At 39.1% G+C, this 288358-nt stretch overlaps 2 protein-coding genes across 4 annotated transcripts; one reads left to right on the top strand and one right to left on the bottom strand.

Annotated features, from left to right (window-relative positions):
* Nucleotides 1-72580: 72580 nt before the first annotated feature.
* LOC139716766 (5'-AMP-activated protein kinase subunit gamma-1-like) lies at nucleotides 72581-182828 on the bottom strand. The gene is made up of 16 exons (XM_071628302.1): nucleotides 181400-182828; nucleotides 117694-117846; nucleotides 116738-116828; nucleotides 108733-108890; nucleotides 95192-95225; nucleotides 90529-90629; nucleotides 89107-89188; nucleotides 83981-84039; nucleotides 80810-80855; nucleotides 80083-80134; nucleotides 77823-77949; nucleotides 77042-77125; nucleotides 76346-76468; nucleotides 75150-75296; nucleotides 74012-74105; nucleotides 72581-72737 (listed from the first exon to the last, which is right to left on the bottom strand). Exons 1-16 carry the CDS (start codon nucleotides 181589-181591, stop codon nucleotides 72682-72684), a joined length of 1599 nt encoding a protein of 532 aa, XP_071484403.1. The 5' UTR covers nucleotides 181592-182828; the 3' UTR covers nucleotides 72581-72681.
* Nucleotides 146467-165606, top strand: LOC139716765 (uncharacterized). Of its 3 annotated transcripts, XM_071628298.1 has the most exons (11): nucleotides 146467-146505; nucleotides 147358-147435; nucleotides 152673-152753; nucleotides 154401-154480; nucleotides 155065-155157; nucleotides 155501-156199; nucleotides 156694-156885; nucleotides 157651-157721; nucleotides 159100-159258; nucleotides 160498-160756; nucleotides 162010-165222. In XM_071628298.1, the coding sequence occupies exons 5-11, from the start codon at nucleotides 155067-155069 to the stop codon at nucleotides 162126-162128; spliced, it is 1590 nt and encodes a 529-aa protein (XP_071484399.1). In that variant the 5' UTR covers nucleotides 146467-146505; nucleotides 147358-147435; nucleotides 152673-152753; nucleotides 154401-154480; nucleotides 155065-155066; the 3' UTR covers nucleotides 162129-165222. The 3 variants fall into 3 exon arrangements, with proteins under 3 accessions (XP_071484399.1, XP_071484401.1, XP_071484402.1); XM_071628300.1 differs by lacking the exons at nucleotides 146467-146505; nucleotides 147358-147435 and adding an exon at nucleotides 148089-149081 and having other exon boundaries at nucleotides 162010-165606; XM_071628301.1 differs by lacking the exons at nucleotides 146467-146505; nucleotides 147358-147435; nucleotides 152673-152753; nucleotides 154401-154480 and having other exon boundaries at nucleotides 154719-155157; nucleotides 162010-165606.
* Nucleotides 182829-288358: the final 105530 nt, after the last annotated feature.

Raw genomic sequence — 288358 nt, 5'->3', positions numbered from 1 at the left:
TAGATATACAGACCTAAAGCGGGAGAGGGATGTCGACCCCTTGTGGTTTGCCTGAGGTGACCAGCACTTATAGTCAGCAAATGGTATCAACTCGGTAAATTGTGCTATTTCAGAAGAATTAGAAAATGGCTATAAAGTATTAATTTCTCCCCGTCTGTGTGTCAGATCGCTGTCGGGCCAAATTTACATTTATAACTTTCATCTATAACTTTAATATAGATTCAGTCATATTCCTTTCTTACCCGATTTCCGTTGGATCAGCTTCCAGGTTGGTTGTGTTCAATGAGCAGGTGCTCGTTCCTGCTTTGCTCCCTGTACAAACATTAACATACAATGTCAATGCAATGTTTCCAAGTAAAAGTCTTCTCAGAAACAATGTGTTACATAATGACTTTATGGGACTGACGATGAAACATGGAATCAGCTGGCAACTCTATTCTTTTCTGCAATGAAATACTTCTTTAGCCCTTCAGTTGTTTCCCCCCCCCCCCACTTTGATTTGAGAGATCTAGATAAGCTATTAATTAGATAAACACTTTATCATGTCATATTCAGCGTCATTTATCCTACCTACAGATTGTATCATTCAGGTTGTATATTATTTTGCTTACTTTAAAACTAATGATCTTTATTTGCATAGTTATATTGCTCTGTTTACAACTGTATCATTTGTTTATCATTCATTACCAGTTATGTACCAAACTTCATTGTGTTCAGTTCGTGTCATAAGAAATGAACATAAATATGAATTGAATTAAATTTCAATAATATGATGGACTACGACAAACATATCACAATTACATGGCGATGAGCATGCAAATTGCCCTCGTATTTTCCACCCCAAACTAAGAAAACAAATGACCCCTCGTAAGACAGTTTATGCCAGTTTATTCCATTCATAAAATTCCATTGTATACTGACGTCCCGTTTTATTAGTCCATTTTTTTTTACCTTGACCCCAAAGATCCATGCACTGCTGTAGTCTGGTTTGACACACGCCACTCATACAGACTCCCTGTAAATCAGACACAATAGATGCAAAAAAAAGCCTAAACAGGGAATAGCGTACTCTCATGAAACTATAACAAGCTTAATTCATTTTTCTTTTAAATTTTGTTTTACTTCTGAATGAAGTAGTGATAAATTCATTAAAAGAAATTGTGTAATCCTGAACGCTATACTGGGCTAACTTTCTGTAACATTCGATTTCCTTAACGTGTTCAGGACTGTCAATAATAAGCCATGAGAAGATGAATGGGATAGGAGTAAAACGAGTGCTCATAAGTTACACATTTGTTACAATAATACATTCTAAATTGTTTTAAACAAATCACATGATCCACTGGCAAGCAAAGACATGGCGTATTCCGTACTGGAACTCTCTCAATATGGGCAAACGAACACAAAATGTAAACAATTCAGAGTGCCGATTCTCTCTGCATCTCTATCCTTCGTCTCTCATTGATTGTCGTTCTCGTAATCATATCATCAATCTGATGGAAGACTTTGCTTTCTTAGAATACTGTAATTCAAGTGTCCGAATCAATATCAGTATTGCCTTTTCAGCAGCACAGTAACTTCTGCATTATTAATTTCTTTTTTTCCATAGCACCTACTAGTTTATTTGAACCAGCTATGAGGTGTGAGCTCATATACCGATATCGCTTTATTTATTTATCTATTTATCTATTCAGTTTTCCCAGGGTAGCCCCATCAGTGGTTTACACACTGTTATTCTATAGGGGCCCTGCAACAGAATGACAAAATCAATACATGATGCCACTGGTCTTATGACTATCTATTGATCTACTTCAACTTAGTATGTCAATTCAAGGTTACATTAATTCGAGTACAAATGTTTTTCGGGAAGAAAAATGCAGAAGAAAAGGAGATTCAAAATCAAGTACCGAAATACTGACCCGATTTCCTTCACAAAATGTTCCATCAGACCGAACCAAATTGTCGGGACACTAGAAGTGATGAAAAGCATTATAAAAAGATGGGTAAAAGAATGCAATCTTGATTCTATACTTTGTTTCATTACGCTTGTAAGACATTGGATCTACAAAGACTTACAAGGGAGTGGAAATGAATATAAATTCAAGCAACGTGATCAGTACCTATATGAGATGACAAACTAACTAACTGATATCATACGAAAAATAACCTTAGCATATTCAAATGGTAGCAATTAGCGGTCGCTTTAGTCGCATGGAAACCCCTAAAGATGCCACACTCTAGTATCGCATTTAAACCCACCCTTGATGGCTATGTTAAGATATAACACAATGTTGAAGTTTGCCAAACCCTTCCATTCTTATTGACCTGCTGACACTGATGTCGGTATATATGCATGGTAATGAATCACATTGTAACCTTTGTTTTAGATGGACAGTATAACACATGGCAGAAATACGCTTCTACAAAATTAGCACTTACAATCTGCGATAGACTATTTAGGCTCTACAGAGCTCACTGAAGTGCAGCCGCATTAATTTCAAAACCTAGCAGAAAAGATCGTCTACATTAATAAAGCTTCTTTATGCACCTAAAATGCAAACATTGCTCATCACACACAATGTGCAAGTTCATAAAGGCATGGATAAAAACATGCATGCATTGATGATTAGATGCATAATCACTGCAATATCAAACGCTCGATGATAACGGAATACAAAATTGTATACCTCAAAAGCACAATATTCAGCATAGACTTACCTGTCCAGTCGTTCCTGTACAGTATTCCGCAATGTCACAGGCGCCACGTTGGTCGCGGCAGAGGGAACCAGCGTCTACAAACTTACCATTAACATGGATAAATAGATAATGTCAAATGAAAACAAACGTGCAAGAAAACAAAGTATATACAAATAAACATAAAAGTTATATAAAAATATAGAAATACAAGCTCTGAACAAAGACTAATAGCTTTTAGGATTTTCTAGAAATAAATATGGTGTCGTTCATTTGGCCACTGCCATGCACCGTGTTCCTATTTATATTTAACTTCAACTTCAACTTCAACTTCAACTTTAAGTTGTTAATCTATCGTAGTTGGACCCTCATCTCATGGTTTAAGATAATATTACTAAGAAAAACAATAGCTATGACCAAACAAGCTATACGCTTTGCATATCATTTGAGAAAGCAACATTTAACGTTGGTGATATGAATGGTGAAGTCAACACCATGCTTCACTCCCCTAATCCTCTCTGTACCAGGGACTTCAGACAGTGTGTGCAACGCTATGAGGTTTTCCGTGCACTGCGGCGCTCAACGCACACAGAGGGTTAATCAACAGAAATCAATGCTCAGTTCATCTACTTAAGATATTAAAGTTCTAAGAACCTATTAACAGGGACAATTTTTTTTTAAATCCTTTGAAGAAAAAAAAAATTAATACTACTGAAGACAAATCGATGCTCTTGTTCTCTAGGAAATCTACAATTCCGAAGGTTCGTTATTCCAAAACAAATTCCGTACTATACCGACATGTTCGTTAATCCGAATATGAAAAAGGATTTGTTGATCTGCGTATTTGTGGTGTTATTGCGAAGGTTCGTTATTCCGAATGTTCGTTAATCCGAAAATGGAACAAAAAAATCGTTATTCCAAAGGTTCGTTAATCCGAAAACAAAATAAGACGTGTAATTCTGGATGTTCGTTAGTATGCATCTTCTTTTCATTCCTTCTATGTTATCGGAATGGTGAATCGTCTATATAACGAAGAATCGGAATAACGAACCTTCAGTATAAGCAACTGTAACCGTATAAATATAGACTTGAATCTTACCCGGCACTCCTCACTGCAACATGCCCCTCCCGCACACTGCGCGCCATCCAATAGTGTACAATTCCGACAGCACTCTGAACAAGCCTTCACAGAACAAGAAATGTAAAGACATAACATAGAATTTTGTTTTCTATAGCTAATTCATGTTTGCTTCTTGACATACATTTTTCGTTTCATTTCATATCATTCGCAGCATGTGCACTGTAATAAACTCGGGGAATTTTGTTTTCTATAGCTATAGACTTTGGGCTCATTCATGTTTGCCTTAAAAATGCTACGTTTTGCTTCATGACATATACATTTTCGTTTCATTTCATATCATTCGCAGCATGTGCACTGAAATAAACTCGGGGAGTTTATTATGAAAAGGTGTAATCATTTACATAATACATATTATTTGTACGTAAAATAAGGAAATGACTTTTTATACGACAGCTGCAATTGTTCCATATTTTTGTTACTTTTCTTCTGCTACATGTCTAACGCTCGAAAGATAAAGAGGAAAAAGAAGAAGAAGAAGAAGAAGAAGAAGAAGACGAGGAGAGAGGAATCTCCCTTACACTGTTGAAAAACAGAAGACATTTATATTCAAGAGATAACTACTGTTTCATTGGCCAATTAACGCTTGCTGACGATTCAGTTTACTTTTTAGCTCTACTGGCTTCATGTTGCTATATTTTGTTATCTTTATCTTAATGAATAGATGTACGGTACAGTGTAGATTCAATGGAGTGGTAAGATACATTAACCAAAGAGTTCATGACACACTCACATTAGATCCTGTACAATCGCAGTCCTCTCCAGCTTCGACTATTCCATTGCCACACAGGGGTGATTGTATCAGCTCTCGAAAATAAAACAAAATGTGTTGCGTTATTCTGACAGTAGCATGAATCTCATATGAAGACGACACAAAGAGTATATCCCCACACTAAGAAAATAAAACAATCTTTAAGCTTTTGATTGTTTCAATAAGATAAAGAACATGTTTTGTTCTGACAGTTATTTACAAGAAACGAAGCCAAAATGACATGTATGATGTATGATAACTTTTAATATCTTAAGATTGAATTGGGGGTATTTTTTTAAAGAGAAATGACTTAACGATGTAGTGGTCTTGCTCCATAAAGGTTCGTTCAATAACGTACGTATTTCCTCTGTAGTCGATGTTATCATAATCATATTGAGAAATACACACCATTAATCAAGCTGATACAGCAATTTAATATTAGTACAGATTTACAATGACCTCAGCGAGAGGGCGTTACGCATCTATATCCCAATTTACCACATCAGTGTTCCCATTAATTCAATATACAACTTAAAGTTTCCTTCCGTGGTTGTATAAAATCTTAGCACTGATGTGGGAATTGGACAGTGCGATCTTAACACGTCATTTAGACAAACGCATAATAGCTTTCTTTCTTGGCGGTCTTTCTAAGCTTTGTCGCTCAAGTTACTGAAATATTTAACAAACTGTTTGACAGAGTGGCATTAGGTCGACTTACCTCATTCTTATCAACAGTCTTTTCCAGGCACCATAATTTTCCGCTATCGTAGGCATCTCTAAAGGACTGCAATGTACAGGAAGATAGTCCAACAGTCTCCCTATAAGATAAATAAGATTATGTCTTCATGTCACAAAACAATATTCGTTTTCTAACCACTTAAAGTTACAAGAATATGCAGTCACATTTCCTACATGATTACGATAATAATATTCACTCGATGATGCATGATGATTGTGAATCGCAATTTTCTCTGTTCGTGAAAGAAATACTTAATATGAAAAGGAATACTCTATTATGCCATCTACACACATAAATATTACTGACCTTATCTTTCCTTTTATTGATTTGTAATATTTACGCTGAATTATAAAAAATATTATGTGATACCGTCACATTATTAACATGATTAAAGAAACGGAAAAAACATCAATGTTTTAAATATATTCAATATCCTTGATGATAAATTGTAGAAATTTATATAAGGTTGTTCACATTATCCCATAGCACAGTGTACGTCTAGAAAAGATAAGAATGGAGTATTTTGGGACTAGGACATTATTGACAGAGTAACAGTAAATAATAAAACCTTCCATAGCATAAAAAGATACATCTACACGCGACAGAAATGTGGTTTCCGACACTAGATTGCAATGGTTAATGGACTGAACTCCCACCCACCTCTGCACGGACGTATTCATGAGACAACCTGACTGATCACACCTGCAGGCATCTAGGAAGAAATAATTATGAAGAAATAATCATGAAGAGTATAGTAGTCTATTCTTTTGCAGACTGGAATTAGAAATCCTTAAATTCCTTAAAATAACAATTCCCATCACATCTTATAAAATGCAGCACGACATCACAGTATACCAAGGTTATACAAAACTTTGGACATAAATGCTCAAATTTTCCGATTTCAAATCAAGTTGACTGCAAAAGATATAATCATAAAGTCGAGTATATATTAGGAATAAAGAGAGTTTCACTAAAATTCTGAATAAAGTGAGAGGTTTCACGTTGGGTGATCAAATTTCAATGTTTTCAAGTAAAAGTGTTACAACATATTCATGCAGATGAAATGAATTTAAAAAGTCTATCTTTTAGAGTATTTCTAAAGTCAGACGAATTAAAAGCCGGATCATTCTAGCTATACTTTAAGGCAGAATTGTAATAGATAAACATTAATTACCTTTTTTGTGCAAGGGTCGCAATAAATTACTGACATATAACACGTGCAATACTTTTGTTTTTTTCACAAACCAAAGGGAGAATGGTTAGATTATGACATAATCGCCTCAGCTAATTTGAATATGCAGTTGTAACCAATCACCTTCGTAAATGTGCAATGAAATACCTACTTAGTGAGTTTATCTCTATAAGGTTAGAAATGTTGAAATATGATGCTTTCCTATCCTCCGTGCTTTTCATCGTCAATCCTTCTATATACTTGGTCTGGCGTCTTTAGCTATTTTTCATTAAATCTCGAAAAAAGAATAGGGTCGGCAAACTGCCTGGTGAACGCATACATTCAATCTAGAAAACATCAAGTCACAGGATACAACCATCAAGAAAAAAAATGGAAGAAAGAAAGGGAGGGAGAGAGGGAGAGAGAAAGAAGATATCTCATCAATAATATTTTTTCAGCAGCATTATCATAGAATTTACCAGTGTCGTCCAAGAATCCAAGACTTCGTCCAATTTCACGCGACAAGATTACACCAGCCTCTTCGGAACTCAGATGACTAGGAACCTTCAAAGTCACCAAAAAGAGTCACACAAGAGAGTCATCACCACTATCCTACCAACGTAGTCGGCTTTCGCACCTGCTGTCCTTTATAAAGCCACGTGACCCATTACATCTATACAGGAATTGACGTCATCAAGGTCAATGACATGACTATGTAACAATAGATCATAGAGTGAAGTATATGCGGTATAGTCCTTCTAGTGTGCCTTGAATGAAATTGCATGTTTGCATTCATTAGCGGAAATCGTTAATGTTTCGGGGTCATGCTATCATGTTTTGATTGTCTGAAATCTTCCGGGTGTGTGCAAAAAATAGATGCAGTTAACATCTTGTGCAAAACAATGAAAACAAACGCAGGGCTATTATCAAAAGACATAGTGACCTCGCAGAAGGCGATATCAGTCTTAACGGACAATTTGAGCAAACGGAAACAGGTGTTTGTATATATATGAAAAAAATGAAATGTGCCCAACCAATTTAATGATGAAAAATATACTCTAAATTGACTTTTAACGATAACGTATAGATAATTTTGGTTATTGCATTTCTACATCACGATAATTCTTTTTAGGGAGGGGATGTGAAGAGAACATAAAGTCCTGTTTACATAATTACAGGAGGAAAGTTATGATTAGTCGTGTACCCATGGTGGTGTATCATAGTTCTATAAGATTTAATCTACCAGGTGATATATGAAGTTCCCAGACTCGGAGTAAAGTCAGCGTTTCACGTCTGTGTGACGACTTCACGTACATTTTTGTGTGACGAAATCAGGAATACATTGTTGCACATGTGACGACGAATATATATAATTTTATTTCTGTAATAAATAGACAGTTAAATTATCATTCACATCAATGAAAATGGAAGTATTCCCAGCATGCGTCGGTGAGTCAGTCTATTACGTCATGATAATGACCATGAATATGATAAGAATAATGTACAACACTTAAAGAAGTTTTTAGGTTTAACTCAATGAAGATGTAAATTATTGAATATTTTTCAGATGAGAGATATATTGATTCTGTATAGGGTACTCTCAATAAGTTCAGTTTAAAGTGGCAATCACTCCAACATATTTTGTTTGTATAAATGTTTACGAGAGAAATGTTAAGAAAAAACGAGCTTATGGTTAAATATTTTGAGTTGTACTATGTTGACACGGAGACAATAAAATAGTCCATGGAGGGATTAAAAGTTTGGAAAAAAGGAATATGATATCCCAATGTATCAAATGTTACTTTGATGATCAAAATATCGTAATATCGTCAAGGACCTACAATTACTATGTACCTCATCCCGTACACGTGTAATTTTGTCTGGTTTTAATACCGTTTCTAAGTTCTTACCTGAATAGCGCCACCAGCGGGAGAATCTAGGCTACATATCGACAGATGCTTTGCTTCGGCGTGAAGTTGCGTTTTCGCGGTGAATCTGTAGAGGAAGAAAAGCAAACCCCCTCTATTATTGCCTTTATCTCAACCTTTGGGTAAGGAAAGAATTTCAGCACATAGACGAAGACAAACGTGTATGTTGCAACGGACAATACTCATAGAGACATGCCATCATTTAAGCTGCATACCACTGATGCAGCACCTCATATGCAATTAGTTTGAAAATTCGTTTTCTACATGAATTACATGTAATTGGAAATTACTGAATGGCAACTGAATGTTAAGTGACTGTTCAGAAGGTAATCCTTAATAGAGGATAAGCTCTATGGAGCGCCAAGTGTCGCACGGTCGAATATCGTCATCCTGAATTTATCCTCTTGAGTTATCAGTCATTTCGTCGACGAAATGACTGATTCCGTAACGAAACAATAAGACACTTGGCGTCCCATAGATTTTATTCTCGAGGTTTGTAGCTATCGTCTGAACGTAATTACTATTCTTTTAAATGCATTATTCCCATTTCCAGCATTTCCGTGTGCTTACAATATTTTGCAAATTTATCCTTTATTATGTATTATATTATGATGAAATTTATGTACTCAATTTCTGTAAAATATTTATATGTTTTTGTTGGAAATGGAAAAATAAATGAATGAAAATAGAATGAATGAATTATTCACTCATATGGTAATACGTATTGTCTGTTTGATATTTCCAGCATAATGTAACGATTATTATCTTCTTCTTTTTTTGCATTGAAAATGAATTTGCTTAGCTATATCCGTTCACAGAGAAATATTTCTTTAGAAATGTTATGTTCAAAACGCATTTTCTATGTAAATATTTGGTTCAAATCCCTTTCCAGCTACTGTTGGGGGTAGATCTGGTTTATAGCGATAACATTGTAGGCATTGTTGTCAAATAACTAAGGAGATCATGTTAATACAAAATATTGATTTCAGATATCAATTCATTTTCATAGCATGACGTTTTACTTTACTACAGTAGATAACGGTTTCTTCTTTAGAAAAAAAAAAGGTGAAAACTATCACACTGATATCTCTTTCTTACCCCGCCCCTATCTCCTTACGGAGAGATCCTTTCATTTTATCTCACTGTCTAGCATTCATTATCGCATCTGATTCAGAGGGTTACGAACACAGTGGTCGCAAAATAATTCCCAGATGTCTGTAAATGTATACTTTGTGGTACGAAGGTTGAGATTACCACCACCACCATTCAATGCAAACAGCATACTGAGTCATGATAATAAAGTACACCGTGACATTATACTCTCTATAGCATGCTTTACGCATAGGAAGGAGATCATTATTCACGACACAAGCGCCGCGCTAGGTAACAACATGAATATTACATGCATCGTGTGCACTCGCTGATACTCACGAGACGAGAAAAGCTAGATCGACGGTCCGGTCCGCTGTGTGCCCGTAATCCAGCAATAATTGTCGCCGAAGCGACTCCGTCGACGGAGGTGACGACACAGTCCCCGGCAGCGTCGAATTTGATTCTTGGAAGGAGCTAAGAAGGACTCGCACGTTAAGCTGGCGGAACGTCTGCGGGAGAGATGGAAATACGTGAATTGAATTCAAAGTTTGTAATGACGTAAAGTGGTTATTGGCGGCCCTTGCTAAGCGTTTGTTCTGTTTATCGTCAGTACAAACATTTTGCTTGTTGAAATATAATGTTGATGCATAATACTCTATACTTCCTTTCATTTCGTTCATTTCGTTCATTTTTTCATTTTCATTCATTTCGAATTTTCTTTTGATAGTTGGGGAAAGGGAAGAAGACTTGTCTCGTTTTCTAGTGCATGCGATGTCGTGATTAGCACTGCAAAAACCCGAACGAATGTGGTATGATAAAGCAACAAGTGGGCGAAATACAGCGAAATCCTGCGGGGGAGAAGTTCCATGGCGAAAGAATTCGGTTTAATCCAATACACTACCCCTTTGCGAAGCTGCTTTATAGACCGATGTGGGCAAGCGATAAAGGTATTATTACTGCAAATGGTATTGGGGCGCCCATTTTTTAGTGGTATAATGGGTATAGCGAGCAGCTTTAATTTAGTAGTAACCCATTATATAGGACCAATTTCCCCGAAGGTGGGCAAGAAATACAGTACAATCATAACACCTACGTACGTATTTATGATCTTGTACGTATATATGCTGTAAACGATGCAATTTGTACCATAGAAATAATAATGATAAAACCCCAATTCTGCCTGTTTGAATTTTCTGCTTGTTTATCATTTTCACACAGTTGTTTTCATAACAAAATCATTATTCATCAGCATGAAATATTCAACGACGTTTATACCACCGGACTTAGTGGGATAACGGTCCCAATCTGTCCTGGATTTGAACAGCCTCTTGATGGCGCTCTCACTTCGTATACGGAAGTGGTTCACCCAGAGTCGTCTATAAGGCCTGTTAAGTTTGGATGCTGTTTTTTAATGTTAATGTATATTTCTGACATAAAGAGGGGGGGGGGGGGGCTTCAGTATACCTAACAATAGTTGATTTGTGCACTGATATAGCAAGGCGCTTGACTCACTTCAAAAACATTAAATCATCTTTGCTTCTTATTTTGCTTCCCGCGCCACGCTCTTTATCTATCAATATATCGTTCTAAACAGATGCTAAAATTATAACATCACGAATAGTTGTATATGATTCCTATTCATAAATTATGACACATGAAACTATAAAATATTAAGACCGCATAACCTTTATATGGATTGCTCGATTTTTCGTCAAACATTCACTGAGTGTTTCACTTATTTTTCTGCCTTCCCTGAAGACACGATATTTATGTCAAGGGAAACTTTCTCTGTAAGTACCCCTGCGCCGCACGTCACCATGTGAATATTACAACAGAGAATAAAATGTTATACGTGCCAAAGCAGTTACAAACAAGGCCAACGTTGTCGTGGTAATGGAAAGGTGGGCTGGAAATGCAATTTGATTTGCATTAACAGTATACATCCTTAACAGCATGAATAACAACTTGATATGGTGTTCTGTATCCATAGCAACCCCAAAGCATGGTGGTATTGAACACAAGAGAGAACAACAGAGAATAGCATTAATGGATTCTTTTAAAGATTCGCAACATCCGCACCGGCCATCCATCACGTATCGTGGAGGCTGCTATAGACTAAGGTTTGTTTTTTGCATCACATAGCTGCTCGGGAGGATGTTGTCACATAGACATGGGAGGATACTTAGAATTCAATTCCTCGCCATGCTTTGATCGGATCTGATGAATAGCTTAAAATCAGACGCACAGAGCAGTGGAACTTTTATCAAAATCGGATCTTAATTAAGAAAGTCAAGGAATCTTACACCTACACATGTTTTCGGCAGAGTAATAACAGTAACCACTCTGGCAGTGAGGGAGGGGGGGGGGGTGGAAGTTACCACCTCTCAAGTGTTCAATTGACCGTGCGCACATGTTGTTTTTTTGTGTGTGCTAAATGTCCTCTATACATATATATATATATATATATATATATATATATATATATATATGTATAGAGGACATTTAGCACACAAAAAAAAAACATGTGCGCACGGTCAATTGAACATTTGAGATATATGTATATATATATATATATATATATATATATATATATATATGTTTTACATATATATATAATCTTGCTGACACATTCAGACACATATGGCCAATTATGTCGCTTAGGTATGTTGAATGACACGGTTAATTTAATATTCGCTAAATTGCGTCCCCTTTGTTTTTGTTGTTGCTGTTGTTGGTATAAAAAAAATGCAAAGACACATTCTCCGAATTTCATTGTCTTTTTAATCATTCATCAGATGCTTAGAATTTGAATCTATTCAAGTCCCGATATGCAAAGAAAATTTTCAAATAATGGCAGCTGATAAGTCAAATCTTCATATTCGTAAGTGTCTGCTGAGAGACTTGCTTCTCTTAGAGCCCCATTGAAGGTCTATATCCATTTAGAGATGAAATTCTTCTTGGAGATATAGTTGTCATTGATGACCATGTGCCTTCTGCGGTAGCTGAACGAAATAACTAATTAAAAAAAAAAAGTCAATCATTCGCACTCCCCGCCGCTTCGGAATGACCCCGGAGCAGGAAAAAAAAGAAAGAATCAGCGTTAAAAGCACTTACTTCATCAGCCTTTCTAGCGAGGTTGAGGGCTCGGGTTTTTGCGTCCTCGTCCGTCTTTATTTATGAAAGACAATGAAACAAACAGACAAATAAACAAAATAATTAGAATAGCATGTGAGTATCATACATAATATCTTATGAATTCCCGTTTCCACAAAACTATGTCTTTTCTGGATTGCACCTACTCTAACGTGCATGAGTGGTACATGAGAAAATCGAAATAGGCAGTGTCGCTAACTTTGTGCATGATGATATCGTACAAGTAAAGAAAAAATACAATGTAGGGCCTATCTATGCAATGCTGCAAGTGATCGTGGTCGCTAAAACTTTCTTCATTATGATTTAAACTGTTAATGAGTGAAAAATGTTCAAATACTTTTGCAGTGATGATTTCCGCAGCGCTATAATCAAGATATCATTTTTTTTTCAATTCAACACAAAAGACAGTCATGACACAGATATCATTCTCCTCCTACAGTGATAGCATGACGATTATAGCGCATGGTCTATAGGGCCTACAGCTGTTAAAGGGATGATATAGTTTCGGATAGGATGAGACTTCAGGTTTCTAGTTTTTGAAGATCATTTTTTTTTTTTGAGATAATGAGAAACTCCTTATGAAATATGAAAGAACATATGATTGTGAGGGGAATTTATTCATTGATTTTATTTTTGAGTTTGTGACATATCCAAAACGAAGTAATCCTAATAAAAGGTGGGACCCACCTTTCATTAGGATCGCTCAGTCATTTCAAAACCAATTTTCATCAAATAGAATTTGAATTCCTTGTAGAATTGTATGCTCTTTAACATTTCATGAATTAGTTTCTAAGTATCTCGCAAAAAAAAAAAAGAAGAAGCTGAATCATCATCTCAACCATGTCAACCAATACTATACCATCTCTTTAACGTGGAAGTTTTATAACAAGACTGGAGTTACAGAACTATCAGGAGGGGGAGGGGGCAGACAACAAGTGCGATGATCTTCAATTACTTAGTATCTTCACAACCCGCGCGGTCTGGATACATAATCAATGTGTCGGTCTTCTCGTATTTGTATAGATCAGAGCGTCAGGCAGGAAATCACCATTTACATATCCTGAAATTTGCATCGCGGCTACACTTTAGCAGAGAATTGAAGAAAGTGATGACTTGAATGGAAGTCATTGCTTTCTCCAAAAGCTCTAAACTGAACATTTTGATGGCAACAAACTGTGCACTTATCACCCATTGCCTCCGAGTAAGGAAGGTGATCAACTCCCAGTCCGAAGAAGGGTGGAGGGTTAGAATGATCCGGAGGGGTGGGGATGGGGTGGAGGGAAGGAGGGGGGGGGGGGGGATGGAGCAGAGTAAGATTGAATCTTGCATCACTAACTTGAAGTAAAAAGCGCACAAAACACAAAGAATGGCGATGAGTTCCATTAATTTTTTTTTACAAAATAAGAAAGTTTTGCAGATTTTGAATTATATAACATAATGCTGTAATCGCACATAAATCCCCTGTGGTTTGTACATAGATATAAAAGTCAATATTATACAATCCATTTCATTATACCTCGGTATGGCTTACTTTTTATCCTTTTTACTCCTTTCTATTCATCAAACTGCATGGGTTTATCTGTTTCTATATCTTCAATAAAAGTATATAAAGAGTTCTAATATAAACAATCTTTCAGTGTTACCCAACCAGCACCAAAAGGCCTGACAGAAATTTAATACCAGTTTCTGAAATTCGCCTGGCCTTTAATTACTTCTGCTGTATGAGGAAGGGAGTTACAGAGGACATGGAGGAGGCGGGTGACGTACGCATGTATGCGAGCTATTCCTCACAAGTTTACGACAAAATGTAACTGTCACATAAAAATGTTAGCACGTCATTTCTACGGTATTTCCAAGTAGCATTTCTATACTAGTATATATCTACTCCTATTATAACTTTTCAAGCGCTACATAGTCTAATCTGAAAATACTGATGACTTATGTACTAGAATTGGATGAGCGGTCGTTTGCTTCCTTCTGCCATATACAGAGGAGAACAGACTCGTCGGTATACCACACAGAATGATCGCATCCTTGAATCTCTGTCCTCGTACTTACAACCTTATACCTTACTTTGCATTTTCCTCTCACGTCCGCATGCATCCATGAAGATGGCTATACTAGACAATCATTTTTTCCAAAGTACTGGTACTTGGATGTTAAGATTAGAGGTGGGGGGGGGGGGGGGAAGGGGGTAAAATGAAGATGGAACGACCGGCAGCAACACGTGCACCCCTCGATACGACGCGAAATGCGGGGCCTCAAACTAATCTCGCACCAATTTCTGCCCCTGTAATTGCAGTATGCGAGCACGTATGTGTCCTAGCCAATGCGTGCTTGATTTGGACGAAAAAAAAAAAACTTAGAATCCTCCGCGTTCTAGATCAATGATTTCTTCGAAGCTTTCAGTGTTAACCAATCGGCGTTTCGAATGTCAGACAACGACGAATTCGGCGATACAGCAACAACATCTCTGACCTGACGTCATGGATGATACAATTATTGGTACTGACTTACGATGTTTAAAGAATAGTATAGTTTTGGTTGAGATTTGACATTTTAACTTTTTGCGAGATAAGAAACCACAGAAATGAAATAATAAAGAGCTTACAATTTTATGAGGAATTCAAAGTTTATTTGATGACCATCAGGTCTGATATGGCTGAGATATCTAGAAACAAAGAGATGCTAATAAAAGGTGGGACACACTTTTTATTAGGATCACTTTGCTATACTTTGTCATTGGATATCTCAGCCATCTCAAAACAAATTTTCATCATCATAATTCCTTTTAGAATTGTTGTATGCTCTTTAATATAACATTAATGTGATTGTGATTTCTCATTATCTCGCAACATGTTAAAACCTGAAGAATCCTCAACTCAACCAAAATATACTATCCTTTAATGACCAATCTCTATACATTTCTCACTATTCATTTGGACGGGGAGACGTTGGCCATGCTAAGCTTACGGTGCCCGATTCAAAATGCATCAATACACACCCCTCGATCTTCCGAAAGGAAAAAAAAATCATATTCCTATTATATATCCCTAGACCCTGGGAAAGTGTTATCAATTACAGCCAATATGGGGCCCACGTTTAGCTCAGAGGCGTACACAGTTTTCTTCATTAAATATACTTGCATGCCACGTGAAGAAAACGGTCGTTAAACTGCTGCATGTAATGATTATCTTTAGTGTATAAAATTGAATTTGTTTATGATATAATTACATCTGCCACACAGGACACCAGCCTCCAAAACATCAACCAGCCCACCTGAGATTCGCACCTTCGATGCACGTACTTGTCATGATATAACTTTATTTTTCTGTACGCAAACTCTCTAAATATGCCCATGGTTAACACTCATATATAGTTTAAGAAAGCATGTAATCAACTTGATTATTTGCTCTCAATGATTTCTGCTTGGTCTTCACGACCGAAGGTGTTCCATCTGTCTTCAAACGACAAAGAAATGCGCAATTGAGTAGCAGGCATCTATATGTCATTATTTTGGGAAATCGCTGCCCTTACCAAAAAAAAAAAAAAAAAAAAAATACAGCATGCACAACGCAACTGGTAACAGTTGAGCAGTCTATTGTCTGTTAAAAAAACAAAACAAAAAAAACCCTGTTCAGAGATGCTTGCAAAGTGGAGAGAAAATGTGTACGGTGAATACAAAACAAATACAGATATCTTCAGTATGAAAACGAGTGAATGTTTTCCTATTTTCTGGGGGAACAATTGAGTCTTACATAGTGAAAGTTTACAATGAAAATGCCATGAAGCAAGCTTGTCCGAACTGGAATTACGATGAACATTTGCCGAATTCGCCATTTATCACTTTTAACGCTGAAAATTTTGGGGCTTTCAATATACAGCTTCTCATGCAGAAATTGTTTTTAATGCAGCTTGGTTTGAAATGCCAATGTATTCAATTATCACCTATGTTTATACATCTGCACAGCTTGTAAGAAAGCGTTCGACATCGTCATTTGGCTACTCCATCTTCCTCAAATTTATCCTTTAATTCATGAATGCTTAACTGCAAAACTTTAAAGCAATATAATGCCTAGTAAACGCACGAACATCACTTCATATTACGTGTAATATGATCTTATGTATTATATGTTTGCGTATGTGCGTGTGTGCGTGAATGTTAGTAATGTAAATTGATACATTTACGTACACATGTAGGCCTATATAACATAAACCATTCAACTCTTATATATCAAAATTATGAACTCATGCCTTTATGTGAAATAACCATTTTGCATTGTGACGTTAGTGTTTTACGTTCTGCTCAACTATATAGTATTGCAGACGATCACGCATTTTCGACAATTCCCGCTCTTTTCACACTTATGTCATATTGCTCTGTGAAGAACCGGGCTCTTATCAAGCATTTTCGTCACTCGTCAAGATTTCTGTAGGCGTTCAACAATGATTTAAAAACAAACTACGAGTAGATTACACGGACTCTTCAGCAGAAAGCATGAAAAAAAGATTATTTTGTTCTGATGTAAATGGGCTCATCTGGAGTGGTTGTAGGTCAACATTAATTTTGTTTCTTTTAAAGAGGGGGGATTCAGAAGTGTTTTCTTGGCATAGTGAGTTATCTTCGAAATGTACTTGAAAGTGAGAGGCGGCGGTTTTGAGGAGAGTGCGAGAAGCAAAAAGGAGTTAAGCTGAAGGCAAAATGCAAAAATGTTAGCAATGGAGGAAGGGAAAAGGGGGGTATAGATGCTTCATCAATCTAAGCTTAACTTGTCTCATCTTCCCGGAGGTAATCATGAATATCGGCTATGTCGTTCGGATTTTTTTTTTTGTAAAGACAAATTGGAAACCTCCGGAGGTTAAAGTTTTTTGTGTCATGAGCATAAGGTCTCTCCTTTTATTTGTTTTCTTCATACTGTAACATTCATTTCCAGCACAGATTGACATGTACGTTTGATATTTTTGATGTTTTCATGATGAGAAAAAAATTGAGCATTTTGAAAATGAGAGCATAATGTTAGTGTTTAAGGATAATTCTTTGGTAGTTAGGAATTTGTGGTGAAAGTACCAACACGAAAGGGAAGAAAAATCTTTCTCAACAAAATGTGAATATATTGAGAAAGCACTATATCCACCAACCATGCTCCTTGTTGTATGATGACTGTCTTTCAAATAATACATGCACATCAACGACAGATATACATAGATTGTGTTTGTACACACACGTGTGTATTGTGTGTGTGTGTGTGTGTGTGTGCGTGTATGTGTGTGTGTGTGTGTATGTGTGTGTGAAAGAGAGGAGAGAGACAAACTTTTATAAGACGTTATTACATTTCTGTCTCATCGTACGTAATGCATGGCCTTCATTCTAATAGGTGTAACTGCATAAACTCCAACACACGAGGTAAACATGTAAAGTGAAGGAGATTCAAGAATAATGTACGTAATCAAATTGATCAAGGAGTGACCGTGGAGCTTGTAGCTACAAGGAGTGACTTACCGCTCCATGATCTATTACCAACGCAAGTTTGATGTATAGCTGCGGATCTTGGATGGAGGTTGTTCTCTTTCTCTGTGAGTAGGCAAAATGTTAAAGAGTGGCAAAGTATTTACGTGTAGATATAAACTATAGTTTGACTTCTGAAACGAACTGATTACCAATGGACTTGTCAGTCATAAACATCGTGGACAACATTCGCTGACATTGTTAAAAATTATGTCATTCATTTTTATATTAATGATAAATGCCGTTGTTGCATCATTAACTTCCGTTCTCGACATGATTGTAAAATGTTTGTCGTTGGTCAATCTCTTCTTTGACAGTAATCATATATATTATGATGGTATATTATGTCGGGGTAATCCCATGAGACCGACACCCAAGAGTCATACGGCCCATGAGTTTGACACTCGGCAAATAAGGCTTATATAAGTTCAACAATTACATGCAATCTATATGTAAAACAGCCCACGAGTTCGACATTCACATTACAATACGGGGGTTAATGTGCCGGTCTCGTTGGCCTCATGGGCTGTATTGACTCGTGGGTTATAACTCGTGGGCTGTATAACTCGTGGGCTGCATGACTAGAATATAGGCTATATGATTCGTGGGTGTCGAACTCATGACATGCACCCCCTTAAATATGTCACGCAATACTACATGCTTGTATACCCTTTCTGTTTAAGGAACTTTAAACAGTATGAGCAGAGCTATGAAGTTTTCTCTATCAACCTGTTACTCAAAGCACACAATGGGTTAATAATACTCTTTTAAACACATTTTGATTGCTCAATATTGTTGAATCTTGCTGACTGAACTGTATGGATAGATGAATATGCTGAGTACTATTACACCGTTGGACTAAAGTAAAGTAAAGTAAAGTAAAGTAAAGTAAAGTATAAAGTAAAGATGATGTTCAAAAACAAGGAAAAACACTCCTGTAAAAAAGAAATTATGCTGTCCTTCTCACTTGAATGATCTATGAACAAATATCACCATGGTACTAAACCACTAACTGAATGGTTTATTCAAACAACACTTTCTTTGGAAAGTTTTGAGTATGGGATATGGGCGGTCATTAACATATCTCACTTTTTTAGGCATTTAAAGTTTATTTTGCAACTTCATTTCTTTGTAGCCTCAAATTAACACAATATCAGAGACTCCATACGTAGGACCATGTAGGTATAAGATTCTTCAAACTGGAAGGTAATTTGATATTGTTAAACGAGAAGCCTTCATTCCTTCGATAGATCTTTGTAATTCTGGTTGCTTGCTTGTTCCATTTTTTTTTAATTTGCATGCATTATTAAAAATAGACCTATCTTCGTTTCGCAGAGTAACTGACAAACAGCAGTAATATCCTATTTGAGGAAGCTTACCGCTTGAAGTAATAATGCTAAAGAATTTAAACAATAAGACACATTACAATGCAGAGTTATGATGACAGAAAAGGACCCTGTCCATAAGCTTGACACGTGTAAAAGAAAAAGTAATATGTGCATAACATTCCAAGAGCCAATCGGGTCGTCTCGGAAACTCTGTCAGCAATAATAACAATAATAATGATAATGATAACGATAATGATGATGATGATGATGATAACAACAACAATAATAATAATGATATTGATAATAATAATAATAATAATAATAATAATAATAATAATGATAATTAGAAGAAGAAGAAGAAGAAGAAGAAGAAGAAGAAGAAGAAGAAGAAAGAGACGTCCCAGATTTGTCTTGAACTTCTTGGAATTTTCAAAACATCAAGAATTAGAAAATTTCGTATTCAGACGCCGATGCCGCGATCATAGAGCCATGGTGAGTGCATTATATACCCCATCATTCCACAATTCTTAGATTACGTCCTTGTCTATCTCTTATGAATGCATGAAAGGAAATTTTACGTCAACAGAAGCTAAGAGTCAATTAACGTTATGGTGTACTTACCCTAGCTCTTGCCCTGTCATCTCGCCATAATGGCTCTCCACGGCCAATGGAATCTGCATTATTATGAAAGAGAAAAAAAAAACACGGAAAAAAGGGATTGAGAGTGGATGCAAATGATTCATGTTTGCATTTTATAATCATATACATTTCTGGTGGGACAATTTTTTCATCTCGTACACTTTTTCCAAAAAAGTATATTAAAAAAGAATATTACAGTGGTGCTGTAATAACTGTAAAGCCGAACTGAATATACCAAAGTTTGTTTTTGTGTGTGTGTGTGTGTGTGTGTTTTTAGGAGGGGTAGGGGGATGGGGTTGTCTTTTTTTTTACTTTGATATCATTTGACACCAGCCAATCATCTTTCAGCATGATACAGGCCTATGTTGCTATGAGCGATGATCGTTTGAAATCACTGGAAGTTGCTATAAACTGCACGCGATGAATCTCTCACGTGACTGTGCTGTAAGACAGTCAGGTGACCACGAAACCGGAAGCAGATGACAGAGTTAATGGTGTTTGTAGACCTTTATAACGGACATGACGTCCAGAATATAAATAACCTTTGACATTTCGTCGTAACTATTCATTATGTGCACTTTAACTGCGTGCAATGTTCTGTGTTTCTCTTCCTCCTCCACGGTCAGCCTGACGGAAATACCCTGTATTCTTATAGCTTGTATACATTGTCTATTTTCAAGACATCTCTTATATATGACATGACGAGTGCAGAAAAAAAAAGCCAGTAATTTTCTTCTTGCTGTCCAATATCAGCTTCTTCTTTCAGCGCGTCACAATTTCTTTGCAGTTGTTGTTGTTGTTCTCTGAGCATTCCATTGATAGTCTTTTTCACAAATACACTGCTTGAACCATTAAACAAACATAGAGTAATATTGAAAGGTCGACAGGCACGTAGGCAGACAGAGAGGGGAGATGAGAAAAAAAAAAGAAATAAGGAGAGAAAAACAGAATAATTGGGAAGAGGGGAGTAGACATAGGGGAAGGGGAGAGAGAGAAGATGGAGGAGGAGAGGGGGAGATGGAGGGGAGAAAGGGGAGGGGAGAGGGGGTAGAGAAAGACAGAAAGCAGGGGAGGATCCAGAAATTCCGTAAAGGGGAGGCGCCTTTAAAAAATTAAAGGGGGCGCATGCTTCCCCCATTTTTTCTTTTTTATTTCTTTTGTTTTAACAAAAAAGAAAGAGGGGCGCGCGCCCGATGCGCCCCTCATGGATCCGCCACTAGAAAGAAGAGAGAGAGAGAGAGAAGGGGAGAGAGCAGAGTTTGCAGAATGCTGCCTTCTGTCGTTTTGTTTTTGTTTTTGTTTTTGTTTTGTTCTTTTTTTTGCGTGTGGGCTTATTTCTTTCTTTTTGATCCGACTGTACTTTGTCCAGTAAGTCTTCAATCCACTGGGGTGACAGTTGTGTCACTCCGATCCAGACCATTGGGTGTCCTAGCAGAAATTTGTCATTCTTTAATTTCTAGAGAAATAGCCTTTGATACAGGCTGAACGATTTCTATCTGCGCCCCTTAACGATATAGCTGAACGTGATGACACGGAACGATTAAGATAATCTTTGTAGATTATCTTCATGATTATCTTCACAATACCTCTATACTCAGGAACATTTTTTTCATGATTTATTTCAGAATATTGAAGACAATCCGCTGGTCATGCTACACTAAAGTGCAAACAATTCTGATTAACATTCAGGAGTTCATTTTGATTTTTGCTACATATAGTTATTAATACTTGTATGAGAACACATTGTTATGAAGCTCTTGTTTTCACTATCCATGACATCTGCATACTGTGTCATCTACAGATGTATTTCAATTTCAACTAGAAAATCGAAGAGTACGACACTATACAATCAGAAGAAAATAGATCAGGGCCCCGTTTCATAAAAATTGTTATTAATGACAAGTTGTCATAAGCTATATATTTGCATCTGATTGGCTAAGAACAAATTTGTCATAGAAATGTGGCAGTTGTCACTGATAACAAGTTTTATGAAAGGGCTCAGATCAGAATAAAAAAAACAAACAATCAAACAAACAAAACAAATACACGGTCGCAACGGGAAAAAAAAAGGAAAGACAAGCCTGGAATCAAGGCCAAAAAATCACGAGAAGAGAGGCGAGAATTTACTCGACCTCGAGATGATGCCGAGGCGAGAAAAATCAGTTCCCTCGCTGTCAGAATCACGATCCACAAAGATAACATCTGAAGTGGTAGTATAGAGAAAGAAGGACGAGCAGCGCCGATGCATCTTGGGTAAAACATGTATTCAGGAGTGAGAAAGGAGGAATGAGTAAGGTGAGAAGAAAAAGGGCGGAGACAAAACGGAGCGTTGTTATGCCAATGAGCACATCAAACCACCAATATTGATTTATTTGAAATGATTTCAATTTTCCCGTCATGAAATGGAACGAGACGATGCAGAATATGATATCATTATGAAGCAAATTTCAAGAACATGACAGAGCAAAGTGAGGAAATTGGATTAAAAAAAAAAGAGGCATTAGACTTTATGTCTGTCACTGGGGCATTTCATCTGCTTTTGGTACGGGAATCAAAGTGCATTAATCAAATCGTAATTATGTTTGATAAAACAGTGCATCATACAATTAATATCAGAGAAGCAGTTAATTCGCAGCATTGAATCAAAACCGATAAGTAATGTGCAGGGTGCTCGTTAAAACGTGAACATCTCATTCGTGAAACCTTGGTGCAACTCATAGCTGAAAGGATACCCTGTCGCCCTACTTTCGTTGATGAGGAAGCAAGGCAAAGCTCACTGCTGAATTATGATCAATCTGCAATCGCAACAGCATATTACTGATGAATTTTGTAGAATCTACTTTGCATTACACACTTGTAAGCAATTTGTCCCGTCAAATCTACATCACCATGATGTTTCCGCGCGACAGTGAGATTGCAATGTAAAAAGGAAGGACGCCATGTGAGATCACGTTTCCTCCTAATTTGCCCCAATCGAACAAGCAGAGTCCAACCACTACGGCACATTATGGCGCGACAAATTACTGACGAGCTCTTCGCGCGTATATCGAGTTACGCCGCGCGTTACCGTCTGTTATAGCAAGCTGTTGATCAGACGAGATCATCAGCACACGCAAAATGCTTGGCAGTCAGCTATTCAAAAGACCCGCGAGCGTACAAAGAAAGCACAGGTCGCAGGAATAAACGTACCTATCAACATCTGATGTAGACCTTGAAGCAGAAAAGCTATTAAATTCCACAGAAACAATGCTTAATTATCAGAATATGGAATCTTAAAAGTTTCAAGTTTCAAGTTTATTTCATATTTCCACTTTCTCAGTGATGGGATTACAAAATGATTGACAATAAAACAAAAGTACAAAATATATACAACCATATCTTATGTTTGTAAAAAAAAGACAAACAAACATTACACACAAATATGAATGGTCGTTATCATCTGAGGATATCACAAATAAATGTCAGAAATATGATGGGGCCTACATAAAAGCAATGATGCTTGTAAAAACTGTAGGTTCCCGAATTTATAGGCGTGAAATTATACGGAGAACGGACATGTTTATCTCGACCAACTTAAATTGTACCAGTGAAAAATCAGTATTAAAAACGAACTATCGAACCACAAGAATACTTTAGTATCGCTTAAACGAGACTGTATACATATTTCGCCGTGTTTACACACACACACACAAAAGTGCTATAACGGTATCGTTAAATAACTTGGAGCTGCAGACAAAGACAAAAGACTGGGGGTATTTAAAAAAATGTTGCTAAAAGTGAAATAGGCTCTCTGTACCGTGATGAAGGAATCGGGTTGCCTACATCGATACACAAGTCGATTACTGCTCAAAATTTTACATTAAAAAATGCTTGCTTTTATCACGATCATCATAATTATCTTATATAAACATACTAAGTATAACAGCAGAATCTGACGAATTTCGTTTGGGAATTGCTGGAAAAGCGGAGAAAGCAACAACACTATCATCCCACACAGAATCTCCTACGAAAAAATCCACATCTGCTTTCCAAGAAGATCAACGTATTTATCAAAATAAATGTAACAATCGCCAAATCAACAAGTATATCAATGAAGATAGAGGGCAAAGTACTTTTGTTTTTCCTTTCATTCACATCGGGCAATCTCACTATCAAGAAGGCATTCACTTCTATCAATTTTAGGCTTGTTATTCTCCGCAACCAGTGGCTGCGTCATTCAATGAACTCCGCGGGAAAATGTTGACGCAATAGAGCAGAGGACTGTTGTTTTCTCTGACTGTGGAGAGAACGGGGTTGCGTGGGCGCACGACAGAGATGTCAATTTCAACGAGGTTGACGGAATTGTTTAAACAAGCTTACTTTTGCGTTAAGGGTAATGAGGCTGTAACGAATTGACATTTGAAACCTTTTTTAAGCGGCCTGATACACACAATCAATGCACTCAGGTACTATTTATGTCAATCACGCAAATTTTCATGTCATAGCATCATCAAAGTTGAAATATATTGGAAGAAATGGTAGAAAAGAGATATCCGAACCCCGATGAAGTTTGCCGACATCGATGTTTATTACTAGGTCGAATAGGCACTGATGAAGCTATTGGAAACAATGAAATTGATGTGTGTGTGTGTGTGTGTGTGTGTGTGTGTGCGTGTGTGTGTGTGTGTATGTCTGTGTGTGTGTGTGTGTGTCTGTGTGTCTGTGCGTATAAATGGTGTTCATCTGTGTGTAGAAAGCTGGGGGAAGTCGACGGGCGCAGGTGAGGGGAAATAGAGGGTGAAGGGGATTGGACGAATGTGTGGGGTACAGGGTTACGGAGGGGCAACTGCGGAGAACTGGGGGGGGGGGGGCTAAGTGGTCTGTATTATAACATGATTCCATTCTGTTTTGCTGTACAATTTCCTTTTTATTTCGATTGTTATCAATTGGACAAATGAGATACTATTTGTTTTATATCATCAAGTTTCTACTTCTGTGGAAAAAAAAAACTTATACACAGGAGGGTATATAATTCTTTTGTTATTTGTATCCAAATCATGTTACTTTGTTAAACAGCAGTACCAGTTTGTAAATTATTGTCTTTGTATCGAGTGGAAATGAATAGAGATCACTGGAAAAAGTGTGTGTGTGTGTGTGTGCGTAACTCCGCATATGGCCTAAAGATTCAAGAAATATGCATATTTATGAATGGTAATGACGTTAGATCGAAAAGGATAAAAGTTAGAGGGTGAATTGATTGTTACTGAAAAGTATCAGATAATTATTTCAGTTGATTAAGCATTCCACCAGTAGGCCTAAGTATAAAGACGCGATGTACTTTTGACACACACGGTTATGAAGATATATATAGTTTTTATTTTCCTTAACTGTGACTTATCGTGAATCGACTTTAATACCTTAATTCCTTGATGCAATAACAATTCAAAGCTGATTGCGATGCAATCATCTGAATGACTATCCATAATTATTATAAATGACATGTACATAAGGAAAATTGAAACCACTATATACCATTAGAGTCTTTAAGTCTTTTTTTCCCCTATTTTTACTCGGGGAACTTGCTAATGTATTGTACAAGCTTCGCTTCTTATGCAAGTTCCCTCCATATTCGTTACTGAAGCTAGTGCTATTTCAACTCAAAGTGATTTGATGAAAATCGAATTATTTGTATATTACGTAGGTTCATGTGTTTGTAGTTGCAGGTGCGTATGTATTATACTTTTGTTTTTATTTTAGTCTGTATTTGTTTTATGACACTCCCACCTTCTTGTATAAATTGTTAATCCTACGTAGCAATAATTTTGTATTATTTGGATATGGAAATAAATTAATGAATTGATCAATAGCAACCAAAATGTTTCTTGTGTCAGGCAATAAATATATATTATTGGGCATCTTGGTGGCGTGTTCTAAGCGCAATCGATACGATTTGAAATTAACATAATATTGTATATATTACTGTGGTTTCATAGGATCAAGCGGCAAAGAATAAAAGCGCCATAAAACGCTGCGCGTACCTGTTAAAGCAACCACAATGATAAGTAGAAAACACACACACACACACACACACACACACACACACACACACACCAATTCACACACACACATTATTGTCCAAATTATATACACACGCGCGCGCTTACACGCTTACAATACGACGTGCATCAATTTTCTATATAAAAGCCACTCAGCAGTTGGACAACCTTTTAGGGGATTTATCCGTTTTCAACAGGTTGGTACTCAGTGACCGGACGAAAGTGCTTTTAGATAATAAATAGGCTTGATATAGGTTGGCGAATTCAGATGACAGCCACTCAGATATCATATTTCACAGCGGCCGGAAGGCGACTGCAATTAACCCAAATCCCCGATAGTCCAGCAGCACTTTCGGACTGCATGGTATTCTACTTTGGCTGTCCAGATTTATATCTTTCATGTTTTTAATGGATATCCATATTCTCTGCTAGTTCTGATTTGATGGTGCATGTTTGCGACTTGGAATTGCTCCGAATAGAATCTGATTTCCATTTTTCATGTCATATTCATGGTGTCTTTCATGGATACATTGTAAACCATATACGCGAGGATTGAAAACTAGTTATTCGCGTCAAAGTTGCCAAAATGCATTCGTATTCAATAATAACTTCATGAAAATCTTTGCAAATTCATCAATGTCTCTTTGTCTACAATCATAGTAAAAAGGTCCTTCTTATCATTATTATCATTTTTCTTTTTCTTTATTTTTCAAAATAAAAATTGATCTTAAAATCATCGCATGATTCAGTTTTGTTTTGTGTTGTCTCCTTACTTGACCGTTTTTTGGGTCAGATATAGGTACATTGTTTCTATCTCTATAAATTTGAAACACGCAAAGGCACGTTGCTATTAATAGCAGAAAACTTGGTGCGACAGCGCATTATCTTCGAGTCCTCCGATTCCCGACAACGGACCCTCTGGCGGCAGAAGTTGAGCAGGGTCAAGAGTTTTCTACTTGCAGACGTGGCCTACTTCTCATAATTTTATCATTCTTTTTCTTTTTAATCGTCGTAAGACGCGTGGAGCCTTTTTTTTTCGGAAAATGGACATTGGCCTGCTCTTGTTCGACGAAATTTCATACAATGCACACGACCATGCACACATTTATACCCACACACATACACGCACACGCACACACATTCGCATACCCACAGGCATACACACACACATGCATACACAAACACCCACGCGCACACACACGCACACACACACATACTACACAAAGCCACATGTAAGCCAACACCCACTCATCATTATTCTCACACAAAGTGCGAGGTCATACACCTTCACGCGCCAGACGGGCATTTTGAGATCGTAAACTTAAATCAGGTTCAGTTCAAATAATGGCCGAGGGATCGGAGCTGTAAGAGCGTGAAATTTCAAATTTACCAAGCGTCGAATTACACAGAGAGGGAAGACCGATAGCCGCGGTTCACTGTAATATTAAATGTTCCCTGAGCAGCACGCATGACTGTGGCGGCAGAGAAACGCACGCTAAACAGTGGCGCCACAATATCATTCCTGCGCTGCGGCCATACTGGTAGGCGTCACGCCTACTGTTAAACTACAACATTATCTTAAAAGGTTAAGTGCCCACTAAATACGCCATTTACTCTTATTTGGCTAAAACGCACTATTATCCGTTAACAACTTTCGATCGTCCGCTCTCTCTCTCTCTCTGTTTTATAACATTATGCATATTGTTTTCGCTGCATGGTAAACATGACGGCAATATTTTGTCAACAAACTATTTTTCTCTCCCAAAGGTATGCTTTAAAATATCAAATGAATTTGAAACATAATATCTATCTTAGATGCGAAACTCGAAGATATTTTCATGTGTCATAAGGTCGTTATAACGGTGTCCGTACACTGATCGAATGTATTTCTTATGTGAAAGTTACGCTTATTTCGTGAGTTGTTTTATATAGTCTATAGAGTATAAATTATACACCAATGTCTGATGTCATAGCCATTTATCGCCATGCAAACTGGTACTAAACAACCTCACCTCGGGCCTGTTTCATAAAGCTGTTCGTAAAGTTACACAAGACTTTACGAACGACTGGAATATGAAGTGCCATTATGTGTGCCCATTTTTTTTCTTACGTTTTATCGAAAAACGACGGTATGTCAATATTTCATCTACACTGGGGCAAAAATACACTTTCAACTAAAAATTGGTGTTAACATGTGAGAACAATCATTATCTGCAATTTCAACTTTGGCTATTGAAATTAACAATGATTGGTCTAAACCCACATGGCTTGCCATATACTTAAGTCGTTCGTAATGTCGTGCGTAACTTTAGAACAACTTTATGAAATAGGACCCTGGCCCAAAATATCAGAGATCACTATTCTTCCCAACCCTGCTCGCACCTGTTTCCAACCCAAGCTGTAACAGAAGACTACGACATCATCATTCTGGTATCTATACTCTATGAACTAAAATAATGATGGATTCGGCTCGAGAAATAACCTTTGTGAATTCAGTCCAAAATTGATTTGGACCTTTAACTCTCTTTTCCCATAAAGTGAGGTCAAGACACGGTAGAGATAATGAGAGTGAGGCTGCTGTGTGTCGGCGGTGCCTAATTCCCACCACGAAGGAACGTACGCACCAGATATTGTGCCTTGGGGTTGTGGTGATGCAGCAGCGCCCGTTATAACGCTCCTTCCCTGCATGACTGCTTTTTCCACTCCCTCGAAGATGAGCCCGAGAAATTTAAAGGTGGAATCCCTCATGAAGATAGCGCCATTAGAAGAGGTTTTTTGATGATACGGCGGCCTATTCATTGAGATCCATCTATTTCTCTTTTCACTTTCTCTCTCTCTTTCTCTCTCTGACACATTCCCTTCTTCCCATTTCTGTCACCCCGACCTGTTTCGTTTTTTGTTGTTTAAATGTTGTTTAAATGATTTTTTTTTTCGGTTTTCCACTTATCCACTAACTGAATAATGGAAACTTCTGACATGAGTGCAACAGTCTCAGAAGCTTTGCTTACTAATATGAAGTTTTATGTCACACATACAACGAGAGAAAATGTACGGCCTGATAGCAGAAAAACAGCCAAGATTAACCGGGTGCTGTTCGTTATTCCGAAGGTTCGCTATTCCGAAGGTTCGTTATTCCGAAGGGTCGTTAATCAGAAACACACAAATTCCCTATACCTGGAGGTTCGTTAATCCGAAAATGAAAAAGGGTTCGTTCATCCGAAAATATGTAGCGTTATTCCGAAGGTTCGTTATTCCGAAGATAGGTTAATCCGAAAATGAAATTCGGAACAATGAACCTTCGGAATAACGAATCTTAGGAATAAAGAGCCTTCGGAATAACGAACCTTCGGAATAACGAGCTGTAACCGATTAACCAACAGACAGCGCATTGGTGAATATTGATCATATTATTATCCACAGACTTATCTTTCGCTATTGATATTGTTGATGCCCATTCTCACGTCGCCACATTAAAGTAATGCATAATTGCAGAGAAACTTTATTTTCATCTTCATTTCTAAGTTCAGCATGATTTCAGACTAATGGCTGAGAATATAATATCCGACTCTTTTTAAGGGGATTTACAAGAACAGAAAAATAAACCAACAACAGTGGAAGACAAGACAAGTGTCAAAGTCACGGCTATTTTTCTCAGTGCAAAACAAGGAGACGATTAAGGCGTCTGCTTTCGGATAAGGCGTGTTCCAGTACTAACTGCCACTATTTTACAGTTGCGCCAATTTTGGAGGGCTTTTCTGAATGAGGGCGATTTCCTCAATGGAAAAAAAAAAAATGTCTTAGTGAGTATTTGATAGAAAGGAACGATGTAGAATTTAGAAGCAGTTATAAGAAAGACGCAATTACTATGGACTGGTACGGGAAAAGATTGACTTTTCCCCCCTTGTCGCCTTCCAAACGACAGGTTGCAGTGCACGTTAAATGCGGGATCGTTATCATGATGAGATGTGAAGTACTTGAGCCAGTCTGGTTCACTATCAGCGATGCCGTTTAATGTATGCTGTTTCCATGGAGATTTGAGGTCTGTTACAGGAGATCATGAGCAGGCTTATATAGGTTGTCCTTTAATTCATTTATTTTATTTTAGAAAACAGCCCGCTTTTTTATCCTCTTAATTCAAAAACAGTCTGCTACTCCCATCCCCGCATTGCATCTAATCAGAGACGAGAAGCAGACCTTTATTCAATTTATTTATGTAAGTCAAACAAGACTACTATCAGTATGTTATGCATTATTTGTTTTTCAAGTGGATATCACATGCAGAAAATTGATAATTTGAAGCTACATGTATTAGACAAGAAAAAAAATCACTGCCCAATTTAAACTCATCCTAAATCATCCAATTCATTTCGTCCTAAACCTCGTCGTCATGATATATTCGAATAACTTATTTAATGTTTTTCATACGTTTCGGATATTTTAAATATTTCCGTTTGTTTTTGTTACTCGCTTCAAACATTTTTCCCATCCATGTATCATGGGATTCTTTGAAATGTGTCCTCATTGTTCTACTTCCTCGCCTTTTGACCCTTTTGTCTTGTGTTTATTTGCTGGGGTTTGTGACCGGGTTTGTACGTTTGTTTGTTCGGATGTGTGTGTCTGTCATTGTCCCATTGCTTTACTTGTACCTCTTCCTCATATAATATCCCTTCTGAATCGTTATACCCACTCCTTCATGTACGCATGTATGCAAAGACTTAACTTTGTCGCGTTTGTTTCTTTGTTTGTTTGTTTCTTTGTTTGTTTGTTTGTTTGTTTTTGGGGGGTTCAGGATATACTTGCTAAATGTAGAAGCTCTGCTTTTTGTGCAAGTTCCCTCCATATCGTCCCATATTCCTTACTAGAGAGGGCTATTTAAACTCACATGCAGTGAATTTCAAGTAATATATGCGCATCGTTCATGACGTTATATGCTTTGGATTCGGGGTCTCTTTCTCCCTCTCTTATGTTGATTTGTAGGAAGTCTATAACAATACACTGTCGTATATCAATTTTAAAGGACTTCAAAATTTCACTTTTGATATTGAAGAAGAGAAACATGAATATAGAGAGAAAGAGAAGACGGAGGAGCGAAAAGAGGAGAGAGAAACAATGTCTGGTGTTCCTCAGGTTGGCTGACAAGTCAAGCCACATTTTGGGATAGACCACGGCCAGAATGTATTCAACTTTTGTTTAATCGTTCGGAAACCGAGTCAGCTATAATGCATTATGCATTAATCTAAATATTGAAAAACTGAAATATCTGTATTGATAGGCAAGAGTTAATTTGAAGTAAATCTGTAACAATGCATTACGGAAATATTCGCCGCTTTGTTATGGTAAAGCAATTTTGTTTATTAAAGTTTGAAGAGTTCAAGGACGACAGACTCTTCTATCTACTACGTGAAAACATGCGATTCACAAGGTACACGTAAGAAAAAGGAGATATTTTCTTTAACGCAAGTCTATTTGCCATTTAATGATGACCCTTTATTTTTTTCAACACGTTGACGTTGATGCGTTATTGTGTGTAATTGAACGTGGGGCGGTTTGTTCTCTAAATCAATATAATGCCTAAAACCCCGGGGAAAACAAGAGAAATATGTCTGCAACAGAACATTCGCACAGTTCAGTGTATATAATGAATTCTTTCATTCTAAAGACTCGTGTTATCGGCTCCTTGTTAGGGATTTAGTCTGAAACCAAGACTATAGCTACCTCACCCTCAAGGCAATCATTATACTGATCGCCATAAAACCAACACATCGGACGCAGATGACAGCTCATATATACATCGGTAAAGGGGAAGATGAATAAAACACCAACAAACAAAGTTGTTTTTCATCGGTTTAGTCTCTCTCAGATTATTTATAAATCTTGAGGGTTCCCATGTTTCCGCTCACTGGATATCGATTAGACCGATTAGCAATCAGTATGGAGAACCGCGCGATGCGCGTGTCCCGGAAAGAGACGGGAGAGGGCGTTCTATGCATGATTGATGAAGCTAAACAAAGCCAGTCACGGAAGTGGGGGGGGGGGGGGGGGGAGGACGGAGGGACATCAGGGGATAAACGGATGGATAGAGATAGATAAATGGGAGGAGAGATCGGGGGATGGTAACAGTCAATGGGATTTTGACGGGAGGAGGTAGATTAAGAAAATATAAGCTAGGGATGTAAGGCAAAACATAAAACTGATATGATTCATGAAGCTTTGAAAATGTGTCGAACACATAATGGGAATCCTGTATTATGAATAATGAAATATTGATGCAAAAGTGGGAAAGGAAGTGTGGAGGAGGGCTAAGATTAAATTATCGTCTGCCGTTCGTCACGTACACGCGTGTATTAAGATTGCGCTCCACCAGTCCATTTTCATGCCCTGGCAACGATTGGTTTTTGTGGTCACATGCAGCCGCCGAGTGAATCGTACGTTTCTAACTTAATAATTGTGTGTGTGTGTATGTGTGTGTGTGTGTGTGTGTGTGTGTGTGTGTGTGTGTGTGTGTGTGTGTGTGTGTGTGTAAAAGAGAGAGGAAGAGAGAGGCAGAGAGAGAGAGAGAGAGAGAGGGTGAGAGAGAGAACTACGGAAAACGATCTCGGTAAAACATGTCAGTAGATTTCCCGCGAAAACCACATTATTCTGTGCCTGAATTTGGAATCTGATTCGGTGCCCACTGAAATCAAATCTGAAGAACCTCAAATACGAGGAGCCAGACATCAGTACAGATGCCGCATGGTGAGGGAAACCCACGGCAGGGATGTAAAAACTAGGACACGGTCAAATCAACTTGGTCTTTATAATCTAATCCATGCACCACCTCAACAGAAAAAAACAAACAAAACAAAAAAGACTCCGGAGGCGTTCCATACTACGAAAGGCAGAAATTAAGACATTACTCGATTTCTTCTCTATGCATGAGATCAGATAGTGCATGTATGGCATTAGTTGTTGTAAATCTTGCTGAATAGCTTATGCGGAAGCCTGGGAAAAACTGACACGCTAAACTCATCTTTGGGCATGCGCAATAATAATATTTGAAGGAAATGATCAGATGCCGCAAACGAGACGCGAATACACAAAACCTGGGAGAGATTGGAAAGTCTGTTGGCAAGATATTGTAATTAAAGTTTCCCTCCAACATTTACGGGCTTCAATTCCTTTGATCGGTTAAATAGAAAGAAAAATGACCCGCAGTGTCCTAATATGCAACACTGAAACTAATCACAATAAAAGAGTTTACACTTTATGTGTATCTAATGCTGTAAACATACACCAAGAAAACGAGTGGCCAACCTAGAAAACCCCATGCACCCCCACACAGCAATAAATCGTCAGTATGGGGAAGGGGTATTCCCGAATCCACCCCACCCCGCCCCCGCACACACACAACGATAAGTCCTTAGGATCGGGGAGGGGGTATCCCTGCACCCCCCCCCCCCCCCACACACACACACACACAGAAAACATTCAGGATCGGGGAGGGAGTATCCAAAAAACCCTCACCACCTCATGCGACACCATCATCTCACTCGAAACTCTTGACACCTGTTTCCGACTTGGGTATGTGTGCAAGGAATAGAATCTGATGCCGTTGTATAGAAGATGACCTCCACTCTTCTTTTGCGACTCCTAGCGGCGCCCATGTGAGAGAAGCTCAATGTCCTCCACTTTACCCATCCTTAGACCCAGGGCTGTCCGGACTTTACTCGACGAGGATACGGGAAGGACAGGCGTCATTGCACAGTCTCTGATTTGTGTAGGGCCTCGAGTCGAGGAGTTGGAGGCGAAGATGATATCTCGTTACGGCGAGCTAAACAAAGATGGCTGACAAGCAGAAGTATTTATACTCACACTCCTTCCACCATTGTAATCATCGCAGTCCCATTGTGAGGTCGATGCTTTCAAGAACGCTTACAGCTAATGGATTAAAACGCTGCCCGAGCGTTGATTTTAATTTCCTCCGACCCCTCTCCCCCACCCCCACCGTCCCTCATGCATGTTAACTAATAGAACTTGCTATCTTACTCAGAGCCAAAGTTATGGTGTCGTTGCTATTTCCCGTTGGCGCGCAAAACTCCTATGGGGCTATTACTTTAACTTGCCTCCCGAAGGCAACAGCGCGGGCATATAGTCTTATTGCACGCTCTGTTGCCGAGACCAAATGCAGCCGCATTGAGCGTAATGGCATTAGTCCGCGGATGGAGGCCGAGTTTAGCTTGATAATGATATATAGCGCGGGATTATACTCTTGGCTTTATCAAACGGAGAACCCCGGGCTGATCTGGGTTTTCACTTCCGCTCCGAAAATTTGATTCGATGCCAACTCTGATCCCAACTGGATGCTGCTCCGTAGATTTCTAGAGGTGTGTGGAATTCACCAGAATTTGACGAAAATCTGCACGCATGTGTTATGGAATCCGCATATTGCAAGCAAAGGTTAATGATTAAGCTAAAGAGTAATTTATCAGTCATCACGCCCTTGTGGCACCGTACGGCAAACCGTCTAAGGCGCCTCTGTATGAAAATAGATATGAACTTGCATTAAATTTGCTTATCATAATTATGCACATTGTTTTAGGGGAAAAAAGAAGACTTTTTACCAATTCAATCGACAGTTCAAAGATGGGCAAACTTGATTCTCGAGCTAAGAATTAAGAAACATGAACTTAAAAATGTTGTTGTGACTATAAATTGTGCTCGGTGTTCTATAACGTTGGTGTTGAACTGATCTCAATTTCAAACAATAATCACACCATAATCTGTATTGCACCCCAAGACTGTATAATTGAGATATCTAGAATATACATACCTATCATGGTTAATTTTAGGAATGGAAAGTAGACTAGAGGATGAAATATCACAAATTAATGTTAATGATCACGCAATTTACAGAGGGACGAGGACGATGTGAAAGAGCGAAAGATGCTTTCTTACATCACACCAAACTTAATGTTGTCTTATCCCATTATGACGTCATTTTCAAACGCAAAACATTACACAGCGGTTAAAACGTCACATGGTTTTCTTACGAATCTATGCTATCAAAATATGTGACTTTCATGTAAATAATGTATAGATTAGATAAATATCATATGAATAAATGCCAAAAAGGAAAAAAATATACCACTAGTCAATTTTATGACCTCGAGGTTCGCTGTACTTTTTAAAGATCGAAATTGATGGTTTCAAAGACGGCCGAGCTTAAAATCACTTGCAAGCATTATATTAAGTGTTGGAGTTTAGATACTGCTTTACGTATACCAGTTTTACAACGTACCACAGCTCAAATACTGTGCTAATACAAACCTCAGTGTTTGAGTTCAAACACTGTGTTACTATACGTACCACAGTGTTAGAGTTCTAACATTGCGTTACATACCACAGTGTTTTGAGTTTAGACATCACTGTGTTGCTAAGTGCGTACAAACACATCAGCTGTAGGTCAGGCCTGAAATCTAATTAATAATCTTACCCTTTTGAGAAACTAAAAGACCTGATGCGAAAGAAAAGTCCAAATGGACACTGATGGAGGTCAATACGTTCTTCAAATTAATAAAATAACCGTTTCAGTTGCTCGGCTCGTGAAACGCTCGAGCGGTCTGTCAATTTTGAAAATAGAATCAGCGTTGATATTCAAGGCTCTCGCCTTTGACATCTCTGACAATCTCCACCTTTTACTTTTATTAGTAAACATGACACTGCAGTACCACACGCGCATTACACACACTAACTTACACACACACACACACATCACACACAAATAATACGTGATAGAACCTAATGACGTCACACCTCATTACGAAGAGTGTGATCAACTTTTGTGTTTTTGTGATAGTGTATGCTTTTTGTTTTGTTATGTTTCTCAGACACCCATGTTTGGTTAAAGGAAAACTGTATGAAGAATAGCAAGTACGAAAGCAAGTTATTTGGTGTTTTTGGTGTATAAAGCAAAAAAGATATAATGAACAATGATCAATTCGGTTTGGTGAAGAGCTGCCTTCCGGATTTAAACTACAACAGCATCAGCAACAAGGACAACATATTCAATTCACCAATATGTATATACACATATCTTATATACACATATACACACACACACACACACACACACACACACACTCATACACACACACTCATACATAATAACAATGATGATAATGATGATGATGATGATGATGATAATACTAATAATGATAATGATAATAACAATAACAATAACAATATTAGTAATGATATCACAATACTAATGCTCGTATGAAAACGAATGTTGATTGCAACTACAATGCTGAGAGAGTGTAACGGTTTACGCCATGGAAACAAGGTGCAATGAGTAACAGTTCTGGCGGCTGTAATGTTACTCTGTGGAAATCAGACATCGATTAGGTTTGCTTCTCCGCGTGATTGTGTATAGATGTAGACTAATGAATTTCTCGAAGGATTCTAACGCCCTTTCCGTAATAGTATGTAGGCCTACATCGTCATCAACATGAAATAAAACTCACATGGCGGGTTGATAAGCCCGTGGAGTTATTACGAAAATCCGCACGAAGTCAATCGCTGACGTATACAATGAAAATGTCTGATCCGCTAGCCCCACGAAAAATTGATTTTTGCCCCTTCTTTCACTTGAGTATTCAGATTTATTAGAGAGGAAGATTGCGAGTGCACATGGCGTTATGGGATAACACAATGTCATGACGTCATCAATTCTTTAAGAGTTCTGGCGATTTTAAAGGCAATTACTTATACGATCCACTTCAGTGGATTGTCAAGTCAATATACCTTAATATTTGGCCCACCTTATTGTACGATTAGTATGGTTATTGACTGTGTCGTTTTCTTTATCAGTGCGTGTCTTGTGCCAAGTTTAATACCAGAGACAAAAACTGGGTGGGGGGGGGGGGGGATAATCTATTTCAGACGTGTCAAAATGATCAATGTAATATACCTCAAAAACAACATAGCAGATAACAGATAACAGATGAGGCATGGTAACAGACCATTGTACGCGACTTTTTTTTCTTAATTTGCATAACTATAACAGCATACCTGGATATATACCTTGGCGTATATCTGTGTATGTGTGTGTGTGTGTGTGTGTGTGTGTGTTCGTGCGCCACCTTTTTTTGAAAATAAAAGAAATAAAAAGAAAAAAATGAAAGCGCGCGCCCCCTTAAATCTTTTGAGAGAAGCCATCTGGAAGTGGCATGAGAAATTAAAAAAAAATACGCGGGAGGAGCGTTTTTTTTTTTCTCGTCAGCCGATTAAACCCGGAAGCGGACTAGAAATATTTATGTGCCCCCCCCCCCCCCCCCCTTTAAGGAATTCCTGGATCCGCCACTAGAGTGTCAGTATAGGACGTATGCTTCTATCTTTATTTTTATTTTTCTATTTTTTTTTTGTTACGTTCTTCGTCAGGCTATTGATGTCTGTTTGGCGTCCCTCAGATGGCGTGTGTATTACATGTAATATGTGCATAATACAAGAACATTGGATATCATCGTATGACAATGTGTGTGTTGGGGAATTTGATTATGTAAACGATGAGTATGGGTTATAAGACGCAGAGTTTCATCGCAGAACAATTCAAATGCTAGATTTTAGGTTTTTCATTATTAATCACAATTGTGTATACTATCAATCTTTAACTATTAATTATAGATCTTGTTTGATTTTGGAAATGCGAAAACCAATCAAACAAAACATTATCAGTGGTGCATCATGTATGGAAGTGTTAACTGTCAACGGAATGCCCAAACGCTATTATTTATTTTGATATTTTTCAAGACACAATCTTATTTTGATATCGATGCGCGCACTATACTATAATCTTGTCCATCAGACTTGGTGAGATGACGCCAGAACATGAAATTCATCGCGTCGCTGAGTTTCCAGAGGAAGCAACAAGCCCTTCGTTTAAGGTCGAAAAGAATGCAGGACAGAAAAGCTGTGCAAATACCGGAAGGATGAAGGCGGCTACAAGTTGTTACTACAAGGCGTGCATATTCACACCCAGTGTGACATGGATGCAGTGCGTGCCCATCGATTATCGTGAAGGGAGCCGAACGCAATCTGCTTCGCTCATCAATCATAACTAAACGCGAAAGCACTGCAAATTATTACACTGGACGAAGAAAGCAGTGTGTTGGCTGGGCGAGCTATTCTGGAGGGCGTCGATCCATATACGACTGAAGCAAGTTAATGCGGTCAACAGAAAGGCAATTTGAGCAAGGACAATGCACGTGTATTATTCTCTAATCATTTTAAGTGAGGCCTTGGTGATGGAAAGGCAGCCCTTCTCACAATTTCAATTATATTATCCTCTGTATAGTGTCACTGAGTTGCATTTGGGTAACTATATCGTGTAAAATCAGCCTTTTAGCCTCCGTCCAGTTTTGTTCACAAGTATATAAGTGAGATGCCCTTTGAATTCCCTTCTTTATTTGCTAGAAGCCAATTGTCTTTTCACGCTTACTGCTCATTGCTTGTATCATGGACAATGATCACGACGACATCATGGGTATCCTATGGATGTGTAATTCTTTTGAATTTCGTGAAAAATGTAAATTTTCCATGCATTATTTTTTTTTCTTGTTTAGTTAGACTGAAGGAATACTTTCAAGTCAAGCTCTTCTGGGAATGTTTTGAGGGCGGTCTTATACAATTTCTCCAAGCCATCATCATACTGGATGGACGATAATAACATAATGTTTATGTAATGTCGTGTAATATATTTTATTCTCCTCTGTTTTAAGCATGTTTTTTTTCTTAAATGAATATTCACGTTATGCCACGGATATTTGATATCTTTAAATATTGCGCGACACATTCATGCTACCGCAGTTAAGAATACTGAAGAAATTTAATCAAATCAAAACGATGACCCTAACAAAATCACTCATTCGTGTGGGGTCACATTCGAGAAGAGCTTGACAATACGTTTCCTGACACAAGGACTAACACTTGTGTTGACTTGGAAAAGAAATCTACTCTTTTCAATCAGAGAAACAATACGTTTTTATTACCGACAAGCCCTTTGGAACAAAACGTAACATAATTATATTCATTCATAGAGGGAAGGATTATTAACCATATCAAGTAATCGTTCCTGTCTAAATTAATAACTACAAAAATATTTCAGATATAGTTCATTGATTAAATGTTATATAATTATATAGATTACAGAACATTTTTTTTTACGATTTACTTTTCTTTTACCAGAAGTGTAAGAATAACGTTGACGTTGACGTGATAATCGTTTCTCTCTTTCCTTCAAAGAATATTGCGCATATTAATAGCACACACACACAACTACAGACAAAATGATAACACACGCGCGTTATTGAGTTATACGTATAATTATATACAATATATGTATAAACTTATATAAATAATTCCATTTATATGTAATTATATATACATAATATATATATATATATATAAATCATTCCATTTATATGTAATTATATGTACATAATATATATACATATATATATATATATATATACATATATATATACAAATCATTCCATTTATATGTAATTATATATACATAATATATATATATATATATATAAATCATTCCTTTTATATGTAATTATATATACATACATACATATAATTCATTAAATGTGTGCATGTATGTAAAGTGGGAAAATACAATGCTGTCAATACGAAGGAGAGGATAGTTAGCTCCTCGAAAGGACAAGTTGGTAATGACGTCACAATGCTATCAAACTTCGCTGATATCTCAGTGAAGCTGTTAAAACAGCCCCGCTCATAAGTGGTATGATCTCTAGGACACTATTATCCATCGCCCACGTCATGGTCCATGTTCTTATCACCACGGGTAAGACGTGATAAGACCGAATACAAAGAGACCATGGAGAATAGGGGTCGGTGTATAAATGGTATATAGTGTGCGGTTCTCGAAAGCTATACGTATTGATCTACAGTAGATGTTGAACTATTATTGTATGCGACTCTATGTGTGTGCAACCTGAGATGTCACGAATTCGAAGTACGATGTATAATGTTTTTGTGTTCGAACTTCATGCACGTCGTTTAACTGTTTCCATTGAATACAATTACATTTTCTATTCCAAACACGGAATTATTATTTTAGAATTCGGTCAACATTGCAGACTCCCCGACTTTCATTCTCTTCAGCAAGTTTGATAGATTTACGTATTCTTTGTAGCCAAACATCACCTGTTGTAACAACATACTGACCGCAATTCCTTGAAATTCTATCGATTTCGCTATGCCTGTCATATTCATCCTCCTCCATTAGTTTGTTCAGCAGCTGATTATTTATAGTTAATGAGTTTTCCCGGAAAAGAAAATAAGCGGAGGGACGTTGGGGGCGTCTCTGCGGAGGTACATCCGGGTAATGCGCTTCCGGTGGATTTGGTATGGGGAGGTTGCAGAACACACACACACACACACAGACACACACACACACAAAGAGAAGATGGAATTAAGCCTACTTTTGTTAAAGTGTCCTTGCAATAAACATGATGAAGGTTAATGTGTGGTTGCTCACAGCATGAATGTGTCATAAATCCTTTCGGGCGAATGTGTGATTCATGAATATTTTGAGTGGGCTGTACTCAGAATCTGGCATTTCTTTTTTCGTTCTGATTGACGCGTGTCCCTTGTTAAGACAAATTTAGCATTTTTAGCATATTATTTGTCGCAGTTGGGGAGTGAATTGTGTTTTACTGAGTTCTGTCGATCCCATGATTATGTTTATCTTTAGTTCCTGGTATAAACGAATCAGTGTTATTGTCATCTTTAGAATACTTTGATAAGGAGAAAAACACATTTTTGAAGGGGTTCAGGATTTTATCATAAAATCTATTGCAAAAAGGTTGTAAATTATAGTGTAGTAGCTAACGTTTAAATTGTGATGTCTTTCTTGATTTAAATACTTCACTTGGTAAATCACACAAAAGTTTGGTCAACTGTTACTTTGATTTCAACGATTTAGTTCCAAATATTGATTTTTAAAGCTAATTTAATTCCATCTTCTAAGCACAAAGATATATGTAATCTGGAGCGGGAAATACCCTCCCACACTCATAAACAAGATTCTAATTTTCTCATTTTTAACCCAGTGCGGTCTGAAGTGGATGAAAAGTCCATGTGTTGGCAGTTGTTTTGCCCAGATAACTCCGCGTCATAATCACATACCAATCTCCACCAGCATCTGGTCTGAATGTAGCAATGGTGCTCTTTAGAGCGGGTCCCCAAAAGCTAACAGGACCCTACTCGCGTTCACTAGAGCTACATTCTTGGTATATAGGTAGGTACGCACTGCCGGATGCGATTAGATTAAGTTTGATAATTACCTCTGCCGGCTTAATGTATCTCGGTAAAATACTTTCGATGTATCCCTCGACGGACATTAAAGGCCTTCGCCTAATCTCTGCCTGGCGATAAAAGGGAGCCGCAGATTGCACGTTTATTTTGGGACGTAACCGTGAAACTCCATTTGCAGAAAACATCTTATCGGCTGGCATGTATAAATACGCAGATTGCCAAGCTAGCCAAAATGGACAGCGTGTACACCCAGAGGTAAAATTAGTGCACGAAACTTAAACGCGTACACGGGAATGTGTATTTTTGTCCCCATGTAGCCATCACTTACATTACATTGTGTAATGAAGTCATCAGACAGGCTAGACAGGTATATATATTGTGCAAACTATGTTAACCTGGTACGTCTTCCGCTACCATGATGCGATAAATCTTGAGATCCCCGCATAAGGTGAACATTAAGACCACGTATATAAGTCAAATATTTGTTTGTCATGGGACATTACTGTACGTCTTGCTCTGTGTCGGGGATTCGGAATGACGCTCTCATAATGGTACTGCAATGTAACTAATAATAGTAGATATTAATATCATAAGTATCGCATGAAATTTATATCGTATATAGAAATATGTGTTGCCCTCAACATGACGAGACTATAACGCATTTCCCTATAGCCAAATGATTGTGCATGTACTAAAGACATGTTTGAAATTACGAAACCATAATAATCTAATTTTGTATATTACCAAACATAGTACACGTATGGGGAGCGTGTTGGATATTTCATTGAATATACTGAAAAGACAAACACCATTTTCGGTGCTTCAAAATGACTGTAGAATATTTAAAGCCATCTCTAAAGGGCTAAATCTCCGTGTGTGTCTGCTCCAAATCGATCGTTGCATCAGTGTTAGTTCAGTCATGTCTGTATCTTGGCTAATGCATTTTTCTAAAAGATATTTGTTTTTCCCTTTCAATCTCGTTGTGCTTTTACGATAGTCACTACAAAGAAGGAGCACATATTCCAGTTTCCTCCTCACTCTCTGTAATTAGATACATGATCTCTCTCTCTCTCTCTCTCTCTCTCTCTCTCTCTCTCTATCTATATACCTATCTATCTCTTTATATCATATATATCTCTATATCCCTCTCCCTCCTTCCATCTCTTCCTCTCTCTCTTCGATCGCACTATACCGTTTAGTACAGAGCAAACAAAAGAAAGACAAATATTTTTTTTTTCACACATTACGCCGACGCGCGCGATATTTCGTGCGACAGGCAGTTAAACATGACGCCGTGTTCCCGCCTGCCGTCGTGGCCTCGTACCATACCAGATCGAGACGAATATCTCGGGCTCTCCGCCCTTTGACAATCCCTTTTGGACGTAAAAAAGTCAAGCGATAACATCAGCGGACTGTCAGAGTACCCTTTCGGCTTCGATTTCTCTAGCATTTCGTTAGACAATGATGGATACATTGGAGCGTAAATTAACATACACTATGTTTGATTCATTAGCGGGTATAGGTATAAAGTGCACTGGTACCACGGACCACAGAAAGTTTCCCAGGCAAGTGGAAAGGAGGGATGGGGGGGGGGGGGGGGTCATAAAGGGCAGGTATACGTGAAAATAGGAGCGTGGATGTAATGGACGAAAGGAAAAAAGTTATTATTGAAATACCACTACCGGTGCATCTAACAACGAACTATAAAGTGCAGGCAGAACGTTTGCCTTGTCGTCTCGTAGTAGCTATATGTCATTGCCAAAAGTGATGTTCATGTATAAACAGATTTGCCGATGTGATAGGCGTTTATAAACCGAACAAAGAAGTTAAGAGTACAGAGAGAAATATATATATACATATGTATATATATATTTTTTTTTTTTTTTGGGGGGGGGTATTAGTAATGTTCCGATCGGTTCCAATCTTTTCTCACGATCGTGTCTGATGGCAAGCAAACAAGCTTAATATCATGGAACAAAACTTCGCTCCATCCGCAGAAAAATGATTGTAATAAATGAAGTATTATATCATCATAATACTGCGTACAAGTGCAACTCTCTCTCTCTCTCTCTACCTATCTATCTCTTTCTCGTCATTTTATTCATGATTTTTACCAGGTTTTGTTTCTATTTGTTGCCTTTCTCTTCAGGTCAGTGTGCCTCTATTCTTCTACCTCTTCATCCCCTGGTTCTACTTTTTCTTCTTTGTCTTCTTCTTCTCTTTCTTCTCAATCATCATCATCATCATCTTCTTCTTCTTCTTCTTCTTCCTTTTCTTCTCGTTCTTCTTCGAAGTCGTCTCCCTACCTTGTCCCACCCCCTCTCTCTATCTGACTGTCCACTTGTATTGCTTTAAACCCAAATGAAACTAGTACGACATGTTTCCTTCGTTCTCGTTCAATTTAGTGACAGTTTGTACCAGATTGTGCACTTCACGCCTCTCTACCATTTTCTACAATGTTTCCTACAATAAAAATCCCCCTGCGACGATCGGCTAACCCAAAATATCAATCCCCGCCACAGTCTACATCACAGTTGACCTATATATCCCCTCGGTCTTCTCATGAAATCAAGTACATGTACTCGAGTCTGCTACCGTTAAAGGAGCCGCCTCAAGACACTCAAGTTCAGGTTGGAGGTGGTCGTCATCACGTCATTATCATCTCACAAGAAACGAAAAATGCTCTCGATTTCCTAAATTTGTGTCATCTCAAGTTTGGAATTCTTCTGCACGTTATTGCTTGTCAGATGTTGGCTTCCGTTTGAATGATAATAGTCCACGGTATATACGAAATATGAATACAAATTAAGACTGCGGCGAGATAATTGAACTGGTAGTCTACCAACGAACTATTTTTGTTGCGCCACGTATTATGCAAAAAAAAACAAAACAAAACAAAAACGCGTTTTCGTCCCACACCCACTTTGGTGGAATGCAAACAAAGTGTATCTCCTCTTAAAGTCTGGTCGCCCTGCGTGTGTTTCCAGGATACGAATAACAGGCTGCCCTACTCTTAATGAATCCCTCAGTTCAGTTTGTTTTCATCTTACTGTCTGGCACTCAACGCATTCTGACGGATATTAAAATATGCCGTAATCAGGGACACACACACACACACATACACACCCCACAACACACTCACACCATCACACACACACAATAACACACGCATGCACACCCTCACACTCACAACCACACGAGGGTTAATGCTGTTGCATCATAATACTACAGTTGTATTGCCATTTTCATTAGCGTATACTAAGTAGTATGAAAAAGACGGCACAATACCACCTTCTAAAAAAACACCCTATAAATTGTACTGAAAAGCACACAATGGACAATAACTGAGCCGAAAATTTATTAGTGTATGTCTCGGTGGATTGAATCGACGTATACAGCAATTCACCATTTTTTTTTTTTTTTTGGTCTATCGATAATTAAGAGAAAATGCCTGTTGTATGTGCAGTACATATCATATTTACATTGGCTTCTCATTTTTCACCTAGTTCACCAGATTTAGGCATATGATTCTTAGAGTGAATGTTCCTTCTGCGAAGCTAGTATATAGTATTGATAATGAATAGTTATTCTGTACTGTGCACCACAAACCCAAATTTCAACGTGCACTACTTCCATTCAGAAGATAAGAAAACATTCTTTGTGAAAGGACAAGGGTTACAATAATTATTTTCATCTTGAATCTCTAGTGTAAGCTGCTTTTATAGCTGTAAATCATAGAAAAGCATAACATGATTTTTCAGAGCAATAGATATTCACAACGATTCGAATAATGACAAAATAAAAGAAAAGATACAAGAGCAAAATGAGAGATTATAGCTGTGACACGAAGAAAGTCTGGAAGAGAAAAAACATTGCATTACGATTTATTGCCACCTAAATGTCAGCACCATGATCTGTCAGTCCCTTATTACTAAAACACAGTGAAACGTTACAGCGCTGATAACTACTGTCAGACCTTGCTTGTTCATTGTTATAGCCTTCATGAATTTCGTGACCTACTTACCATGACTCTAGCTTGTTTGTTTTTTCCCCTCTCCCCCGGCTCATCAAAGTACTGAGCATCCATTTTCATGAGTGGGGAGAGTCCTGAACTTTGCCATTTCAGTCTACCGCACGGGGAAGTGAATATTTCAGATTTAATACCATAAAAAAGCGGGTTGTGATTACTAATTGATGAGGACGTTGCATTAATGAGCGAGGAGCAGTGTCTGTGGCTAAAAAAAAAAAGAGGACCGAATGACGTCACTAGGATATACAGCCATCTTTTGCGAAAACAACATCAACTATAACAACATAATGCGGCAAAAAAAAAATCTCGAAAATGGACGCTGCAAAAGATATTGTGGAGGGACCGCAGGGGTGAATTTTGAAGGCGTCCGTTTTCGCGCCATGGTGATGAGTTTTGGTTCGAGGGTATAGATGATGAGGGCAGACATGAAATATGAAGAAAATCCAGGAAAAAAGGGGAGACTTAAGAGTGAGATGAGAGGAAGTTATCGCGGCTGGAGGCGAGTTATGTCTTTGGAGCGGCGCTAATCGCCAGAATTCACCCGTGACATTTTGCGGCACGGAGAGGGTGCTGGCAATTACGTAACCAATTCGCAGTAGAGTTGATAGCATTAGCGCTTGATCCAGATCTACATCGCACTGTTCACTGTGTGTGTATTTGTGCCAGTGATTTACTTTCTTATACATGTATTTCATTATTATGAAAGCTTCATATCACTGAATAAAATCATTCAAAAGATGTCCGTTTACTTGTTTTCTTTGTTTTCATTTTCTATCTGACAAGATGGCAAGATTGCTCTTATTCAGCTACACGAGCTGGTCTTCGATCTATGCATGGGGTCCAGTTGTATACGGGGGCAGGGGAGAGATAGAAGGGGACCACTCCTTCGGTTATGCACCCTGTGTTTTGCAATGAATGAATGAAGCGGGATCTTTTACGAGAATTGGTTGTAACTCGCTCACACATGCACGTGACCTCCATTTTATGTTCTATGCGAGACATAGTGCTTTGCCTCTACAATAATTATTGGGGGGACGGCATGATAACACACAACATCGCTCCGTCAGACTCACTTGGATTTGAACCCGGCGTCAGCATTCGAGCCATTCGATTGGAAGGCAGATACTAGTACCCTACCAAATGAACCACCTCACAGCCCTATTTGGTGTGTGAATCGCATGTATTATAGACATGGATTACGGCAAATCAAAACAAAAACTGTGAATATGAAACGAAAATGAACTGGAGACAAAACAAGAGCATCAGAATGGAAAGTTTGCTACAAGGTAGCTATATGCGATGATTATGTATGTATGTATATGTATAATGAGAGAGAGAGAAAGATCAGATACAGATAGATATATGTACGGACACACACACACACACATACACACACACACACACACACACACACACACACATATATATATATATATATATATATATATATATATATATATTGCCAGTGATATATATATATGAAGAGTTTGTTCGCAAAAACCGATAAGTCCATTTTTGTAGATTTTGAAGTGCGGTCTCTGTCATGAAGTACAAAACAATACCTTTTAAATGATAAAAATTATATTGGTCACTTCATATAAGGGTACATTTTTGAAGTTATGGTCAAAAAAAGCAAAAATTGTCCTATTATTCTCTTTATTTTTCTTGACCTTTCATCGCAAATATCTCCATTTGTCAAGTATGGACTTATCGGTTTTTGCAAACAAACTCTTCATATACTAGTACACTTTGTATTTATATACACGAATACATATAACTAATAGTTATATATACTGCTCTAAATCTTTTCCAGCATCCTACTTTCCTGCAAAAGACGTCAAAGCAAATACATACATACACAAAACACACACACACACACATACAACATACATAAACCATTGTGGCTCCATCCATAAATAAACATTGTTACGTACATACGTACACAGACACGCACACAGACAGACGATGGCATAACTCCATTACATTAGTCGCGCCCCAAAGCATCCATTCTCGTATAACACTCAAATCTCGCATTGTACCAAAAGTGCCTGGCTCTGATTCCACAGTGCATGACTCGTGGCATTAATTTTCTTGCGGCTTGAAAAGAGATATATAGAGAGAGAGAGAGATGGGGGAGGGGAGGGATGGGATGGGATGGGGAGGGGGAGGGAAGGGGGATGGGGAGGGATGGGAGATGAACGAAGAACCTCATCTGCGGAGAACTGATTAGACAAGAAGCCTGATGGGAGATTCTTTGGCTCATCATCACCCGGCATCAATAAATGATGAAGAACCAAAATAGCATTCGTCATCAATTACAGCTTTTTCTCATTTAATCTTCATCATTACTTCAATGGCCGTATTAGTTCTTCCTCGAATTAGTGTTTACACCACACATTTCCATACCACGGATTGTAATGGAAGGCAGAGTCCATGCATAATCAAGTTATTAACCCTATTATTGTGTTCGAAAGAAGAACGTGCACTCACGTTCGGAAAATAATGATGGGCATGACGGTGAAATGAACGCTAATAAGTATAGCACTGGCCGAAAAACAGTTCTCCGAGCAGAATGAACCAACAGATTCATCAAGAAATAGTTGATTTATACAGTCATTGCTTTGATTTTTCGTAGAAGTCTAATTTAGAAATCGTTTGTCCTCCAGAGGAAAGAAAAAAGATAACAATCGTTTTATGGTTTGAGCGGAAAGCTGTTGATTATCATACGTTGCTTAGTGATTCCTCTCAAGTGTATTCCCAGCATTAGAATTTTATGATAGTACGTTATTTACACCTTCGTGACTTTTTAACTGAAAGTGGATATTGCTGTGTTGAGGCATTCACATCTAATTTAAAAAAAAAAACACTACGAATTTTTATACTCTCGTTGTATAACTCCATAATCTATAAAAGAGGTTGTCCTTAAATTCATTGTTTTGTTTTTTTCATTTTACATGTTGTTCGAATTAAAAACAAACACTATATCTAGTGAGTTGAGTAAATACAGGCGCATTCTTTCAAGGATATAATATGAAATACAAACGGCAAAGATTCAAAATTCCTTCATGAACTCTGTCATTTATTTATAAATTCTGTGACTGTACCTCGTAATGAAAATACGTGTTTGTTTCTTCTTGTAGCAACGAGTGAAGTTTTCCCTTTGCAAGGGTATTGATTTTGTTTTAAATAATAACAGACAATCAGTGATATATGCTGCACGAAACAAAGAAGTCACGTCTGATATAAGCGAAAGAGACCTAGTTTGCGAGTACAAGAAAATAAACGGCAGACTTAGCTCGCGATTGCAGAATAAGCAAATCGACTGACTAAATATTCAGCAAAGATTCAAATTGTCGGTATTGGTGTTGATATGGACCTCGGATGAAGAGGATTGGGAATGGAAATGAATAACTGATGAGAACCTGATCTGACACTGGCCTGCAACCTCCGAGAAATCCCAGGGCCCAAGTTTGCCCGAGCGGCTGGGTTCGCTTTCTCACCGGAGGCGAATAATAAGTGCGTAAACATACAGTAAGAGGCGACAGTCATAATTTAAAGCGCAGCTTTCAGCCTGTCAGACGCACAAACGATGCCTCGCCGTCCGCGCCAAGGGAAGCTGCTCGAAAGAGCGAGAAATCGATCGATCGATATTAATCGACATTCATCGTTTTCATTCCCCGACATTTTGAAAGTACTGTAATCCAGCGCAATGTATACAGCGCACGCAACAACGATTCGTGACCGCAGTGAAAAGGTGGGAATAGTCTCACACCACGCTTTTGTTTTCACGAGCTTAACTTTAGATGAAAAATGGCACACAATATCATATCAAAATAAGCTGCTGTCGGTTTAAGCTTTGTGACATGGGCTCGCCGAACCGACGTGTGTCTAATTAAACATTGCCGTAGTTGAACTTTTCCGCGATTAAAGAGTCCTCTCACCTCAATTCGGGTTTTGAAGCTTCCTTATAGCCATTTGCTCACGATTGCCGGGTATTGCCTGCTATAAGAATTCCAAAATCTAATTGTAAGAAACGGGTTCACACCTTTCAATACTCTTTCGTATACATTCCTTTCTCCTTTTACTCATCTATTGTTTTTGCTTGCTTTTATATTTTTGTATATCCCATGCAGTAATTTCCTTTAATGAGTTTCATTCATTGCTTCTTCCATTTTTTTTTTCTGTCAGTGCTCTATATTCATGTCGTTTCCTTTTCCATTATTGCCCCTTCCATCTCCCCTTTACTGGACCTCTTTGCTTCATACTTACCGCATGTCCTTCAAGATCTACCTATCTCCATATCTCTTTTTTTTTTCTCTCTCTCTCTCTCTCTCGACATATCCACATTTCTCTATTTCTAATCCTCCCGCCATCTGATGTCTTTTAGTATTAATGAAAATTGAGACATTTTGTGCTGGCTAGCAGTCATGAACGGTTACATGAATCATCGTGTAGTTGTTGTTTGCTGTATTTTTCTCTTGCGGTATGATTCATTACTAAAACAGTCCTTCCGCGAATGATTCATAAGCCATGCACCCATGTCTGGTCACCATCGGATACAGTAAGAACATTCGAAAAGCTGTGCCTTGTTTACACAATATACCGAAAACATAACAACAACATTACAACAACGACAGCATTTAAAAATAGCATCGGGGAGCAGAATACCAGTACAGGCAATGATAAAACGTGTCCATAGAGAGTGTAGTGTCTACAGATTGTGTATGATTTGATTTGTGGAAACTACATGTTTCTTGAATGTGTTCCCAAACCAAATGAAATCCGTTCGTCAGACGCAAGAATAACCCCGACTAAAAGCTCCTACAATCAATAGCATTCGGTATTCGGGATATGAAGAATGTGCATATTTGCAGGGGCGGGTTGTGTGTGTTCGTTCATAATTTGGGTCTACGGTAAAAAAAAAAAATGTAATCAATCTTTCCTCCCGCTTATCCACCGCAAGCTGTGTTATCCCCTCCCGCGATCACTCGTATGTTTATGCCTGCGGACACGCCTGTCTGCTAAGCACTGGCCTGTAACAATCGCAACGAACATCCGGCTCTTCGGGGAGTCATACATCATTGTGTAACTTCTGTTTTTTATCCTTTCCACATCTAATTACTCCTCTAGCTCCTCCCCTTTCTCGTCCTCACTTTCTTTGCACTTCTCCTTCTTCTGTTTTTACCTTCTCTCACTCCAAGCCTTTAAGAGAGCACGTCGACAGACTGAGCAAGTTCATGGATGTGACACGGCACGCCATGTTGCAATATTCCAGTCTCTATTTCCATGCATGTGGTAGCATGTCTTAACCTTGCGGTGCATCTAATCTCATAGTAAATTAAAACACACAAGCACATGCACAAACAGCACATACAAGCCCTGAAAAGTACCTCGGATAGGGTCCTATACTTTAAAGGGGATGGATAGCAACTGATCAGTGGGAATCAATGGGAATGCTTGGGGATGATTGTTCCAATCCTTGTGGGATTCATTATAAGGAGTACGTTATATAATAATCTATTGTTGTGTGAAAACTATTTGCTTCAGAATGGTCTCATATTCAAGTAATGTGCAGTTTAATGTTTCCATGTTAACATGCCTGTACAGTGACGGAGCATTAAATTGCACATTACTTGAATATGAGACCATTCTGACGCAAATAATGTTCACATAAATAGATATATAATGTACTCTTAAAGAAATTCCACAAGAATTGGAACAATCATCCCCCAGCATTCCCACGGATTCCCACTGATTAGTTACTATAGCCATCCCCTTTAAACGCGTGTGAAGTAAAATGTTCAGTGATGTTGTGAAAATCCCACGTCATGCTCAGCCACAATTTGAGAAGTATAGTAATGACCTTACTAGAATTATGCTTCTCATTTCATTTTCTTTTACTGCCCAAAACGCCGAGGAACACTAAATAGATTGCATTAACAATTTGGAAGAATGATCACTCAAGCATCTTCATAAGATATGGATAAAGCAGCGATTATTTGATATTTCATTTTATAGATTTGGAAAAGAGAGAATCGTTGGTATACGATATAAAAAGGTATATATGTATGCAATGGTTTTTAATGTTTTCCTTTCGTCTCTGCTATCAACAGGTTCTAATGACATGCGCAAATGCACATTATTTGCCTGATAAGAAAGTCACGTGGTAATGTGAGATGGCTTGACGAGGAATATGCAAACACGACACGCCAACCGAGGGATTATAATGAATTTGCATCGGAGCATGACGGTCTGCCAACCTGTCTCGCGGCACGCACTAATACGCAGACAAGCTGCTGGTATTTCTTACTGCATCACTATCATACTGTAGTCATGATGTTATTCTTACATAACATACAGTGCACAACATCAACGAACCAATGGTGAGACCAGTGCTATACCGTATAACAATGTTGTATTTGGCTGTAGCGCATTTCACTGGCAGTCAATGAAAATTTACCGCGCAGTTTACACAGATTGCGCCAGTTACAACTATCCACCATCATTATACCATTATACCATTTCCTCTTGCAGAGAGAAAGAGAGGGACAGACAGAAAGACAGACAGACGGACAGAACTAGAGAAAGACAGAGAGAGAGAGAAAAAAAAAAAACTATCTCCTGACAATAATTAAGCATGAAGACAATGAGGTTGTAGACTGAAATTTCGAAATTTCCAGGACAATATTACAATTTGTTATAATTTATTCTACACCCATTTAGCAAGTTTATGGACTTGGAGTATAATAATTACTTATAATAGATATCATCCATTTCTCATTTCCCAATGTTGCAAAAAAAAAAGGAGAGAAAATATAACAAATCTATTTAACTGACTAATTGAGTACAATAATCATTTTATTATCTAATGTTTGTACTGTTTAAAGCATGCAGGTAAGTTATTAATTCAGTTAGTATACGACATTATTCCATGATAATGTAAAATGAAGACGAGCAGGTGTTATTAGGTGAGATGCATATGCAAACCTAAGAATCACCCATGTAGACGTTGTGCACATGCCGCCATTCAAAAGACAAATAATTAAACAACCTAACATAAACACAGGAGACCATCGTAAGCAAACGCTTGACGAGGAAAATGGCCTTAGAAAGGGTTGTCTACGCAATACAACCGATTAAAGGGATACACTCGAGTCACCACTCACTGAATAGAGAGAGAGAAAAAAAATACAAAAGTTAGATCAACCACGGCTTTATTCGTGAACGTGCGGTATTTTGTCATAAGATCCCTAAAACGTCATATTATTATACAGAGCGCTAAATCGCAACTATTTCTGACTGTATTGTAAAATATCGCAACGAGTATTTTTAACCTGAACATAATTTGTTTTATTTAGTGTTCTAACAGAATTTCTTCTTCTCCTCCTCCTTCTTCTTCTGTTTATTACTATTATTATTATCGTCATCATCTTCATCATTATTTCTATCATTATCATCATTATCATTATCATTGTTGTCGTTGCTTTTACTATACAATCTGTTACGTGATAATTTTCACTATCATCATCATCGTTTTGCATCCGCACTATCCCTGGCAGTTTAATGGTTGATTCCGTCATTTGCATATCATTCAAAGAGCCGAAATGGGGAGAAAATTGACAAAAATTAAATTCCGCAGCTGCTGCGAGGTTTGATAGCTTGGATCGCCCCTGGAAGCTGATGAAATCATGAACGCCATGTTAGATAAACTGAAGTGTTCGACCTGACAAGGCTCCCACAATATTCGGACCTATAATGGCCACGTAATTGGTTTACAAAGTGCAAGACGCTCACTTTTTTTTTAACCTGTACGTTAACCGATTACTTACCCGTCGTCACTCATGGAGAAAAAAAATCAAACAAACATTATCAACCTTCCTTTTTTTACGAGGTACACAACGTACACGTTATATTCCCAAGTGCGTGTCTTCATACTGCATGGTTGCCATATTTTACGACCAGGCCTGTTGTATATGAGAATGTGTAAGGCCATATTTTAGTTTTCCTTGCAGAAGGTTGATTAGTTTAGTACAATATAGTCCCTAACTTTATTACCATATCACTAATGAGAACAAGAAGTATAATGAAAAGTTTATAACTTATTCTAAAACTAATTACGATAACAACAGGGGCTGTTATATCGACAAGTGAAATGGTATAATGATACCTATAATCATGACGATTCCAATCTCATAATCCAAATTACTGCTGATTCCATCAATATCTTTAAATTATGCATGTTCATTAAGATTTGATCTCTTTTCTTCCGGGGAAGGGGGGGGGGGGTGGTGGAGTGGGAGAGATGAACGTCGCCATTACTACGCCATTGGTCGACAGTCGAAGCACATTTAGAGTAATTACTCCCTTGTATCGCATTATAATTTCGTTAGGGCAGCCGGAGCCACATGAGGGCACGACTGCAAGGTGCGGTGGAAATGGAAAACATGACCTAAATGGCTTCCAAGACGATCGGGCTCAGGTGATTACGGTCCAAGGCTGCGTAGTCAAATTCCGATACGAGAGACTCGTGTTTCCGGATCACGAATTCTCTAGAACACGCGCACACACATTTTCATGAACGCATATACAAACATGCAGCTAAAGAAGACACGAATATCCATGCACGTAAAATACACACGAGCAGATTGCACACACATCCACATATTCTGCACGCTTATTCTAACACTGGCTTTGGACAACTTCTTCTATAATTCTTTGAAGTGCTTGAAAACTTTTTTTTTTCAACTTCCTCTAATCTTATTTTGAGTTAAGTGTACACAAGCGCACCTATACAACCGCACATGGAGATAACCCCCCCCCCCCCAGAAAAAAAGCAAAAAACACCTTTAATTGTTTATCACCACTACTCTACTCTGTCTTATAGTTTGATCACCATGCACGCTGCGATGAATTCCAGTGTGCAGCATTTAAGCGCACAATCTTATTCATTCAAACGGGGGAATAAAAAAACGCCAACATTTTGCTCTTCAGCATTTTGAATGCTCAGGAGAAGAGTTATTTTTTTTTTCTTCATTGTACACACACACACCAACATACACACATACACACTTATACATATCAACATACACGTGCACACTTAGGTCTAGTATGGTTACACATTTTTAATGTTTAATCGACTCTTTTTTTTTCAACTTTCAATTTTTAGTTTCCCATACACACACATACATATCAACAGACATGTGCACACTTAGGTCTACATTTTTAATGTTTAATCGAGTCTTTTTTGTCAACTTTCAAATGTTAGTTTCACATGAAAACATTGTAAAATTGTCCATGGGCAATATCTGAAACAATAGCACTGCGAAGACTATATTCTGCACACTTCGATCTTTGCATTTTGTTGAACTGCAATTTTGATTATGAAAATGATAATTCCATAGTTATGACAGGAAAATGATAAACGCATCCAAATAACACACACACACAATTTAAACGTAAACATACTCTTTATATATTAACACTCGGGCTGTATTTTCTACAGTTTGCGGGTAATCCATTCATTTATGGACAAATTTCATCAATATCAATGAGTATGACTGGGAACAGGCATTTCAAAACTTAAACGTTTGTTTGAGAAAAACGTCTATGCGTATTCTTTATTTGGTGAGTAAAGAAACGTCATATTGATGATAACATAACAAGGTAACGTTAAAACATTACGTTTGTTTAACTTCAATAAGCATATGCACCGTTTTAAAACACAGACAAACAGACACATTGACTGACAGACACACACACATACACACACACGACACAAGTGCTATACACGTGATGTATAGCGGTCCCTTCACACACGCCCTTAATGCATGATGACAAATGAAACGTGATTAATGACAACATAATGGATGGCGCCGCCAATGGGCTGGCTACGTGAGGGATCGGGGCATGCGTACCGGGGGCTGCAAGTTTTCTTTTCCCGAGTACTTTGCATCATTAAAATGTCTCCTTTCCTGTCGTTTATTTTAAATCTTACGATTTGATATTATAGTCATGATGACATCCATTATCAGGGTCGAGCAAATTTCAACAAAGAGCTTGGAAATAAAAACCATCTGAGTTTTTCCCCGTCGTTCAAACTAATTATCTTATTGGTGTTGGTTAATTGCGGTATGTTAGGATATGGCATGTAAAAGGTGGTAATAGGACCCTGGTACTGACTGCACATTAATTTACACAAGGTCGACAGGGCCTCGGAACAAGTTTTTGTTTTTGTTTTAACTTTGCTTGTTACGATACATAATAGATTTAACGACACAGTTACAAAGTTTCCCTTTACCTGATTCGCGTAATGCTTTGATTAATTATCACAGCATTAATTTTACAAAGTTGTTTTAAGTCTAGTTGCAAAGTTTTGTTTTCTTTGTTTGTTCATGATTTGAGAGCAATATGACATTGAAAAATAAGCAAACCAGACATAAGAGTGAGCTGAGTTAACACTTTAAAGCGGACTCGTTATCAGTTTCATAGAAAATGTTATTTTATATGAAGTGAATTCTTTGTCAGTTAAATGCGATATGTCAAGAGCGTATCGTCTTTAAGACACTCGTGCAAACGGCACGAGCAGTGTTATAGCAATATTATTTTGCACTATATGAAAGATGAGGTTCTCCGAGAATGACCAGCAGTCATTCATTTCCATGACAACTTCCTTGTCATATCTTGGCTTCGACACTGATTACACAATTCCATACTCATAAGTATATAAGTATATCTGTGGACATGATATGCTGAAGGCAGGTTTTCACGATGAGAATCGTTTTACAAACTGCCGAAGGGTGAGTCAACAGAGTGATGTTTGAGCACTGCAGCATGTATCTGTCAATCGCATTTGATGTTCATGCGCAATACTTTTTCTCTGCTTAATGATACTTGTGCTGTCGTGAAACTGTCATAATCACTGTGAGCATGACAAACATAGGATACTCAATACCCCCTCCTTCTCTCTCTCTCGATCGCTCGCTTGTTCTTTGTCTGTCTGTCTGTCTGTCTCATTCTCTCCATCTAACTCTGTGAACATTTTTTGTTGGATATGACTGTCGGATATGACTGTATGCTTGAAATCCAGATACCGGTTAATCAAATTAGCATTGTAACCGGCTGGAAAATGCATTGGTTGCTGAATTTTGAAACTGATCATGCTGATGAACGTTTTGAAAAGTCATTATCCATTTATCGCCAATATTCGATGTGGAAACCATATCAGTTCTGTCATGTTAATCAAACGTGATTTCACATTGAGACATATCACTCCGCCATTCATCCAGTTTAATGATTCATAAGGAATACATAGACTGATCGGATAATGAATTACTCTAAACTAATTAATGCGAATAATATGCATCAGACAGTATAATCCTGTATAACTTTCATGAAGCAAAGCTTAAAATACATGCACACTCTTTTGCACTATTGACTAAAGACTCCTGTAAGCATCTTAGGGTAAAGTTTTTTTTTTTATGCTTCACCAAACATGTGTGTATAAGAGTGGTGTTTTCAATTTCTTAATTTTATCGCGAGTAGCAAGGAAAGGATATCCAGGGTGTTTTTTTTTTCTTGTGTTTCTTAAGTAACAATAAAATAGATGGAAACTTACTCCAAAAATGTTGATATGCGTAAATTGCACTGCGTAAATTTTGCCTTGAGTTTTTGAAAAATTATAATCAAGGTCTTGGGTATATCAAGTTTCACAATAATTTTCACTTCTTATTCAGATTCTTCTTCTTTTCATCCGCCTCTTCCAGACATCAAGATAGGTATAATCTTAATCAAATTTCACTGATTATATCAAAAGTGGGAAGAAAAAAAAAACTGCACGATTTTGACAACCTTTGACACATTCCTACTGTCATTCAACTTTAATCAGTAAGATTGTCATAGAATCATTCTTGTGGCAATGAAGACGACGATACAATTACTGTCCTTATCTAACACATGGCTCGACACTAACTTTTTTGTTTGGTGGCCCGATGGGGCCACCAAAATCCTAAATTTCAAATTTTTGGTGGCCCGAGAGAAAAATTTGGTGTCCCGAAAAAAACAATAAAAAAATTAAAAGTCCTTTTTTTTTAATGAATCAAATATTTAAGTTTTATGATAGTGAGAATTAGAAGTTGGACATATCTACTCATAAATAAACTTCAACAAACTTGCAACACTCACTCTCAGGCACTCATTCAGTCCCTTTCATCCATCCTTTAAACAAATTTAACTGCTAATTTCCGGCGCAAAAAGTTACGAATTTATTGACATACTTTTCAAAAAAATTTGGTGGCCCGAGGCGGGCCACCAAATTGCCCTTTTTTAAGATTTGGTGGCCCGACTTTCATTTTTGGTGGCCCCGGGCCACCGGGCCACCGTTAGTGTCGAGCCCTGTCTAACATGACATGAAAGTACTGGGATAGAAGAAAAAGAAAAAGAAAATGAAGAAGAAGAAGAAGAAGAAGAAGGGAAAAAAGAAGAATGGGATAAATGCACAGGTCTATTGGACTTACGATATCATCCTAATCGGATCTTCACTTGGTGGAATACGTGTGCTTCTAGGCCGGCATATGTCTGGAGCACTAATCAAGAACTCAATCTAGCAGCGCTGCAGCTGGTAACCTTTTCTAGGTTGACTGGTTTTCGACGAGCCTTTTTTCATCTAGGGGGGGGGGGGGGTGGGGATGGGAGGAGGAGGAGGAGGAGGAGGGGTGGGGAGAAAAGAGAGATTGGGTGAGAGTTACCTTCACGGCCTCTGGTGGTGTCCCGCAGGTTCATCGCGCCGGTGGAAGCGGGTTGAAGAATCAAGAGAAGTAGAGTTAGCCCACCGCACCATAATCCAAAGCACACTCCCTGCATGGCGACACTCCTCCGAATGAGATTTCCGCCTCAGCGAGCAAAACGCAACGAAAAGAAATCCCGTAGTCGCAAACCGGAACGTTGCTTCTGCTAAAGTTAATATCTACTGCTGATATCCACAAGTGTTGACTTAAATTAGCTACTCCGTTTCGTTGTGCGGAGTGCGAAGTGTTCGTACTTTGAAATTCAAACTATGAATACTTACGAGGTACATCGTAACAGAAAATGTTGGTCCTGTCGCATAAGCACCTGTATGCACGGACGACTTATAGAAACTGCTTCATCGTGCGGCGGAGCGCACCGATATTATAGTCACCTGGGTGTTGACGGCGGGAGAAAGCGCGTCGTCCCCCCCGTAACCCCTCGCGATCATCTCTCGCGATTCAGTGGCGAGAAGGGTTCTGATGGCCACATCCAATACGGGAGAAGCCAGTGAACTCGCAAACTCGCCCGCCCGCCCGCGGTTGCAGAATTATCCGCAAGCAAGTTAGGTCTACTGCGTCGTATATCTGGCTGCACAATTAGCGCGATGGTCTGGCAGAGTGATTACGACTTTCTCTACTTGATGAGGCTCGCCGATTTTAAAGAGGGTTCGTGCGCTGCTGGCTGGCTACAGCGTCTCATTGATAATACGATGATCAAAATGCTGAATCCCGCCCTATACTGAGAAGTGCTGGATAGACGGACGAGCGAGTAAGCCTGACTCGCATTCACAATCGGCTGCACCGGTGGTTCGCTTTTCAGGTTGGACCGTAAAAATTCATCGTGGCAAGTCATACTCGAAACGTGAAGTAATGAAGTGTGTTAAAAACAATCACTGCGAGCCAAAACTCCTAAGTAAAACAGGGCTGACATCATGTATACAATAACCTCGTCATCACCTTAACATGCATTATCACTTGGATAATATTGAGAATAGAAGCTTTGAAATAAGGCATAAGATTTCACCCATTTCAGCGCCTGTTACTTAACTTGGACCATCACCATCTGTTTCTATTTGCAGTGCAGCGCTCCTACACGTAGGACCAATGCACGTGATATCGGAATAAATTTGCGAATTGTCCGCCGACGTAAGAACTCTCTTCTAATGTTTAGTGATAGTCTTGGTCAGAGCATGAAATTTCCTGCTTTGAATTTGATATTAAAGATGTTCAAATTTTTTAGCTGTTCATGTCTGAAGGTGAATGTTTGGCTCATATCGGTGTGTTTGGCGTACGTGATATCAAAAATTGACTCCCTTCAAGCAAAAACATACACGCCAACCTCGAATGGTATAGTCTCAGATATTTTATGCTTAGAGACACAAGAATAATGGCCAAGAGGTTGAATGATATGTTTACAAATCTTACTCATGATTCATAAATCATCGACTTTTCTATAACTACACTGTGACGAACTTTCTTTTATTTCAGACGTCCATGGTAACGCACTACTAGCATCGAGAGTATAATAATTGAAGTGTAGAAGCAAGTGTATGTACTAGGTGTTTCAAAAAACATTTCCCACTTTTGATTCTTAATAATTCAAAAACTATTTATCAGATAACACTGTCATTGATATGAGTGATAGCTGAATAGTGTACAATTTGGTTGGAGGTGGTTTAAATATGAAAGCATAAATCAGTTTCATGAAATTCATGATTAATTTCACAGTTAGGTTCCAGATTTTGCTCTATTTTCAACCCTCTGTACAAAATTTCACTTTGCACAGGGGTCAATGGATGTGTATGGGAGTGTGTGGTTAACACCCTGACAATGGTCCTGAACAATGGCCAGGCTTTGAATGCTTCATTATTTATTCATGAGAAATTCCACTATCACAACTAGTCTTTATTCAGCCTCTGGCAGTATCTGTGTAAAGTCAAACGCCTGCCAATACTGTCGTTGAGTCGCGACAGTGCTCTCCCTACTTCTGAAAAAACGAAATTACAATGAATACCTTCTGTTCTATCGTAAACATGGTGACACGAAGCAAAGAAATCAATTGGACTATACACTTGTGTACAGTATATATAGCCTTAAAAACAAATCGCCCCAATGATAAATGCTGCTGAACTCTTTACCAAAAATAATATCTTTTTATCAAAAAAGCGAAACATTTGTCAACTATCTAATTAGTAGACAATTGTATTAAAATGAGGAACTTTAGATCATTTATGCTTATTTATATCCCAAATTTAGTGATATGTGAAGCAAAATTTGAAAATGAATGCCAGCTGGAATGAAATGTGGTGTTTGCAAGCACATGGAAACATGTGCTTACTTTTTCCATGTGCATACATTTTACCCTTTACCGTGCATAAATTCAGACTAGCAGTGCCCAGGGCAATCCACATGAATTATTGATTAAGCATTCATGTGCCAGGGAGCGCGAGACTGACGCCTAGTCAACAGGTTGTTCAGGCATGTCCATTGTTCATGGCCATTGTCAGCACACACTCACATACACATCATTGGTTCTTGTGCAAAGTTCAATTTTTGTACAGAGGGTTAAAATTTGACCAAAATCTGAAACCTTACTTCAAAATCAATCTTAGATTTAATGAAACTGATTTATGCTTTCACATTCAAATTACCTCCAACAAAATTATACACTATTCAGCTATTACTCATATTAATGACAGTTTTATTGGATGAATAGGTTTTGCACTATTAATGATCAAAAGTGGGAAATGTTTTTTGAAACACCTAGTATGTGTGTGCTTGGAACACGTGTGTGTGAGTGTGTGTGTGTGTATGTTTGTAATGTGTCTACTATATTCGTGTGTGATTTAACAAATACAATTTGTGAATGTATTATGTGTGTGTTGTGTGGATGTTTATGTATAAGTGTGTGTGTGTATGCCGGCGTGTGTTATGTTTGGCCATTGGTCTTGTACTGTTAGACGCAGCGCACACTAATGATTCACAGAAGTGTGGGACAGGCTAGTTTGAACAGACACCTAATGCCGAAAGGGCGAGATAATTGCCAATTAATGTGAGGCTATGTTATGAGCATCCGGGTTGTATAAATCCAACTAGGTCTCATTTTAAAACGGAATTAAAGCTCAATCTTCACATGTCCGTTCTCATTACTCGATGATAATTAATTTCAATTGAAAAGCATTTTCCTCAACTGATAATTGGCATTCATGTGTGCGAAATGCGGTCAATTTACTTTCCTCATTTTCCAGGACACTATTATGTTCATGCCGATCAAAAGTTCAGCGCGACACATTCTATATTATGATGACGTCATTGAGTTTCCTAATTACATTTCATATAATGACATAATAAGTGTGTAATATGATTTACGGACAAAAGTGTTGTTTCTTTTAATTTGCATCCTCCATTTTTGCTACACTTTTTCCCAAGTGCATTCCACGCCGTGAGAATATTGAACGGCACCTTTAACTTCCTGAAGACAGAATGCACAATGATACCTGTAACACTGGCTACGAGCAAACGGACAAACATTAATGTTTGTTGAAGACAGGATGTCCTACAGCAAGCTTTTACACATACATACTGACACACACACACACACACACACACACACACACATTCCCACACATTTATATGTATATAAATATTCCGGCGTTTATTTACTTAGGTATGAGTTTGTGTTTCATTATTGAAGACCTAACATTGTTAACATGTCTTTATAAATACAGACACACAGATATGATAATACACATCTTATATACATGTCTGTCTGTCTGTCTCTGTGTGTGTGTGTGTGTGCGTGTGTGCGCGCGCGCGCGTGTGTAGGCAGTTGGTCATGATCATTACTATGTGAATGACAATTGCTATATTTGGAATGATTTTCTGAAATTGTATGACCCGTGTATAGAGCTCTGCTTATTTCAGGGACGCACACACATGCTGAAAAGAAATCAACGGAAGAGCTTATTTCCATAAACAACAATAAGTATAATAATATTTTCTAATGAGGATGCTTCTCTTTGCCGTCAGAGGCACCTGCATCAAAATCTTGACATAATTGGCTGGTGGGACTTGGGCCTATAGAGATTGTCACAATCTCTTGGGTGTAGTAACATCAAAAGAATACCAAATGTGTTAGGTGATCTCTTGATGCTGTTGTTGTTGTCTTTTTATGGTAAACATCGAACAGATAAGGTATAAAAGGAAAAAAACGTTAATGGCACCTGTATTAATTCATAATTGCATCTCGGCACGAAATTACCGATAAACGTGATAAACGGTAGTCGTAATCCTCACTTGCAATGTCTTAATCTGAGGCTCTTTGAACGTTGCTATACATTGATAACACAGTTTGTATTAATACTAGACCTCCCTCAGTTTCTACGTTACCGTGGTTATTTGGCCAGACCTATTAAAACACAATTATATAGTCCTGGCACTGTGTGTAATGACGAAACCTCTACAGTTACAAACTCAAACTCCCGCGGTCAATAATGTTGGTTTTCTCGAAACTTTGTAGCAGCACTGTAAGACAATGATTGTAGATATGTGATCATCCCTGCCCAGTGCTGACAACAACGAGAGAACCTGGTCTAGAATTATCAATTTGGTGATGAGCATCAATGCAGTAATAGGTATCGTTATATTATAATAGATATATCATAATGCTAAAATTATTATCCATATATGATTTCCATTCTAAGTGGGCTAAAACCTATAGATAAAAATGCATACAGTACTACAAATGAAGAGCTTGCTTCCAAAAGGCGCTAAATCCATCATTTTTCAATGGATTTAGCGCCTTTCGGAAGCAAGCTCTTCAAATAAAGAACAAAATGGGGCGGGGAGGGGGCGGGTTAACATTCACATACGCCCGTCACCACAACCGCTCGGATGGACACGAGCACTCAAGACAATTGCGCATTAAATTAATGCTAAATCAGTGAGAATTGCACAGATGGTACCCTGAACTTTGAAATCAATTTCATCACGTTCATTTTTTTCCCTCTAACAAAACACTCTTCAATACTTCTTCAAAGTCTGCTAGAAGGCCTTATGTGATTCATCGTGCCGATGACTGCAGTCAGCTCTGCAAACATTATTAAAGCTTGACTGAAGCTAATTTGTGTGAGTAAAGCTAATTCCTTTTTAGCCCCCACAGGAAATATTCACGACGCATGAATGCCACAAGATTGTGATGTCTTTAATGACTTCAACAATACAATGTACTCCCAAGCCCCGCACGCACACATACACACTATAAGCTTCTAAATCACGGGAGATTTTCGTTTCCCTTTTCCCCTTATTATCACTCCTCTAGGCGAACGCGAGAGAACAACTCTCGGGTTACAGGTTGGTTGCCATGGAAACAGCACGTGTTGAATGTATCCAGAGAGGCAACATCATGCGCCACAACGATGATGATGAGAAACAAACAAGGGGGTATTAAGATTCTCAAGACGGATTGCTCATGCAAACAAAACTAAATGTGACCACTATAGGAGATGGACGAAACAGATGTTTGGTTTGTAAAGGTTCAGATTGAATCAATGTTTTTAGAATATTACAGTATGGTATTGTGAAGCACAAAACTAGATGTAGAGAATACTAGAGAACAAGAGAATATACTAGAATACTAGATGTTTTCTAGATGTATGGAACTATATGCCCTATATACGATATATATTCATATATAATAATATATAATACGAACATGACGAAGACGCATCATCAAGTACAAGAGAAAAGGCAAAAACAACAACAACAACAACAACAACCCGTGAACGATAAGACACGGAAACATTGAAACATAATATGAATCCGTAAAGAAATATTGTTTCTGTGTCTTTTCTACAGATGATGAGCACCGCCCTTTTTGTGTTCGTTGTGGTCGTTTAATTACAGAGGGCACTCATTTCATGTTTTATTCCCTGTCCTTTGTGATCATATCAGAGCACTGCAATAAAAAAAAAAATCAAGGCTTACGCTGTTTTCGTAAACTATTGCCCTATGATATTTTCTTTTGTCTGTTTGGGCCTTTTTTTTCCACTCCTCTGCTTCTAATTGAGTGGTAAAATAAATGTTACTAACTTTACCCTCGTGGGCCCAAAATAGCGGAGAAGGTAAATTGGCAGTTATTCCGCAATTGTTGCGGGATTATCATCGTGAAGAATTCTCAACAGCCCTCGTGAAAAGACAAAAAAAGAAAAAGGGAAAATGTGTATAAAATATTAAAATGTCATGTCTTTGTAGAAGACTACCAGAACTACATTGGACCTAATCCACTTCATCGGGGTGTTTCAAGGTCGTCACGCAGGCAGTAGCGTCCGCAGCGCCACCCGAAATTTATGGAGGTGATTATACACTTACGGAATACGAATGAATTATACATGGTCTGATTTTATGAGATCTCAAGACCTCAGCATTAGTGCGCATGCCCAGTGGATAAAAGATGAACCTCAAGAGGGGAATAGAAACGCAGCGCTGTGGTCTAAAATTGATCAATCTCCATTTTGATCGCTGGAACGAAGGAGTGATTAAAGACGCACGTCTTCCCAGTGCAAAGTCACGAAACTGTTTTTGAGGGCACCAGAGGAGTTTAAAGGGATCGTATAGTTTTGGTTGAGAACTAACTTCAGGTTTCTAACATTTTTAGGAGAGATAATGAGAAACTTCTTATATATGAAATATGAAATAGCATGTAATTCCAAGAGGGATTCAATGTTTATTTGATGAAAATTGGTTTTGAAATGGCTGAGATATCCAAAACAGAGCAATCCTAATAAAAGGTGGGACTCACTTTTATGTATTAGGATCGCTTTGTTTTACTTTGTTTTTGGATGTCTCAGCCATTCCAAAACCGATTTTCATTAAATAAACTTTGAATTCCTCTTAGAATGGTATGCTCTGTACTATTTCATAAGCGGTTTCTTGCTTCAGGCACGTCACTTTCGACTGCTGACATCCGAGAGATTAACGCTATACTATCTACCTGGGTGTCAGACAACAAGAAATGGTAATAATTATGTCATAACGACACGCATTTGGCAGAAAGGTAATTGTTATTCACATTATTCATTATATGCAATCCTATATTGAGGGGTCCCGCGGTAAGTTTACACATGTATATATGGAGAGGCTCTTTTCTGTGTTTTCACATTCTATACTTTTCATTCTTCAGACATATCATTAATTGGTAGAACTAAACCGCTTCAAAGTTGAAAGGGGGGGGGGGTGGGAGCGCAATTGCACAGGCGTGATCGACGCACGATCACAATAATAAGACAATTATAATTGGCTCACATGCCACGAATCGTCATAGCGTCCAAAATCTACTGACAAGAACGGTTTAAATCTATAAATTATTGCGTCGAGTTGTTGTTGTTGTTGTTTTTTTTTTTTTTTTGGGGGGGGGGGTTGAATCAGTTGCAATTACAAGCCGATTTTTTTTTTTCGTCAATCAGTTGCAATAACCTTCAACAGTCAATCAGCATAATGACCATTTTCAAATTAAGTGATTTTTCAGCTAGATCGCTACAAACATTATCCTGATGATATTATGTCTGTTGATACGCGTTAGCTTTCGTTCGTGCATTCAGTTCGTGTTCCTCTTAAATCGATTCTGTCCACCCCCACCCCCGACTGGAAGTTATTCACCACTTTTGTTCACCCCCATCCTCGATGTAAGGTAGCTTCAGTGCACTCCCAGTTATGATGAAGTCCTCGGGACCAGCGGTTTTCTTTCGTTATACCTAAATTTCTTGATAGCCGAACAGTAATATCATAATAATGGCGCTGTCCTAGCTGCGCCACTCGAGGGAAGCTGTCCCCCTTTTTTTATCATTTGTCAGTGTGAGTCAGTCTCGTGTGTCTTTTATATTGGAATCCAAGGAATTATCATCCAAGGACGCTGTTTGTTCGTATTGAACTGTCTATCATTTTGATAATATGCTGAGCTTGTATTTGTTATGTTAATGTAATCGGTATTTGTTACTGCTGAAATGTTCATGCAATGTATGTTGTTTGATGTAATTGATATGTTTTTCTATGTGATGCATTGCAATTTAGCCTTCCGGCTACGACTTTGCATGCTTGTTTTAATGAACCATTATCAAATCAAATCAAATCAAATCAAATCAAATCAAATCAAATCAAAATCATGTATATAGCTGATATATTACCTGAATATTTACTTCCTTGTAACGAGCATTTCGTTATAACCGTGTTCGTTATAACGGGAATACATTGTGCAGTATTTAATTAGATCATCTTCCCAGCTCACGCACTATATGGATGTCTATTATTAAAATCTACCACACGGGGACACGGCCACGGCGTCAAACCGTAGCTACATAACTCGGGTCTCGAATACGGCATTTTTCAGACTTCCGAACAGAAGACGTAATTCCCTTCAGCTCAGGGCATGGAACTTGTCAGTCACTGACAACTGTTTTAAGCTACTGAAATCCTTGCATCTGATTGGCTGAGAGCATATTTGTCAGTGCAAATCACTGGCAAAACACTCGATGAAATGCCCCCACGGGCCCATAGTCGAGAGAAAAGGCTCACTAAACCTTTCTTGTTAGAAAAGAAATAAAAGTCTCAATGACATGAGCTATTCATATGCTCGTCCACTTGTAATCTCGTTTTCAAGCTTTTCTTTCAAAGTTTTGAGCCACAACTGTTAAATGGATTTGGCATCCACATCACGTTTTCTAAACATAAAAAGAATTAACATCAATTCAACATGCATACACTCCAGCATTCGTGGACAGTTGTAACTTAACACTACGCAGCGCTATCCCGATGACTCCAGGGCAGGTCGGTTTGCGACAACATCGGCTCCTTGAAGGGGACCCTTCCGGGGCAATTTCTAATCCTGTAGCCCTCAGTCTGAAATTGTAGATCATTGTTCAGGCCAACCACACAGACACTCACACGCTCGCTCACGCGCACGCGCGCGCGCGCACACACACACACACACACGCACGCACACTCACAAAACCTACAACTAACCCCACTAGATGATGGTAGAGTTGGTTAATTCACACTTTTTCTGGACAATACAACTTCACTATCTACAATGTACCCTGCTTTCTTGCAGGTTAGCCCCCTTCACTTCAACTTCTTTTGTGTTAACATTACTCAATCATACCAAATGTTTGCATCACCATCAAACACTAATTGGTGTGTGTGTATGTATGTGTGTGTGAGTTCCCTGTGTACCTATATTTTCCGAGTGTGTATCATAGAATCTCACCACTAATGCACGGAAATAATAAATAACAATTCACACAGCATTCAATAAAGAAGACCAGGCTGAAACCAACATCATATTTGATAAACTCTTGTGATTTATTTCCATATTTCTTCATTTTACAGTTTTAGTCTGAAAAGAGCAGATCCCTCATACTGATTACAAATTTACAAACATGTGAACAAAACCTCCAACTTCACAACTTGATACTTTAAAAAAAATAATGAAGGTCAACAGTACTTGGGTTTGTCTTGCAATGTCAATAATTTTTTTCCCTTTCCTAAAACAATAAATCATTTCTCCAACATATTCAAGGGATTATTACACTAAGTACTTAAAATTAGGTAAAAGATTTCTATGTTTCACGTTCTTCCACCATTCACGACTGTGTTCTTGCATTCTTTCTTCATTTCAGCATTTAACTTGCAGATATTTTTACCACTTCTGGGATTCTGGCCACACACTCCATAGATTTTATTGCTCATAATAAAATCAGTGGCAAAATGGTATAGCAAAAATCACATCTTATACCAAAATCGCTATAAATTGGTTTTTAAATCTGCAAATATCTCCTTTAAGATGTAATCTTCCAAAAGACTATTTGAGATGATTTGGTTGTGTTTTGTAATGTGTGAGAGTGTTCTTTGAAAAGCACATCAATCCTGGCCATATGGTCTGTCTAGTCTCTGGCAAGGCTAGCATCATAATTAAAACATGACAGTACTAGTCTGTGCTCGAAATCAGCAGAGGCCTGTGGCTCCAGGCTGCCTAGAAATTATGTTGGGCTACCAAATTTCCGAAAAGAGTAACCTTTTGGTGGCCCGATCAGGCAACTAAGATTCAAAAGGAATTGTTATGTTTCCTTCTACTTGAGGATCTTACATTTGTTATCGGGCCACGAGATTTTAGTGGTCGGAACAGGCCACCAGAAGAAAAAAAAAAAATAGTTAGTGTCAAGCTCTGCTCGTATACCTGTAGGCACTCTCACTAGTCTACCTCAACATAAATTCATGTTTTAAGCAGCTAGCTGTGACCCACTGACAAAGATACATTTGAGTTTAAACACAATAATGAAGTCTGCTCAGAGTTGACAAGCAAGACTTGATGTGTAGTAACTCACAGCTACCAAGGTAATTATATTCTTCTTGGAGTGTTGTAAGTTTTGACAGCTGTCTTCAGCAAAACTCCAGTACAATCTGCAATGAATTGACTTTTCAGATATTACATTTCTTGGAGGAGCATCTTTATGACATCACTTTGGTTTCCAAATATTTCACCTATATGGTATTAAACAAGAAGCACTGATAACTTCAGTACAATCTGTGTTGAATTGACTTTTCAGATATTACATTTCTTGGAGGAGCATCTTTATGACATCACTTTGTTTTCCAAATATTTCACCTATATGGTATTAAACAAGAAGCACTGATAACTTCAGTACAATCTGTGTTGCATTGACTTTTCAGATATTACATTTCTTGGAGGAGCATCGATATGACGTCACTTTGTTTTCCAAATATTTCACCTCCATGGTATTAAACAAGAAGCACTGATAAACAGTCTTCATAATAAATGCTAAGGGGATACATACTCATTTCTTCTCCTGACAGTAGTTGGGTAAAATATATCATATTCTCATACATCTCTGAAACTCTTTCAAAGGTGATATCAATGGGTGGACACTGCGCTGATGCTTATATACAGACAACTCATTTCTACAGCAACAAAGCAGTCCTCATTGCATGTATACAATAATCACAGAATTGGCTTTCTAAAGCAGTTTAGAAATAAGCATATTTTCACAGAAAATATCAAAAACTTGTCACAAGCCACATCATGAAGTAACCTTTCATCAAAGTAAACAAGGCATTTAAATCTCGCATCATGGTGGAATCTGTATTCCACAACAAGGGCAAGCTGAACAACAATCTTGATTCCGATATAGGACAGATACACTTCTAACTTTTAGATCGACACTAAACACATTTGAGACATTTAGCGCAAGTATTTAAATCTGAGAGGGGGAAAAAAATCATGTAGTGACACGTTCAGCCAGCTGAGCTGAATGTCAAAACGCAATTCTGTACGGGGATCACAATGCTCGTTTCAATATGTTTGGTACAACTGGCACATCTATTATGTACAACTATACAATATTTGGCAAATATTTTGTAGTGCGCAATTGCACTGTCAGAATAATGACCTATTCAGCGACAGCAATGGCTTGCTTCTGGTACCCAAGCATGTAGCATTAGGGTTTCAAACCACTGATTGCTACTTGACATATCTAGATATCTCATTGGCCCATTGTCGCTGAACAAACAATTGAAGCTGCCATGCCGCCATCTTACCAGACACCCTCTACGGGGACTTGCACACATTTTCCAGTAGAGACTGTCATCAAGATCATGCGATGTTTTGAGCTCTGTACATTAGTGTATGGGCAACGTGCATGGTAAGATGGTGGCACGGTGGCTTCAAAGCAATAGGCCTATGAGATATCCAGATGCTTCCTGGTAGAGATCAGTGGTATCAAATGGGGTCCTTGGTACAAGTCTAATAAAGCAATTTGCAAACCACTTCTGCTCTTGAGTAAAAGTTACCACTGAAGTCTTTCTGCAAAACAGGGTGTGAGGAAGATAAGAGTAAGGCTGAAGAGGGCATGAATGCTTGAGTTGAAGAGGGGGGAAAGAAATGGGGGGGGGGGGGGATCAGAGGGGAGAGGGGAGGACACTGAATACTTTTGACACTGTGGTCTTCCGTCATTTCACATTTGGTCATACCTGGGTCAAGTCTTGGCCAAATTATCCTCACCAAATCACTGACCGGACAGAAGTTGACAGCATTCCAGACAAATAATGTTGACTGTCACACTTCAAAATATTGCATACATCAAACAATGCCGAGAATAATAGGCCCACTTCTTGTCTCTTTTCACAATGGTTCACAAGTTTTTGCCGTCAAAAATTTTTCCCTGGCAGTACCATTACAAATCTCATTCTCCACTCGTTGTATCTCTTTGTAATACTTCACACCTATACTTTTTTTTTTTACAACTCCCTTTCTGCCATATCCTCTGAGGCTATACCTGTATGTTTCTATTCTTCATATCAGTTTTGACATCTGTTCTAGCAATTCATATACATCTTGTCTCTCTGTTGTGCTTTTGGTATCTCCATATTTTTCTGACTTGTACCTTCTCCATCAATCAGTTCTTTCATTCCGCGCTGACCCACAGTTCAGTTGGGTCATATCAAAATTTTTGGATGACAAGTCATCCATCTTTAATACGCATATCTTGTAAAAGAAAATTCGGGGCAGTTTGCACAGCAATGAGGGTACTTTAAGATGCATAAGTGGGGTGGGGGCCAGGGCTTGAGGTGATAAAAGTATACCTGTGTGCTTATGCCTCGAGTCAAATTATCGAATCAAGTCATGGCTTATCTTGGTGTAAAGCAGAATTATGCATGAATTCAATGATGAAACTGGGTAACCAGTAACCAAGATGCACACTTGTTCTCTTTTGTTGTTGTCTTTTGAAATCTTAACCCATTGTTTACCAGAACAGGGCATGCTGTGCATGAAATCCACGTTGAATATACAGTCATATATTGTCTGGAGCAGATTTCCAAGGATTATTTCTGACAAATTAGCATACGCCTGTATAATCCCATCAAATTGTGCCAGAGTGGCCGAGAAAAGCACCATTTTATCCATGTTATTCTCACATTGGAATTTCAGCTAGCTGCACTCTGGAAAATTGAGAAATATGACCCCAGAAGAAATATGGCAATGAACACCTGGCAATAAGAGACAAAAGTATGGGGACTGAAATCTAAAGCCATTACTCGCCATCATACATATGAATGAAATCGTGACAACACTTGTGAAAATACCACGAAGGTCACAGCAGCAATACACTGGAGATGTTGCAAGGATGACTAAACATAGCACATGTAATCAGGAAAAATATTTCGCTTTAAATACGACGACAAGAATGCAAATATGATATATAAACCTGTAATCTGTGCTTTGTTTGTGTGTGCGCGCACAGCGTTTTTACCCTATCCTCTCGGCAACTGAGCGATATGAACATTCACAACATGCAGCTTGCCATATATTGGAGTATAGAGTGTCTGCTTACAAAATCCCATCAGTTTCACTTGAAAAGGTGTACATGTAAAATGCTCACTTCTGCATGCCTCACAAGAATAGACCTATTGTCCTGTGGCACAGACTATTATCAAAGGAAAAAAAAAAGCCACAAACAGTCAAGTAACGTCTGCTCGCATAATGCAGACGAATGCACTGGTATGTTAATATTCAAAGTTTGGTGACGTACGTAGGTCGGGATCGATGCATGCATCTACCACAAACTTCACAAATGCAACAGCGTACACCAACACTTCACTCTGAGGGTTTCTCTGTATCTCAATGACATCTGCTGGCTCAACCCTCCCACGCCAATCAAGGTACAAAATTCTGTTGGTTTGACACAACAAAATCGAGACTAGTGAGGCAACCAAGAGCAACATTTCATTGTGCAATAGCGTGGGGATTTCTTATGGGGTTTGTCTTTTACAGATGCAGACTTTTTAGTTCTTATGGTGAACATCGTATTTAGGAAAGTGGCATTTTCAGGATAGTCTCATCTTTCTCATGCACACCTGGATATTAGGAGTCACTCCCATCATGTGTCTCCAGGGCCTTTGATCCATGCACTAAACATTCTCAATGACTTGTGTGCACGATTAGAAGCAAACACACAGCCACTGACCGATGTACATTTCCTGCAAGACAAGCATTGGTCCTCATCACAAGTCCACTTCTGCTCTACAGACCAGCCCATTTTGGTCACAGGTTATATCCAGTTCATGCAAAGATGCTCTACTTGTAGATGATTGGGGGGGGGGGGGGGATTTTTCGTCTATATATATCTCGGCAGTCTCAAGACATCGTGGACTTCTTCTTTGTCGATGTGATGCTGAATCTCTGGATGGTTACAACTGGTGGGGATCAGATCTCTTCTGATCTGTTCAGATGTGTGGAGATGAAGAGCGATGCCGACATGCAAAAACTAGTACTCGAAGAGTGAAGAGCGCCTTCTCTGGTTGGCTATACTCTCGGTGAGCCCTGCGATGAGGACGCACTGCTCTTTCTGCTAGGTACTCCTTTTAAAGGTGATAAGAAAAATTATGTAAGAAATTGATAGGGCAATGGCATATTTTGGACAACATCAGCAATGGCAGGACTTGCCATACATATCATTTGTGACCTGCCACAACAAAAGAATCCGAAAGTCGTTAACGGCCAAGCCGAGAAAGTCGAGTTTGAAGTCAGATCATCAAAATTGGTCAGAGCCAACAAATTTCTGTTTTTGGCATAATTTTGTCGTCTAATGTTTCATCTATCATCTAACGAAATTTCGAAGCTAAATGATCAAAGGAAAGGCCAGAAATCAGTTTTTCCTGGGCCATGATTGTCCAACTTTCAACAGAACAGAAACGTGTCGGAAGATTTGGATTTACCTTCAGAGATAGACTCCGCTCCTAGCAACGAGGGAGTGTTCTTATTGGTCAGTACGTGGCATCCTAGTCACTGATTGGTCATGCATAGACCACTGGTGGTAAGCTTGAATGAACATCACAGAGATTGCTGGGAGCATACCTTATATTGTCCAGAGGTGAAAACGGTCTTACTTCCCCTGGATCACAATTGCGTCGAAACGCTGATTTCTTACACCACTCGGCATGCTCTCTTAAAATAATCGACATCTTCGCAACCAAGTACTTTTATGTGTTGTGTCATATATAAAATTAAAGCGGAAGAGTAAGGGAATAATGTCATGTCACTTTAAGAAAATCCACCTCCCCGACTTTCAGATCCTTTTGTAGTAGCGGGTCACATTCTATAACTTAACATATGACCACTGAAAGGGAATAAATTCAGCTCTAAGTTGTATATGCAATAAAAATTCTACTTTGTCTTGTTTTCATCTTTTTTTACTCCAAAGCAATACACTAATTTGCAATTTTCACTTTGCGCATGATCAGAAAAAGGTCATTTGTATCAAAAGGTATGTTGATTTTTAGATTCAGCGAGACAAGTCTTTTATACCAATGTGCTCACGAGCAAACAATGAACAGGCTTATTACTAGAAATGTATAGCAAAAAAAAACACAATATATATATAGATATGCTCCGTTTTATGAAGGGAACAGAATGTCTTATCACACAGCTCATAACCAGGAGAAGCACACCAGATAGTTTTTCTTTCTTGTAGACTGATCAAACCTGGCAGGAAATCCGTAACTGCAGTGTCCCATGCATTAACCACACACATGGTGCATGGGGATACCACAGTAATGGCAGAATTTCCGCCAGGTTGGATTGGTCACTAGACTGCTTGTGAACACCGTCACAGCTTATTGCCACTAACACTCACCTGCAGGTTTGAGAACCAGGCTGTTGAGGATGTCCGACAGTGAGATGATCCCTACCACATGGTTCTCGTCGTCAACGACAACCAGTCTGTGAACCTGTGTGTAAAAGCACAAGGAGTCCAGACAGTAAAGAAAAGAGGCAAAAAAACAAATAATAAAAACAATAAACACCAAATAATCACTACATGACTACAATCAATTCAGAAATGATGACCAATGCAGCACATCATCCTTTGGTTAACCATTGTTGACTGAAAATCAAGCTCCATATGAGGCCGAATAGGAAGTGAATGGCACATACGTGTATATCAAAAGTGAGAAAATTATGTCTAACCCTTTTCAGCAAGCTAACTGAATTTGCCTTCCTGGAGGTTGACTAGATGTGATATGTGCCATACTATGGACCATGCCACAAAAACAAATGCCAGCCACTCTAACAAAAGAGAGGGAAGAAAAAAACATACATGACAAAACAACAAACAAACAAACAAACAAACAAAAGCCCCAATTGCATAAATAGAAAATTCTGTACCTCTTTTTCACTACATTATTAACAGGCTTCTTTCCTGGAAAAAAAAATTGCACTTTTTAAGGAAAACCTGGTAAATATGCATATTAAAATGCAATCAATTACTGCCAAAATTTTGAAATCATCTCTGTTAAGAAAAATATCTTTGATATTTTTTTTTGAGCCAAGTGTGTTGACACTACCTAACAGGGCAAAGAGTCTGATATGGAACAAAGACAAATACACATAGGTAACAAATATCAGAAAACTTTTTTTCCTGCACTGCAAAGAGCTTTTATTACTGCTATGAAGGACATGAATGACTTTTACATATAAAAATTGAAATATAAACAGTCATTCTAAATGATTATCTATATTTGCATATAATACCAGAGGTACTTCCCCAAGGTGTCTCCAGAAATGACAACCAAATCTGGACTTTGGCCGTTCTTATGGTCCAGTATACAATTGAGAGAGATGTGCAGATGACTAAACCGGACAAATACACAAGCAGAAAAAGAGAATGAGACATCCAGTGAGAGGCCAATCTGGTACCCCCCCTCCCCCCTCCCCCCTCCCCCCTCCCCCAGTCCCTAAAAGAGATGGATGGGTGGTGTGTCTCGTCAACCCACCCCAGCCTTGATGATCCGCTCCATGATGGTCTCCAGGGTCTCGCTCTCCTTACACGTGCTGACGCCTTCAAAGTACGTCTGGCGGAACTGGAGGGCCTGCTGGATGGTGATGTCCAAGTTGTTGTAGGTCTTCTCTGCAGCAAGATTCTACAGTTAAAAAAAAAATAATGATAACAATAATTAAACTCAGAGACTTTCACAAACATATAAGGCAAAACTAGCAAAAGCAGCCGAATAATATGAAACATAACTCTAGATTGAACAGGATTATGCAAAGAGAAGAATGTCTAAAATGAAATAATGATCATCATCCTCATCAATCTCATCTTTGGCATCCTCCTCCTCCTCCTCCTACTCCTCCTCCTCCTCCTCCTCCCCCTCCCCCTCCCCCTCCCCCTCCCCCTCCTCCTCCTCATCATCACCATCATCATCGTCATCATCATCATCGTCCTCATCATCCTCATCCTCCTCATCCTCCTCCTCTTCCTCCTCATCATCCTTATCAACATCAACATCAACGCCAACGCAAACGCCCACGCCCTTGCCATCGCCATCACCATCACCATCATCCTCATCCTCATCCTAACCATCACCATCATCATCTTATGGTCCTATTTACCCTGGGTAGATCAATTAGAGTAGCACTGTTCTGCCATAAAAGTCTTGCCATTACTACTACCCTATATCATGCCAGGTAGTCATTTGCATATCTGACTAAACACAACTTTGTGGGGTCACCAAAGCATCTTGTCCACAAACAAGTGCAGTGAGCAGGAATCAATCTTAGTACCTTCTGTTACAAAGATTAAAGAGCCTTCATTGATATACAACATAGAGTGCATTGATGCCAGCTATGAAAATTGAGGTTAAGCTTATTGAAAGTATGTTAAAGGAATCATTAAAAAAAAAAAAACCACACACACACACACACACAAGCAACCTGTCATTTGAATCCGTATGGGTTAACATAGTTTCTGGATGATGACCAAGTATTTCGTTCAAAAATTCATCCACTTCTACTATTAGGAAAGAAGGCAACTTTCAGCCCTTCCCCATTCCCACCCCACCAAAAAGAGGGGAGAAGCAATCTAATCATCATGGATGACTACACAGAGACATACAAACAGACATTGACAAAGGCAAAGGCAGAGACAAACACACAAACACAAACAAGCACAACTAAAGACGATACTCACGATGACATCAAACTTGGCATAGATGTCGACAATCTTGTTGTTTTCATCCACGATGGGCAGAGCCGAGACCCGCTTTGTGATGAACATGTTGAGAGCTTTGATCAAGGGCGTGTCTGGCCGTGCCTAGTATTAGGAGTCAAAGAGTTCAAAAGAGACTTGTAAGTATGACTGCCTTCAAATAAGCTTTTATACTGAATTGATTTTGGCATTAAAACCATTTGAGCATGTGATTAATTATAATTTTTTTTTTTCAGTTTCTTCAGTAAAATCATTCGATACTCAACAAACAAAAATATTTGCATGTGTTATCGCTTTTTAAAAGTGTAACAATGCCCAGTGTAATCTTTTTAATCTCTGGCAGTGTATTAAACTGTGTAATATCTTTAGCTTTCATGATTCCTGCTTTAATTTGTTTTATTGTATGTTTTACCAGGAGCCATCCAAATATGTGTACATCAAGCCCTTTGAAGAAAATTACCAAAGAACGTGGGATGTTAGGTATAAGCGTATTACCGTCAAACTTTGGAATCAATTATAAAAGTTTAAGAGTCAATGACCTTAACAACTGCATCTAAGCATTGCATATTGACAACAATAATTTCATACGTCTGTCTAATTTGGGTCTCTGGAACTATTGAATACAAAGAGCTTTCATCGATAATGACGATGGCGTCAGTCCGTAAGGCTGCTACTCACCGTTGCGATGTTGCTGTAGGTGCCGATCTTGAGTTCCTTCAGGGTCTTCTTGAGGAACGAGGGACTCTTGATCTCATTTTTCTGCTTTACATGAGGTAACACAGGTTAGGGGGAGAAGGAAGAGAAGGAGAGACGAGTTGGACACAAGTCGCACTGGACGAACCAGAAGCAATCATGAAACTGGGCATAAACAGAGTCTCTGCAAACTTCTGCAGATCAAAAACACACTGATGATATAAAAAACATATCTTGAAGGCAAAAATCATATACAGGGGATTCCTGTTATGACAAAGTCCTCATGACCAGCAGTTTTCTTTTGCTGTATAGTTTTTGTTTTTTTAAGCACAACAAACAAAAAATCATAAAGATATGTAGAAAATAACTTTAGGGGCTGAATTTACACTTTGGTGTACAGAAATTTTGTTATAGCTATGTTTGTTGTACCCGGAGAGCACTTTACATTGGTTTAAAAGTGAGAAAACCACACATACAATTCAGACATGATATATAATATTATCTTTCTGTTTTCTTTTTTTTGTCTAATCTAAAACATACTTTTGTACATTCAATAAAGAAACAAATCAAGTACCATCAAAGCATAATAGTTGGAACTCGGCAAAAGTTGCACAGAACACACAGAAGTCAACCTGAATAAAAGGTCGACGGATTTTGAGAAACAAAAATCAACCCAAAGAAGCTCCAAAAATAAATCAACTACAGACGAACTGGAGCACTTGTGTCCATAGAAGCATACAAATCTAAATGAAACATGCAAACGTACTAGTAGAGCTAGGAATTTGAGGATTCTCTTGTGCGTCAGGATGTAGATAACATTCCCCGTTGCCTGATCGATGACCGGTAACCTGTGGATCTTCTGCTGGATGAGCATCCGTACTGCTTCAAACAAACTGAGAGAGGGAGGCATTTATAAAGGTAGGCTGATGTCAGTTTCAAACTCATTTCACAGTACACGAACAGTCACAAATATACATTCACATAATGGACTTCACTGAAACACTGCACATTTCGTGTTGTTGTTTTTTTAATATAAACAAAGGCTCTCTTCCTATAAAGAAAACAAGCATTGGTCACTTTACATTGCTAGGAAAAGTTTCCTTTCATAAAGTTATTGTAAACAGTTGGGGTCATTGATGTAAACCATTATAAAGGGTCATTGTACATGATGAATATGCACAAGGTAAAAACTGCATATATATTTGTAACCAATATGTTCTTCAAAACACACTTTTTCTTCACTTTATAATACTTCCGCATACGTACAATAGCGATCAGCCATGACAGTCCTCTCATAGTCGCTCATCTATGAAAAACAAGAGACCCGCGGGTCTAGCGCTCACCTGAGTATCGCAAGTTCACCTTTCACGCAGTCACTAATCTAAATTATTCACAGCTCTACCAAAATTTGACGAGGCATTCTCAAGTGGAAGATGAAAATGTACAATAAGGGCCCAATTTTTTCAAGATTCCTTAATTTGGGGGAATTGGAGCCCCCTGGGGCCCTCTGGGTGGGGCATGGTGCCCAGTTTGATAAATTGAGATTCTGACCACCTAGGGATGCTACCTGCCAAGTTTGACAAAAATCCATCATGAGGTTTTCAGGAAGAAGATGAAAATGTACAATTCAGGCCCCCATTTGGACCCTTCCAACCACCCCCCCCCCCCCTACCCCCAAGAGGGGCACCCCTGGATCTCCTATGAACAAACTTGAAACTACAGTCATTAATGTACTCACTCATAGTATTATCTCAGCTCTATAACTTCTGATTCTAGAGAAGATTTTTAAAGATTCCTTCATTTGGGGGGTTTGGGCCCCCTGGGGGCCCCCTGGGTGGGGCATGGTGCCCATTTTAACAAATTGAGATCCTAACCCCCTAGGGATGCTACCTGCCAAGTTTGGTGAAAATGGGTCATGGGGTTCTCAAGAAGAAGATAAAAATGTACAATTTAGGCCCCATTAGGACCCCTCCTCACCCCCCCCCCCCCCCCCCCCTGGGTCCCAAGGGGGGCACCCTTGATTCTGCCACGAACAAACTTGAAACTACAGTCATCAATGTGCTAACTCATAGTATTAACCTAGCTCTATCACTTCTGGTTCTAGAGAAGAAGATTTTTGCGGATTCCTTAATTTTGGGGGGTTTGGGCCCCATGGGGGCCCCCTGGGTGGGTCATGGTGCCCATTTTAACAAATGGAGTTCCCAACCCCCTAGGGATGCTACCTGCCAAGTTTGGTGAAAATGGGTCATGGAGTTCTCAAGAAGAAGATGAAAATGTACAATTTAGGCCCCATTAGAACCCTTCCCCACCCCCCTCCCCTGGGTCCCAAGGGGGGCACCCCTGATTCTGCCATGAACAAACTTGAAACTACAGTCATCAATGTACTAACTCATAGTATTAACTTAGCTCTATCACTTCTGGTTCTAGAGAAGAAGATTTTTACAGATTCCTTAATTTTGGGGGGTTTGGGCCCCCCTGGGGGCCCCCTGGGTGGGGCATGGTGCCCATTTTAACAAATTGAGTTCCTAACCCCCTAGGGATGCTACCTGCCAAGTTTGATGAAAATCGGTCATGGGGTTTTCAAGAAGAAGATGAAAATGTAAAAAGTTTACGCACGACGCACGACGGACGACGGACGACGCACGACGGACGACGGACGACGCACGACGCACGACGCACGACGCACGACGCACGACGGACGCCGGACGAAGGGCGATCGCAAAAGCTCACTTGAGCCTTTGGCTCAGGTGAGCTAAAAAAAAAAAAATGCCCAAACAAACAATCTGTAATTATTGTACTTGACCTGGCTGAAATTTGCTTTTGTCAATTTCAACCTTGAATAATTCAACTATTCCCCTCCAGGTCGATGCTCCTTCAATGTTCAGACTCTTCACAAGCTTTTTTGTTTTGTTTTGTGTGTGTGTGGACGACAATTAACATACATATTTACAGTTGGACTTCTCTGGCTTGCCCATCATATACAATGTTGACTGTATAATCCAATAAGAAAAGAGCGCTGAACTCACCTTTGGTCTGGGTCGATCCATACAAGGGGTCTTGCCTTCTCTTTGAGGACCTCTGCAACACAAATAATGGGACACAAACATCAAACATGGTTTAAATCTAAAAACAAGCCACTGATTGTTTGCAATATCCATGCATTCTTTTTTTTTGGTCACAATAATTGCTAGCACAGCAATGAACATTGGTACACCATGCATTGGAATTTCAATCTCCTTCCCCTCTCTTTTTCATTCTCTTCTTCTTCGTCTTCTGCCCCTCCTTTCTCTTCTTATTATCCCTTCTCTTCTTCCTCATCCTCCTTTTTACTTTTTTATCCACTCATTTCTCCTCGAGTTTTGTGCCTAACCTCCTTACTTGGACTTAATGTTCCAATTACACATGTTTCCTCTTAAAGGGATACTTTGCTCATAATCACTGTCAAGGAAATAAAAATAAGTCAGACAATTAGCCCAGCAGATGTTCAAGTTAAGTCCTATCTGCCCTCTCCATCAAGATTTGATGCATATGCCCAAACACTGACGATTGTCACCTCAGTGGTTATCCACTTATTTTTTGTCAAAACAGAATTCAACTTATCTGGCAATGACTGTGGTTTACACTTTTCCTATTCACTGTTTGGAGAAATAACAGAGGAAACTTGACTGTATTTTCCTCCATGAAAGATAAGCAAGGATATCGGCAAAATACACTCAAAATTTTCAATAAAAACAAAGGTGTCGAAAATCTCACCCCGCCACGTGGCAATCTTGTGTTCTTCCAGCTCGTCCATTTTTACCTGTGTCAACACAAAGAAAGAAGTTTTTGAAAAATTACAGGCATGTGAAGCCAGCGTTAATCCATAGTAATTACATGTGTTCGAATAAAACATTTCAGGTCACATATGCTGCAACAGTGTAATACTGTTTTTTCCTCTCCTTATTTGGGCAATCTGCAATACACAGTGTACATCTAATTCATATCAGAGCCCCTGTGGCTCAGTGGACATGACCATGGACTATGAATCACAAGGTCTCTGGTTCAAGTCCCCTGGCTGCAGTGGTTGTGTCCCTATGCAAGACACTTGGCTAATCCTTCGGAGGGGACTTAAAGCCATCTGTCTCATAATAACTTTCTTGTAAGCATTTGAGTGCCTCCTTAGTGGTTATGTCAACTGAATTCAAACACACATATTATACTCAGTCCCATCAATATGATATTTGTGCTGGATTTGTATTACAAACATACATCATAACATACATGAAATCAATAGTAAAGGCTTGTATCACAATAAACCATACTGTTCCCTAATTCTTATCATGTGTCTTACAGCAGCAAGTCTAATGGCAGCAAGTTCATTGAAAGTTTAAGAAGGTGCTGGCCCTAATGGACAAGTGATATTCCGTTTATCAAATACCAACAGCTTCACGACCTTCCTACTAATCGAACTATAAAATGTGTACACCCTAGCTGTTGCCTCACAATCAGCCATAGATTCTGCTGAGTGACCTACATCACTCCTTTTATTGCTGCTAATATGACTCTGATCGGGCAGCATACCAAATTTCCTGAGTACAAAAGTTTAATAGCACTCAGCATGATGACCTTCGCACTGCAATATGTTCAGCCATCTTCTATGCACACCCAACCCCCAACCTCACTCGCCAACAGTGATCAGGTCTTGTCATAGCACCTATGCTTCAGCACTCTACGATGATTTATTACCATCAGGTGACTGAATGCGATACACGAATGAGAATCTGCACATCTTTGCATTCGCACATATCATTATGTGCACGCTGGAGACAACATTTAGGTTTAGCCAGTTCCATAGGAGCCTGGGCTTCTGGGGGATCTATGAATTCATCCCCACAGAAGTACCCTGTCAATTCCAGTGACAACATCATTGTGGGCAGTGGGCACCATCCCTGCCAATACTTGTACGTCTGAGCCTGTGTAGCAGGAATAGCCTCGAGTCAAGGCTAACTGAAATAAAAACTCTCTCCTTGTGCACACAGGGGTGGCACTAGCCTGCTGTCACCCTACTTTTATAGTCTGCCTATCGGTGTGATGGAAAGCAGTATGATAATGAGAGATCCATCTGGGATTAATGTGCAGTGATTATATCCAGGGACTAGGTGCTTAATGGGCCTTGAGGAACGACAGTGACAAGAGACAGAAGACAATGACAGAGTGGGGGGGGGGGGGGGGGGGAGGGGGGAGGGAGGGGGGAGAAGCAGAGGGGGAGGGAGAGGGAGAGAGTGAGAGAATGATGACAAAGAGGATGAGGGGGATGGAGATGGTACAGCATCTTACAAGGAAGACATTGAGAAGAGGGAGAGATTTTCATAAAGTTGAACAAAATGAATGGGATTTAAGAAAAGTGGAGAAAATGGCTAGGGCACTAAAAATGATCATCAGATGCACTGTACATGCATTGGATACATACATACATAGCGAAGAGCACACTTCTACTGCCTAATTTATTCACACTCATTCTGGCAATGCCACCTCACTTGAGGATTTTCCTTCAACAGAGGTTGGTCTTGCCGTCTGCGCAAACATATGCTAGCAGATATCTCAGTTTTTTTTATGCATAGATCAACAAATTGCCTGCTCCACATGTCCTCTTTCTAATGATCTCTCGAAGTTGTATCTAGGTTGTCACACACACACAAACACACATGAAAATAAACAAAATATCAAAATATTGATGTCTTTGTTCCGGCACACGACATTGAAGTCGAAAGCAGCCACAATATAGCTGATCCTCATTGTTCAGTCAAATGGGAAAATATCTCAGAGAACTAGATAATATTTTGGTATTATTCTCAGCCACCCTGGTAGCGTCTTCAGCGTAAACACTGCTCTTAAAGAAGCCCTGCTATAATTATCACCCAAGCACCACCACGCACTGTATGTACCCGGGGTCAAGAGGGGTATTGAGGGTATACTATTTTGTCAAAGAACGCAAACACATTGGGTAGTGCTTCAACAACTGAAGTGTCTTTTGGTTTTAGAGTCCAAGCTCTTGAATATGCAGTGCTATACCAAAACAACTGCAGACCAAACCAGATCAACAATACACATCTATAAAATAGGCACCCATACTGTCTCACCATGCACAAACAAAGAAAAAAATTACAGTGACTTAGATGGCTCATAAACTGGCAATATCAAGAAAAGGAAACGAAACACACACTGTGGATCAGTGCTCAGGACTTCTCAATTGTGAGATATAATCATAAACTGTAAAAGCTGTTATTTTTGCAGACAGATATTTTCACGAATGAGGTCACAGACATTTTCGTGAGATGTTGTTTTCGCGATCTGACACCAAGGTCATAGTGAGTGCACATAGATACTAATACATACACTAGCATGTGGCAATATGTTCACATGTTAAATTTACAGCACAACAGTGATATGCCACAAATTTATGAATATAAAACCCTTCACTGTTTGGCAAGGTAGCCTACTCTATCCATTACCTGCCTGGTCCAATGGAAGTTGGTCCCATAGTGGCTTATTAGTGTTTTTTAAAGGGATGGTATAGTTTTGGTTGAAATGGGGGATTCAGATCTTACATTTTTGCGAGATAACTAGAAACCTCTTATAAAATATGAAAGAACATACAACTAAGAGGAATTCAAAGTTTATTTGATGAAAACTGGTTTTGAAATGGATGAGATATCCAGAAAAAAAGATATCATAATAAAAGGTGGGACCAACCTTTATTAGGACCACTTTATTTCACTTTGTGTCTTTTTAAAAAAAAATATCTCAGCCATTTCAAAATCAATTTTCATCAAATAGAATTTGAATACCTCATAGAATTGCATGCTCATCAATATTTCATACTATACCATGGCCACATGAAATAAGTCCAAAGGCAAAATGCAGTTTTACGATAAACAAACTTACGAGAGGTGATTTGTAGTAGTACTGTAGAATGTTGATGAAGTCTGTAATGGTCAGCATACCTACAAGAAGAAAACAAAATCAAACAAATGCATTTTATACAGGTAGGTGTGGCTGGTAATCATGCAAGTATACTCTTTATCAAACTTGTTGAAATTCTTGCAACTGATGAACAAATTGCCCTACATCGACATAGATAAGCACTGAAGTGATCACTGTTTTTATAGTAGTAGCCACAACAAACAGAAATCATGGGCATACAGACTTTATTATTAAAGCAGGATTCAAACCTACGACCTCCTGAACTCCGGACAGGCGTCTTATACACTAGACCTCTGAGCTTTCGCCCGACAGCCAGTGCTGGTTCTAATCCTTATAGCATGCAGCAGGTATTGTATAATTATTCAAATTAATGAAATTATTGAGTCAAGTTTTTTTTTGTTTTTGTTTTTTCTGCAACTGATCAACAAATTGCCCCCCCCCCCCCACATCGACACTTATGTTTGTTGTTTTGAATCCTTCTGTGTATCTGTGTGCCCTGCTCATTGATCAGTACAACATCCAAGTACATTGACGCTCCTACATATCGGTTTAATATCATCCTTGATGTCACAATGGCCTTCTTACAGGTTTGTGAGATAGATTCACCATTCGAGTTGGCTTGCCAATTTCTTATTTTAAGGCCATGTACAGGGAAGATTTGACTACATGCCAATATAATGGCGTGGCAAGTTTACAGCTTAGAGGTAGCGCAGACATTACCAAAGCAGTTGATGCGCATGAATTTTAATTCTAAAACTGCAAAATTGCTTTGCCTTTGGAAAGAAGCAGCAAGTTTGTCTATGGGATTATGATATTTACACCATGAATGTACAGTTGTATTTCATTCTGCTTTATTTGAGCTGACAGCTCTCCCATACCAGTATGTATTCTACATATTACTGTGAAAGTATGATTTTATATGGGGTGATGAATTTTATACCAACAATTAAATGTTGGTAATTTCACCTGCTTGGAATTTCATTGCCAATGCATAAATAGCAATAGCATAAACTCATGAACAAAATGCAGCGAACAGAATAGTCACAAATTTTCTTTTCACACTGTTATAAAAGGGAACAAAATGTGTGCACATTTCTATGCCAAATACCACCAGTGAAATCTATACTCTGCGTCACAATAAGTGATTTCATCTCTCTCTCTCTCTCTCTCTCTCTCTCTCTCTCTTTGTAAACATCTACTCATAAAAAAAGCAAGAGTCATAGAACACATCACAGGAAAGGTTGATTTAAAAAAAAAAATAAAAAAATCTGTGTAAACCAGCTTCACAATTTCCCTGATCTACAAGATAAATAAATCTGTAAAAGAGAGATGCAAAAAATGGTGGGAAACTGTAAAATTCAGTATCAGTAGCAGGAATTAGTAATGGAGAGAAACCCAGGAGGACACACTTTAATTCGTCTGGAGGGAAAACAAAATTATCTATTCCTTTTCACAATGAGACTCTGAAATATTCCACCAACATTTGTATCATACCTATCGGGTTCTATAATAGGCAATGATTTAAAATACATACTCCATCTCCCATTAAAAAAAAAAAAATGCTCCCAGCATCCCTTATTGCAGACATGTTCAGGCAAGTCGCCCACTTGCATACTAATAGACCACTCCATTGAAATGATATTCCAACCGTATGCATGCCTTTACACTACTGAACAGTTATGACCGACAACCAAGCAGTCTGCCTGAGGCTCGCCTGACCATGTACTGTATATGCCAAATATTTCATGAAGTTTTTATTTTCGCAAATTTTGCGAGTCAGGTGCTATTCGCAAAATTAAAGACACACAAAAAATATTGACTCTGATCCCGATGTGAATGTGACGTACGCGTGTACAATTCTCCGTTCAGTACAGGACTCCACGATCGCGAATTAAGCCACTTGTGAAATCGTCACAAATTCCCGATTCGCGAAAATTTAGACTCGCAAAATATATGGCGCATACAGTATTGCATGCAAACTGGATTGCAAGCATTAACATTTGGTTAGAAAGCAGAAGACTTTACGTTACTAGGTCAACAGGGTACAATATCTATAGATGCAAATGCGCTGATGAATTAGTCTATTTGTCTTTCTTTTCATCTTTGTCACACACCCACCCTGTGTTTAACAAGATGGTATACATTATGTAGTTTTGGCGAGATGGGGCGTCAGGTTTCCAAACTTTCTTGTGAGATGACAAGAAACCTCTTAATATGAAATGTAAAAGAGCATACAATTCTATAGGGAATTCAAAGTTGTTTTTGTTTTACTGAAAATTGGTTATGAAGTGGCTGATAAATCCATAAACAAAGAGGTCCTGATAAAAGGCGGGGCCTGCCTTTTATTAGGATCACTTTGTTTTACTTTGGAATTTTTAATCATTTCAAAACTGATGATCATCAAAAATAAACTTTGAATTCCTCTTGGCATTGTATACTCTTTAATATTTCATAAACGGTCTCTGATTATCTCACAAAAAGTTAAAATCTCAACCCCCATCTCAACCAAAACTAACCATCCCTATGAATTGCAATAAAAAATGTTTGAATGCATTTCTCCTATAAAGTGCACAAAAATGAGCAATCCAGCAAGCTAGGGTACTACATTTTATATTTCATCTTGCGGGCCTAGAGGTTGCTTGCACATATTTATTTTCTTTTTTACTTTTTGTACACTAACAATGTTTGGGGACGCTTCAGACATGCCCGGCTGGAAATGTTGCATGTCGGAATTCATAAAATCTACATAAAAAATGTGTTCCTTCAAGGAGCAAAGCAGGGGCAATGCATCAGCGTAGGAAATGTATGCCCTTTTGTGATTTATAATCATGTTCTTTGGTCGTGATTGCAGGATTCTACATCAACAGGAATAGTATAAGTCAGGAGGGACATCTTTCTAAATGAGGCATCGGTTTATTGATGCCCTCCCTCCTACATCAGTGTTGCCATGGATACTGGTTCCTCATGGTGTGGTCCCTTACATAAACATCAAGTGAACAGATCTTAACACGTTGAGGATGGACTCATTTTGCTACAACATGCATTTGCCATAGACACCTGCCCCAGTATACTCAGGACCAGTCTTCAGCGGGTTAAAGAGACAACCTATTCTGCATACTAGCTTTTAGACATTAAAGATGATGTTTAAAATTGCTGAGGCTTGATAAAAAAAGAAAAATACTAATCTCTGCTGAGGGCTAGAATGATTTGATTAAAAACACTCAAGCATACAAAGCTTTGAGAATTATACTTGTCACTATCAAGAGAACTATGAATAATATCACCATGCTATTGGTAACAAAAAAAAAAAAAAAAAAAAAACGAAACAAGAGACCCACGGGTCTAGCGCTCACCTGAGTATCGCAAGTTCACCTTTTACGCAGTCACTAATCTTAATTATTCACAGCTTTACCAAAATTTGACCAGGCATTCTCAAGTCGAAGATGAAAATGTACAATAAGGGCCCCATTTTTTTTTTAAGATTCCTAAATTTTAGGGGATTGAGGGCCTCCCTTGGGGTATTATGCCAATTTTAATAAATTGAGATCCTAACCCCCTAGGGATGCTACCTGCCAAGTTTGGTGAAAATCTGTCTTGAGGTTTTCAAGAAGAAGATGAAAATGTACAATTTAGGCCCCCATTTGGACATCCCCACCCCTCCCTCTACCCCCAAGACGGGTACCCCTGAATCTGCTATGAACAAACTTGAAACTACAGTAATTAATGTACCAACTCAATAGTATTATCTTAGCTCTATCACTTCTGATTCTAGAGAAGATTCCTTAATTTTGGGAGGTTTGGGCCCCTTGGGGCCCTCCAAGTGGGACTTGGTGCCCATTTGAACAAATTGAGATCCTATGCCCCTAGGGATAATACATGCCAAGTTTGGTGAAAATCAGTCATGGGATTCTCAAGCAGAAGCTGAAAAGGTACAATTTAGGCCCCATTAGGACCCCTCCCCACTATCCTCGCTGGGTACCAAGGGGGGCACCCCTGATTCTGCCATGAACAAACTTCAAACTACAGTCATCAACGTACTGACTCATAGTATTAACTTAGCTGGGTGGGGCATGGTGCCCATTTTAACAAACTGAGATCCTAATCCCCCAGGGATGCTACCTGCTATGTTTGGTGAAAACTGCAGATTTGCGGTTTTCAAGAAGAAGGTGAAAATGTAAAAAGTTTACGCACGCCGGACGACGCACGATGCATGGCAGATGACGGACGACGCACGCTGGACGAAGAACGATCGCAATAGCTCACAGGTAAGCTAAAAAGGATAGCATTTTACTGTTTCAGTTTGAGTTTTTTATAATAAATTTACTCTTTAAATTGTGTATTACTTGATCATAATGAATTGGCTTACTCTTGTACATTACCTGATTATAACAAGTATTATACTTGGTGACCAGAAAGCTCGCCTCATCTATATTAACAGGGTTCCAAATATTGAAACATACATTAAAGGGTGTGTACAGTTCTGGTCGAGGTGTAGATTTAGCTTTTAACGTTTTGCGAGATATTCAGGAACCACTCTATGAGATGTCAAAGAGCATGCGTTTCTAAGGGGTATCAAAAGTTTATTCGATGAAAATCGGTTTTGAAATGGCCGAGATATGCACAAACAAGGTGAAACAAAGAGATCCTAATAAAGTTGGGGCATGTCGCCTTTTATTATTAGCACTTTTTTGGAAATCTCAGCCATTTGAAAACCAATTTTCATCAAATAAACGTTGAATCCTTTTTAAAATTACATGCTCTTTCATATTTCATAAGAGGTTTTTCATTATCTCACTTAGGAACGTTCAAAACATGAATCCCTACCTCAACCAGTACTGTACAGTCCCTTTAACTTGTAGGCACAATTGAATCAAAAAGCTTGTTATCTTTTATCGAGGGCAGGGGTCTGGTGGTATCTTTACTTTATTGGAATACATTAATAAACATCACAGAAGTGCTGCAATGGTGGACAAGCCTTTGACAGGGCCCAGGCCGGTTTCAATGTTGCCATTGATAACCTGTGAATAAAACATGCATGGAATTTCATCACATACAGGAGCTTGTCCAGTGCTGATCAGGACGCTTACCCACAAAATCCTGCTTTGTGCTGTCCCAGAGAGGAGCTGCTCTCACACCATTGTAGACCAGAGCGTAGAAAGCCTTTTTGACCTGAGGCAAGTTACGACAGAGAAGAAAACCGTCTTCTTTGAAACAGATCAGAAAACCAGCATAAATCATGCTCATTTGGTGGTAGCCCTTAAAAACCACTATGAAGGTGCTGAATTGAAGAATGTTCACAGTTAACTGAAAAACTAACTTTGCAACCCCAGTATATTCCAAGATCAATATAGATGTGATACATTTAATCTAACAACTCATATTTCAAATCCATGAAAAATTAAATTGATTCATAAAATATCACCCCAATGCTAAAACAAGAACACACATTAGAATTATATGGAGCTGGAATATGAGAATTTGACACCAAGCCTGTGAAACGTTGAACTTTAACCCGTTGAGGGAAGGCTGATTTTGCTACAACACCCACTTCCCATAGACCTCTGCCCGTGTATACTCTGGACTCGTCCTCAACAGGGTCACACACTACATGATGAGGTGTAATGAGTTTAGCAACTACTAGTACGGACAACCTCTCAAACTAGATGTATCACATTGTGTTATGAGAGCTAAATGCAGTGATATGTTAAATTGATTTTTTTTCCATGCTTTTCTTTCCTCCATAAAATTGACAAACTGGATCACTTTAAAGCTTCACCCAAGACTCACATTTTTCACCAGGCATTCAATTGCTAACTCTCTTGGAAGAGTCTGTGCCTTTGAATGCTTTTACAACAGATATAAACAGTATGGTGCTATACAAATGCTGTGGATCATCATCAGCATCATGTCACAAGTATGTTGTGTAAGTCTTACTGCTATACAGCTATACAGCCATACAGCTATACAGTGACTATGATAACATACATGCTTTTATCTTTTAGTATGGTGAATTCCGTAATTTGACTGGTCAACAAGCCATGCAATATTTCCAATATTTTGTGATTGAGGTCCTTGCCCGCAGTTGCATTAAAAAAGAAAGAACAAAAGAATAAAAGATGAACAGAAAAATATGTTTGCTGATAGGCAGCATTCTATCATATAAAATGTAACTACTTCGCTGAAGCTGAAATGTCACCAGTATGTTGTGATGCTGTATTGCTATACAACAAGATAGCGAAGTGGTATCACATACAAGCTTTTATCTTTTAGTAATGGTGAATTCTATAATCGAATCGGTCAATCAACCAAGCAATATCTCCCATATTTTGTGCATAAGGTTCTTGCCCCTATTGCAAAACATTAAAAAGAAAAAGAAAAAACAAATAGAGAGAAACATGTTGGCTAAAATCAATATTCACTCATATAAACTAGCTTCTTCGCTGAAAGTGAAATGTTGCCAGTCTAACCCTTATCGCTACACAGCTAGAAAGCGGCGTGACCTCACTTACCAACAGCTTGAGATCAAAGACGACAAGCTTGGAGCTGGTGGGGATGATCTCGTAGCACTTGTGATTCTTCATGAATCGCACGAAGGTCATGTCCTCCTCCTCTGTGGTTGCCATGGAAACAAGGAAAGAAATTGCATTCAGCACCTTCTGCAGCCTACAGACCGCGAAGATCAATGGTCTTTAATCGCATCTTTTCTTTTCAACCCCAAGAGAAAAGAACGAAAACAAATCCATAAAACAGTCTTATGTGACACAAGTCTCAGAGGTGAGTGACTGATGACTGTTTGTTACTAATCACCTGAAATCTCTGCCATAATTGGTCATTATTCCCACTTTTTCCCCACAGAGCAGCAAGAAACCCTCACATATGATAACACTTAATCCTTTCCATAGACTATTAGAGCACACCATGCACACACACACACACACACACACACACAAATGAGGAGTGTGACATATGTGCTGCTTCATGCCTTTGAAGGTATAAACTCAGTGCAGAGAGCATGCTTAACACTACTGGATCCAACCATTTTTATGCATATTACAGACATGATTGTCTCAATACAAAAATGATGATTTTCAATGCATTTTCTGCTAACATACTAAGAATTATACCACCACACCAGAATAAACAAAGCCTTTGAATTGCTAAAGTCATAACTGATATCTTACATTGGCAAACACCTTTTGGAAGATTGCAGTACCTGTTTTTTCGCTCAAATTGACATTTTTACCTTTTTAAGTTGACAAATCAATGAGGACATGATTACTCTTAGAGCAGAACTACCCCAGGACTTTAAGGCCCAAATTCATGAAGGTGGTACAATCTTGTCCATGGTTTAAACCATGGACAAAGACCATGAAGCGCCAAGTGACGAATGGAATATTTCGTTCCGAAATCAGTCATTTCATCGACGAAATGATTATTTTGTAACGAAACAACAACATTTCGTTGACGAAATGATACTGACCAAAATGATAATGACGAAAATGATGACATAATGATAATTTCCTTAACGAAATGGTCATTTCGTCGACGAAATAACTGGTTTCGTAACAATATATTCTGTGCGACACTTGGCGCTCCATGGTCTTTGTCCATGGCTTAAACCATGGACAAGATTGTACCACCTTCGTGAATTCGGGCCAATCTGTCTAAATAACGGACAGAGAAACTGCAGCCCCCTTGGGTACATGTACAAAATATCGTACCCAAAGTTTGGCCAAAGCCCACTACAAAGAGCAAACTGTTGCCACTTTTTTTAAAATTTCAAATGACTTGCTCTGATGTACTTGATTCTAAATCATTTTCTAAGTCTATTTGTTCTCTTTATTTGATAAGGATCAAGTAATGACATCAATTTCAGAGGCCAAACATGCTCACTTTAATAAAAAATATGTCCAGCTCTTCACTAGTTTCCACTATCGCAGATATACAGTATATGTAAGTCTAGGTAAAACAAAATGTGTTTTCCTAATATGGCAACAGTTTATTCAAAATTACTTTTCCCTACTACTCCTTCAATGATTATAAGTAAAGAATTATTATCAATAACTTATTGTAATTATGTGCAATATGTCATAACAGTACTGGATTGGCATTGGGATCATTATCGCCAACTGCCAAAATTTGGCCGCTGTAATAGCCCCGTGTCATGGTACATTGTAAGAACATGAGTAATGGTGCTACACATTGCCATAACACAGGGTATGACAAGGCCCCAGGTTTTGGCATGCCACATTGATGTGCAGTTAATGTGACACTGCTTCACACCTAAACACAAAGCTGACATTGACAGAGTTAACAAAAACAACAACAAACAACATAAAGGTGCTACCAACACACCAGGCTAGCACAAGGAATTTTGGGATACTAGTACATGGAATGATGATGAACATGCGATTAGTTATAAAGGGAGGGGGGGGGGTGGTGGTAGGTGGGGGTAATATCGAGGTGTCTACTGTGGAGTGACACTACAGGGTAGGGTTCAACAGCACAAATGAATTTCATGCTAAATAAACAGTACAACACTGACAAAACAGCATGGAAAGAATGTTCGCAGCTTAATGCAATAGAGTACTACATTGTATTTTGATAACGATACACCCCTCTGGGATAATCTGATATTCTGACCAACTGACATACTTTTGTTTTGATTTATTGGGCTTTTTATCAGTATCAATTACCAATAGAAATTGCATTATTACAAGCAACAATATTTTTGATGTTTTTACAGATGATGTGGATCTTTTTACTTCAATACAACTGTACTGCAATCAGGAAAGCTAACTTGTATATTCTAACTGATATCAATTATATGACAGCTTCGTCAGGATGTGGTTTAAAAAGCTGGTCCAGAAAGTGCTATATGCATCCTGTTCGACCTCTTAATTTTCACCATACTACATTTGTACATCTGAAATACTGTATATGCCATATACTGTACGAGCTGAAATTTTTGCGGTGGTTTTATTTTCGCGAATTTCGCTAATCGCCTTTGAACAGCGAAAATAACAACACGCGAAAATAACAACGCACGAAAACAAAAATCCGCGAAAACAACACAGGAAAATGAAAATCAAGCAATGCCATGTGCTGCAGGACCGCGCCAAAATTATAGTGTCGTACAGTACACTACTAATGCTTGTAGCTAGCTACGTGCGTAGGTCTAGCACACACTTCTATCATGAGCTGAGCCATATATGGCCATGACGTAGCTAGCATTAATAAGTACAGTATGTATCCCGTCCTGCGCTGCGCCTAGCTAGCCTGCAACTTGTTGACTGTGCACGCACGTCGCACAGTACAGCTAGCTATAGCTGTTTGAAGTGCGTTCAGTCTACTCTTGCAGCTACATTCTTGGTGTTCGCCTGTCGATGTCCAGCACAAATTTCGAAAGTCCTATTTCTTTTTGATATTTGTTTTACTTTCAAATTGAGAAAGTACTAGTACTTACACATGTAAGGTACTTTTAGTTTAGACAACTATAGTTTTTTCGTTAGAGTTCAAGTAAGTTCAGTAGATAGACCCTCGCAACCGCAAAATTAACAACACACGAAAATTTCAGCTCGTACAGTACTTAGCGACTGTGCTCTCTCTGAATTTCATTTGTTCTGACTGCTCAGTGCAGTTTCTAGCCATAAAAACAGCACAAACTTTCTTCTCCTTTTTTTTTGATGTGCTTTACTTTAATATTCTTTTTTTTTTTGGGGGGGGGGTATTAGCTGATGTTTTTCATCACATGGTCCATTCTATACTTCCTCCCTACCCACCTTTAAAACACTACTTTTCTGCACTCATGATGTCTTTGCTGTGAGAATGTGTGATGTCACAATAGTTGAATAAAAAAAGGAATATAAAGAGATATGTGCTATATATGGGTAATGATATCCACCCCTGTCTTCTCTGAGAGAGCATGGCCACATGCTCTTTTTATTATGTCAGAAAATAGAAATTACGAGGAATTTCATTTATATCACTCTATATTTTTATTGTATTAAACAACTCTTGTACCATTTCTATTTAGTGACAACGGTACACGGAATTAATAAAAAATTCTTGGGAAAAATTTCATAATAAATTCTAAATATATTGCCCGAGTACCTCTAGCATTACTGATGTGTTCTGATATTTTTCCATTCACTCCAGCCACATATATTTGGGGTCTATTTCCCTCTAAGTGTTGGTTTTTATTTTGCATTATCTTTCTTTACAGGGAAAGTGGACATGTTGATGTTATATTTTGACCTGTTAACACAAACCTGCAAGATCCTAATCATGCCATGGATATTGTTATTATAATATTTATATGGATGTATCCCTGAAGCTTGTCAACCATCATAATACATGCTATTTTTTTCCTCTTTTTCTTTTTTGATAAGATTATTGACATTTGCAGACTGGATCTGTCTGAATTCAATAACTTGATTTTCTGAGCATCTATGATGATAATAAAACAAATGAATCGCAAAAACAACAAACTAACAGCAAATAAGGCAAGAATTATCAACTGAAAACCAGTAACATATCTGGTTAGTATGTGCCTTCATTCAACTAAGAACATACATGAAAAATGGTGAGGTAAAAAATGAACAGATGTACCTCCACCTTTCAAGGTTCGGTAGTCATACCCAAGCAACTATGGAACACTAAGTGTGCTCTGATACATTAGTAGGGTGATCTTTTCACTCAAATTGTATCATCACTACACACGGCTTTCCATACCTTCTCTCAGTAGCTCCATCTCTCCTATTGGATCACTTGTCTTACGAGAGAGCTACACGTTGATAACGTTGGCAGAAGGGAGAAAAAGGAAAAATGGGCGGGGGGAGAACAGTTAACAAAAATCATAAATATTAATTGAAAAAGATACTGTGAAAAAAATCATAGAAAGCTGTGAAATCTGATGAATATCTAAATGACAACATCAAAAGCGACTGAACAGCTGTGAAAAAAAAAAAGTGAGCACATGGATGAAAACATGGAATGGAAAATTTGGGATTAAGCAACAGAGATCAACGAGTGAACAAGCAAGAATTGAACGAAAGAAAAAAAAAGTTGCAGCATTCAAGAGTGAACGGGTCACAGAACAAAACAGAGAACGAAAATGGGAACAGAAGCCATTTTGCTGTGACACTGTGCCTGATTGTCAACGCCACTGACCTTTCTTCTTCACATAAGACTCGGAGTATGACCTCTGTAAAGGGAACAAATGCAAATTATCATATCACCATGGTAATCAATTATAAAAGAAAAAAAAGTCTCATCTTGAATCAAATGAACATAAAACAATGATAGGAAAAATAAACCCTGTGGGGAAAAATCAAATATAATGTGATGAAATACATCGGTTCATTTCACTGAATGTAAAAATATGAAAGGCTCAGTTACTATCTCACAAGCTGTTCGTACATGTACACAAATTTGAAGAAATTATTGGAAGCAGAGTTTCAAAGTTCACATGAATAGGGCCAGCTTACTAGCATACATACATTCTGAAATTTTGACACACTTTTGCCTTATTGCAATGGTTGTTCCTGATAATGGGAAAGCTTGCCTGCATTTGCTTCATTCTGGGTGTGCATTTGTTTTGTCATCTGAATTGTTTGACTGCTATATATGCCATACAACCAATCTTGACCTCATATTCATGTCCACTTTGATGTGTGCATACAATGAGTCATATTGAATATACTACAAGGTATCGAGAGCTGTCTGATTAATATCTCATGGATGTGTGGTATCACAGCAATTGTTTTCATACCATTTGTAATCAACGTGGAGACTCATTTCTGCATTTATGAAAGCTTTGAAACTCTAAAGCAGGTTCAGAAATGCAGTATAAACCAAGCCTTGCTTTGCAAGTCTGAAACCCTGTGGCATCCATTTCCCTCCAATCTACATTTCATGTATCAACCCAAAAAATTCCCCGCAACGCTCCCCACCTGCTCGTAACCCATCTCGTATGCAAATCCAGCAGTAATGTCAGTGTCTGGCGCCTCATAAGTGCATTCTGTACGGCCAACTGGGGCACCTCTATTCCGCCAAGTGCATCTACAGTCTATTTTTCATGTATTCAGTCACGCTCAATCTCGCTGCGGGCCAGAAGGAATGCTGCTGCTTGCGTTTCATCGTCCACCATTTATGCGAAACATTTTCAAGGCTTTTTTGATATCTGTTTGCCCACAGCAATTTATCTCAATAAAACTGCCTGTTCATTTTTCTTCTTTCTCATTTGTAAATGTCAAAGCTCTCCCAGACTTTCAAATCAATGCTAATAGCAGGAAATACCATTATTTCTTGAACCCTACTTCATCATTTTAGAGATTTTGCATACAATACATGATGACAATCTCAACTTCATTCTGCACATGACTGTGAAGAAATGCGAACAAAAAATAAACTCAATAAAATCATCCTCTGTTCAAAGGACAGTGTACGAAATATCCACAAGATATTCCCCACCATGTTGATTGCATAGAATTATTTCTAGAAACATGCTGAGTACAAGGAATGCAGTGCTTTTACTTTTTTTTAAACATTTTTATTTTGTGCCTGGAGCGCCATTCCACAAACCACTCACGATTGACCTCGTCATACATACCGTCTTGACAATAGGGGAGGGAACTACACAGTATACCGGTAGGCAATACTGCATATTAGATAGTCTCGGATCCCTTTATTGAACAGTACATTGCTCACACACTTACACAAATGCCAACAACAACTACTGTACAAAGACACCAGGATCAATTCTCCCAATCGCATACTGTATACGCTGAATATTTTGTGAGGTTTTTATTTTTGCAAATTTCGCAAGTCAGTGCTATTGGTGAATTTAAAAGCACATGTAAATATTAACTCTGATCCAGGCATGATTGTGACGTGCACACATGCATTCCTCCGTTCAGTACGGTACTCGACAATCGCAAATTTAGCCCCTCGCAAAATTGTTGGGAAGTCCCGATTTGCAAAAAAATTAGACTCATTAAATATATGGCGTATACAGTATATTTGTAAAAACTTGGGCTATTTAATTTCTGTAACAATGTGCCGACAATGCTGTACTAGTGCATGAAAAACATGGAGCACTTTCGTTATTTCAAAACCGTCCTAGCTTTGTAGATTACATGTTGGAAATTTTAATATGAAGTTACAAGCTCTGAAAATGCATATGGTGACAGGACAATGTTTTTTAGCCAAGATAAAAAGGGAAAAATTAGATGCAATTAGCACAAAATACATTCTGCCCGTGCCTGCTGCACAGTAACTCCGCATTAACAGAAGGGCAGAAGTCGACACTGAAAGTGTGACCCCACTTGACCTCCACCTGTTACCCATGGGTGCATTAAAGTTCGCCTCATTACTTGCGAATGTTTACATTTTAAATTTTCAATAGGGAGAATTGGATGCATATCAATTTTGTCAGTAAAACCAGTGCTGGGATATACATTGTACTTGCCTCTGTGTTGGATAATATCTTGTAGAAGAAAAATTAAGAAAACAACCTATATTCATATGTACTGCAAACTAGTGAGTATAATACAACTGTATGTACCACAAGAATCAGGAAGGGTATACTTCCTCTTGTAACCAAGACTTCCTCTACTTCATAAAACTCCCAAGATTCCTTTTCCTCCAGTCACCCATTAATGTATCTCATCTGTGTCATTATCTATCATTCCATGGCCTATCAATCTACTTGATATCTATGTGCATTGTATACAGCTATCTCTCTTCCTCCAAACACATTTGAACATTTTCCATGGGGAGATATTTCACGATCATTAACCCATTAAGGACGTACTGATTTGGCTAAAGTGCGCATTTCCCACAGACACCTGCCTGAGTATACTTGGGACTTGTCCTCAACAAATTAAAATCACTCACAAACCCTAACATAAAGTGATATCATCTTTTCTTCTGTGGTATATCTCTTTACTGACATAAGCAGCACAGTGAAACTGACTAACAAACGAAAGACAGTTTATGAATGCTCATATGACCTGCAGTCCCTGCTGCAAATAACGCAGAAGACTCATATTTCATTTTCACAATTAATCACCTCAGGCACTCTTACAGATACATGTACCATGAAAGAGATGATTTCCTACAATGACAGGGAGAAGGATAATCTGATTCACTATTTGTCTGTGGCTAAAATGAAATCTATAATATACATTTGTACATTGTATGCAGAGACTCCAACTTTCCCGTTTTCGACGGGAGATCTCCCGCCGAAAATCCATTTTTGCAAAATCTGCCGTTCTCCCGCTTAAGATTTAATTTCTCCCGCCCTGGCTCTTTGTCTCCCGTTGGAAAGGATTTCTCACTTATTTCTATCGTATGTTGAAAAAATAAGCCTTAGAATGCACCAGAGAGCATCTAGAACCCTGGGAATTTCGCGCTTTGCACATATCAACTTGGAACCTCCCGTTTGCTAGGGGTTTCAGGCGGGAGAATCTCCAGATCAGAAGGTGCTTTGGGTTGGAGTCTCTGTATATGGTATCCTTTTATAAATTTTGTGTCCAGCTTGAAAATAAAAATAAAATGATATTCAAAATCAATAGCAGCAACAGCAATATGAAAACGTAGCACAAGTCTTAGTGTGCAAAATTTCTCAGCATATCATTCTATAAATTTTGCTTCCTTAAAAATTTGTTATTAAATATGAGACCTTGTACACATCTGCTTAACCCTAAAACGTTTCGCGCTATAATTCTGTGACGCGAGAAGGCCTCGTCGCGAGACTTCTTGACTTTCTTCATTCAAGTCTCGCGCAACTTTTGAGACCAAATTTGCAACGTCCGCGCATACTTTTGCGAAGCCACGCCCATTTTTGTAACGGAATGTCGCCCCAAAACGGGCACAATTTTGTGATTTTGTGTACATTTCCTATGGAAAACAGTGTTCTGTCATGAAAGTCATAAAAACCTGATTATTTTTACAATTAATCACTTTCATTGATTAATTCTGTGCTAATTATGGTAGAAAAGTGGTCAGTGACAATTCCAATGAAATAACAAAGAAAAAACAGAAGTTGAAAAACAGAAAAATACATAAGAAATTCTGAAAACAATAAAATGCATAAGAATTGAAATGAGTTTTGGAAGTTTTTGTGATGTACAATTGTTGAATATGCTAAAACAGATTTGCAGATCAAAAATTAGACTCTCATTGCTTTTAATTAGGCTAAAATATCATCTTGAGCTTAATTTGCATAATTAATTAATTAAAATTAGAAATTGATTGTTTCAAACAATCTTATGACATAATCTTGTAGATTATGACGCGGGTCTCACGCATGCAAAATTTCATCGTGACCGCACCACCGATGGCCGAGATCTCGGGGGGGGGGGGGGGGGGGGGGGGGGGGCGGAATCCCCCCCCCCCCCCGTCTGAGCATAGCCAAAAAAGCCTGGCCCCTTTAGGGTTAAAGACACAATCACTCATTATGCTGTATCCCAACAGCTGCCAATCTTCACAGCTTCATGAATGATAATGAATTAATGTTGCTTCCCATACTACAAGTATGTGTAAACTCTGGCCTCTAGAGTTCAATAAACATGACAGAAGATGACATAGGCAAGATACGTATTTGCTGCATAAATGGACTTTGAACAATATATTACTGAGCATACATTTTGTGATCTGTTGACAAGTGTAAGAACAAAAGAATGTTGATCGACCCCTGCCCCAAGATTACTTGTGGCATGAATGCTTTCACACTTTGGAATATTCATATCAGATTATTACAATGGTTTTGAATGTTTAACTTTAGTCAAAATATTAGTCAAAATGGGTAGTTCACAAACATAAAAATACTGCAAAATATACGCCATATACTATTTATAAAATTTCCTTATATTATACAACGGAGTATATCAGGAATTGTCTACCCGATGACACAGAAGCCTTCGTGACAAAGACTTGCCATTTTTCTGAGAACTTATCTCCACACACTCAGAGTGTTTCATACATAGCTCCTACATAGGGTGCTAAAATGTTGTACATACGCAATATCAATCTATGAATGCAATGTTAAATTATCAGTTTCTGTCAGTACCTTACCAAAATATAAATGTGACCCACACTCAGACTCGAAGCAGTCTCAACTTGTTCATCTATGATACTTCCTCCCTACGAAATGCCCATGATAGTAATGTCACATCATCAATTTCCATCAGTGCCCTGTATGTGACCCACAAAGGAATCACGCTAGTCTTCACTTTTTTATACATTTCCTCTCCTCCCTGGTCATGGGAAAGCAGTCTCCCCGGAAACAGGCTCGGAGTTCTACATGTAGTTCATATCTAGCACTATTAAAGCCCAGGTCATATAAATTCTCACCCATTCTATTACAAACACGCTGTTTCGATACTCACCGACTCCTCTTCAGTTTCAACTGGTTCAGCCATGTCCATCATTCATAAACCAATAACTTAATATTCTCCACAAAAAAAGAAAGAAAGAAAAAAGGATGGTCCAGCAGCTTGCGATTTTGTCTCACACGATGAAAAGTCCTTTATGACCCCACCAAAATACTGGAAAGGTGCTACTGTTGAAGTCGACTACGATGATGATCGGTGATAGCAAATGAACTCAGAGGAAGATCACATACGATTTCAGCTCAACATTCATACAAGCTTCGTGCTGCCTGCACACAGTGAAGTGGGAACTGTTCAGCAAAAATTTAACGAGTCCAGAGTACCGAACCGTATTCCCTCCCTTCAGCACTAATTAAAACGGCAGTCACAAGTTTCATTGCACAGCTCTTACTTAATGCTCCTTTTAATTACACAGTTCATAGAACGCTCGCGCAAATCCAAATATCCTGAGCAACGAGTATTCCTGTCATATTTGGATGCCAAGCGTTGTTCTCATCTAGTCCTCAACAGGGGCTGCGACTCAAGGAAAATCATTGCTTGGTTCAGTACGATATTTGACATCCTCCTCTCTTCTCCTCTCTCCCCCGCCGGTGGATATATCTCGCGTAATCCCAATATTCTACCGGCATCACCAAAAACATTGTCCGACGAGTAAGACACTCAAGCTCAGGACAGGAATCAGCTACACGTATGTGTGCCCTACTTGGTGAGGGAGAACACTGGATATTTCCTGGTCAACACAGAAAAAAAGAATTGCAGCTGTATGCGGCAAATCCAACCCATCTATTATTACCCCAATGCCAGCTCCAGTTTGATGAGAAATGCCCTCCTGTTCTCTTCACTGGTTCTGCTCTCCTTCCCTCTCCCTAGGTCTCCCAGAAACTCAAAGCTGGGTCTTCTTCCGGTTCAGCCGCTTGGCAGGCGACAACATTTGTGGGTCAGAAAGGCGCACGCCGGGTACCGGTCCTCCCCAAACCCCGCACAAAATGAATTCCCCAGCACGGCGTCTTTTTTTTGGTGTGTCAGTTACTACTACTCGCAGACACACACGTAGCCACAGCAAAGAGATTCCCACACTCACTGCGTTTACACACACTGGCCCTACTACTGTCCCGAGTACACATACACACACTCCATAGTTCTCTACCAAATGCTAATGCTACCACTCCAATATACTCGACACTGTGCCGTGGCAAATGAGATCGGAGATGGGTAAGGCAGCTGACCTATAAAACCCGCCCTCTGCCAAACAGAGGCACCATGAAATGCTTCAGCGATTATATTGAATGACACCCATCCAGCCCCTTGGGAGTAAAATCGTGAGAATAATGTAGACACAGTGGCAGGCATACAGATCCATGATAAGTATGGATTTTACATACCACACAACACGCTGAGCACTGTAAGAGTTCAACAACAAGGCCATGAATGCCTATATAGTGTGTTGTATCAATTCATGCATGGCTCATATCTGAAACATGCACTGCAGGTAAATTCCCTGCTGTCAAATTACCGCTATATAGAGCTGTATACACACAAGAATGACAGTACGGTGCACTTTGTGTTTAGATATTAATACATACTGCATTTATATACATTCATATACAATGTGTATCATCACGGTATAGCATGGCTAGACACATTTGATACATTGTATGTATGTGTATGTATGTGTGTATGTATATATGTAGGTATGTATGTGTGTGCACGCACACTGATTTGAACTTGTGCATATAAGACTTGGTAACAGCTTTGCTGTACATTCACAGTGAAATTGCTCTCAATTGGAGGCTTGTCAATCCGTAATTCACCTGCCATTTCCGTTGTATTATATGAAATCCAATTACAGTCTACTTTTATTTCGCAAGTCACCTGGACAATTCTATCTGTAACCGATTACTAGTATTGCACAATACTCCTCCCAAACCAAAGTACACTTCTCTGGCATCAACCTTAATGCATTTAACATGTTACAAATTGTTATGTTTTTTAATGTATGCATAGGCAATAATGCAGCATATTATCATAAATTATATGGGCTACTGACTGTAATATTACTTGTGCATTATAGGACCATCTGTACACTACCAGTGATGAGGGATGAGAACAGCAGCGAATAATAAATCCCTGTATATTCCCCAGATTTCAATGGACAAGTTTGAGGCCAATGATAAAGATTGCAAACATAAAATACTTTGTGGTGCGTAAAATGGGTAAATTTAAAATTGGGAAATTTATTAAATCATATTCATATAAAATTTACTTCATGTAGTACTTCATGTGCAAAATTACAAACAAAAGAAATCACTAAAACTGGCCTTTGTGAAATACCAATCAAAGAACAAATTTGAACTTTTAATGTTTGTGAACAAATCTGAGGAGTTTTAAAATATTACAGTCGTATAATAGTAAGAATCTATACTATCATTTTGAGGTTCTCATAAAATACAAAGCCTGAGACTTTTGAATGGATGACATTGTATCATTTATATTAGTTGTCTATTTTTTATTTTTTCATCTGGGAATATTCTTAAGTACCCTGGTAAGCTTTGGGGACTTGCTCATCATGCATATCAGTGCCCTAGATAAAAACAATTGGGAAAAGTGTGAATTTAATGACTAACAACAGATGTGGGTGAATAATAGTAACTTGATATGTCATTCAGTATAACAACTATATTAAAGAGAACATTCATGAGATTCATCCACATACAATACCTGTACAGAAATACATGTTCAAAGTGCTAAAAGGAAGGCATCTGAACATAAATGTATCATTATGTGTAGGTATACATGATTTCCTAATTAAACTTGAGCAGAAAATGGCAGCAAGTGAGAGACAGGAACAAAAATACATGTGTCACCAATTTTACAGTAAATAGCAAGCTTATCATTACCAGTCATTACCAGTATTCCAACTATATTTATTATAATCATTATTTTCATCATAATCACTACAGCCTTGATCAATAACTGTTATTATGATTACTTTCATTATCATTATTTCTATACTTGATAATCACTGATCTCACATCCAGAGATGTCCTTCAGAGTAAAGCCATCTTGTATCGATAACAGTGATTACAAAGGACAGTGTATTCACACTAGAGGATTAACAGTTTATAGGATGACGTATAACAAAAAGGTGTGTTCAATCTTTTCATGAATTGGTCTATAAATGAACTGGCAGATTTAAAGGACAAGGGAAGTTCATTAAATTATCAATTCCATTCATAACATCTTCCATGATATTAGATAAAAAAAGCTCATAGCCCTAAAAACTATTCAACACCATTCCCCTGACCATTATGGTACCATCTATTTGTTTTGTTTATTATGTTGTTTCGTTTGAGATACTTTGCATATACATGATCTCCCACTACACTTCTGTGTACATTCAATAAGATTGTGGTGTTTTCAGGCAATACCTTTCCAGTTCTAATTTCCTTTCAACAAAGTGGGAAAAACATACAGCACTAATGAAAAGTCACATGCCTGAATCTTCCCTTTTACACAGATGGCAAACGCACAGACTGCTTAACATGAAGCAACGATAACAGATGTCCCCTAATAACGATGATGAATTAATCAGTCAGAGAGGCTGTCATCCATTAATGTCTACTGTCAACCATCAGTATCTCATTGCAATGTTCACCTCAGACAGATGTCACAAGACTTTTTTAATCTCCTATTGAAAATTCACATTTATCTTTTTCCCCTTAGGACCTAAACCACACTTTTAGACTTTACCTTCCAATCTAACTTCATTGTATTCAATTCGTTTTGTTGCTTTTTTTATCATTTTATTGAATCATAAAGTCAGGGATAGCATTCAAATAGGAATAATACATGTATGTATGATGTATGGCAGAATAATGAGATTACAAAACCCATGCTTTAAAGGTAGGGAATCCCATTTGCAAGCCTTAAATGAAGAGTTGTATAAATACAGTGGTATGTTGAAGAGAGTATCATTTTAGAAACTCCCATAAAGTATTGAAAGTGGAAGGTAACATTTAGTACATTTTTTTGACCATTAGATTTTGAATTGAATTTTTTTCGGGGCTCACCGTAAATTCCTGTACATTACTAGGCTACCTTTGCAGACCCATGCACCGCATGTGTGTCCATCATGTATATTTTGTGAAGAAAGTTCATCAACACTTACAAACAGTGGTATATACATTCTTGCCACACACTCTATATGTTATTACATCAGCTCTTGTACTTTTAGATTTGTGTTTATAGATAACAAATACAGAAGACTGCAACAAAAAGGTTTAAGTGTGGCTGACACACAGAACTACTGAGTAGTTGAGTTTTGTGCATCATTCAAATTTTAGATAACTGTTGACTTCCAAATTTCTAAGCAGTGGCCTAAGCAAGTCCCCTGAGGTTCATATTTAATGTTTTGCTGCATTTTGGGAGGTCTGTAAAAGGTATCCCCTACCTTTAATAGACGCTCCATCTTACAAACGCTTTACAACAATTGTAACATTCCACATCTGCAGCGACTCTTGCATTACCTAGGCAACAATCAGTCTGCTGTGAATATTTGAATACATGTAGTTGCCACGGTAAAGTGCACTTAAATGACTAACATTAGCAGGAAACCATTTTCATAATGAAAATGGGTTCAACATATGGGGGAATCTTATGCTTCTCACACAGTGGGGGAGGGGGGGGGGGGAATGAGTGTATCAAATGTAACTCAGCCTGCTACCATTGACTGTAGTATGAAAACAGAGACTCCAACCCCAAGCACCTTCTGATCTGGAGATTCTCCCGCCCGAAACCCCTAACAAACGGGAGACTCCAAGTTGATGTGTGCGAAGCGCGAAGTTCCTAGGGTTTTAGATGTTCTCTGGTGCTATCTAAGGCTTAGTTTTTCAACATACAATAGCAATAAGTAAGAAATCCTTTCCACCGGGAGACACAGAGCCAGGGCGGGAGAAATCAAATCTCAAACGGGAGAACGGGAGATTTTGCGAAAATGGGCTTTCGGCGGGAGATCTCCCGTCGAAAACGGGAGGGTTGGAGTCTCTGTGAAAATTCAATCTAGGTGTAACCTAATACTGACAAAGACAAATCTTGCCATCAGACACAGAATAGTAGGCTCAGCTCTGAATGACACATACTACGGGATCTTGTGCCCCCAAGTGCCTTGAATTTCATTGTAAAAGGAAGTGTGAAAGTGGTGCCTGCATAATTTGACGAGTCAAATATGACTGAGCTCTACAAAAGTGGCCTTCCACAGTACCGAACTCTCATATTTCTTCCCTTCTCGCTGTTTTGTTTTGTTTTTTCTCTAGACAGACATCAGTAATTTTTACGGCCTAAAATGTCTCTAACAATATACACAGGGTCTTTATCAGAACCAAAGACATCCAATTTTGATACGATATCGTGTGCATAGCACATAATAAAAAATCAAACAGAGGCAAATTCCAGGTAAAACTTTGACTGAAATTAAAAATGAATATGACAAAGTATGCTATAATGGATCAGACATTAGTAATTTGTATATTAAAGCAATTTTTACACGGTATCCTACTGAACTTAGTATCATCAAGTTTTACGTTCTTACTGCATGAACTATAAATACAAAGCAGTATCTTGCATATTCTGATATTCACATCATTATGTAAAGAAAGTTTGATTTAAAAGGGTTACACATGTCAGTTTACTACAATTTCATTAACACTTCTTTATAAGACAAAGTGCCCACAAGCCAAAAATTATAAATTCGTTTTCCTCTTGGCTTCATGTCACTGGCGAAGATCAGAAATGACTTTCATTTCTTTTTGTACTTGACTAAAATCTTTAGGGTACATTTTGAATTGACATCTTTTCCGGGAAGTCAAAGAATCAATTTTCTATTTTATTATCTTTATCTGCATTTAAGTGTTCATTTTGTTTTTTGTAAATCAAGTCATCGATACAAAACCAGATATTACCTTTGCAATCTGTAAATAAAAGAGTAAAGTAAGAAATCCTATGTTGAAAAGAATGGACATCAAATTGGCTCCCTTTTTAAAACTCAAAAAGATAACCTATTTTTTTCAGTAAGTCATAGTGTAAGCATCCATGGCTCAACAACACATAGGTACATTTGGAACAAAGGGGGCAATCTACTGCCTTGCATATAAATTGCAAAATGTTTGCATTCTGTTCAGAGTGAGGTAAACAGCCTGCATATGTCTTGCACATTACTCTTTTTCCCCCACTCCGGCCAGTCAAGTGATTGTTTTTCTTTTTTAATGAGAGAGAGCAAATGAGGATTTTGACTTTGAACTACACTAGCAAGACTGTAGAGTGATTTGCATCCACAGCCCCTAGCCTAGATAGGAATTTAAATTTATGACTGTGTGCAAGAGACATAAATTTTGTCACTCTCCAAGTTATACAAACTTTGGCCACAAGATGGCGCCATTACAATAAACAAAGATACTTCTTCGAGTCAAGTTTGACCTAATCTGATCTGCTTGAGGAATTTCATCTCATCTCCATTTATAATTGTTCATTACAATGCTAACTTATTTTCAGAAGCATGATATATGTATTCGTGAGGATACTTATGGGAATGGTTCTCATTTGAATACTTATCTTGTCATATTCTGCAGATTTTGCACTTAACAAATAATACTTTAGGGGCTAAAACTACAGATCCATGTGACCTTTTGCAATTGAGCTTTCTACATTTTCTATTCATTCCTATGTCTGTTATGTTTGTTGCTTTATCTACACTGTACCTCTCCATGTCCAGCACAAATGTACCTATGCATCTCCTGATCTAAAACCTTTCAGGCCCAAAATGCGAATATTCAATTAACAACTTCTTCCGAGTTGTTGCCAGTCATACTGAAATGATTTTTTTTTCCCACATTTTTTTTAAAGGTGTTTTAGGACAGAAACAGCAAGCAACTCACACTACAATAGTATACCATAATGGTAATGCAGGGCTGTGTCACCCATTTTCTACCGTAGTCCCACCTTTCCCTGTTGGACCAGTAGATTAACCAGTTTTTCCATTTTTTACTGGTCCTGTTCTCTTTTTTGTTTTGACTTGCCCAGATAATGATATTTTCATTTCTTTACTGGTCATATTGGACCAATAAATTTGGCAATTCCTGAAAAGTAACTGGCCTGACAGGGATTTTTACCTGTCTGGGACTGTCAGACCAATGCCAGTGTTAAAGGGAGGCAGTCATGAGAATTTTCACTCTATGATAATTAAGAAGAGTAAAAAATATAACCTTTCACCAAATTATACACGTGGAAAGCAAACACTGTCTCTGTACGCGATTTTTAAAAAATAAATCCTGCAAGCGACCGTGTAAGAGCCTGCAAAAAGTTGCAACGTCATTGATGCCCTACTCACTAAGTTGACAGCTGTGCTTCAGAAAACCAATTTAAGTGTTCAAAATGATCATATCTGATTTTGTCATAAAATGTGACAATATTTGGTTTTATTGTTTCAAACAAAATATTTCAAGCTTATATATATACATCATTGAAATAAAAATAAATAGTAAATATGAATTTATAATTAACTAGGGAGCTTACGCATGAAGAGCAGAACACGGCTGGGAGGAGTTGTGCCTCGGTGACGTCTGACTCTCCGCCAAGACGTACTCATTAGCATATTAACCATGCAGATTCACACTTTTCAATCAAAATTTACAAGCTTATTTGTAGATTTGAAAGTTTATTTTTGGTGAAAGTAGTTTATTGGAGGTACCAACAACAACATATTTTTTTTTTGAAATTCTTGAGGACTGCCTCACTTTAAGCATTGGGTAATGGCATGTGCACAGGTGAAAGTTTAGTCTCCTAGTACGATAGATAGCAGGGAACACAACATTGCTGCAGATGACCCTCCATCAGTGGAATATTGATTGTAGCTGTTAAATCACGCAAAAAGAGAGAACACACTTAAAAGTAAGATGTAATTTACCAACTGATGCTGCAATCACACAAAATGAGAGAACACACTCAAAAGTAAGATCCAATTTACCAATTGATGCAGCAACTGCAGAGGCATTCTTTTGATATACAGATTCATCTGCAAAGAGTCCTGTGTATGTGAACTGATAGGTGATTGTAGTGGATTTTGCTTGAAAGAGATGACAACAGGGAGGGTGTATGTCTGTATAAATTTGTCAGTTTTAGTGTGTCTGTGTCCATGTGTTCCTAGAAATCCGAATGAGGGAATATGTATCAAACAAACTTGACCATACAAAATGAATATTCAGACATTACACACACAAAAAATAAAACTCTTTAAAAATAATCAATCAAAATACTTTGACTCACGGGATGAAAGGGCATGGAGACGGTTTCCCCCTGGTCCGAGAATTGCCGGACGAGGACTCGTCGTGGTAACCGCCTCTCTGGCTCCCTGTTGTAATCTTGTAGCCGGAGCTGCTGAAGGCCACTCATGTAGGAAGGTGTGGTGCTGGGTGATCCCACGGCTGGAGAGGGGGAGATGAAACAAAGAGGTTATTACCTCCGCCACAGAAGGAGGAGGTTAAATGATCAACGGAGTTGGTTTGTCTGTGTGCAAAATAACTCAAAAAGTTGTGAACAGATTTGGATGAAACTTGCAGGAAAAGTTGATGATGACACAAGGAACAAATGATTAAATTTTGGTAGTGATCCGGGAATTTTTAGTGATTTTTGAAGGAGTTTTAATCTTTTGGCATATAGGGTCAATGAACTTGGGACTTCTACGTTTGTAGCTACTCGTTCTGGAGGTTTACATACACGCACTAAAGTTGATGACGTAAACAGAAGGCTTCTATATTGGGAAATTGCATGCGTGTTTTGTAGAAATTAGTTGCTGGTTTGGCGGAGGTTTGCGCTCTCTGAGTACTTTTCTAGTGGTATAACAAACTAGATGTACATCTTTGGGTGTATTCAACAAAAAAATTTCTGAGGCAGAATTGTAATCTTAACCCATTCCATACTGAATTCTGAAATTCCAATAGACTTAATACACAAGCCGCCAGGTTCCCGTAGGAAATGGGTTAAGAGCGTATGAGTTACATTGTATTTTCAGGCAATACCATGTTTTCAAACGTGTTAAGAAAATACTGATTTGAAATAGCATTCAAAGGGCTATTTAAAGCGTGTTTGGGACCAGGATTGTCTTTCTGCGAGTAAATAAAAGCAATGCCATTATGAAATGCCGCTATGAAATGCCGTTATGAAATGCGTTTATAACTCCGAGCTGCCAAGGTCAACTTGGGTCAAGGGGGGTTAAATCTCGATAACAGGATGCGTTCTAATTTTAAGATTTGTTTTAGAGTTAGATTACATTAAAAGAATTTAAATTTGTGACTAAGTCAATTTTCCTAAATTTTCAACATACATTGTTTTGCCATCTCATGGCAGAGGTAGAGAATGCACTCTACTGAGATTGAAGCACTGGAGACATCAAAATAAATGCAGCTCAGTTCTTTGAGCAATGCTGCGTGGGCATATCATTAAATCAAATTAAATCAAAAAGATTTCAATGCCCAATTTAAACCATTACCCTGACAAAGACATAGATATTAAAGCCACAAAATTTGTAATATAGGATGATTTGGATGATAGATAAACGAAATCTGGGAAATTACAGTGTACCAGTTTTACATCATTGAGATCAGCATATTACTTACAGCATTTCATAGGTAATACGTACATGATTTGCAAACTCAACTATGCATAAACACTAATCTAGTACTAGGATTGTACCTCAGGTATGGGAGACACCGCCAAATCCCCTAGAAGAACAAGCATACTGTAAAAGTGGATATTTTCGTGCGACTAATTTTTTTCTGCGCTTGGCCAGGTAAGATTAAGTTTCGCGTGTTTTTAATTCCACGGAATCAAGACATCAACTACTAGAACATATGGCAAGTAAAAATATTTGCATGCTTTTATTTTCGCACTAGCTTCTGGTTGCACGAAATGCGTGAAAATTTCAACACTGCGAAAATTTCCACGTTTACAGTACACTCTTCTGGGAGTGCTGCGTGCTTTACTAATTACAGGGAATCTCTCCGCTAAAATTTAAATTTGAGAGGTGTGAAAGCATGTCCTGAGAATTCTAGAGAAAATTCTATCCCATCACAAAAAATGTCCCAAACTGTGAAATATTAATTTTAATAAATCAGCACGCACTAGTGCGCGCTGCAATAGTAGCCAGATCTGAAAATAGTAGCCGCGCGTAGACCATCGGTGTGTGCACGTTTCCTTCGTTCGCCTCCATCGGCACACAGCTATATCGAATACTGTTTATTAGTATCGCCTCATCGAGCCATTATATGCGATACGCATGAGTAGAGGCTGCCGTGGCTGCCTGGTCAGTGGCCCGACGCGGCGCGGTAGCACCAACCTAGCTGCGTACATGGACATTTGCGTGCATTTGCATGTTTTGAGAGTATCGTAATACACTGATAGTACAGAAAATTATCGAACTACGCAATCGAAAAGGCCAGAAGACTTCTCTTAGATCAAGGCGCATGTAGTTTTTGGCATTTTAGAGATTGCTCCATGTCTCTTTATTATACAAATGATGCACAGGATAGAGTGCGTTAGTGTAGGCGTATAGTGCACTCGAGGGTATTTACAATTGTGAAACATGCACGAGGCGAAGCCGAGTGCATGTTGCACTACATTGTAAATACCCGAGAGTGAGCTACGCCTCCACTAACGCCACGAAATAATCCTGTGCATCATTTGTTTTATAAAATGGGTCGAAAATTCGAAAACTAACAGCATTTTTCAGCGTTTTTCACGTACCTTTGTGGGTCAAGACGTCCAAAGATGTTCGTCCCAAACATTTACGCACGTCGCACTTGGAAATCCCGCACATACAGTATAACCACACGGGGTTGGGTTTCCGGACACTTAAGTTCCCGCATGAAAACTTACTTATTTTACATAGAATATGCACCCTTTACCTTAAAGACTTGATATAGACTCCTCATATAGGCCTACTAGACAACATACTCTGAAAACGGCGTGAGAATTAACCTGCTAAATCGTTGGATTTGCCCTTCAAAGTGACTCCATGTACGCGTCCGGTCCCACAACGCTTGGTCTACTGTACTGTACAAAGTGTACGTATAGTAGAGTATACGTACGCCACACATGTTATGCACAAGGGAAGAAAGGTCAGCCAGCCGGCAGCCCGAACTAGAAGTTGTTTACAGGATTGACAGCGCGTACATATGCATGCAATTCAAAGGAGCCGCCGCACGCACAGACGATCGGCAATAGGATTTAACATGCAGTGCAATGGGACTAGAATAAAGGAAGCACACGTGACTCATTTCAGCGCTTCCTATTGGCTACATTCTTGAACCCATTTTATAAATATTGCTATATCTCTGCATGTGAGTAACATTGCACTCTTATATTTCATATGGATATTACCTGTACAATAACCTACAATGTCAGAAAACTAAATTTCTGTGTACAGATACACTTTAAAGCTCTCTGATTGGCTGGCAGTAAACTGTAATTTACCCATGAAATTTCATATTTGCTCAAGATTAAATTAAGAGCTTGATATCTGAGCTTCCTCCAATCAAAGGGACAAGGTTTGAGATTTGGAACCTTGATTTTACTTCTTGATGATGCATATTACCATCTTTAGTTAAATGTATCTTACTTCAAAGATAATTTTCTTATGACTGCCTTTGTCTGGTTATATCAACTGTCTTTTGTGGCAAGAGTTTTGGAAATAAAATGTGGGGCAAATCTTGTCCTAACAAAGATGCAGATCTGGAGAATTTAAAAACTACCAAGGTTGAAAAAAAAACAAACAACAAAAATGTTTGGGGCAACTCATCATGTACACATGTATTTGTGGTATATCATCATATATAACAGGGCATTCAGCTGCCCAGATTGAAAGAAGTCACAGTCATATAATAATTACATTCAGTGAGTTATACACATGGCATATCATTCAACCTAGACCATCTTGAAATACATATTGCTTTGCTAAGACATATGAGGGGCATAAGGTATCTATAAAATCTATAGCCTTAGCTTGAGACTTGCCAGACATAGCAATGGTCAATGCAAATGCAGTACATTTCAGCTGCAGGAAAGTACAATTGGAGAAGGGCATGAAAACCAGAGAGCTGATTTATGGATGCGGGTAAGGAACATTATACGTTGTCGTTAAGTACATTAGCGAAGTTGCGGATTGCACTGTCGGCAGAGGAGAGACATGTACATCTGTCCTGTAACACAACACGCATCTCACACGACACAATGCCTACCTCTATTCCTGCTAAAAGGGAACATCCTTTTGTTCACATGCTCCCCGCTGTCACAAAAAGATGTATACGAGTCATTTGGGCTGTCACTTCGGAGAGACAGAACGTAACGCATGCACAGTCCCATCAGTTGGCAATCATGGCGTGACATTCGACCAACCCAGCCCCCAAAAATGTCCTTTTATGATGGCTGATGATCACGTCAAGAGGGAGGTTGTGGCCTGTCTGCCGGCAATTTAGCCCCCCTTCCCTGGAACAGGGGAGCCCCAGCAGTTAAAACGCCAATATGTCAGCGGAATCGCATGTCATATTCCAGAGCAGACCAACTCCTTGAATGCCATCATATCAGTCCTCCCGTTATCAATACCCAACCTCCTTTGCTGGCCATGCGACGTGATGGTACACCTCAATATTCCACTTCGGTCTAGCGCCTTCCTCTCTCTACATCCATCTAGATCCATACATACATACATACATATATCATACTATGTCATACCACCAGGGTATGCCCTGAGCTTCATACAATAGAGACCCAACGCAACTACAAATCTATGCATTGTATCCGTAAGAAGCCCACGCTATATCCCTCGATCCGGTTGGAATGTAGGTCAAGTTGTTTGCCAAGATCTGGGACAAGTTATGAGCCTTCCAATGTTTTGGTGTACATGCAGGGCACCCAGTGGTAAACAGTTTCCTACATTTGCCCCACTCCTCCACCCCATCCCCCACCCCCCATCCCTGATGAATTGTGCATGCACAGAACAACAACTTCTCTTTCATCCTGTCACGACGGCACTCATCCATGGAAAAATGGATCACTCTGTTTTGACAGTTCTCTTGCTTTCCACGCCTGTTCACTTGAAGAAATTTGGGTTATGATACAGAATGTGTTTGAGTATCACTGTACTCTTTGGAGAAGAAATGTAACAACATTTCTTGTACTTCTTTCAATTCATTTTGAGTGCATCAAGTCAAATGAAGGTCAAACGATCAACAAAAATATGTATCACTGATTTCCTTAGGACTATCAATAAAATGTTCTGAAATACTGTATAACATAATAGTGGTTATATTTGCTTGAGTAATTTTTTCTCTCAGCTGGGTAAGATGAATTTCGTATTTTTAATTCCGCGGAATCAAGACAGTTATTAATGGACCATATGACGTGCAAAAAATATTTGTGTGTTTCTATTTATGCGCGGGTTTCTGGTTAACACGAAATGAGCAAAAATTTCCACACTGCAAAAATTTCCACTTTTACAGTATACATGCCAAATATTTCGCAAGTTTTTTGGGGTTTTTTTTCGTGAATTTTGTGAGTTGGGTGCTGCAACGTGTATATGAGAATTCAAAAGCACACACACAAAAATATAAACGCTGGTTCTGACAAGAATGTGATGTGCCTTACATCTCTCCACTCATTATTGTATTCGAAGACTGCAAATTTAATGACTCGTGAAATTATCGGGAAGTCCCGATTCACAAAAAATAAACTCCCTAAATATAATGTATATGGCGTATACAGTAAATATGAATGCGCCTCCTTGTGCTCTTCCACACTCCATTGTCCCCTACCTATGGTTTAATACAACAGCTTCACTTCATCAAATGGGACTGAACAATAAAACCAAATGACTGAAGGCCATTATTCAGCTTATGCAAGCCATAAAATTACAATGAAACTGTTCTTATACTTAATAAAATGCTGTCTTTAATATCTCAGATAAATAAATTTCACAACGTCACAATTCTATTCGGATGATAGCATACAATATGTAGCAAATAAAACTTCTGCAGAACGTTACTAAAATATTATTATTATTATTTTTTAAAAAATGCATTCTCTTTCTGCTAAGTATAATGGCTATGTATATACACTCATTCTAGGATTATCCAAAAATAAAAATGGCAATATTTCCCCTTACACAGAATCCTTATATTTATGCACCAGCCAAGTACTTGAATACTCTATCAAACTATTGGCTGGGTTAAAAAACTTTTCTAAACTCATACAAAGAATGTTTAAATATAGTTCAAGATGAGATACATCATACACTGTACACTGAAAATATCATTTGGTTCCAGATGGAATGTTGAGGAGTACCGGTATTTTGAAGAAGAAGAAGAAAATAAGTTTCATCAACATCCAATGTTTACTTTTATATTGTATCATGCACATTCCCCCTCCCCATCCCTATCCCCCCCCCCCCCCAAAAAAAAAAAAAGAAAAGTAGGGTCAGTGGGCTTATATTCTCCAGCTTATTAGATAATCAAGACATTTATTTCATCTCCAGGGCAAAGACTCATTCAAGAGTATCTGGAACAAATGTCTTTGTCCCTAGAATTCAAACATACAGCCATCTCAGTTCATTTTCATCATTCAATTGCTGCTGATATAATTTCAAATGGAAGCTTGAGCACTGAGGCAAGATAGCACAACACTCGCTGACCAAATCAGGATGGGATTTGGTTACTATCTGCTGCCCTCTCCTGTTCACAGCCCAACAACATCAGAGCATGGCTTGTGCTGTTTGCTCACAGCGGCTATAAATGCTCAAGTTAAACGCCTGGCTATTAAACAATGATTTATGGCACCACAAAGCAGGCAGTTAAAAGACATTTGCCAGATACTGGACAAGAATTCAAAGCAGGGCCACAGTGAATGCTACATATGTAGTTAAACTCTGCATAATTTTGTTTGAATGTCCATGCTTCACTGCATACTCTTCCATTCAAATTTATCTCCCTTCACTAGTTTGTCTGTACTTCAAACTCATGCACTCTTTGACCTACTGTGTGCTATGACTTTGACCTATGACCTCTGACCTCAAGTCAGTAACCTACTGTACCACGTGAATATCTATATCAGTTTCTTCTTCTAGCCAGAGTTGAAATGTCATAGGCTGAGTACCCTTTACTAAAGGCCCTGTCCCACTGGCCGATTGACACAAAACGTATGCAGAAAGGACACAGCGGACGAGCAAAATTTCGGGGGTGGCTCCATCCGCTTTCATCCCCTCCAGAAATTGACAAAATTAGCGAAAATTTGCGAAAACAGAAAGGAAAAGAATGGACATGGGTAGTATGTAGCGGGGATGTTAAACGGATGTTCATCGGAAGCCTAGTGGATGAAAGCCGATGGAAGTGGATGACAGCTCCGAAGGGGTTACCGGAGATAATTGCAAAGCGAACGCATAGCAGAAAGAGTGGATGCAGAGCGGATGAAGCGGATGCATCACGTATGCCTAAAGGAAACAAACGCTTTGTCCCTTTTAAATACTTTATATACGAGATGCATATGCTTACATCCTTTCTATATCCGTGCTACTAATGATGTACAGACGTTCCATGTACCTTATCTTTCCTCCCTCTTTCCATTTTCAGCTGCAGCGGATGTGAGTTGCGAGGATGCCCAAAGGATGCAGAGAGGATACAGCGGATGTTTAACGGATGATAACGGACATACAACGTTTGTTGCTCGTATATGTCGTGGATTTACATCGTACACGGCGGTAAGTTCATCTGTTCTAAAAGTTTTGAGCAGCTTAAAACTTTTTGCACGGATGAAGTCACAGTGGACGGATGCTCGATAGATAGAGCATATGAAACACGTATGCGGATGCGTAGCGTTTTCCAACAGATGGTAAGATTTTTTTACGTTTTACATCCTCTTTGCATCCATAAGTGCAGTGGGACCGGGCCTTAAATGAGTACTTCTACCTAATCATACATGTGATTCCAACTCCTAACCTTTAACACCATAACCCCAAAGGCTAAAAATCAACGGAGTTTGGACTTATCACTGGTTTTATTATGCTGATACTACAAGCCTCCCCAGCAGTGGAAAATGGAAAATATCATCCTTTTAATATTAAGTTTGTACACTATGCAGTAAAGACATTTAAAAAAAAGGAGAAAATAAAACTGATTTCACACCCTTAATTAACCACGTAAGGGTCAGGTGTGTGTGTTTGTGTGAGGGTGTGTGTGGGGGTGGGGGGGGGGAAGGAAAGAGGAAACTTCTTACTGAACTTTCTTACCTGATCTTGAGTTGTACACAGGCTTTCCATGAGGTGAGGCGGCTGTCTGACTAGCTGAGGTGGAAGGTCCACTATGCCATCTTCGCTTGCCCTGCATATCATTGAAAAATACATAAGAATAAACATTCAAAAATGGATAAGTCAATTTCAATTGCAATTGATTTTTGGAAACAATAGATCTTTTTTAAAAACATGGCTGAACTTTATTCATTGAAGTTACTTCCTTTAATCTGCGGGCTACAGTACTAGTACTTCAGACCTACCAGCCGACTTACCCAGCAGAACTAAACTCACTGTTGGGTTAGTAAAGGCACTTTACCTATTAAAAAAAAAATCCTTTGTGCAAATGCTCATTTAGATGAGTTAGAGAATTTTCTCATTGTTGTAACTGATAAATGGCACCATTTGAATTTTAGAAAGTTTACACATATTCTTGCAGGAGACCACACTACTCAGTTTATTGTTGTACCTTCCTTTTTGTCATACTGGCAATTGGAACGATCATATTCTTGTAAAATGTCATTATAAAATAAAATCACATTTAAATCTTTGACCTTACAAAACAAGTGAAATTTCAAACAGAGTTACATCTAGTCCATAAATGACAAGGTCTTCGTACCTGAAATGAAGATTAGCACCCAAAACCAATTTCAGTCAAATCTAAAGTAGCAAAATGACTCCCAAAATGAATTACAAGCTTATGATTTTTCAAGATATTTTTTTTTTCCAGGGTAAGGAGAAATTAGCACTTCACGTATTGGAAGGCTGAAAGGGTAAAAGCTAGAGGGGTCATTCCTAGCCGTGCTGACAAGTGTGCTCTACTTTAAAATGTGATGTACAGAATGTACGGAAGGAAAAAAAAAAGACATCTCCACTCCATCGTCCTTTACAGATCAATGTTTATAAGCATGGGAGTAAGGCAAGGTCAGTCTGAAGCTTATGTACAAAGTACTCACGGGTTTGGCTGCGTTGTTGGGAAATGTATAGCGCCGTGCGCTGTCGATGTTTGTGATGCTGCCCCCTGGCGAGGACGAAGTGCTGCCCCCTCGTGAGCTCCCCGGTGATTGCTCCTCGCTCTCCAGAAAGGGCATAGCAAAGGAACTCAAGTCCTGGGGGATATAGAGAGACGAAAATAACCGGGATAGAAATGTGATTGAATAATTAGACTGACTGAGTGGTAAACCGTATGACGAACATGTGTATCTCTGCTAAGAGTCCTGCTCTCTCAAATCAGATATAATATTCATCAGTACCTTGTATATTTATATGATGCAGCTCTCTAGATCTGTCTCGTGTTATCACAAACATATTTCTGAGGTCATCATTGGTTGTTGACAAGATTTAAAGGGATGAACCCCGTCTCATGAGAACTGGGCTATTAAAGTGGGAATGGCTCTTACCTGTGTCTCTCTGGGCTCCTTCAATTCCTCACAATTTATAGCAGGTCTATTTATACAAAATTTTGGATCATGGTGCCAGATCAATTTTATTTGAGCCATTTACCCACTGGTAAAGGTATCACTTGGCTGTAAGCAAAGCACTTTAAATCTCCGAACTGCGTACGGCAACACAATGTCTGGAGGAGCTTGACCTTAGCCACCCTCATCCAGGCTTAGTGCTGTGAGCTAAACCATGGCATGAACAAAAAGCGATATTGCTTTTGCGTACCGTTCACAATGTACAATGCATGGGGCAAACTTATCATGGGTTTTTGACGAAAATCAAGAAAGAATGATTTTTGCATAGCCATGCAGAGGCGATAGTGATGTTATAGTATTCATCTGCACGCAAGAATTATCTGTTTTTGCATCTCATTGCAAGAACTGACTTTTAAGACTCAATATTTTTGGGTGTGTGTGAACAGGCCTAGCATGGGAATAGGTGGTAGAGAGGTGGGTGGGGTCTACCTCCCCTACCCCCCCCCCCCCATCCAAAGTTCCCCTGCAGCACCTCAAAGAGGAATTGAGAGTAAAAACACAGATCTTCTGATGTATTGTGAACAGGAAGTTTCTAAGTCTCAAATGACAAGCAAAACCAACAAGGTGGTATGTCTCATACCATGTTTTCACATGACTTAACAGTTACTTGATTGAAAGATGTACGAATGTGGGAAAAAATAGCTTTCTAATCAATTTCTATTGCATCCTGTACCTATAAGTTATTGACAAAAAAAAAAAAAACAATAACCAAAAAACAAATCCTGAAACTTATCCAAAAACATTCATATTTTCCTATGTGTATTTTTCCTGAATAAAACTATTCATGGAATGTTTGAAAGTTCCATGGATAATATTATGATACCAAGCATTCATTCCATGTGCCTAAACTCTGCAGTGTTAGATCGCTGTGGGGGGGGGGGGGGGGGTTGGTTGAATAAAGAACAGCATTCTAAACTCGATAACTGTCTCAACGACATGTAAAGGTGAAAAACCAATACTTCAGCAGAAAGCAAAGTAATGGTACAATTTTTGAACTAATGCCAACACTGCTTTGCATTATGCATTTTTTTCATAATCTAATACACGAGAGATATAAAAAAAAAAACAATCAGAAAAGATAGGACTGAGATCTTTCAAAACTGAATAAATCATAGCAATGACTCATCCTTTTAAGGGCTACACTGTAGTAGATTATCCATACAAATCACGGTACAGATTACTGCAATCCTTGTTCACACAGGCATAAAAATCTCTGAAAATACAAAGACTTGTGTGCTGATGACAATGTGATTAGCATTCATACTGCACAAATAAAGTCCCTCACAGCAAAATCCTTCTGTTCCATACTAATGACATCAGAAACAAACACAAAAATAAACCCCCAGAAATTTCGAAGCCGACATGAGCACTGATGCTCCTTACAAGATTGCAAATGTTTACACTATCATTTAAAGGGATGGTGTAGGCCTGCAGTTTCGGGTGAAATGGCACTTCAGGTTTCCAACATTATCTGGTGATTATGGGTTTTTTTTTTAATATAATGAGAGAACCTCTTCAAAATACGGAAGACAATATAATTCTGAGGGGAATTCAAAGTTTATTTGACGAAAATTAGTTTTGAAATGGTCAAGATAAAACAAAGCAATCGTAACAAAAGGTAGTACCCACCTTTTATTAGGATCACTTTGTTTTATGTTGTTTTGGATACATATCAGCCATTTAAAAACCAGTTTTTATCACATAAACTTTGAATTCCTCTTAGAATTACATGCTCTTTAACATTTCATAAAGTGATCCCTAAGTATCTTGAAAAAAAAAAATGTTAAAAGCGGAATCCTCACCTCAACCAATACTATACCATCCCTTTAGAAACACAATTATCACCATCCCAGAAATGTTGTGACAATGTAAGGGCCCTGTATACAAGTTCATACAAGTTTACTCCACAGTTGATTTACTTGTTGAGTTAATACCAATCTCAACAATCGACCGATATCCAAAGGGCTTTTTACACTTGTAAATTTTTGCTTAGCCCCGGACCAACGGTGGGGCTAAAGGGGGGCCTTAGCCCCACCGTTGGTACGGGACTATCCTTAGCCCACTTTCTGTTTACACTCGTTTTTGCCAAAGTGGGCTAGCCCCACCGATAGTACGGTACTATCTGGCCCTGCAAAATAGCAGGGGTTAGCACCGCAATTGCGGTGCCAAGCAAGTGAGTGTAAACAGAACGAAAAAATAATCCTGGGCTAAGCGACGGAGACGAAGTCCGACCCTCACTGACCAATCAGAAACGAGGTAATCAAGTGCTGCCGGTGTGTGCGTGTACGTGTACAGTACACAGCATAATTATGAATATTCATGTGGTTTGGAAAGTCCGGGGCTAAGAAATACGAGTGTAAAAAGGTCAGTTTTCTCCTTAGCCCCGGACAAGAGATAGTACGGGACTAATTGGCGAGTGTAAAAAGCTGAATCCAATGGTAACTACCATAGCAACAATACTAACAGGCCCCTAATCATGAAAGTGCATACTCTCTACATTTCGTGGGTCAAGTCTTAGGAAAATCTATGAAACCCTTTTTTCTCTGATCATGTTTAAGAAGGTTTGGGGTTTGTGCACACGGCTATTGCACACATACACACACATACACCAACACAAACTTAAAATGCCTCTGATACCCTTTGGGGGCTGAAGCACAATTTAAACAAATATGAAGTCTTATGATGTGGTTTTCAGGACAAAATGTTATCACCCCTTAAAAATGATATCATCTGCAAGCATTCATTATTGAACAAGCTTCAATTTTCATTTCTGTTTGTGTGTTTTGTGTGTTTGTTTGTTTGGTTTTTAAGGAGAGAAGTTATGAAAAAATGTAACTACAATGTATTTGAACAATGCTGTGAAAACATTTAAGCCTTGAGGCAAGGCTAGCTAAGAGAGCAATTATGAGGAAGCTGTGCACAGCAGGACCTCTTGTGTGAGTGTGTGTCCTGTGTGCCAGCGAGTAAGCACTCTACAAAACAAATGGCTGAAATGGATAATTGATGCTTATTGAATATTTACGAGGTCAGTCCATTGCTGGTCTCATTACGGGTCGGTTTGTACTAGGCAAATTAAGTCTCCTTTGAAAAAAAAAAAAGGTAAACAATTTCAGAATTACACAAACATGTAGGCCTACATTACAGTTGGGACTGCTCACTGTAACCTTATCATTTTTTTTTTCTTCATATCAATACACTTCTCTGTAAGAAAAAAAAAAAGAGTTCCGCATGGCGACTAACAGTAATATTTTATCAGTATCAGGATTAACAGCCATTAATCACTCTATTTGATACTCTAAATGCTGTGATGAACTCAAACCCAGTGGGCACTTACTATACCAGTGAGTACAAAAATACATTTATTAAATAGCACCACATAATTTGAACAAAAAGGAGATATTTTCAAGTACATGATACTGTTTATTATAGATTTTCTGGCTTAGGCCTAAGGCTACACTTTTATAATGACTGCACACATTGCCCATTCATTGGAAAAAACAAAGAATGGTTTTAGTCTTGATTACTGTATACACCGAATATTTCGCGAGGTTTTTATTTTCGCGAATTTCGTGAGTCAGGTGCTATTCGTGAAATTAAAGATATGCGAAAATATTGACTCTGATCCCAATGTGAATGTGATGTACGCGTGTGCTCTTCTCCGTTCAGTACAGGACTCCCCGATCGCGAATTTAACCACTCGCGAAATTGTCGGGAATTCCTGATTCGTGAAAATGTAGACTCGCGAAATATATGGCATATGTATTTTATCTAATCTAAGAAGATTATTTAGTTAAAGTACATTTGATTGAATATTCTGGGTGGAATATCACGTGGCAGAGAAGGGTGAGTAATATAGGAAGACAAGATGAAGACATTAAATGCATCCAAGTCATTTCCAGGCATTCTCCTACACATTACAGGTACTGTTTACCACTGAGAGCAGTGCTCTCAAAAATGTTCGAGTTATCACATTTGATGCATATGTGTAGGTCAGTTGTATCACAAAACATCCTACCATAAAACATTTTGCAAAAAAAAAGCCTAAAATATATGGAGCTTTCACTGTTCTTCTCAATTAACCATTACTGTGGGCAGTTTATTCCAGAAACAATTTTATTGTTTAACTATTGTTCACATTTTGCATATTTAACAATACTTAACATTGATCATAGTGATTAACATTGATCATACTGATTTACATTCTAATATTGGTTGTTTGCATCCCTTTAACTCACATTTTAGAACTATTTTGAAGCACAAAAGCTGGGTTTCTGTTTCATCTTCAAATGGTAAACAATGCCTTTAACACAGGACTCCATTCATCTGCGAGATTTGACCCTCATCCAATAGTGCAAGCCTGTGTGAATGGAAGACCACTGCCCCCCTGACCAATAGAGCCCCACACATAATCCTCTTGCTCCGTGGGGCAGGTGAACGTACAAACTGTAGAAACTGCACTGATGCTGCGAACCAGCAAATTAGACAAATCCGATTAGCATGTACGCAGGTGTGCCAGTCCACCCTCACTGTGTTTTCATGCATTGCAAATAATATTATAATTTGTTGGTAAACAGAACAGTTTAACCTTCAGAGAAGGAATCTCAGAATATCACTGACTGTGTGTGTACATGATCTAGATTCGCCTTTGGGTATCACAGGCTTAATGTGGAGTAGGCCAGTGCAAGTCCTGCAAAATTATCTCCACCTATAGATATAATGCTATTTCTTTAAACCGTTAGAAGCCTTTTACTGGTAGCATACATGTAGACGACGCCATCTGTAATTTATTCAGCTGTCTTATAGATGCTTTGATACTTTCACATCTTCATTTCTAATAAAGACCTGTATGGCTGCAAATGAGAAGGCTGTGGGATGTACCATGTCCTGGCCAAATATCTACCTATTATAATGAAGATTATGGATACGAAGAAGCACATCTCGCTTCTTCCATATATACTGGCATCAATTAATTGATCTCTGAATTCATTCTCCAGCAAAATCATCTTTCAAAAATCTTATAAGATAACCTTTCATGAAGTCAGATATGATGTATCAACTTTTACTACCCTATTTCATCTTTTGGATGCTTTGATGCTTTTCTTTTCCCTAATTCTTCTTTGTGAATCAATTCATTTTTTGATTGACTTAAATCCCATCATCTATATCTTGTCATCTCTTTCTTCATATATTCATAAACTTTCATAAGTTCATGTTGTCTGTACTATATCAGGACTTCATTAGGAAGTCCATTTACTTATTCTGCGATGCTTTCGAATCCTTTCGAATCCATCCATGCATTAATTCATCGATCCATCAATTTATTCATAAGTATGTGCACATTCATTTCCTTGCCCATCATTCATAATCTTTCATAAAATCATATCCGCTGTCTCGCAATGATTTTTTTCTTTCTCTCTATCTCTTCTTCAGTTCTCATTACTTTTATATATTACCCCTTGATATATTACTCCCTGGCTGGATGGCTGTTTTATCTTCATCTCTCCCTGAATGATACTGCTGACGAAAATTCAGACTAATTCTTTTTGCTAATAATATGTATTCACTTCCTATACCACCAACAGCAGCAATTCAATTTGGTATTACTGCACAAAGTTTTTAAAAATAGTTGATATACACCTTATAGTGTGTAGCATTCTATACTTGGAAATAGAAATTAACAATTTTAATATATTTTACTAAATTAATAACTGGATGCTCTCTCTCTCTCTCTCTCTCTCTCTCACGCACACGCACACAAACGAGTTGGCAAATTAATGAGATTTATCGTCACTGGGGTGACAAGACCTTGTATCTCAAATTTTTGTGAAAATGACTCTTTTGGATTGATGGTCAGATAATCTGTTATAAAGTGATGTCCTGTCCAAATCCTAGCTGTCTTGATGTCATGCTTTGGCTGCCATGTTTTGTTTCATTTTGTTTTGATTTTTCTCTCCTGAACATTTGACATTTTGTAGATATGAGGTCTTGTCGCCCCAGTGATGTTATGTAACTTTCCTCCACACCCCATCTGCATTTTATCAAAGATGCACTAATGTCACTCTTTTTTAAAGTGCCCTCATTAAAGGCATAATTTACCATTTGCAGATGAAACAAAAACCCAGCAGTAGTGCTTATGAATAGTTCTAAAATGTGAGTTAGGGATAAAAACAACCACTGTAAAAAATTGAATCCATATAATCAATGTTAAGTATTGTTAAATACACAAAATGTGAACAATAGTTATAGTAAGAATACTTCCAGACTACCGTCTACAGTTATGGTTTATAGAGAAAAATTCTGATATCTCCTTATATTTTAGGCTTTATTGTGAAAATTTTATATGGTAGGATGTTTTGTGATACGACAAACCTACACATATGCATCAAATGTGATATCTTGAACAATTTTGAAATCACTGCTCCCAAACAAAGGTAAACTAAACCTTTAATCCCCAATGTGTGCATCAAACTTTACAGCTTTACAACTTTACAGGGAGACATAAAAAAAGAAATAAAACAAACTGACACTTTACACAACAACTGGTTCATATTGACAACCCCCCCCCCCGAAAAAAATGCCACACTATAATTACATTATCATAAAAATTAATAACACCAACTTTAACAACAAAGATAAAGGCATCAACAGAAGAGAATATTGCACACACCCTCACATACAATGTACATAATATTCATAATTCACACATTATGGTGTTAAAAATCTTTAAATATTTTCAAATTAATAAATACGTATTGGATTAAAAAACCAGCAACTGGAAATGAATGCAGTCATACAGATATATTCAAATTAATTTCATCCAACTGCAAATAAAGTTTAATATGAGAAAGTAAAACCCAGCATAATGCGAACAGCGTGATGTGCAGTGTTACCCCCCCCCCCAAAAAAAAAAAAAAAAAAAAAATCAAGGCTGTCAGTTTTCGAAAACAGAATGAGAAAAAAGCAAAAAGAAGAAACACCGAGGGAGCTGAATAGGAGATGTTAGAATAAATAAATATTCGCGAACAGGTGTAGAAGCGGATAAGAAATAAAAAGAGGACAACCAGAAAATAGAGAGAGAGAGAGAGGGAGAGAGAGGGAGAGAGAAGAAACTAACATAGGGATCATGAAAAGGAAGGAAACAAAGCAAGTACTCGAGAACAGGTGTGAATAAGTATTCGCAAACAGGTGTGGAAGCGAATAAAGTAATGCAAGGATAGCAGCAACATATAGATCGAGAGGGATTCAAAGAGTTCAGCCCACGCAGGAAGAACATCTCACAAACACACTCAACCCTTTTTTGCTAAATAAGAAAAGACGATAATGTTAGCTTATGAAACACAGGAAACAAAATTGGGTGACATATAATACAAAATGTATGCCTTTGGTTGAAAAATCAAACAAAAGCTTTCAGAAAACAAAGAAAATGTTATTCTGGGTTTCAATAATACATCTATGTCATCAGCATTGGTCAGGTTAACATTTACCCCTCACTCCCTACTCCATCCTCATTTTCACTGACCTTGGTCTCCATGGTAACCCCTCAGCTACCTTTGTTTAATTTTCATGTGCCACAGATCTGTCAATTTGAAGCTATTGGCATGCAAGTGGGAGCATTGGATTCAGATCAGGCCATGATTATTGCAGCATGCATTACCAGGTTGGTGTTTTCATTGGATTGAAAGAAAGATACCACAGGGTACTACACAATAAAGTCTGCCTCCGAGCCACTTATCTCTATTCAGACCATTAGTAACACAGGAGGGATTATTCCGCTGAGAAATGTCAAGCTCTTAGTGCGAGCCTCGGCTCTAAAGAAAGCACCGGTAGTTACCCGTTATCTACCCTGGAAGCGGTGAAAATGCAATATTGAGCTTGGCACAATTTCAACGTTGGAAGTTTTAATAGTCAGAAGAAAAGGCATCCTAAATGAACAATAATGCATTCAATTCAAGAAATTACATTTCTGTGAGTTTGGTGCTGCATCTGCTTACCATTTAAAAGTTTGTCTAACATTCATTAAAGGTACTGTGTACACCTTTGGGAGCAGTGATTCAAAAATATTCAAGATATCACTTTTGATGCATATGTGTAGGTCAATTGTATCACAAAACATCCTACCATATAAAATTTTTGCAATAAAGCCTAAAATATAAGAAGATATCACTATTTTTCTCATTAAACCATAACTGTAGACAGTTTAGTCTGGAAACATTTTTTATTGTAACTATTGTTCAAATTTTGTATATCTGACAATACTTTACTAACATCGATTATACTGGTTCAAATTTTTTACATTGGTTGTTTCTATCCCTCACTCACATTTTAGAGCTATTTTGAAGCGCTAATGCTGGGTTTTTGTTTCATCTGCAAATGGCAAATTATGCCCATACATTGATTATACTGGTTCAGATTTTTACATTGGTTGTTTCTATCCCTACTTCACATTTTAGAACTATTTTGAAGCGCTAATGCAGGGTTTTTGTTTAATCTGCAAATGGCAAATTATACCTTTGATAGTCTTTCACAAGTTAGAGGAAGAGCTTCTTTTTCACTTGAGCCCTTGGCTGTTCATATCTCATTGTTTAAGTTGAAGAATGGTCAAAAGCTTTCCAAGTACTTGCTATATTCAAAAATTATTTTTTTATTAGTAACATACTTCAGAAGACTTATAACTTTTTGCTCACCGGTAATTTCTGTAAATTGTAAAGTTGTGCAGATTCAATACAATTAACCAGCTCCACTATACACTTGTAGGATATGCTGTCAAATTTAGGGGTGCCCATTTAATGGCAAGATGATTTCTGCAGCAAAATATCTCCTGGGAATTGATGGGGTACTGTATATGCGATATTAATAGCGAGTCTAATTTTTTGTGAATCGGGACTTCCCAACAATTTCGTGAGTGGTTAAATTCGTGATTGTGGAGTACAGTACTGAACAGAGATATGTATGCGTGCATGTCACACTCACGTCGGGATCAAAGTCAATATTTTCTGTGTGTCTTTAAATTCGTGAAGAGGAGGACCTGACTTGCAAAATTCCCGAAAGTAAAAACCTCGCAAAATATTCAACGTATACAGAAATACTACCAAGTGTGTTGAATGGTGACTTGTTCTTGAATTACGTGTACATATTCATACAGTGTGCTTCTACCTCGTATTACCTCGCATCATTGCAAAATTTTGTCACTTGCATCACCTCTTGTTTTAATACGACCTGAAAGGTTTCTACTGAGCAATCAAAATACTGTAAAAGCTGTTATTTCTGTTTATAGATATTTTTGCAAATGAGGGGGTCACAGACTTTTTTGCGAGATGTTGTTTTTGCAATCATAAGAGCGCTAATGCCCGTCCGTTCGCGCTGCAAATTTCATGCAATCTACATCCAGTGGCGATATTTTTGTGTTACACTGTTAAATTCGCTGCCCAATAGTGATTCGCGAAATTCGTGACACTTGAACCCTCGTGAACATAACAGCTTTTACGTTACGTGGATATGGCAGGGTCAAGTGAGGGAACTTACAAAGTGCAGTGAACCAGGAAGTCCAGTATCGTAAGGTCACAGATCGGATCATTGTGATGACCAACTGAATAACACGTGGGATCTTTACTAAGAATTTGAGACTCAAGGACACCACAAATTTTGTCACTGTTTCTACTGAAAATCGTCCCTTGCATTTCTGCACTTTGACCACCAAAAAGGTGGAGGATGCATCACTTTGTATTGTCTTGTTTTCATATTCATTTCTTAATTACGATGCAATATGTGGAACAGTCCTGAATCCTGATCTTAGCATCAACGTACACATCACAATACATGCTCAACTTTTAAAATCTTTTATAAATATTACCAACACCACTAGTACTACATTATGCACATAAAACGTTCACTGATCGTAATCTTTCCCACCAATCTTTAAAAAGTGCTCTTTACAGCATAACAAATCACATTTTCACCCCCATCTAGTAGGGTTGCTGGATACCCAAAAGAATGCTCAAGTCAACAATTAGTCACATTTATGATAACAAGTCCTAGGAATGAAAGGAGCTGTGCCAAGTTTCTATTATCAGTGAGGAAAAGAAGTCAAAATACTGAGTGAACAAAATGAGTAAAAACTCAGTGGCATCACATGTCTGTTACAGGATAGTCTGGAGTAAGATGTTATGAAAATACCTGAATGTAGACCAGCAAGTTTGCTTTACTGTTTCTAGTTGGTGTCTCTTTACAATTAATGCTGGGTCCCTCTGGCATACAAAGCCTATCAGAACACCTAAAAAATTGTGATTCTCCATTGTTGTTGAATCATTTACGGTGCGTTTCTCTAAAAATTTTCTGGGGCAGAATCACAATATAAAACGTGTTTGAGGCATTCTGGGGCAATAGATAGAACAAAACCGTGTTTTCAAACGAGTTTAGAAGTGCCGATTTGAAACACCTTTGAGACCACGATGGTCTTTCTGCGAGTACTGACTTAGATAAACGCAATACCATTTTGAAATGCATAATTTCTATCTCCGAGCTGCCCAGGTCAACATCCACCTGTTTCCGATTGCGTGAATGATGAAGGCATATTCGGTGGTACGCAGTTGACCTCCACGTCCCGGGTCAAACTGCGCAAAGCAGCTGCGCAGTGACAACCCTATAGTCGCCATTATATGACGGTTTAGGCTGCGTTTATCTAACTTGAGAGAGAGAATCACGTTTCAAAACGCGTTTGGAATGGTGTTTGCCAAAATGGTTTGAAACGCGATTCTCAGGGTGCCGCATTTATCTAACCATCATACAATCGTGATTGGAGTGTTGTCACTGCACAGCTGCTTTGCGCCGTTTGACCCAAGAAGTAAAGGTCAAATGCGTACTACCAAACATGCCTCATCAGTCACACACAAATAATGGGTACAGAGCACAACCGGAAACAGCTGGAATTTGACCTTGAGATATAAAATGTTTCAAAATGGCTTTGCGTTTATCTACTCACAGAATGCCGATTGTGGTCTGAAAGGCGTTTCAAAACAGCGTTTCTAAACACATTTGAAAACACAGTTGCGTTTATCTAACCCCTGAAAATGCCTCAAACGTGTTTAGGATCGTGATTCTGCCTCAAAAATTTTTTTGATAAACACAGCCTCAGATACACGAGGGAACCCGAGAATCGCATTTCAAACCGCATTCATAAACGGTTTTCGAAACACATTTTGAAACATGATTCGAGAGAGAGAGAGAGAGAGATATATTAGATAAATGCAGGCTTATAGAAAACTCCCTTTTACTAAAGTAAATTCTATCTTTGCTTGGGCTGCAGGCTCACTCAATGTTGCTAACGTTTTTTTGGAGACACTAATCTGGCTGAATACCAGAAAATCTGAAACCAAGGCTCCCACAACCTCTTCAAATAAATATTCGAACAGCGTATAAATATTCACAACTGAATGATATATAACTTAAAAATCAAAACATCAACACAAAAAATTACAAAAATTTTACAGTGCAAGGCCACAAGGTTTATAAATATGGACAACAAAATCAACAGTGGAAAATACCAAAAATTAAGTTGTTTTTTTTTTCTTCTATACTTCAGTCTCCTCACTGTATGGTAGAATACGATGAAGGCTGGCAAATTCTCTACACATACCCTCAGATTTAAAACCAGCACACACACACACACACACACACACACACACACACACACACACACACACACACACACACACACACAAAGAGCAAATTCACAGGAATTTATGCTTACATGCTCTGTAAAATAAAGGCACTACTGCAGTATGGACTAGCCTGGCAGTGTTTCTTAGGACAATGCGCGTGTTTCTACTGAGAGCACCTCACATCCCTGGCATCGCCACAAATTTTGTCCAACACAGCACCTCATATTTTACGACCACTCGAGCTGTTTCTACTGAGCGATAAAATACGAGGTGATGCAAAGGTGACGTGCAAATGCGGCGATTCCGGAAGTCAGGTATTTTTAAGTCACAGATTTGGGTCACGCGCGCACTGCCTGTTAATATGTATGATCCGAACCCTGCCTGCTTTGCTACAACTGCGTCGGCTATTTTTTGATTAGCCATTTCTCTTCGTCTTCCCATCCAATATACCCCGAACTAACATACTGGTATCCTGCCACTGACTGATGAGAAATCTTTGGAGATCGAGGGTCCAGCTGAGATTTTCTCAAGGCTGCGACATACTAATGTCGTACTCTCGCGATTCGAGACAATAAAATGAAATAACGCGGTGTAAAATCAAGTAAGTGATGAGGGCTTAGTAATGCAATAAGTTAGGCTGTTAATCACGTGAACAATAGACGATGAATGCCACGCCACAATTCACATGTAACGTAACGTATAGGGCCTGTAACACATACACAAGCGAGTTGGTACAAACAAAGCATGATGCGAACACGGTCGCTGTGTGTACACACGTATTTTGTACACATGTGTCGAAGGAGTGTGTGCGATGAACCGATTGAAAAGCGCGGGGAGAAATTCTAGACGTCCGATACACCACGAATTTCGCTACCCGGTGTGTTTCTACTGAGAATCGTTCTTCGCGTCACCTCGCATCGACCACCTCAATAGATGGACGACGGAGCACCTCGCATCAGCCGGCATCGGCCACTACCCGATCTGTTTCTACTGAGGAAAAATTCGAGGTGTCACCACGCATCGGCCGGTATCGGCCGGCATCGGCCGGTATCACCACACATCGGCTGGCATCACCTCGAATTTTCGTCGCTCAGTAGAAACACGCTCATTAACAACAACACATTACCGACGTACATGGCATATTGTAGGAAAAAAGACAGCGAAATGGGATAGGCTTTCCATAGACAGTCGATACTAGAGGAGTTCCATCTTTTGATGATATTGGATTTGTGGCAGACCTGGGAATTGCATGGGTCACTGATTTAGGACAATTAGCACAGACACAAACACGCAACACATATACACACACTACACATACATTACACACACACACACATGATATGCAATACACAGACGCAACACACACACAGCACAAAGGGACATAAAAATACACACAAGAAGAGTGCATTGATCAGTCCCATTCATAAGTCCATGGAAGGACAACACAAGCCTGGGGCAATGCTATTCCTGGCCAATTCACCATGTCTGGTGGTGGTAATGTAACACGCCTCCCTCCCCCTTTTTTGTAGACAATCCTGTGTCTGCAAATTGGACGAGGTCAACTTTTCTGTGTACCCTTCTCAACGAAGCGTACTAATATAACAGGCAATGGAGCAGAATGCATTATTAGCCCTTGTTGGAGACTTACATAAAACTTAAATAATGCCCAGCTAGAAATTCATTCCGTGCATGGATTTTGAGAAGGAAAGAGTTTATCTTCTTTTCATTCTTATCCTCATCAAGTGATTATGCACAGTCAAATGTGATGCAGACCATAAATCTGGCATAATCAAATAACTGCACAGAACAGGAGTTTGTGACGAACTGATCTTACTTCCTTACATTCAAAACAAAACAAAAAATCAGAGTTACGTGTTCTCGATTGTATAAATATTGGTCGAATAAAGAAAATGCATTTTCCATTTTCTTAATATTTTCTTCATCCAATCCCTCCATTCATATTTGTAGTCATGTCTTTCTTCAAACTTTTGTGTAAAAGCAGCGAACCATACATGCTACATTCACTAATATCCAACGCGTGATATGAAAAAAAAAATCTGTTTTCATAACCCATTGAAGACGAGTCCCGTGTAGGCCCTAGATACTGTATACGCCATATATTTCGCGAGTCTAAATTTTCGTGAATCGGGAATTCCCGACGATTTCGCGAGTGGTTAAATCCGTGATCGTTGAGTCCTGCACTGAATGGAGAAATGTACACGCGTATGTCACATACCACATCGGGATCAGAGTCAATATTTTTGCGTGTTTTTAATTTCGCGAATAGCACCTGACTCGCGAAAATCGTGAAAATAAAAACCTCGCGAAATATTCCGCGTTTACAGTACTCAGGCAGGTCTCTACGGGAAATGCGTGTTATCGCAAAATCAGCCCGTCCTCAACGGGTTAACAAGTCTTGCTCATACTGATTAAATTGCTGAATGCCGAATGGGAACAAAAAAATGAACTGCCATTTGAAATGGGTACAATTGCTTCACTTACATAAATATGGTAATGTGACAGATGGAATTTTGTGAATCCAGTAGGCCTACTCCTAGAATATAAGTAAACAAAGCAAACAAAGCTAACAATAATGCACTTGTCAATGTAATGACGCACCCCACTACCCCCGGACATGGGTGCGTCATGGTCATTTTTTGACTGACCACACGGGGTTTTTGACGGACACCACAGTCACTTTTTTGACGGACATAACGCTGCAAGTGACGAACACCACAGTCACTTTTTTGACGGACAACACGTTGAAAGTGACGCACACCTCGGTCACTTTTTTGACGGACATCCTCGGTACATTTGACGCACCCCCGGAAATACTGAAACGATTTTTGCATACGTTTTATTCAAGCAATTTCATTTGCTTTTGGTTCGTACACATAATTTGTAAAAGTTTCGGCAAGTTTCCCTTACCATGTAAGCACCGTATTGTCATTCACCGTACATCACGCTGCTGCTCCGATATTCCTTGCAGTGCAGTAGTATGTATTCTGTGCATGCAATCCATACACATATAAATAACATGTGTGCAGAATGCGCTGTGTGTGCGCGGCCATTGCTAGTGCGGTGGATACATACTGATGCAGCGCAGGTAGGTACACACCGCGCCACGGCATTCATATTCCCGCTCGAGTACTGCGTAACTACAGCCTAGTCGCGGTACTAATATAATGTACGTAGAGATTCGCACAGCTAACAGCGTCGCGCGCGCGTCTGGCCAGCTGGTCGGGCTATCCCGCGAGCAGAAAATGGCATGCGGCAAGCAGTTCTTCTGCTGCCGTTTCGACAGAAAAGATTGAACTAAGTTGTTACATCGCTGAACAGTCCCTGGTTTGAGATTGAGTATGCATGATTTCATGGGTTTGTTGGAGGGAAAATGTAAGGAGAAAGGGTGGCTTTTAAATTCTTTGCTTGCCAGATTCTGGCAAGCATTTTTTCCTCTTATTCCAAAACGCTTCCCGACCTTGATTTTCACTTGCCGCGGGAAAGCGCTCACTGTAATTTCACTCGCGGTACGTGTATCCAGCGTGCAAAAATGCGTGTTATTTTCCATAGCCAAGTGACGTACCATGACGCACCCCTCGGTCAAAATTTTGACCGACAATGATGGGATTTTGACGCACCCCTCGGTCAAAAATTTGACGGACAAAGCTGGTAAAATGACGAACACCTGGGTCACAAATTTGACGGACCAAACGAGGAAATGACGCACCCATGTCCGGGGGTAGTGGGGTGAGTCATTACATTGACAAGTGCATAACCAAACAAACCCAAAACATACTAAAACTTATTTCTAAATGAACAGAATACCATCTATATTACATCAACTGTACCATAATTTCCATGTAAATGTGTGTTATGTATGGTGATTGCTACCCTATTTCATTTTTACTGTCATGGATGATAATGATCAATGTCTAGTTTTATCTATGTTCAGTAAAACAAACCAGGCACGGAGAGGCTCCATTTGAAATTATGGATCCTACATGTATGTTGGCAACAACACTTTTATTTTCTGAGGGGCACAGTCCTGAAGAAAATTGTGCTATTTGTGCCACCGAGAAATCTATAATTTCAATAGTGGCTAAAAACAGTGCATGGTCTTTTTATATTATTGTTCCAATGAACCTGCAACAGAAAAAAATAGTAATCTTGTTGAAATCAAAACATTTAAAAATTGCAACATGAACGAAAACTGTATTGTGCCCAAACGCAGTGGACACAATTTACCTGCACTGCTCTATGAGGCCAATACTGGAATAGCACTTTACACATGCTACACCATACATTTGTATGTATCAATGAAAACACATTAATCGATTGTGTGTCTATGACATACTGTAAAATAAGGAATGTTCGTGTGCATTTCAATTTTGCGAATTTCGCGAGCGCCAAGATTCGCAAAATTAGAATACACGCGAAAGTTCTTGTCTACACTATATATGCATGGAATGCCAGTGGCAATTCCCGAAAATTTCATGTAACAAAAAAGGCTCCAATTCACAAAACTTTCATGCCGCGAATATATCATGTTTAACAGAAACATTTCGGAGACATTTTTGCCTTTTCGTTGTAACGGGAGTGCACTGTAAATTATCATGCTCTTATATGTCTTATTGTTTGTAATGTTGTCTACTTTTGTTATCTATTTTTACAGAAGTGTTGGAAACCTAACTCAACTTAATTTTAGTGATTATTATTTATTATTTCTTTTTTGAGGGGACCTTGTTTAACAAGCTGTGCTTTCTCAAGGTCCCCCACGCAACATTCCATGTAAATATCAACCTTGTTCAATTTTTTGTAATTATACTAAGCAATGTACTTGTCCCCACCCTTACCCAAAGGAAAGGTTAAGATAGCATTTTCTTAACCTTTCCTTAACATTTAAAGGTTAATGTTAGCATTTTCTTAACCTTCGTACCAGTCTAAGGTTATCAGCTGGGAATGCTTAACCTTAGCCTTTAAAATCTAACCTTTTAAGACACACTCTTAGCATTTGTCAATAAGCAATAAACCTTTTGACCAAGTCCTTATCCTTTGGCTGAAAATATTCTAAGTCCATAACCTTTAGTGAAAAAAAAAATGTAAGTAGTAAGCCTTTAACCAAAAATTTTCTAAGTCCTTAGCCTTTAAAGTGAAAACATAGTTTTGGTAAGGGTTTGAGAACCCGTCTGGCACCATTTCATATTTGCTTGCAATTTATCGAAAGAGTCTATACTCAGAAACTTACCTGGCTGATGCGATTTGCCAGGATGATGAGTCGTTTTGGAGTATTTTGAGATGAATAATAAAAGTCGGTAAACCGAGTTCAATCTATATACCCAATCTTATTTCAAACTACTGGTATTATATCAATCTCATTTTTAGATCTTTTACATTTTATTTTGATTGGCTGGAAATAGATAACCCTGTAGCTTTTATACACAGTGCATAATTACCTTAAGAAAGCATCAGTGACTGGAGGCAAGGAAAACATACTTTTTTAAAGCACATAGTAGCACAAACAAGTCTCTACAATCTACAGGCACACTGTCACAAAAACGTGGGAAAGCATGAAAACATGAAAATTTGAGAGCACTACATCTTGCGTATTGGCGAGTAATTACAAACCTTTCCTGCTTACTAATCTTCGCCTGAGGCAGAATAGAATATCATATGAACGAAAAAGTGATTTTATTAAAAAAAAGCAAGTGACAAATACGAAATGTGCTTATTTGAAGTGCAAAATTACGACAAATACGAAATGTGCTTATTTGAAGTGCAAAATTTCACCACAGAAATATATTTGCTTAAATTTACAAAGACCTACATTTATGACATACCAAATTACGAAATGAAACAAGAAAGAATAATGTACATGTACACTTGTGTATATTCTTGATGACCAGGACTCTTTATTCATCTTGGAGTATGTGAAAAGAGCGTCAAACCTTTTCAGACAATTAGGGATAGGTGTAGCACCTACATGATTTGTGACTACATGTATGAAAAATCACACTTTTTTCAGTTTTTACTCATGACAATCGAAGTGTGAGACAAAATTTACTGCCTGAATGCACACTGCATAGCAAAAGGGTACATACAATAATTTCAAAGGAAAAGTCCAGATCAAACATGAACGAATTTAATAAGAAAGAAAAAAAATATTCTAAACAAAATGGTGTGAAAATGAAGAAAATTGAATAAGAAATAGGGAGCAAGTTATGTCATTCTGAAATTTCCCATATTTTCAGAAAACATTTCTTGACCAGTCCTTACGAATATTTCATAGGGTGAGGAGATGATGTCATACCCTCAAAATTTTCTACAAATTTCATTTACAGAAAATGATGGAATTTTATATATTTCTCTTTTTTTGGGGGGGGGGGGTAAGCTAAAGGAAATCCATCCTTTTCTTACCAAAAATAAATGAGAAATTGTGTTTATAAAATTCCAAAATATTTCAATACAGGGTTATCCTTTTGCCTTCATCTGCCACAAAATGACACTTTTCACAATTTCATGTGTGGTACAGTGTATGTACACGGATACATGTATATTGTGAGGGTATGACATCTTCACTTCACTCTAACTAGAATTATCACTGAGGTGATAAATACCCCCGCCCCAAGTGTTGCTTTATAGTACATTTGTATGTGATGTCATGAGGGCAATGACATTAATACCAAGTTTGTGCACTTGTCGTACTGGGAACAGAATAATTTTAGTTTACTGTACAATTACAGAGTTGACACTGAGTATAAAACCTACGTGCACAGCAAATGGAAACATGATTTCCCATAATGCCTGCCAAATATGATTTTAATTGCTTCAAAACTGTGGAAGTTGTTCACTCTACAGGATTTCAAAGAAAACATGCGGTTACCATGGCAACGCTTTGTCAAGTACAAACACAAAGAGTGTCTTGCATAACTACATGTACACCTAAGATAGATCATAGATACCAATTTTGAAATTGATTGCTCAAATACTATGGAAGTTATTCAATCCACAAGGTTTTGTTAAAATTATGGTAACCATGGCATTGCATTGTCCGACAAACACAAAAAACACCTTGCACACCTATACCTCAATATTATCATTTACCCTAAGTTTCATATAAATTGCTTCAAAACAGTAGGAGTTAAAAATTCATTATTCATGGAACTCCCTCATATCTTATCCTATTTTCATGATTTTTGTACGCACACACGTCTTTGGCTATATATGCATTTCAACGCCCTAAAAGGTTGCTGGTTTTCCTTCACTTCAAAGTCCATAACATTCTGTCATATTTTCAAAAGTACTTTGCGATTCAAACACTCTTGAAAATTTCCACTTCAATTCTTGACTATTCGTATCTAGATAGCAAGGACAAAGTCAGCGAAATCACGAAATTAACCTCTCTCGAATTATCGCATCAGGTCCAAAAACCACAAAAATAATTGTATGCTAAAATAGCACTGGGCAAATACAGAACATGTGTTTAGAATTGAAAAAGTACTTGTTCCTTTTCAACTGATAAGCATGCTCAAATTTGTGCCTGTTCCTCTACATCTTGACACGAAATATGTCTGATGGGCCACTCTTATACACAGTACAAGCATTTCACAGCTCAAGACTTTTCTCTAGATTTTTTTTTGCATACAAAATATGATCAAAGTTGCACCAGAATTTCGCAAGGCATCTTGTGTACCGAATTTTCCATTAAGTAGACTACCCGCAAGATTTGTAGTGTGAATAGACTGTTATAGTTATACATGTATTAAAATGCAGACATCCTAGGTGATATATTTTTTGTTCATAACTCACAAAGTAGCTGAATGGACCTGGGCCCTTCTTTCACTCATCCTTAAGTACACGTAGATATTTGAGTTCTCTAATTAGTCTTTGTCATACCTATTGGCTACCTCACAAACAAAGTGATCTTCTTCAATCTGAATGTACATACATGAACCAATTATGTCTCCAATTGGAATTACATGTACCTCTGCCTCGTCACACAAGTTTTTCACACAATGGATGTGATCCCTTTCATTGTACATTTCCATTAAATGAAATGGCTTGACCACAGCGACACTGACTTCACCTGTTGGGGTTTCAAGCATAGTAAAAAATTTCACTGATCCAAATGTACAAGATCGATCTTGCACATACTTGATAATGCTCTGATTACGACAAACCAATCGCTGATAACAAGATGCATAGACATACGAAGAGCTGCTTTTCACATAAATCTTTGACCAAATCTTTAAACTGCTGCATGAAATGTTGAATGTACGCTTGATTGCATCCAAGTCCTCTGGTGACAAAACATAGTCCTTGAGCTGATCAATTCTAAAAAATCCTGTCTGAATGAAATTCCAACACTTATGGTACATGTGATGTCTGCTTATACTCTCAATGAAAGCACTTGCTTCCTCGTCTGCTTCTTCGTACTTCTCCTTCAAGATTGGAATAGCCTGTATTAAGGTTTATAGTGCTTATGATTTGTGTGTCTATACCTTGTGTGCCATGTATTTGAGACACGATATAACCATTAAGGTCCTCAAACACAAAACAGTTATTGGCGAAAAGCGGCCCTGTTTTTAACACAGTGTTCACCAGGTGAAGCACTTGATGCACATTCATTGTCATACAAGTATCTTTCGGAGTAAAGTTCAGCAAAGGAACCCACAAACTGTTTTATGCATGCCTCTGCCTGCAAAATATCTCCAGGCGTTATCATCTCCTTTGAGAGTAAGAATGTAGCTTTAACCAAACAACAGAAATGGGCAAAATAAGCTGCTGAAAGGATGTGTCGCAAAACAGGTATCCCCCAATACAACAGAAAGTTCCTGTATTCTGATGCCTTCCAAAATGCTAAATCATCTAGTCCACGTGGAACCCGGGTCACATTTATTGTTGGTTTAATATGCGACAGAAGCTCACTCACCTTTTGTCTACTTGAAAAAAATGAAAACTTTTCATGTCTGTTTTCATGGGAAAACCAGCATTTCAGCAAAAGCTTTGTCACCCCTCCATACAATCCATGCATACAATCGATTACAAAGCCATGGGCGAAATTAAAGTGGCTCAGAAACATCAACCAAGATGGGCCTTTGATCCCATTTTCTACATAGTCTTTCTCACCATTCTTGATTTTGCCTACCGCTGTGTCAACATCGCTCTTTATACTGTCTAATGTACGTGCAGGACCACATGGGTCACATTCGTTGTATGGAAAGACATGAACGTTGCCTCCACTGAGTGTTCGAAATGTATGCCCACGCTGTAAACAATGCCAACACCCATAATTTCCATTGAATTGCAAACTGTTGCACACCAAACTTTTCGCTGGAAGGTCACATGTACAAGTCAGTAAAACTGCATGAGATGTAAACTTATCACCATTGTAATCTTCAAAAGTAACACCATTCTCAAGCTGAACTAAATCATTGTATAGAGGTTTGAGAAAACTCCACATCACTGGTTTACGGGCTGAAATCCACACTCCATAAAAAAGTGTATTCTCACGTGCTTTTCGGTCTGAAAGTGGCAGCTCATTAATGAGAAGATAAACAGGCCACATAGAAACCTTCGAACTCTTAAAAATTGACACACCATCCGTATTCATAGCAAAGGAAATGTTATTGGGAGAATTCAATATGCCGCCTTGAAATAAGTTTTTTATATATGGAGCCATCGTAAACATCACATAGATTACCATCTTTGTTCAACTTGTAGTGTTCAAATCTATGCGTACGTATTTTGTCTGTGAAGGATTTCCGTTTGAATAGAACTCTTAACTGTGAAATTAAACTATGCTGGACAAAGTAAGAAACTGCTCCTGATGATGTCAAATCCTTCATACAATGAGGATTAGAACATCTTTGTGATGATTTGTCTACATGGGTATAACAGTGGGAGCAGAAATACTGGATAACAGGCAAGAATGTAAACTTTCCAAGATACTTCTTCAAAGTATGCAGTGACTTGACAAATATGTTGTTTTCTGGTAGGAGCAAGTTAATGAGTACAAGTAAATGTTGCATAGTTTCTTCAGACAAACGGAACCGAATCATAAAACAACACAGCTGAATGGACCTGGGCCCTTCTTTCACTCATCCTCAAGTACACGTAGATATTTGAGTTCTCTAATTAGTCTTTGTCATACCTATTGGCTACCTCACAAACAAAGTGATCTTCTTCGATCTGAATGTACATACATGAACCAATTATGTCTCCAATTGGAATTACATGTACCTCTGCCTCGTCACACGAGTTTTTCACACAATGGATGTGATCCCTTTCATTGTACATTTCCATTAAATGAAATGGCTTGACCACAGCGACACTGACTTCACCTGTTGGGGTTTCAAGCATAGTAAACAATTTCACTGATCCAAATGTACAAGATCGATCTTGCACATACTTGATAATGCTCTGATTACGACGAACCAATCGCTGATAACAAGATGCATAGACATACGAAGAGCTGCTTTTCACATAAATCTTTGACCAAATCTTTAAACTGCTGCATGAAATGTTGAATGTACGCTTGATTGCATCCAAGTCCTCTGGTGACAAAACATAGTCCTTGAGCTGATCAATTCTAAAAAATCCTGTCTGAATGAAATTCCAACACTTATGGTACATGTGATGTCTGCTTATACTCTCAATGAAAGCACTTGCTTCCTCGTCTGCTGCTTCGTACTTCTCCTTCAAGATTGGAATAGCCTGTATAAGGTTTATAGTGCTTATGATTTGTGTGTCTATACCTTGTGTGCCATGTATTTGAGACACGATATAACCATTAAGGTCCTCAAACACAAAACAGTTATTGGCGAAAAGCGGCCCTGTTTTTAACACAGTGTTCACCAGGTGAAGCACTTGATGCACATTCATTGTCATGTATCTTTCGGAGTAAAGTTCAGCAAAGGAACCCACAAACTGTTTTATGCATGCCTCTGCCTGCAAAATATCTCCAGGCGTTATCATCTCCTTTGAGAGTAAGAATGTAGCTTTAACCAAACAACAGAAATGGGCAAAATAAGCTGCTGAAAGGATGTGTCGCAAAACAGGTATCCCCCAATACAACAGAAAGTTCCTGTATTCTGATGCCTTCCAAAATGCTAAATCATCTAGTCCACGTGGAACCCGGGTCACATTTATTGTTGGTTTAATATGCGACAGAAGCTCACTCACCTTTTGTCTACTTGAAAAAAATGAAAACTTTTCATGTCTGTTTTCATGGGAAAACCAGCATTTCAGCAAAAGCTTTGTCACCCCTCCATACAATCCATGCATACAATCGATTACAAAGCCATGGGCGAAATTAAAGTGGCTCAGAAACATCAACCAAGATGGGCCTTTGATCCCATTTTCTACATAGTCTTTCTCACCATTCTTGATTTTGCCTACCGCTGTGTCAACATCGCTCTTTATACTGTCTAATGTACGTGCAGGACCACATGGGTCACATTCGTTGTATGGAAAGACATGAACGTTGCCTCCACTGAGTGTTCGAAATGTATGCCCACGCTGTAAACAATGCCAACACCCATAATTTCCATTGAATTGCAAACTGTTGCACACCAAACTTTTCGCTGGAAGGTCACATGTACAAGTCAGTAAAACTGCATGAGATGTAAACTTATCACCATTGTAATCTTCAAAGTAACACCATTCTCAAGCTGAACTAAATCATTGTATAGAGGTTTGAGAAAACTCCACATCACTGGTTTACGGGCTGAAATCCACACTCCATAAAAAAGTGTATTCTCACGTGCTTTTCGGTCTGAAAGTGGCAGCTCATTAATGAGAAGATAAACAGGCCACATAGAAACCTTCGAACTCTTAAAAATTGACACACCATCCGTATTCATAGCAAAGGAAATGTTATTGGGAGAATTCAATATGCCGCCTTGAAATAAGTTTTTATATATGGAGCCATCGTAAACATCACATAGATTACCATCTTTGTTCAACTTGTAGTGTTCAAATCTATGCGTACGTATTTTGTCTGTGAAGGATTTCCGTTTGAATAGAACACTTAACTGTGAAATTAAACTATGCTGGACAAAGTAAGAAACTGCTCCTGATGATGTCAAATCCTTCATACAATGAGGATTAGAACATCTTTGTGATGATTTGTCTACATGGGTATAACAGTGGGAGCAGAAATACTGGATAACAGGCAAGAATGTAAACTTTCCAAGATACTTCTTCAAAGTATGCAGTGACTTGACAAATATGTTGTTTTCTGGTAGGAGCAAGTTAATGAGTACAAGTAAATGTTGCATAGTTTCTTCAGACAAACGGAACCGAATCATAAAACAACACAGAAGAAGAACAGTTACACCAAGGTGTCTAGTTGAGCCAGGATACAGAGGAGGATCTTCGTCATCACAATTGTTTTCATTGCAAGTATATGATTGCTGACACTCGTCTTCAATAACATGGGCAATTTCATCAGCGATGACAAGTAAGGGATCATCAATTGCATCATCTGCAAGATCTTCACGCTGTTCCACCTGTACAGAAGATTGCAGATCATGCAGCAATTCATCCAGCAGTTCGTCTTGAAAATCATTAACAGGTGGGGAAAAGTCTCCGTGTTGTGTGTTGGGCAAGTCACTTTCAGGAGGTGAACAAGCTTCGCTAGTTTCTTCCACATCTAATGATTCAATATCCATGCTGCTCTCCAAATCTGCTGCATCAGTGTCATAGAAGGTGTCCGCTTGCCCTGAAGCAGCCTGACAAAGGAGGATGAAACAACATCAATTAACAATTTGCAGCATTTTGATACAAAATTCAGGTAAATGTATACATCATGTACGCATTAGTCTAATTATTACATCCACACAACCATAACTATAATTTTTTCGATGTACCAGTACCACGTTACTACAGGGTTTGAAATTGGCGATGGTCCGCTGGCCATTGGCCACCCAAAATCACGTCGGACTAGCTAAAAATCATAAAATTCTGAAGTTACTAGTCCGTGTGTACATACCACACACACGGAGAAGCTCCATTGCGTAGCAGGGAATATGCTGTGTGTGGCCACTTCAACACGCGATAAGTGTGTTCCCCGCTACACAATAAAGCCCTCCATGTGTGCAACATGTACACACACGTCCACACGCATGTGGTTGTATACACTTCCTAAAAAAAAAAAATAAAAAAAACGAAGTGCGACCCCTGACTAGTACGGTACTTATAATTTTGGATCAAATAGACCATTCTATTTGTCCTCCTGTGATTGGTTGATAATGATCGAGGCTCACGTAATATACACATATTTTCAATTTCAGAATGTTGGTATGTTTGACACTCCATGATCTACTAGAAATTCTATAGATACTATTTGGGAAATGACAACATTTTAATTACCGATAGGGATAGTGATATTTTTCGATAAACAAATAATTAGAGTCTATGTGATGAGCAACAAAAATTGTAACCAACTTGCGTTCTATAATGTTACAGTAATTTTGTCAGTGTATTAAATAGGCGTACTGACGGAAGATTTGGATGTTTTCATTTATTTCACTGCAGCAAAAATGGAACGTGAGAAAACACACTAAAACAAATCAAAATGGAACACTGAGTGGGAGTAGATTTTGAGGAACTAACGTTAGAAATCTTGAACTTAAGACCTGGTCCTAGCCTGGATGGAATCTTGTCACAGTTCCAAGCCAGTATGGGCAGAACAAGAAGGGAGAGCTTTTGCCTTTGAGTTTAGATAGGGCCTAAGCAATTCCTTTGTGCTTCAGCACCATTTCACAAAAACTAACAGTTAGGTGCCTAGAGGGGTGCAGTGGATTGGGTCTAACAGCTACTCCTAATATAGTGAGTTGATCTTGATGCCACAAGAGTCAAGAGCAATTTTGATTGATTTTTAAAATGACAGCTAGGCCTATTAGTAATAGTAGGCCCTGTAACTTAGTAACGTTAGGCCCTAACATAATAATTAGGTTAAGTGGGGACGGGACTATAATTGCTAGTACGGAGGCAACCAAACTCTTAGTCTCGGATTTAGCTAGTTAGGCGAGTTGAAGAGATTTTTTAAAAGTATTTTGTCCAGTTTTATGCGACTAACGTTGGTATGACTGAGGTCTCCTGCATTAAGCTCGTCTAGTCTAGTCTATCGATTAAAAAACCAATATGAAAATTCATAAAATATTAATTCCTAAAGAAGTTCTTTGACTGTCGCTGTGCTCACTCAAGTCAATGTGCCCAGCGTGTCGCAGGTATAGGCCCCAATCGACCTATTAAACGTTAGGCCCTATACTATATAGGCTAGGTGTCCCTAGATCTAACTTCTATACGTGTAATGTATCCTGTCGCTTCGCTACAGGGTTGTGTGTAGCTAGCAACCGACCGTCTATAAACCAAAACTTACTGCAGTGTCCGTTGGTCCCGCCGAGTCATTGCACAATTCCACTTGATGAACATGCTTTTCAACAGGCGTGACAGGTTGTTCTGCAATCCATTTTTTATATGGCCCACGTCTTTGAGTTTGGCGCGTACCAGATTTTAATACTTTGGCTTTTCCTTTGGCTTTTTCAGGTTCGGCTGTTTCAGGTTCGGCGCTCATTTTGTTGCAACAATTCATTATTCCAGCCGAAAAAAATAGGCCAATTAAGGTCTAGCAACACAGTACAAGGCACGTCGAAATATCCCCCGTTGCGTTGGAGCCTAGCCGCGAAATAAAAGATTGCCGGGCTTCTGATTGGCCGGCTGTGTGTCCACTTCCAATTAAAACCCGGCGGCCGCCCGGCGGCCCGCACACAGCGCGCGCACGCAGTGTGCGAGATTCGATTACTAGTAATTGATCTATTTTCTGGGTTGCATCACTGACCTACCACACAGTAGAGTCTGTGACCTACCATAATACAGGGAGTGGGTTGCATGCACTCGCTACACGTGCGATCGAGATGTTATTCACGTGCGTGCGTGCATCGATGCCAGTACACGGCGCACCGCTGCACTGAGCTCGCACTGTAGTTTGTAATCTCATGCTGTATACTTTTGACCAATCAGTGATACGAATCTCACTTATGAGGACACGACTATAGATATGTGTGTTATAAATGCGCAATGCTATTGGCTGCCGCCACATGCGCCGTGCGCACCGGGTAGCTGCATGCGGGGTGCAGAGTTTGCTACAGTATGTGGTGGATGGAATTTCGCGCCTATTCTGAACTAACTGATGAGCTAGCTATAGTAGCTAGCTATTGCGCTATCTGCGTGCATGCTGTAGTTAGTAACAAAAATGGCGAAGCAACCCGGCAGCGCTTGCCCATCGACTCAGACTCAGAGGAAAGTCAAGACTCTAACATCATTTGATGATGGTAATTGTCTTTTATTCTTTAATCGTTAATTAATTCTAGACTAAACTCTAACATTAATTCTAAAGCCTTGGCTTAGCCTTATAAGTTAACAGCTAACAGCTAACGTTTACTTTGTTTGCAGTGCCTGTACTTTTAACGTTAAGTGTTTAGTGTACCCTGTAACGGCGATAGGCCTATAGACTCTAACGTTGTTACTTCGTACTTGTCTATTGTAACTGTTAAGGCGTAGCTCGCCGTATGACCGCGGCCTGGCCCGTGATTAAAGCACGTTACTCGTTAACTTACTACAACGTTAACAAGAATAGGATTACGATTTAAAACACAATTTCCATCGTTTCCATCTTGTTTGCAACTGTCCCATAACGTCGTTTTGACAATTGCACAATCGTGATCGATGCATCATGTGTGTGATTTTTTAATAGAAACGAAGATTCGAGTTAACGTGAACATTACGGTTAGACTTTAGAAGTGTTTCTAGAGTGGTCTAGGCCTAACGTTAGGTACCTACTAGACAGTTCTAGACCCTCCTAACAGTTAGACCTGAAACGTTACGTCGTTAGTCCCGACTTTCTGAAAATTCATTAGGGCCTATACCGGGTAGGTTCTAGTGGGTCCGGAAAGTGTTGTGTAACTGTTCTAGGGCATACTAGGGGTCTATCCTTATATTTTATAAAGTTATCAAACTCAAAGTCTAAAGAGAGGAATTTTCTCGATTAATTCATAGATCTAGAAATTAGATCTAGATAAATCAGATACCAATGTAAAAAACGTCTAGAGAATCTATCTAGTGAACTTTTAATAAGCAAGTCATAGAACTAATCATGGACATAGAGACTCTAGGTGTTCTTACTTCTATTTTGTTCAAGTTTTGCCATGGAAATTGATGTTTCTTAAGTCTAAATTATTGTATTCTATATTTCTTTAGAAAGCTCTAGTTCTATAGCTCTTACTTATGACTTAACTCTTAAAAACGACTTAAGAAAATACTTTGGCCTAGTTGTACGCCTCTTCCAAATTATCATTGAAATGACTTCCTGTCTGAAGCAAATTAGCTTTAGAAAAAGTCGACGTCTATATCTGAGAGAGATGTTTTTTTTTCCCCCGGTTAGTTATCTGGGCATTGGTAAAATTCGACGAGGATGGTGTAATCCACTGCGTACGTGGGGATGAGGTGGAGATGTCTGAGCGTGGTGCATCTTTACAAGACCTCTACCCGGCCATAGTAAAAGGAGACAGTTGTCTTGCTCCATGGGGGTCGCGAAGCACTCTCTATGACGCTGTGGTTGTGGACATGACAGGTACGAACGTAGGAATTATAATCTGGTTAGTCTCTACACCAGTTTCTCAATGATTTACTTCCCAGCTAGCAATATGTACCGGTACATAAATATGGGATAGTAGATCTAGATATCTATCAGTATCACTCACTCGGTGGTGGGAGCGTATTCTTTCTACACTTGTACATGATGTAAGTTGTACTTATAGGGTAGCTACGACTGATGTTGTCAAATTAAGACATATGTTCAGTTCAATTTGCCGATTTTCAAGTGATAAAAATTCACAATTTACCTATCAAGAGAAAGATAATGTAAAAGTGTAGACCGAGGGCCTATTTTATAGTCGTTTCGAGTGATTTTCAACTCTTTTAGATTTGATTTTTTTTTTTTCATTTAATGTTCTCTACACGACCGACAGAGGCTAGCTCTCCTATCTACTCCAGTATCACGCTGTTCGCGCGTTCAGGTCCTTTCCTGGTCGTCAATAATTGCACTTTTTTTAATTTTTTTTTTTACTAACGTGAGGTCACTAGACCTCGCCAGATTGTGCAAATATATTGCATTATGCCAACACTTGGGGGCTTCTATACTACTCACCAAATCAGGCTGTCATCAAAGTAGAATCCCCCAGAACACATCTTTTATGGCAAAAATCCTTCGAACAGCTCATCTTTGGGAAAGTAACTTTTAAAATGACGCCGGCCGGCGAATAAAGGCAGACTAACAAAAACAGCTCCAAAGAAGCAAAATGGTGATTACAGATTGTCACTGTGGTTGCAGCAGGACCCCTACAAAAATAAACAATTTTGACGTCCATCCCACAGTCCAATAGAACATTTTTGGAATACACTGTATAACTATTTTTATCTCAAGATGACAAACAGGCCTTGCTGAAGAAGAAAAGGGATATGGTGAAACAATTAAAGAAACTTGAAGCTTCTTCACGTTCTGGTGAGTATTTTGTATTAAATTAAAATTCATTGATTTATACCTATACTTTAAAGTTGTTTTATCGTAATACAGTACTCTCCGCATAATCGGGTAGGCTCGGGCAGAGCGTTTCTTACCCGATTAAGCGGAGTACCCGATTAACAGAACAGGTCTCATTCATAATTGACACACTCAATGTGTATGTACATGCATTGTACACTGCACCAAACACCTACACTGTATGCGTAACGCGCGTGCTTGCACGGCACATTATACATACATTACGCTTCACTCCTCAGTCACGAACAATAATTTACACTCTTTTTGTGGACAAATATGTCCTTCAGAAAACTTTGTTGTTTGAGTATAGACTCTAGCCCGCTAACATGAAGGCGTTTTCCGAAATGAACATTTCTCTTTGCGTGCACTGGTCACGTAGAACGTCAGGTTACTTTTCGAGAATTGACTGGGGAAAAGCAACATTATGGAGCTGCTGCATGACCTTTCTTTGCAAATTTCTCGTATTGTGAATGTTGTTGGGGAGCAAGGGAGGAGCGCAAGTGTGGATAACTCCTGTCTGTCTATGTCTATGAGTGCCAGCTACATGTAATGCTCGTTTAAGTGTGGCAAGTCGGTACTGGTACATGTGTTTTTATGTTTGATCACTCCCCAAATGATCGGTCTTCTTTTCAAATTAGGCAGAGAATGCGGTTAGCGATGGAAAATTTGACATTCATGATTTCTTAAAATGTTATATCTGTGATAAAATGTGGGTAGACAATAGATTAGAAGAAATTATTTACCCATTTATGCGGAGAGGCAACCCGATTATCAGGTAATTTTAATGTGCATTGGAACTGATTTTGACATTACTACCCAAATAAACGGAGTACCCGTTTAAGCGATACCCGATTACGCGGAGAGTACTGTAGTAGAACATTAGGCTTTACATTCACAGCTGACCCTGACCCCAATTTTTACTCTTGAGTTGTAAGGTGGTAATCTTGGATTACTGTACAGAGCTGCCAACCGTTCCGAAAATTGTTAAAAATATTTGTTACGAAAAATCGAAGGGAATACGAAAATACGAAAATACGAAAATACGAAAACATCCTTAAAAAGTACGAATTTACAGTGGGAAAAAAATAATGGGTAAAAAAAATGGCATAACGCACATCGCATGTGCAATGTTATCATTCTCTACTCAGCTGGGATATCGATGCAACGCGTACGCACCATGTGTGGAAAGCGCTGAATAGAAAAGTGTGCGCACACGCAATTCGCCGCTTGCGTACTGTGTACACCGAACCGAACTTCGCGTGCGTGAATCCCTGTTGCCTACGGACCCTGGATCAACGGGTGTTTAGTACTGAAAACACCGATCGCTATTGGTATCCCCGGCGCGGCCGGCTACTGGCGGCTGGGGGAGCGTGAGTATACAGTACATGTACAGTATGTAGCTTAGCTACAAACTGTAGCCAGCTGCCACAACAGACAGTACCCTATTCCGTTTTGAGTCGGGGTAGAAGCGTTCCGTTGTGCAATGTCTGCTTCTTTTTCTCTTCTTCTTCATCCACTTTTCCCTTGCCTCCCAAGTACGAAATGATTTTTAGAGTGTTGTGTGTGTTTTTTGTAACGTTATTGCATCATTTTTCTGCAAGGAAGAGGTGAGTTTCTGTTCGTGTATTGATGTGCACTGCTGTCTGCAGTATGTGCAAGTGAAAAGCGTTCGAACTTTCCTTCCCGAGTTTCGTGGAAACTCCATGTATTTCTAGTGGTTCTAGGCCCATTTAAAGGAGATCTCGTGTAACAATATAAACTATTCTCCGGTCAAAATGAATTAATTTCCTTTGTTTTGTATCGTTTATTGACTTGATCCCAAGGATCTCGTCGCAAAACCGAGCTTCCAATGTGCATTTATTTTCGCGTAGCTTTCGGTGCTGCAAACTTTTGCTAGGCCTAGGGCCTGTTAGAGAACTAACTACACGCAGCCACTGTCTCGAAGTCGCACAGGGGTCTGGTCAAGCTACGTTACATGTATGTGTACTAAACTTATCGTTCTATTTCTGTCGTTTTTCACACCTCGTTTGGTACGATTTCTTATATTTTATATCACTAGTATCCGTTCCCTTTGTACTTTGAAGTATTTAGACGTAATTCTTTCAAGTGTCTTGCATTGTTATTTTCGTAACGGCGATTTCTCTGATCTCCTGCAATGCTTTTTCGAATCAACTGATCAAAGCGACGAAGTTTGATCCCAGCCGCTTCGGTGTGCTGTGTGTTGTCTTTTCTAGATATTTGTGTTGTTGGGAGGTGTTGATATGTTGTATTTGTTATTTATTTTCCCAGGTGTTTATCTCGAGGGACTGTGCGTGTTTCTTAATGTTGATAGGAAAAGGCTAAAATGATCTGAGTAATGTCTGATGGTGATGCTGATAATTAACTATGCTGGTGTAAAAAGACGGCTTACTGTGAATGCTGAGCGTACGTGCTGTTCGTTTTATTTCTCTTTCCCTCTTATTCTTCTTTCCCCCTTACTCTTCTTTATTTCCCCTCCCAAGAATGATGAAAAAAAAATTACATACACCTCACCACAAAAAGAACCATGCACGTGCTACCAACCCTCGTAAAGTTAAACCTAAATATGTTCAATATCAGCAAAGAATAAGGGGAAAGCACGAATAACAATAAATTACTAGCAGAGCGAAGAGATCGTGTTACGTGCACTCTCTTCGGCTCGAAGAAACTTGACCCCCCACCCTTCTCCCCCTTGTGGAAATTTCCACAAAAGCAGGTGCCACACCCAGGTGCGTGCCAGACGAAAGAATGCGCGCACTGGAGTAAACAGCAGGGGTGCGAAGTTTTAAAAAAAAAAAGAATATGAGTGAGATTTCATGACTCGGCATCTCGGCGCGCGAATATGCGCGCAAGCGATGGTGTCGGAGGGGTTTTCCCACCTCCCGCGGTAGGGAGCTTTTTTAATTTTCAGCTCTTAATGGTGCAGGAGCATACTTAAGTGACTATTTTTTTACTTATTTTGAAAGACAAAAGGGAAATAATACCTTCAATTGCAACTATCACTTTAATCCTTCGAGCTATGCTCCCTATTATTGGCCCCAGTTGCAGAATTTGCCCGATACGTGAGAAGAAATGGGTGCCATGCGTGAGACTTGGTAGCTCTGAAACAGCGTATAAATATCCAGGAAATATCGATCGTATTAGTTGAATTAAAGGAATCATTGCCAAGATATCGTGATTCTATAGCCTTTCTTTTGGCGCATAGTAGGAAACGTAAAACAGTCGAATATAGTGTACTGCAGTACACTATATTCGAATATCTTATGTTCCCTGAACACTTAAAAAGAAAAGGATCGATTAATCAGTCAATTGAAAATGCAATCACAGAAATACCGAAAAGGTCTCGTATGCCCAGACAAATTCACTACGAGTATGTCCAATGAGATGCAGTCATCACCTGGTTAGACAGCAGAATCATGACATTGCACATCAATTTGAGTTCACGCTCATCATAACTGCTTGTTACTTTTCAAAGTTTTGACTATCAACATTCGTTCGTAGGTGTTTTTGTTTGTTTGTTTGTATGTTATTCCTCGTGAAGGACGTAATGATTTCTTCGTATCAAACGTAAACTGCATGTTTACCGTAAACAAGCCATTCAGCTCAGCTATGGCACATTCGATCCATCGAACTTGCAGTAACCTCTTAGGCAGGAGCACATGGTGCATTCACCACGTGTTTGCAAATTGGCACAACCACACGCAGCGCGGCAGTTTGCGATCGTCGTTGTAGCTGACTTTCTGATTCCAGTTAGGGTAAAATGAATTGGGATACTTCAGGAAATACTGATTTTTAAAATCCAGTAAAATGAAAAGGGTAAAGCCTGAAAACAACGCATGATTATGTTTTATATTAGGCAATAATTGGAAACACCGAACAGAGTTTTGCATTCGCTCACAGAAGCTCTTTTGAGACGATGAAAGCATTCCCTCCCCTGCTTGATAGTGGAGGCTTCCATAACCAGCCCAGCAAGTTTCTGGAGGTACATACATCCACTTGTACACATTCATTGCGTAAATATTGGCGTAAATATTCAATATTGAACGACGCGCCTTTAAGCACCAACAACAACAATTGCGAGAAAGCAGTCAACGCTGAACATTGCGTAGTTTGGAATCTTTATCGTGCTGGTGACCAGTTCGATACTTCGGCATGTGTCGTACTGTTATGTTTAGAGCCTGTAGGCCGCGTAAGTCGACGACTTTGATTCAAGATAGCAAAAAGAGGGAGATGGATAAAATATGAATTCTGGTGGAAAAATACGAATTTTGGAGCTGCTGAGTGCTAATTTGTGCTTCCAAAGGTTGGCAGCTCTGCAGACTGTGTCATCTTCCAACTGAATATAATCGTTCCACTAACATTGTGCAAGTTTCTGCATAGGTCCTTAATCCTTGTCCATGCACTCATTAATGCATGGGTAGTACAGTAGAATACTAGTAGGCTACATGTGTAAATCTTTCTGGTTATTTTGTTAATGAAGTCATTCAAGCGGGCAAGACACATTAATGCTTATTGCCAAGTCTTTGAAAACCTTCCTCTTGTGGTGGATGGTTTACCATGCAGACGGCTATATACCAAGGAGGGGTGCTGTTCGTTATTCCGAAGGTTCGCTATTCGAAGGTTCGTTATTCCGAAGGGTCGTTAATCCGAAACACACAAATTCCCTATACCTAGACGTTCGTTAAACCAAAAATGAATAAGGGTTCGTTAATCCGAACATTTGTGGCGTTATTCCGAAGGTTCGTTATTCTGAAGATCCGTTAATCCGAAAATGAAATTCGGAACAATGAACCTTCGGAATAACGAATCTTCGGACTAAAGAGCCTTCGGAATAACGAACCTTCGGAACAACGAGCTGTAATCACCAGGGAGGCACCTCCCTGCTCATATGTGTAGCTGACCAGTGCCGGATCCAGGATTCACCAAAAGGGGGTGCCGAAAATTCGGCCGAATATTTTTGTGTGATGATTAAAAAAAAGGTCATCAGTAATCACGCACGCATTTTTGCGTGATGACTAAAGGGGGAAAAAAAAAGGTCAGCAGCATAAAAAGAGGGGCCAGTGCCAATTCGCCCCCCACTGCTGACCAAAAAAACCTGACTTAATTCAGCCTTATTGTATTGTGTACATTGTATTCCATCAATCATTTTAGTTTGATCAACCCAAATCATGTAACAATAGGAGAACTGAATGCTGTTGAGGCAGGAACGAAAGGCAACACTAAAAGGAAGAAGGAAAGCTGTGGACAAGGTCATGAGACAGGTGTGTGTATACAAACATGTTTTTATTTCTTCTAACATTTAATCCTTTGAAATTATTCATATAATATAATTATACCCCCGTCAAACGAAGTTTGAAGGGGGTATATAGGAATCAGCGGACGGTCGGTCGGGCGGTCGGTCGGGCGGTCGGTCCGTTGCAAATCTTGCGTCGCGAACTACTTCCTCAGTTTTCAACCGATTCCCATAAAACTTGGCACAGATGTGTGCCTTGGGTTGTAGATGTGCAAGACGTATTTTTTGACAGTACCCAAAAGTACGTTGCCATGGTAACGGCATATTATGGGCAAAAATGGGTACAAATCTTGCGTCGCGAACTTCTCCCACAGTTTTTGATCAATTTTTATGAAATTAGGTACAGATGTTCATCTGAATATGTTAATGTGCAAGGCACATATTTCCGCAGTGGCAAAAAGTGCGTTGCCATGTTAACGGCATGTTATTGGTAAAATATAGGGCAAAATGCTTCATGGCAAAACTGCTTCATCAGTGTTCTTCCAATTCTCATGGAATTCATATTGAATGTTTGTCTTAGGATATAGGTCAGCATGACACATTTCTTGACAGTGACAAAAAGTATGTTGCCATGGTAACAGCTCACATATTATGAGCCAAAATGATGGAAAATTTTGTGTTGCAAACTACTTCCTCAGTTTTTGCCCAATTTCCATGAAACTTGGTACAGATGTGTGCCTTTGGTTGTAGATGTGCAAGACGCATTTTTTGACAGTATCTGAAAGTACGTTGCCATGGTAACGGCATATTAATGGCAGAAGATCAAGGAAAGATCTTGCGGATTTAACTACTTCCTCAATTTTTTGACCAAAGCTTATGAAATGTTGTTTGGCGGGGGTATAACCAGTCGCTGTAGCGACATTTCTAGTTTATCTTTAATTATTCATAAGTCAACCTCGCCTAAGTCAAACAAACCCTTGTAACTTTGATTAATACCGCATGTAAACATGCCGATTTACCAAGGAAAGGGCATGGTACATATCTACATGTAGTTTATTATGTGTTCATTGTAATAGTTTCCAATAACAATTGTTCCATGTCAAAATTTTTTAACCTGTTGGTAATGATTTCAAACCTATTGGCAATTTTCAAACCTGTCGGGCAAAATGCCAAACCTTTCGGCGTTACATGTTAGAAATCATCGTGGAAAACCGTTGACAAAATGTTAACAGACTTACCAGTTTTTGCAAACAAATTCTCTAATTGATTGAAATATCTTCATGTTAGAATATTGTAGTTGATAATTTTGTTAATGTTGAAAAACCCCTAGATGTACTCAATGCAGGCAAATCCCCTTATAATCTTACCACGCAAAATCCTTTGTTATAAGTGAATCACTGTGCAATATTGCATGGTTTGTACATGCAAGGCATTACTAGTAATCTAACTTCAGCTCTAGCATTGCTTTGTTGTATTAAAGCAGTCATTCGTTATAAAGGGACTTTGTTATAATGGGATTTACCTACTATAATCTTTCCTCCTACTTTCGTGAGCCAACACTAATAGTGCAGCTCACATGAGAATTTGTGTTCCCAAAGCTTTGTTAAAGTTTGTTTGTTATCTAAATGTATTACATACAGCCACTAACTTACTGTTGAATTCATATCATTTGCAGAAGTTGGACGTTGTTGACAGCATGCATACCGTATATATTACCATGTCAGTACACTGTTCATTCCATGCATAACTGAGAAGGTATGTACATTGTATATCATACATTTGTATTTAATTCTGTATTACATTTTATATAACAATGCTGGGTGGAAATTTCATGGCTACATGTATCTTGTTGGAAGATTGCTGCTGTGGTAAAAGAAAATGCTGAAATGATAAAAAGAGATTGTTTTTTTTTTTGGTGAGGGGGGGGGGATTTGCCATGCTTTATACATATCATTAGGAAATCTTCATTTTTAGGAGGGTGATATACATTTCATTCTACAACCCTCCTAAAACTTCCACAAGAATTATTTACTGCTCTGACATTCCTTTTTTTTTAAATTAAATCACATTCCTGGAAGATTTTATGTTTCATGAAAGGGATTCATTGCTCTCCAGCAATTTTCTTTTAAATAAATAAAGCCCTGTATTGGAATGCGGATATCATTGAAGCATGATTGCATGTCTGTGCTGAATCACAACTTTAGATAATTGCGAAAATAAACATGCAGCAACGGTATTCGACATATTGCATATTTTGATTAATTTCATGTTTTGTTTATCATGATTTTTGTCTTATAATTGAAGTGTAAAGTGCCTTTTTTCTGTATGTAAACGTGCAGATATGGCAATAAAAACAGCAACTGAAAAAAGAAAGAGACAGAAGTCACAGAAAGCGGAAGAGAAACAAACAAAAACTGACATTTCTGCAAAACGTGAGTACACCCACCAGGACAGACCCATTATTGTTTACCCATTTCAGAGCCCAGAAGTTTGGACCCTTGAAATTCTGATTGGACCCCTACATTTGGTTTTGAATGGCCTGCAAAGGTTTGAAATTGAGTCACAAGATATTTTAGGCTAGTGCTAACCTACTGTGTATAGTATTATTACTGACATAAATGTAATATTGTATATTACCATTACATAATATACACGTATTAGTGCTTTATATGATTGCAGATCTGTACCACACACATTATTAAACATCTAATGATTTCAAAATTTCATTGTGACCCTCGTCATTAAAGTGATGTTACAAAAATACCTTTCATACAGCTGCTCAACTGGTTAACATGGGGATGATCCACGGATTTAATTCCGTATTCGCTCAGCAGCAGAAGCATGCACCACCATCACAGCCACGGGAACCTCCACCACCACAGCCACAGAAACGACAACAGCTGCAGGAGCATCCAAACCAGCAGGAACAACCTCCAACACAGCAGGATGTACAGCCACCCCCACAGCAGCACGAACAGCAGGGGGAGCAACTACCGCCACAGCAGCAGAAGCAACCTCTGCCACAGCAGGAGGTACAACCACCACTTCAGCAGCAGAAGCAACCACTGCCACAGCAGGAGGTACAACCACCACTTCAGCAGCAGAAGCAACTTCTGCTACAGCAGCAAAAGCAACCACTGCCACAGCAGGAGGTACAACCACCGCTTCAGCAGCAGAAGCAACTTCCACTGCAGCAGCAGGATGTACAACCACCGCCACAGCAGGAGGTACAACCACCGCTTCAGCAGCAGAAGCAACCACTGCCACAGCAGGAGGTACAACCATCGCTTCAGCAGCAGAAGCAACTTCCGCTACAGCAGCAGAAGCAACTTCCGCTTCAGCAGCAGAAGCAACTTCCGCTACAGCAGCAGGAGGTTCAACCACCGCCACAGCAGCAGGATCATCAACCATTACAGCATGATGATCAGCAACATGGTGGCTTCTTAGATATGTTGTCTTCACCTTTTGATGAAGGTATATTTTGAAATAAAACTAGGGCGGTTTCATTATGGAAAAACGCATATCAGCCGATATCGATATGAGGACATTTCATATCGGCCGATACCGGTACTGACACCGATATTAAGAAAATTAAAGAAAATTTGAAAATAGAGTGCTAGGTGCAGTCCTCAATATGGCTGAAACTTTGTGAATTATTCTACCCATTACTTGGAAATTACTGATATCCCACAGCTTTCAAACTCTAAATTTTCCTTTCCTTTTTTTTTTCTATATCGTTATCAAAACAAATTTTCAAATAATTTCGGCCTATACCGATATGGCCAAAAATTGGCAGAAGTTCAGTCTACTGACCAAAAGAGGTTCAGTCTCCCAACCCAAAAGAAGTTCAGTTGTATGTAGATAATCTTTATATATGAAGACAGCATGATGCAATACAGATTTCTGATATGTTGACTGCCCTTTTTATTTATCTCCTTGGAACTTCACAAACTATTTTTCAAACATAGGTGGCAGCAGTTGGGAGCCCGCTGTTCAACCAATTTACAACAGTTACCTTCCGACTTACACTACTATGGAGACAAAAGATGAGAGAATCAGAAAGTTAGAAAGAGACCTGGCTTTTGCAAATACCAAAATAGGGATTCTTGAAGCCAAGGTGAAGCGTCTGGAGAGAGAGAATGAGCATGTAGGACTTGCAGGTAAGAAAAGAATTCCTTGTGGCGTCCCTCATCTGTAATGCTACAAAAACTTGAATAATCCTGTACTCTGGGCTTCAATTTCAATCACACTTGGGTGACAGTTTTGGTGTCCATATTATACAGGTATTTGAAACCCATATCTTTTTCTGGTTTTAGGTGAAGAAGCACTTCCTCATGGTGCTAAAAAACAAGTTGGAAGTTTAAGTTTGTCTTTAGTGCCAGAAATAAACGATGGTTTCTATTTGACATCAAAAACAAAAGTCTGAAGTTTGTCGTGCGATAATTCCACAACCCGCAAAGATTTTGCTGTGCCATTTCATGATTTTTTTTTCTTTGAAGTCTCCCACATTTTTTAGACCAAATTTGCCACTTCCGGGTACACCATTCCGAAGTATTACATAATGTTTTGTACATACACTGCCTGAACATTGGCCCGAGAACGGATCAAATTTGTAATTTTGTGTACAATTCCAATACAAATTTTGTTTTGGTGGTTAAATTGATATTAATTACATTATTTCAACTTTAAATCATTCAAGTTAATTGATTCTAATGTCCAAAAAAAAAATTAAAAAAGTATCTGAGACAAATTTTGGCAAAAATCTGAACATACAAACTGTATATATATTACATTGGTCAAGCAGCCCAGTTTTAGAATGTTAACATCAATCAACTGCAATATTAACCAGTGGCTCTAAAAGCAAGCCGGGGGTTTGTCTTATGCTCCAGAACTTGAAGGTGGTACTACTTTTATTCTATTTACAGCTTCTCCAGATTTCCAATACCATGTGAAGGCTATTGCGGATCTCCTCTCATGCCACACATCGAGTATCCAGGTAATTGTACATATAAGGCCAAACAAAATAATTTGTTTCCAATACCAAGGTAAGAAAAATTTGGCATACAAACATAATGCTCTAATTGAACGAAACCAGTATGCTAGGGATTATTCACCTGAATTAACCATGATCTCACATTATTGTATTTTATCAGTGCTAGAATACAGTATTCATTTCTCCATTGCCCCCCTTTTTTAAAGTTTTTGTATGGACAAAAATTCCTGGTAAGAATACATTTCATTTCGCCAAATTGCTTATGAAATTGGTTCACTTAGAACCATTTTACATGTTTTTGGGTAGGTAGGGTGCCGGACACAAGATTATTTCTCATTTTAGCCTAAGTAGACGAAATAAATCTGACTGACCCGTTTAACGTATGGCTAAATAATTTGGCCAGAGATGCCCAGCATAGTTTTTAGGGCCAATGCCACCACGAGATTTCCAGTTCCACTGAAAAAATTATAATTATACCCCCGCCAGACGTAGTTTGAAGGGGATATATAGGAATCAGCGTGAGGTCAGTCTAATGCAAAATCTTGCGTCACGAACTCCTACAGTTTTGAAGCAATTTAAATGAAACTTAGGGTAAATGATGATAGTGAGGTAAAGAGGTACAAGACATGTTTTTTTTTTGTGTGTGTGTTTGTTGGGCAATGCATTGCCGTGCTAACCACAATTTTACCAAAACCTTGTGGAGGGAATATCGTCCACTGTATTCAAGCAATTAATTTCAAAATTTGGTATCTATGATGATCTATAGGTGTAGTTATGCGAGACACTCTTTGTATTTGTACTTGACGAAGCATTGCCATGGTAACAGCATGTATTTCTTTTAAATATCCTGTCGAGTGAACTACCACAGTTTTAAAGCAATTGAAATCAAATTTGGTATGCATTATGGCCTTGAGGTACAGATGTGGAACACATTTTTTGTGTTTGTCAGACAAAGCGTTGCCATGGTAACCACAATTTTACCAAAACCTTGCAGATTGAATAACTTCCACATCATTCAAGCAATTAAATTCAAATTTAGTATGTATGATGATCTACAGGTGTAGTTGGAAGACACCAATGTGTTAGTATGAGAAAAATGTGTTGCCATCGTAACCATTCATTTTTCTCTCAAAATTAAGCATTTAAGCTATGAAGGTCAAATTTGGTGTGCATGATGCTCTGTAATAAGTACAGTTGTGCAAAATGTCCTTTGTGTTTGTATTGGACGATGCATTGCCATGGTAACCACTTATTTCGGTATTCTCAGTGCCCTCAAGATATCACATACTATAAATAAACACTGGGGGGGGGGGGGTTAATCACCTTCAGTGATAGTTCTAGTTTTCATCAATTCATCTTGACATTCTCTCCTTGCTTACAGCATGAATCATCAACCACCACAAGTTCCCTTCAATCAACTGAACCTTCCTCAACCCAAAACATTCCTCGGTCCATAACCAAGAGTCCTTGTCACCTTCCACCAGCTGCAACACCATCTCCATCACCCACTTCACACCAGGACAAGGAAAATGTCCGTAAGGTATGCTTGACATAAACTACAATTGTATTACAATCATTGCTTATCTATGATTGTGTGTAGATAGCCAATCCCCAGTCTGTTTCAACATCACATTGGTTTAGTGCCGTAACAGCCATACCCATTACTGTGGAAGCTAGAAGGTTGCTAGTACAGTTAAACCTCACATAGAGGTCAGATATAACCTCTAGAGGTGTTATAACAGACAAGGTAGTTTTACTTTATAAGTTTGTATTGCTTTTTTATGGTCCTGATATAACAAGACCAGGTTTCACTGATCTAACCACAACTTATGAGCAAAGGTAGCTACCCAGGTGATCAAACATTCAAAATTTCCTATATATTACAGGTAAATCCCATTATAACGAAGTCCCTTCTAAAGAATGACTGCTTACAAATGAAATAAAACTTAAGTCTTGAATCTCTGCATCTGCAAACCAACAGCAAAACAATCCCCATGAAACAAAGTGGCCTATAACAAATTTTCACTCATTACGAACTGATTGTTCTGTCCCGTCTTCATATATTCCTTTGATTTAGAGCTTGCTTATAGGGAAGTCGCAAATTTTCAGTCCTCAAAAGCACCCCACTCCATCATTCTCTCTGATCAACAGACACTTCTTGATACGCAAGCAAAGCCTCGCCTCTTCAGCACAACATTGAGCAACAAGCAAGTTTATGTAATAGCTGAATATATGATGTACATGGTGCATGCATTCGGCAGTTGCGTTGTGTGCGCTGATAAAATTAGGTCACTTGGACTCGGCCACACACTAGCGAAGCCCTTCACTACCAACTATGCCTGTACAAAGCCAGGCATAGTTTATAAACGAGAGACATGACAGAAACGAAGTGTCAATTTTGAAAACTGGAATCACGGTTTATGCTGCGTTTTTGTTGAGAAGTATTGGTTTTCAGTTCTTACATATTTTCCTTCAAAATAAACATTATAGTTCATCATGTATTGTGTACATTTCAACGTCACTGATGAAATGTACATGGTCCATTTGTGTCATATTGTTGATTATACTAGGAATGTATATCACATAATGTTCATATGGTTTGTACATGTAGTATTTGTACATGATATTTGAACTTCATTTAAAATGTAATTTGCCTTTAACAAAGGATTTTTTTGCAGTCCCAAGCAATTCGTTATAACAGGATTTACCTGTACTTAGTTCATTTATCATGCTTTGCATTGCATTTATGATGTAAAAATTGTTGTATATGTTTTTCCAGCGTCCTCTCATCAGTGACCCTGCTGATGTTCAAAAGTATTCTGGAATACTGGTGGACAAGAAGGACCTCTTCAAGGCGGAACAGAAGGCTGTCTCCAAGGGTCCTAATGGAGGACCAGCCTTCCTTCTAAATGCAGTTATTGGGATGGTGTTCACGCGGGAAGAGCTCGCGATGTCTTCTTCCCTGGGCATAAGAACTGCTAAGAAGAAGGTGGCCAACCGGAAGCCACTGAACAAAGTGGCAGTGGAAGCAATTAGAGGTAAGGTCGGTGATGTTTGGCACATTTTCTACCACTCAATTCATTAGAAAACGATTTACAAGCCATTAGACCAATTTCATTTTAGTGAAAGGTCAAGAATATAATACAGTCAAAGTCAGAAGTCGAAGTCATATTCCTCAGGCAATCAGCTAAGTTGATGTTAAAGTGTTCAAATTTAATTCCATGGACTTGCATTGATTAATCCTCTGCATAAATCAAAATATTTTAGTGGAATTATTGTCTACCGTAAGTTAATCAAATTCCTTGGAACTTTTCATGCTTATTTCTAATGGCCACTCATTTACTACACTGTACACATGCAGATCGTATCATTTACATGATTGCATGCATGTCATATTTTGCTGGATGGTCACATGCTGCTGGCATGCATGTGTACATGTACAATTTTTTTTTTTTTTTTTTTTTTTTTTTACTTTAATGTTGGCCAAACATTGCATAACTCTGCATGTTTCAGTTTCACGCAGACTCGTAAAACCTTGTCTGAAGTTGCATGACCGAACATCTATTACTGTAACAAGCCTGGTCTGAGAAATATTAATCTTGAATCTTATTTACTGTGTACGCCAGATATTTCGCGAGGTTTTTATTTTCGTGAATTTCGCGAGTCGGGTGCTATTCGCAAAATTAAAGACACGCGAAAATTTGACTCTGATCCCCAATGTGAACGCGACGTACGCGTGTACACTTCTTCATTCAGTACAGGACTTCATGATCGCAAATTAAACACTTGCGAAATCGTCGGGAATTCCCGATTTGCGAAAATTTAGACTCGCGAAATATATGGCGTATACAGTAAATCATTATCAGCTGTGCTTTTCTGAGTGATAAGTATTCACATTTTTGTGGGGTCAAATTAACTCATGAAACTTTGGAAAAATTTTTTTACAGTGTTCATAAAAAGTTTGTGAAAACGGCACTCCATGGCCCTATCGCATGAAAGTTTTAACTGAGAAAAACTCGGGTAAAAACTAAAAAATCTGGTTAGTCTGACTTTGCCATTGGCTTTAACACAGGAAAAGGAATAAAATGTAAAAAAAAACAAAAACAGTTTTCTCAGGTAAACAATTTTAATTTTTATGCAACAGGGCCCATACGATACATGTAAATCTAGGTTAGGGCATACAACATATAAGGTTTTTTTTCTCATCTCAGATGAGGTATATAATGTAAGAAAGTTTGTACGTATAAATTATACATTCATAATACTCTTTACTTTTTCTGTCTCTTTTCAGAATACATGAAGGCAGTCACTGCCAGGTATGACTGGCCACAAACGACAGAACAGGCATTTAATTTGCGCTTCACCAACAAGTGCTGCAATGCCAGAGCACTGTGTGCCAAAGCCGTTTAATTCAGCACTCATATCCTTTGTGAACTTGATCAGGAAATGGCTGTTTACATTATTCCCCTTGATCGTCAAGCTGCGTTTGATGCTTTAGATTTTGACATTATGCTTGAACATTTTCAGAATATCGGATATGGAATCAATGTTTCAGCACTGAACGGGTTTAATTTGAATTTCAAAAACCGTGGACTCTCATGATAATGAGCACTGATATAATGAGCTTTCATTATAACAAGGTAATTTTTGTGGTCCCAAATTTTAATTCCCCTTTGTATTGTATTGTTTTTGTAACCCTGATATAACAAGGTTTCATTATAAGTAGCATATTTCTCTGGTCCCAAAGACCTCATAACAAGAGTCCTCTGTATCTAGGGAAAAATCATATCACTATTGCTGGTGTTGGCAGTTGACAAGGATATGTCTTAGGGCATTTGATGTATCATAAAATAAATACAGAGGAAACTCTGTATAACGAACACTGCTATAACAAGATATCGGTTACTACGAGGAAATTTTCCCGGTTCCAGATTTCCTTCCACACAAGTCTATGTAAAATGCTACTCTAATAGCAAGATCGGCTATAACGAAATAACTGCTATAATGAGATAAATTGTGTGATTTCCAAACAAGGAAAAATAAAGCCAATCAAACCTGTTATAGCGAGGTTTAAAAGCAAAATGCCTTTGGGTAAAGCTTTACTTTGTCTGTGCTATCATGTTGCGAGATTGTAAAGCTCAATGCGCCAAAAACTGTCTTGTACACACATATTTTCTTCAGTGCACTCTACAGCTAGCACTGCATGTTGTAAGCAGGGACACCTCCCTGTTGTAAGTGTATGTGTGTGTGTGTGTGCGCGCACTGGTACATGCAGAAAATGTGGTGGGACGGCCGTATGTATACAGTCCATGACATCATGAAGTTTAGCAGGTGTGAGGCAATCTGATGCTGTGATTGGCTTTCTATGTAGGGAATTCCCCATCTACACACAAACGCAGTCACAATGTACATACAGAATGTGTCACAAACACACATAGCATTGTGCAGACCGTATTCAAGCTTTCCACACACAACACACACCCATACCATAACCACATACAAATCCACAGTCGATCTTGACACAATCGCAAGCTATATGATAGATTTACAACTTCAAACATCTACAATTAATGAGAAACACATTCTTGATATTGAATTTCATTGGTGAAAAACATCTTACCCATAAAGGTGAGCAATTCCCTCACACACATTACCAAGTTGTCAGTATTGATTGAAAGATGATGGGTAGTCCAACGTGTGCAAATTAATGTCCTTATGTTATGCTTTCTTTTATGCCTACTGATACAACGAGATATCCGCTACAACGAGGAAAATGACTAGGTCCCGACCATCTCGTTATATCGAGTTTCCCCTGTATACCTCTTTGTACGTCTTGGCAAAGACGCTTTACTGCCTGTACGAATGTCATGATGTGTGTATTATATTTACATGTACGTATGTATGTATTCCAACAGCTTACAGCTTTTTACAAAAATGATGCATTAATTATTGTTTAAAAAATGAAATAAATTTATAAGTGATTTTTGACAGTTACAAGTAATGCGTATTTTGCAGAGTAGAAAATTGCCAATAGCAAATTGTGGGTCATTTGAGTTTGCCAATATTCATATGTTGACCAGCTAGTACCAAATAATCACTCGGATTCAGCATAATGGATTCACTCATTAGCTGTCGCAGCCCCTCATATCAATATGATGGTAATGCTCAAAACGATGAAAATTATGATGACATTGTGAATAAAACTCTTTCAAAGTAGCTAAGAGACGTACATCTGAGATGAGATTAAGGTTTAGATGTGCATGATATGTTTTTTTTATGTTTGTTAGAGAATTAAGCATTGCCATGGCAACCAAAATTATACCAAAATCTTGTGGAGTCAACTGCTTCAACAGCATTTGAGCAATTAAGGTGAAATTGGGCATGTATGATCAGTTGTACAGTTGTGCATGACATCCTTAATGTTTGTACATGTTCAAGCATTGCCATAGTAATAATATATATTTGCAAAAATCTTCTGGAACAAAGTACTGTACTTTCACAGTTTGCAAGCAATTGAAATCAGATCTGGTGTACATGAAGGCATTGAGGTATAGATGTTCAAGACATACGTTTTGGGTTTATAGGACAAAGTGTCGCCAAAGTAAGTTTTACCATTTTTTTTTTTCGGAGTTGGATCTGCTGGAGCAGGGTTAAACCTTGATCACCTTCAGTGATGTTCCGCCTTGAAGGGTGGTCTGTCCATCTGTCCGTCCTATTTCTTGTTGCCGCGATATGTAAAGAATGCCTTGATGGATTTTCATCAAACCTGGCTCAGGGATACTCCATTTCTATGAAGATGAGCTGATTAAATTTTGGACCAGATCAGCTGAATTTGTGCTAGATGTATAATAATGTTTCAGACATTTTTTTTTTCATTTTTTTTTTATTTTTATATTGAGCAATACATTGCCAATGCAACTACTGTACATATAAACAGATTTTTGGCTGAGTTTAAAGGCTTAATAACTTAATCCACTTGATCCTGTCAAGGTAATTGGTAAAATTCACTCGTGGCAATATTTAGTGACTGCCAGAGAGGTGGAGGCATCCCATTGGACTAGTTGACTTGCTCTAGTTTTTGCAGAATGTGTGATTAAGAATGAAAATTACATGTTCACTACTGTTAAGTTATTTTGCACAATACATCGCCCTTTTATTGACCGCTTGCAACAGTAAAAAGATCAAATGCAATTACTGTATGTACTTTGATCTGTATGTTTCTGGTATGTACTATAAAAATGATTTATAAGCACATACTAGCTTGTACGTCTTTCAGTTTGGTAATTTTGATTGAAGACTTTTTGTGTATACATGTACACACATGAATGTAGAGTCCAGCAATTTAAAAAATGCCTCAAGTACACAATTCGCAGGACGTGTGAATTGCATACTAGTATATGGCTATAGCTACCAGGCGAGCTTCCCTAACCTTTAAAAATAAAAGGTTAAGGAAGTATCCTTAACCTTTCAGAAGCTACCAAAGGTGAATTTCCCTTTCAGAGATGTTAACCTTCAAATGTTAGAGAACAGCTTCTTAACCTTTGAAATGTTTAGCTCATTTAAATATTTCGCCTCTATATAAGGTTAACTAGCATTTTTTCCCAATTAAGGCTTAGGAGCTTAACATTTAAAGGTTAAGAAGCTAACCTTAACCTTTTTTAATATAACCATTCCTGTTAACCTTTGCTTAACCTTTAAAGGTTAAGCTCATTTAAATAATTCGCTTCTCTGGAAGGTTAGTAAGCATTTTATAAACCTAAACCTTTCAAATTTACCATTATATTTACACATTCCACCTAAGCATAAAGGTTAAAATTAAACATTTGCTTATCATTTTGCAGGTTCTAGCAAATGTTACAGAAAGGTTAACCAAATGTTAGTGATTTGGGTAAGGGCACAAGGGGTTTGTGACACATGAGAATGGTGTGTGAAATAAAATTGAATTGAATTGAATTGAATTGAATTGAATTAAAGGATAAGTAAAATGTCAATCATTCGAAAGCAGGCATTCAGAATAACAGACATTTTTTTTAGTGATTATCCTCACCTCTTCCTCCGTTATTCTCCATGGATTCATCATGGCTGCAAATGAATAAGTGCAAATTTCTCCAAACAAACAATAGTTTAATAGTTTACTCCTTTTATAGTTGTTAGACTTCCAGTTAAACACTCTGACCCAGCTGATGTATACTTCAGGTCAGGTACATGAGTAATTCTCCTCTAGACCAGAACTTGGTGCAACTCCTTTTTTTAATAAGTCAAGAGCAAGCAAAATTGTCCGAACAAGTTATAAATCCAGCGAATATAAAGTAAAAGTTCACTAAGGGCAAGGCAAATAGTCCAAGAACGGATGAACAGAAAGAGGGTTGGTCTACGTGCAGTAAGCAGCGCAGCGCTGTGATGGGGTCTGGTTGCACTGAAATCAGAAAGTAACCTTCACAGTATGATGTGCAGTATACAGGTAGAACCTCTATTTAACACTTGCACTCCCTAAACTCTCAGCTCGTATCATCAACCATGCATTGGAGGTAGTTAAAGTCTCCTCAGTGTCGTCTCATCCACTTCACTGGCACATCGTTGACTGCGTTCTGACAACTGTACCGGTATTCAAGAACGAAGCTAGCTGCTGCAAGTCGAAATCGTCATGAGCACATTACTCGCTTCTCGTTTCTGGTCCAACACTCTTTCCTTGCAGAATTGTAGTTAGAATTTTTCTAATTCTGTTTGAAGGGCAAATGACTCAACACTACAGTCAGAACCAACTGTTGTATCATAGTGGAAGTATAGTCGCATCCGCTGGATTTCAGCACTGAGCACACCAGCCAAGTTACAAATAACACCTGTGAACAGCTTGGCTCATTCCCACCACAGAAGGCACGACAGAGCAGAGCGACAACCCTGCTGAGTATTCCCAGTAATACGGTCACATTACCGGAAAAGAGGCCCCTACCAGCAAAAACTTAGCTCATAAATGAGAAGAGATTCCCTCGTCTCCCAGATTAAGGCGGTGTAATGAATCAGCCACCGTCGCAAGGCTACGAAGAGAGCCCTGCTGAAAAAAGCTAACAGCCGATGATTCGTAGGCAGATAAGATTCAAAAGGGGAGAGAGGATCCGATGTAGGTGGATGTCACAAATCGATGAAAGTACGACATCGCGAGTCTTCACACGCATAAGTTTGTTTTCGCTCAAAATTTGCTTTCGAGGTAAGCAAACTGCAGGTAAAGTCCCCTTGACAAACAGACAACCTCAGCCTGAATATGTTGACCTTCAGGGTGCAAAGTCCGCTTCACTGCCTATAATCCTGCCCTAGTCACACTCAACTGCATAAGAGTGTATTAAAATGCTGAATGTCTATAAAATGTACAGTTTTGATCCGCAAGATTCTCTCTGCAGTAATTTTACATCAGTCCAAAATATAGACTCTACGTCTTTATGTTGGCACTTTCAACTTTTTGCGGGTCCAAAATGTCAGTCCAGAATAAGGGAAACTCTGCTTGATGAAGAAAAGATGCACAGACCACGCTTCCACAAGCTGTAAACAACCCATGTGCGCAGCTGCGCAGGAAATATTCTTCGAAGTGTAGAGATCTACTGCATGCTTCTTGGCAGGAAACTTTCTGAAGCACGTGTTCTTTGCTCATGTATTCCTAACTGTATGTGAGATTCTCCACGTACACTGGAAGTTCATCAAAACAACAACACACACACACACAGCCCACAGACTCGATGCACTCTCAACACAACACATACACACACACTCAGACACACAGGGATACACACAGTTAGCTCTGCACTGCTTGATCTTGTGTGTAGCTTGCCAGATTTTCTCCATGAAAAAAAAAAAAAAAATCACAGAATTTCTCTCTAAAGCCAGTGGCCTTCACCCAAGCTTGTTTCCAAAAATAGCTGCCCCCAGACGCTCTCAGGAGAGATTCGTTTGGAGCCCCAGGGTATCACTGAGGTCAAGGGGTAAAGGTCATGGCCTGTTATGGTGATCAATTACCTCTCCCTTCTCTTTTTTTTTTTCTCCAGCAATCCTGGTAAATGTCCCAGACACAGTTTTCCTCATTGCCTAGTAGGCCCTACCCTCTTGCTTCAAGTTTAAAGACATAATTTACCATTTGCAGATGAAACAAAAACCCAGCATTAGTGCTTCAAAATAGTTCTAAAATATGACTTAAGGATAGAAACAACCAAAGTAAAAATTTGAACCAGTATAATCGATGTTTTAAGTATTGTTAAATACATACAAAATGTGAACAACAGTTATGATAAAAATGTTTCCAGACTAAACTGTCTACAGTTATGGTTTAATGAGAAAATTAGTGATATCTCCATATATTTTCAGCTTTATTGCAAAAATTTTATGTGGTAGGATGTTTTGTGATACAACTGACCTACACATATGCATCAAAAGTGATATCTTGACATTTTTAAAATGACTGTTCCCAAAGGTAAACAAGACCTTTAACTACTCAAGGTAGAAAGATCTGAGAAGAGAAGAGAGAGAGAGAGAGAAAAAAAAAAAGTCTTGTAAAGTGGAATCATGATCACACAATACTAGTGAAATCTCAAGAATAACAAGTTAACATTTCCTTTTACATCAAGCTCTCTGTCCACATGAAACCAACTGCCTCTTCACAAGCTTACAAGAAAACAAGCAAACATCACTATATTACGATAGGCATACCTACCACATGCTCCGGCCTCCACTACAGAATGGCAGCTGCTATCTGCCATTAACTTTCACTATCTATCTATCTATCTATATCATGCACTACGATACCACGAACCTATTGAAATTCAAGTGTTGTTTTCGTTTAGACATTGTATACATATTGAGCACCCCTCTGCCACTGCTATTGACTACCCATTGACCTATTCACCGATATCTCTGAAAGGTAGAGCTGGTTACAGGGCCTATTCTACAATATTCTCCAGTGAACTGGATCCCCCTGTATCGGAGATGTATATAACGGCTGAGAAAATGAGCAAGAATTGGAGAAGAATCAAAAGGTGATCCCTGCATCCAGGGTAGGCCAGAGCCAGGGTGATAGCACCCAGGGTATCTCCAGGATATCCTTTGTGAAGCGAAGGATCACATGACCTAATTAAGACGACCCCCCCCCCCACCTTTTCTTCCGCTTCCTCTTTATTCTTGACTTTCACTACCGTTACGGTGGACTTTCATTTGCACAGCAAGCATGAAACCAAAATTCTCTGCATAATCATTCAAACCCCCCCCCCCCCCTCAAAAAAAAGAAACAGCCCATGATTGGTTGAAATTCCTCATAACAAACCTTGCATCTCAACTGCAAGCAGATTAACAGTTTGATTAAAAGCTAACTTGACAATTAAAAGTTTTTTTGTAACATTTTTCAATTGTCACTTTTGTGTTTTTATTGCTTCTTTGGGAATACTCTTGCCTGGGTAAAAAAATACATTGGGGCCTATAACATATGGTCGGTATATCGGTTTTATACGAGCACAAACAGCTGCAAGAATCTTTATGCAGGCAAATCGCAACAGTAAAAGATGCAATATTATAGATGCCTGTATTCAAAGATATAAGCTATTGAAAGATGTCTGTAGGCCTATATATGTTTTGGTGGGTTCAAGGGAATGCAAACCCAAAGAGCAATGTGGATTGAGTAAAAGCATTAACATTAATAGAACACATCAGTGAAAGTTTGAGGAAAATCGGACAATCGATGCTAAAGTTATGAATTTTTAAAGTTTTGGTGTTGGAACCGCTGGATGAGAAGACTACTAGAGGTTATGACGTATGAGTGGACAACAATCTGAAGAAAATATGAAAGGAATTCCACAAAAATTCACTTTTCTAGCAAAATTAAAGAGTACTTGACTAACCGCTTTCAGAAAGCAGGGGGAATAAGTGATACCCCTAACATATGTCAGTATCAAGTTGATGGAATGTGTAATTTTCATGAAAAATGAATTTTTATTGAATTCCACTCATACGTCATAACCTCTAGTAGTCTCCTTACCCAGCAGTTCCAACACCAAAACTTTGAAAATCTATAACTTTTGCATCGATTGCCCGATTTTCCTCAAACTTTCACTGATGTGTTCTACTAATGTTACTGCTTTCACTCAATCCACATTGCTCTTTGGGTTTGCGTTCCCTTTAATTTAATTCACAGTTTGAACAGCTTTCTAAAGAATGATTCAATGCGAGTATCTGGGAAGAAAACAAAATACAAAGATGTGAATCACGATCCCCAACACAATAGGATGTTACTTTGTTTTTGTTTTGGAAATTTCCCTCATTTTGTACAACAAGAGACCCGCGGGTCTAGCGCTCACCTGAGTATCGCAAGTTCACCTTTCACGCAGTCACTAACCTAAATTATTCACAGCTCTACCAAAATTTGACCAGGCATTCTCAAGTAGAAGATGAAAATGTACAATAAAGGCCCAATTTTTTTTTAAGATTCCTTAATTTGGGGGGATTGGGGCCCCCTGGGGCCCTCTGGGTGGGGCATGGTGCCCATTTTGATAAATTGAGATCCTGACCCCCTAGGGATGCTACCTGCCAAGTTTGACAAAAATCCATCATGAGGTTTTCAGGAAGAAGATGAAAATGTGCAATTCGGGCCCCCATTTGGACCCTTCCAACCACCCCCCCCCCCCCTACCCAAGAGGGGCACCCCTGGATCTCCTATGAACAAACTTGAAACTACAGTCATTAATGTACTCACTCATAGTATTATCTCAGCTCTATAACTTCTGATTCTAGAGAAGATTTATAAAGATTCCTTCATTTGGGGGGTTTGGGACCCCTGGGGGCCCCCTGGGTGGGGCATGGTGCCCATTTTAACAAATTGAGATCCTAACCCCCTAGGGATGCTACCTGCCAAGTTTGGTGAAAATGGGTCATGGGGTTCTCAAGAAGACGATAAAAATGTACAATTTAGGCCCCATTAGGACCCCTCCTCACCCCCTCCCCTGGGTCCCAAGGGGGGCACCCCTGATTCTGCCATGAACAAACTTGAAACTACAGTCATCAATGTACTAACTCATAGTATTAACTAAGCACTATCACTTCTGGTTCTAGAGAAGAAGATTTTTGCAGAATCCTTAATTTTGGGGGGCTTGGGCCCCCTGAGGGCCCCCTGGGTGGGGCATGGTGCCCATTTTAACAAATTGAGTTCCTAACCCCCTAGGGATGCTACCTGCCAAGTTTGGTGAAAATGGGTCATGGGGTTCTCAAGAAGAAGATGAAAATGTACAATTTAGGCCCCATTAGAACCCTTCCCCACCCCCCTCCCCTGGGTCCCAAGGGGGGCACCCCTGATTCTGCCATGAACAAACTTGAAACTACAGTCATCAATGTACTAACTCATAGTATTAACTTAGCTCTATCACTTCTGGTTTTAGAGAAGAAGATTTTTACAGATTCCTTAATTTTGGGGGGTTTGGGCCCCCCTGGGGGCCCCCGGGGGGGGGGGGGGGGGGGGGGGCACGGTGCCCATTTTAACAAATTGAGTTCCTAACCCCCTAGGGATGCTACCTGCCAAGTTTGATGAAAATCGGTCTTGGGGTTTTCAAGAAGAAGATGAAAATGTAAAAAGTTTACGCACGACGCACGACGGACGACGGACGACGGACGACGGACGACGCACGACGCACGACGCACGACGCACGACGCACGACGGACGAAGGGCGATCGCAATAGCTCACTTGAGCCTTTGGCTCAGGTGAGCTAATAAAAGAGGGTGTTTAGACACAAGACTAGTCAGGAGGGGAAACAAATGATAAGTGGAAGCCAGCTACTCACAAAAGGAAAAAATATGAAAAAAACAAAACAAAATTGTGGTTGGGAGATGAAAGAAAGAGGGCTATAGAAGAGGGAAAATAACTTGCAGCCCCCCCCCCCCAAAAAAAAAAAATGGGGAAAAAATTGACCACAAAAAATCAGAAAAAAATCACAACACACATGAACGTCAATTTCCAAAGATTTAACTTTAAGATTCTTCCCTAAAAACATTCCGCAGCCGCAGCTCCTGCTTGTGCAAGTGAAATGCTGTATGTGGCCTATGTTTCTCAAACATAGTATATTTGTGAATCAGGACTTTATTTGCACCCAAGAATCATATCGATGGACCAAGAAATAAAGAATTATTCCTTTTCACATAGCAGAGTCAACAATTTTCTTCTTTGAAGGCAATATGCCATGCAGTTGCATTACAAAAGGAAGTATTTGTGTGTTGCAACAGTTACACTTCAAGAGAAAGTTACTTGCCAATCGTGCCACAGCCCAAGTCAAACATTAAAGATTGCATATATTGGAGAGAGTGATTTCTTTTTTTTTTCACATGAAATTTGTTGCCACAATTTGCAATATGAATACTCAGATCATTGCAGAAATGTCACCATTTGTGTCATAGGACTTCTTTTCAGTGTCTAAATTCTATCTCCTCAGCTCCTGGCCACACAAAAGGAGTGGCTAGTTGCCAATTCAACTACTGCAAAAACAGTAATTTTTGTGTACAGATATTTTTGATAATGAGGTCATAGACATTTGGGGGAGATGTTGTTTTTCACAATTTGACACTGAGGCAATTACGTGTGACAAAGATACTAGTACATAATTATACCCTAGCGTGTGGTGATATTTTTGCCTATGTTATTAGAATCATGACCCAAAAGTGAAGCGCAAAATTTGCGAAAATTAAACCCTCACGAAAATATCAACTCTTACAGTATTACAACATAGCGATACATTGTATTTCATGCAGTGGATTTGTTGGCCAATTGTGCACAGGTAGTACAGGCAGCACAGTCGCACACTCACAAGTGAATATTCAAACCTGCCATATCCTATGCAGTGCCAATGGAAAACGTAAACTTGAATGCTTAAACAATATTTTTCTCAATGAGGGAACTATACTGTTATAATCTTTGATTTCTGCCCTGAATCTTGGCCATTATTTATTGCTTGTGACCTCAGGAGAACCTGGAGTCCAGACTTTGGTCTTCTTTTATCACTATCGGTACACAGGTCAGATGATGATAATCTCTCACTCATATTTCAATCCGCATTAGTAAACTTTTTAAAGGTACTGTTTATCATTGGGAGGAGTGATTTAAAAATGTTCAAGTTATCACATTTATTTGATGCATGTGTAGGTCAGTTGTATCACAAACCATCCAACCATATACAAATTTCACAATAAAGCCTGAAATACAAGGAGATATCACTATTTTTCTCCAAAAACTATAACTGTAGATGGTTTATTCTAGAAACAATTCTATTGCAACTATTGTTCACATTTTGTATATTTAACAATACTTAACAGTAATTATAATGATTAACATTTTTAGATTGGTTGTTTCTATCCCTAACTCACATCTTAGAACTATTTTGAAGCACTAAAGCTGGGTTTTTGTTTCATCTGCAAATGGTAAATAATACCTTTAATCTTTGTGCCTGCAATAGATGTAGGCAACTTCCCTCATAACAAAGTCCTTGGAACCAGCAGTTTTCTTTCGTTATATCGAAATTTCTTTACAGCTGAATAATAAAGTATATATGGATATTTATTATTATAGATGACAATTTTGAGACCCGAGTTTTGTAACTACATTGTACGTTGTAACAAGAATTTTGTTATACTAGTATTCATTATAATAGGACAATACTGCATTATTCAATTAAGCCGGTCCAAGTCCACTCTTAGGTTGCTTCCATGAAAAGAAAAAAAAATCCCACACAGTTTTAATTTCAATGTTTCACATTTTGTCCCCAATCTTGCAAGCAGAAACACACAGCATACAGTAATTCCTTGTTACAGTCTACTGTACGAGCTGAAATTTTCGCGTACAGATATTTTCGCGAATTGCTACTTGGAGGACATTTTCACGTGTTGTTAGTTTCGCGGTTGTGAGGGTCTAACTGAACTTGATACTTATTTGCGCGTTGTTATTTTCGCGTGTTGTTATTTTTGCGGTTCAAAGGCGATTCGCGAAATTCACGAAAATAAAACCACCGCGAAAATTTCAGCTCGTACAGTATTCCAATCAGAAAATCTGGGGGGGGGGGGGGGGGGGGGGGGAAAAAAAAGGTCACGGTACACCTACAATGGGGGGGGGGGGGTAAGTCAGACTGGTGTGAATTGTGAGAAGAATCCAATTTTTGCTGGTATCTTACAGCATGAAAACACTGCTTGAAATGCTCTCACTACATCCTTATCCCCATCTGTGAGTTTTTTAAAGGTAAACTCGATGTAATTTTGTCTACTTGTGGGTTGAAACCTGAATAGAATGGAAAGAAGAGGGGTGAATGCCAACTACATACCTGAATGTCATATCCAAAAACGCCGATTTGGAACCCAGGAAGATATTACAAGGTGGCAAATTAACTTCCAATGAAGTGATTTCTGTTTCTCAATGCAATATGAGCTCCAAATACTCAATAGCAACACTGATCATAATGCACACCAAGGCAGCACAGAACTCGTTGGAATATCAAACAGCACATTTACAATGCCACAGTCCACATTATGTGTCTTGGCAATGGCACAAAATACAAACATAGAATAATGGATAGTCTATGCTGCAGACATGACAGTTACTGAACTGTATTTCAGCCTTCACTTGCAAACCCAACACATAAGCCAAGTTTTCTTACTGTTTCGTAAACCCAGAAATTTTCGCATGCATTTTAATTTCACGCATTTTACGAGAGCCAAGATTAACAAAATCAAAATGCATGTAAGAGTTTTTGACTCTGCATTGAATGCCAGTGGCAATTCATGAAAATTTAATTCTCTGAAAAAGGCTGTCACCTCCAATTTGAGAAAATTCCACGCTGCATCTGGTTTTACAGTATTTGCAAAGAGGCCAAAGAATCACAAAATCCACTATAAATTCATCTAAATCTATCAATGTACAAAATGCACTCCTGACTTAAAATGCATATTTTGATAAACAATATCTTGGTTCTAATTGCTTGGAAAATCTGTTGGGAAAAGCATAAATGTGTCTGAAATCCAGACTATGTTTGATATGCACAAATCAAATATAAAAATTATTTGTAACACATTTTGCTGAGTCACTTTGGTGGTAATATAGCCGTAATTACATAGCTTGATTCAATCTTTCATGGTGAAATCTGTTCAGTTTGCACAAATTGAGAATATTGATCCCGGCACTCTAAAGCCACATAAACAAGCACACCTCCCCACACATTCAAAATCATGTATGGCGTGTGGAGAAAGAGTGGGTGTCAACAAACAACAAATTACATCAGATTATAATGGAACTAGAATCATCTAGATTTTCAAACACATTCAATTGAGTAAAATCCAACACTAAACTGCCCAGATTAGACTTGATCTCCAACGCTCTACCTTTTTTATTATTATTATTATTAATTCCTTTTTTCCCTCATCTGATAATCTAGCTCTGGTTGTGATGGGGCTTCAGGGGGGTGTTTCATGAAGGAACTTGTCGGATAAAATATCTGACAAGTCAATTATATCCGACAAGTTTTTGAGAAACTCTTTAGTCTCATTGGCTGATTTCTCTGAACTTGTCGGATATAACTGACTTATGGGACATTTTATCCGACAAGTTCCTTCATGAAATGCCACCCGTTTCCAACCTTTTTTTTTTGTCCGTGTGATGAGGAGAAACCTCTCATGAAATATGAAAGAGCATGTAATTCTAAGAGGAATTCAACGTTTATCTGATGAAAATTGCTTTTGAAATGGGTGAAATATCCAAAACAAAACAAAAATTATCATGTAATTCAACTGCTTGCCACAACTCTGCTATAGTTTTTTAATATTCTCAATATTCTCCATGGTTAACTCTTTGCCATGTGTTTTACTACAAAATTTAATTCTATACATCATGGTAGGTGACTGGGTTGGACCAGCTTTCACCTACTCAGGTTACTCCCAAAAAACAAAAACAAAATAAAGAAATGGTTGAAAAAAGGGAAATGGTTTAATGAAACAGATGTATACTTGTTCTTCTGGTTGATCATACTAATTTGCATTAATTCTCAAGTCTTTTTGTGTCCAAATTCGCACGCCCGACTCAGAAGACGACTTGCCAAATTTGCAAATTTCGCTCAAAGGCACAAACTGATCGATAAATCAGAGTATGCCAGAGAACATAGCATTTGTCATATGGTTTACATCACAGTACAGCTTGCAACTTTCTATACAGCTTTGCTGTGCTACATTTCTAAAAATGCTTCTATAAAAAGCTACATGGCTTTGAAAAACAGGATGTTTTTCCAAAAGTGCTCATGTATTGTGGACTAAGAATGTGAAAAAGAGGAAGTTTACACTGTAGCAGATAAAAAAAGTTAATCACAGTTGTCTCATCTATCAGGGGTACACAAAATTACTTGTTAATCATCACCGCTATTTTTGCACATACAAAACACAACCTTTACCCAAGACAAATACACAGCATTCAATATTTACATATTGAAGAGTTTGTTCGCAAAAACCGATAAGTCCATTTTTGCCAAATGGAGACATTTGCGATTAAAGGTCAAGAATAATAGAGAGAATAATAAGAAAATTTCTGCTTCAATTGACCATAACTTCAAAAATACACCTTTATATGTAATGACCAATATATAATTTAAAAGGTATTATTTTGTACTTTATGACAGAGACCGTACTTCAAAATCTTCAAAAATGGACTTATCGGTTTTTGCAAACAAACTCTTCATATGATTGACATGTGACCAGTTATCATGTAACCCTACTACAGGCCAATACAATGAGGCTGAGAAAATTGCAAAAGTCTGGACTGAGCTGAAAAACAGAAAATTCAATATTTATCTAAATATGAATCTTCTAATACTACTCTCGACCAAACTACAAAGTCTAATTTCCAGCTTAGAAAATAACACCATTTACTTTTTCAGAAGCATTGTCCTGTGGGGTTTTGAATTCACAAAAAGCATGTAAGTGCCAAATTTCCCCTATATACTTCCACATGCTTCACTGCATGTTGATTAAAAACCATCCTGAAACTTTCCTCCAACAACTGTACTAGATTGTAAGTGGTAAGCAATTGTTACACCACATCTGTGGCAGGTTAATTCTAAAACAAGGGGTGGCAACATCTATGTCACTACAAAGCTTTTTAAGTCTGGAAAACTGTATGAGACTAAGATCAGAAATTAAAAAAAAAAGAATCCTTAAAAGGTGATATTTCTAAATCAAATATGGTTTCATTTCTGGCAGGGTTTTCTTCCTTATGCTTTACCACCACATGCTCACATTTTACAGACAGAGCAAGCAGACAAGTTCCCACGACATACAAACACTGAATGAGTTGGACGAGCACGGCAGGACAACACAAATCAAAAGAGAAAATGAAAACCCTTTCATTATCTTAGTAAACTATCAGCTAGTCCTCATAAATCATCATTCAAATACATTTTAAACATTGGTATAATTGCTGACTGTACAGCAAAAGAAAATGACACCAAGCTCCACTTTCCGATCTTGTGTTGTACCTCATGCATGACGGTTAACTACAGCCACCTTCTGGCTCAATATCAGGTTACAAGTTCAGCTACCAGGATAATTTGGAATGGAAAATATGTAAACCCAGTTCCTGGAGGGGTTTCACTCCTACAACCCTGGGCATATTGGGATATACTTATTTGATGAAAATTGGTTTTCATATGGCTGAGGTATCCCACCTTTATTTGGATCACTTCATTTTACTTTGTTTATTTGATATCAGCCATTTCAAAACTGATTTTAATCATATAAACTTTGAATTCCTCTTAGAATCATATGCTCTTTAACATTTCATAAACTGGTTTCTAAGCATCTCGCAAAAAGTTACAAGATGAATCCTCACCTCAACCAATACTACACTATCCCTTTAAAGGACCTGAAAGTAGGCAGATATACTGGCAAGAGTCTGTTTGCGGAAACAGAAAATTTATTGTATGGCCAGGAAATAGGCATCACAAACATATATTTATAGTATATGCAGACCAAATCAAATGACACTGCAGTAAATCTCTTTTCACTGTGCATATATATATATAATTATCATGTGTGTATGTTTACTTGATAGGCCTATATATCACATGCATCAAAGTGTGTTCATATCATTCAATTGATTTCACTTAATGAAAATTGTATTTTCATTTTTCAACAAAAGATATTAGATACATTTCACCTTGTTTCTATCAAAGAAATAATTTATACCAGCCAATACATTATGAGATGAGTATACAATAATAGTGAAACATCAGTATCATCTCGCATCATAAAATACATTTTATTGAAATCTTGGATGTCAAAGTGCATATTCTCTTCATGCGAAAACAAACTGCTTACTCTTTGCTCACTTTAACTCTTTCAGCTCCACTATTTCAATGGGGAATTGCCATTGTATGCAAACAAGTTCATAATTGCAAAAACAAAGTTAATAATTATATTAAAGTTGATCTGTTTACTTTGCACTGTGCCATACATACAGCCAGCAGCAAGAGGAGTGGTAATGCATGTGGAAAAATAATCAGGGTCAATCTGGGTGAAACATGGGTTTTCTGGAAAAACATTCAGTCTGTAACCACAAAGACCTAATATCAATGTTACTATTTCCATCGCAACTTAAAGTGTGAATTCAATGTTAGTATCCAATATGCAATGATTTACAAAGGGACCATTTGGGAAAATTTAGTTATCCTTGAAGTAATCACACAGTCTTATCTGGTATTCATGTTGGTTCACGATGTACTGCACCAGTCGAAGTGTTCCAATATTGATAAGGAAACTTACTGATTAAAACTGTATGACTATAAGCAAATATTGACAAATACTTTGAACACCACACTGCCATATGACTAAAAAGAAATACAGTGTTTGTAGGAGTAGCAGTAGTAGTACAATTGCAATTATAATGATACAACAATCAATAATATGAAAATAAATCTTGCTCACTGCATGATCATTATTTTCATCACGAGAAGAAGTTATGTCAATAATCATGATCACTGTAACTCTTTTGGCACATTTTGGAAGGAAAAGACATCCAGCGCATACCATGAAATGTCGGACAAGCACATGACCTGTAATAGTGTGAGTGGGGGGGGGGGGGGGGGGGGGGGAGGGGGAGGGGGAGAGAGGGGGATAGAGAAAAGAAAGGTCCTGATACCAGGATAAATGATCAACAAACTATTGAACTGGCACCACATTGAATTGTGGTACAGGTATATATTTCTTACATTAATTGGTTTCATCTTTCAGGATATATCTCTGTAATAACATTCTTGAGAAAGAACATTATCAGTGCATTAGTTTTGTTTGGCTTTGTGCTATTTTTATAGTTGGAAAGGCTTAATAACTAAACAAAAAAAATACCACTATAAGATTGTATTTGTCACCTTTATATAAGCTCTAAACTTGTGATCATAATGTTTTCATCACATGACAAATTTGGCACCCCTCCAACAGCAAACAGACATGCATGCATGCGCATGTATTTGCAAACATAATATCTCCCGCGACACTTCGTGGCGGAGGCATAAAAAAAAAAGAATGTGCATACACTCCCACACAAAATGATATGTACCTGCACACATTCATGAACAAATGAAAATAGATGCATGCATGCTTGGACACACACATAAACACACACTCACACACACACATACATTCAGTCATTTCTGGAGGTAACATAGTTCTATAATGATGACAATTACAGTTTTAGAGATACTACAGTCATAGCAAATCAAAAGCTTAGACAATAGGGTCTCCTCTGCAGATACACACTTTTCCTCAGGACTGTACAATCATCTCATAAATCACCTTTGTTGTTGTTGTTGTTTTCAGATTAAGTTCCTCTTACCAATGCCCTGCTACACTGAACTTATATCCATGATGACAAATCAGAGCAGCTGAACAGATATAACATTTTATGTTTTTTCCTTTTCAAATATAAGCCTCCATCTCTCATGAAGTCCACATAAAAAAAAGTGTAGCATATCACTGGAGTTGTTGATGATGTTATCACATTACATGTCTCCAATCTCTAGTTTATACTCCCATCACTTTACATCCTTTTTGAACATTTTAGATGGAGCTCCAATCATTCTTTTATTTGTTTGATATTACTCCATTTATTGAAGTAAAGAATAATGTAATGTACAATTGCACTTTACATATATACAGCAAACAGGTGCCTTAAAAGTTACATCATAGTCAAATGAGTAAGATGGCATTTTTTTTTAGATGCTTTGGGAAAGTTATCACATTATAAAAATGGGTTATCTAATGGTTTGCATTTTTTTGTGAATTTTGTGCTCTGTTAACTAATGCTGATATAAGTATAATGACATTTTTCTTTCAGATGCATTGAAAGAAATTGTTATTATAAGCATGGATTATCTACATGTTTTGTAAATTTTGTGCTCTGCTAACTAATGCTGAAATAAGGACAAATGAATAATTTTGGAGATGTTGGGAAATTCACATCAATAATCTTATCCAAGAAATTGTAAATAAGCTCACTGCAATTGGCTCAGGGGAAAAAAAACTTGAACAAAAGTTTCAATTTTTAGTTTTTTCTTCTTTTTTTTTCTAGCTGCTGACTTTGAAATGGTCACATTTCCTTATGTCAGAATTATTTCACAATACATGACAAAAAGGTTAGCAGTGTCAAGCACTTAACAAACACACAAATCAATGGATCTCTATATGAGGTATGTTAGACTCATGCATGCTGTGTTGCTGTACTGTATGGAATTTAAGGCACACACATACACATAACACACACCCACACACACACACACACACACACACAACAATGACATTTATTATGCAAACAGCTTTCCATGAAATAACTGACATATATACACATATGTGACCGTGCACCTCAAAACGAACATAAAGTCGCACACACTGATTTTGCGTGAGGACTGAAAATAAGGGAAATAGGTCAACCTAGCCGAACTTGACTTTTTCATATTTTTTGAAAGAGCGGGTCTTCTTCTACATTATGCTAAAATTTGGTATCATAAAACGGGCAGGAAAGTGCGTTTTTTTAGCAGTTTATCTCGAACATTTTTGGTAGAATAGTGTGATTAGGTGGGCCTTTAGAATCCCTTTTTCATTTCTGAAAAACCTTGTCCACACTCTTCACTTTCAACTGTAATAAATTTTGAAAAGAAAGTGCTACTGCTTTGGAAGTTGGCCTTAATTATGGACAGAATGTGTTAATGAGGCATGCTTAATTTCAATTTAATCTGATAATTTCTTCATTGTTGTTACTCTGGTGGTTTACTTCCTAATTTTTGTCCCATTCATCGCACAGCCAGCACAGTGTGGTAAAGATTAAGCCCTTGAATAGACACTGTACTTCAGAGCCTCTTTTCTCAGTTCACACTTTTCCTGAGTTTGTGCTTTCTTTCCAATATTTAGATAGGTTAGGAGAGTCCATTTGATTTGAGTTATACATCATTTTAAAGCTTAAAATCTACTCTTTTAGAATATGGTCTTAACTAAAAATTCATGTCGGGCGACTTTTTGTTTGTTTTGAGGTGCAGGGTCACATATATCCAAACACAAATCATCAGTAATTCATATCACTCTTAAAGACTTCAATATCACTCAAAAGGCATAAAAAGACAGAAAAAGGAAAAACAAGGACTTAATTACTTACAACAGATGGTATATTTCCACTGCTGTTGTGCCTCAACCGCGATACGCGTCCTCGCGCACGGCCAACACCAGGGAAGCAGGACCTAACGTATGCTGGGGCAGAGAAGCCTGGAACAGACCAGCGACGCTTTCGCTCCCCTCTCCCCTTTCGCACGAGGGCTCCCTCACGAACGAGTGGCTCCTCTCGAATCATGACAACTATCGTTCCCCCAAGGGTAAACAGAAAATATTCCTTGACAGTTCGGTTTGGTTCACAACAGAGAAAAGATGATGGCACGAGTGGCCTCCGTAGGACTTGCACTTGTTTTTTAGGTCATGATCACAAACAGTGTGTGACCCAGATACAGTTTGATAAAGGTCAAAGTTCACAACATTCACTTCGGAATAGACACATTGCAGAAAGGGCAGTGATATGAAAATTGTGATCCAAAGTAGATTTCCCCTTGCATTTGTGCTCAAGTCAAATTGAGCTCGGAGAGAGTACTGGCATGATAATTGTCAATACAGCCAGAAATTTGAGAAGGTCAAAGGTCGCTTGCACTACACACAGCAAACATAGAGCAGCTGGAAGTGAGTCGAGGATGTCAAGCGCATCACCCCTTGCCCCAATGTAGTCACACCAATCCCCCACGAAGTTTGTTGTTAGAGTCGGTCTCCAGGGTATTAATACGCACACTTTCTCCTGGTAGCTCTTGTGGGAATGCAGGGCGGGTTAACTGCACTTGACCGGGAGTTCTTACATCTATGTCGTAACAATGTACTGCCAGAGGTTCCCGTCGCCTAGTTCATTCGAAGACAAGTGCGACTGCTGATTCGTTTTGGCAAATAGCGTCATGACTGCGGGATGTACACACCACAAGCGAACTGGAAAACACTGACTTGAAACGGGAGCTGCAGAAACAATAGATTCGAGTTCACTGTGTATACCTCATTTCCTTTGAGGATTAAAAAAACAACAAAAACAATTCACATTAAAAATAAGAGTTCGGAGAGACAGGCCCACTAGAGGGTTTTCCGGCCAAAATTAGATTCAGGTCATCACAGATGGAAAAGCATTTGGCTCTTGCATACAAACATGGAGTAGCACACCATTCGACATCAAATCTGTATGAAAACTATGCCATGGACAGAACACAATCATAGCTCGAGCTGGGAAAGAGCCACAACTCCATTAATGTATGTATGCAGAAAACACCGAATCAAACGCCAGGAAACTGCCACAGCCAAATCCATTCAGCATCTGCAACAAGGGGGAGCTTTGTCATGCCGATAGTGATCCAGACTCCAAAAATAGCTCCAGTGAATGAAATAAATGCAGTGTTCTCAATACTGTGAAAATAATATCCATGCAAATGGACTTGCAACAATCTTATAGAAAAACACAAGTACATAGGCCTACATGTTCCACTCGAGTTGTAAAAAAACCTAAAGATATGTAGACCTGATGTTCAGGAATTTCAAGGGCTGAATATCATACTATCATACAACTTTTCCACTATTTTTTTAATTTGTTATTCAGCTCACAGCTGCCATCAGTATTCAGGGGGAAAAGCTGCAAACTATTGCTCAAAAATTAGACTAAACATTCAAAACACATACAACAAAAGAAAAGGCATCTGGTGAAAGATTAAGCTATTACAAGTTGGCGTCATAGAAAAAAAAAAGATGATAGGGTTAAAGCATTAGTTACGTTCAGACGGCAGGCCCTAACCTCGAGGTTTAGCTCTTGCCCCCTAACTACGACGTGTGTCCACACGACGAATCTTAACCTCGAGGTTACGAAACCTCGAGGTTAAGCTTCTGCCCCCCGTAACTACGAGTGGGTCCCACTCGATGTTAAAACCACAAAACCGGAAGTTTCAGCCCACACTGCTAACAAGGCGCCTATTTATTCTTTAGTCCAACCCTGTCGGACTCGCTTACAGGTACTCTTTTTCTCTGTCACGCTATGCAGAGATAGCACTGCACTGAAGACTTTATGCCTTTATGAAGATATTCGTCGAAAATATTTTTATAACGTCGGAGAAGAATATAGAATACAGTAGCGAGTTCGACGTGTTCAGTTTCAGAGATCAAGCGCATGGGAAGAAAAGATGATGTTGTTGTGTCGTCATAGGTTTTTCACGTGTAGTGTATTTGTGGTGTACGTTTGGGAGGTTGACCCGGAAGCAGAGGGAAATTGTGGGGGCTGGAGTTTACGGCGAGGTCACTCTTTTCGAGTTCGTTGTTTTTTGTGTCCACACGGTGCTTAACTATGAGTGGGGACCCCCCGCGGCTCGTGGTTAGAGCGCTAACCATAAGATTTCTCGTGGCTCGAAACATCGAGCAAACCTCGAGGTTTGCTAACTACGAGTGCGTCTTCACGGTCCCTAACTACAAGCTCTAACCTCGAAGTTTCCTAACTTCAAGGTTAAGGGCTCCCGTCTGAACGTAACTATTATGATTGTGAAAGCTACAGACCCAATGGATAATCATTCACTATGTTTGAAGGGAAAATAGAATGCAATCACTATGCTTAGAAGCAATACACCATATTTGCTGCAGAAAGAAGTTCCATCCCATCCCACCCCAAAAATCAGCTCATTACATCATTCAACACCATATCAACTTCTCTTCATATCCCCCTACAATACCCACATCCATAAATCCAGTTTGTTGAAGAATACTGTCAGTGTTTTGAGGCAAACAGTGAAATTTCTTTAATACAAGTAGTGCTCCATTATTGGTGATACCTGGCCTTCATCAGATCCAAACTCAAGTCATACACACAGGAATTACCCTGTGATGCTTTCCAGTAATACCAAACTCATACATACAGCCATCATTATTATTTCTCTTGATAGGGATAAAATAGTATTTGTGACCCTTCACTGTAAAAGCCTTTGATATAAATTAGAGCTTATAATCTCTCTGACGGCATAATTCTTAGATTCTAAGTACTGACTCCTGACTTTTCCATTGGTATGCAATCTCCCTATCTTTACTCATAGATATCTACCACACAAGAAAGTTTTGCCATCATAAACACTGTTTTGACGGAATAACTTTTAGTTTCAATGTGGTCAAGCATACAGGAAATTATGCATTTGAATACAATAGGTCAACTCAAAGACTAGCTGGAGTCATACGCCGCAGAAAGAAATGTGAGTTTCAAATTTCGAAAAATTCCTTGCCTTTTAGAATAAACAGTTAGAATAACAAACATACCATTGATGAAAAAAAAACTTTTTAAGCCCTTTTTACACTTGTGTTTCTTAACCCCATACTTTCTCTGACCCAGGACTATCGTTGGTCCCGTACCAATTTTTTCAGCTTTTTACACTCGCCAATAAATCCCGTACTAAGCTCTTGTCCTGGGCTAAGGAGAAAACTAACCTTTTTACACTCGTATTTCTTAGCCCCGTACTTTCGAAACCACATGAATATTCATGATTACGCTGTGCACTGTACAAGTACACACACGCACCGGCAGCACTTGATTACCTTGTTTCTGATTGGTCAGTGGGGGGTCGGAAATCGTCTCCGTCGCTTAGCCCCGGATTATTTTTTCGTTCTGTTTATACTCGTTTGCTTAGCACCGCAATTGCGGTGCTAACCCTGCTATTTTGCAGGGCCAGATAGTACGGGATTATCGGTGGGGCTAACCCACTTTCGCAAAAGCAAGTGTAAACAGAAAGTGGGCGAAAGGAAAGTCCGGTACCAACGGTGGGGCTAAGGCCCCCCCCCCCCCCCCCCCTTTAGCCCCACCGTTGGTACGGGACTAAGCAAAAATTTGCAAGTGTAAAAAGCCCTTTAGTTTCCTTGCTTCATGGCTGCATGTCAATCATAATACCATATGTTGACGGGTTACATCAAGGATTTGGCTTAATCTTCTGTACTTCACTAAATATATCTCAAATTTGTTTGAACTGCATTTACACAGGTTTGATTTGTTTGGGGGGTTTTTTCAAGTCAGTTGCAGTAAATCAAATACTTCTTGAAGTATCGTTTGCAATTACAAATGTTAGGCTTTTACTTGACTCTGTGACTATTAAGTAATTTTCAGCCAAATGTAGCAGTTCATCAGTTTGTGAGCATGCACATTCTGAGTTTTTCTTCTAGTGCTTTCTGTATCTCAAAATAGAAGTTATCATGTTCATATGAAATAATTTGCCACAAACAACATATTAGCAATTTGCAGGAAAACCCTATCATAAAATGGCAGAAGTGTAAAAATATCAAATAAAAAACCCCAAAATTTTTTTGCAGGCCTCTGAAGATATTGTGGTTAAAAAAAAAGGGGGGGGGTAAAACTTTAGTCATTGCTATCGTTTGGCACAGGTGGCAATCTCATGATCGCAATGATTAATTGAAAATAGATTCATTAAAAATGTACACTTTTAAAATGATTTCACACAATGGTTTAGCTAGGTAAAACGGGGTACAAGAACCTATCAATGCAATGCAGATAAAGTGGGAGAGAAATGATAGTAAAAAAGAATTGTTATGCGTCACAATGGGGTTGTTCCATCAGAAAAAAACAAGGATGTGCAACATCGAAGGAAGAAAAAAAGAAGAAGCAAGGATTACCTGCAGGAATGTCTATTCCATCTAGGGGGTAATCATCCACAAAGACTGCACCAAGAGGACAAACCACACCCCTCCAGGACACCACGAATCCACGCAGAGAGGGCCTGACACAGAGCCATCAGTGCCAAGGAGGCCAGTAACCATAGCAACCACCACAAGGCAGCTCTCATCTCAACCAACTGGATGTAGAGGATGTGCGAAGGGATTGTGCCAAAGGAAGCAACTTTAGTGCGTCTTAAAGCTTGTTTACTTATATTTCATTTTCTCCTACTTTCCTGAAACTTATGTAATTTATTCCCTTTGTATGGCCTGATTCACTGACTGTACCAGAATTACTATCAAAGTCTTGTTCAACAATTGTGTTGTCTTCACATCTGATCATTGCCTTGGCCCCTAAATCTTCAGATTAATAAAATGTTGACAAGACTAGCATAAATAAATGATATTCATATTTGTCCAATTCCCAATAGTCTTTATGACTGATTGATCAGTTTAGGGGGATTTAACAATAAATGTATATATATGCAAAAAAAAAAAATTAACCTTCAACAGTGCATAAACTACAAACTGTGAATGATAAAATTGGTGAAACATTTATGATACATCTGGCTCCATGTGCTACTTCGTGAAGAGTTCGATGGGCAAACATATTATGGTCTAGTGTAGTCACATTAAGAATGTTAACTCCCCTTGTTTTGTTTGGATTTTTTTTAAATTCTATCCAATTTCTTTTCTTATTCAATACAACCATGCTAAACTTATCAGACCAACCAGTACAAAATGAAAGGTGAGCCTTTGTGGAATGTGAAGATGGTAACAGTTTTTGGCCCAGTGATGATGCGACTTATGCACACTAGAAGAGACAAGAGAGAGGGTGAGAAAAAAAAAGAAAAGTGCACTAAGTGGGCCACATGATAGATTCAATCCTGCAAGAAATGATTTATAAGAATAGTGATGAACACTCGCATCAACAACTATCATGGATACATGGCAAAGTGCTGCAGAATAAAGCATCAACAGCATATCAAGGTGTTATCTGCTACGTGAAGAGGTGACGTAATGTTGTTTATCTATATTATACCAAAATGAGCAAACATTCGAAAATGACACAACCTGGTTTGAAACTTCCAGTGCAGTGAGGAGAATAAAAGTGATTTGTGCCAATAAAAGCAAGGCACAGGAGAAATGAGAGCATACTAGTACTGCATTATGTTTTGTGACTTCTTTCAAGCAATTGATGCAGATAAAATCATTAATACCAGTTCTCCCCATCTTTCCAATCTCCACCCTAGCAACACAAACCAAAATAATAAAAGAAAAAGTTCTCAATTAGCCATTGCTTCTACAGTACTGTAATCAAAATTTGTTCCACCCACCATCAGTAAGTGAATTTGCCGACAGAGGCAAAGCACACTTCTATAGTAGAATATATCTGTGAAAAGTTTCTGCGATTTTGATATTTGTTTTATACCTGTCTTGTGCATCAGAAGTGCACAAAATGCAGTTTGTAAGATATATCTTGCTGTCATTGTTAATTAATTTCTTTAATTTCATGTTGTAGACATTTAATTAGTCCTATCACAGATTCACATTAGAATGCCTCTGACATCCTTTAGGTTTGAAGCATGGCAACCTTCTGTCAAGAATAAAAAAAAATAAAATTGCCAGCAGAAAACTCAAGCACACAAGTTTGAAAAGTTGATGTATTTCTAGACCAGACATGCTGAAAGAGTTTGTGGCATTCCTCTTTCATAAAACTGTACAAACCTTATCTCTGAAATAATATCCAATATACAAAGTGCATTTACAAATACAGTTATGTCAATGAGTATGTATTTACTATTCAGATTCTTTTCTTTCCTTTCCTTTTTTTTTTGAGGGGGGGGGGGGGGGGGGCTGAGCTCATAAGTATAATTACCCTGAAAATGAAATTGATGATAAGAAAAGAAAATTAGAAGTTCCCACACTCTGCAACAATGTAATATGACCATGCAAATATATCAGATCCAATTTGTTTGTTAGGCAAATATCACTGCACACAAAACTGGTGCAGTTAGCACTGCCCTCTTTGCGTTCCCCTTGCATGTGGTCACTATATGGATGAATACAAAGGGTAAAGAATGCTATAATGAATCTTCTGGCGTTTCTGATTGACAAGTCTCGGTCTAGATATTTTTTGGTCCCCTGGATGACATACTATTTGCTTGAGTGACAGGACTACAGATCCAAAGTAGATTTTATCTTTTTTTTTTTGGGGGGGGGGGTAGGGGTGGGTAGAGTTATGCTTAAAAAATGCATAGCCATTCCATTTTTAAATTTAGCTTAAGTACAAAGGATTTAAAAAAAAAGAGATTGAAAAAAATCATCAACATCAAAAATATATATGGCAAGTACAGGAGTGAAAATGCATAGTTTCCAATGCTTTCCCTGAACTAAAATTATGATTGCAAACAAATTATATAAATATGATGATGTAACTTCTTCAGAATTCTGCCTTTGGATTGTAATGAAAAATATTACAAATAATCTTTAGACAATAATTTTTCAACAAACATTTCTCCCTAAAATCTAAACTGCTAGGTTGTAAAAAGACAAAAAGAACAATCTCAGGTAAAAAACTCAAGTTTTTCTGTTTGACTATTTTAGGTTAAGATTTGTGTGCAGTTTAAAGGGAGAAACGTGAGGTTATGACATCACCTCATCTCCATGTGTAGTGGTCATTGATGTCACTGATCAGTGAAGATATGCAAGATCCCCTTTAACTTTTTTTATCATTGGACTAAGATGTACCATGGTAGTGAATCTTCCTTCCACCACTTTTGTTTTTGAAGTTACTCTTTCTCTTACAGCTATCTTCAACAGAAGTGGTAATGTATTCTACAGAGGAAGAACGACAATGAAAAAGAAAGTGAAAATGATATATGTCTCCGATACCAAAAGAGGGGTGGGCATATAAAAAAAAAAGAATAAAATAAAATATTCATCTGAAGTCTGAAGCTTTAGCCTCGTCTTGAAAGAGAATCTCTCCCAGGCATGGCACCACAATCACTGAGCTGCTGAGGACAAGATCATACAATGAGAGGGGGCTTCTTGCATACACAATGTGTAATGATCCCCTCACAAAAGCTCTCCAAAAGACACAGACACATAATGGGCTAGTCTACATTCCAGACTCTCCAACTTGGACATGAACACAGCACTGTCTCTCTGACACAACTGAACTTGTGCCGCATAATACCAACTACATCCAAAGGCAAGAATCTCAAATAGGAGGGCCACGAAGTCTAATTCAAGCTGATCCCCTAATCCGTATTCAACAATTATTTTGCAGTAGCCTCTCTCACGGGCTTGCAATAATTCCAGGTTGATGTCTGAGTACATACACGTATGTAATATCCTTGTGGGTTCACCTCACTTTCAGCGAGAGATATACACAAAATGCTTGTTCACCACAGGAAGATGCTGCATGTGAATGAACATGTGTTTTTCTCACCAGGAAGTGCACACAGCATACTATACATATATCCAAACATTCAAAACAATGGTGCGCTCAGGATGAATGTCGAAAGCAGAGGCACCCGCCACTTTTAGAATCGTTTCCAGGCGCACAGAACATGAGACCTGAAAAATAACAAACTTCACCAACGACATCGACGACAGTCAATACCAAGTGTCTTGATACGAACCCGTCAGATATGTATTGAAGTCATATCTCTAGCTCGGCGTAATCCTACCAATGAATAATGCCACCGCAAAAGGGATCAATGACTTGGATTAGTCTATGGGCCTATTCTGCCTGTCACGCTCCAATGCAAGGCCTCCAGAGTTTGCAGAATGTAAACAAAGCTCGGGTTCTTGCCCATTGAATGAGCACCAGAGTATAGACCCCCGATGATGACAAAAATAGAGGCATGCAATTTCTCCTCGCAAAATGATCCCTCAACAATGCAGTGTCATGGAGCCTCTACCCATCCACCCCAGGGGAGGTAGGAATAGTTGCTGGTTGGCGCAACTGGAATGTTTACAAACAATTGCAGGCATCTACAGCATTCTGAGACTAGCTGCCAACCAGTCATGTGGTCATTACAATTTCACCGTTTAAAGAGCGGGAAGGCATTGTATTACACGGTATCGCTGCTGATACATGATACTAATGAGGAAGAGTTCCTTCTTTTCACTGTGATCGTAAGTGGGTTATACCTGAAGAGTTCAGAGTCAAATACAATATCAAGAGGCAATATCAAACAATTTACATATTTGTTGCAGCAACCACTATTCCTTCTCCTTGCCTCTTCCTTCCTCTTTCAAAAAATAATCTTTGAGAAATGAAATAACTTTTCTGAGCAGTAATGAACATATATTTCAACAGCCACAATATCTGTAGGTCCTACTGAAAAGCAGGCAGTGGTAATGCAAGAATAAAACATAAGCTTATCTGAGAGTTCTCTGTGAAGGTGGATAAGAGTAGCAAGATGCAGCACTGTTGATTTATTGAATGTCATAACAAAATAAGCAAATGCTTAGCAATGGCATGACTTGGTTTTAGTACCTGCAGTAGTGCAGCCACAACCTTTCACTCATAAACCCACAAGGGGAAAGTGGTTGTTTTAAAAGCAGCTATCAAAAGGCGGAATGGCAGCATACTGCATTAGGTTTTACAACTTCTTTCAAGCAATTAATGGACGCAACAGACAAACAAGAAATAAATATATGTAAAATAAGATAAGGGTCCAGGATTTATGATACTTCTGCTCACCTGAAATTTATTTTCAGAGTATGCCTGAGTTGCTGTAATGCAACCATAACAGCGTTCACTTGTGTGCAAAAGTATATGACAGATAGATGTAAATTCTTCTCATTCATCCAGTGACAGTACACAATCAATAATTAGTTGATTCAAGAAACTGGAATTGAACTCACTTGAATTGTTGCGACGTTTCACCAATTATCAATAATTGGCTACTTCGGTTGATACAAGGGCTATTCCATCAATGGGAGCATCACTCACCTGAAGAAGCCAATTGATAATTACCGAAACTTTGCAGCAAGTTTAATCCGGGTTTCTTGATTCAACTAATTATTGATCTTATATGACCGATAATATTTAATAATTTCATCAAGGGTAATATGTGGTGTATCTATTACATCTCAACCAAAAAACAAAAAAAAAAAAATGTGGAAGAGACAGGTGCAGAAAGAAATTGAGAGGGTTGGCTTAAAGGGGATGGCTAGTAACTGATCAGTGGGAATCAGTGGGAATGCTGGAGGATGATTGTTCCAATCCTTGTTGGATTCAGTTAAGAGTACACTATATATCTATTCTTGTGTGAAAATTATTTGCTTCAGAATGGTCTCATATTCAAGTAATGTGCAGTTTAATGTTTCCAGGTAAGCGTCCCTGGTCAGTGACGGGGCATTAATCTGCACATTACTTGAATATGAGACCGTTCTGAAGCAAATAATTTTCACACAACAGTAGATATATAATGTACTCTTAAATAAATCCCACAAGGATTGGAACAATCACCCCTCAGCATTCCCACTGATTCCCACTGATCGGTTACTAGCCATCCCCTTTAACAAGGGAGGATGCCCCAAATTGGGTCCAGCTGGCCACCCCCCCCCCCCCTTATTGGGGACAAAAACAGACAAAAACTGGTATGATGATGGTGGACATTGCTTATACTACATCTATTCCTTCTCCATATCTGACTCCCTAACCCTACAAAGAAGAAAACAAAAAATCTACCTTTAATTTTCTGTATTGATCGTTGACTGCCAGGCAGAAGGACGCAAAAGTTTGTGTGCTCAAAAAAAAAAAAAAAAAATGATAGTTCCATCATAGAAAGAACTTTCAAAACTCTTGTCAAATTATGTCACAAACCAAAATTCGGTTATGAGTGGGAATTTCATGCTAGGGCCGCTCTGCCAGGCAGGTGACGAGATGAGTTACAGGACAATTATCTCATTCTTCTTTTTTATGATGCATTCAAGTGAGAAAACTCCTGTTCCTAGCGTGTTGAATCGCTTTACGCTCGCAAGTTATTAGTAACCCAATCGACATTGCCATTCACCGCTTCCACAAGTTAATTTCCCTCGGGATAGAGTTCCATTGTGGGAATAACAAGACAATTGCGATGTGATGAGGGACCACCTGGTTTCTAAGATCATGACAGAATTCACCTCCAGCGAGATATGTTGTTTTGAATGAAATCCGTCAAATCATTTTGAAAAAAAAAATGTTCTGGCACACTCTATCAATGCTAAGTTGGATGACATGTAAACACTTTGAAAAGCGGTGTAACCTTTACAAAAAAATTCTACCCCCTGGTCAGAATTTGCTGAGATTGTCATACAATTTACATCCACACACGTTTGTAGACTAAACCATACATGTGGCTGGCTCACAAAAGTAGAAACAGCTTAACCCATTGAGGACAGACTGATTTTGCTAAAACATGCATTTCCCACAGACACCAGCCTGAGTAAACACAGGACTAGTCTTCAAATAGTTAATATGTCATTTAATATGAATGGCTTATATTCCTTTGATTCCATACTGATTACTATTATCAATAGCGGGTCTTCTGTCACCTTCAAGTAACAGGCTTGGAATCTTGCGAGCAGACTGTTCCAGCATGACAGTGAATCCAACTTTTTGCTGGGCTTGCTGAATAAGACCCCGTTTACAGTGCGAGGCTCGGCCACGGCTCGGCCGCGGCCGTGCCCAGCCTCGCTTCAGTGTAAACGCGCAAAATGCCAAATGCGAGGCCAAAATTGGCCTCGCTCTGGAGGTGGTCTCGGCCGCGGCAGAGCCCAGCCTTCTCTTGGTGTGAGCGCAAACTGGGCCAAATGCGCGGCCAATTGTGCGGCCAATTTTAGTCTGGCTTCCAAACCCTCTGCCTGTATCTTTCGCTATTCAGGATATTAACCCCTTCAACGTCGAAAACTAGTATAGTTTAAGGTGGTTTTGTCCTGCAAAGGATTCTTTCCTTCAGCAAAGGCCTTTGCCCGAATGGCGACTTTGTCGCCACAGAATTCATTTGGCAGAGGGTCTGAAAACCACACAATACCAAATTGCATTTGTTTACAAGCAGAGCGCCACTACGACAAAATATTGAAGGGTTTGAATCAAAAGCGCGGCCGAGCCCAGCAGTGCAAACGGACAAAATCGCGGGGCTCGCCCGCGCAATTGAGGCCGAACTTGGCCACGGCCGAGCCCAGCCCAGCACTGTAAACGGGGTCTAAGTCCCCTTTCTGAGTCTGTAAATTTTTAGTGCTTAAAGACTATAAACATGACACAAATCTTGTTTGGGGTTGGCTTACCAATATTCTTGCATGAAATCATGTTGAGACATGCCCAAAGGTCTGTGGGGTGTCAGCAAAAGAAAGGATTTCCCAGTGCCGATTCACAAGTGATTTAATCCCATTGGGGAGATGCTATAAATATACGTAATGAGAAGAAACGAACAATCTCTCCTTTGTACTCATGCCCCGTGCCGCGGAGAAGTAAATGCGCTCTATCGCAGGTGTTAATAAACTGCTTCGACAAAAGAGAGATGACAGCATTTTTCAGAATACTTCATTCCTCAATCACAATAAACCGAGCGAGTAGCAGTTCGCTGTCCCTTTCAATATTTTTGGAAGCAATTATTAAGTGTGTAGAGAACAGGACACGCAATTATATTCAATGTTTAAGCTCAATGTCTGTCACACAGTTATATATGTTAGTTTCACACAATGTTCCTAATTTTAAAGATTAGCTTGAAGTTTTAAACTTAGATGGATAATTAGCCCGTAGTTTAGCCCCATGTAGATGCACTCAAAAAAGTTAGAATCTTAAAAATTAGTCAAAGATTAGAACCACATGGATTTCTTAGGGTTTAAGCTCTAACCACGAGCTGCGGGGAGTCCTCACTCAATCATCATATGGACACAATAATCAACAAACTCAAAAGTTGCATGACCTCTCCATCAACACTACTCCCCTTCAGCTTCTGGGTCAACCTCCATGTTGTACATTACCGTATCGTCACACATCATCGGGTACATTGCTCGCGGTGCTTGTATGTATTTGTTCCGGTTCTCTGATTTAATCATCATGTGGGATTCTCCCTCTGACGTTCAATCTTTAAAACTAGGTGCTATAGTGGACGTGTGCTGTAGTTTAAGGGGCAAGATCCAATCATTAATGATTAGCCTCCATGTGAACATAACTAATATGATTAAAGTGTTGACACAAATTTTATACTTTAAAGCCACTATTTACCATTTGCAGATTAAAAAAAAAAAAAACAGCTTTATAACTTCAAAATAGTTCTAGAATGTGAGTTACCGAGAGAAACAACCAATATAAAAATGTTAATCAGTTCATTACAAGTATTATTAATATACAAAATGTGAACAATAGATTTATTGAAAATCGTCTACACTTATGGTTCATTGAAAAAAATTAGTGATATCTCCTTATATTTGTGGCTTTATTGCAAAATTCTTATATGGCGGGATGTTTTGTGATACAACTGAACTATATATATATGCATCAAAATAATGTGATAACTCGAACATTATTTTCAATCACTGCTCCTAATGGTAAACAGTGGCTTTAAGGAGTTTGAATTTAAAGGGAGAAGTCACAGCTCCATATCAATTAGATTTTGTTGTTCTAATTGTGAAAGTATGATTAGCCGGTCAATCTATCAATTCTTCATGTGGGAGCTAATCTTGTGGAATGGACTTTAATCGCTCTTTGCCTGGAACAGAAGCCACGAGAAGGAGCAGGTAGAAGAGCATTTCGGAAATGAAGTGAGGGGAGAAGGGGGAATACGTTTAGAGCATCTGAGCTTACTGTGTAAGAGGCTATTAAAACACAACCAAGGCCATATCAATCTGCATGCCCTTCCACTGTACAGGTGGGTACACCAATGCCCAGTTGGTCGGAAGGAGTGAATTTTCTATGCCATTCTGTACAGCTGCATTAACTGCTGCATTGACCACACACACATACACAGCAAACTCTTCTGCTTTCTTTCTTTCTTCTTTTTTTTTTGTACAGCAAGATAGGAAAGATTCGTTTTGTATAATATACAACAGATGCAAATAAATAACAGGGCAGAAAAGCTACTTGAACAAGTTGAGTATATTTCTACAAGAATTGTGAAGTGTTGAATACTTCCACATCTGGGTTAGATCAAGCATTACCATAGTACCAAGCTTTAAAATTCAGAGGGTTTCTCATGATTCCAGTGGCTCTTTTACTGAAGGTAATGGTCAATTTAACATGTTTACTGGTTGGGGGTATATTCATGGTGATAAAATAACTTGCAGGTTGGTTGATGGCATAGATATTAATGAAAATAAAACAGGACAGGGTAATGCAATAATGCCATGAACCCGGCAAGAAACACACGTACCCTCCATATCACGATCCTGCCCACAAGTTGGAATTCCAAACCCCTACAAGTGATCCGTCCCCTCAAGCACATCCAATAAATCCACAAAGCATCACTTTTCTCATACACATCCTGGAATGTACACAATACACATCCTGGAATAATCTACCATCTAATTTTTCAACAGATATAAAATTTCATATTCCTCACCAAGATTGCATTAATCTGTAGATTTCTTGGCTTTAATGTCTACAACTAATCATTGTAATGCAACAATAAACCACTGACAACATATATCATGTCCGAAGGTCAAAGACCGTCAATGGCAAAAGGTTTTCCAGAAATTCAAACTTGTTTCCAAATGAATAATGAAGTGAACAGTGCAGACACAAGAAGGATACACATCACAGAATTTTGGTTCTCCTCAGTCTTCAAAGTGTTTTGGCAGCCAGGTGTCCATTGAAACTCTCGTGCGAAATGCTAATAGCTTGTAACAAAATGACGAAGGATATTATTAATAAAATCCATGACACAGAATGTGAACGTCAAAGAAGTAATTCTGGTAGACTATTCTGTATAGTACTAAACATTAATAATTCAAAGATCTGACGAGGCAGTTGTAAACACTATGCAGAACCACCTGTTGTAACCTCCATTTGAAAAGCATTATATATGGGATGTTGCCATGGTTACTACCTTAGGCAATTATTAGAGACCTGAAATATTCTCCTCTCTCCCTCATCCCATTTTTCCTTTTTTTCTTCTCTCCCCTCTTTTTCTTTCCATCTTCTCTTTTCTCTTTTTTTCATCCTTTTTTTTCTTTCCTCTCCTTTTTCCTTTCATCTTCCCTCTTTTTCTCTCCTTTGTTCTAATTTTTGCACTTTTTTTATAAATCTTTTAACTTTTTTCTCCATCTTCTTTTGTATCAACCGCCCCTCTCTCCCCCTTCTCGCTCTTTCTCTCCCCCCCCCCCCCCTATTCTTTCTCTTCTCTCTCTCACAACAACCATCCATCTCTGGGGGGACGTTCACTGGTAAACCAATCAAACTTGGGTAGAGTATGGTATCTAACAGCCACTCGTCTGGGTAAACAACTCCTTGCATCACTATTTAATAGCATCATCATCAACACCACCACATCTCCGTCTCCCTCGCTTGTTCTCTGGAGCAGGATGAGAATCAACCATGCCTAATTATCTATCGACACAATGGCTCAGTAGATATCATGCACTTCTCTAGATCACTTTCGTAGTATTATACCCATGCTGACACTAAAGCTATAATGCAACATCCGGACTGGTTATACTATTTCCTCAAACATACATTGTCAAAGTGCTTAATATCCCTTGCAGACACTTGTTATTTTAGCATCATTTACAGCAATGATGCACTCTTCCTACTGGTGTAACAGGAACTGTATATATAGGAAGGCAAGTTGACTGTCAACGTTATTTTATTTGACTCGGCTAGATGGAGCTATTTGCAAATATTTCAACTGAGGTTATTGGCAACAATTTTTTATCTACCAGTTTGTGCACACACTGAGACTGAAGTGAGGTTGTAGGAAAATCCATTAACCCGTTGAAGACAAGTCCGAAGTATATAAAATTTGGGCAGGTGTCTATGGGAAATTTGTGTGCTAGCAAAATCAGCTTGTCCTCAAAGGGTTAATAAACTAACTAGCTGCATTCCAGCTCATATCAATGTTGTGTGGCTAGAGTCAGGCTGAAGTGATGAAGTAGTAAATCATTTTTATTTCTGAGATAGCCGCCATCAAGATGCATTAGTTATGTTCAGACAGTGATACTTAACTTTGAGGATAAACTCATAGTTAAGTATAAAGAGCGCCAAGTGTCTATGGTCTCTTACCTCACGAAATCAATCATTTCATCAATTTTGTGATGAACTGTTTTTTCATTGACAAGTGACAAAGTCAATTTAGTCAGCGAAATGAAAATTTTGTGACAAGCCTGCTATTTTGCCAACAAAATTGCAATTTCTTTTAGAAAATTGTTATTTCATTGACAAAAATCAAAATTTTGTGACGAAATGACTGATCTCGGACAAAAGAGACCATGCAACACTTGGTGCCGATACTTAACCCGTTTCATACTGAATTCTGAAACGTCCATAGACTTAAAACACAGGCCACCAAGTTCCTTTCTAGAAAGGGTTAACTATAATTTCATCCTTAAAGTTAGCTTATCCTCAAAGTTAAAGATCATCATCTGAATGCAACTATGAAAAAGGAAAAGTAGAAATTACGCGGTGCGTAATATATGTCCCCGCCGGAAGTAGCATTTTGTAGCAAAATGTACAATACAGGTCAAAAATCAAGGTCAAAGGTCAAAGAAGTCAAAGGTCAAAATTCTGTGTAGAAGTTTTGAAGCCCTCACCTAGTGCTATCACATAAAGCAAACGGAATCTAAATTGGGTAAGAAATGGCGAAGGAGTAGCATTTTGTAGCAAAATGTACAATATAGGTCAAAGGTCAAGGTCAAAGGTCACAACTGAAATTCTGTGCAGAAGTTTCAAAGCTCCCATGTAGTGCTATCATATAAAGCAAACAGAATCAAAATTGGCTCATAAATGACAGAGAAGTAGCAAATTGAACATTTTGATCACACACGGACGCACACACGGACACACACGGACACACACACGTACGTAGCCCATTTCATAGTCCCCTGCTGGAACTCGTTCGGCGGGGACAATAATCTGCTTATTTAATGACAGCCTTCTGCATTCCAATTCGACCAATACATTCTACAATAATTGAAGCATAATTCAGGCAGATCAAGATTTATTTCTCTATCCTGTACAGATCAAAATCAATACCAAGGGGTATATCTTTCTAACTTGCTTCCAGACTACTGGACATGTACTTACTAAAATTTTACTTATGCTAAATGTACTAATTGTGCATCTTTGCGTTTTTGAAAAATGGAGGAAAAATATTCTGAGTAATCTAATCTAAACTTGAATTAATGGTGAACATTACAATGTAACTAGCAAAAAACAGATTCAAGCTTAGAAAAGCAAATTCAAGATATGGATAATTTCTGGTAGAAATTGGCCTGTGATCACAATAATCAGTCGTATATCATGCCAAGATATAAAATCACATCATTCATTTCATGGCCAAAAACATACAATTTGTGTAAAAAAAAAATCTTGCATTTACATCATTGTAACTCATTCAGAGAAAAACTATGCCCACAATTTTAGAATAATAGATCACAAAATCAAAAAATGGATTCCAATGATGTGAGGTTCCCTGTACCATCCTAATCTTTATGTAACTATCCACTTGCTGAACATGAAATATGTCTATTATTGGAAAAAAAATAAAAGATTGATATTTTTGAAGTGTATTCAATTGCTATAATATTTCAGCTATGAGGCCAATTCTAAAAAAAAAAGAAAAGAAAAGAAGAGAAAAGCAAAAGTTTGAGTAGGGAAAACATCCAGAGGTAGCTGGGCAATTCCGCAGTTAGGTGGACATGACATGGATAAAAGAAATGTGCCTCTTTATCTTACTCTTTAATTTAGGTATCAACTAATGCCATGGATGTTCACCAATCACTAAGGTCTTTCAAATTCAGTAGATTTTATTTTTCATATTCATTGATTTTGCGAGATCTAAAACCATCATTTAAAATGTACATGTGGGACTGGGGATGCTGAAATTCACTTAAATGCAAATTACAGTGGGTTGCTTTGAAATTTTTTCCTCAAATTTTTGCTAAAAGGTAAAAGATGAATACATTTAAATACTCCAGAAGTCATGTGACATTTTGTTGATTACAAAAGGGTGAAATGACCTGCGGAATTACTCCGGACAAATGTAACGTTACTAACCGTAACGTTACTAACCATGCATTTGGGGTCTAGCTAATAAATCATCGGTCGAACTGCTAAAAATATTTGTGTGAACATTTGTCATGACGCAATAATTGAAATTAATGCAACATTTTGTTTTAAGTAACTTGAAATTTTGCACACTTTTTGTTTTAAGACATTGATTTTTTTGTCATGTCCTTTTTTCGTAACGTTACTAACCAGCCCTTTTAGTTGCCATAGCAATTCTAATATTTATTGGATTGTACTCATTCTTTTCTATATCATAGACCTAGGAAGGATGAACATGTTTTAAAATGATTTTGACTTGAAATGAATAAATGGTGATTTAGTAGTAAAAATAAATATCTAAATTTCTTTAAATGTAACGTTACTAACCGCGGAATTGCCCAGCTGTGTATTCTTTACAAGTGTTGGTCTCCATGGTAACAAAGATGTCCTGCAAGAAAAAAAAATCTTCTGGCACTCCCTGCTCTATTGTTTGATAAATGTCATCAAAAGAAACTCGGTTACAGTTTCTTTTCTTTTTTTTCATGGACAACTCCTCTTTCGGGATAAAGATGTCGTTTCTCACTGCGGCCACTGTAAATGGGAGTTTGTCAAGCTCTTTGCTAAAAATATGCAGACTTTGTCCCCGGTTGCCATGGAAATACACCGGTTCATACTGAATGGTGCTCTACAGGATTCGATTCGCACAAGCACTTGGCTATTCATATCTTTGATGACAGCAGAACGTCACATTGGTTTGACATGTGCATGCCAGAAATTTTGCACAGTCAGATAAAATTGAGAAGAGATACAATACGTACGTGCTCACCTGTCTGTAAGAATCTTACAGGCACATTTCTGGACAAAATATAATAATTTAGAACTAAATACTGGCAACAACTGAAAATCTGGTTAACCAACCAACTGCTAAAAGATGTCAGCGTGCTATGATGCATGCGAGGCTCTTGAAAAAAGTGTTTTCTTTCTTAACCCATCCCCTATGAGGTTCTAAAACCTCCCTACAGATATACTTTGCACATGAAATACAGGGTTTCTGTGGGCAATGGGTTGATAACAAAATCCCTGAATTGCTCTATGCATAGCACACACATACACACAAACAAACAAACAAACAAACAAACAAGATAACAACTGCATTTTCTTGAGAAAGACAAATTAATCATTTACCTTCAACATGAAAAACCTTAATATAGCTGCTCTCACTTGAGAAGAATCTATGAAGAAAATATTTCTTTCAAATAATGTACGACTTGTGTGATATTTCATACAGAAATTCATACTGCATCTTCTGCAACCTCACATAGGAAATCAAGACAATTGCATAAAATTAGCTACTATATTTATAGATGACTCACACAATTCAACTGGCAACAATTTCCACGAATTTGTGATGATTTAACAAAGATTCACGAGCATATCTTCACTTGGGGGCACATTCTCCCAATCGCTGAATTTGCCAGAAGATAGAAAAAGAATTTTAAAAGATTAAATCGTGCAAGCTTGCTTTGTCATTCTAGGAATTTTATCAAGTTGGTATTTTAATGCCTATAATAGCAGGGGTCGCACTTAACTTTTTTTTTAACTAGCCAGGCGGACTACTTAGAATCAATTTTACACTGAAGCAATATTTTGGCTAGCCAGACGGACTAGTTACTTCAGAATTTTATGATTTTTAGCTAGTCCGACGTGATTTTGGGTGGCCAATGGCCAACGGACCATTGCTAATTTCGAACCCTGAATAGGCAATATATGTGAAATGAATCAATTTTCACATTCAACATGACAACTGGATAATTATTAGGCTGTCAGTCAGTTAGATTGTTTCTGGGTGGTTCAAAACAAAAAACAAATACAGACAAACACAAGCATAAAAACAAGAGACCTGGGGGTCACGCGCTCACCTGAGTATCGCAATTTCACCTATCATGCATTCTTGCACACTCTTACCTGAGAACATTGGAAACTTAGGTCTGCATATATGGATCCCCCCCCCCCCCCTTTCAACTCCAGGGTGAAGGGGGGGGGGGGCAGGCAGCCCTGGATCTGCAATGAACAAACTTGGAACTAAAGTCATCAATGTACAATCTCATGGTATTAACTTTGCTTTATCATTTCTGGTTCTAGAGTAGAAGATTTTAAATATTCCTTAATGTGGGGGAGGGGGAGTGGGCCCCCTAGGGGCCCCTCAAGAGGGACATGGTGCCCATTTGAAGGAATTGAGATTCTATATCCCCCTAGGGATGCTACCTGCTAAGTCTAGTCAAAATTCGTCAGGAGATTTAAAAAAAAAAGAAAGATGAACATGTACAATTCAGGCCCCAGTAGGACCCATCCCCTCTCCTGGATCCTGGGGGGGGGGGGGGGGGGGGGGGGGGAGATTTTGATTCCCCCATGAATGAACTTGAAACTACAGTCATCAATGTACTAACTCATAGTATTATCTTAACCCTATCACTTCTGGTTCTAGAGAAGGGGGGGGCACCCCTGATTCCGCCAATCCCATGAACAAACTTGAAACTACGGTCATCAATGTACTAACTCATAGTATTATCTTAGCCATATCACTTCTGGTTCTAGAGAAGATTTTTTAAAGATTCCTTAATTTTAGGAGGTTTGGGCCCCCCCCCCCCCCCTTGGGGCCCCCCAGGTGGGCCATGGTGCCCATTTGAACAAATTAAGATCCTTTCCCCCTCGAATGCTAGCTACCAAGTTTGGTGAAAATCAGACATGGGGATCTCAAAGTGAAGATGAACATGTACAATTTAGGCTCCATTAGGACCTCTCCCCACCCCCCTCCCCCCCCCCCCCCCCCCCCGGGTCCCAAGGGGGCACCCCTGATTCCCCCATGAATGAACTTGAAACTACAGTTATCAATGTACTAACTCATAGTATTAACTAAGCCCTATCACTTTTGGTTCTAGAGAAGAAGATTTTTAAAGATCCCTTAATTTTAGGGGGTTTGGGGCCCCCTGGGGCCCCCAGGTGGGCTATGGTGCCCATTTGAACAAATTGAGATCCTATCCCCCTAGGGATGTTACCTGCCAAGTTTGGTGAAAATCGGTCATGGGGTTCTCAAGAAGAAGATGAAAATGTAAAAAGTTTACGCACAACGCACGACGGACGACGCATGACGGACGCCGGACGAAGAGCGATTGCAATAGCTCACTTGAGCCTTTGACTCAGGTGAGCTAAAAAACCTAAATGGGCCACAAAAAAAAAACCTGAAAAAAAAATATGCACTTTCAAATAAACATAGCAAAATGTCCTTGGTGCTCATGCATATTTTGTCATTGCTATAGATTTGTATGGCATGTCATGGGCGAATGCCTAATGAACAAAATTTTGACCTTTCAGTTTTATCACTTTGATACAAATTTAGATATCTACCCATCTGTTCCGGGCACTCTCTTCCAGACCACTATGTTTTTATGTCTTTGGCAAGTTTATGAGACACTATACCTTTCAAAATGAAAATAACATCGCAATTTATCAAAGCTTTGCATCTCACGGCAGGGTTTTAGTGAAACTAATTAATTTCTCTGACAGCTAGAGCCTGGCTTTGGTGACACAGGCAATGCTGTTTTTAGGCTAAGTGCCCCTGCAAAGCAACAGTGGCACGTCACTTCAAATTAGCGGATAGAAGGCTCACCTCTCCATAAGGCAATCGGGACGGACATGGATACCGAACACTTGCTCACGCCCTTTTACAACCAAACTGCCATGGTGGGGCGTATCTCATTTTCCCCTCTCTGTTTTCCTTTTCTCAATAAACAGAGATGTCTGTGTATATGTATGCGGGCACACATACACCCCATAAATCATTAATGGAATCGTAAAGGACTTTTCATGTGGAAGACACTCCCAGAAAGTAGTGTGATGATATTTCATTTCAATGGAATTCAGATGCAGAATGTGTCCTCCTATGAAGAAAAATGCACAAAAGATGTTTGCTCTCCAAAGGGTTTGCACTATGGAGTCTACACACCACACAAATGATACATCTAGCATCAAAAGATACAATAAAACTGGCTGACATACCTGCTCAAAGGCTGAATGAGAAAACAATATAGAGTGTATAAACTTGACTCGCAAAATCAAAGAGCAAAACATAAATTATCCTGACATTATGCCAAACTCCAAGATTGTAAAAAAACATGTACATGGGACTAGCACAACTAGTTTGTGGCCTTAGAGGAGAGGTAACAATCAGTGATATGATAGCTACTCTTCTGATCATTTTACTCTTCTCTGAAAAGCTGTTCTGTACTTTCAGCACACAACATTTTTTTTAAACATCTTTAACACATTCATATAACAGCCTAGTTCTAAGAGAATTGTCTTCTGATATGGCCAGGCACATATCAGACTTAAGGGGACCCCAACTTGTTTTCAAAGAATACAAGGCAAATACAAGCTGCCTTGTTACCTTTAAAAATCAAACATAATCCCATTTTAACATTTGATGGCTTTTTATCTGGCCCCGTCTGGCCTCTCGGGTCTGCGGGCGGGATCAAGAGATGGGCTCGTAGAGATCTGGCCCTCGTCCAATCTCAAGCTATGTGACTAATGATAGCAATGCTGGCATGGAACATACATGTACCATGCCAAGATTGTCTAGAGCTATGACAAGCGTTTCCTTGCGCAACACATACCCATGAACCACACTGCATGCTTGTAAAAGATGACTACATAGCTAGAAAGTGTATCGGTTTGGGACAAAATCAGTGCATTTAGAAATGCAAGGATGTCAATTTTTTCTCTCTCTTTTTTTCTTTGGGGGGGCATTACTACATCTGTTTAGAGTTGAACAATTGTCATGAGTTGTGTGTGTGTGTGTGTATATGTGTGACAGAAAAAAAGAATTCCTCACTACATATATTAAAACTTACAAATGAGAAAGAATATGTGCTATCAGGATTCATCTAAACATGGCTAATGCTCGATCACACTATACTGTATTTATGACTTTGCATTTTTGATATATATTTGTCATAGTCAGATGTCAACATGTTGAAAGATTCAATGCATCAATAATGTATTTTAATGTTCTATTTTTATAGTCTCAAACATACCTCTTCATTTCATTAGTATTTCAGTTTAATTAGTTACAATATATGGTTTGATGATGTATCGAATTGTTAATTGATTATCAGTCATTTCTTTTTTTTTATATGTGATCTGTCTGTTATTCTTGTCGTGTTATGCTCTGTTATCTTGCCAGTGGAGGAAGATTTTCTGTATTTTTTAAATCAGACAATAAATGATTGAATTGAATTGAATTGAACTGAATCATGTAAGATGGTCATATTTTTACGAACAGCGTAACTTCCATACAATATTTCTCTATCTGGGAAACATTCAGAACACATTGCTAAAAAACTAACGATTTGGTATCACAATCTACTATTCTCAGTCAATATTTCATACTTCACTGACCACTCAAACTTTGAAAACTAATAATTGAAAAAAAAGTAAGATGCTGACAACTACAATAGTAAAGTTATGCACTGTATATATACAGCAGCATACGACACGCACATTAGACAGTCAAACTGAACTAATCAAAAGTAAACTTTTTTGTGCTAATAAAGACATGATAGCACTTATTTTACAGGCAGTTTAGGGATATGCAAACAGTTCCATTTTAATCAAGTAGAAAATTTGACTTCTAACCTACGCTTTTAACTACTTTTATTTTCTGAAATAAACTTCTAAAACGAAGACCCAAAACAGTAATTTTAATAGGGAATTGGGAGGGAAAAGAAATATAGATGAAAAGAGGCTTTGATGTGCAACAGACTGTCAGGAGGAATCAAGATTTAAGGCTCTCCTTAACCTTTCCTGTAAGTGATATTGAGCTTGATATATTTCCACCACCATGCATTCTGTGTATAACAGCACTGCCCTCATCTACTTCCATCATACCCCGACCCCTCCCCCCCCCCCCCCTTTCCGATGTCACAAATCTTCCAGAAAATGAAGTGTCCAACAAGTGCTCTCATCAAGATGAAGTGGTTGTCCTCTGGGGAGCGGTAGAGCCCGGAGGACAGTGCTGCATTGCCACGACGACATTGTTTCACTGGGCAAGATGATGCGGACGCAGTCACCAATTAATCAGGTACACATCTGACATTTGGTGGCATTTCTAGCTGAGGAAGCGCTGGGTGAGCTAATCTCAGCACCTTAGATAAATGTCTTGATTGTCTACTAGATGCTAGATTTCTTACGATGCATGAATACACATGCACAAACACAACAAGTCTTCTTCTGAGGCTTCTGGGAATCAAATGCATCAAGCATGACACAACAGGGAACCACTAAGCATCTCTCAAAGCATCAACTTCAACTCTGGCTTGATCACGAGACAGCGAAGAATTTTATGAGAACATTGAAAGCTTTTAACAGACAGTGCGTAGAAGGTCTTTTAGCAGTGATATAAAAGGCACTTGGATTTGCTTGGTCTTGAGAGGCACATCTCTCTTTAACCCTTTGGCCCGAATTCATGAAGGTGGTACAATTGAAACCATGGTTTAAACCATGGACAATTTGTATGGAGCGCCAAGTGTTGCAAGGCCTATTTCGTTACGAAATCAGTCATTTCGTCAATGAAATGACCATTTCGTTGATGAAATGACTGATTTCGCAACGAAATATTCCATGCGACACTTGGCGCTCCATGGTTTTTGTCCATGGTTTAAACCATGGTTTCAATTGTACCACCTTCATGAATTCGGGCCTTTGTGTGCCGCATTTATTTCCTGTCTGTAGGCATGTGTGTAAAATTTGTGCACATTTAAATCATTGGCACAGAAAAGGGTAACCCTTACTATGCTCTGTGTGCTGATTGATGCACATGCTGAAGTGCCTTCTCAGTCGATTCATCACACAGATGCCTGGAAACTAACTGTCAATGAATAGAGATTACCTAATCCCCCTAATCCCCAATGCGTCACCATGGCCTTCCCCTTGGACTGAGGCACAGCGGTACACTTGATTGGGTTTGCTATTAACTTTTTTAACCCGCTGCATACGGGAACGTGGTGGCCTGCGTATTATAAGTCTATAGGCATTTCAAAATTCAGTACAGAATGGGTTTATACACGAAAGTGAAGTTTGGATGGAATGGAGAGTGCCGATGAAAAAGTTTGGCAAGTTATGGATAGGGCCTAGGAACACAGAGGGTGTAAATACGTGACTTGCTTTCATATTACCCCAAAAGAGGTCTAGGGCAATTACCCCCTGGGCAATAACCCTGGATCCTTCCCCTGACCCTAATCCTAATGCTGAACCTAATCCTAACCCTAATCTTTACTCTAACCTTACCACTAACCAGATTTTTTTTTTTTTTTTTTGGGGGGGGGGGGGTAATTGCCCTCGGGGGTAATTGCCCCCCCCCCCCCCCCCCCCCCCCCCGATACGCCCCAAAAGAGTTGCAAATACCAAAGCTGATGAAAAAGAAACTGTCGAATGAAGTAATTTGCACTATAAACAAAATTGTCTCAGTTTAAAAGAACTGAAACTGTCATTATTTCTAAGTTTCACCTGCCACTATGCCTGCCGTCTGAATTTGAATAAGACTTGATACTTTTCTTTTTCTTCAAACACACTGCTATTTTTTTAAATGTAAAACACATGTATTGTGTTTGGATGTCTCATCACCTCCACTCTTTGCTGTATCATATCATCCAAGCAGGCTTTCTCTAAACTGTATTTTACCACGAGCCAGCTGCCCTACCATTTTTATGGTGGATTGCTCTGAATAAAGTGTCAGAAATAAATCATATAGATAAATCATTCTAAAGCCGCTATGTTGGGCAAAAGTGGAAAAGTTCAGAGACTTTTCAATGACAGGTAATCTCTTATTTTCTTTCTGTGGAATTGTGCATTTTTCAGGTTAGAAAATGGTTGTCCAGCGACACAAGTTGTTTGATCCAGCAAATGGACACAGAGGAGATTGAAGCGCACTGCCTCAATTCTTGAAAATTGTTGTCGATGTCTTTTACACATGTGGCCCTGATTGCTAGTATTTAAGGTAAATATAGATTCATAAAATGCTTGGCTATGACACAAGTAGTCTGGAACAGTGACATAGCTGTCTAAAGTAGTAGGTACAGCTGGCAGTTGCTCAGAGCTCTTGTACTTTGATGATTTTCATTTCTTCCCATTAAGAGAGAAGGGGGGGGGGCTGTATGGTAGACCTTGGGAACAAAACTAGCAAAATGTACTTTACAATACACTTTACATTCTACACACACACCCACATCCCACATACACACATACATAAACACATATAGAGGGAAACCTGGTGTCAAATAGAGTATTCAGACCCCTCTTAAAGGGCAGCAGTCCTTATCAATCTGAGCCATATATTAGTTTAGACCCAAAGTTCTTATCTCTTTTCTTTGTCCAAGACCTTTGCTCCACCAATTTCCTCAGATATTAATTATATGCAAATAGAGATGAAAATATATTACTTCTGACACATTCAGTAGAAAGAGAGCAATAAGCCCATGTCTTACTTGCTGTGTATGTTCTTTCAGGCTCAAGATTCTCCAAATAAATGTGATGCAGTCTGGCAATGAGGCTAGGCACGTCTTGAACCTGTGCTGTCGGTGCCAACACGCTGACTGACACAAGGCGGCCCTAGGAATGGGCGAGGTGCATAGCTTGGCTTGGGGCGCGTGGGTTGGTGGGATGATATATGAAATGTCATTAACCCAGAGCATGTAATCTATACTGAGATAAAGACATCAAACAGCTGTCAGACGTACTAGTAAGATACAGCTTCCTTCTGGGCATACAATGTCTTCATATCTCAGGAAGATTGCCTCAATCACAAAGAGCCCACGGGGATGTCAGACAATGTGTGCAAATCTATAGCACCGAGTAGGATTGTCTTTGGCTCATCCCTCACTACATAGGCATTAAATAAATGTATACACATATACTAACATACACACATTATATCACACATGATATCACACAAGTTGTTTATCAACATTTCTAAACTCAACAGACTACCCTCTCCCATTTCATTAGTCACGGGACTATCACTGTTTCACCTGATATCTTCACATGACAACCATGAGATGTCCGTTTTCAAACATTGCATCAGACTTTGGAGTTACAGAAGACACACCGAGACGGCACAATCCATGTTTCATTACACCGTTTGGAGTCGTGCGGTACGGTACGTCAACATCGTGGCACTGAATTAAACTCCAATTACCTGCTTCAGAGTCCAACGTCATTACTCTCCCCCTCGACTACCCACCCCTGTTGCTTTAATTCGTCCCCCACCCCTCCATTTCTAAACCTTTATGCTGCTTCGCTGACAAATACTCCCACTACTGATTGGCAATCGGGCGATTTCAGGTCACCAATTCTAGGCACTGGAAGCTTTTCAAGTGAAGAATATTGGGAGAGAGACATACACAAACAGACTACAGAACCATCTCTATGTTGAAGGGAGAATGAATAAAAGTGAGATGCGTGATGTATATCAAACCTCATTCTATCCAAGACATTAAAAAAGACCCAAAAAAAAAACAACAACAACATGTACCTCAATGAGAATGTATTGCTCCTTCACATGATATCTAAATGTTCTATTGTGTTGACACAGAACGGCAGGGGACACACAACGGCAGGGCACAAAATCACACTATTTTCTCCTTCACATACTCTATGCGAGGTGCACCAGCCCTGCAGGTGGGGCAGCATCCATTTCCATGGCAACCGGGAGAAATTTACATCATGCAAAGGAGGAAGGCATAGGAAGAAGAAATGCCGGAGGATGAGCAATCCCCTCCCAATCCACTGAACAGATATTATGCTGTATTTTAAAATTGATCAGCACAAGCGGACAAACTATAATGCTCTTTATCTCCGTTATCTTTTACATCTCTACTTCCATATCTGTGATAAATAAGCAGTTTGTGGCCCCTGGATTTTTATTTGTTATTCTGCAAATCAAGATGTCCTTCAGGCTTTGCACAAATTGAAATAATTCACTGTAGGCTACAATTGGGACAAAAAATTGCATTGCATTTCATTTTATCCTTTTCTAACGACAGCAATGCATTTTGAAAATTTAAAATTTAATGTGTAAATGCAAAATATCTTCTCTTCATCCATCATGTACAATAATTAATTGAAATATACATGATGCAAGTATACATGAAATGAATGAAATTTCCTGATGCAAACACAGAATATAATAAATGCATAATTAATGCAATAAACTATCTCAAATAACAATTACAGGAAAAATATTTAACAATAAAGTTTAAGACCCACTAGTGTTGGGATAGATACCATGGAGTGGTAAGGCTGGCTTGGTTAGGATGTAATCAAGGATCCCCGTAATGAATTGTGTATACATATATTCCTTATTGATCTCTGTGTAAGTACACACACGGCCGAAAAAATCAGGACTGGAGAAAATTGTTACCGCTGACCATCCACGTCAATGCACGTATTTGCTGACCAGTGCTATTTGTGGTTTTCAAATGTACCTTGGTGGGCAGCAAATAAATTGCAATGAATAGACTCACAGCTATATCAAGTAATTTGAAACTTGAGCAATTAAATTGCAATGAATAGACTCACAGCTTTGTCAAGTAATTTGAAACTTAAGCAATTAAGAGATAAACATCATCCCCAAAGATGAGAAAAAACATATCACTTTCCCATGAAATTGAACCTAAAATATGAAAGAGTTTCTAATGAAATGTCTCATCTTTTTTAAGGACATTTCAGTTGGTAATAAAAGCTTTAGCTACACATTAAAGACTCCAAAATGATACATTCTAAATGATTCCCAGGAATGCTTCAAATCAGGCTGTACATCTGATACATATCAAGTGCATAAATGGGGAAAAAAAAAAGATGTTCCAGTGTCAATCATTTCTTGACAAAATGAAACTCATGCCCAAGTTTTGCTGGTACTCCTGCTCACACAAAATTAACTGTTTTAGAAAATCTATTTTGCAGTGTGATACAAAACCCATTCATTCTTGTGTATGAACACTAAAAAAAGCTGCTAACTCTCATGATAATGTATCAGGATACAAAAGTTGCTCATCTTGATATTTTCTCTTTTTTTTTTTAATCCTCATAATTTGTCTTGCATAGTGTATGCGGTATGCCGCCCATTTTTAATCCCATAATGCAACTCGTCGAACAAGGTATGTGCACTATAGGGTGTCCAGGATCATACTCTGATCATTGTTAAGTCATCTCTGGTCTTGACATTCCCAGAACTTTATTGGCAGCCGAATGATTTGTTGGTTTGGGTTTTTTTTTTGTCTATGCTGCATGTGAACAGTGGTAAATACGAGATCGATATTCGCATCACGATGCGAAACCCGATAATGGCTACATGTGAATGTGGCGATTGTTAATCTCACCACTTGTTGAGAGGAACGCTTTGTTTATCTGTAAACACAAATCTCTGTCGAAACCATGGTAACTGTTGACGGCTGTTGACAAGTGATATGGGGCATTACAAAAGATAAGCTGTACATGACGTGCTTGCCGTCATGGAAACCTAAATAACTTGAATCTCCTCCCCCACCCCCATTTTAACTAGCAGTATAGATCCATCACTATTTCTTATGAGTGCTGTCATTTTTAACCGCCAGAAGGCAACTACAAGCAGTCATAGTAGTCTTCATCTGAAATGTAAAATCAATACCAATCAATCAAGTCTTAAATGAGTCCAATTTCTCTTCCACAAGTACCTCAATATTTCTTTTTCAGAAATAGTTGCTGATACATGACATCTGTAAAGGCAGCATCTTGGCTTTTTCAAAAGACACCAAGTGGATTTCACATCATAAGGCTTTACGGAAGTCCAAGGTATTGACTCTTGATTTCAACAAAACTGTGAATCTATGGTAAATTTAGCATGAACTCAGAATACATAAAATATCACCTCACAAAAGTCATAACATGCTAAAACAAATTTTTGTTTCCTGTACTTAAACATTTAAAGTACTGGTGATCTATCAATTCACTTGTTTGTCTTTTTCTTGATGAGTTCTATGAACTATACTTCTGGCAGTTCATTCCCAAAGCAGTAATATACAGGCGTGAAGCACCGTCTAAAATTGTGGTGGCTCATCCTAAGAAATGTAATGATCAAACTTTGCTATTGAATCGAGTTGGAAACTGAAATCAAAATAGGTGAAGGAAAAACTCAAATCAAAGCATACAATAGTTTACCTTAAGGAGCATAAGAATATTTGTAAAACTTATGCCATAATTTTTCAGAGAATTGGTTCATTCAGATCTTTTAACCCCCCCCCCCCCACCCTCCCAAAAAAACAAAAACATATCAAAGGTAAATCTGGGTCAAAAACAGATTCATTCTTTCTAAGCATTGCAGCATTTTACCATTACTTCAGCCATCGTTTTTCACGGTTTTAGTTTTTACATAAAAGCAATGGAAATGGGAGTCATGTAGAATTGTGTGTCCCAGATTTGACAGATTGGAAACACTGTTGACTAGTGCCTTCAGGCTTTCAAATTTTTTGAGCAACATTGAATATCTATGACATCCTTTCAGGCTTGTGAAATCAATCTTGGAAGAAAAAAAAATCTTGATATCTTAAACTGACTTTCTCTTGAGGTAATCGAAAGACATGCCACCAGGTCTTCATTGTTGCTCATTTTTCGATGAGGGAATGAAGAAAAAAAAAATAGATTGTCATATGTAATATGTAAACAAATTCCATATGTATTGTCATATTTATAAATGCATCAATACACATGTATGTCAATACAATAGTGAAATTAAAGAATATTTGTGGCTATTTGCAGCAGTTATTGTAAAAAAAAAGTGATAATCTCACAGTGCTCATAAGCTACAAAGGCAAAGATCATAACTCTATCATAAGATATATTCCAGACTCGGCTGCACAATTATGGTTGATAAGGCCAAAATCTGCTCTTTCTCATCACAAGTAATGTTTAAATATCACATGAAATGATCATAATAACATCATCTTTTTTGCCTTGTCACTAACAAAGTCCTGCATTTTCTTGACTCCAAATATTAGGCCCTGCTAGGAAACAAAGTCTGTTATGATATTTTCCAGAAAACCAATCACGATATATCAAGTCCTCAAAATCAAATCACTGGACTGCAGACAAATTGTAGACAAAGAGCATAATACAAAAGCTGTTTAACTCAGCTGTTAGCTTCCCCAAAAACCATGAGGATCAGGCGTGATCCTCTTATCTACGAGGTACATCGACCACCTATCTGTTATAGTATGCTATTATCCCGATAATTGCCCTAACATCGAACAAAGAAACTTTTACACAGTAAGCCTACCTTACACCGCCCGTGTCCCCCAGGCCGCACGCACGTCCGCCCGTACGCACGTAACCAGTCACCCGCCATGACTCTTCCTCCAGTTCCACACAACCAGGTCACCCGCAAACGGGACACACAGTCAAGTCGCGCCGCGAGGCGAGGGGAAGGAGGGGGGGACACAGATAGGTGGTCGATGTACCTCGTAGATAAGAGGATCACGCCTGATCCTCATGATCTACATCAGTACATCTGACCACCTATCTGTTATAGTATGCTAGACCGACACGGACTAACAAGGGAGGCTTGGCTGTAAGGCGGTGTAATCAACGGGACTTCGCCGCTGACAAAAGGGCAGCCCTAGAGAAGGAGGGCACAGCAGCGGGAACGTCCCGCAGATAGAAAGAAATGAAAGAATTGGGAGAACGCCAATAGGCTGCTCTTTGGATCTCCTCAACCGACACTCCTGCGAATAAGGCCCAGGAGGCGCTGATCCCGCGAGTGTCATGAGCGCGAGGCGCTACCCCCGGGGAGAGAGCCTCTGAGCCAGCCGCTTTGATAGCGGCAACAATCCACTTCGATATGGTGTCTTTAGAGGCAGCAGAGAAGGGCTCCTTAGTCACTACAAAGAGTTGATCCCCGGAGCGTCGGTCCTTGGTACGGGCGCAGTAATATTTCAGGGCCCGTACCGGACACCAGACTTTGTCCTCTGCGACAGAGGAATGAGCGGCCAGAGGTTGGATGAAGATCTCAACCGGACTGGAGGCTGCTGTCTGATTTTTGGCCACATACGAAGGGCTAGGGATTAGCCTCACACCAGCCCGTTCCCACCGTATGTGGCCCTGCAGGGTAGACAAAGCATGCAGCGCACTACGGCGCTGCCCAGATGCAATAGCCAAGAGAAAAACCGTTTTGATGGTTAAATCCCTAAGGGAGGCTTCGGCCAAGGGTTCGAAAGGCGACCTGGCAAGCGCCTCTAGCACACGGGGAAGGCTCCAGGAAGGGAGCAATCTCCTCGTCGGGGGGCGTTCCAAGAAAAAGGCGCGAAGTAAGCCTGAGAGGGCGGGGGCAGTGGATATAGTGGACCCATCCTCGAAGCCAGTATGCACTGCCGCGATGGCGGAGCGATACCCCCTAATGGTAGAGATGGTTAAGCCTCTGTCAAAGAGGGAAACCAAAAAGTCCGCCACATCTCTTAGAGGGGCTGAACGGGGATCCACCCCGTGAGATTGGCACCAGGAATAGTATCCAGCCAAACGGGAATTGTAAGCCTCCCGGGTGGATTCTCTCCGGCTGCGGGCAACGAGTGAAGCAACTCGTTCTGACAAGCCCGCCTGAGTACCGGATTCCCTGATAAGGGCCAGGCAATCAGGTGGAGAGAGCTCGGTCGGGGATGTAGAGCTCCCGACACCGGCTGCGCTATTAGATCTGGGCGAGCTGGAAGGAGCCTTGGGCTCCCCACCAGTAGGTTTGTGAGCTCTAGGAACCAAGACCTCCTTGGCCACCAGGGGGCTATAAGGAGGATGGTAGCCTGGTCCCGCCTGATCTTGCGCAGGACGCGGGGAATGAGGGGGAAGGGTGGGAACGCATAGCCTCTGAATCCCTTCCACTGGAAGGAGAAGGCGTCCAGCCGCCAGGCTGCGGGGTCCTGCACTCTCGTGCAGTACCTGGGTAGCTGAGCATTCAGCTCCGAGGCGAAGAGATCCACCTCCAGTGGTGGCATCTGATTCACCAGTCGGCTCATGATATGCGGGTCGAGTCTCCACTCGGAGGGGAGGACCCGGCCTCGGGACAGGAAGTCCGCAATGAGGTTGTCCCTGCCCGGTATATACGAGGCCATGGGAAAAATCCCCCTGCGCCTGCACCATCTCCACAGTGTGGCAGCGAGGGCGTTCAAGCGTGGGGAATGCGTGCCGCCCTGCTTGTTGATGTATGCCGCCACTGTGACATTGTCTGTGCGGATCAACACAGTCTGGTTTTGGAGTAGAGGTGTGAAGTGGTGGAGGCTCAGGATAACCGCTTGAAACTCCAGCACATTGATGTGGGGGAGGGTAGCCGAAAGGCACCAGTCCCCATAGGCATGGAGCCCCTGACAGTGACCGCCCCAACCCTTGTGGGATGCATCGGTAGTCACTGTGAGCGAGGGATGGGGGGGCTGCAGAGGGCTGCCCCTGCTCAGAAACTCCGGGCAACACCATCGCCTGAATAACAGGCGGGTGGCCGGGGGCAGGGGAACCATTTTCGTCAAGGGGTCCCGAGACGGATGGAAATGACTGAGCAGATGGATCTGCAGGGGGCGCATGTGCAGTCGACAGTCCGGCAGCACATCGACCAGGCTCGCCAGATATCCTAGGAACTGAAGGAAGGATCTGGCAGGGACTTGTCGCTGCCGTCTGAAACGGCGGGCGGCGGATATGATCGTAGACACCCGAGCTGGGCTGGGGCGCGCCAGCTGACGGGGGATGTCTATCACTGCACCCAGGAAGGTTGGGCGTTGTGTGGGCACGAGCTCCGACTTCTCCCAATTTATGAGAAACCCGAGAGACTGTACTGTTCTCAGCAGAAAAGACAACTGGTGAGAGAGCAGGGTCTGGGAGCTGGCTGCTAACAGCCAATCGTCGAGGTAGCAAAATATCCTCAGACCCTGTTGCCTGAGGAAGGCTGCTACACACGCGACGAGCCCGGTGAATAGGCGTGGTGCGGGTTTCAGGCCGAAAGGCAGGGCGCGGAAGCGGAACACGTTCCCCTCGAAGGAGAAACCCAGCAGGTCCCTGGATGCTGGTGCTATCGGGACGTGGAGGTAAGCATCCTTGAGATCTATGGACACTGTCCAATCTCCCGGTCTGAGGCAAGGGAGTATGGACGCCAATGTCTCCATTCGAAAATGTTCCGTACGGATGTGCCTGTTTATTCTCTTGAGGTTGAGAATGAGGCGAAAGCTCCCCGAGCGCTTGGGAACCAGAAAGGTAGGGGAAAGGGATAACCGCGGGTGGTCGCGGATCCGTTCCACTGCCCCCTTCGCTAAGAGGGCGGCGATCTCGGCCGCCATGCCTCTGTGTCTGAGGGGAGGCAAGCGAGGGGGGGAAAGACGGATGACGCCTCCGGGTAAGGGAGTGGCGAGCTCGATGGAGAAGCCACCGCCTACAACGGAGAGCACGAAGGCGTCGTCCGTAATGGCCGCCCAGGCCGGCTGGAAGGCCTGAAGGCGGCCGCCCACCCCGGCTGGGGGGGCCTGAAGCGCTCGGGGCAAGGAGTCAAAAGCCGCCGCGGCCCCTGGCGGCCGGGCGGGTTGATCCTCGCTGTCTGTCTCTACCCCTGTGACTGCGGCGCCCGCGGCCGGAGCGGCGGGGCGGCTTAGGGGGAGGCAAGGTGACCGTTACGCGGGGGGGTCCCGCCGAGGGGCGAGCGGCCCCGCGGGGTCGGGGGGCTCGTGGTTGGACGGATCTGAGCTGCGTGGCCAATTCACGGGCCTGTTGGCACCTAGCTAACTCATCCCTGATCCGAGGGGCAAACTGACCTGAGAACAGAAAGGGGCCCTCGCAGGGCATGTCAGCGGTCAGCTGAACCCGCTGTCTAGCTGAAAAACCCAGTGCTTCTAGAGCCAGGTTCCTGCGACGACGAGTCGTGTACAAGGCTGCACGGGTAGACTGTTTCCACAGTTGTTCCGAGATAGACATAAGCAGTGCGTCGAGCAACTGCCTGTCTTCTGGAGAGACCCGCAGGTCGTCTGCTTGTACGGCCAAATTGGTCAGAGCACCCGCGTACGCTGCCAGACGCATCGTGGATCTGGCCAAGATGGACATATGCGTCCACCTCTTGTCTTCCTCAAGAAAGGAGCGTCTGCGTAGGGGGTTGACCTTCCCCACGTAATCGCCTAGAGCAAGCAGCTCGGGGGATAGCGTCTCTGGGGACAGAAAACGGGCCATGTCGCCCGGTTGAAAAATGAACGCTCTTCTCAAACCAGGAGGGCCACCCCTGGGGGACGGTTCACGAGCGATGCGCCCGTACTCATCCTTGAAATCGGCTGTGAGTGGAATGCCGGGATGAGTACCCGATCCCCCCCGGAAGAGTCGGGACGCCTGGGGCTGTTGCTCCGCAGGGTCCGGGCGGACCGTATAAAACTCTTCCAGGTAGCGGAGGAGCAAAGCTTCCGCCTCCTCACTGAGGTGTTTCAAACCAGGCGGGGCCTCGGTCCCAATCAGGGAGGGCGCCGCCGATGAGGTGGACATAGACTCCCACTCTGAAGAGGGGTCAGACTCTGAGGCAGGTACCCCGAGTTGATCAGAGAGGGGTGGGAAAGGGGGAGGTGCTAGTGCTGGGGAGAAAGTCTCCGCTGGCAGTGCGCTATCGTCCAACAAGGAACGGGCCGTCAGGCCCGAGGCAGGGCGTGGGATAGGGGGCGGTAAGAGCAGACCACCAGTAGAGGTAGCTACCGCAGCCTGACTGACAGCGGCCGGGGCCGGGCGATGCAGTCGAAGGCTCTCTGCCTGAGAGGGGAAAGTTTCCTCCCCGGGCGGAGCCCCTAGTGCCGCGGGAGCACGGCTCGTGCCGGCTATGAGCTCCCCGCGTGGCGGCAGTGGGGCCATGGGCACTGAAGAAGCAGCGGTCGATTCGGCCGGAAGGCCAGGGAGCGACCAGCCTCGGCTCTCTGCGAAGCGGCTGAACACCTCAAAGAGTTCAGCTTCACTAGGCTGAGCCTTAGGAGCCTTCTTCTTCTTTTTGCCCGAGGTTTTGGACTTCTTGGAAGAGGGAGAGGCAGAAGGGGCCGTGGAAGGCCTTTTCTTAGCCTTCTTCTTCCTCTTCAGAGTCCCAAGGGACGAGCTTAAGGGCTGTCCGGCCGGTGGGGTGCCGGTCGAGGACGCCGCCGAAAGCTGCCAGTCCCGAGCGGGAGGCTCAACCGGCGCCGCCCGAGCGGACGGGCCGGGGAGGGTCCCAGTGGTGGTAGGTGCCGGCTTGCTAGGAGCGCGGGCAGTTACCAACCTAGGGCCATGCACCCTGGGGTGCTGGCCGAGTCGGAGGGAGGAGGGGGCCCGCGTGGTGGGCAGCCGGGGCGGACCCGCAGCTGGCGCACCACCGCTCCCGAACCCCGCCGCCGCCGGCCTGGGAGAGCCGGGTGGTGGGGAACGGGCGGGGCCGAGGCTGGACGCCGCTGCAGCCGCAGGGCTGCGAGCAGGCGGGGTGGGGGCGGCTCGCATGAGCGAAGGCGCTCGTGGCGGCACCCCACCGCTCTCTGTCACCATGGGCCGGCTAGGGCCGGGGGACGAGAGGCCAGCCAAACTCCGGTCAGGTCGCCAAGGACGACCACCCTCCTCCCCCGAATCACTTCCCTCAGAAGCGAGAATCTCAAGGGGCGGATCGGCGGAGCCGGATCCGAGCCCCTCCGCTTCAGGGACCGGCAAAGAGACTCCCTCCGCGAGGGGGTTCCGAGCAGAAAGCTCTGAGTCCGTCGGCCGTGCGGCCCCGGACGGAACCAGGGCCGGAGCCCTAAGTATGGGGGGGTGGGAGGATAGCCAAGCCTCCAACGTGGCCCACAAGGGGTCTGACCAAGTGGAGCACGTGGGACAGGGACTAGATCGGGTGCACGTGCGATGCAAAGCGCAAACTGGATGTGCGTCCCAATCTGGAATGGCCCGGCGACAAGCAGTGCATCTAAGAGTCATCCTGTATAAAAGAGAAGAGGACTCAGTTAGCAACAACATAAAGAAAATGTAGACATGAATAAACATACAAGTATCTTTACAAGAAAGTGTATGTTAAAACAAGGGACTCAAAAACCAAGTCAAAGTAGGCTTAAAAGCGTACAAGACAAGGGGCGGGAATTGGGCCGAGCTGGGCCGACAAAATTATCGTTGAAGGCTCAGCATAAAAGACCCAAGAGACAGTAAACAAACATGAAACATGTGCGAAAAGGGTGAGAAAAACACCCAATCGAAATATAAAAGAAGCCCCAGAGGCGCGCCATAGGCGTGGGCCACCTCAATAAAGGCCTAAGGGGGGCACGACACACATGAAACATGCACGGAACCGAGTCTGGGGACGAAAACCCAAAGACAAGGTGCAATTAAGTCCCAAAGGGCTAGCCATAAGGTCTACAAACCATAATAAGGACCCTAATGGCGTGCCATACGACTACAAGTTGAGTAAATATAGCCAAAGGGCTTGCCATAGGTCAACGATCGGTAATAATGACGCTAATGGCGTGCCATAGCCCAAGCATGGCGAAGACGGCCACCCACGGCCAGCCATAGGCTAACTACGGTAACGAGATACTAACTCACGGCGTAGAGCCTACGAAGAAACCTCGATGTTTCTAACACCTTCAAAAAGGTCAAAAAACACCAAAAAAAAACTCCCGAGAAGGTATAAAAGCATGAACGGGAGGTGGAACAAACATAAAAGGAACGACAAAAAGCCGAACCGAGGTAGGCTAAGACGAGAAAGGGGGAAAAAACCCGCCAGTGCGTGGCGAGAAGCGAGGCACGGTGCACACACCATACAAACGTATGGGGCAGCGCGAAACAAAACCGCGGAGGTTTGGATCGAAATAAAATTCACGATTTCACCCCTTTCTCGGTAACAAATGATGACAAAAACGATCTACAAATGTGATACAACAATCAAGGAGCAAAAATAAGGAAAGATATTGCCTGATTGCTGGGGGATCCCGCTGATGCAGTCGGGTTATCACGAGAGATCGAAAACACGTCTAAACGCGATGGTGGGCGAACAGGGAAGAGGAAGAGTCATGGCGGGTGACTGGTTACGTGCGTACGGGCGGACGTGCGTGCGGCCTGGGGGACACGGGCGGTGTAAGGTAGGCTTACTGTGTAAAAGTTTCTTTGTTCGATGTTAGGGCAATTATCGGGATAATAGCATACTATAACAGATAGGTGGTCAGATGTACTGATGTAGATCATCCGTCGTCAAAACCGCAGAAAGAGAGACTTGATAAAGTACACACTGAACCTACATCCGTATGATACATCCCACCATCCTTACTAATGAACAATGGATGCATAATCATGTGACACATAGATTCAATTACTAAAAGAAGAAAAGGAATTACTCTTCCAAAGATGTGGTCACCATACTAGAACATTGAGACAGATGTTCTCTTGAACTTACGACACCTCCAGCTAGAAATAACTTAGAAAGAAGCGACTGCTAAAGAGGCGCCCCTGAATGGGAGATCGAACAATGAAAAGCAACCATTGTTGAATCTACCTGTGGAGGGTAGCTGCCGGTAATACATCCAAGACATACCAGTCACGACACTCTTCCCCTGGATGCATACCGTGAACGAGAAGCTGCGTCGAGTCAAGAAATCACGTTCAAGGCGATCCCTCCATCCATCCCTGGCCGTGATTGCACAAATTGTCCAGTCAATGCAGTGTCCTTGGGGAAGAAAATGACAAAAAATTTTTCCCTCACCTCACCTCCGAGAGACTAATATCATTATACAGCTGCACTCAGGCAAACAGCTCCAGCTTCCCCCCTGCACTGTGGATGAAAGTTCACACACGAGGAGCAAAGCACAAGAAATAATCGCTGGGCAAATGCAGACGATATATTTTTATTGGATAAGGAGAGGCTAATGCGGCTACTTTATCAAAACTGTTTGGCCAGCGACTGACTGACTGATGCACGGCCGCTCCTGAGCTGCGAGCATGAAGATGATGTTGACGGCAAAATGCCCACACACATCTGCGAGATGACATAAACATGGGTGTGTTCACAGGGGCATACAGATGCAACCAAGGGGAATGACAGAGCATGCTTCCACCGGCAGTGTCCCCCTCCCCCTTTTCCCTCTCTCCCTCCTTCCCCCTCTTCCCCCACCACCCCCTCCTCAATCCTCCTCTCCCCCCCCCCCCAAACCTTTCTCCTGGCAGGAGTTCATTCTCAAGACGTGTTATACGGCCTTGATGCAGACTTCGATAACTATGTCCTGGTTTTTCACAACCTGTCTTGTGCGAGGGCGTGAACTGCTCCAGAGGGGTAACTGGTCGAGATGAAAGGGGGGGGGGGGAGGAGCTTTCATAAAAGAGGAGCATTGTATGAAACATGTATGACCCTTAATAAAACAATGACATTGCTTTCTTCTGTTTTTCCAAAAACCATGAGTGGTTTCAATTTACAACAGTGTCACCCATGTGATAGTATAACAAGAATTTCTCATGTTCTCACATTTAACAAAGAAGATGAAGAACCTTGAGATCTTTTTTAAGACTTTTAAATTGAGTCTAAGAAAAGAGATACACCAAGTGAACAGGTGAAGAAATCAAATTACAGCAAAACTATAGGAGTTTACACCTGCCTATATTGCCATGATTAATTGAAATTTCATCTGTGAGCTAACAACTAACCGTTTACCTTCGTATGCGACAGCGTGAATTATCATGAAGATTTCACACATACACACACACAAATTAAGATGGACCGACTTGTGCATTATGACGCATTATCACAAGAATTGGCAGGTGGGGGTTTTTTGTGATTTTTTTTTTGTTCTTTTTTTTGTCCACACACAAGAATCAATGGTTTTTGCATCATGTTGCAAAAAAAAAATAGATAAAGAGAGGTTAATTTTGTAGAGTAATGGAGTGTAATTCAGGCATTAATTTGATGAGATGATTTCTTCTGCAAAATTCTGTGGGACTTGATGATTAAGTATGTATTCGTATCCTATGATAAGTCCTAAAACAATTGGAATTCTTCCCAAATACAATTACCTGATCAAACTTGTACCTTACAATCCCACGCACACACACATTTATAGAGAACTGCACCTTGCATAAAGAACCCCCAAGGAAAGCTTAGAAATATTGGGTAATTATAATCTGGGATCAAGACTTCACTGCAGACAGTAAGACATGAGAACAAGTCCTCATTATATTGACAGTGCACTTGTGCTTACGTGGAGCATATCTTAGTGCAGTTCTCATAGATGCATGGAATGGGGTAACCGTACTTCCATTACGCCATCCCCCTTTACACTTCTTGAAGCAAACCAGGAGTCGCTTATATAATGTACTGCTATACTTTGGAATATTTGCAGTCTTTGAGAGGGATCCATACAAGAATTGGGGGGGGGGGGTGGAAGGGGATGGAGGGGGTCATTGCTTTTTTTATTTTTTTTATTTTTTAATCATGGTCTGCATACTTCACAAATTGATAATTCTTAAAGCTAAAAACCGAGTTTTAAAAAAAAATTTCCCCTCTAATAAAAAATCAAATAACTGACTGAATAATCCAGTCAAAGCCTGGCTGTAGTGCCCTATCACATGGCACTTTATCCTCATTGCCAAGTTGTTGTTGTTTTTTTTTTTTGAGGGGGGACTTACGGCAAGTCCATCTTCACATACTTATGGATTGAGAGAATGCAGCAATATCAGAAGAACAAATCAGTGAAAGTTTGAGGAAAATTGGACAATCCATTCAAAAGTTATGAATTTTTAAAGTTTCACTGCTGCCATCACTGGATGGAGAAGACAATCCATGGACATATACAAAGGTGAACTTGTCCTTTAATGGGATCGTATAGTTTCGGTTGAGACCTAATTTCAGGTTTCTAACATTTTTTGCTGAGATAATGAGAAACCTCTTACGAAATGTGAAAGAGCATGTAATTGTACGAGGAATTCAACATTTATTTGATGAAAATTGGTTTTGAGATGGCCGAGATATCCAAAAAAGAGCGATTACTTTGTTTTTGGATGTTTCAGTCATTCCAAACCTGATTTTCATCAGTTAAACTTTGAATTCCTCCTAAAATGGTATGATCTGTACCATATCATAAGTGTTTTCTTGGTATCTCACAAAAAGTTAAAAGCCCAATTCTCATCTCCACCAATACTGTACCGTCCCTTTAAAGCCACTAGTCCAGCGTGAAGGAGAGTTAAAACCTTGCATGTAACGAAACCCACTTCACCTCTCTCTCGTATAAGAGTTGGGAGAGAAACTCTGGTCAAGTGGTCAAGCAAACAAAAGCCAGCTGATATACTCTGCAGAAGTAAGGCCTACAAGTCACAGCCACGAAGTTGTTTTTATTGCTGTCCTGGCAGACAAGGAAATTGCAGAAGAAACAGAATTAATGATTATTTATCACCATCTTAAAAAGCATATTAATTTTTTCGAAGCAAGTATACAAAACAAGTTGTTCTAAGAACACACATTATATAAACACTGTCTTATCTTGTACATGGAAAAAGTGATCAACAAGGTACAAAGGTGTCAAACATACACTTTAGGCCCTATTTGACACTAAAAATGCAATGTATTTTCAAACTGCAGTTAGTTCCATTATTTCAGTCCCCCTGTACCATATGAAGAGTTTGTTCGCAAAAACCGATAAGTCCATATTTGCCAAATGGAGATATTTGCGATTAAAGGTCAAGAAAAATAAAGAGAATAATAAGAAAATATTTGCTTCTTTTGACCATAACTTTGAAAATGTACCTTTATATGTAGTGACCAATATGTCATTTAAAAGGTATTATTTTGTACTTTAGGACAGAGTCCGTACTTTAAAATCTTCAAAAATGGACTTATCGTTTTTTGCGAACAAACTCTTCATATCTTCTTCTTTAGCCTTCACATATTTCTCTTGTTGTTTCTTCTTTCTCTTCTCCATCTTCCATCTCCTCCTTTTTCTTTCTTCTCTTTTTCCATTTCACATTATGATGTCCTATATCACAAAATTTAACCTTTTTTAAGCTTATTTTCATACAGAATGTCTGGTTCAAGCCTCACATTCCTCCCCCCTCCACCCCAAGCCTTTGAGAATGAGCACTATTCATTACTTTCACCCACACACTAACCTGTCATTACTACTAATAATAGTAGGCACTCTAATTACCAGACACAGTCAATGCCAAGTAACCTGGAACCTTGTCTAATTGGATGAAAAAACTAGCATGCAAAAGCAAACACCCTGGAGAACAAAAAGAAAGTCTGATTTTTTTCTCAGACAGATTAAAAGGTATCTGTTTCCTTGACAAGCATGGGTAAGGACAAACTTGTGGAGTTCACTGTCAATTTTTAAGCTATCTCACTATCGTGGGGTTGACCATAGTTTGGAAGCCTTTAGATGCCAAGCTGTTCTCATCAATACTGTTTCCGTACTATATAGAAAACATATGGCAGAGCCCTTTCCTCTTTTTATTACACGTCTATCTCTTTGCCTTTTTCCTCTGACACACAGACAGACACACAGACACACACACACATTCACAGACACACACAGACACACACAGACACACACACACACACACACACACACACACTCATTGCTCAGTACCTGCATTGTATCTTCTGAAAAATGAAATAAACGCACCTACGTGCTCCATTATAACAGATTACTGTAAAAATCTATTTCATTCCCTCTTCATTAAAACACATTCCAAGGTTCCCATGAACAGATTTGATAGAGTGAGAGAGCTGGATATTTAGACAAATAGACATTATGTGCTATTCTTTCAACTCTGTGGCTATCGCCATGGCAACGTACTGAAAATTTATAAGATAAAGAGAAGGGGATGGGGGGGGGGGGGGAGCGACAAATCTGGACAATACAGTGTAACATGTTTACATCCTCAGTAGACAGGGTCAGTTTTCAACACACCGCATCCCGGGGCTCACACTGCCTGATACGGCCGGGCAGCGGAGAGCAAATTAAGCACGCCCGGCCGCATGAAACTCGACACCTCCTCCGAAACTAATCAAGTCATCAACATGGCAGTCTAATGGATTACATACCAATCTCCCAGCCTGTTTTTTTTTTCCTCTCTCTCTCTCTTTTCCCCTAAGGCTGATATTGATAAGCATGGAATATCAGGGAAATAGAAAACAGAGAGAGAGAGAGAGAGAGAGATGTGCAAACAATATTTCTATCAGTCATTTGTTGACATTAGATTGGGTTTATGTTGTGTTGCTTGGGGTTTATTTTCATGTGGAAATGGTCCACTGCATCTATAGCCATTACTGCTAGTAGCACAATACTGCTGTTTTGTTTTGTTTTTTATTTAAAAAAATGATCTCTCTCCATTACCTTCATTATTTCTACTTTATCTTCTACCTCTTCTTCTAGTGAGGTTGTCTACCTTGATATCTGTCAAGGAAGAATTCCTCATATTCATATGGCATTTACTCATATAGCTCTTTTCTGCTTACCAATATCCAATACCAATTGTTTACTTCTCATTCTGATCTTACACCATGCAAGCTAAATTTCACCCCAATATTTTCCTTGTCCCCACTCTACCCATACACAAACAAGAAATTGAATAAAAACATTAAAAAACAGCAGCTGTGATGGTAATAATCACTATATAACAATGCATAATCACGATATACTATTAACAATGCGCTCTGGCTCCTCAGCAAAGGAATTGAGGTAGAATAGAGATAGGTATGTGCTCCAGCCATACAATCATTAACTCCTTCCTTACATGCACGCCACACTGTCGAAGATATCATTTTTATTTCAAGCAGTTTGCCAACATGTCATTTTTCAATCTTTATCTTTTAATCAACTCTTTGGTCTAAATAGTTATTCATATTCAATATTTACCTATATACATCCCATTTTATATTCGGACCCAGGACTAACAAGCTTGCTTTTATGTAGGCCCCATCATATTTCTCATACTTTGCAAGACCATAGTCACCAATATGACTGTAAAGTGACCATTACATTTATTTTCTAGGGGCATTCCAGATGATTTTCATAATTTCACATCTTGTAGCACATATATCAACAGCTCCATGTATAAATTTGTGGAATTTATTGTGGCTCTTGAGCAGAGAAACCATATTTTGAAAAACCATAAACAAATTACACTGAACAAGGATGACGACATAGTAGGCTCACATATTTCAGAAATGTAGTAGTGTAATTCCATTACAATACTGCTTGTTTGTGAGTTCACCTGTGTAATCTATGCATGCCTTCTTCTTTTGTTCCGCTTCCTTGAGCCCCAACTCATGCCTTTTTATGGTGAGGCTGCCATGTCATCATCCTTGTTCATTGCAATTTCTTATAAATTTCAAAAATATTCTTATTCTTTATCCCAATTGTTACAAATTCTGAAACTTTGTCCTCAGTATAACTAATTTATAGTTGTTCAAATGTAAAAATCTGAAAATCATTCGGAGGTCTCCTTTAAGTTTGTACAATCAGGTAAATGATTCACCTACTTTAACTTTTGTAAATGAATAATTGTATATCTCATGTTATTTTCGTCAGAAATATGAAAATATATTGGAATTGGAAAAACTGAAGTCTCTCACAAGGTATTATCATCTTGTTCCAAAAGGAAACATTATAATGCCCAAGACTACTTTGATGCTCAGAAATGATGCCAGGTGTACCATTCAGGCTTACTGTTTTTTCTTTTCTTTCTTTCTCATGCCCTTCTACAGGGGTATCTTACTGAGCGGCAAATGCGTGCAAATATAGCAACTGTTGAGGTTTTGTCAGGATTTGTAAATAGTTGTAATCAAGTTCCCAAACCATTTTTTTTTAAACTGTCCAAAACAATTTTTCATGTTGCAACAAAAAATGTTGAACGTGTTTAAAATTTCTTTGTGATTTTTTTTTCACGAAGTTGCAAGCATTTGCAAAGTAGTGGCAAGCCTTTGCAAACAGTTTTACGACATTTCGCTGAAGTTCTTTTTGATTTGTAGGTATCATGGTACGGGCCTATGATGTAATACCTAACAATTACTCACCGAGTGGCTAACGGGACTTGAAGCTGAAGGCACCACCAGCAGGAATGGTAGGCGACCGTATCAGTAGTGGAATGCACTAGGGCACCAGAAGAGGTGAACAGTGTCCTTGTGGGTTGTATTACACTTCCCGAAATAATATGGACTAACTCCGAATGCACTTAGGGTGTCCGAAGACGACAGTGTCCCATAGAAATATGTACAAAAGATCCAGCGGCAGCGTGGAGTATCCTCCGAGTGCCGCGGCTAGCACAAGCGAGGGTAGAGTCGATCCACCGCTGGAGCGCTGGATGGAAGAACTGCACGGTCCCTGGTTGTGGCAGAGTCTGCACACCACGGGCAGCTCGCTAGCAGGACCGAAAGCAGCGATGTGACGGGACGCAGATCGCGTTGAATGCAGCGATGTAACGAGGCGCCGATCGCGTTGAATGTAGCGATGTAAAGATCCCCAGGTTGGAGTGTAGCCTGAAGAAAGGGCGAGCCGCGATGTAGAAGGCAGCGAATGTCGCGAAGTACGAAATCCGGGAAAGTGTGCGTATCCGTATCGAGTACAATCCGTATGAAATGACAGTCCACGGCGCGAGGTATTGTCAGCGCGAGAAGACGTGGGAAGTACATACGGACGTAGTATGCGGACGTGAGTGACTTCAACGATTAGAACGTGCTCTCGGGATGAAAGCTAATCGTGAAGTGAGGAAGCGTGGAAAATGAAACAGCGTGATCGGAGAAAACGTGTCACGGACAGGAGCTTTGAGAGTGGTAATTGGCTGGTGAAAATGTACAGCTCGCCACTAATTGGTAGGTTGTTTCCGTGACAGCAAAACAAGGGGTGTGTTTATGAGAATCCGACTACTGTTGGAATACGAAATACGCGTACCTCGGCACGATGACAAAGGCGAAGAATGTAGTGCGCACCTGTCGTGTGCCGGCGCACAAAGAAAGTTCGCGTGGAGTGTTGACAGAATGCTGGGTTGTCAGACAGCATAATTGACGGCAGCCAGACAGTAAAGATACAGAGATATTGGAAACCGCTACATTTAGCCCCCTTCCAGATCGCTAGTGGAGGAGTCAATGGAGTGAAGACTAAAGATGAGCGATCGATTGTGAGAAATGTGAAGGAAGTAGGGGTTGAAAATTTCACGTGTCGAAGTATCTGTATTGTACGTAATGGGCTGGCCAATGCACGTGCTTACCGCCAGTGCGTGCCGTTCGTGTTGGCAGCTCGTGCTGCGGTTGTGCACGTGTTGGCTGCTGCAGTGGTGTAGGCTGCCGCAGTGTCGTCTGCTGCGGTGGTGTGGTGAGCGGAACGCTCGGTATATCCGCCGGAGTCCTGGCAGGGGCAAGCATAGGCTGCTGCCGCGGTGTGGTGAGCTGGACGCTCGGTGTGCTCGCCGGGCTCCTGGCAGGGACAGGCGTAGGTTGCTGCCGCGGTGTGGTGAGCGGTGTGCTCGTGGCTGTCTCCTCCTGGCGTTGACCTCCAGAGTGAGATGCTTGGGATCACGCGTGGAGTTGTGTGGACGAGCGGGAGCGTGGGATGTGGTGTTCCGTTTGCGTTTGCGTCGAAGATTGCGACGCGGGCCAAAGTCGGGCGTGAACGAGCGCTCTCCGAGAATGGTGACGGGGGGCTTCATCGCCTGTGAGTGCGGTGCAGGCGGGGGCTTCGTCTTGTTGGGGGGTGAAGGAGGGAGGGCGCTGACTTCAGCTCCGGTGGCGGTCGAGGAGTGTGTGCCGTGTTCGACAGCCCGGTGTTGTCGATCCGGGGTGGGAGATCGGCGACCAGTTGTGTCGCTGCCAGAGGGGCTCATCGCCGCTAATCTCTGACTGGGGCTGGGCTGTTTCCCTGGCGTGTTGGAAGTGATTGGACTTTTTCGCCGCGAGCAGGGCGAGCAGCACTGCCGGGCGGCGTCGCCAAACTTCCAATGGAAGTAGCACTCACTGCCAGCGTGTCGGAATTGGGAAGGGGTTCGCTTCCGCAGCGCGCTGCGCGGCCCGTCTCCATGGCCGCGGTTGCCGCCTCTGGACCGCTGACGAGGACGAGGACGGTATTTCCGTTGCGAACGGCGTGACGTTCGCTGCGACCGTCGTTCGTCCATGCGTGCTACCAGTATGAACAGCTGCTCTGTTAGCAGCAGAACCTGCGCCGTGAGGTTCGCTATGACGTCCGCCGGAGGGCTGGTGGTAGCCATTGATTCGTCGAAGTGAAGGGTGAGGATGTAGAATGAGACGTGAAGTTGGCCCTATACGATCACGTCGGGGTCACCAATGTAGGTATTATGGTACGGGCCTATGATGTAATACCTAACAATTACTCACCGAGTGGCTAACGGGACTTGAAGCTGAAGGCACCACCAGCAGGAATGGTAGGCGACCGTATCAGTAGTGGAATGCACTAGGGCACCAGAAGAGGTGAACAGTGTCCTTGTGGGTTGTATTACACTTCCCGAAATAATATGGACTAACTCCGAATGCACTTAGGGTGTCCGAAGACGACAGTGTCCCATAGAAATATGTACAAAAGATCCAGCGGCAGCGTGGAGTATCCTCCGAGTGCTGCGGCTAGCACAAGTGAGGGTAGAGTCGATCCACCGCTGGAGCGCTGGATGGAAGAACTGCACAGTCCCTGGTTGTGGCAGAGTCTGCACACCACGGGCAGCTCGCTAGCAGGACCGAAAGCAGCGATGTGACGGGACGCAGATCGCGTTGAATGCAGCGATGTGACGGGACGCAGATCGCGTTGAATGCAGCGATGTAACGAGGCGCCGATCGCGTTGAATGTAGCGATGTAAAGATCCCCAGGTTGGAGTGTAGCCTGAAGAAAGGGCGAGCCGCGATGTAGAAGGCAGCGAATGTCGCGAAGTACGAAATCCGGGAAAGTGTGCGTATCCGTATCGAGTATAATCCGTATGAAATGACAGTCCACGGCGCGAGGTATTGTCAGCGCGAGAAGACGTGGGAAGTACATACGGACGTAGTATGCGGACGTGAGTGACTTCAACGATTAGAACGTGCTCTCGGGATGAAAGCTAATCGTGAAGTGAGGAAGCGTGGAAAATGAAACAGCGTGATCGGAGAAAACGTGTCACGGACAGGAGCTTTGAGAGTGGTAATTGGCTGGTGAAAATGTACAGCTCGCCACTAATTGGTAGGTTGTTTCCGTGACAGCAAAACAAGGGGTGTGTTTATGAGAATCCGACTACTGTTGGAATGCGAAATACGCGTACCTCGGCACGATGACAAAGGCGAAGAATGTAGTGCGCACCTGTCGTGTGCCGGCGCACAAAGAAAGTTCGCGTGGAGTGTTGACAGAATGCTGGGTTGTCAGACAGCATAATTGACGGCAGCCAGACAGTAAAGATACAGAGATATTGGAAACCGCTACAGATTCATCAATTCTAGCACATTGTCAATGCTAGCACAAAGAGTACATCAATCCTTCCCTTATTGTTGGAGATACAACATACATAGGGTGCATCTAAGGGAACTACGAATGGGTAAGTTATTGAGGATGGGCCTCTTTATAAACCCTCCACCTGAAGCACAGGTAACCAATACAGGTGCTTGCCCCTTAATCCCTCAGACATATCCTATCAGTACAAAGATTTCTAAAATTAAAGATTATTCTACACTTTACCTATTCAAATTCATTCTAAGATAGGGGATTATTTTTTCAATCAATTTTCAATGGATGGTACATGCAGACCTCTACACACAAGCTTTTTGAGATTATATCAAAAATAACTGACAGATATATATATATATATTTTTTTTTTTTTTTTGGGGGGGGGGGGGGGGAGGGGGGTTGTCTTGTTCCAGGCACTGCACCTGTCAACACATTATGTGATAAACAGATGCACTAACATTCAGTTATAGGATAAAGCATCAAACGTTGATGCACGGAGAGACTTCATTTCCAATTTCCTTCAAGTAAATCTGGCAGATCAAGCAAGGATGATGCGTAGAACATTGCTTTGTTGGTTGCTTTTTGTTTTGTTTTTCATAATTGAAGCTGCTTTTCAAGTGTTTTCCAATATGACTAATACACATTGACAGAGCAGTCATTCGAAATCAATTCAGAATTGGATTCATATCAAACAAAATGAAATTGTCTGTAACTCAAAATGTTTCCCCTTCACAACAAATAAAATCATCTCCGCATTTCTTGCAGATACACAAAATGAGCGCAACTCAACAGTGAATCAAGTCAAGTGCATTGTCTCAACAAAAATGAAGTAATAATCGTCTTTTAAAGCTACAACATATAAGAAAACGATGAAAACAGTTTTTCTAACCTTTTTCAGCGGAGACATAGAGGGAAGACATGACATCTTGCTGATTTTTTCCTGAGCAGAAAGTCCTGAAAAACTGTCCAAAATGTCAAACACAGCTTCCGGCAACTTGTCACAGGGAGAGCAAAATCCTTTTGTTGCTGCTTCTTTATAAGGAATTGAGGTGGCTGAGAAGGTTGTTTAAAATTCAGGCTGCAGAGAAGGCCTATTTTATAGGACAAGACACATCCAGAGCTTGTCTCCCTAATGAAAGATGCCACAATAGTGTTATAGAAACACTGCTCAAAAAACACCCAAACCACAGGTCTTTTTTAGACTGGCTATCACAAAAGGCTCATGTAGACAGTATCTAGTATACGCCCAAGGCCCCCCTCGCCAATTTGTGGATAACATTCCACTCTGCTGGATTCGGTCATTGTCTCTTCACTGTACCCCATTAAAGTCCTGTGTGAACTAGAGTGTGAAGATAAGACTACAAGCATCCAACCAATCAAAAGAATGATCACCATCCTTGTTCTATTTCACACATTTTACATCAACTGGCATGAAGGTGGGTGGCAAAATTAAGCTTAAAGGCACAGTCGGCAACTCATTTAGTGTATTCTATAATTCATCATTATGCTACACTGGCAGGACCATGTCGATTGAACAAAAAGAATAAAAAAGGGGGAACATCTTTTAAAGTACAGATACAAAATTGATACCACTTGGTCTATTCTATTGAAGTCTATATATTCCTAGTTGTTGCTATAGATATTTTTGCTCCTTTTCTTTTCTTAAACTGGTTATGATTCTGAACTCAACCTTCTTTGCAAAAACCAACAAAGCCTGGAAGAAAAGAGTGATAATTCATTTAAATGATGCAATTACCCCTCTTGTTTGTACACTTTGCTCCTTCAAAAATATATTTTGAATAAAGTCATAACAAACCTTATGCTGGTATGGCATATGACACTAAAAATTAGATATCATCAATATGTTGTGCAACACATTTCATAACCACAGAAAATACTGGTGTGCTATTATATTATTGCATCATATATTTATAAACTTACCACTGAATACACACAAACTCCATGGCAGCCTATTACGCTGTTATTTTTTCGCTGAGGCAATCAACATGAAGTGTGTGACGTAAAGCCAAAAAGGCATAAGGTAGAATTACTCAGCTGGAGGTGAAGCTACAGGTCACATTGCCATGGCAACGGACAAACAGCCACATTCATACAACTGATTGCGGACTTCTGCGACTCAGATGTACCAACATCAGCGCCTGAAATCAAATTATTACTGCACAAATCGACAACAGGTACCAATGCTTGGCGGCAGATGAACATGAAAGTAGAACAGATTTGAGGCCTAAAGCACAGTGCTTTGCCAAGCTTCAATATGAAATGTAGGCCTATACCACTTGTACAAAAAAATTATGCAAGACAATAGACTTTAGCCATAATCCTGCCAAAAACAAACAAATAAACAAACAAACAAACAAACAAACAAGGAGACTCAACTTGAACAGTGGAACAACAGTTGAAGGTGGGGGAGGGGAGGGGGGGGGGGGGGGACTCATATCTCAGCCCTGCTGTTGCACATATTTGTATTCACTAAGAATTAATCTTTGGGTGATTATCATTTATTTTTCCTAACATAAAAGAGACAAATTCATATGTGTTGTCAACAAACATGTTGGGAGTATCTGAAGTTGCTCCAAATATTTATGATCAAATAATACATTTTGTTTGGCAAACTCTTCAATTTTTTTCAAGAACTCTGAAAACATTGAAAAAGAGAATTATCATGAAAATTCAAACCTGCCTTCAGCCTTCCAGCATTTGAAAAACTGCCAACATGTCTTCATACAATCTACTAATCATTCTTATGAAAATTACCAATAGTAGGCTTTTTGGCATAGAAGCAAACACTATATCCATTACAAAAATTACTAATATGCAGAATTTCACAAGGCCAAAACAGCAAAGTCACATGCTGAAATTGCTTATAATAGTTGACAGCTACATGTAAGCATTTGGAGGATCTCCCCTTAAAGAGCCTCAGGGTCAGGGTAGGGCAAACTTTGTTGACAGGCTAGAGAGTACATAATTGTTCATTTCTGGAATTTGATGCACCTGTTGTAGAGGTCACTGACCTGCCCACCTGTTCATTTCTGAAGATGTTTACCAAATATTTTACAAACAAGTGTGAAAGGTTTAAAGGGACTATACAGTACTGGCTGAGGTGAGGATTCAAGTTTATAACATTTTTTGGTGAGATAATGAGAAACCTCTTATGAAATATGAAAGCACATGTAATTTCAAGAAGGATTAAACGTTTTATTTGATGAAAATTGGCCTTAAAATTGCTGAGATATCCAAAAAAGTGATCCTAATAAAATTGACAGGCCAAAGCTTTTCTTAGGATCTCTTTGTTTTACTTGTTTTTAGATATCTCAGTCATTGCAAAACTAATACTTTTGACTCCCATAAAATTGTATGCTCTTTAACATTTCATAAAGTGGTTTCTAAATATCTCACACAACGTTACAAGCTGAATCCTCACCTCAACCAGTACGGTACAGTCCCTTTAAACCCAATGGGGTACAGCTTGATGAGGTAAGACAAAATGTGAAGCTTTCCTTTTGAAATTGCATGGCAGAAATTAATGAAGAGTGTATATGAAAATTAATCATAAAACATGAAAACAAGAGAATGAACGGGAGACCAAACTAGAAACTAGAATTCTTACATTATTTTTTTTTTAAATCAAAGGGATCTACCTTTCAGAAGTCACATTTGCCCACCTCCACAGTACCTTTTAGGCATATTTGCTCGTGAGAACTCTGATTTCATTTTTAATACGTGATCGAGAATAAACAGACTGGGAGTCTATATAGAATATTACAGGGAACAAATATTGCATCAGTTTTCTCTGAAAACTATTTGTTATCAAAGCTATTCTGGGATTTAAGTGGAAATGGTCGGCGAAGCAAAAGGACCCATCACTCTCGTCTCTTCTCTGAAGGAAAGTCTGATGCGCCAGCGTGAAAAAAACAGATGTCAAACAGGTCTGCATGATGAGCAAATGACTGGTTTACTAATCATGTTTTCATATTGATCGATGTTTCTGTCCTGTAAGTCTGGGTACTAGGCTATTCACTTCACTCTCTCCTTCTTATTCAATTTCTATGACATGACGTCTCTTCCAGCTGTATAATTATTAGCTGTTGCTAGATTGGGCAAGCCTTATGTAACTGACTAATTCTAAGAATGATTCAAAAATTGCCCTGTGAACAAAGTATATGATCACTACATATATCAGCAAATTGGTCTAATGAATACTTTTCTTTCAGTATCTATATTGAAACACATCACAACTTGTTGTGAGACGTTACTAGCAAACACTATACGTGAGTGGCAAGCTAACACATGAGAACAGATCACTACACGAGCTGCAACTTTTACATACAGGAATTCTTTTGTTACATGTACTTCTCTGATTTTTCTGTTTCCATACAAATACCATAAAATCAGGATGGCCTTTTCCTTATTAAATCAAACTCTGTACTGCATCTTTTGACTTCACAAGGATGTTGACATCCTATTTCCTCTATAAAGCTCATTATTTGAAGAACCTTTATTCTAATAGGCTTGACCCACTTAGTCTTAGAGCCTTGCTAATCCTGCATGCAATTTGTAAGAGACTCTTGAGTTGCCTAATAATTTACCTTCAGAATTTACTCTTTTTCGTACCTGCTTAATTCAAAGAAACACCACCTGCGAAGCACCTAGGTGTTCAAACTTTTCTTGTATATTCTTTTTGCGTGATGGCTTTGCCATATTCACCTTTAGACTTAAATCTTGACCTCTCTACTTTTAATCAACCTTAATGGTTTCTAAGAGGCTTCATGAGCAATAGGTCTTTATAAAGACAATATTGCATAGTGTGATGTAATTCCTCACACTAGGTGTTTGGTAAGCTACTAGCTTTTAACTTTCCTCTTTAACTTTCAAAGAGACATACCTTCACAGCCTAGATTTACACAATCATGGCTTTTAATAGTTGTTGGTACATGTAGGACAAGGATTAAAACTGTTCATTGCATGAACCAGGTATACATGTTAGCCCTTTCTGTGCAAGGGACTTTAGAAAATGTGTACCACCCTTTAGGATTTTCTGTGTCAAAATTTAAAAGCGCTTAAAGCACACGAAGGGTAAAAGACTACTTTTGGGAGCATTGTCACATCTTAGAAGAGTGGGGGACAATTGGCAAAGAGAATGCTTGAAGTATGGTGACCTTGTTCTGCATTCATTATATCCCTAAATAAGTAAGAGACATCATAGCATGGAGTCCTGAATTTGAGAGGAAAAGTTATCCTTTGATCATTGCAAGGATCAGTGGTACCGGAAGGTAAAATTCAGATAGTTTCGAGGTAATTCATATTTTGACCCCGTTTACAGTGCGAGGCGAGGTTGCGGCTCGGCCGCGGCCGAGCCCGCCTTCATTTCAGTGCAAACGCACAAAAGGCCAAATGCGGGGCCAAAATTGGCCATGCATTTGGCCACGCTCTGGAGGTGGTCTCGGCCGCGGCCGAGCCCGGCCTTTCCTCAGTGTAAACGCAAACTGGGCCAAATGCGCGGCCAATTTTAGTCTGGCTTCCAAACCCTCTGCCCGTACTATTTCGCTATTCAGGATATTAACCCCCTCAACGTCAAAAACTAGTATAGTTTAAGGTGGTTTTGTCCTGCAAAGGATTTTTCCTTCGGCAAAGGCCTTTGCCTGAATGGAGACTTCGTCGCCACGGAATCCAGTTGGCAAAGGGTCTGAAAACCAGACTATACCATATTGCGTTTGTTTACAAGCAGAGCCCCACTATGACAAAATATTGAAAGTTTTGAATTAAAAGCGTGGCCGAGCCTGGCAGTGTAAACGGACAAAATTGCGGGGCTCGGCCCCGGCTCGGCCCAGCCCCGCACTGTAAACGGGGTCTAAGTGAAGCATGTTACCAACTACATGCACAAGCAGAATAAAAGGCAAGCTTCTGAAATGGGGGGGGGGGAGGGGCAGGAGAAGGAGAAACACATTCCTGACACCATATAGATTCAGAAAACATTGCAGTAAACACAAGGTATGGTGTACAGAGAAAAGACCATCTTATTTGTAATGCAATCCAGATAGCCCACCTGCTTTCTAATAGTCCAAAGCAAAAAGCAAACAAACAAACAAACAAAAAAGTACCAATTCATCGTTCTTCAGATTGTCCTTTTTCAAACATCATTCAGTTCTGGGCATACCTGTAGTACAATTCCCTTCAAGGTATGTGAAGAATCCTTTTATGAAAGGTTAGGAAAGCATTCCATCAACACAGAAATCAGCTCGCTACAAACAAAACAAACACACAAATGCTTGTTTGCAACAGAATGTAGGAGCAATGAATGTACTCATGAGTCCGATCTGCGGTTTTGTGTAAACAGCACACACTGCCCTATATTTAAACAATAATTGACACATGCATACTATACACACAAAACAAGCAAAATAACACACACACACCCTACAGGCTACCAAACAGCAGTTACCTACTTGCCAGCCAAGTTCCTTTTCCAAATTCCTCCAAGGAATCAATAAAGAAATTATGTAAATTTTGGATGCAAGACAGTGTCAATAAAAACTTTAATACTATACAATAGTATCATGTACCTGTACACCTGTGCCCAGGTAAATACAGGTGCCAAGTGGTCATATTGATTTGCACTTGATTTTTGCCCATTCTGTTTGAATTTCTCCCACGAAAAAATCAAAAAAAAAAAAACAGCCGCCACCCGATTATGTGCATCTCAATGAGTACATGCAGGTGCTTGGATAATGATGATTGTGCAATCGTGCATCGTCACTGACAAAAGAAACATTTCCCTCATTGTGGTCTTATTTCGCTGAGGTGCCTTTTCAGACTCAGCTGCCTTTGAATAAACACAGATGAAAGGGAGCAGCAAACCCGAAAACACGACAGTTTTCATGTCACAAAATTGAAAATTACTGAAGTGGACACTTGTGGACAGGCATGTAACATGGCTCAATGATAGGACATACATGTCATCCAGGGTGCTACATAAGCACTTGCTCGATTGCCCGGGGCAAGTGAAAATCAAATTCGGGCAAGTGTTTTTGAACAATGAGAACAGAAAGCTCTCAGGGAGATACTTGGGTTTTACAATAATCTCAATTGGCAATGATAATTCCTGTAAGTCAGAAAGTCTTTCATATTCCTTTGTTAGAATGTGAAGAGACACATTTGTTTATTTCATCTTTTTTTCATAAAGCCAATAGTGCAGAAACATGGAGCCTTGCCACTTTCAATGTTTTGAGTTAGAGGGCAGTATACTAGATACACGTGTATGCTTCCTGAATGTTGCACATGATTTCGATGAGGAGGACCCATCCCACTCTGCAGTATTGTGTACACATGTGATTCGGCACACCATATCCCAGGGTACCGTCATACCCTGGGATATGTTCCAGCATTGTGTAGCGCCATCTTGTGTTCGTAAGATCTATAGTTACGCATTGCTATTGTGGTAGACAAATTTTAGCGATTGGCGATAACGATCCAGCACTGTTATGACATGTCTAACAAATTTCAATACTGATAATGATGTTCTCTTTTATCATTGATAGAACAGGCAAAAAAGTTACCTGGTTCATTTAATCTGTGAAAGAAGAGGCTGGTAATTTTTGGTCTTTTCCTACATAATACACTGTATATTATTGATTAATATGGCCCCCGAAAAAGCTTGCCAAAGTTACAAGGTTTTGAGGGAGTAACAAGGATAATGAACAGAATTTCAGACGCAATTCACATTGCAAGATCCATGATCCTAATCAAAAAGGAATTCACAGAGTTTTTTGTACAATAGTGCTACATACTCTTCTTGAATATAAGGCAATAAAAACTGCTTTCCCCATTTTTTTTTTTCATTTTTGGCATAAAACATATCCTCCTCAACCCCACCGTGCAACAGTAACACCTGACAGTGATCTAATGTAGCTCTTAGTGTGTTAAAGGCTCTCTGGTTTTAATCACCTTTAGTGTTAAAATCTTATGAATACAGTTCACTTTGTATTTGCTGCCCAGTGGTAAGGGAAGGACAAAGTAATTCTCTGCTATTAGGTATAATGTACGTATGTAATTTGTTGAAAGAGTGTGTACAGTTCTGGTCGAGAAGAGGATTTAGCTTTTAACGTTTTGTGAGATATTCAGAAACCACTCTTTGAGATGTCAAAGAGCATGCAGTTCTACAGTTCTAAGGGGTATCAAAAGTTTATTCGAAGAAAATCGGTTTTGAAATGGCTGAGATATCCAAAAACAAAGTGAAACAAAGAGATCCTAATAAAGTTGTGGCATGTCGCCTTTTATTATTAGCACTTTTTGGGATATCTCAGCCATTTGAAAACCAATTTTCATCCAATAAACATTGAATCCTTCTTCAAATTACATGCTCTTTCATATTTCATAAGAGGCTTTTCATTATCTCACTTGTAATAGGAATGTTCAAAACATGAATCCCCACCTCAACCAGTACTGTACAGTCCCTTTAATGTAGTTTTGTTTTCCATGCTTTATGGTGTGATGCATACTAGGAAATGATTGTTACTACAATTTTCATCATTATCATTTCACAGTCCTATTGAGGTGACATGCACCCACAGCAATAAAGCAGACACCAGACAGTCATATTTTCTATCCTATGAGTAATAAAGATATTTATATGCAAGATATTTAGAAACCACTTTATGAAATGTTAAGAGCATACATCTATTCTAAGGGGAATTGAAAAATTGTTTGATGAAAATTGGTTTTGAAATGACTGAGATATCGGAAAACGAGGTAAAACAAAGAGATAATAATAAAAGTTGTGGCCTGACGCATTTTATCAGGATCACTTTTGGGGATATCTTAGCCATTTCCAGATCAATTTTCATCAAGTAAACCGTGAAAACCTCTAAGAATTACATGTTCTTTCATATTTCATACGAGGTTTGTTATTATCTCACAAACGCCCGCTCAAAAAAAAAAAAATAGTTGGAAACCTGCAACCCCATCTAATCCAAAACTGTACCATCCCTTTAATCAGTCTTTGTCAACTTTAAACCAGCAAAAGGCTAACAACAACTACCCAAATTCTCCCCTCTGAGTCACATGGAAGTGAATAAACACATAACCAGTACGTACTGAGCACTTTACCCGTTGAAGACAAGCTGATTTTGCTACAACACACATTTCCCATTGACACCTGCCAAATTATACTGGAACTAGTCTTCACTGGGTTAAAGGTCTTGTTTACCTTTGGGAGCAGTGATTTAAAAAATGTTCAAGATATCACTTTTGATGCATATGTGTAGGTCAGTTGTATCACAAAACATCCTACCATAATAATGTTTTTGCAATAAAGCCTTAAATATAAGGAGATATCACTAGTTTTCTCATTAAACCATAACTGTAGACGGTTTAGCCTGGAAACATTTTGATTTTAACTATTGTTCTCATTTTGTACATTTACCCCATTGAGGACGGTTTGATTTTGCTACAACACGCATTTCCCCTGGACACTTTCCCGAGTATACTCGAGACTCATCCTCAACGGGTTAACAATACTTAACATCGATTATACTGGTTCAAATTTTTACATTGGTTGTTTCTAACCCTAATTCACATTTTAGAACTATTTGGAAGCACTAATGCTGGGTTTTTGTTTCATCTGCAAATGGTAAATTATGCCTTTAAGAAGAACATAAGGGTGCAATCACAGAACTATCACATGCAGAACTTTATTACTGTACACATACACCATTTCGTATTCAAGACTGGGCACATGATCAGCCAAACATTAAACTTTCATATCACATGGACCGAGTGACAGTGCCATAGGAAAGAAATTGTAAATGGCTCTCTGCCTTCAATACTTTCCTCCTGTAATGACCCTTGGTGGAAAAAGAAAATAAGAATTTTTTTCCTCCAAATTGTGTTGTTATGGCACTGTTCATGAATAAAAGATGAGAGATGGAATTAGAGAAGATCCTCATAAATGGCAACCCAACTATCCCGGCTGCCCTGCCACAGAAGCAGGAAAATCCGCTTTCTGAAGGAAACTGTTTATTCATTCTTTTTTTTTACCAGATTTTTTCATTTTCCGCACCAAGAGAGAGATAGAGAAAGAGATGGAGAACTTTTTTTAATCCTACCGCAGATGAGAAAAGAGATGAAGAGAGCAAAATGAACTCTTGAAAACATTGCAGTCTACTTTCTAGAGATTTTACGGGAAATATGTGCGATGAAAATATAAAGCTGAATTACCAATATTCTGAAAACAAGTGGGGGAAAAAAACATATTTCTTTGATATGGAACCTAATAGCTCATCAGTAGGACCCTAATGATATTCCTCATCCTGTGATGTATAATAACCCAGCTTAACCCGTTGAGGACGAGTCCCGAGTATACTAGGGAAAAAGGTCTCTGGGAAATGTGTGTTGTAGCAAAATCAGCTCAGCCTCAACGGATTAAAGGGATGGTACAGTATTGGTTGAGATGAAAATTTGGTTTTAACTTTTTTGTGAGATATCAAGAAAACACTTATGATATAGTAAAGAGCATACCATTCTAAGAGGTATTCAAAGTTTATTTGATAAAAATCAGGTTTGGAATAGCTGTAACATCCAAAAACAAAGTAAAACAAAACGATTGTAATAAAATGTGGGTCCCACACTTTATAAGGATCGCTCTGTTTTGGATATCTCAGCCATTTCAAAACCAATTTTCATCAAATAAACATTGAATCCCTCTTGGAATTACACGCTCTTTCATATTTCATAACAGGTTTCTCACTATCTCACCAAAAAGTGATAAAAACGTGAAGTTAAGTCTCAACCAAAACTATACGATCCCTTTAAGGGATACAGTTAGAAGGCATAATCATGTGATATTACACCCAAATTGCTCCCTTTCTCATCACACTTGCTCATCTGAAGACTATTGTCTGACACAAGATCTATCAATCCGCATCTCACTTCTTGGAGTGCAGTGACTGTTGCCATAGTTACCGACATTACATCAATAGCGAGGTAGATAATTCATTCTCTCCCGTATTGCGGAGAAATGTTGAGATAAATACCTTTCCTTGTATCTGTGCGATACGATCTCACATGCACGAAGCTGCATGCACCGGGAAAATGCTACATTATTCACATACAGGGTTAACACGAGAGCAAGGATTGATTCGTGATATTTCAAGTTTTGTGGGGTTTTTTTCACAATCGGCATCATTGAATCCCACATGGATACCGGTGCTGCATCGCACTCGGGTAGCTGATTAAGTTAGAATGTCACTGATCAGCCTGCACGATAAGAGATGGTGGCGATGATATACAATCAAGTCATAGCACAGAGGGATATCAACATGTTCGATCAATACTCCCTATTGCATATAAATGTAGACATTTCGTTACTGGCAGTCGGTTTCGTATCCTGGCCAAACGCTATGTGCAAATGAATGAAGTGATCTTAAACGCCCACGCGCAACATGCGTAAGTCAGACAAGGTCACACTTTTAGTGTTTACGTGTGCTCTTCTAGTAATGCAAATTTACTGTGCAACAGACACAGGCAGATCGATGGGTGTGATGTGGTAATCACATTTGATTTTTTCCTTTTTATCATGACTAAACCATTGTCACTTCACGCATCAGAAATGCCTTTTCCGGGCTCATAACTTGACATTTCTTTTCCAAACACATAACAATTGCTGAGAAAATCTACAAAACTCTGGTAGTTTGGAGATAAAGATTTAAATGCTCCAAGTTTTTCATGTATGATCAAATAGAGCTCCCACTGTGCACTGGGCACAACATTGTCAACACATTGTTATGTAAAATAAATAGCGCTGCGCTGTTTTAGGTTTTATAGTGATGTCCAAAGGAGAGAATTCAGAGACACCAAAATCCACTTTCCAAACTTACCCTCCAAAGCCCAGGTCCAGAAAAGATATACATGAAGGGGAATTCAATCTCCACACTCAGATGACATGAAAATAAAACCTTTTCCAAGGGAAAAAATTTCACAAAATTCCTGCCGCTTTCCACAAATGGGAAAAATGCAATATCTCTCTCTTTCCGATACGTTGCAACCTTGGAATAAATGTCAAAGATGTTGCTATCATCCAGGACAGAGAAAACAATTCTCCTCAACAGATAGTTGGACTTCGAGGTCACGCTCCAATAGTGTACACTGTCATCACACACAGCAACATCAAGTGCGAACTGTTGGAGCAATTCAATTCGGAAATCACAATACTCACTGTGCAAGCGTCCTCTCGATACTGAATCATATTCAGAGAATAAACACAGAAGAAGAGAAAAAAAAAAAACACCTTGACAATGACACAACATTTATCAGCCACCAGATCAAAATCTGTTGAAAGTGTGAGGAACAAATTCTCAGTGACTTGCAGGTAGAAACGAGACCTACCCTACTCCCCCTCCTACCCCTTTCTTAGTCCTCATCATTCTCCTGAACAGATGAATCGTGACCTTAGAGTGACACTAGTGGCTCATCAAAACTCAGACATCATAAAACTGCTAATTTTAGCAAACAGACCCTGTGTCAACTTAGAGCACTACAGTAGTACAAACATGTCGCAATACAAAAACATTAATTCCTTATCGTAGCCTGATAAGAAATACCTGTAGACAATCCTCCCCCCCCCCCCATTGATATTTTGTGAGGTTTCAACCTCTATCTCCAATGACTTTTAAAACCACTTTCAAAGGCAGAAACTTCCAAATGAAAGCTGAAAAAAAAAACTAGATTGAGCACAAGTTAGTTCTTTTCCTCAAATTTTGTAGACACCCCCCCCCCCATCTCCCCCAAAAAGATAATATTTCATAATACATAACCACGTCTACAGGCAATAAACTTGACTTTAAGCACTGCGTACAGACAAAAAATAATGGCATGACCTAGAAAAAATATAGAGAGAATCAATATTTTATGCAAAGGTAATATAACTTTATGACAGTCAGAATTCAGCAAATATAACACATTACACCCTTTATCAGCAATTCAAGAACAGCAATGTATTCTATTCGCATGTTTATCCCAGGCATAAAAAAATCTCTTCAAATTGCTCAAACTAAGACCATAAATATGACATGTCTTGACCTCAAACAATAAGTCTGTGATTCTTGTGTATTCTATTCCGATTATTCCGCGGTATAAAGGTTGACTTTGATTTAGTAATCAAGGCTTACATCACAATATGGGGTTAAAATGACGGCAGTAGACTCATTTCAAGACCTCTTTTAAATATTTTCCTTCCGAGGTTATAAAATACTACATTTACCCAACTTGGTGTATTACACAACCCTTTATTTTTAATATGATAGAAATCTTTCACAAAGAAGTATACTTAGGGGCTTTTAAAAGAAAGCTCAGGCTTTTGCAGCAAAGAAAAAAAAATGGACACGGATGGCTATTTTGTCTTCAGTGTAGCCGCATTTCAACAACAGAGATATTTTCTCTGGGCTCGGTTACCACCTTGTAAGAAGAATACGTCCCAAGTGCAGATTTGATTGCATGAATGCCTCTGCCATAAAAACAAAATCAACAGCCCTATGAATATTGAGTTGGATGAATCAAGCAACTTACAAAACTGGCAGATTATTTTTGATGGACCATTCAAAGAGAAATCTTACAAGAGAATTCTTGAACACATATACAAGCCTTTGTTGGCATAGTATTGTCCTCTTTTTGGACTATTACTGACTTCACAGAATTTCCTCTGATATTTTGGTTTCATGACATTTGCTTCTGTGACAATTGCACCTATGAAATATCTGCAACGCTAAGCCAAGCATAAAACCTACTAACGAACATGTATAACCTTAACCCTAATCCTATTCCTCATATCAAACTAAACCTAAAACCCTATCACAACCCCAACCCTAACCCTAAGTCCTTGGAGAAAACAAAACCGGAGCAGTTGTTGCAGGAGCAAATATCTTGTCACCGATATTTCAGCCTCAGAATTCACCTCTTCAAAATCTGAATCACAGAAAGTATGACAATTGCAGACAGTCTAAGGTGGCAGACATCTATTCCCTAATGAATTTTAATGAACATCCATTTCCTAATCTTTTTGCACATAACACAACAGGAGGAGGGGGATTTCTACAAATATAAAAACACTGTGATAATATGACTGATTTCAATATTCTCTGAAAAGTGTATGGTGTACCATCGAAGGTTCATTTATCAGCATTCAAACTGCCATAAATTTCATGTCACTGATGATGTAATTTTGCACAATCTTCACCTTTGAGGCTTAATTCTAAAAAAAAAAAAAAAAATATATATATATATATATATATATATATAACACACACACATACAAAGATTTCATAACTGCTTTTAGTGTCCAAGTATCCCCGAAATGTTCACCGATTTGCTTCTTTGCTTATTCTGCTTTCATACAAAGTTACATAATATCAGGATGGACTTTCCCCTTTTATCCTGTGCTTGGCGGCCATTTTCAAAAGACTCCTTCCCGTACTCATACCATAGGTTACTGTAGAACCAGACACATTACCATGACATGAAACTTTCACGATTCGGAGCAACAGACAAAGTGAACTACTGTAAAACAAGGAATGTTCACGTGCATTTTAATTTCACGAATTTCGCGAGCGCCAAGATTCGCGAAATTAAAATGCACGCGAAATTTCTTGTCTACACTATATGCATTGAACGCCAGTGGCAATTCGCGAAAATTTCATGCCACGAAAAAGGCCATCGGCTCCATTTCACTGAAATTTTGTGCCGTGAATATATCATGTTTTACAGAATCATAAAGTACACTATAAATGTTGCCACTCATAGGGTGTACAGCAGTGATGTAAGGTGTCTGCTATGTTGTTATTTTCTATGTCATCTGCTTTGTACATTTTATATTTTTCATGTCTGCTCACATTCACTCCTATCTGATTCTCCTTCCTTCGTTCATTCGTTCGTTCCTTCCTTCCTTCCTTCCTTCCTTCATCTGCCCTTATCTCACTCTCTCTATATGTATTCTTCTCCCCGTCTATCTCTGTTAACATTTGAAGAGTTTTATTGCAAAATGGGCTAAGCGCCATTTTTAAACATTTCAAAATAATTCCATCATCAGATAGAGCAAAATTAAACCTTTCAAGTAATACCTCAACTTGTGACATAAGGAATATTTAGAAGTTTTAACTAAAAATATAGAGTATTTTCTATCTATTTTACTGTGTTTTCTATTCATTTTCTGTTTTTTTTTAGCAGTTTTAGTCACAAAAATCTCAACTTAACAGAATGGAGTTAGCTCGTTTTGCAATAAAACTCTTCATTTTTTTTTTAATGTCTACACACGTACTTCCATTCATCCTTATATCCTCTCCCCTATATCACTCTCTATATCTCTCACTCCCTCAGCTACCCAGCTCATCCTAATCCCTCACATACAATAAAACCTCCATCTTTCTGCTTCAGGTTGGCATGATACCACGTCATGACCGATTCAGCCATGCATCCCTTATACACCAAGTTAATCATACTCTCCTTACCCTTCAGGGGTAGATGTAGACATACTGTAGGTGAAGCTACCACAAATATGTCCTCAAAAAAAGCACTTTGACAGCCACTGAAAATTCAGTGCCTCATACTCAGTTTCTCTATTACCATATTTAAATGCTTGCATGCCTAAAATACATTCAATTTTATATACACTTTAATTTCCAGTATGCTCCATAAGGCTATTAAGAATACCAGACTATACACAGAAAGAACATCCCTAATGTGTCGTGTGTATGTTTGATTATAGCATTTATATCGTAATGACAACATGACACATAATGTTATATTTGACTCAGAAGATTTGTTATTGTTTGTTGTTGTTTTCCTTTCAACTAGTTCTAAGGATCCACAGAACAAATTAATTAGTGGAAAAGGATATGGCAATTTCAATGAAAAAAAAATATGATCACCTGGTTTCTGTTCCTTTCACAACATAGATCAATGAATCCAAAAAAAAAAAAAAAAAAAAAACAAAACAAAACAGAGTGTATTCCCTTATGAAATGAATATTTAGAGGCACTGAACTGAATGTGAGTTCAGCATCTCCTAAGTATGCTAATATGATTATTTACATAACTGTGTACAAATCAGGAAAAAATATATTGTACCTTTAAAGCAGGCTTCTTCATACACAAGTAAGAGTAGAATATCCATGTCTCTAATCATTAAGAATGGCATAATGTTTTCATTCATTTATTTTACATATGAACTCAAGTACATTATGCACATAATACAGAAACATAACACTAACACAAATATTACAAAGAGGAAGGGTACACAAATCAATTGTAAGAGCACACACAAGCTCACACAGAGACATACATACAGAAGCTGTTATCTTGTGCGCAATACACAGCTATATAATACCCAGAAATATTTCCACACAAACACACAAACTTTATGAAATACATTGATTCCCAAAAAATTCCCCCACTCACCTTAGAATTCCTGTCTTCAAAGTGATCGACTTCACTGCCGTCTGCTGCCATCTTGTGGCCAATGTCAGCACAGTGCCTTCAGCTTGTCAGGCTCTCTGCAGCTATCTTCACAATCCAACCTGCATTAAATGCATAAAGATATTGAATCTCCACGTTTGAAGGTGTATTCAACAAACAATCATAAAAAAATGCAAATGTAAAGTAGGGTAGTATGCACTGAAAAAAAAAAGAAGTACAAGAAGAAGAAAACAGATCATTTTATTGGGAAAACAACTTTTCTTTCTCACTTACCTACCCTGCTGGCTGAGATTACACATAAAGTCCTGAGTAGACCATCACTCATAATCCAAAGCTTTCAGAGTATCAAGAGTATTCACTCTTAATCTGTATGAATATCACCAGACAGCTTCCACCTTGCTCTTTTTTTCAAGCATTATTTTACATGCATATAACATTATAAAGGTGAGATGTAAAAAGAGGGCAGACATGTCAAGGAACTCATGAAAGAATCTCATCTCTTCATGTTTTGTTAAGTTTTTTTCTTTCCCACAACAACTCACAGTATATTTCCACAATTTTCAAATATCTATGTGGTTGATATTGAACGCACATTACACAAACAATGATAGTGCTTGGACTTGCGAGCTCAACACGCATATGACCTCACTTTTCTTATGCACAACAGTTATGAAATTATACCAGCTATTGAGTAGTCATAACAAATCAGATCTAAAGTTTGCAGAAAACTGGACAAAGTTTTCTCATGATGCATCAGCGCAAACACTATAAAGAGTTTTATTGATAACTTTCAAATCTACTACTGGAGTTAATATCAAAACAGAATTATACTTATCCATTTGCTTCATACACAGGAATGAATCAAATTAAGGAAACTTCATAATTATGAACTATCAAAAGAGTCAAAACTGAAGATTTTTTTTTAAGTTAAAAAAAACTCAATGTTCTTCAATGCAAAGTCAAAACACAAATCACAATGAACAAAAATGCTTTTCAGAATGTTGAATGGAATTGAACAATGAAAATTTTTACACTTATGATAGCATTTCACACTCCTCTAAGTGCTTAATATCACTCAAAATGAATCTATAAAACAATTCAAACACATTCAAAAATTTTCCTGCAGTTTTTGCAACATTTGCACAAAATGTCATTAAGAAGAGTATTTTGCAATATTGCAAGACTTGCCTGCAATGTATAGCCCTGAGATACAAAAAAAAAGAGAAGAGTTCAAATTCATGTATGGTAAGAATATTGTCAAATGAAAAAGATCTGTATCAAATCACCTTTTTTCCCTACAAAATTGGAAAAAAAAAAATACATATGTAATACTGCATATGCCATATATTTTGCAAGTCTAAATTTTCGCGAATCGGGAATTCCCGACGATTTTGCGAGTGGTTAAATTCGCAATCGTGGAATCCTGTTCTGAGCGGAGAAGTGTATACGCGTACGTCACATTCACATCGGGATCAGAGTCAATATTTTCGCATGTCTTTAATTTCGCAAATAGCATCAGACTCGCGAAATTTGCGAAATGTTCGACGTATACAGTAAGACATGTCACATTTGGGTCTCTGTTTATTTATTTTTTTTTTTTTTTGGGGGGGGGGGAGGACTCTAGCAACAATTTCTCCTGTACACCAAGTGAGAATGGTGGTAAATATAGTATATGTTTGCATCTTGATGTAAAAACCAATCACTCCTATATGTGAAAGCTGCTATTTTTTAATCCAGGTCAGAACAAGTCCAAGCCTTATTAGGTACGTCCATCTAAAGATAGATACTTCATTTGTAAGATACCTCGTATCTGACACACCAGTATGGCTGGGCCTGTGAAAATCGGCAGCTACACTTGAATGGGAAGGTCCTATCAGATCAAATGGGTTATCACAGTCATGAAACCAACACGGGAAGGAAGTGACACAAATATGTCACACCTCTCCGAGATTGCCATTGATCAGCCCGGAAATTTTCTGGGTCAATCTAATTACACATTATACATGGGTATTCTCCTTTATGTCTGTGTGTGTGTGTGTGTGTGTGTGTGTGTGTGTGTGTGTGTGTGTGTGTGTGTGCGTGTGTGTGTGTGTGTGTGCGTGTGTGTATATGTTTCTGTATTGATGGGGGGGGGGGCTGCAATCTATCTTGCTATCTCTGGTGAATTTGCCTCTCTGCTAGCTGGTTGGCAGTGCTCTCATCATGTGCAACCGTGCTATGTTTTATTCGTGCATGATCTGGTAAAAAAATTCTCACAGAGCAGTGTTTCACTAGAGCCATCCCGAGACAGCAAGAAATCACAGCACAAGAACAGATTTGATATTTGATATTTGATTTGATATTTATCTATTTCTGCAATGTCATGACAAACATAATATATAAATATTTTTTTCTTTTATACAAATCATAGGATTTTTGAAGAAGAATTAAATTAACCTGATGAATACAAAATATTGACAATTATTTAATACAAATTACAAGATACATTAATGATAAAGAAAAATAATTTAAAGGTACAATCTAAGGGGAGCAATTGCAGAAAAAGGCTGTATCCTATAAGCTTACGCTTGAGAGCAGAAACAGCCCAGTTGACAAATATAGATGTTTATCCAGGGTGAGTATAATTGGGATGGGAGAGTGGGGGGGGGGTGGATTGCATGTGCTGAGTAGCGAGTCCATGAAAGTGCATGAAATTTGTGACGTCGATATAGTGCCATTTGGGAAATGGTTTCTAGAAAAGCCATCGAAAGAATCACCAAAGAAAAATAATGTACATCAGAAAGCACCGTTTCTGACATCTCGGGAAATTTACTGTCATTATATTCTTCGAGACCTACTTATTGCAGAAAATGGTGGTTTTTGCACTCCAACTTTCACCCAATATTTGGATTACTCTTCATAGCCACGTGTGAAGTGAGTATCAATCACAGCTAACTGGCTAGGCTATTTATGACATGACATCTTACCTTGAAATAGACTGCCCAAAAAATAGTGCATTTGCTCTAGACAGTAGCTAAAACTTCCTTTTTTGTTTTGTTTTTTGCTTGTTTGTTTGTTGTTGTTGTTGTTTTTGGGGGGTTGGAGGTAATAGCATTGCAGTGCCAATTGTAAATGACAGAATATATAGGAATGTTTTAGTCACAAAATATCTCACAATAGAAATTGGCATCAAAACCATGGACTGATTTAAAATCAGTGGGAAAAGATGAATCACTGTTGGTGTACTGGGGAGCAAACTCAGGGCAAAGGTCGCATAATTGATTCCCCCCCCCCCCCCCCAATCGACATTATGTCGCCAAGCTGGATGCATTTGGTGCAAGAGGCAGAAGAAATAATATTTAACCAACAAAGTACACCTCCTCCATCACTTCACTTTCCTTAAGGCACTGTCAGGATTCTGCATTTGAATGTACAATCAAATGCCCTTCCACCTCACCCAAACCCCACCCTCACCCTTTCCCATCCCTCCCACCCATTTCCTCTTCCTGTCCCTCTCTCTACCTCCCCCCTTAAATGTTTTAATTCTTCCTATATTTTCCTCAGTCCTAAAAGATCATTGTCCTCACTAAGTCATGAATGAAGAAAAATCCAAGTGATATGTATGCAATCTGGGGGCTGTTTTGCTAAGACCTAAAATCAATCCTATGTCCATAAGATCAATTAGTCCTCAGAAGTTGGGATTCATTTCATCAAACTGTTTGGGAACAACACCTTGCCACCTTGCCGCATTCTACATAGGTACATGTTTACATCTTGAATGTCTGTGTATCCTTCCCAACTAGGTCTGATCTGAATCTATCCCATCTCCCAGTTCACTGTTGACTCGATATCGGTCTCATGTTTAATAATGAAATGGGGCCCAGGACATTCAAAGAATGATATTGATAAAAACACTCCCAACTGAGCTTTGCAATATATCAATATCCCATTCTTTTACAGGCTATCTACTGTAAAACCAGAAATTTGTTAGTGCATTTAAATTTTGCGAGAACCAAGATTCATGAAATTAGAATGCAGGCGAAAGTTCTTGTCTACACTAGAACGCATGGGATGCAAGCAGCGATTCACGAAAATTTAATGCTACCAAAAAGGCTGTCAGCTCCAAGCTGCAAACAATTTCATGCCATGAATAGATTTCTTCTTTTTAAAATACAGTAATTTGTATGCACTGTTATCTGGAGATTGCGATAGGTATCCTAAAAACATGTCTAAAGTTCTAGCTAAAACAACAATCAAAGCAGAGAAGTTGTTTTTTTTCTCCTTCATCAAGTTTCATTTGTTTGTTTACAGCTCTGCTAGGAAACACTAATAAAAAAAAACACCTTTTCAACAACAAAAAAATATTAAAAATCCATGTGATATAGTCCTGAGTCCTACATGTATCTCCATTTCCAGTCAATCAGGACATGATATACATCAAGGGTAAGTTTCAGCTTATGATTTTCGACCTCTGTATGTCCTGCTTTCGTCCTCCTCTTTAATCCCACCCCATCCCACCCTCATTTTTTTCTCTCTCTCGAAGACTGGTTTCTCAGCCACAAAGAGCTAATTGATACTTTCCCAGGTACCTGTCCATCGCCGATCGTCTTACCTTGCGAGATTGTTGTTCAAATGCTTTGTCCCTTTCTAGTTGCAAAGTCAGATACAAAAGCAGACACCACGCATGCCGCTGATACTTCAAGGCAACATTCCCTCAAAAGTATCTCCACGGTCTCTCTCGGGCCGCCGGATTACCACACTTTCCACGGACTCGAGCGGTCCTTGGAAGCATTTACGACACTGGGTGACCACTGTTTACACTTCGGACCGCCTTTTCCCCAACAACCCGCTCTCATATTCATGCATGCGAGCCGCTGTCCTTAACGACGGAAAGCAATCGCTAACCTGGATGAAAAGGAGGGAGATGACCGACATCTACCCCACATATCTCATTAGCATTCCTCATACGATTGCGTCAAATTCGCGCTGGGACTTCTGCCTTGCAAATTTCTCCTGTTTTTCTTTTTTTTTCATCCTCTCCATCAAACTTGTTTACACACCTTCCTTTCTGATAACACCTCTTCATTCTCCCTCTCTTCCTTTCCCCGCTCCTACCTTCCCCCTTCTTCCCCCCCCCCCCCCCCCCCCCCCGTCTGTATTTTCTCTATTTTTTCTATCTCTGTCTGTCTGTCTGCCTATAATTCTCTCTCACTCCGTCTTTCTCCGCTGAGATTGGCTGGTGGCTAGAAATGCTGCCCTCGTGTGATGAGAGGCACATCCACACACGCACAATGGGACAACAGCCCAGAAACACTCAGGAGGTGATAGGCACTCAATCAGAGTTTTTTTCCTACTTTTTCTTTTCTTTTCTTTTCTTCTGTTTTTCTTTGGGGAGGGGAGGGGGAGAGGCATCTTTACACAAACATCAAGGAAAAAACACAAAGGGTGGTTTCAGACTTATTATTAACAACACCTTTGTAAATCTGCTTTAGAAAAGTGCAACATGGTAAAAATTCATGTCATATTTTGTAAGTCTGAAAACAATAGCTACCAAACATCACGTTCTTACCAAACACATTGTTTTCAACTCGTCAATAGCGAATCGTACCTCAGAACCGAGACGATTTCTAATTGAGTTTTGCCCGACTCGGGGGCACCGTCTCAAATCTGAACAATGTGAGCTCGAAATCAATGTTGCTGTGGGGAAAAGATCCATTGAGCACTGCTTGGCCGTGACACGTATGTATAATATGTTAAAGGTCTTGTTTACCTTTGGGAGCAGTGATTTAGAAGATGGCCAAGATATCACTTTTGATGCATATGTGTAGGTCAGTTGTATCACAAAATATCCTGCCATATAAAATTGTTGCAATAAAGCCTAAAATATATTAAAGAAGATATCACTATTTTTCTCATTAAACCATAACTGTAGACAATCTAGTCTGGAAACATTTTTATCATAACTATTGTTCACATTTTGCATATTTAACAATACTTTACAGTGTAACACCGATCATACTGGTTCAAATTTTTACATTGGTTGTTTCTATCCCTAACTCACATTTTGAAACTATTTTGAAGCACCAATGCTGGATTTTTGTTTCATCTGCAAATAGTAAATTATGCCTTTAACCCGTTGAGGACGAGCTGATTTTACTACAACACGCATTCCGCATAGACACTTGCCCGAGTATACTTGGGACTTGTCCTCAACAGTTTAACTTCTGTCATGGAGCATGCCTACACATACATACTCAAGAGACACACAGGCTATCGGGAGCTGAGAATCTTATTGTAAGACCAAGGAATGCAAGGCACGGCTATTGTTGTCCCCACATTCACATCGGTCCCCGCGACGCGGGGACAGCCACAAGAGATCTTATCTTTTTTACGACTGACCGTCCACACTGCTATCTCATCTGTCCCCGAGCTGGGGGGGCAATTGGGGCTTCGGGCGAGCTCTGCCACTCAAAACCAGGCATCACGCATGCGCACATTTGATGACCACAGCTGGACGCTATCAATTTTGCCCCAAGGTCACTCTCCCCTCCAAATCTTGTCCCCATACCCGACTTGCTTCGCGGGGAGGAGGGGACAAGTCCAAGCGAGCGTTCACATTATGGTTTTCGAGGAGAAAGTCCCACAGCTTGGGACTTTCCCCGCATCGCGCGGACCAATGTGAACGCGGGGTGTGAGTGCTGTTCACAGTTGGCTATCCCCAAAGAGATTCATTCAGTGTGTGAACACTTTACAATTCCTAAACATGCTTTTAGAAACATGTTTCAGAGACAGTACTCACTAGAAATACTGCAAAACACAATATTCTCACGGCATGAAATTTCGCGAATTGGAGCCAACAGCCTTTTTTGCGACACGAAATTTTTACGAGTTGCCTTTAACATTCAATGCATATAGTGTAGACAAGAACTTTCGCGTGCATTTTAATTTTGTGAATCTTGGCTCTTGCGAAATTTGCGAAATTAAAATGCATGCAAACATTCCTCGTTTTACAGTATTTTTGTGTGTGTGTGTGTGTGTGTGTGTGTGTGTGTGTGTGTGTGTGTGTTTGTGTGTGTGTGTGTGTGTGTGTGTGTGTGTGTTTTGTGTGTATGTGTGTGTGTGTGTGTGTTAAGTCTGAAAGCTCTCAAAGAGTGGGTGGTGGAAAGGGACTGACACTGACTGATTCATAGCTGTAAGGGCATAGAGTACATGACAGGATTACTGATTCATCTTATCTATAATGTAGAGCTCTGCATACACACAGAGAGGAGTGTATCCGTTTTTGCATCACAATGCGAAAACCCATTTTATTTGCCACCATTCACACACTGCACATGACAAATTACTGCAAACGCAGAAATTTTCATGGTACATAATAATTTCCACGCGCACATATTCGCACGCACAGCTAGTATGCAATAGAAATTTTCAGTTTTTTTACACGGATGGGATGTCCAAAATGTCAAGGAATATTTCTACCAAGTTTCAAGTCGATCCGACTCAATATGACGTCATACGGGCCCGTCAAACTCAAAATTCCGCGCGTGCGTCAATGGGGATACACAGTGCAACTATGCCAAACAACCGCCAATTTTAAATCGGATTTTACTCGTCAGGATGGACGGTGACCCCCCATTTTCTTGACATATTCTGAAAGCTGATGAGTTGTACATGTTATTTCATGGGTTGGCTATGCTGACAAAATGATTAAAAGATATCAAATTTCTTAATAAAGTCAAAAAAGTAAATTTTCAAAATGACGTCATCAAATTCCAAGTTTACTCGAGCGTATCTCACTTATCCTTTGCCATTTTTCACCCAAATTTCAATATGTTGAAGCTTATGAAATGTTCTTTCATAAATGTAAAAACACAATTTTGATTTAATGACGGCATCACCTCGTAAAAATGGATTGAAAGTAACCTTGTCAAATTTGACCAGTTTACGTGTAATCTCTATGGCAGTGCAGTTTTTCTGGAAATGAAAATTGACATTACTATCTTTATCGAGCACTAGCTCACTTATGCTTCGGTGAATTTCTACAAGATTTTGATATGTTGAAGCGGAGACTTTGGGCTATCGTAAATGTGCCCTTCGTTTTTTCATACGATGTCGGGATCACGTCAAAAAACTTGGTTGAAATTAAAGTTTATCTTCGATGTATTGAAATATTTCTTTCTTTTTGCAACTTTATATGCAATAACTCAAGAAAAACATACCCTATCACCACCATATTTTGCACATGTTTATTTCATGTCACGAACATTATTTCATAAAATAACAACTACTTGATCAGACGCCATCTTGGGTATGTAAATTAGGGTCAAAGGTCATACATGTTTCATCCTGTATCTTGGTGAATACATATCCTATCTTTCCCATATTTTGCACACGTAAAGACCATGTTACAAGGATCATTTCACAAATTAACTACTTCTTGCTCAGATGTCATCTTGTCTATGCAAAGTTGTGTCAAAGGTCATATGTACTTCTTTCTTTATCTTCGTTATGACGTGGTATCTCTATGGGAGGGAATTTTTTTAAATGTGAAAATTGATATGATTGTCTTTATCGAGCACTAGCTCACTTACCCTTCGGTGAATTTCTCCTCGATTTTAATATGTTGTAGCTGAGACTGTGCGCTATCGAATGTGTGCCTTCCTTTCTTCATACAATGTCGGAATCATGTTAAAAAACTTGGTTGAAATTAAAGCTTATCTTCGATGTATTGAGATATTTCTATGTTTCTGCAACTTTCTTTGCAATAACTCAAGAAAAACAGCCCCTATCACTCCCATATTTTGCACATGTTTAGTTCATGTCACGAACATTATTTCATAAAATAACAACTACTTGGTCGGACAACATCTTGGGTATGTAAATTATGCATTTCGCGCTCCTTCAGGCTAGCGCAAATTCTAAAACCAGCGAAAATATCTTCACAATTTTCTCTGCACATTTTGGCATTTTGAATGGGCTGACAATAAATTGTCCAGGGCAAATTCAAGAATCCGCAAATATGTTTTTGAACCACTCAGCATGAAAAATTAATCACGCGAAAATATCAGAGTTCACATTATTGCAAGAGTTAAAAAAAAACCAAGAACATGACCGTGGACATCCTATTAGTTGCATTATGGGATCAAAAAACTAGCTAATGTCTCTGCGCCCTATTTACACATCCAGCGCAGGGCAACTTACTATAGTTTTAACACTTTATGTGCCACGTTCGCATGCCTGACTCAGTCGACGGCGTGCCAAGTTCGCATATTCTGCTCAAACATACAACCCCCCCCCCAAAAAAAAAAAAAAACAACAATTGATAAATCGCCAATTGCCCCAGTACAATGAAAGTGCTTCTCGCGATTCCATTTCTGCAACGTGTAGCTTTTATTTCATGCGGTGATTGACTATCAAGAGGTGTTCTGGACTGGATTTGTGAGTAACTTCTAAGTTTCTGTCACCATTTTGTGTGCAAAAAATATGCCTTTACAATAATGTAGCTACTGGTCATTTGAAAGAAAAACAATCATAAATTTGTCATACAATTTACATCAAAGCAAAGCTTGGCACTTTCTCTACAATTTTGCTCATTACATGTCCAGGGTAACAAAAACCCATAAAAGTTACATGGATTTGAAAAACAGAATGTTTTCCTCAAACATGACTTATATTGCTGTCTCAGAATAATGCGGCACACAGAGGGGTTTTATACACCGTGGTACATAAAGAGTTAATTTTCAAGAATCAAGCAGGACTGACATTCGCATCGCGAAGTGGATCAATAGAGTTAATACTTTTTTGTGTGTGTACAGTACACACATACAAAAAGATGGTTTTTGCATTGAAAATCAATTTCAAAAATTGATTTTCAAAAACCATGAATTTCAGGTGTGTATGAATGTGGCTTCTGTATACTCTATTTCCTTTGATTGTAGATTTCCTTCTCCTCTCTCAACCACACGAATACCAGTATGTTCCCATTGAATGCCAATCACATTCAGAAGGCATTGTCCCTCTTGGTTCTTCAGGCTGCGTTCATATACTGTATACGCTATAATTTTCGCGTACATAAATTTTCGCGAATTGCCGCCATCACACATTTTCGCGAGTGGTTAAATTCGCAATTGGGGGACCAGAGAAAATATGAAGTGGCAAAGAAAGTGTGAATTTTCAACTACTAGCAAATACGAATGATACTAGTTATACACTGCATGAAAAAAACATACCAAACTCTGCGAACTAGTAAGTTAGAATTCAACATTTTTGAAGTGGTTAGTCCATCGCGCTAGATTTCTAACGAGTGGTACGAGGGGTACGAGTAAAATTCAACGGCAACCAGCTGGAGCATACGAAGCCCCGGGGGCCCCGGCCCCTAAAGTTGACATGTGAATGTAGCGGCATGCAAACGCAAGAGCTAGTGCTAATACGGTACATGTAATCCAAGGGTGACACGCCGCGCGTTTGTAACGTTGTGGCGCAATATATGTACGTAAACAAGCTTAGCCAGTACGGTCTGTTCGGTAAGCCTTGACATGGTATTACTAGTACTAAAATGTTCGTATCATCAAGGCAAGGGATTCATTTTGGAAGGTAATATTTTCGCGCGTTGTTAATTTCGCGAATAGCTCCCGACTCGCGAAATTCGCGAAAATAAAACCCACACGAAATATATACATTGTAGCGTATACAGTAGAAGTATACGGTATTTGGTATACGGTATCCGCTATTCGTTATTCGCTATTCACTATGCGCCGTCAAGTCGACCCAGTACATCATCACCCGCACCATCAACTCCCTATCCCATGCAGTGAGGATTTCTTCCTCCTGCACAATCATCCCAGCAACCTTATAAACAATTTCTAAACTGCATCAGAATGTCAGTCTACATGCTTATTTTTGCTAAAGGGCAAATCCAGACCAAAATTTTCATCATTTCATAAACGAAAGATGGTATACGCTGCTCGAAAATCGAACAAGCGCGATTCCCACTATGCTATACTATTCTATGCTATTCGGCATTTTTGAATAGTGCCCTCTCATGTAACCCAGTGTTAGGAAATCCTATAGTTCGATTCAAGCTATTCGCGTGCCCTTGAAAACGAGCACTGTATACCCGAATAGTATACTTCGATGTGAACGCAGCCTCACAGTACCCTAATCTGATGTTGGAACAGACTTTTCAATACAGTGTGTATTCTGTGCCACACTCCAAATGCTTCACGCCACACACTTGTACGTGATGACTTGTAATCATGCCAGGTACACTTTGTACTGTAGAATTTATGAAACATACAAACATATAGCATGTTCTGCTGTCGATTAACCACAGATAGAATATCCCAATAATTAGGGGTGCAATTTTCCATAATGTTGCGATACTAAAAATCTGAAGTAACTGGTAAAGCTAACTATCAATAACCACAGTCTTGGACTTTGAAGTTGGGTTTGAAAAAGTAGGGTTTGTAATCTTCATGCAGTCTGTGCAGACTTGATGATTATGATAAACTTGCACATACTTTGGATTACTTTCATGTTATGATTTCAAAGCAAATGAAATGCTCTTGAAACTAGACTATGGCCTGAAGCAATTAATGATTGATGCAGGATGTAGCAACCACATATTTTTTTTCCCCTTTAAAACCTTAAAATGCAGGTGCTAACAATCATTATGCTTTGAGCGAACAAAGAATATGCTTGGGCTTCTTTTGTGTTACTTGAATGCCTGTTTATCATGAACTCGCATAGGCTACAGCACATAAACAGCCGTAGCAGCAAATTTCTTTGGCTAAACGATACCCATGATGCAATTTGAGCGTTCTCCCCGACTGTCCCTAAAGGCGCATTAAACTCCATAAGGACAAAGCCTGAAATTTAATCTCTCAGCGATCGCAGTACTTACAGTGTCTGACGGCAGTTCACGTTTCTCTTCTTCGAAAACACCTCACTTTAGGTCCAGACGTAGAAGTGAAAACTCATTTTGTGATATATTCTAGTTGACTCTGAGAAAGAGTGGAAAATCACACACATAGAGGAGATGCATTTTTCTCAGATTTGGACAATATGAGTATGAATGTTATGAAATTGAAATGAGGTGATTTGCATAAAGTGGGATTCACAAACTGTACACAATGTTAGCAAACATGTGAAATTCTTCAATGCTATGACTTTCTCATTTTACATTTATCATTCTGCATGTTTGCACCCTATGGAATCCAGTTTCTTCTTCTATTAAAAAGGGAAATCCAATCATAATATTATGTTGCTTTGTACGAAAATAGAAAAATTAGAGCAATAAATTTACTAGTGAAAATTTTGGGAAAAGAATTAGACACATAAAAAGCATCTATGAATTCTAAAAGTTCAAAGAGTAAGATAAATTGGTAATTCTGTATAATGTAGGTACTAGGTAAAGTCCTCTCCATTTGTTTTGTACACAAAATTTCACATATTTTCATTTTTATCGAATACTTGGGCAGAGAAAAAAAAAACTCATCCTCTGATGAGGACACAAAAAACAAAACAAAACAAAAGACAAAATACACTTTAACAGGACCAGAAAAAAGAACCTTCTTGGGAGAAATATGTAAAAGCCCCAAGAAAATAAGACACCCCCCCCCCTTAAATTTTTTTGAAGTTTCTTGATACATTGTATATTCTGAAGAAAAAAAAAAGAAACTTCTTGGGAGAAATATGTAAAGGCCCCAAGAAAATAGACCCCCCCCCTAAATTTTTTGGAAATCTCTTGATACATTTTATTTGAATGGTTAAAACAGGGGAATTTACCCTCACCAGTTTAACTCATCCACCCCTGAAATCAGAGTGGAGTTTACCCAGTCACTTTGAATTCTAAGAAAAATGACTTCATCGAGATGGATGTGGTTTTGAGCTCCACACTCTCATCCCTGCATCCATCGTGACTGGACGTGTCATTTTTCCCTTCTTTCAGGAAAGAAATCTTACTTCTACTTCCGTTCAATTATTCTAGATCATTCTTTCTGACCGGTAAATTTGGTAGATTCTATGTTATTTTATGTAGTTGAATTGCATGGGTCCTCCTTCGGAAAAAGAGGAATTTAGATTACAAATGGTATTCTCAGTGCAGTTATTGAATAGTCACTTATTATTGTTTAATGCTAGATACTGCTGCTTGATTATGATGTGTTATTGATTTTGAATACTAATGGTTGTGTCATTATCATATTTCTGTAGTGATTCAAAGCAGTTTTCATGTTAAAAGAGTCGAAATTGCAACTTAAGCTGTTTTAATTCCAGTTAAGTGCCACTGGTGCAAGTGTGAACAAGCCACATAGTCTGTGCTATCCTGTGTAGAAGGAAGAGTAGAACAATCAGTGCAAACACTCTCCTGGGTGGTGCCAGCAGCAGAGGCCATTGACCTTTAGGCTATCTTAGGAATGATTGCAAAGTACTTGTAGCTGATATTTATGTTATTCTCCCTGTGTTCAGATGATCCCCTGCTTTGAGGGGGCAGTTTGGAGAGATTATATATATCTTTTTTACGGTCAACCGTCCACACGTGAATTGAAATCCCCCGCTGAAAGGTGGACAAAATCACGGCTGGTGGTTTCAGCCGTGTGATAGGTCATACACTGTACATGGCGCTGTAGGGTGCGCGACTGCAAATTTATATGAAGTAGTTCTTCGTCACCACATTTCAAGCATGCACACTTTCAATATGAGGAAAACAGTTGCGCGAGAGACCAAGGGCAGTCCCACGCCAGAATTTTGTTATCGGACTCGACAAGCTTGCCGGGGGAGCGGGGAATGTCCCAAGGAGCATTCACACAATGGGATTGCTGGGGAAAGTCCTGGCAAACAGGACATTCCTCGCGAAGTGGAGGATCGTCTAAACGCAGTGATTGAATGAGAACCCAAACGCCTGAACAATGATTTTTTTTTTTGTCTTTAAACAGAATAGAGAGCTGTACAACACCTACATCACACAGAGTTGCCAATTTGCCTGACCCTCTCAACTTTATCAGTTTGTTACTTTTAATATCTTGTCTGTCTTGTATTTCCCCTAAAATTTCACTGATCTGCTTCTCTTACTTTTCTGTTCTCAAACAGAACAACATAATACACACATGGAATATGTCACTAAAACAAAAGCTGATTTCTTAGATTGTATGTGTCAAGCCTGCTGCACACTATACGACTCACAACTATACAACTGACAGACATTGGATCTGAGATAAACAAGTGTATTTATTGAGGCTATTGTGATTTACTACATATCCAAAGTCTGTCAGTCGTTTATAGTCGTGAGTTGTATGTGACGAGCTTTAAGCAGTTGAGGTGAACTGCATGACCACATGCAATATGGTGCCAGAGCTCTTCAGTCAAAGATTACAGCACTTGAACTTAGATATGTGGTATTGAAAATATTTGTTTTTCAAGAGAAGAAATAAGGAATTCTACCAGATGACATGGGAAATAACATTTGTCTCAAGATATCTCAGTATCAAGTCAATTGAATATGTTCTTTTCTTTCAAAAAACTGGAGATTTGTAAAAGTGGATATTTTATTGGGAGTATTTTTTTTTTTTTTTGCGCTTAGCCGGGGAAAGATAAATTTCACATTCCACAGGAAAGATAAGTTTCATATTCCACATTAAAGGACAAGTTCACCTTCATAAACATAAGGATTGAGAGAAAGTAGCAATATTAGTAGAACACATCATTGAAAGTTTGAGGAAAATCAGACAATCCGTTCAAAAGTTATGAATTTTTGAAGTTTTTGTGCAGTAACCGCTGGATGAGAAGACTACTGCAGTGTATGAATAACTTAGATGACACATGCGTACAACAATATAAGGAAAATATAAAGAGAATTTCACAAAATTCCATCTTTTGAAAAAAAGTATACATTCCCCTGACTCGTTACCGACAAATGTTATGGGTAATATTATTCCCCCAGCCTTTAGAAAGAGGCAAGTCAAGTGCTCTTTTATTATGCGAAAAAAGTGAAAATTTGTTGAATTTTCTTTTACATTTTCTTTATACTGTTGTACGCATATAACTCACAAGCTGTAGTAGTCTCCTCATCCAGCGGTTCCAACACAAAAATTTTAAAAATTCATAACTTTTGCATCGATTGTCCAATTTTCCTCAAACTTTCACTGATGTGTTTTACTAATATTGTTGCATTTTCTCAATCCTTATGTTTATGAAGGTGAACTTGTCCTTTAACTACTGGAATATATGGCAAGCAAAAATATTTGCATGGTTTTATTTTCACGCAAGTTTCTGGTTGCACGAAATGCTCTTAAATTTCAACTCCATTTTCCACTTTTAAAGTATTCCTTTTTTTCCTTTATATTCTTGACTACTATTAGAACATCAAAAATTACTTTAAGATCTTAAAGAATAGTTTCCTAAAGCCCGCCACACACTATACAACTCACGGTCTTATGACTGACAGACTTTGGATCCAAAATAAATCACAGTATCCTCAGAATAAACACACTTGTTTATTTCAGATCCAAAGTCTGTCAGTCGTATAGTTGTGAGTCATTACAGGTGTATATTGTGCAGCGGGCTTTACTCTTTCAGCATTTGCTCAATCCACATAATATACTTCTCTGTACATGCTTGTTTGGAGCAACTTCTTTGCTTTTCATGATACTTGTTATGTACATTGCAGGTCAGTCTAAAAAAAAAAAAAAAAAGCACAGAGAATGTGTCAGCATCATACCTTGTTGAATGGTTTAAAGACAAACCCTCCTTGAACCTTGGAACTGTCTCAAGGTTGGTTGATAAAGATTACTGATGACTACTAACCTGTTATCATCCCAGTGAAGAATAATCCCTGAGCATAATCAGGCAGGTGTCTATGATGGGAAATGCAAAGCAAAATCAGTCTGTCCTCAACGAGTTTAAATAAGGAGCAATTTCTTCAGGAATTTAATCCAATACCGGTACATCAGGAAGTGTCACTCAAAACAAAATGTCAAATTCTGTGGCAAAAATCCTTTGATAATTCTGTAATGCTGCTGCTATACATGTCCCTCACTGAAATGGAGGACTCTAGTCTGCTTGATTTCTTTAAAGATTATAATACCCAAAATAATTTTAAAAATCAAAAGAAAAAAAAAATTATTGAAAATCATACTGTAGACTACACCATTAAAAATTAGAGAAGCACTCTGAGAGCATAGACCTCCGCCAAGCAGCTCATTTCCACCACTAAGTTGTTCTTCCATATAGATCAGTGATTTCTACCCAATACGTACCAGTATGCATGCTGAAAATTCAATTCGATTTCCCAATATAGAACCCATTTGCTACGTCATCACCTTCAAGCTGTGAGGCACATGCACTTTAGTGCAAGTATGAAAACCTCAAAAATGGGCGCAGCTTGAACTTCTAAGTTCATTGACCCTACCTGCCAAAATATAAAAAATCCTTCATAAAATTCAAAAAAAATTTCCGGATCACTACCAAAATTTAATCATCTGTTCCTTGTGTCATTCTCAACCATTTCTGTAAGTTTCATCCGAATCTGTTCACAACTTTTTGGGTTATTTTGCACACAGAAAAACCAACCAACCAAACAACAAACAGATGCTGATGAAACCATAACCTCCTCCCTTTAGCGGAGGTAATAAAAAAATATAGACTGTAACATGGCATTAAGGGAAAAGGAACCACTCATAATATTGTACCAGCATCCTTACCAGAGTGAGGGTATTATACATCAATTCCATCAACATGGGGATCTTCATAGAGTGAACAGTTTGACATCATGTCATTATTCCTCCATGGCTATAAAAACAAACACCCCAAAATAATCAAACTTTGAAGTACTGTTCATTCTTTGTACGTAAATGAAAGGCATATCATAGTATATTACATGATAACTGCTATCTTTCAGTCACTCCATACATATGCATGCTCATGGTGCAGAAGAACAGTACACCCTAAGAAATTCATTACCCAGGATACCCTGAAAAAAAAAAGGCCCGTAATCTAATCGAGGTCGACAGCAGCGAGACTGTGCTGAATGCAGTCTGAAAATCCAAAGATAGTGACAAGATAGGGCAGTGCCCTCTCTCACATGCAGGGATGGAAAGGTTGTGGACAAAATCTATTTGTCTGGTCATTTTGTCAGCTTGGGTTGTGAGGTACCAAGGCCTCTTTCCAGGCTATCCATCACTTAATACATTGACTAGAAGTCCATTAAACTTGAAAAAAAAAAAAAACATTTACACATTCATACACATTACATACATATATTTTGTGTGTATGCATACACACAAGCAGTACACATTGTATATGTACCGCTACACACCAGGACCGGTGCAGCTGAGGGGGGCCAGTTTGCCCCCACCAACCACTTCTTCTTCTTCTTCTTCTTTTTTTTTGTATAATACATAGGAATACACACAGTGTAAGGGTCTTACCACTTGAGCCCCACTTCTTTTTTATCCCAGAAGCGGCACCAGAGGTTTCTCTTTTTGTTGTTGTTGTTTTGTTGTTGTTTTGTTGGTGTTTTGTTTTTGTTTTTGTTTTTTCTCATCAGGCAATTAACTGTGGAAGTGGCACCAGAAATATACACTGCTCTCCCCCCCCCCCCTCCATTTTAATAATACAGCATTGGCCACGCATACATGATGTAGAGAGAGAGAGAGAGAGAGAGAGGGTGATGTGGATGCAAGGATGAATGTAATTTATTATTATCATACTTCAAAACATCCACTTCACTAGAAAGCCATGTGTTCAGTAAAGGAGTTATCAAATCTTACCTCACTTTGACTAGAAAAGTCTGCTAAGTATTTTCTGGTCCCTTAACAACAGACATGCAACTAAAGGATAAACACACAACTCACAAAGGATAATGTCACTCTAAATATTACATTCTGTCTACTAGGGGATACCACAATACAGAACAGAGACCCTGCAAGGATTTCACAGTTTCTGGTTTGCAATGAGCCACAATTTTCCTCCAGGGAGCTAGGATTTTCAAATGTAACATGATTAGGACACCACCATTATTGGTTTATGGATTACTGTATCATTGATGCACCTTTTACTGCATGCAAATCCCTGCCATATCCCATCCTCTCACAGTGACAAGAGTATTGATACCGAAAGTGATTTCACAACCTATGCACAGATACCAGTATGATTTCAAGTTCTAAGCATGCATACTGACACTGCAATTTCACACCGTAAAGTTATGATTCCATGATAAGCACAGATACAAAATTTCGTTATCGAAGCAAAATAGTCATTCTGATTTCAAAATCTTTATACAGCAAACGCCATTCAATAATTTCGCAACCTACACAAAGATGTCAAGTTAAGATTCCATTATTTTTAAAAGCATAACATTATGATTTTATAATCTCATTAGATATCATTATGATATCATAATCAATACAAACATATAAGTTATGATGATTTGTTAATCCATCCAGATAGTATAATGAAGTTCTAATCTCACCATAAATACCAATTATGATTTTATAATTTGTGTATAAATACCTTTTTGATTTCAAAATCTAAAAATATCATCATTATATCATAATTAAAGACTAAAGTACAGATAAAATATGTATCATACTGATTTGTTATCTAAGCACTGATTTCATTAAGATTTCCCATTTCAATCTACAGTGTATGCACAGGAGATCTTATGATTACATAACCCAAGCACGGATGTCAAAGTGATTTCATAACCTTGAATACTGCAGATGTACGATGTAACAGCGAGTTCAATATCTCGGCACATACAACAAATTATGATGTTACAAATGTACATCATAATCTATGGACAGATGCCACTATGATTTCATTCAGCTAAGCATGGATATTGTTGACACTTTGAAGATGAGCTACAGTACTGTAATTTTACTAGATCAGGATATACAATTGTACATAGATGCACCACTCTTAAAGGACAAGTTCACCTTCATAAACATAAGGATTGAGAGAATGTAGCAATATTAGTAGAACACATCATTGATAGTTTGAGGAAAATTGGACAATCCGTTCAAAAGTTATGAATTTTTGAAGTTTTTGTGCAGTAACCGCTGGATGAGAAGACTACTGCAGTGTGTGAATAACTTAGATGTCACATGCATACAACAATATAAGGAAAATATAAAGAGAATTTCACAAAATTCCATCTTTTGAAAAAAGAACACATTCCCTTGACTCGTTACTGACATATGTTATGGGTAATATTATTCCCCCTGCCTTTAGAAAGAGGCAAGTCAAGTGCTCTTTTATTATGCGAAAAAAAGTGAAAATATGTTAAATTTTCTTTATATTTTCTTTATACTGTTGTACGCATATGACATCGCAAGCTGTAGTAGTCTCCTCATCCAGCAGTTCCAACACAAAAATTTTAAAAATTCATAACTTTTGCATCGGTTGTCCAATTTTCCTCAAACTTTCAATGATGTGTTGTACTAATATTGCTGCATTCTCTCAATCCTTATGTCTATGAAGGTGAACTTGTCCTTTAGGAGACCTGCCCGAGTATATATTACTCAAGACTTCATAAACATGCTCATCTTCATGAACATGCTAATGCTTCATAATCATAGGCACAATGCCATGGTGTGATTTCAAAATCTTATCATTACCGGACTTGGCAAGACCTGATTACCATGCATCAGTACTCATACGTACAAGCAACTGTCCATCACAGAAAGGCAATGCTTTTATTTGGCATACTACAAGTGTAGTAATGCAGGGAGGGCAGGGGGCTACGAAACAAGCACTGACAATCTGGAAAATGTCAATGGCGGAGACAAAAAAAAAAAAAAAAAAATCTTCTCATGTACACATACTTGTAAATTGCACATGTTAACACAGACTTAGACAAAATTGTATCTTGGCATACCATCATGAGAGTCTTAAAGGGATGGTATAGTATTGGTGGAGATAGGATTTGGCTTTACACTTTCTGCGAGATACCAAGAAACTCCATATGAAATAGTACAGAGCATACCATTCTAAGAGAAATTCTAAGTTTATTTGATGAAAATCGGTTTTGGAAGGGCTGATGCATCCAAAAACAAAGTAAATCAAAGTGATTGTAATAAAAGGTGGGACTTATTAGGATTGCTCTATTTTGGGTATCTCAGCCATTTCAAAACAAATTTTCATCAAATAAATGTTGGATTCCTCTTCGAATTACATCCTCTTTCACATTTCATTAAAGGTTTCTCATTATCTCATCAAAAAATGTTAGAAAACTGAAGTTGGGTCTAAACCAAAACTAGACAATCCCTCTATAAAATTGCTTTTGGCACAGATCCTAAATTCTGAGTTATCAGTTTTCCAGCGCCAGCTACAGTATTACACAGGTTTTAGACTACTGTATCATATCATATCATCACTCGAGAATCTTAAGTACAAGAGCTTTTGGTACAGATAATAAAATTTGAGTTATCAGTCTTTCAGTGCCAGCTACGGTATTACACTGGCTATAAGACTTCTGTATCTTGCTATATTATCATGAGAGTCTTTTAAGTGCTTTTGGCACAGATAATGATATCCAATTCAAACTGTCAGAGTCATCTTGCTTCAGGTTCGGAGCCAAAGCGAGCTAACCTTCCGTATAAAAGGTCGAAAAATATCTAGCCTGAGCTAAAGTTAGCCCACTATCAGAGGTAGTTCAGGTCCACTTCATCAGGCCAAAGATAATGTCAGTATACTGTATGAGTAGACAGAAAGATCCGTCTGTCCGGAGGAGTCTTTTATTTTTTTGACGTTATCGCTCTCCTCCGTATAGGAGGGGATCCGTGAAGCCAGACGCAGTCTCCGCGGAACATATTCGCGATGACCAGATACAGACCGATCTTTCGGTCAACTGTATAAGCTGCTTCGCTAACAGATATTTTCGCAAATGAGGAGGTCACAGACATTTTTGCAAGATGTTTTTCGTGATTTTGACACCAAGGCTGTCAGGAGTGCACTAATGCACGTCAGTTCAAGATATTTTCACTTGTTGTTATTAATCAACATTCACACTCAAACAGAGATTCATGAAATTTGCAAAAAAATAAAACCCTCGTGTAAAAAAGAGCTTATAAAGTAAATAGTATCTCAATTTTAGTTCGGGCTAAACTCAGTAACCCATGAAATTCGCGCGGAACTGAACTCATACAGGTAGGTTAAGAGTACGTATTGATAAACAATTTTTGCCCTAGCAGGATGCAAAGCTGGGGGGGGGGGAGGGTGATACGGTTACTATGACAACTACTCTTGTCTACCGTGTACCTCCAGTGGTTGATGATGGCAATATAAAAGAATTTGTCCCGAGATACAGCTATCTTGCTTCAGCTGTGAGCTATAGTCGTGCGCAGTACGAAAGGGGTATAAGAAACGCAGCTCAGCTGGAATGCACACATGGTCTCTCCCCATCTGTACGTGCATGTGTCATGCTCCAGTGCCTGATCGTTGTGGTACAGTGATCTCATATGGTGCTGGGTTTCAACATTGTTCATCCCTATCTGTGTCCCATGTAGTATCAAAGGGTGCGTTTAAAATCATCTATCCCATGTTTGAAACACGCTTCAATACCAACTATCAAATAAATGCGTTTGCACAGGCCTTTCGGATTGCATTTCTCAAGTTCTTGGATTTATCATCTTTATCGTGAGTCAAGAGGGAGGCCTTGTCACTGCACAGCTTCATTGTGCACTTTGACCTGAGGAAAAGTGTCATATCTATTATTTTGAGTAAAAATGGTACAAACTATAGGTATTTATTTTGAACTTTTAGAAAACACATACAGCAATCCTTAACCAGAGACTCCAACTCTCCCATTTTCGACGGGAGATCTCCCGCCGAAAGCCCATTTGTGCAAAATCTCCTGTTCTCACGCTTGAGACTTAATTTCTCTCGCTTGAAATGATTTCTTACTTAGTGTCATCATATGTTGAAAAATAAGCCTTAGATAGTACGAGATAACATCTAGAACCCTAGAGCTGAACCCCGACCACAAGGAAATTTGCGCTTTGTGGACACCAAGTTGGAGTCTCCCGTTTGCTAGGAGTTTCAGGCGGGAGAATCTCCAGATCAGAAGGTGCTTGGGGTTGGAGTCTCTGCTTACATGTACCTCTACACACCAATGCAACAGTCCCCCCCCCCCCCCCCCCCCATAGTCGCAGGCATGGACAATTGTACACACAATACACACACACACACACACACAGCCATCAGGCCCCCATGTTCCCTCCAGGTACATGTATCAATCACATGTTACATTCTCTCAGATCTACTCATGTTTTTTTATTTCCATCCCATCCCAAGCCCCACATATTAAAACCATACGCCAGCAGAAGTTTTATCAAAATTAGACATACATTGAGGAAGTTACAAGAATTTCAAAGTTTCACTTCTGGGTTAAACAGTGACCTCGGTCATGATCCAACCACAAATACTACAACTGTATGTGAGTTTGATGAGATGAAGGTGCCATGGAAAATTTTACTATAAAAGACTTCTTTATGTATGTTCCTTATAAAGATTCCATTGTTGTTGCTGTTGTTTGTTTTTTTAAACGTAAGTTCCAATATTGATTTAAGTTAACCTGAATGGGAAGTTCAATTAACCTACACTGTACATGGGGAGTTATATTCAACTGTCATGAAGAATGGTGCTATTATATATAATTTTTCTTCCTTTTTTCCTTTTTTTTTCAAATATGACCCTTTTAACATCAAGTCAATATCCAGGCTGGAATTTTCTGAGAATTATCTACAGTGTATTGCATAATTGTTAATTCTGTGTAAGATTCACAATTTGCTCTTCAGTTCTCAGGGCAAGATACTTTAAAAACTTCTTTCTAGCTGGTAATAATGGTATGATAGCCATTGCACAGCTTTTTCTCTCAATTTAGTTTTGTTTCACTTCTATCATTAGGCAGTATTAAAACACACCTACAGCTCTGTGGACTAATATTTGACAGTTCAACAAGGTGGGGTGAATATTTCTTGAAAATTTGCCTAATGAAATGTAGCACACGGAAAATTAATGACTCATATTTTTAAGGGCAGTCAGTTGTTGATAATTGGTATAAATTTTAATAATGTGTCTATTCCTCACTGGATCATTATCTAGATGTTCAATGCCAGTAATTAGCATGCTGATGACCCACTTTGACCTTGTGACCTTAGGAAGCTGAGGTCAATGGTCAAAGTTCAATATCACATCAGCGCACTTCAACAATCCTCCTATTGTAAGGTTCACTTTTACAGTGTAACTGTACATGACCTCACAATACAGTGTACAAAAACAAAAAAATGAAGGGCCATCAAGATAATTAACTACTGTACACATGAGACAGAGGGAGAGGCAGCTGTAAATTCCTATGCAAGGGCTCAGTGTAACCGTATCCAAGGTAGAGCACATGCCATCAACATGTACCAATACAGACTGCAATGATACACACATTGTACCACACCACTTGCACATAAGAAAAAATATATATATATTAGTGCATTGAACAGCACCATGCATTATATGTCAATGAGACGTGACACTGACTGACCTGGAGCCACCTATCTACATTACATCTACTTCGAATAATCACATCACAGGCTGATGTGTATCACAGACCTTGTACAAAACAAAAGAAAAAAAAATGAATTATGTTGCTTTACTGCACTTTTCCGTGCACAGTTTCACAAGCTAACTTAAATCATAGAGCTATACATGGTAGTTTACCTTTTGGAGCAGTGATTTTAAAAATTTTCAAGATATCTCATTTGATGCATGTGTAGGTCAGTTGTATCATAAAACATCCTACCATATTTTTTTGCAGTAAAGCCTAAAATATAAGGAGATGTGACTATTTTTGTTATTAAACCATAGCTGTAGACAGTTTAGTCTGGAAACATTTTTGTTATAACTATTCTTTACATTTTATTCAACAATTTACTTAACGTCGATTACACTGGTTCAAATTTTTACATTGACTGTTTCTATCTCTAACTCAAATTTTAGAACTATTTTGAAGCACTAATGCTGGGTTTTTGTTCTATCTGCAAATGGTAAATTGTAAATGCCTTTAAACCAAGGAGGTTCAAGAGAATGGAGTCACAACAGTCTCATTCCCTCTGTACCCATGTTTGATACAGATGGATGCGTATATTTAATGCCAAACTATATCTGCCTCACAAATAGGATTGATTTGTGGCTCACTTAATAATGAATGACCAGGCACCCTCCACAGGAGATATAAATGTATGTCTTTATGATAATTAATTTTCGCCATTCTTGCCATTTCGCCAATCCAGTGACCAGGATAATAATAGACTGTAAAGTGCATTGAGATATTTAACAAGAGTGAAATGCACTATAAAAGAGAAAAAAAAAACAGCTTTTATTATTATCATTATTATCATTTATTATTATTACTATCATTATTATTATTATTATTATTATTATTATCATTATTATTGTTGTTGTTGTTATTGTTGTTGTTATTATTATTATTATTATTATTACTATTATTATTATTATTATTCCTTAGATATGAAATATGAGTAATGCATACAACTAAATAGTAAAGACAATTAGCAATGCACAAAAAAACAATTGCACAAAGATGATGAAATGAAGAACAAAAATACCTGACTGGACATGCACGGACATTGGACATAATACTTCATAAAGAACAATGCTTGAATATTCCATTGGTAATAAAATCTGCTTTCCAGAAAGATACAATTTGAAACACTTACACAACATGCAGGCTCTGTGATTTATATTTTTGCACACACATTTAGATATTTCTGGAAGGGATCAACTTTTGTTTAAATACATGGTTCTCTTTATAGGTGAAATTTCATTTCTTTTCAATGGCCAAACAAAATATACTTGATATTATGTTAACATTCATAATATTTAAATCTTTGGGTTGCTCAGAAAGACGGCAGCATCAAACTTTGCTTGATCATCAAAGGCACAAATGCATAGTCTGTAGAATTCTGTTGTGCATGGTCCAGAAAACTGACAGCTGTTTGAATAATTACAGCAAGCTGAAACTTTTTTTTTACTTGCCTCTTTGTTTTTGCTCTCCTTTTTATTTGTGTGCGTGTGTGCGTGTCTGTGTGTGTGTGTGTGTGTGTGTTCACACTGCATTCTTCACTACATGTCTCTCTGCCACTGCATACCTCACTGTATACTATACTGTAATATTACTATTTTATAGAGGAATGTACTTTAATAGAAGAAGAACACCAGCTCTTGAACCTCCTTGCTAACCCGGTAAACTATAATTTAGTATAAAACTGCCATGACATTTGAATCACAGGGCAAAGCTCAAATTTTTCATCAACCCTAATATGCTGTAGTGAAAGTGATAATGACAATGATAATGAAAGTGATCAATCAAATACTCGGTACTGACAAACACTTCATCATCATCACAGCTTACTGTGTGTTCCATTTGTTTAGACAATTCATTGTGATCAGCAGATGTAGCACTACGCAGGTGATACATATATCTTAATACGGTACAATGAAATGGAGTAGGCCTATAATTCATATAGTTTGTATAGTCTACATAATCATCTTCAGTTCTATGCAGAAAGTGCAAAAAGGTGGAATTTCAACTGCCCCCAAACAGGTGAATTTGATTCAGGTAAATTCTGTCTGCTATGAGCTGAGGTAACGGAATCATGTTTTTGTCCATCCATCTTGAAGTTGAAGACTTGATCAGCTTAATGCCCCCTGGGGCTGGTTTCAAAATGCATTGTGAAATTTGCCTTTATTAGGTACACATTAACACATAATGTTTAGACTGGTAAGATAAGAGTGCTACCTGACGTTCTACACGTGGCCTAGACAATTGCTGCAAATCAATGTGCAAATCCCCCTGTTTGTACTACTACACTAAATAACAGTGATCTTGACGTGTGTAGCTTTAGATACATACCACTACCCGCTTTTTGTCAACTGGGTGCTTGCTGTATGAGTATGGTGCTACCTGTACGTGCTTCTGGCTGGGTCCTTGGGCCTTGGAATCACTGCCCACACTATCAAGGGTCACTGGTTAGATCGTACGATTTAGCTGAAGACGTAAATAATCAAATCCCGGGTTCACATCCGTACAATTGTCCGAGTGCTAGAAATTCACACAGATGTGTCAGGTTTAGCAATTAATTGCACAGTCAGATGAATCGACAATGCAGCAGTAGCAGTAAGTGCGTGTACATCACAGCTAATTGGAAGTAGCTGGCTGGTGTGTGGTACCATGGTGTGTACACACACTGTGTTTCTGTACACGTGGTTACAATCACAGGAGTTGTTTACAATAATTCTTCAAAGACAGCGCATGCGCGCAATTCTCAAGAAAATCATCGGCCCTTCTCCGTGGATAACTACGGAAGCTTTGAAGTGCCATTCGACTTGGAGACTTGGCGAGATAATTTATCCTGTCAAGTCAACATAATAGCTCTATCATATCGACTTATCTAACTTTATAAGTTGACAGAGCATATACCATTCTAAGAGGAAGTTTATTTGATGAAAATCGGTTTTGAAATGGCTAAATTTATCCAAAAACAAAGCAATTAAGACAAAGGGATCATAGTTAAGTGATGGGTCCCACCTTTTATTAGGCGCTTTGATGTGCGGGAGATCTCCAGCCATTTCAAAACCTCATAATGTCATCAATACTAGTGTTGAATTCCATGGAATTACCGTGTTCTTTCATATTTCATAAGAGGTTTCTCGTTATCACACACACACACACACACACACACACACACACAGAAGCGGATCTAGAGGGGGGGGGGGGGGTTGCAACCCCCCCCCCCCCAAAAAAAAAAAAAAAAAAAAAAATCCGGGGACCATTTTTTTAAATCTTATCTTTTTTTTAAATAGTGGTGTTTTAGATGCAAGAAAAGGCCATTTTCACACACAGTGATTTTCACAAATTCTCCCTACTGTAGGAGGGGGGACACCCCCCTCCCACACCCCCCCCCCCCCCCCCCCCCTCGCTCGCTCCGCTCGCTCAGGCTCTAGTTTGCAGAGTCGCTACGCTCCCTCGCATACCGCCCCCAACCCCCCCCCCCCCTTCATAAAAAGCTAGATCCTCCCCTGCACACACACACACACACACACACACACACACACACACACACACACAGTTAGAAACCTGAACCTGGGGCCCGTTTCATAAAACTTGTCATCAGTGACAAGTTGTCATAGATGTGACAAGCTACGGAAATCCTTGCATCTGATTGACTGAGAGAAAATTTGTCATAGAAATGTGGCAGTTGTCACTGATAACAAGTTTTATGAAACTGGACCCAGGTCTCAACTAAAATATATATGCCACCCCTTTAATTCCTATATTAATGAACTTGGCTCTTGCGAAGTCCAAGAAACGGGCTTCAGAAAGAGAAGCATATGACTTGGAGACGCTCCAAATCAGAATTGTAACTAGACGAAGATGTGTGATAATTTCAATTTATCCGTAATTCTAATTGAGCATGTTTCAGTCTTACCTCATTATTTTTTTACAGGTATATGGCCTAGATTAAAGAGTTTCATCGCAAAACTCCTTTCTGGTAAAGTTGAGGTATTTGCGATTACACAAGTCCTTTTTTTTTTAAAGCACACCAGAAAATTTACAAAAAATACGGGATATTTTTAATCATAACTTCAAGAATATTTCCTTGTTATGTTACAAGTGAGGTATCGCTGAACAGTTTTTATTTTGTTCAATCTGATGATGGACTTCCTTTAAAATGTTTAGATATGGCGTTTTGCTCATTTCGTGATCAAACTCTGGCAGAACTCCAACACAGCATCTGTTATCAAAGAAGTGAAAAAGGAACTGAAAAGCAGGGACATAAAGATAGAGGACACGAAAATAAGGAAGGAGAAGAAAATAAACTCATCTGAAACCTTATATAGGCCTACTGCTTTTGAGTAATGAGTACACTAGTATACGAAACTCACATCGTGCACCAAGCATCATTGACACTGTACTGTGCAGGTCGGTAGATGGCGCCATTGCACTTTACTTGACACTTTTCTGCACTACTAGTAGTCTGTCTGTCAGGAGAGAACGCAAGGATGACCAGCATTGAATTTTCGGGTGCCACTTCCGGGTTTCATCAGATGGCGGTTAGACCCATAATCTTTATGTATTCCTATGTATTATCCCCTAATTCATTCTCTGAACAAACAAAATATAATATAGGCACCTACATATACTGCATCTGTCACCACTCCCATCTCCAATATGAATGGTCATGCTGACAGTTGCGATGATTAGTCATTGCCTCAATATCGTTGTCAAAGCAACCTTTTAATAGCGGCCACCTACTGCCTATATAGCGGCCACATGTTGTAGGCGTTTGTACACGGCCTCGAGAAAGTCCCCTCTATGAGAGAGAAGCGTATAATAAAACCCCATGCATAGCGGTTACCTGTCATAGATCAAACGTATTGGGCAACGGCCATATTCCGGGGTAGATTTTCAACTGTTGATTATAGCGGCCACAATCCCATGAGTGTACGGAGTTGCAGCCGAGCCGAGAATTCAATAATGTTGTTGTTGTTGTTGTTGTTGTTGTTGTTGTTGTTGTTGTTGTTGTTGTTGTTGTTGTTGTTGTTGTTGTTTGTGTGTGTATGTGTGTGTTTCTGTTTGTATTTGTTTTGTTTTGTTTTTGCATTGCGAACAGTTCAATGATATGATACCGCGGCATTCATCAGCCATATAGGCATAGTAATGCTTGCTGTATGTACGCGAGTGTGCAATAATGCGATCAATATCATTATCACAACGTCATTGTTTACCGTACAAAACACGTGCATACATTACACATGTATACGAACATGCAAATACTTAGGGCCTACATCAGAATACAACGATACTACATGCAAGTACATGGATGTGATACACATGAAATGTCGGAGAACCTGTGGATGGCAGTCACTTGTCTACTATAACGACCATTAATATTTTTTTTTTTGTCCACAACAACCACTCTTTTCGTCCTCCTTTTGTGGCAGCTGAACAGATTTGACTATTTGCATAAACACATTTTCTTTGGTTTCCTAGCCTTCTTCAGCGAATCAAATAAGAGGACATTGTGGTATCTTGAACATCAAAATAATAATGTTCTACTGTTTGATATGCAATGACAAATTTTACGCAGAAGTTTTCTGTTTGATCGTTAGCTAGTCTCTCTGCGTCTAAATAGGCAAAACTTTAACAGCTGGTTCGAGATCTTGGAAAAACTGTTTTGCAACCCATGTATGCTGCCACCTACGATCACAAAACGTGTGATATTTTTATATCTTCTAGTGCAATGTGAATGCTGGAATTAGGGCAATAATTTCTCATAAGCCAGTTCGGAGTTAGCTCAAGTGCACACTGGTAGAATTTTTTTTTTCCCTTTCTTCCTTAATCGGTCAATCACCTCACTTGTTTCAAAGCGATATCCCTGCACAACTTGCCAGACGCAACAAATTATGGAATTCATGTCTAAACAAAGAATGAACTTGCGTAAACAAGGTGACTATAAGAATGTCAAATTGCAATGCAACATCAACGGAGACGTCTACGCGACGTCTCCAACTTATCAGTCGCAGCAGTCGCGGAGACGTCTCCAACATAAAAATGGCTTGCGGTCTCACCAAGGAGATGAGACGAGTTATGGCAGGTGTTAAAAAAATTTCAAATTTGATGGAGCCGTTGGAGGATCACCTGACTTGATCTAGGCAGGATGTCAGCACGCAGATGGTCACGTGGTTTCTAAAATAGGTCAAACAGCGTCAAATAGAGTCGCGGAGACGTCTCCGCGACCTTTCACCAGCTTTTCTGGTCTCCAGCAGGTCTCGGCGACGTCTCTGAGACGTCTCTGAAACATCGCGGAGACATCGCGGAGACGTCTCAGCAGTCGCGGATAATAGTCTCCGCGACGTCTCCGCAACTGATGGAGACGTCTCGGAGACGTCGCGAAGACTTCGCGAAAATCGAACATGTTTAAATTTCTTGCGACTCGTCGGAGACACTGTAATTTTCAGGAGACGTCTCGGAGATCTCGCGGAGACGTCTCTGCAACTAGCAAAATCTGGAGTTGCGAACTAGTCGCGAACTAGTTTCAAGCCCGGTGAGATACCCTCTTTAGATATGTGACTTAGGGAAGCAATCCATTTTTTTTTTTTGCATTAAATGCATCAACAAACTCTTACTGATACAATAATTCATTGACAAATCTATAGGCATGTGCGATAGCTGTCAGGTGGATGTATACCGACAAGCACCATAATCATAGATGCTCATCCTAGTGAATTTAAACCCAAACCTCTACCTGCCAATACAAAACTGATGATTTTTTTTTTTCAATTTGCTTATGCGCAAACTGAAACTGAAACTTATTCATGACACTTATCATTTCGAAGGGGTGGGAAAATAAGTATACGCAAGTGTTCTGAAATGACGCACTATCTGCCAAGCGATATACCTGTATGATAATTATGTCACATTATCTTTAGATATACTCTCCACATTGTGTCATCAGTGTGACTGCTGACGTGTAGTTTGTACGCTGAATCGGTTATCAAAATGGCAAGATTTTCATGAAAGCGGAGATATAGTATGAACAACAGGCGCAGCTGAGAAAAAAACACAGAAAAAGAAGTTAAGGACTTTTTCCTGTAGAACGACACTTTCTGATTCTGTAAACAAGATGTTATTTGTCTGTTTTGTTTTGTTTTGTTTTCATTTTTCGTCTTACAATTTGGTTGGATGGCCCAATATCGAGCTGCACTAGCCGGTCTGCCATTAGGTCCAGTTTTATGTACGGTACTTGGGTGGAGGGGTGGGGGGGGGGGGGGCACTTTGCCGAGTTATTTACCCTGTTCTATGCCTTTACGTGTGCTGAGACACTGCTACGCATTGGACCTCAGTTAGTTTATGTTCTATCCGAGGGACAGAGTGTTTTGATTCTGGCGAGGCCTGGGACAGCATGATAACACATATAACATTGCTCAGTAATTGAGTTCGAACCCGCGCCAATCGAGTAATTCGATTACAAAGCAGATACACAACCCATCAGTAATTACTCTGTTAATCTGTCATATTTTGTATTGTGGTGAACTTGGTCAAAAACCAGAACATTTTAATATGCTGTCATGGCTGTAGTCGTTTCTCCTCTCTAGTGTTTACTGTAATTCTACATTCCACTTCAAAAACATGAATGTCGACAGCGTGCATGACATCTATGACACTTCGAGGAATAGTAATTGAATACTTGTGGGATGATAGAATCGAACACACAACATGAATACCCACACACATACACATTCAAGCATAATTTATTATAATACATGTATGCTATCATGTATCTATGTATGTATGCATGTTTGTTTGTATCTAAACAGTATCTATCTCTATCTATCTCTATCTGTCTATCCATCTATCTATCTATCTATCTATCTATCTATCTATCTATCTATCTATCTATCTCTATCTATCTATCTATATCTATCTATCTATCTATCTATCTATCTATCTATCTATCTATCTATGTGTATCTATGTTTATAGATATTATGTATCATATCAATATGTCATGAAACATAACAATATATAATGCACACAAAACACATTACAGAGATAAAGAGAGAGAAAGAGATGAAAATATGATGAATGGTGCATTATAAGCTCCACACTTCTAAAGTCGAATCCCTCTCCAAGTCTCAGTGCTAACCCTTTGCATACAATAACCTTTGGGGCATTTATTTTTTTAATGGATGCCATCTCCTCGACTCCTCCATGGAGGAACCGGAACCGGAAATGTAACCAAAAGTAAACAAAAGTATTAGTACTATATATATATATATATATATGTTGCGAATTCACGTATTGGCTCCAATATAACGAAGAATCAAGAAATAAACCAGTAATGCATTATTTCGCCAATATATAAGAAAGAATGAGTTTATTGAGCAACTCAAATTTTCGGTGGCCTCCACCTTCTTCAGGAGTCTCGACGGGCATTAGTTTCTGCTCGGAGTTCTAAGAAAGTATAGATTCACAACAGTAGATCAATATAAAATTTTTATCTGCTTCAAAATAAAATGTCAAAATAATGTATTGACTTGACAAAGCCCTATGGGCGAAAAAATCGTCAAATTTACGTCTCAACGGAGTTTTTACATTGACCTACTGTTGTGAATATATATATATATATATATATATATATATATATATATATATATATATGTATATATATATATATATCATATACATATTATATCATATTATATATATATATATATATATATATATATACATCATTTTATATTTTCACACTCTTTTTTTGTCATTTTCAATTACAAAGAGTGTCAGTGTCCAAAACATAGCACGAAGAAAGAGAAAGCAGCTATATACATCAAAATGTTAAACATTAAGTTGAGAAGGCTACAGATACATGCTTTTTTTACTGAATCTTGTTGAAAATGTTTAAAATGGAAGGAAAGCGAAAAAGCAAAGCTTGTAATAATACTGTGCATTCCCCTCAAAGTGATGATCAGAAAGGTGCAAAATTGTATTACCATGTAGGCCTACGGGCAGAGAAACGTATTATGTAAAGTTACTACAACACATCAAATATTAACGACATAAGTAAAATCCTACAAAGCCACAAGGTCACTTTCTGCACTGTAATAACATCGGTGTTAGATTTAACACCACGGATGTTAAATCAAACACCGATCAAACTTCAATAGAGGACCACACCCACAGGTGTTAAAAATGCATTGTGATGGTGTTGAAAAGTGTTCACCTGACACTTCGTGGTGTTAATTTGACACTGTACCTGGTGTTACTTTGACATTGTACTGGTGTTAATTCAAAAATGACACCACATGGTGTTGATTTGATATTTGTTGGTGTTAATATCAATGGTTTAACACCCGTCCAGCTTCAATAAGAGACCACACCAGCTGGTGTTACTTTGGTGTAAATTTATTTTCACATTTTTTCAAAAATCTAGTATTTTAATGTAAAATTCTTGATCGTCTTGTTTAGATTAAAAATCAACAAGAAGTGCAGTTACTAAGAAACTCTTCAAAAAACAGTTTAAATTTGGAAATGACACCCATAGGTGTTAATTTAACACCATAAATGAGCACCGAAAATTTAACACCAGCTCGGTGTTCACTATTTAACACCGGACTTTTTGCAGTGTGGCAGCAGGGGATGGAAGGGGGTTGAGAAGGAGTCGTGGGATGAGTTGAAGCAGATCATTTGGGACTGGGAAAGGAAATTCCAGATGAAAAGTGACAAATTCTAGCAAAAAAAAATGGAGTTTATTAAAGGGAACCCAAACCCAAAGCGAGATGTTGATTCAGTGAAAGCAGCAACAATAGTAGAACATATCAGTGAAAGTTTGAGGAAAATTGGACAATCGATGAAAATTACACATTCCATCAACTTGATACTGACATAATTATGTTAAGGGTAGCAATTCTTCCCCCTGCTTTCTGAAAACGGTTAGTCAGGTGCTCTTTCATTATGCTAGAAAAGTAAGTTTTTTGTGGAATTCCCTTAATATTTTCTTTATATTGTTATCCACTCATACGTCATAACCTCTAGTAGTTTCCTCATCCAGTGGTTCCAACACCAAAACTTCAAAAATTCATAACTTTTGAATTGATTGTCCAATTTTCCTCAAACTTTAACTGATGTGTTCTACTATTGTTGCTGCTTTCAATCAATCAACATTGCTCTTTGGGTTTGGGTCCCCTTTAATAGTGAGTTCAGTAGCATCTGGATCGTAGAATTCAATAAGTACCGGTACACTTTTTGCAAAGTTTCTTGAAAATTACTGAGATCGTGAGTCGATTCTTGCATATAGCATTAATCGTTGTGAAAAATATTGTTAACCTTTACACAGAGAAAAATATTGCGTCTCGTGCATGACTCTTACTAAAAGCTGGGGCATCTGACGTTATGCAAGAGACATTATCATGAAACACCTGCGACCATTCGTGCAAACACTCGAGAGGCTAGCAGACAGATAGAAACTTGTTTACGTCAATGGCTGAATTTGACTATCTATCTCCAGGGTCGTCCACGGTCGCTGTTGGGGCCTGGCACGTTACCAGCTCGCCCCGATGACACCATCAGACTTGGGAGTTCGAAAGAAAACCACCTCCCCGATAAGACGTTACTCGCGAGGGCATTTACCTTTATTCCGTATTTTTCATTATGCGAGTGTCATTTAAAGTTACTGAGGATGATACCTATTCATCAATTCATTTCAGACATTTATAAAGATTTTAAAATGAAAATTAATTACATTCGTAACATACATCTACAGATTAATGAAGAGTGACATAATTTGAAAATCAGGTGCATACAGAATAAACTTTGATAATAAATATTCTGTGTTGCAGAACAGATTTGAATCAGACATTGAAAAGAGCGAAAAATGAAGTATATATCTATATCCACAGACTTATTATTCTAGAATACTCCTTACATCAGTGTGACAGTTACTGTTTTGGTATTCATCTCATTGTATATACATACTGCATCACCTGTCTTAGAGCGATTGTTTGGTTCGCCATCTTTTTTAAAATCTGTTATGGATTTTCGATGATTCTTACACCTAATAGGGTATGATGGATACTCTGGAATGACTTCAGCCACCTCTCTCTTAAGTAATAATCATCGAAACTTGTTTGCTTATCACATATATTTCCATTTCTTTCTGAATCCTACAAAAGACAATAAATAGTTATCTTGCAGCTGAAGACATAATCGGCACGTGTGATTTAACAGCGACAAATTAAATCCCGTAAATATTTTTGTTACGTCTTGTTGCCAGTAGAAGGCGTTTTCACGCTATATCGAACTATTTCCAAATTTCCAATCCGCTTTCATTTCCGTTTCTCCGACCTCTCTTCCTTGGCAGCTGCCATGAGGTCACTGTCTGTGAGTAGGGCCTATTTGTAATACGTGGACGGCATTATGGAATTTTGTATTGTGTGTTGGGGGGGGGGGGGGTAATAAGTCAGTTCGAAGACACATTCTGCGTATGAGCAAACAAAGGACACAACAGCGTATAGTGAGACATTGTATAATGCGCAACGTCACTGACAGCACCTGCTACATGGTTTTTTTTTATACATTGCAGCTATTAAAGATCATTCGAAATAGTGAATGCACACAGGCAAATTGAATTACCTGTAAGTCATACGTGAGTAATGTCTAGCTTTGCTTTTAACTGTTTTGATTCGTTAAAAAAAAAAAAAAAACATTTAAAAAAAATGGGGTCCATAATCGCCAACTGCGAACTAGTCTACGTAGGCAGGTGCGTGCTCCAATAATAAATGAATATACTAGTTGAGCTTGTATACCGAAGGGGTGCGACTGTGTGCGTGTGTGTGCGTGCGTTCTTCGTTTGGATGCGTCAAGATGAGTTTAGGACTTGATCTTCTTCGCTATACAAGCATCAGAAGTATGGAATTAATGAAAGAATAATATGCACGCGCACCCACACACTTGCTTGTACAATCATCTTACGCCAAAAGACATCGACAATGAAAAGAAATCCCCATTGCCATTGGAGTATACATCTCACGTTCCAAGGAGACCATCTTCACGAAGAAGATCGTTCGGAATGATGGCGACTTATGCAGATAAGAGAGAAAAAGATTAGAGAAGAAAGATTTAATGTATGGCAAACAAAACGTTCTAGTTATGATATTCGCTGTAAACTGTGCACTGTTAATGTTATTGTCTGTTCAAATGGATCGATGCATTTGAACACTTGGAGTTGTGTGCCTGACTATAATGTGTACCAAGCATGTGACATTAGAATTGAGACCAAGAATAAGGTTGCATTTACGTTTCTTTAATTTTGCCACTGCATAAATATGTTAGAATTCCTATTGTTGCTCTTGTTTGTTTGAATTTGTACATAATAACTTTGTATGTCAGCTACATTAACACAAATTATAGTGAAATGACTTACAAATCAACTTAATTGTGATGAGAAAAAAAGAATGATTTTAGAAAACCTTATACTTAGCATTGGTTTAGAGGGCGTCCACAGATAATGCTGTAGTCTTTTTTTGTTTCATGGGTAGTACATTCATATCATATCATTTGCATACTATTCATCATTTATACATTCAAAAGACACAGACAGAGTAAAAATGAAAGTGTAACAGTGAATGGTGCATTAGGCTCTAGACACTTAAAGAGAAGATCCGGAATTCGAATCCTTCTAAGTACAAATTCCTATTGGAAAATATACCCTCTCAGTCTGTGTCCCTTTTGGAAAGGATTTCGCCTTTTAAATAGTCAACCATGGAAGACCCAGAAAGTAAACAAAAACTTTTACTCAGCATGGGTTTAGCGGTTATTTTGTTTGCAAATACCCTTTTCCCCTATTCCCCCATAATATGTATAGATTTGGTGGAATTCCAGAACATTTTTTTCCGCAAAACTTCTGGGATCTGGAAATGGGTATAGACGGTAGCATATGAGGTGAAAGATGATTGACCTTTATGCAGAGAAAAAAAAATACCCCTTCTCGTGACTCTTACGAAAGCTGCAGGGGCAGACAGTAATCTAGAGACGTTATCATGGCATGCATATCATGGAACACCTGTACCACTCTTGTAAATATGCTCGAAAGGCGAGCAGATAAAACTGAAGCTCGTGTCAGCGTGTCATTGACCGGACCTGACTATCTCTGTCTCCGTCTAGCTAGGGCAGCGGCGGCGGACTTCAGTCGCTGTCTGGTGGCACGTCCTCCACCAGCTCGCCCAGATGACACCATCAGTCGTTTCTCCCAGGAGCAGTCAACTCTATTCAGCATATTTGATTGTGACGCCAGAAAGCAAGTCAGTGATAATGATGATGATGGTGGTAGTGGTGGTGAAGATGATGATGATGGTGGTGTGGTGGTGGTGATGATGATGATGGTGGTGGTGGTAGTGGTGGTGGTGATGATGATGGTGATGGTGGTAGTGGTGGTGGTGAAGATGATGATGATGGTGGTAGTGGTGGTGGTGAAGATGATCATGATGGTGGTGGTGGTGGTGGTGATGATGATGATGGTGGTGGTGGTGGTGATGATGATAATGATGGTGGTGGTAGTGGTGGTGGTGGTGGCGATGGTGGTGATGATGGTAGTGGTGATGGTGGTGGCGATGGTGGTGGTGGTGGTGATGATGATGATGGGTGGTGGTGGTGGTGGTGGTGATGATGATGGTGGTGGTGGTGGCGATGGTAGTGATGATGGTGGTGGTGGTGGTGGTGATGATGATGATGGTGGTGGTGGTGGTGGTAGTGGTGATGATGATGATGATGATAGAAATTATTAGAAAAAGTATAGATAAAAGAAATCACTGAAAGAATATGCACCCCGCGCATATACACTCACTTGTTACTCCTCCAAGAGCATTCACCTTTATTTCGTATAGATTTCCATTGTGACCCGAGAAACAGTTCAGGGATGATGATTATACTAGACTGTAATTACCCCCCCCCCCCCCCCCCCCAAAAAAAAAAAAAAAAAAAAAAAAAAAAAGAGGAGAAAATCAGATGAAAGAAATAACTGAAAGAACATATACCCCGCGCGAACGTAAACTCGCATGTAGAATTATTTACAGGCCAAAAGACATCAGTTAAGAATCATCATGTCGTAGTGGATGTCCATGATTTTTATCATGTCTGCTAAATGTACCCCATATGCAAAATACTGATGGGTAATCGGAGTGTATTAACGTCGATGAAGACCAGTAAATTAGCGATGTGATAAAAGCAACTTTACCCAATAGTCAGGTAATCTGAGTATGCAGTATACCTGCGGTTATATACTTACCAGGACCATCTCCCTGGTTAGTGTCCCCCATAGACATCGGGAGGAAAACCGGTAGCCTATTGATTGATTTTTTTTGACGCCTGCCCAGCAATCATGAGGTCACCAGTTCGAGCCCCATTCAGCTATGACGAATGACCATGATTTTTATCATCGCCGTTTTCCAACTTTTTTTTGTGTCATATAATTCAATTCGATTCAATTCTAGTGATTTTATTTTCATAAAGCAATACAAAGCAACATACATAATGCTTACATGAGTACATAACTTTGAATAACATAAGTTTCATGAGAAACCTCTTATGAAATGTAAGAGAGCATGTAATTCCAAGAGAAATTCCACATTCATTTGATAAAAATCAGTTTTGAAATGGCTGAGATATCTAAACAGAGCGATCCTTACAAAAGGTGAGACCCACCTTTTATTAAGATCGCTTTGTTTTACTTTGTTTTGGATGTCTCGGCCATTCCAAAAACCGATTTTCATCTAATAAACTTTGAATTACTCTTAAATTGGTATGCCCTGTATCATTTCATAAGTGGTTTAGTTGGTATCTCACAAAAAGTAAGTAAGCCCAATCCTCATCTTCAGCAATACTATAGTGACATCCCTTTAAATGTACACACACTCATACACACATACAAACATACATACATACATACATACATACACATGCACGCGCACACACACACACACACACACACACACAAACAAACAAACAAACAAACAAACAAACAAACACGCACATTAAAAGTCGGTGTGCATTAGCATCCACGAAGGACATTATCATGTCAATAAGTTATACAATCCAATGATTATGAAAACTACTCTGACAGGGAAATGGAAGCAGTGCACAATAAGATACTATTACAGTTTTGTTTACTCATGTATGGTATCTCAGTAAGGTGGCTGCACATTCTCCTCAGCAAGAAGTTGTCATGAATGATGATGATGAAGCAGAGTATAGAGAAAAAAAGAAAGATCCAATGGCATGACGAGAGACGAAAATGATTACTGCAAATGCTGAACTGCTGCCTGTTTGAATGCCTCACAGGAAGGGAAAAGCTGCACGTAGTTGAGGTGTTTTGTGACGATACATCAAGTCAGTGAAATTTGAAGTTAAAGCAAGAAGTTGCATTCACGTTCATTATTTTGCGACAGCATGAATTCGCCAGAATCTTTGTTTATTTATTGCTGTTTCGTTTTTCTATTTTCCAGACGAACATACACACGTGTATATCAAAAGAATAAAGATTAAAATGACTTCTTAGTTGAAGTTGTAATTCAAATAATTATGAAAGAATGATTATCTGAACTTACCATTCAAATCAGTTTCGACTTAAAAGACTTCCACACGTAGATAAGCCATTCTCTAATTCCGTTATACCCGGTCGGGTTCGATTGTGAAGAAAGGTGTATAAGATTTAACGATGATCATCATACAAGGGTGTTTACAATTAGCACAAGCCTAGAAAGAAAAGATACATCACTAAAGCCTACATTGTATATATATAAAATACCCCTATTTTGGGGGTGTCACTCATATTCTAATTAGCGTCTTTACAAAGGCATGTAAGCATGGTAAGAGTCATGACGGTGTTCTGTGCCTGAAAGCGTGGATTTACAGTGACCCTTTAGTGGTGGTACATGCAAAATGATTAAGTCATCTCCGTTTGTAATGCACCTTCTATTGTATATACGAAACGACCTTTGATTATAACTCAGGCATTATGCAGCCTGCACTGAATGACATTCGTGAAACTGCAATTCCTTTTATCTAAATAGGCGAATTCCAATTATCATTCTACATTACTCTCGAAAACTCTTATCTTCATAAGACATTTTAATTACGGAATGACCACTTTTTATGTTTTTCACCTACTGTGATGTTCGGAGTTTTTTGCACAAGCCTTTTCTCCTATACTACTTGTTGCGAGATATGCATGAAGATGTGCTTTTAATAGATTGTTGTTTTTTCATTATGATGATGATCGTGGTGGTGGCATAATAATAATAATATAATAATAATAATAATAATAATAATAATAATAATGATTATTATTATCATTATTATTATTATCATTATTATTATAACGGTGATAAAAGTGACAATGATAATAACGATAAATTTTTTATCATTATTATTATGATGATGATTATTGTTGTTGTTATTATCAACAACTACTGTACTACTTCTGCTGCTACTACTTCTACTACTACTACTGCTACTACTACTACTACTACTACTACTACTACTATGCTGTTACGCACATATTATATCTATGAATTTGAATCTATACATAGAAGGCCGAAAGTGCTGGTATAAAAGTCTTAACTCAATATTACATAGGGGCCCATAGTTAAATATTTTAGTGTCATTGTATTTGCTTGTTGGAATGTGATAAATAAAATGGAAAATGTGATCCATTCTAAGCAATAACTATGCATGCTTTTGATATCAGTCTCAGAAATATTGCTAAACTTACAGGCTGTAATAGTTTACAACTTGAGATAAAAGAAAATGCACCAAAATCAGTTGCTTTGACATGAGGTCGTCATTAACAGGCATTAAAGTCTTATGCTTTTTATGAACGCTATACATACGATAGGAAAAAGAGACGGGAAACATTATAGTACACTGCAAAAAGTCCGGTGTTAAATAGTGAACACCGAGCTGGTGTTAAATTTTCGGTGTTCATTTATGGTGTTAAATTAACACCTCCGGGTGTCATTTCCAAAATGTAAACTGTTTTTTGAAGAGTTTCTTAGTAACTGCACTTCTTGTTGATTTTTAATTTAAACAAGACGATCAAGAATTTTACATTAAAATACTAAATTTTTGAAAAAAATGTGAAAATAAATTTACACCAAAGTAACACCAGCTGGTGTGGTCTCTTATTGAAGCCGGACGGGTGTTAAACCATTGATATTAACACCAACAAATATCAAATCAACACCATGTGGTGTCATTTTTGAATTAACACCAGTACAGTGTCAAAATAACACCAGGTACAGTGTCAAATTAACACCACGAAGTGTCAGGTGAACACTTTTCAACACCATCACAGTGCATTTTTAACACCTGTGGGTGTGGTCCTTTATTGAAGTTTGATCGGTGTTAGATTTAACACCCGTGGTGTTAAATCTAACACCGATGTTTTTACAGTGTATCTTCTTGAGTACCGTGCAACCATTTCAGACAAACATTCCATCGGCAGCCATACCTTGTGATCGACAAAGGTTTTCATAGAGGGATATACGCCTCTTTCTAAACTCTACTTTACATCAAAACGATCTGCATTTACCCGCTTGTGGTCACAGAAAGGTGTCATTTTTAAAAACTGGACGATTCGTCGTTTTTCCCATGGCAAAATCCGACTCAACTATAAAGTACTGAGAAACCTGCACCTCTTCTAATTCTCAACTCAGTTTTTTTTTTAATGAATACTATTACTCTTTGTCGCTGATGGTGCTAATTAACATTACATGCTTAGAGCCGTGTCCCTAATCATAAATTACTGGATGCTGGTTTGTATGTTCATGTCTATCGAGGCATACAGTATCAGAAGGGGGAGAGGACTTTAGTAAGCCTAGCAGTAGTTGATTTATGCACTGACGATGTCATAGCAATGCAACTTGACTCATTTCATAACTCACTGAATCATCTTTTCTTAATATTTTAGAAGTCCCCCAAGCCCCAACCCTCCCCATCGTTATGGTCCAATTAAGATGCAGTGTGTAAAACTATTTAGGTCTCTGTACCAATGCGATTTGAAAACACTAACTGAAGTCGGCCATAAGTGGGGGCTTCCAAAATAAGAAGAAAAGATGATCATGATGATTTACTGTTTGAGGCAATGAATCAGGTTGCATTGCTTTTACATGTCAGTGAATGAATCAACTATTGTCAGGCATACTGAAGCCCCCCCCCCCCCCCCCATTTATGGCAGAAATTGTCAAAATAACACCAAAAGTGGACAGTTCTATACACTGCTCTGCTTCAAACATTACCGTGTTCATAAGCAGGGACTATAGGTGAGCCTCCCTAGTTTGGTGGTGGTGCGTTGAAAATTCTGGGGGCGTTTCATCAACGAGTTCGTCGGAGGTTTTCACCGACGACTTTGCTATCAGCCAATCAGACGCAAGGATTTCAGTAGCTTTTAACAGTTGTCAGTGTAAATCACTGACAAAAAGTTTCATGAAACGGTCCCCTGATGAAGAAGAATGGGTCGTCACAAAAACAGGAGAAAACAGAATGGTAATCGTTATGACGTTCCCTTGTGGGAAGTCTCTTTCTCTCCTTTTAAGGATCGTTTGCCTGTTCAGACATATTCTTGAAAAATGTTACCGCAGTGTCTCCAACGAGGGCTGCAT

This window comes from Diadema antillarum, unplaced genomic scaffold (genome assembly GCF_040938485.1).
Source record: "Diadema antillarum isolate AM-2024a unplaced genomic scaffold, OU_Dant_1.0 scf00000069, whole genome shotgun sequence".
Classification (NCBI taxonomy): Eukaryota; Metazoa; Echinodermata; class Echinoidea; order Diadematoida; family Diadematidae; genus Diadema; species Diadema antillarum.
The sequence above is the reverse complement of the archived record's forward strand: the minus strand, read 5'-3'. Positions and strand labels throughout refer to the sequence as shown.

Bases quoted from the DNA above. Each gene is read 5' to 3' on its own strand.
- LOC139716765 (XM_071628300.1), top strand. From the start codon at position 155,067: ATGGCAATAAAAACAGCAACTGAAAAAAGAAAGAGACAGAAGTCACAG. The intron at 157,722-159,099 runs GTAATTGTACAT...CCTTGCTTACAG, and splicing joins GCCACACATCGAGTATCCAG to CATGAATCATCAACCACCAC. The intron at 159,259-160,497 runs GTATGCTTGACA...ATGTTTTTCCAG, and splicing joins ACAAGGAAAATGTCCGTAAG to CGTCCTCTCATCAGTGACCC.
- LOC139716766 (XM_071628302.1), bottom strand. From the start codon at position 181,591: ATGATTCGAGAGGAGCCACTCGTTCGTGAGGGAGCCCTCGTGCGAAAG. The intron at 80,856-83,980 runs GTAAGTTTGTTT...GTGTTGACACAG, and splicing joins ACTACTACAAATCACCTCTC to GTAAAAATGGACGAGCTGGA. The intron at 77,950-80,082 runs GTGAGTTCAGCG...TCCCTCTCTCAG, and splicing joins TGGATCGACCCAGACCAAAG to TTTGTTTGAAGCAGTACGGA.